The sequence below is a fragment of the Triturus cristatus genome, chromosome 3_2 (assembly GCF_964204655.1).
Source record: "Triturus cristatus chromosome 3_2, aTriCri1.1, whole genome shotgun sequence".
NCBI lineage: Eukaryota > Metazoa > Chordata > Amphibia > Caudata > Salamandridae > Triturus > Triturus cristatus.
The window spans coordinates 1,063,729,757-1,063,973,549 of NC_140584.1; the positions used below are offsets into that span (position 1 = coordinate 1,063,729,757).

At 47.3% G+C, this 243,793-nt stretch overlaps 1 protein-coding gene across 1 annotated transcript; it reads left to right on the forward strand.

The window, feature by feature from the left end:
* The first annotated feature begins 107,404 nt into the window (after positions 1-107,404).
* On the forward strand, positions 107,405-241,700 carry NCF1 (neutrophil cytosolic factor 1). Its single transcript, XM_085649798.1, has 11 exons — positions 107,405-107,676; positions 115,317-115,397; positions 117,200-117,275; positions 141,183-141,348; positions 190,952-191,010; positions 204,661-204,783; positions 218,328-218,435; positions 223,511-223,628; positions 230,571-230,678; positions 237,033-237,184; positions 237,897-241,700. The coding sequence occupies exons 1-11, from the start codon at positions 107,605-107,607 to the stop codon at positions 238,019-238,021; spliced, it is 1,188 nt and encodes a 395-aa protein (XP_085505924.1). The 5' UTR covers positions 107,405-107,604; the 3' UTR covers positions 238,022-241,700.
* The last annotated feature ends 2,093 nt before the right edge of the window (positions 241,701-243,793 follow it).

The window sequence follows — 243,793 nt, forward strand, 5'->3', positions numbered from 1 at the left end:
ATTGGATATTTAACATCTGCTCTCAGCCATCACACACCAACATGTGGAAGCCCATCTACTCCACTCAGTTCCATGCCCTAGGCTCTAATTGACAAAAAATAGTAAAACCCAGCAGGCATTTGGGTACATCAATGCGATGTGAAGTCGGGCCGGTGGAGCCCGCACGGGGGCCTGGCACTTCCGCTGGTGTGCAGTCTGGGAGGGGATGCGTGCCTCCCCGCGGAGGGCGGCAGTAGCGCTGCTATTCGGGGTCCGCTGCGGTCTGTGTACACGTGAAGTAGACGTGAAGCTATGCACGGGTAATAACACCACGTGAGGGTTACTGCATCCCTAGGAATGCCGCTCCACGACTGCCTGCTGTTACGACTCAGCCGCGCTTATGGTATGTATCGTGATAGTGAGAGAGGTCTTATGTTGCGGAAGAGCTGCTCTGCCCAGAGAGCAGGGGTTGCATCGGATGTCTAAAATGGCTAATCCATTGAATGGATCTTCCTGAATATTTGTCATTTCCGTGGGCTTTCCCGCATTTTACAGTTCGGAACAGTTTTTGGTTTAGTTAGCTTCCTGCGCCCCAGGCAGCGCAATGCATTATTAGTGCAGAAATCGAATAAAGCACAGATCCGTTTCCAGCGACAAGATGTCTAGAGTATGATCGCGCTTTATACATTATTTTCATTGGTCAGCTGAAAAGTACTAATTTCAGCGATTTTATTTATTTATTTTTTTAAGTACTTGTATTTGATGCACTGTTGCTTTTTTAAAAAAAAAAGCAAATCTGTGATAGAATGTCAAAATATCAGCGCAAGCAGATTTCTAGATTTATTTCTTTGTGTGTTTCTAAAGTGCAGAATCCTGTAAGGAGTAATTTGTACATCCGGATAGAAAAGCCTTTTGTTCCTTCTCTTATGCGCGGAGGGAGGCCTGATGCATTAAGTTAGTGCGGCGTGGTATTATGTAGCACTGTTGGGAGGAAGGAGCAATGGCGTCAGATATGTAGTAAATTCTGCAGTATGGCCAATCAGGGAGAAAAACAATCACGAGGCTGTGTATAGAAACAATAGGAGGAGCTACTTAGTTCAATGGACGTGCCTCTCAGCCTTTGAATCTTCTAGGTGAGTGAGTGTAAATGGCTTTGGAGGGATATGTGTTCTTGTAAAATTAATGGCGATGCAAACATGTTTTTGGGCGGGTGAAGAGTGTTTCCTGGGCTGGTGATCCCATTGAAGTCTGTGCTAAGTTAGTTCTCTGCTTAGAAGATGGGTCCAGAGGGGGACCCATCTGGACCCATGAAAGTGAGCTTAGAGGTAAAAAAAATATTGCCAGGACAGCTATGCCTCCTTCACTTTTGTCACCATAAAAAGGAACGGACATTTCCGAAACTTCAGGTGCTGGTCAGTTCCCGCCGGAAGGGATTACGAACAAATTCTAGACTTTGCCCTTATTGCAGCATCTCAAACAAGCATTGAAAATGCAATAGGTCTCGCCTTTCATTAAGTTAAAGCCATTTGCTTTGCTATACAATACCATTAGCAATGCAAATGTCTTTAACTTAATGAAAGGCGAGACCTATTGCATTTTTATTGTTTGTTCTCCCAGCCATGGAGTTTCTGTCATCAGCACTTCTCCTCCCTTTTTCCACAAGAGCATTTAAAAAATGAATGGCAAAATATCCTAGTTTGCAAATGTTTTCCACATAATTATGGCTCTGCCATATTTGCCACATAATACATCACCTCCAGCATAATTTGACGATTTAACTAATACATTGTTATTGCTTAAAAGGATCAGAAGTTACTAAAACATTTGACTTGTGCTGCTGTGAAGTGGAGGGTTACCTTTCTCATTGCTGCAGTTGTATGTTCCACTGATACTAATAAGGAAAAATCTTTGCAGAAACTGTTAGCATGTGTAAAAATGTCAAAATAATAAAGAATCATAAAATTTACAGCACCACTAATACCAGTGTAGGGTGTCAGAGCACTTTACAGCACACATATTACACAATCAATCATACGTGTGTAAATCACTGCATAGGAAATGTTACAGAAGACAAAAGACTATAAGGTGTAGGAGTCACATGAAAACCATACTAGTAGGCAGCATAGTTTAATAGTGATTGGTCTGGAGAAACACAAACTCAGAATTTAAAACGTAATATCATGGTTGGGGGTTCTCTTTAATAATCTGAATTGATTTCTACCCAAATGAACCTTTTTGCAACATTAGGATAATCAAAGACCGGGGGAAAAACCATAACGCTCTAATTTATACCTTGCAGTTTGCATGCAGCTCTTACATGACAGTTAATAGCTTACTGTTCTATGTCAGGATTTTTACTCATTAACTGCAAGTAACAATAGGGTCTCTCTGACAAAAGCAGTAACCCACTGACCTATTTATATTATGTGCACTTTGTGATCTGCATGGTACATGTTCTTAGCAGCAGGCACATTAACCCTCTGCGCTTCCTTTCCATGAGTCAAAACTTCCACTAGACAAAACACAGTCTCTCTCTACTAAGAACATTAATCACTAGAGTTATATTGACATTTTTATTGTTGCCTAACATTGTTGGAGGCAGCAAGTGCTTTTAAAACCATATTATACTTGCAAACACGACGCCCCCAACTGAAGTCAGCGACCGGTGCGATTGCACTGCCCTAGAGCCACCCTTCTCAAGGGTCCGGTGACCTCAGTGACTGAGTTACTGTCACGCTATGGTGTGCTGCTTCATAGGCCTGCCTGCAAGACTGGAGGTGAACTTCAGAATGAATTGTGGCGGACAGGCCTTCAAGGTTAACCCACACTTGCCACTGCTAGGTCCACCTGCTGGTGCTAAGATACCAGGGCTTTTAAGATCCTCCGGGGCCTTCTAAAGTCTAGCAAGGGAATGTGCTCCCTCAGGGGGAGTGGTCTGGTGGACTGGTCATGAAGGCTGAACCTGGTTCCCCTGTTCCAAATTCAGCAGTTCAGACCATAGTGTAGTGTATGGTTTAAAAAGACCACATTTGTGAACACACAGCCGCTGTACACATTTTGTTTTCCAATTCACCCATGAAGCAGGTATTTCAGTACCTCCAGGCATGGTTCACTTTCCCACCCAGTGAAAACAATGTTGTTCAAAGAGAGACTAGAAAACAAAAGTAGCGCTTCACTGGCAAACACTGTAAAGAGGCGGTAATGTGTTTAGGTGTGAATAAATCAATCTGGCCACCTTGCAACCACTCTGTCTTGTTTTAGTTAGTTAGCTATTTTTCATATTTTAAATGTTTTATTTCTCTCCACCCTGAGGCTGCACTCAGAAATTGAAAATATCCATTTCACAGGGGAGCAAATAAATGAAAGAGAGGGTAATACCCGTTTCTTGAAGTCTCAGTTTCCACTAAATGTGGAGGAGGGAGACAGAGAAGATAGAGGGGGAACAAAGAGGGTGGGGCAGTTGCCAGCGGCAAAAGAACTGGACACTGTCCTTGTCTTCTTTGGGTACGAAGGAAAACACATAGTATCACCATTGGCTTCCTTTCCCACCCCTCCAACATAACATACATTCCAATAAATAAACACACAACACAATTTTTTCTTGGGGGGCGTGGCCAAGCCGGCTACCATGGCGGCTGCATCTGGCTAGGGCTCCGCGATCGGGCCGAATAAGCAACCACTTCCAGACGTTGCACCCCCCGGAAAACGCATCTCTGGGTGTCGGAGTGGCCCGGGTGTCTGCTGCTCCGAGGAGGTGAAGCGATAAAGGGGAGGAACGGAGTGGCGGCGACATACGGCTCCAGACCGGGACCGGGGATCACAAGATGGCGGCGGGCTGTCCCTGAGATCCGCGATCGAGTGCCCGGAGGACAGCTGGAACGGGAGTGCGGGCGACGACACTGCCGAGTGAACCCCCACTGGGCCTAGACCGGTACCTGAACACTGCTGAGGTCTGGTGGAGCTCCGGAGGCAGGTCGAGAGAGTGGGCAGAGAGAGGGCGGCCATGATGCCTGCAGTACACGTTCCACGCAGCAATCAGCCCCGCGACTGAGAGGACGAGGCACTTCAGTCAAGAGCCGACGCATTCCCTGGGGGCGCCTGGAGGCTACAACTGCCGCGGTGAGTGCGGAGCTACGTTGGGCGCCCCGGTGGGTCTGGAGGCAGGGCCGGGACGCCTGACCCTAAGATGGCGCCCGACGGGACATCGCCACATTAAGGCCTGGAGCCCGTAACTGAGAGCAGGGGCACCGATATTGGGGGAGAGCGCCCCCCGTTCCTCCCAGATCAATCCCGAGACGCCCCATTCTGCAGGGAGGCATGCCCCTGGAAGACACCCAGAATAATGAGAAAGGCCATCCTGGGGATCTATCGAAGAGTACCGAGCGGTGGAGTAGCCTGTGGGGGCCCACTTCGTGAGAAGGCACAAGGCGCGACGACGCCTCCCACATACTTTGAATAACGGTCCCCGGGATCGACAGACGGCGACCTCCTAGTGGCGCACAGACGGGGGCAGGATAACGGAGGATATCGTGGAGCGGAGGAGACCTGTGGCGGAACACGAGGGACCCCGGCGGGGACGCAAATCATTGGTGGGAGCGAGATCGACGACGGGGCGAACCCCCCTGCCTCCTCAGGAAGAGAGGGGGCCCACGTCCCCCAACAGACGGGCGCGGAGGATCACGTGGAGCTGAGGAGGCCCGTGGCGGAGTACGAGGAACCCAGGTGGGGACACACGGCATTGCTGAGAACGAGACCGGCGACGAGACGGACCCCCCTGCCTCCTCGGGAAGAGAGGGAGCCCGTGCCCCCCAGCAGACGTACCCCGACCGCAACCATGGGGAAGCCCCGGGGGACCCAACAGACGTCGGTTCCCGAGACGGCCCCAGAGAAGATGCCCAGGGCCCAGTCGTGGGTGGGCGCGGTGGAGCCGCCGCCTGACTCCTCGGTGTCAGTCAAGCTGGACCAGGTTCTGGCCGCCATAGAACACTCCAGAGTCTCAATGGAGGAGCGGCTCGGAACGCTAGCGACGGACATCAGCCTTATCCGTGACGACCATCGGAAGCTGGTGGATAGAGTGAAGGACGGAGAGAAGAAGATGGACGACATACAGCCAACGCTCGATAAGCACCAGCAGACGCTCCAGGAGGTGCTACATCGCCTAACCATCATGGAGGAGCGGGCGGACGATTTAGAAGGGCGCTCAAGACGCTGCAACATTCGCGTAATAGGGCTACCTGAAGGAATCGAAGGCGCGGACCCCCTGCAATACTTAGAGACTTGGGTAAAATCCTTCACTCCGGATAAGGATCGCTCCGCATTCTTCTCTATGGAACGAGCCCACAGGGTCCCGGCCCGCAGACCACCCCCAGGGGCGCCCCCGAGGCCGCTGCTCGCAAAGTTCCTCCACTTCCGAGACAGAGATGTGGTGCTACGCGCGGCACGAGTGGCGGGCACCCTGCGGGTCGACAACCAGCGTGCTATGGTGTTCCCCGACTATGCACGGGCAGTTCAACAACAACGGGCCTCCTTCCTGAATGTAAAAAGACGGCTGCGCGAGAACAATATTCAATACTCCTTGCTTTTCCCGGCCCGCCTCAGGGTGGTCTACGCCGACTCTACTGTGTTTTTCACGAATGCCACGGAGGCTCAGGATTGGGCGGATCAGCACTGCACACGACAATCTAGGGCGGAGATCACAAGAGACCCGCATCCTAAGCCTCCACGATCCGGAAAACGATCGCAACGGTGCCCACGTGGGGGCGTGAGTGGCAGAGCTCGTACACGCACCCAAGACTCTCCTGACCTCGAGCAAATTGTGAAAGAACGGAGGGAGGCATTGCAAGCGGTGATCGACCTGCAGGCATCCCCTCTACCGGATGACATTGACCGGCCACCGCATATCTTTACCTCGGAGGAGGAGAATGACAGTGATGGGACAAGGACGGGGGAGGACTCCATGACGCCCCCCGTGGTCACTCCGCAGACGGCGGACCTCATTCTAGATGAACAATCTGGCTCCAGAGCGAAATAAGAAGGGTCTCTTGGAACTACCATTGAGCCAAAATGTACTTTCTTCCACACCTATTGAACGCCGGCCCCAACCTCGTAGCCTACTATAGCAGGTGCAACGTCCATTTTTCCTACTGAAGGCCCGATTCGTTCCTGGCCCGATACGCATGCACCGCCGCCCCCTTCTTATATTGTTGCATCCCCATTAATTGGGTAAACAGGTTTGGACGCATCGTCCTTGATGATGGGTCCCAGGCATTGGGGAAGTTCCCCGACCCCATTTGTTCCGTTGTATACCCCAGTTGAACACTTTTCCCACCCCCCACTTGGAATGACACAGATCCAGCCATCTCCCACTTATGCTTATGCGGCGTCGGGGGACACAGACACCCATAGCCAACTGGAGCGACCGAGATGTGCGCACCTCCATAGGCGTAATCTCTGCGCTTTGCGAGCAGACACAGAACATGACACATCATACGCCACACACGGATGTTACCATCCTCACCCTGAATGTTAGGGGGCTTCACACTCCACGCAAACGATATGCGGTGTATTCCTACGCGAAGCGTCACAGCACCCCGATAGTCTTTTTACAAGAGACACATCTCATTGCAAAGGAGGTCGGGAAACTACAATCGAAATGGAGGGGTCTCATGTGTGCCACAACCTATTCTGCGTATGCACGCGGGGCGCTGGTCTGGGTGCGACCGGGAACTCCCTTCCAGGAGCTGCGGAGAGTAGTCGACAAAGAGGGTAGATATGCGCTACTGGAGGGTCTGCTAGACGGGCAGGTAGTACGTCTCAGTAGCATGTACGCCCCTAATGTTGACCAAGACAAGTTTTTGGACCACCTTACAGGGGTCCTTGCCCCATTTGCCTCTATACCCTGGGTCCTGGGAGGAGACTATAATTGTTCACTTGACTTGAACCTTGACCGGTCGCACCCGCCTCCACTGCATTCCCCGGCGCATAAGCAAACGGATAGATTCCGGGCTTGGATTTCGCACTGGTCGCTCACCGATGCCTGGCGGATGCGCCACCCCCTGGACCGCTTGTATTCCTTTCATTCCATCCCACATAACTTGCGCGTCCGACTTGACCGCTTCTTATGTACGGCGACCATATTACCCAAGATCACTCACACAGACTACTTGGGCAGGATCATATCTGATCATGATGCTCACATTCTCCAGTTACACTGGCGGCCCCCACACCCACCGGTCCCCACGTGGCGTTTACCGCGGGACTGTCTATCAGACCAGATCTTTTGTCACGATCAGGGAGGTAGCATCCAAGACTATTTCACGCGCAATTCGGGGACAGCATCATCTAGGTTAGTGGAATGGGATGCGTTTAAGGTGGTGGCCCGGGGAGAGTGCTTGAAACAAATAACGGGTGTTAAGCGCGTACTAGAACAGGCCCTCACTACAGCGGAACACCGCCTGGCGACCCTCACCAAACGGGACGCTGCGTCCGAAGAGGAGACGCGGCGTATAGCCGAAGCAAAAACGGCCTACCAAACAGCCTCCGCGGATCTGCGCAGGTACAGCTTCCGCTCATATGCTACACGGATGCATAGAGAGAGGGACAAGACAGGCACTCTACTGGCGTGGTTGGCCAGGCAAGACACGGAAGTCAAACCCATCACCGAGATACTGGACCCTGGGGGGGTGTTAGTGCGCTCCCAAGCGGAGATTCTGGGGGCCTTCCGCGACTACTATGCTGAGACATATAGCGACCCCACCTCTACTCCGCAAGAGGTGGTGGATCGCTTTCTCGCTCCTTTATCTCTCCCAACAATCACGAGGACAGAGAAGGAGACCTTAGACGCCGTAATAACCTCAGCGGAGGTGACACGGGCCCTGCGTGCCCTGGCCCGAAATAAAGCACCGGGGCTGGATGGGTTCCCCCTAGAATATTACACGACTTTTTCGGTGCACCTAATCCCTCGGTTAGTGGAGGTGTTTGCGGCGGCGCTGAAGAACGGAGAACTGCCGAAATCTATGCGAGAATCCGTGATCGTGACATTCCTGAAACCACATAGGGACCCACAGCGAATGGCCTCCTACCGTCCAATATCGCTATTATCAGCAGATTGCAAACTCTTCGGGAAGACATTGGCGGATAGATATGTCCAAATTATACGCTCTCTGGTTCACCCGGATCAGTGCGGATTTATACCCGGCAGATGTACGTCCCAGAATATACTCCGAGTCTTCCACATTCAGGATCAGGTACGGGGGGTATACCCTCGAGCGGCCTGTCTCATCTTAGATCTCGAGAAGGCCTTCGATTCCCTCACATGGCAGTTTCTGTTCTCGGTGCTGCAGCGAGTAGGCATTGGGCCCACCCTCCTAGCCTATACGCGCTTACTGTACACTGAATTGACCTCGCGGGTGCGCCTAGGCCGATACATATCGACGGAGTTTGCGGTTCGGAGGGGCACGCGACAGGGCTGCCCGTTGTCCCCTCTGCTTTTTGCCCTGGCAGTGGAGCCTCTGGCCATACGACTCCGGCGGGAAGGGGAGAGCTGGGGCATCCCGATCGCAGGCACGGTGCATAGCGTTTCCTTATACGCGGATGACCTGCTGATCTATGTGCGGGACATTACAGACGATCTGACGCCCCTCTGGGAAACTTTGAAGGAATTTACTGCGGCCTCGGGATTACGGGTGAATTGGGATAAATCCACAATTTATGCACTTCATCCGGAACTCCCTCCGCAGGGGGTTCACATAGGTGCTCAGCGAGTGCCCTGGAGCGCGGAGGCCCCCCGATACCTTGGTATTCGTCTCTACCACTCCTCCGCAGATATGTTCGGGGGTAACCATTGCAGGGCACTGGCGAGTATTAGAGCTACGATCGGATTTTGGAAGAGCCTTCCATTGGCCCCAATTGGGAGAGTGGCGTTGGCCAAAATGATCATGGTCCCGAGATTGCTGTATTTCTTCACCAATCTACCCGTGGTCCCGCCCAGAACTTTCTTCCGGGACCTAGACTCCCTTCTTAGCACGCTCATTTGGGGGTCCGCCAGGCACAGAATAGCCCTGACAAAACTACAACTGCCCACCACGCAGGGTGGCTTGGGAGCCCCATCATTCGAGGCCTACTTCTTGGCAGCACAACTGCAATGGCTGTCTCATTGGACAGCAGACAGGTATAATGTGGAAACGCATGCCGTCGCAGGACAGGTATCGGTTCCGGAGATCCGTCGCTTGCTCCTCCCTGGCACACGCCCAAAGCCCACATACCCTTTGCAGGTGTTGGTCGCACGTAAGTGCATGTTGCGGATACACCGCATGTCCCCGGGGACCCCGTTGTACTCCCCTCTACTCACCCTGGTAGGATGGCCCAACCGGGAGCACTACTACACAAATAGCGCGCTTTGCACATGGACGAGGTGTGGCTTAACGGAGGCGGCGTCCTTTTTCGAGGACGGGCAACTAAGACCGTTCCTTAGCTTAGTGGAGGAGTACGAGCTTCCCCCAGGACAATTCCTGCTTCACCGTCAGCTCCTGTGCAGCTTCAGACCGCATCAGGACCTCAGTAAAGGGGAACCACACACACACCCAGTGCTCCACACGATCCTACACATGGGAGCAGGTCGCCATCTAACTACATGGCTTTATAAAGCCATACGGGAATTGACTAATAAACCATTGGAGACCCTCCGGGCCACCTGGGAGGCGGAGATCGGGCGGGTGCTCCATGAGGGGGAGTGGGAGAGAGCCTTGAGATACCCTAAGAAGGTCTCCAGAAACGCACGTTTTAAAAACATCCAATATTACATCCTACACAGGGCCTATCTAACACCTGCACGCCTCCAACGATTCTACCCCGACACTCAGTTCCTATGCCCCAGATGTCATGAGCAAGATGCAGACTTTCGACATATGTTTTGGAGCTGCTCCGTCATTCAAATCTTCTGGCACCACATTCACACTGCTTTGGGTACCCTCACTGGGCTAACTTGCATGAACACTTGGGAGGCCAGCGCCATAGGCATCTTTCGCGTAAGTAAGCAACACAAGGTGCGGACGCGCTTCCTCTCCTTAGCGGTGCTCTTGGCCAAACGCAGCATAGCCATGCATTGGCGTTCCCCCACCGGCCCCCCGTTGGCGGCGTGGGTGGGAGCTACGCGCAAATGGGCGGCGGCGGAGGAGGAGACACTACGGGAGGAGGAGGTGAAAGGGACCCGCAAGCATCCTATCTCAATGGAATGGGCCATGTTATTGTACCAGTTTGGGCAACTCTCCCCAGGGGCGGACCCACCAGACGACGCATCTACACAACTAATCCAGGGCACACAGTTACAGGCCCTACCCCCCTGATTCCGTAGACACCCAACCACGCGAGCTCTTGACAAGCCTTAGCTTCAGGCACACTATTGCACTTCTCGGTCGCACCGACTAGGATAGGCAAACATAAGTATCAGCGATGCCTCACCATCACGACGCTACATTCCCTCGCCAGTGTAATTGGACATATTCCTCCATATCCATTCCCTAGTTTATGCCTATGTTAAACCCCAGTTCCTTTGCCATATATGGAACCCGAGATCGCAGGATCTAAACGTCAGGATAACTGTATGCATTATTTATGCTTCCTGGTGACGAATCATCAATCAGTACAGTTGTTAAACACCATTACAGGATGTATGATCGGATACGCTCACCTGAAGAATATGAATGATGTACAATGTATGAAATATGAAAATGGCAATAAAAATAAGTTTAAAAAAAAAAAAAAAAACACAATTTTTTCTTGTTTGGGTAATGTTGCTGGAGGTTTATTACATACACCATTCTGTAATAGGTGGGTTATCTTACGGGCGATCCAAGGGCAGGCAACCAACTGGGCCGCCTGCCCGCCTGATGAGCCAGGCAGCACTGGGCCGAACCCCACCTGTATTGCCCTTACTAGTGATCCTCTTCCCGGATCACGTGACCCTTGGTACCTTCTTACTCACGCCCCTTTCAGGGTGGAGCGTAGCATAGCAAACCCCCGGTTGTTCAGGCCCACAACCGCCCAAAGGACTAGCGGGGCGCCGGCACGGTTTCCAGGACCCTCCCATGAGGCTTGTAGGATTTGGCTCTGGCACTCCCTATGGTGCCGCGCAGAGGTACCCTTCGGTACCGGCCTGCTTCCAGATCGCCCTGTAACTCTGCCTGCAACAGTAAAGGAAAACATTACAACATTCTCTGCCTCCTGCCTGCCACCACCACGCCGGGTAAGCGGTAGGGAAGGAGACGGCGTGTGCGGAGAGCAAAAGAGGGTGCCAAAATGGTGGGAGAGGGATATATACCCTCCCCAAGTCCTGGCGCCCAGGAAGTGACGCCCCTCGTGCGCCGCTACCAGGCTGGAGGGACTCCACCCAGAGTCCCTGCCCCTGATGTGGGCGGGGGGGTGTGGGGTGCCCAGGCGACACTAGAGTGCTGACCTCTCTAGTGGCCCCCTGTGGGTGCCTTGGCCAGCAGCATAGTATCACCATTGGCATCCTTTCCCACCCCTCCAACATAACATACATTCCAATAAATAAACACACAACACAATTTTTTCTTGTTTGGGTAAAGTTGCTGCAGGTTTATTACATACACCGTTATGTAATAGGTGGGTTATCTTACGGGCAGTCCAAGGGCAGGCAACCAACTGGACCGCATGCCCGCCTGATGAGCCAGGCAGCACTGGGGCGAACCCCACCTGTGCTGCCCTTACTAGAGATCCTCTTCCCGGGTCACGGTACCCTTGGTAGCTTCTTACTCACGCCCCTTTCAGGGTGGAGCGTAGCATAGCCAACCCCCCGGTTGTTCAGGCCCACAACCGCCCAAAGGACTAGCGGGGCACCAACATGGTTTCCAGGACCCTCCAATGAGGCTCGTAGGATTTGACTCTGGCACCCCCTATGGTGCCGCGCAGAGGTACCCTTCGGTACCGGCCTGCTTCCAGATCGCCCTGTAACTCCGCCACAGCTCTGGAGGTGGTCACTGTCACCGCCAGAGCCCCCCACCACAGCTATGGTCTTACCTGCAACCTCTCATCTCTAACATCTCACTTAAGTCTAAGAGAAAAAGTTCCATGGCTACTGGCGATAAGTGAACGCCATCGGCCTCTAAGTACCCTTTCACCTTCTCTTGAATCATCTCGTGTCTGATGAATCCCAGACCCCTCTGGTTAGTAAACTTGCGCATTGCCCCGTTAACTCGCTTCCATGAATGCTCGACCGCCTCCCCCGATTTTGCCCCTAGCCACATTCTACGTGGAATCATCTCTGACCAGTAAACCTCGCATTGCCCCATGCGCTTGCTGACTTCCCCTAAATCGCTTTTCATGGCCTGCAAGAGTAACCTTCTACCCATGGCAATGAGGTCGTTTCCCCCCCCCCAAGTGTATCACTAACATTTTAGGGGGATCCCCCTGTGCTGCCAGTCTCTGCTCCAATTTGTTCCTGAGGCTGCTCCATCTCATGCCATGGAAACCCATCCACTAAAATTGTGTCTGTGGGAATCCCCGCATCTAGTTCCGGTGTGCCGCCCACTGAGCCACCCTGGAGATGCATGAATGCCCAATCACCCATACCGGGAGCCCTAGTAAAGCAAGAGACACGATTTACACACTCTACTCATTTAATGATTGTCCATAACATGCATAATATGACATAAAGTACACTGCAATTCACTGCACACTACTAACACACAAAGTACATCAAGGGCGGTCGTAGCGTGTGTAGCATTCGTACTCCCACCGCCCCACCTTCTTTATGCCCCCTGGCTCCATGCCTGCCTTGAAAGCAGCCGTGGCCACCCCTATCCTGAAGGAGTAGCTAGAGTATTTCTTATCTGGCTGAGACAGACCTGCCTGAGATAGGCTCGCCCTCATTATTCGTTCCATCTGGTACCTAGTCAAGGGGGCCTGGTCAGCATGTATCAATAGGTAGTCGGGAGTGTTGGGACGGCATGCAAGGTACTACCCGACCTTGGTGACCGGACAATATCTGAGATCCCCCAGCGGCCTTAGCACCACATCAACACCCCGTCCTGCCTGATCTGTTTTGGACTTCCTAAGGCGTATGGACAGTGTGTCCGCGAGGGCAACATCTTGAATGCTTAAGGCATCCCCCGAACTGTCGGTCTTGGATCTTTCCACCAGTTCACTAATCCAAAAGGCGCCGAAGAACGCCAAGCAAAAGGCTTCCGCAAAGAGTGTCGCCTCAAACTTCAAATAGGTGACCCCATCTAAGACGCCCAGCTTGCCCTTAAGAATGTCGAAACCGATGGGGGCCCTACTGTTGGGGGCCCTGTGCTCGTCCCTGGCCCAACCCTTGAGAGCCACCCAAATTATAAATGGTTTAGTTGGGTCGAGCCCCCCCATCAGCATGGCGTCATGGCTCACGGCCGCCAGATGGCCACAAACCCAGGAGTGGCTCCTCCCCTGTTCCTTAGCCCATACCATGAATGCCTGCACTCTGCCCTCAATTGGTAGAGAAGAAAGTCCCAGGGATTGTGACACTGTCATGAAGGTGGCCAGGTGTGCCCTATAACGCTTCCTAGTACCTGGAGCCAGCGCGCATTCCCCCATTGCTCTCAATCGTTGGTCCACTGCAAGATCCTCCAGAGGTGTGCCGGGAAGGGGGTCATCTCTGCTCTTGCCCCGGCCAGGCCTCCCTGAAGCGGGGCCACTGAAAACGAGAGAGCATCAGCCGCCACATTCTTGACCCCCTCAATATGCCTTGCCCTGCATTCAACATTACAGCGCAGGCAAGCCCTGACCAACTCTCTGAGCAGGCAGAGGACCAATGGGCATTTGGCTGTCTGCCCATTGATGGCCTGTACTACTGCCATGTTATCAGACTAGAATAGGACCTTTCTGTCTGATAGTGTCTCGGGCCATAGATGTAGCGCAATGACAATTGGGAACAATTCAAGGACAATGATGTTCGCCGTGATGTTTCACCTGCGCCAGGCATTAGGCCACTCCTGGGCACACCAATCGGTGCCCAAAATTGCCCCAAAGCCCTCTCTACCCGATGCATCCGTGAAGAGGCAGAGCTCCAGACTGTCCGCCCAGGGTGCCCTCCAGATCACCGTCCCATTGAACTGCATGAGGAAATCGCACCACATAGTGAGGTCTTTCTTCAAGTCTGTCCCCCAATGGACCCAATGGTGCTTCTTCTTAACCTTTGTGGTTGCCCTCGCTAATCTCCTGGCAAACACCCTCCCCACGGGGATCACCTTGGCCGCAAGGTTAAGGTTGCCCAAGAGACATTGGATGTCGTCACCCAGTGTGGCTTTGCCTTTCCCCAGCAATGCCTGAATGTCCTGACGCAGTGCCTGAACCTTGTCTGCAGGGAGTCTGGATTCGTCCTTGACCGTGTCCAGCTCGATGCCTAAAAAAGTCAGGACTTGCGCCGGACCATCAGTCTTGCCAGGTGCCAACGGAACCCCCAGGTGCCTAGCCATGTCCTGAAAGCACTGCAAGCCTCTACTGCACTCCCGCGTATCTGCCCCACCGATGAACAGGAAGTCATCCAAGTAGTGGGTTACGCCCTCCACCATGAACATCCTCAACAGCACCCACTGCAGGAAAGAGCTGAATGCCTCAAAGTAGGCACAAGACACAGAGCATCCCATGGGCATACACTTATCAAAGAAGACTTTGCCCTGCCACTTGAAACCCAGGAGGTGTTGGCTGTCAGGGTGGACACGCAGCAGGCGGAAAGCCGACTCAATGTCTGACTTAGCCAACCATGCTCCCTTCCCAGCCCTCCTGACCATGTCCACTGCAAGGTCCAGGGAGCAGTAAGACACAGAGCACGTCCTCTCATCTAACCAGGAGTTCACAGAATCCCCTTCCCGATAAGACAGGTGCTGGATCAACCTAAAGGCCCCTGTCTCTTTCTTGGGTACCACCCCCCGCGGGAAGATAACAAAGTGCTTAAGTGGTGGCTGGTGGAAGGGGCCAGCCACCCTCCCCAAAGCAGCTTCCTTTTTGATCTTTGCCAGCACGACCTCTGGTTGATCCCTAGCTGATTTGAGGTTTTCAGCGTCCCTGCTCACTAGTGGGCCCTGGTACGGTATTCTGAATCCTTCCACAAACCCCTCTGCTAGGAGCAGTCTGTCCTTGGGGTTAGGATACTCATGGATCAGGGGGAGGAGGTTGGCGATGATAATGGGGGACGGACCCTTAGCCAAGGGTAAAGTAGAAGACCCGGCCCCAGAGAGCAAGGAGGGAACATCGCTGCTGGGTGTGAATGGGAGTGAGGGAGGGAGTTTTGGGGGAGTGAAAGGTGAGACTGGTCTATTTATCCTTCCTTCCTTGGTGCAGGAGGTGGCTGGATGTGTGGCCTCACACTTGCTACAGGTGTGGGAGAACCTGCAAGCCTTCCCCCAAGAGCAAGAGCCTGCGTTGTATAACCTGCAGGTCCCGTTGTACACTGTTCTTGCTCCCTGCTTCCTGCCCCCTCCGCGACCCCCCCGAAAGGACTTCTTGGAATGACCCTTCGCTTCCTGCTTCTGCTCCTTGGGCTTGTCACCCCCACTGTTGGTAGTGCTTGGCTTGTCTGTCCCTTCAACTGTGCGCTTTCCCATGTGCTTGACCCAGAGCCTCACCTCCATTTGGTCCCACTCCATTTCTGGACACATGGCCATCTTTTTTCTGAATTCGCAATCATAGCAGTACCATCCCATCCCCCGCTTGTCTCTGCCTCATTGGTGATAATGCTGGGGTACTGAAATAGACCTGGCCCCTGGTCCGGGTATTTTTCCATTATCACTGCCGCCAGGATGGCGGAAGCTTGCCCCCATGTGGCAATATTCTTCTCTGGCCAAGCTTGGAAATGCACCTTCTTGTCCTCATCCTTACCCCCCATCTTTCTAGTATCGCCCCCCTCTGCCCCGTGCATGAGCAGAGTAAATATGTCGATGAACTCTCTCCTCCAAATCCCCTCTTTGGCTGCCAAAGGAACTTCCCACCCCAAACAGCATCGTCCAGAAACCATTGGCGCTAATGTGACCAGTGGCTTGGGCACCACTGCTGCAGTGGGCAACTCTGCGGGACGCATAATCGTATTGACAACCTGCGGTGTGATGGGCGGGATCACCGGGGGCGGTACCGTGAGGGCACTAGCTGGCGACGGAGTGGCCACCACCACCAGTTGCTGCCCACCCGCCTCTGGGGGGTTGCCCATGGAAGATCCCCCACCCAGAGGAAGAGATGCGCTAGCCGTGCTGACCCCCCTCCCCACACTTGAGTAATAGACGGGACCCCAAGCACCCCCCCAGAAGGGGCTAATGTGGCACCTCCCACTCCACTGAGCGAGCTGGCCCCTGCTAAGCCTGCTCTGACCTCCGCCATGAAGCTCCTCAAAGTGTCTGTGAGCTTACCCAAGTCCTCAGTTGTTGCGTAGCCCACTGGGAGCGAGCCGCTGGTCGTGGTGGTTAGTGGTCCAGGTGCCGGGGACGGGGGTACAGGCAAAGGTGTGGTGGTAATACGAGGGGGGGCCATGGCCCGACTCTTGGGTGGCAGCGGTTCTGCCGGAAAGTCTTTGACCGTGGGTCTGCGTGTCCTCTTGGACCGAGTGGGGCCTGCCTCTTCACTGTGCTCGTGTTCTGTGGACGAGACCTCACTAGCGAATCCAGAGTCCTCCAGATTATTGGCCTTCAACAGTTCTGTGGCCCAAGTCAATCCCTTGGTCTTGGCCAAGTCGAGGAAGGCTGCGATCCGCACATCTTGGGAGGTGCCTGGCTGGGTCTCATCGACTTGGGACCTCTGCGAGAATAGAGGGGGGGATCCCTGACAATCCATCCTGTCTCCTGCGAATGGCTCTCAATCTGGAAGAAAAGTAACATTTGTTGCCATTTTGCCTTGGCCAAGATGCCAGGTTTGCCCTGCTTCAGTCCAGGTGCACCCCGCTTCGCCCCCCCTTGGCTCCTTACTTACGCCCTGAGGGATAACAAACGTATCGCTGGTGACGGTCGGATAGGCGCTTCGGGGTACTCTGTGTGTGGAGATGAAGGTAGAGGTTAAGGAACTTCCCCCATACCTCCCTATGCACTCAGCCCTCCAGACCCATCCCCCCCAAATAACGCGGACACTACCTGTGACCCTGTTCTGCTACCCCTCGGAACGGAACAGGGCTTACCCTTCTCCCTGCTCGTTAAGTCTTTCTCACGCTGCTGCCTGTTCAACCAGGTCCCCCCCCCCTGCACCCATACCTGCTGCGGGCGTGTGTCCCCAGGGAATCCGGTGCTATCTGCACTGAGCGTCTAATCCTGACCTGCTTGTGGAGACAAAACCAAGAATAAGGCACTTTCTGGCACATTACTGTCCTCCAATACTGACCGCTGGACAGTGTCCACTCCCTTACACAAGGGTCTGCAGGTTGACAACCCATGCACCCTTATCAGTTGTGGCTTCCCACCCAGGAGGCCACCTAAACCTCGGTGCCCCCAAGCCTTTTACCTTAAACCACGTCTCCAACTGTGCAGGCCTGCACTTATCCCCTAGTACCTAGCGAAGTGCCTCCGGGGGGGCGATTGGAGCAGCTGAAAAACAAAGAAAGTGCAGGGGGAGGCATGGCAAACGGGCATAGAGGGAGAGGGGGGGCAGCAACCCCCCCCCAACACCTCGGGATTGTGTCTAGCATGTTGAGCCAGCCAACTTGATAAATGCTGTTTCTGCCGTTGCATCAAGAATAAGATACCCCTCACATCGAAACCATTCGAAGCATGTGCTTTTATAAACCTGCCCGATTGCTCCAACTGCTACCCTCTGGTAGCTTGGCACAGAGCAGGCATGCTTAAAGGAGGCAATGTGTAGAGTATTCGTGAAACACTTTAAATACAATAACTCAACAAAACCATCACAAAAGGGGACTCCACAGAGGTTTAGAAAAATAGTAGCTACTTTTAAGTTGAAACTGTGACCAAAATGATGATGTAACAAGTGGGAAAAATGTCATACAATTTCGCGTATCCAAGCACTGCACAAAGAAGGGGCTCATTTCAGAGCCAACACGGTAATACAATGTGAGCCCCTAAGAGGCACAGTTCACTGCACAACAAAGATAGACAAGGGCTCACAGCTACAAAACACTTGACCGCCACCCCCCCCAAATTACCGGCTACCGGCTCCGCAGCCGCAACGTGCGGCTTGAAAAGAATCCCATCAGTACACAACAGGGGGTGGTAGGATCCAGCAATGAAGCCACTCAGCAAGATGCGTCGGTCTTGCCCAGGAGCTCTAATCAGCAGGCAAGCAAGTAGAGCGCGCCTCGCGGACTAACAGGATGGTGCTCGAGAAGCCCTTGACTCGAACACAATCGTTGTGTCGAGTGCCTTTCCCTCTCATAAGCAGCCAACCCCCTACCCCCCAGAGCAGGCGAAACCATCCACGCGCAGGACACTGCATGGGTGCGCCGGGATCTTGCCACAGCACGAGCCCGGCCAAGAAGAACCCAGAAGGGCTGGTAGGGAACGCGAGGAGAAACCTCCAGGGCTGTCAGGTCTGGATGTGGGGAGGTGTCACGGCCTATTTACGGTACCCTGGGGAAGCTAAAGCAACGCGCTGCAATGGCGGCCGACCCCGGCCTAATCCCCGTGTGACTCGCTATGTGCTACTGCCTCGGGGTGGCTTGCGTGAATGGAATCCCTATAACATGCTTCCCTAACCTGCGTGTGTGGAACGGGAAACATTCCAACAAGGCATCCCGTCACTCGCGTTCAACGGTCTCTTCCATCGCAGGAATGTACTCGGGCAAAGTACCCTCTAGACCAATGGCGCTACCTGCCCGGGGCCTATTCCTCACCCGCTGATGCCGGCGTGGGTGCCGAGCAAAAGAGGGCGCCAAAATGGTAGGGGAGGGATATATACCCTCCCCAAGTCCTGGCACCCAGGAAGTGACGCCCCTCGTGCGCCACTATCAGGCTGGGGGGACTCCACCCAGAGTTCCTGCCCCTGATGGGGGCAGAGGGGTGTCGGGTGCCCAGGCGACACTAGAGTGCTGACCTCTCTAGTGGCCCCCTGTGGGTGCCTCGGCCAACAGCAGAGCCCTTTTCCTTCTCTGCCCGTTCCACCCGTCCCCAAAAGCTGAGTCTTAACTATCGGCCTTGGCGATTTCTGCCGTCCGGGACGCATGTTTAAAATAAGTACAGGAAGGGAATCTATGAAATTAAAGGAGTAGGGGCACGGCGTGCCCTGCCAATCCCGCCCACTTTGACCACTGGATATAATTTGCCTTGTCACCTGGACTCTGCTCCCTCTCCTACCGCGATAACTCGACCTTTCTTTTATTGGCGCGTGAGTAGACGTAACAGCACTGTGCTGGGCCTGAAAATCAATGCACTCTCAGTCAAGCCCGCAAACGACCTCCTGAACTTGCAGACGGTAAACCAGGTGCCACGCCTGCATGCCCCCATCAAAGGGGTCCGGCACTTTAATGATGCATTTGACGAATGTAGAGGGTTACTGCCCACCCACCCAACTGGGCTTTTTCTGTGACAAGTTCAGTGGTGGCTCGCCGAGAGAGTGTTGCGGGGCAGGGAAGGGGCAGGGTGGGCGGTGTGGGGGATAGTGGAGTCCGACATACGACAGACAGGAGTAATGTAAGTAATTATATAAAACAATTTGCGATCTAGCGCGCGCACAGTAAATTGTCTTATTTATCTAATTACTTACCTTACTCCTGTCCGTCCTATGTCGGTCTCTACTACCCCTCGCCCAACCTTACCCCTCCCCCACCCCGCAGCACTCCCTCAGTGAGCCGCCACTGGGACAACCCTAAGAACAATAAACAAGGCCCACCCCTCTCTCGGCAAGGTGCGTGGAAAAGTGTCCTACTAACCTGTTCCTGGGTTGTGTAAACCATGAGGCTTTGTAATTGCAATTGCAATTATATGGCGCTTAGTACCCCTGACGAGGCGTCAAAGCGCTTTTCTTGCAAGTAGCACGCTACTTCAAAAACCAAAGAGGATTGGTGGTGAATTAGTATAGGGACATATGAAATTAATTTGAGCGGTGGACATGTGAGTTTGTTACTTGGATTGAAAAAGAATAGTGGAGGGATAGAAGAGGGAAGGGTTTGTATTTATGTAGTGCAGGCTTCCCCTAATGAGGTGTCGAAGCGCTTTTCGGCGGGTAGCACGGTACTCCGGAACCCTTTCTGTTATATTCACTGGCAGCCTTTAGTGACCTGAACTATTCCAACCCCTCCCCCCCCCCCGTGTCGTGGACTCAGAAGCGAGTCACGCGCCATGCCCCACACTCCATGTACCTCTTGGAGAAACTTAGAGCTGTGGTTCTCATTTAAACTATCGAACACCAAGCCAAATGGACAGGCGGCTGACAAGCTTTGTGTGGAAAACATGACCTAACACACGCTATCCTTTATGAGTCCGGCATCCATATATCTTCAGGCAGACCTGTCGGTCCCGATTCTAAAAACCGTGCATAGCGTTGCCTCTGCAGATTTGTACTTGTGCACCCTCAATTTCACCAGAAACAAGCGTCACACAAAACCCCCACTGCCCTCCGTGCACAGCTCCTTCTGCACAAAAAAGCAGCCGTTGAACAGGAAGAACCGCCACCTGCAATCAATCCGCACTTTTAATAAGACTCTCATTTTCAGGAATGTCCGCGGTGTTTGCCGTGGGTGTTTCTGCTCAACAGTTATTGCAATCTCCAGTGGAGCAAGACTTGTCTTTAGCAATTTCCTCTTTTCTTTCTAACTGCAGGCGTCCCACGTCCACCACGTACCAGCCCTGGCCAGGCCTCTCCTTCTGTACCCTTGTCTGCCCCCCTTCTCGTGCGCGCGCTCTGTCTTCCCACGGTGCATGTTGGCAGGGGCACTCGCCAGACTCACGGTGACAAGAGGGTTTCTTATACCGTACTTTACAGTGTTTTGACTCAATCGGGGAAGCTGTGTTTTGCGGAATATATAACACTAAACGTTGATATTGGCACATTGGAGCTTCCGTGCTTGTTCTATGTCGTTCTTTTTTTATGTAATGTTATATTATTATCTTATGAGCCGTTTCCAGCATGTATTTAAGGTATTTGTAGGATTTCTCTTTCACAGTGATGGTGGTCTGGCACCACTGTGTTTTTGCAGTGATGATGCATTGTGTCACTGACTGACGTAATTGCGTGGCTCTAATACGTGATTTCCTCCAGCTGCCCCCCAAAACGAGCTCTCCAAATTAAATCTAAATCCGGTATTTGTAAAGCGCAAACTACTTCCCCCTAGGGTCTCAAGGCGCTGGGGGCCATCTGGGAGATTAACAGAGCTATTGCCCAGAGTCTCATGGTGCTGAAGGGAGCTGCCGCCAGGGGCTGTGCTCCGCAGTCAGCTGCTCTGGCTGCTGCCCACACCTCTCCTCTGTATTTTTGAGTCAATTTAAAAAATACGTTAATAATGTTTAACACTCATTTTAGAAGTTTGGTTATTTCGCACGCCATGCCACCTCAGTCGATGCTCATCAGCCTTGACCCTGCTCCAATGGGCACAGTCCAGCCTGAACTGCCAGGCCAGGTCCTACCTGAACCGGAACACAAGCATCCTAGGACCGGTTTCGCCAGAATTAGGGCTCATCAGCCAGGCGTGCAAAATAATGATAGACTGGGATGCAGCCCGAGTAATCACCAGTGGCTGAGATCAATACAAGCATTCTATCCATCATTTTTTGTATACTTTAGCGTGTGGTCCTAAGTGGACGGGTATGCCCAGATGTGCGTGCCGTGCACACTGTGTCACTGGAACCAAGCTGTACCCGGCTGATGAGCAGGCCCGGATTCGGATCCTGGGAATTCGGGCAATTGGCCATGGGCCAGTAGCTGAGGCCCAGCTGTGGGACGGTATTTTTTCCCCTCAGTGCCTCATCTGTAAACCCAACTGCCAGGGACACCTCATACAAACCAAGGGCGGCATAGCCTTGAAACGTGTGTATTTCACATAGCCTGGTCCACCCACTCTCATGCAAAGAATGATAATGGGCTGGCCTGACTGAGTATCCCATGTGAGCCCTTTGCCACCTCGAAACTCATCATGGACGTTGGCCTATGCGTCCTCTAGAGATGCCTGGAGAGGTACTATGATGAGTTCAGAGGGGAGAGGGGTCGGAGATCAGGAGGAATAAAGCAGTTGTGTTACACTAGTGCCCTAGGTGGTCTGCTGACATCAATTGGACATTTTACAGCCCATCTGGGCATTAAAGTGCTGACCACTATGGTCTCTAGCAGCCCACAATGGTGAAATGGCTGAGGCCAGGGGTTCATTTGGGCTGGGTCGAGTTACAAACAGTGATGTGTCCCCTACCAACTCCTATAAAAACATTTTATATCGACAGTATGTGCAAGAACTCTAAAAGTTGTACAAATCAGCGATGCAGTCCCGGTTACATTTAAAAAAAATATATATATAAATTTTTTAACTGCACAATCAGCAGAATGCAGTTATCACATATTACAGTTGCAGTAATCAATAGCCAACCATTACAAACATTGTCTTTACCATCAAGGCCATATCTCCCACCTCCTCTCAATTCACACAGATTAAGAATAGCCACTAGAGTCTTATCGTTCTGACCATGTACTGCCAGTATGAGCTCAGGAATAGAAATGAGTGGATCGCAATAAAGGTCGCCAGGATGGTGTGGTGTGTGCGGGCGTCATGTCAAGGTCTCTTGTGTGCCCTGTGTATTGGATTGTTGCGTGTCATCAGCTCCGTCGAGTCCGAAATATCTTCTCCACGGGCCCCAGATCTAGTGAAGTTTTTTCAGGCACCCTCTACTGCGGTATGTGGTTTTCTCAGCCGTCATGTAGATATCCATCCCCCTCGTCCATTCCTGAATAGTCGGCTTGTTGGCAACCCCCCACTTTCTGGCTATATCCCGTTTGGCAACCACCATCCCCAGAGAGACAAAAGTTAGCTGCATTCTGGTGATGTCTACCTCACTTGGTATCCCAAATATCACAAATCTCGGGTCCATCTGCATTACCCTCCCCCCCAGGACTGCCCCCAACAAGTCAACTACCTGCTTCCAGTATAACTGTATCTCGGGACATAACCATATTGTGTGGAGAAAACCAACTCTGATCGTTGTACAGGTCAGGCAGAATGGGGATTTCGCCCTACCCATTTTATGTAGCCTGTAGCCGAATACATTTGATGTAATATCTTGAGTTGGATGTGGCAAATTCTCGCTTTTATGGTGACTTCTCTGGGGTGCATTAGCGCCACCTCCCAATCTATGTCTTCTATAGGCCCTACTTCCCTCTCCCACCGCGTCCGGAGTCCCATCAGACCGTCAGGGATGTTATTGTTAATGGTCTGTATGTGAAGGAAATCGCTTTGTGTGTCAGCTCTTCCTGCAAAAGTCTGCCTTCCAGGGGTGCATATTCTGGGGGTCGTTCGCAATGGAGATCCTCTGCCTGCCAAGTATGGTGCAGTGTCCCGGTTACATTTTAATCGTTTGACTTCATGTTGCATGGTACATCCAATCCTTTTTCCTATGAGTTTTTCATTTCACCTAATGGGTTTTATTAATTTTTTAGGTCTCGCCTGAGCCAGCGTATGTCTGCGCTGGCGAGACATTTAGTAAGTGGGCTTCAGAAAATGCTTTTATCACAAAAAAATACTCCAGTTGAGCGGTCAGGGATGTTACTATGTTGTTCGTGTCAAAGGACATGGAACAAGAGAAGAGAAAAAGAGTGGGGCCTCTCTAGTGGAAGGTTGTGCTAAGCACAAACTTGTGTCAGGGAGAGAACGCTTCTTGTTTTAGTTACCCTCACACACCCTAGTGGTGTCATGCTTCATCATCGGGTCACCCCGACCCCTACAAGTCGGGGTGGGCTCGACCACAGTGTTGGGAGCTCTTTTGATAGATGAAGATAGGGGAGTTAAAGATAAAATACCTCAGGCAGGCCCCCGGTTTCCCTTTATTCTTGGGTCTGTCTGGGTCAGTAAAAAATCTAAAAACGGGTCTTGTTGGGATATTATGGCCCTAAGACCCTAGTGCCGACATGTTTCAGTCCTGTGCGGCCAAAAAGGTCCCGTACTTTCTTCAGGGCAGAAGGTAAACCCCTATGTGAGGGCTATTACAGGATGGGAATTCCCTATACTTTCTGTAAGGCAAGGGCAGAGTAGCTACTCCTCGCGGTGTGTTCAGTGTTAGTGTATCTGTATACTGCCAGTCTCCATCTGAAAGATTAAATTGGGGACAGATATGCCATAAAAAACACGTTAAAAAACGTTCAGTCCGTGTGTCATACCCAATCGGTGTATGGTGATAACATGCTAACATTTGTGTGCATGCCTCCGTTGGAGGAGAAATCCCCTGATTGTGCCACTCATCCTATATATGAAGAAAGTCCGGGACCTTTTGGCCGCACAGGACTGAAACATGTCGGCACTAGGGTCTTAGGACCATAATATCCTAACAAGACCCGTTCCTAGATTTTTTACTGACCCAGACAGACCCAAAAATAAAGGGAAACCGGGGATCTGCCTGAGGTATTTTATCTTTAACCCCCCTATCTTCATTGATCAAAAGAGCTCCCAACACTGTGGTCGAGCCCACCCCGACTTGTAGGGGTCGGGGTGACCCGATGATGAAGCATGACACCACTAGGGTGTGTGAGGGTAACTAAAACAAGAAGCGTTCTCTCCCTGACACAAGATTGTGCTTAGCACAACCCTCCACTAGAGAGGCCCCACTCTTCTTCTCTTCTCTTGTTCCATGTCCTTTGACACGAACAACATAGTAACATCCCTGACCACTGACCGGTCAACTGGAGTATTTTTTTGTGATAAATGTTTTGAAGGGAGGATATACTCCAAGTAAGATTTCCCCATTAACCCCCAGATACTGAGATTGTTTCTCGGTATCTTTGTGTGTTAATATCCTTCAGAAAATGCTACCACATGCTTTTGCTGACCTCAAGCTTGCGGTTACGCGCGCGGACGCGCACTTACGAGCAGAGGCGCCATCTGGCTTTCCTTGTCATGCTCATTAAGCGCATCGCTCGCAGCGCGCGATAGCGATCACTTTCATGGCCGCGCGCCCAATGCTTATTTAAGGAGCCTTGTAATTCAATCAAATTAATTACTCCTATAATCTCAAAAGGGTGCTTGTTCATGACTTTAGCTCTTACGTGGCTTTAAGCAACATGTATGAGCCTTCTGATGTGGGCCTATATCAAACATTCAGGATAATCAGAGACTAAGTAAAACAGTCCCAATTCGGGTAATTATATATAAAATTATTGTATTAGGTAATCTCTTAGTCGCAGGTTGGGTGTGCAATTCCAATGCTTGCTAGTGAAGCAATCAACCATCCAACCTGTTATAGTTTCAGAGTCTTATAATTCTACTGCACACAATCCCTGCAGACATCTTGTAGGAATAGCTACTTGATGCTTGAAAGGCTACAGGCCGATTATTTTACAATGGGAGATCTACAAATTTTCGAATCTATATCAAGATAATGCTACTCCCACAGTGTGGGTATCAAAATCTCTCTCCCACTTAGGCAATCCTTCAGTCCGTGAGATCTTGGTTCCGAGAAATATTGTCAAGAAGAGGCACTTCTTAAATAATTATGAAAGTGACGTATTATTGTTTTGCTCTTTTTCAGTCCTGACTCATAGGCTTTCACTTTCGTTTCAAGTAATACGAAAGTGCAATACCTCCAAGAAGGACTTGAATGCCGGTCTGTCTTATATATATATACACGCGTAAGGACTTATCGAGTGTTTCCTTGACCTGCGATGTAGACGAATATAAGTCAGCTGCTCTGGAAGTCGGTGTTGGGCTCATTTCTTTTTGTGGCAAAAACGCAATCTCCGGGATCTCCATTCCCGATACTGAGCCCGCCCTGCAGGATTGGGGGCCCCCAGCAAAATGGAGTTCTTTGGTGAATATGAAATCTAGGGGGCATGATCCGCTCTCTTATGCATGCCAGCACGAATGGATTTCCTAAGCAATGTGGCGGCATGAGATGGAGAAAGGGAGATGAGAGAGGCAATCCTCTCTCTGGCAACACCGCAGGAAAAGCACTACTATGAGCATTGCGGGACATTTATTATGCACTTTGCAGTTTTAATTACGGAGGGCACTCTGAATGATTGTGACATTTGATGACAGTTACGCTATTGAAGCTAAATATGTACTTTTTTAGATGGAACAACCAGTGCATTCTGGAACCTGTAGTGTCGAACTGAAGGCACGTGACCACATGGACATTAAAAGCACTCACCTGTGATCAAGGCGAAGAGAACGCCGAAACCCGTAAGGACTTATCGAGTGTTTCCTTGACCTGAGATGTAGACGAATAAAAGTCAGCTGCTCTGGAAGTCGGTGTTGGGCTCATTTCTTTTCGTGGCAAAAACGCAATCTCCGGGATCTCCATTCCCGATACTGAGCCCGCCCTGCAGGATTGGGGCCCCCCAGCAAAATGGAGTTCTTTGGTGAATATATATATATATATATATATATATATATATATGTTCGCTCACTCCTTTGTCTCCATCCGGATTAAGGAAAGCACTCGCAGGGGTTATCTTTCGTATTCTTTATTTAGACCGCTTTAAAACATGACGCGTTTCGGCTTGCGCCTTAATCTGATGTTTTTAGATTTCGCGCCGTGAAACGGCCGACATTTTAACATAGTGTCAGAGGTCACATGATACATCAATGTGTGGAGAGCAAAGATACACGGCATGATTGTGTTAATTAGCAACAAGTTACAGTTGATGTTATTTTATACATAATATGGTTCACACATGTGTGGTAAACATATACACTGTATGCTGTTAATTATTCAGCGGGATTGTTGCTTTATGATGTTCCAATGGGAGTCTATCTACTCCAATATGGCGCTTGTTTATGAACTTATGGTGGTCCTTCTTTGCTCTCCACACATTGATGTATCATGTGACCTCTGACACTATGTTAAAATGTCGGCCGTTTCACGGCGCGAAATCTAAAAACATCAGATCATCAGATTAAGGCGCAAGCCGAAACGCGTCATGTTTTAAAGCGGTCTAAATAAAGAATACGAAAGATAACCCCTGCGAGTGCTTTCCTTAATCCGGATGGAGACAAAGGAGTGAGCGAACATTTTAGCGCGGTTGCACCTCGGCGCGATAAAGCACCCGTCCGTGAGTGCGCTGGTCTTAGGTGCAGTGGGAGCCATTATATATATATATATATATATATTTCTGCGTCACCCACTAAAGTATACAAATGACACGCAGCTTCACAGATTAGTCAACAACGCCACTAATAAGACAGGCCGATGCCTCGACTCTATCCAGTTCCAACTCAAACCCCCATCGCTAAGAAAGTTAAACTAGTTCCCAGTGTAGACAAGGACCACATTCTAAATCTTCATCTTCTACTGTCTCTCTGTGTAAGCCTCAAAAAGATGCCGAAGGCCATGGAATCTCATATTTTACTATTGAACACATTTCATCATAGTCAGAGTCGCGGTTTGACCAGAGGGATACGGGGAAACTTTCTGTCCGGATGCTGATACTTCGTCATAAACAAACCAAGAAATTTTACATGAACAAAATTCCTTTCTTCCTCCTTTTCTCTCTATCCTCATTTTGATTTAATTTTGTTGTTGTTTGGAATATCGGTACATCGGCGCACCTCATCATCAAAAACAAAAGCAATTTAATGAATTTTAAAGCCGAAAGCAATTGCAAGCCACAATTTTATTGGAATGCCAAACTGAAGGAAAACCACTGGCAAAGCCAATCGGGTTAACATTTAAACATTTAAGCATGTGCAACCCATTGTACTAAGGCGCCGGCAAAAGCATCAGAATAGATGCTAAACAAACAAGCATTGGCATAGCCAATAGGTCTCGCCTTTGGGACCTTGTAAGTATTTAGTTATGCAGCACAATATCCTTACTGCAACAACATTAACTGTTGCATGGCTAAACACTTTTAAGGTCCCAAAGTCGAGACCTATTGGTTATGCCAATGCTTGTTTTTTTTGCCATGCAGGTTGAGTTCTATGCTGCCCATCGCCCAAGCTGAGTTATTTCTAAGTGTTTGAGGGAGTTCAGGGTGTAGGAGGGGTTCGAGATGGGGCAGAATTGAACGCTCCAAATCTTGAGTGTGAAAGCAGAGGGAGTTTCTCCCAGTGCCGCTCACTCTTTCATAGAGGTGTTCAGACAACATCCACATCCAGTCTTTGGCCTCTCTGCAGGGCACAGAATAAAGGTCACATTTGTGGCATTTTGAATTATGATTATCAGTGTGGATGACTGAAGTGCTCAGCCAGAAGAATATGTTCCTCCCATTATTTTAGCTTCAGGGGTGCCCCAGGTCAGAGACTAGGTACCTTATCAGACATGTGTGGAGTGCCTGGCAGAGCTGAGTCTGGCTGCTTGCACTGGAACAGCAGGAGGTGCTGGTGTTGGGTCAGTACTGAATTACAGGCAGAGCTTTGGTGAGATGCACTGGTAAAGGGATGTGAAGGTTACAGCACTGGAACGAGAGTCAGAGGAACCAGACCATGAAAGCGCCTGGAGTCTGAAGAGGGAGTTCAGGAACAAGACAGACACTATCCGCTTATTTACCAGTCTGACATGGCACATCTGCACTGGCTGATATTTAAGGTGGTTTATAGAATCTCATACTTTGTCACAAGGGAAGGTTAGACAAGCGAACCAGTGCAAAACCCGAAGATGCAGCAATGAAAAACACTCGGCTTCAAAAGCATCACTTTTAGCACACATCCATTTTACACAAAAATACTCTTTGGCGTGAGTTACGTCTTCTGCCTTGGGCTGCAAAATACAGTTCCATCAAGGCCAGGGTGCAGTTGGAATGGTACGGTATACCCTTTCCCCACAATCTGCAGGATCCACAGCCTAAAGTTAGAGGGGTAGATGCAGTAAGTGCAGGGCTGTAGTAGGGGAGAAGTGCATTAGGCCAAGGCCTGCCATTAGAGGGAGTCAGGAAATACACATCAGCTCTGGGGAATGTGCAGGAGAATGGCTCTCCCACTCCGGAGGATGCAGGAAGCACACCCTGGTCAAGGAGGACAATGCAAGGAGCTGCAGAAAAAAACCTGTTCTGCTTGGTGCCAGTGGGTTTACATGGAGCACTGGCCTCTTCATTGGTGCATTGGTGGGGGGCTCGTAGGTATGAAGGGGTAGGTTGTTCTTCTGTACAAACAAGCAGTGCTTTCTGCTCGAATGCTTCCCTTTTCATTTATTGTCCTGGAAAACATTGCCCAGATGTGACCACCCTACCAGATTTAAAACACTTAGTTTGCCATAAATGTCTCCAAAACTTGGTCCCCTGACACAAATCAAGCAAGGTTTCACGATGGGCCATGATCCACAAACATGGGGTTTTAGGGTGCCCAGGCATATGTTTAGTCACAATCCAACCCTGCTGATGAGCCCTAATCGGGGTGAAACTGGTCCTAGATTGCTTATGTTCCCGTTCAGGGAAAACCTGGCGCGGCAGTTCGGGCTGGACTCTTCCCATTAGAGCAGGGTCAGGATTGATTTGCATATGTCTGGGTCCAAACTGAGGTGGCATGGTGGGCGTAAAACGAAGGACTGGGCTGCGGCCCTGAGCCATTTCCAGTGGGTGAGATTAGCATTCCAGCCACCACTTGTTGTACACGTCAATATTATTGAACACAAGAAGTGGCTGTGCCGGACTCCACATTTGGAGCAGAGAGCACGCCTTAAGTAAGTTATGAGTCCACCAGTGAATCAGACATGTCGCTGAAAGACTTTGCTAAAAGTATCAGGTTATGACTTCCCTCGATGACCGCTCATAACCATTTTCTAGGAAGAATGGCCTCTCTGCACAATGGATCCCCATAATACACCTACATCATTTGTGAACTTGTACCCCCCCTCCTGTAGCCCTTTCAGAATCTGAGCCTCCTTTGCGATTCTGGCTCTTATTGACATTCAAGGTTGTCTGTTTACATTGTATTTCATTGAGTTTCATATTGTTCAGTAGTCAGTCATATTTGTTAGTGGTCTAGGAGGCTGAATAGTCTTGTGTATTGTTTAAGGATGGATAATATTGGGCCCTGGTATGGATTTGTGTGGTGCATTCTATGCATGGACGAGTGTATCGAAGGATGTAGATATTGTTTCATTCTTCTGCCCTGTTTGGTTCTACATTTCTTGGTATTGGACACTCTCTGTCCTGATGATAGTATCTGAATCTATGCATGCACAAATTTGAATGGGATAACACTATGGACTTATAACCAGGTTAAATTTCCTGTTGTGGTCGGAGATGTAGTAGTTCATCTGATTCAAATGCTACTTTCTGATGGATACTTATATCAGTAGATTCCTCACCTTTGAATGTCCCAGGCGCCAGACTGGATCCGGAAACTTGAGATGTAGCTCTCCGGCAGGGCCGGACTAGGTACTGAAACTGGCCCTTGCAAACTGCTTAGGGAGGGGGAGAGGGTTGCGGCCGAGCTGTTTGCTAGGACCGGTTTCGGCCGATTTTGTTACAGGGGCCCGATATGCCCGGCCCCTGGGAACAAAAAAAACCCTCAAGGGCCCAGCCCAAAACCAGCCCCCACCATGGCGGCCCACCGGGGAAATGCCTGGTGCCCGCTACAGCCAGTCAGGCCCTGCTCTCCGGCACCAATAGGGGGTTCTGGCTCGGTCTCAGTGCCAGAAGTGAGGTTCTTTAGCGCCCACCCAAGCATCCCAACCTCAGTTTCTTTTTTTCCATGTTTTTCGACGCAGGTCTGGCGTTTCTCTCCTCAACTCTGAGGTGAAGAGAGTTTTGCTTTCAAAGGTTTTTGATGCAATGTTATGGACATGTTCCCAACAAAAAAGTTAGGGGTTAAAACCCTGTCACAGGTGTGATAGACAGATGTCCATTTCAGATCCACATGATGATTGTTTGGAGATTGACCTCTGTTGTAAAGGAAGATACAGAGTCCATCTGTACATGTAGGTTACTTCTTTATTAGTAGCTTGGTTCCAGCATAGGTGGTCAGGATGGTAGGAGAAGATAGATGATACAGAGATAGCCCCACCAGGAGCAAGCTCCCAACAGCTCAGCCTGAGTTGACCAACTGACAATCTCACCCAGAGAGGCACTCAGGCATTCTATGATGTCATGAAACATTCTAACAGAGCAGTACAGTGGAGAATAGTAGACAAGTAATTTACTACAACCTCTTCCTCCAAAAGCATCCGAAGTCCATCAATGAGTGGGAGCAAAAGCTCTTTATTGATCAAAGCCCAGCCCAGCCCAGCCCATCGGAAATGGCTTCCTTACATGCTGTACTCAAAAAGGCTTCTGAAATTCTTGAACTCGCTCTCCCTCAGTTGAGTACAGCCTTAATATTGTGAGTGATGTGCAGCGCCAGATACCTGTACTGTAGATCTTCTCCCCTTTAATGAGGCTCTTGTGTAAGCTGTCAGAGGCGTGGTCTAAGCCCACTTCATGACTAGCTATGAAGCGAACCAGCAGGTGTTTTCAATTTAGATAATGCTGATCCAACGCGGCTGGGCAGCGACAGGAAGTTTATCTTGTTTGGCAATACATGGGAATACAGGCAAGGGACATGGCTGCCGATTCAACCTTGCTCCTCCTCGCTCGCATCAACAGGGAAGTCGTAGTACTTCACCTGTAAAGGAGTACGTTATGCTATTGAGAGGTTGTGTTTGTATCCTCTTTTCTGCAAGCCTTGAAGACCATAACTTCAGGCTGTGGATCCTGCAGATTATGGGGAAAGGGTATACCGTACCATTCCAACTGCACACCCCCCACACACACACAGCAAATTGCTCCTTAGCAGCCCTTCTATCAAGGAATCCTGTTGCAGGAGTTGGCGGTCTTGCCATAGAAGGGAGCAGTGGGGAGCAGTGCCCCTGATATTGGGCAGGGGGCAACTCTCGATACTTCCTGGTTCCGAAGAAGCACAGTGGCCTTTGTCAGATCCCAGATCTCGGGCTCCTGAACTTTTACCGGGCAAGGAGAAGTTCAATATTCCATCCCTAGCACACGTTCGTTTGGCCCTGGATGCAGAAGACTCAATGGTGTCCCTCGACCTGCAGAATGTGTACTTTCATACAACGAATCCTACAGTTACACAGGAAGTATTTGCGGCTTAAGGTGGGTCTGCTCACTACTAATTTGTGATTCTTCCTTTTGAATTTACTTTGGTACCTCAGGTCTTCCTCCAGAGAGGGTTTTTTAGTAAAGACAAACTAGATGTTTTCTTCCAAACCTCCCAAAAATGCCCGACTCAAGTGCTGTGTTGAGTAGTGGCGTGAGGTGAGTAGTAATGACTTCTGAGATTGGGTATAAAACCTGCGGATGGTAGGGGATTCCACGGGGCTCAAGACTTAGTGGAGGTCATCAAATTAGAAATGTTTTCCTCAGAAAAAGAGGAGAATGATTGCAATACAAAAGGGGGAGAATCATCATTTGCCGCCGAATGGTCCTCCACCAGGTTAGCCATTGTCTAAATACAAAATATTTGAAGTTGTCTTGAAGTCCTCGTACACATTGTTTATATTGGAAAAAAAGAATTCAGCCAGTTCATTACAAAATGTTTGACTGGGAGCTGCTGTCTTAGTGTTACCCCAGATAGAAAGTGATTTAACTGTTTTAAACAGTTCTTTGGATGGATTTTCAGCTGAAGCGACGGATTTCTTTCTGGGGCAAAGGCAACCCCTTCTGACAAAGCTCGCAGCCAAAAAACCAATGGGTCTGGTGGCCCTCAGGAGGGCACTGATCCAGAGGCAGAGGGGAATAATCTAGCGACTGCAGCTATTCAAAATGGGGAAATATTTACACTAGGTAATCAGAACTGTCCGTTGCTGACAGTAACAGTGCAGTGTGTATACTCAAAAAATCTGGGGGAATCTTACACTAATATTTATATTGCTAATGCCAAGAACGGTCATATAACTAAAATGAATAACAGCAAGGGAGCGAAAGGATGAAGCTGCCAGGAAGAACTTGCTGAATGCCGAAAAGGCATTTGACAGGGTATCCTGGCCATTCCTCTGGCAGATTGTGAGCCATTTTGGCACTGTAGAAGTGTCTAGCAACAAAAGTTATTAGTATTGGTATAATGTTGAGTAGCTTTCTAGCACAAAGAGGTACCATTTAAGAATGCCCTATGACACCACAACATTTTGCATATCATCTCCAACCCTGCCCAAAACATCTAAATCATTCACCAAATAGCCCTCCACTGGTCCTAAATGTTTTGAGCAGAGAGCCCACACCTTACGCAGATATAGTGATATCTACTCCTCATCCCCCCCATGCCCAGCTCTTTCAGCTATTGAAAAGGAGGTCACACGGTTTGGTGCTCTTTATGGGTATTCTAAATGTCCCTAACAAACACAAGTGTTATATAATCAAAATCAAGCCACCACAGATGCCTGTTATTTGCTTTCTGTCACCCATCTAAGAGTTAAAATCTCTTTACGTTTGGATGAGATGTTTGAATTCAACTATGAAGCGCCATGGAGATCTACGACCTCAAGCACCATAGAGATCTACGACCTCAAGCACCGTAGAGATCTACGACCTCAAGCACCATAGAGATCTACGACCTCAAGCACCATAGAGATCTACGACCTCAAGCACCATAGAGATCTACGACCTCAAGCACCATAGAGATCTACGACCTCAAGCACCATAGAGATCTACGACCTCAAGCACCATAGAGATCTACTACCTTAAGTTTGTCGAAATGGAGCAGCCTTTCATTAGGAACTCAAGGCAGACGCAACATCATTAAAATGACAATACCACCAACGTTTTTGTTCTTACTCCGTGCCACACCTCTCCTAGTGCCAACCTCCTTCGTACAAAATGTGGAACCTTGGTGGTCCAGTTTTATTTGGTAACAGAAGAAGTCCCAAAGGGCAATCGCACCACTTCAACAAACTTCCTATCTTAAAGGGTGGTTGGGAACCTCCTTCTCTTAAACTCTGCCACGGCTCATCTTTTGCTTCAAGGCTATCACACGTAATTGAGATTTCAAAAGTTCCATGGCTTTTCTGAGACTTTTATTCAGATTTATCATCAGCTAGCAGCTTTTTTGATCCAACCTACTTCTAAAAGAAACTCTATTTAAAACACTTTCATTACATGCACATATCTAGTTACTCATTGCCCGTGAAATCAGAATAGCCAGATACACTCACTATACTGGTCTTACTACAATCTATCCTTACCCGGCTTTTCTCATGACTCATTTTCACTCACACAATCATAAAACTCACAATGCTTTGGGCAGCTTTAGGATTAGTGTCTCTTAATCTTTTACCACTCTATCCTCCTGCGGTTACGGGACTATTGTCTATCTATCCCTAAAGATGATTTCCATTTGACACAATTTAAGGCTTTGAAGATGCTGGCTACTCAAAATCATATGGGATTAACCAGTAGAATCGATTGACTTTTTACAGGAGGGACCAGCTGATAAATGTCAGTTTTCAGCTGATATTTGGGCTACAAATCTCAGCGAGCAGGTAACTAAAGATGAGGTACCACGTGCATTGCTAATAGCCGTAAAAATTTAAACCTCTCACAGCAACAAATTCCCCATTACAAACTAATTCAGGATATATATTATACTCGAAAAAAGCGTCACAAATGGGCTGTCAGAGAGACTTCGAATGTTTTCGCTGCTCTAATCTCGTAGCTGTCACCGCTTATAGCTTTTTCCGCTGTTTTAAAATTCATATTGAATTTCAAATGTATTGGGCACAGTTATTTCAAGAAATTATCAAGTTGATTGATACCTGCCTCTTCCCCAAAGAAAAAACCGTAACCTGTGTGCTCTTCTTCGTCTCTCACTCAGAGTGGACCTCATCTCCCAATCGGGGGTCAGGTCCTGCACCCCAGGCTCCAGGGATTATATATTCATGCATGGAGATTGAGTGGGTTGGCTGAGGTCTTCTCAGCTTCTACCAAAGGCGGTCAATGTGATCCTGTCAGCTCGTTGTCCCTCGACTAATTCAGTCTATTCAGGGAGATGGAATAAGCTTCTTACATTTGGTTCGGTCAGACCAATGGACACTTTCAAAGAATCTTTGGCCGAAATTCTTCAATTTGCATTGTCCTTCTACCTGCAAGTCTCTGCCTTTCATACAGACAAAGGGTAATTTGCAGCTCTGTCAACCTTTTTGTGTTTTTCAGACCAACCTTCCTTGTTTAAGTTACTATTGGCTGTCAGATTTTTAAAGGGTTTGACAAACATGTTTCTGCCAGTTTCATCAGTTATGCCACAATAGAACTTGAGTTAAGTGTTGACGTTCTTGGTGGGTGCCCTGTTTGAGCCCTGGCACGGTTGTCAGTCACAGTTACTCAAATTTAAATCTGTGTTTTTAGTTGCATTGACCATAGCTCATCATGTTAGCATGCTACAGGCCCTGAGTGTTAGGCCACCCTTCACTTCCTCCTTCCAAGATAAGCTGATACTGCCTCCTAAGAAAGCTTAAAGTGGGTCCAGTCCACCTAGGCCAGTCTTTCACCTTACCCAACCTGCACTCCGTTGCCCCTCCCTACCAAGGAGGAGGAGCAGTTGCATAGGCTGGACTCCAGGTGTGCAGTGAGTTATTACATTATCTGAATGACAGAGATCAGGTCTGATGGCCCGTTCTTTTACGGGTACACAGGCAACAAAATGGCAAAGAGGTCCAAAAGGGAAAACTCTCTCGTTAGGTTTTGCTGTGCATCAAGATCTCCTACACACTGGAAAAAAGGAGCCACCCAAGAGGCTAAAAGTCCCGTTCCACCAGGGCAAAGCCTTCCAGTGCAGCTTTAACTCTAGGACGGCCTGTGGAATACATCTGTATGACAGCCACGGGCCCTTCCCTCCACACCTTTGCCAAACACTAGTATTTGGATTGTGAGATTAATTGGGATGGCTACTTTGCCTGCTCAGTCCTACTTAATTTTCTTTTTGAAAATTTATTTCAGACCCACCTGTCAGGTTATTGCTTAAAGGTGAGGAATCTGCAGGCAGAAGTATCCATCAGAATAAAAAAAGTTACTTACCTTGTTATGAGCCCCAATGTACCCCAATATAGGCCTAGGTAGCTGCACGACCTTTTACCTACATTTGTCCTACCTTGCTCTGCATAACGGCTCTGGCGCTGACCTTTTACCTAGTTATGTGCCGTATAAATGTTGTGTGGTTTTCTTCGAAACCTAACCTCATATAATATGCATGAGGCATCTTAGTTTCATATCTTAATCCCCTGCCCAGGACATAAACCGCAGGATTACCATCTTCTGTATAATAACTCTGTACAAAAGTCACTGTTATTGTCATCCTTGGACAACAGGCCCAAAGTACCATTACACATCTAGGTAGACCCCTGAGGGCACCTTTTTTGGGTAGAAAAGAACCACATCTTCGCTGGATAACCAGAGGAGAAGCTTCCATGCTGACACAAGACGCTGAGATTCCTGCATGCAGTGGTCTGACATGTCCAACTCAAGACCAAGACGGGGTCCTTCGTTCTCTTGCATCAGGTAATAGGGTTGGCTCTTTCCTAGGGGATTCTTGACTTTACACCCACATACATGCTAGGTACATGTAGGTACACTTAGATAGGGTTTGCATCGTAGGTGTCAGGCTCCGCGGGACGTGCTGAATTCAGCGGCGCCCGTTCCCACTTACGACCGCGGAGACGCAAGCCCCGCCCGACATTCCCCGTCAGCTAGCGATGGCGGCACTTGAGTGGTATTTAAAGACGGGATCCCGCCAGGCCTCCCACCGCTTGTTCCCCCGACATACCTGCATCCAATTCGGCTGCAGTTTCCTCCTCAGTTTCTCGCTCGCATTGTTGGGCTTCTGGTGTGCCTTTCGTCTTCCTGGGTCCGCTGGTGTTCTTCCGGGACTTGTAGTCACGCTGCTCCTTCCTGGCTGGTGACATTGTAGCAAGGGAGCTTTTGTTTCTTTAACCCTTTGCTTCCTGGTACTTATCCCTGAAAAACAAGAAAATAGACAAGGGTTTTAAAGAACCATCGTATCTTTGTTTTCTGTAGTATTCAGAACAGTTTTTTTGTGAAAATAGAAAAAAAGGCACTTTTCTGATGGTTCTGCGCTCTTGACGGGTATTCTTGAGGTTCTCATGACTTCTTTCTGGCTGCAAAAAATAAGAAAGAAAAAACTCTATTTCAATAATCCATTACTCCACTATAGTGTTTTGCTTATTTTTGGACACCTGCTCTTTTTGCCTTTTTTTGTCCCGTGCTTCCTCCTGACTAGGGGAATTCGTTTTTTGGTTTTTCCCTAATTGCAGGAGTAATGGGTGCATTATTGTTTTCTTGACTAAGGGTCCTATCCACTCCTAAGGTGTCCTTAACCTAGGTTTGTATTTTATTGTCCCTTTCGAATTTTGAATGCAAACTTCTGCAGTCCTATTCCATATTGAATCTTGTCTTTCCTTGTATACAGTGGGAGTATTTTATCGTCCTTGGGAGTCGCTTCCTTCGCACACACTTGGCATATTCTCTCCAAGGTATCTCATTAGAATTAGGGGAGGGGCAAGTTATAGCTAGTTCTTTTACCCAAGTGTAGTACTCACCTTGTGTTTTCTCCTTCAGGGTTTAGAAGACTACCCCCAACGAAGATCCAATGGACGTCTACCCCTTCTTCCTTCCCTTGTTTTGTTTCCCTCCTTCCCCACCTTCCCTCTTTTGCTTTTACTAAGTTGGGCAGAGCAGGTAGATGAGGGAAGTTGGGATTTAGCTTCACTTCCATCCATGTCGTCCCTGCAGTAAATCCAGGTGAGCGATTAAAGTACGAGTACACATGATTACTACCATGTGTCTATATGCCTGCATATATTCACTGTTTTAGCACCATGGTAGAATCCTACCTTTTATTTATTCTGTTGGTGCACATAATCTTATACATCTGTTTCTGTCTATTGATTGTCGCAGCAAACATGTTTTATACTAGAATGACGCTGGTTTAATAAACGCCTTTTGAAAACGTCCCCATCGTTTATTCTGTGTATCTCTCTGAGACCAAGTGAGCATGAGTGACTTAGTGAAAAGTACTGTACTGTTTCCACGATCCCTAAAGGATCAAGGGTTGTCATGTTAGATAGTTGCCAGAAGCTAGTCACTCCTTGGTAAGGTTAGAGGGCTTATAGTGGCACTGTGAGCTAGCTGGTCTAAAGGCTAACATATCCTTTGGGGGTGTCTGGAATCAGTCGGGACACCAATCCCTTAGTTTATGTAGTCTAATTGCGCAGATCTTATGTAGGAAGTACATTACAACCTTTGGTAATGATCTTTTTGTGGGTACTCTACATACCAGCAGATACTCCAATGATTTCCCCCCGCCCTCTCACACCCTTTTCTGAAGACATTTGTAAGTTTTATAAGAGGATGTTTCCTTGTAGACATTATTTCTGTCTCCATTTTGGGAGACATGGTTAAAAACTGATGTTGCGGGGCAAGGGTGGGCTACAGTTATGTCTCCATCCACTTCTAGTCTACCAAAATTGGTAATGACCCGCTCTGACATTTTCTATACGCAGGGATGCGCCGTATTTACAATAATACGGCGCACCCCTTTGTTTCCCCTAGTGCTGGCGCTAACAAAGCTACGTAGCACCGGGGCAGGCACCCTTGTACCATGTTGCAAGGGTGCCTGCGCTGCAGGGGCTATTGTTTATTTGCAGGAAGGAACACCTTCCTGCAAATAAACAATCTGTAAAAGTGATTTGCTCTATGTGTGCTGCAGAATGCAACACACATGGAAAGAGCAAAATCAAAAAGAAATTAAAAGATTTTTCCTCGTATCGCCTGCTTAAAGACCAGGTATTCTCTGGCGGTATGTTTGGCACTGCCCCATACCATGTTAAATCTGGGGCAGCGTCAAAAAGCAATGAGTATAGCGGCGGAACGCCCACTGCAACTCCCAATCCATGCCCCTTTCATGCTAAGTGCTGCGTGAATAGGGGCATTATTTACAAGGCGGCGTTAACCCCTTGCATGCTTATGACGAGCCCAGCTCGTCATGAGGCATAGTGGAGCTGTGCTCATGACGAGCTGGGCTCATCATAACGGCTGCACTCCGCCCACGTGCGATTGATTCCCTGCCTGTGCGGTAGAATCAATCAGTGGGCGGAGTCGTGACGAGCCCAGCTCGTCATGAGCACAGCTCCACTGTGCCTCATGACAAGCTGGGCTCGTCACGAGCACCACGGCGCCGCGCGCCACCACCGTGGCGTGGGGGAATTACCCCCGCAGTGAAGGGGTTAAAGGCAAAAGAGTTAGTGCCACCAGAACGTCAGAAAAAGTGACGTTCTGGTGGTATTACCTCCTTGTAACTATGCCCCTGAGTGTCTCCTACTGGTGCTGGAGAGCTATGCCAGATGTTTCCGGATTCAGCCTGCTGCTTGGGAGATTCAAAGGTGAGCGATCTGCAGATAAACAGGGTATCCACCAGAAAAATTATTGTCGACGGTAAATAACTTGCTTTCATTCTGTGACAGCTATTTGCATGAAGCCAGATCCTCACTGGTGTATCTGTGGTCAAGGAAAACGACTGGCTCCATATTCCTGACGTAGCCCATGGATTAGTCCTTTCTAGAGGCTAAATTACATTAAAACAGACAGTCCTGGGCAATGTCATATTGCAGATGTATTCACTGCGCATTTAGATTAATTCATGAGTGACGCAGCCCATAGAGTCGCAAACTCCAAAGAGACAGTTAATTTTTGGGGAGACGCTGAACGTGGAAACAACATCAATTAATAAAAATGCTGCCAAAAGTATAAAGAACGTAAATTCTGAAATAAGTTAATAAAAAGTAAATATGAGTTAGCCAAATCGAGCCATGAAAATTGGAATGACGGCATCATGACGAGGTGAACTCAGAATCCAATGTATGTAAATGTCTACCTTCAATTAATATATTAGAGTGTCCATAAAAACCGAGTTCCCTGTTTAAATAATCCAGCACCCCCTTTTGCTGCAGACCTGTTTCTAATAAACGCCTCAGGGCACTCCTAGGGGAGTCGGGGATTGCACCACCTCCGAAACAGCAGGTCGCCTGTGCACGAGGACATGAACCCAACTTCTTGTTTTTGTTGTTGTCACACTAGTCACGAAGTGAAAATGACCCACTGAAAGTTCCTAGTCCTCAGCGCGGCGCTGCCTATCACGAGCCAGAGGTTGTGCGTGACGTCATCTGTGCTCATCACTGGGCTCCAGAAATGGCTGCCCTCCAGACTATGTACAGTACACCATGGGATCCTCTGTGGGACTGACCGAGGGCTTCAGTAGGATTTGAAGAGACTCTTGCTGGGGCTCAATTGATTCCCATAACACCCAGTTGCTGCTCGGTTGTCTTTCAGCTTTTCATTGCTAATTTACTGGAGAGATTCAGTGGCTTATTATGGAGCTGAAACCTAACAAACAAGCTCTAAAATAGTAAAAAAAAAATAAAGGGAATATGTGCAAGCAGGGTCTCCATACACGGTGGTCCTCATTGCTTCTTTTGCAGACCGCTGAAACACCAACAGATTTTTGGGTGCTAGAGGCCATAAAGGCATAATATTATGCCTATAATGGGGCGGACCTTGCAGCATTTGACTCAGCGGATTTGCAAAAAAAAACTCAGCGGAATTCCACCAGTGGGCAAAAATAGGCACGTCAGACTGCTCGTGCCGGTATTTGCACAAGGTGCAGCTATTCGAGTTGAGTTTGCTGCCGCGCGAGTAGATTTTCTACTTGAGTGACCGCGTTCTGAACGCAAATGGTCACAACTGCCAGCGTTGGACAAACCTCTCTGGATGGCCTCCTAGCGACTGAAAATCGTGCCTGGGGACGCTAAATCTCGCTCGTCAACTTACCATTTTGGCACACCTGAGAAAAATTCCACCACGCGGAGACTGGCGGGAGGGGCTGGAACTCCGTGTTACAAGAGTAACGCAAAATCGCAGAAATTCCGCCAATTCTGGCAATTGAACAGAATATTTTGTCCACCCCTACATTATATGCCACTTACACAAATAAACCATAACAAAGAGTGCCCGAAGAAAATTTGTATGATGGCGTAATCATCAAAGATAAAGAAAGAGAGTACCACAAAGAGGGGACCAAGACAGAAAAGCAACGCCATTCTAGTCGCTCTTAATTTGATTTGGGGACCGGAAGTAATTGGACTCAGATCTAAGTATGTGAGGTGGAAAATTCAGAAGCAGACACTTCCCTATGTAAACACAGGTGTCCCTTTGCTAAGCAAAACTCATCCTCCAGCTCCAGTGGAGACTCTTAGGACCCGATACAGAGGTAAGTGCTAAAGAAAAATCCAGCAAGGAATTGGTAATAGAGTGTTTGTGCCAAGAGCACAATACATGCTGATTCAGAGGTCTGAAAATTGGTGGATTCTCCAATGTGCAAGTACCATCCTGTCCACCAGTGAGAGGTGGAAAAGCAGATAAAATATGGTGTAAATTCTACCACACACCTGGTACTCAAAAACTTAATTACAAGTGCAAAAGTACTTGTTAAACTATTTGTTATAATTTCTCACTAAAAATGTCTACCACGTGTGATCTGGCACAAATGGTCTTATGTCCACCTCCAACATGATGGTCTTTCCAAGAATACCACAGCACATCATATCACTAGTTGCAGCACATCATTCCTCAGATCCACAGGCCACTGGACTACATGACAAGTGTGAAGTGTGTTGTGCTAGAGATCCCACTGCTTGTAGCACGGCCAGGAGAACAAATGTGTACAGCGTGGTCAGGGAGATGGAGTGGGAAGCAGTGACTGTACTACATCTGTGGAGGTTTCCTGCGGTTACATTTGGATGCTGATGTGTCAGGAGTGTCAGCTGATGGGAATGTTGAATTATGAGGTGTGGTGCCTGTTCCACAGTGTAACCACATGTAATGGTAACACAATCGACAGCTCCACCTCACTACACAAAACACCAGGCCTATGAAGGCACCCACATTCCTAGTGTGCACGAGTTGGAGTGCAGAGTTTGTAGTGGGCTTTCCAGCACTGGGAGGCGCATGTTCAGTAACATTTCCAGGAAAATAAATGAGTGTCAAATTGTTATACAGAGGAGTATCACAGGCCCCAAGCATAAAGACCGTCCATGCTTCATTCTACAGGAGGCCCTACAAGATGGTAGAAAGGACAATGATTGGCCAAGTATATACATTTGCATTGCTGACATCATGTAGAAAATACACCCACTGCGATCAAAGGATACTCTGCTAATCACACCGCAGAAAACATATTGGCCTTCTTAGCACATGAAAGGGAAATCCTTGTAGTGTAATGTAACAGCTCCCACCATGTACAGTATTGTAAGGAAACAGGCTTTTTCTAGGTTCACTCCCACATTTTGCCCCCATTTTGACTACTAGGTCCTGGTGTAACTTACTTGTAAGTCCCTAGTAGATGGTACTAGGGGTACCCAGGGCCTGAAAATTAGAGTGTCCCCTCGGGGACTGCAGCACTTGTTGTGCCACCCAGAATAGAAAAAGGTAAAAAAATGGCTCCCAGGTCAGACTGGTAAGCGAGTTTAGAGCTGCTAGCTCAACATTGCTATTTAAGGTAATGGCAAAGCCGATTCATCCCTTTGTAATATATTTAAGTAGCCCCTAAGGCAGGGTGTTATCCATTAAAAGGTGGAAAAGTAACTTTTACATGTTCCAGCAGCCAAAACGTCAATCCATCAGTAAGGACCCTTGTCGTTTTTACTGGAAAGGGTGGTAACCCCATTGGCAAGTACACAGTTACGGGCTGAAATCTCAGTCCTGCTAACTTCTGAATGGGACTAAAGTTGCTACTCTAAGGTAACAAAAGAATCAGTGCATTAAATCCGATGTAATTGTTGAATTGAATTTAATGTCACTAGTGGGCAAAGTGCAACTTTAGAAGTTTTCACTTGGGTTGATGATGATTTCCAGTTCCTGTATATGGTTGAACAGAAGGACTTTCCTCACAGTTGGCCTTCTGCCCTCCTAGAGAGACGTGCGAATGACTCCCTGGAAAGGACACAATAGAGGCCTGTATGGAGGAGAGGTGTTACCTTTCCCCAGCAGTAACCAAACGGGTGCTGGCTCAAAAGGTGAGCTTTAAAGGGCAAGCTGTCTTTGAAGTGCAAGTAGCAAGTACACATGGGAGAGACTGCTCTACTGCGCAGTTGGACAGGCTGGCAGCAGTGACATAGAGGGGAAGCCAGTTGTCAAACGATTTTTCCATGAACATGTGGCTCACAGGTAGCCCCACCCCAGGGGTGGGTTACTAAGCTCTTGAGACTGAAAGAGGGGTACTGCCATCTCACATAAGGCTTTCTGGGATTGCTTGATGCCACACTTGACGGAAAGTTGTCAAATGGAAGGCATCCTGGTAGCTCATTGGCTAGTGACCGTGACCTCCCCTAAGAGCAGTTTCTGGGCATATAAGGGGCACCGAGAACTCAGATCTCATTTGACTTGGGAAGAGGATCGAAAAAGCACTGTCCTGCTGCATGAGAGATATGGCATAAAGAGGCTGTACCAAAGTAGACTGCACCTGTTGAACCTGGTAGCTATCAAAGCAGAACGGACTGTGCCTGCTTTATCCTGCTCATGGAGAAGACGACTCCTGAGCCTAGTTGAAGTAAAGAGACTCAAAGGGTCCCTTGGCTGACCTCCTGTCCGTAGCACAGGGCCACATCAGCTTAAGAAACCTGCTGGGGCGAGTTGGTGGCCCTGATCTTTGAATCACCACTCCTCGTTGAGGGACCAGGACCCGATATTAAAAAGTTGCCCCCAAATCTGCTGGGCCCAGGGGAGTCATCGGAGTGCATCTTAGTCGTCCAGAAAACATGTTGTCGCCCAAGGAGTGATTCCACTGTGACAGTGGCATAACGCAAAATGGGGGCCCCCTGAATGGTTGCCCCCCTACATTGGAGGTGCCTGCTCGGGAAAGCAGAGTAGCTTCCCTGAGAATTTAACTATTTCTTATTCCATGCCATCACATATCTTGTACACATTATGCTAGGCAAGCAAGGCATGGCGTAACTTTGAGTGTGCGGGGGGGCCCCCTGCAAAACAAGAAACCATAGGGGCCCCCAACCGTGGGGGCCTTTGTTAAGCCCCTGCACTGTGACCGTGGTACTGGACGAGTGGACTCCTGCTAAGTCTGAGAGGACGTTGAGGGACGTTGACCCCTGCGGCCAGGGCCACTTCACCAAGACTGTGGACCGAAGAGTAGCAGCAGGAAGGCCCCCCATTGATGCACTGTATACACAGTATCCTTGAGCACTTTCAGCATCCGGTATCCCTTGCATCAGGTACACTTCCATAGGAGGTACAATGACTGAAAATGACTGAAAACTGATTTTGCCTTCAGGTAGCTGTTTCTTCTGTTCCCCTTGACCGGCTCCATACTCCATACAGGAGTCGATCACCAAAAGTGACTCAAAGTAACTGCATTGATACTTACCACAGTTTTCTTCTCAAAAGATTCTAAGTGACAAATTCGTAAAATTTGCCAATGGTTAAGTTAAAAGTGCATAGGTACTGTACCCTGTCAAATCTGTATCTTCGGAACCCTCATATGCATATTTTTCGTTTTGGTGTGAAAAATTACATACAAATACAATCTACTTTTATAAATTGGAGTAGGATTTCTTGAGTGTCAGTTATTTCTTCTTCAGCTAGTTAAGGGTTTAACAAACAAACCTTACTGGTCCAAAGGGGTTGGTAAGTGTAATACACAGTGAGGACACACATCCATACCATATAATACACTCCATTTCCTCACAGTTGCCATCAATGAAGTAATTTCAGATGTTGTAGTGATTTTATTAATGATGGCTTAGAACATTTCATGAGCGATGTAATATGAGAAGTAATTAGTAGTGCATGGCAGGGTCAGGGCTTGCGTCCAACCCTCCAGTGGTGCCCACCTCCTCTGCACACAGACTTAATGATCCAATGACTGGTACTTTTTATATTGTTACTGAGGTGCTGCTGCACTCCCTGCAGCACCCCACAACATTAAATAAAATGCTTGCTGCTGCTCCTGCCCCTAGGGGCACCACCAGGCTAAAAAAAACAATAGAAAGCCCTCCCTGGGCGTTATAGGTGCGCTCCTTGCTTGGAGCAGAGCATAATAAATGAGGGCCTCCTGTGCTTATTTAGAATTCTTTCTTTCTCTTTTTAAAACATTTTTTGGGTGCCTACCTGGGATACCGTAATGTTTCTTTTTGTTGTGGTCCACGAGTGGAGCACCAGAACTACAGTGGGCTCCCTTGTAACGCCCTGAACGTCTCAGGATCGTTTAACAGACACGATAATGAGAACGCAACCACTTGTGAAGGTTTAGTTATTTTAATGAAGGCAAAAATAATACAAGGAATAAACAAAGGTTATAGTCACTGGAATCCTCCAGGCTAAGTACGTTACCAGCCCACAGCACGGATGGTCCTAACCGTCCTCTGCATATACGCCGATCCCGGCGTATGCCAACAGAGGGCAGCAATGAAATGGCCGACAATGCCAATCGGTAGGCTGTGAGGGGCACGAAGAGTGTTGGGGAGAATCGAGGAGTCAGGGAAACACCCAGCCGGGGTCTCTACCTGAAGGGAGCAGCCGCTCAACCTCTTCCTCAGACTGCACCGGGACGCGGAGTCACCTCCTGGTGATGCGTCACCGATACCCCAATCACAAGCAAAGAAGACTGAACCGAGAGCAGCCGCTCGATCGATCCTGTGGACTTCCGAGTCTGTAACGCGGCAAACACCTCCTGGTGTGCGTTACAGCTGGCAGTCCCTGTATCTCTGGTCGGGCTGGGAGTTACGACTCCAACCAGCAAAAGCGCCACTGCGCTTTGACTCAGCCGAGTCAAAAAGCGAAGCTCAATGGTTATCCGGTAGAGCTTCCGGGTCCTTCACAGGTGACGATGGGGCAAGACACGGCCCAGGGAGTAACGACTCGACCTACCTCCGTTCTTGCCTTACTGGAGCACCACTCCGGAACACTGCTCTTCACTAAGCAGGTACGTCGGTTGTAAACACAATATCCGACAGCGTTGTACCTCCCGGTTCCTCCCTTTATAGGGCGTTGTTTTCCTTGAGTTATGTAACAGCTCTCCTGTTTACATAAGGGCGTGTTTTCCTTGAGTTATGTAACAGCTCTCCTGTTTACATAAGGGCGTGTTTTCCTTGAGTTATGTAACAGCTCTCCTGTTTTACATAAGGGCGTGTTTTCCTTGAGTTATGTAACAGCTCTCCTGTTTACATAACCTCTCAACCGCTAAGCATCCTGGGAGATGTAGTCCGTTTTCGCTGGTTACCGTTTTCCTCCCCTCGCATGACAGGAATTCTTGACAGTACATCCTCCCTCTCAGCGGCTCCCCACGGGTCCAGCGCTGGCAGGAAAACGCCGATGGAACAAGGAGACCAAGCGCGGAGCATGAACCCCTTCAGCCGGTTCCCATAACTGCTCCTCCGGGCCATAGCCTTTCCACGCAACCAGGTACCACAGCTTCCCCCTGCGCCATTGGGACGCCCGTATGCCCGACACTTCATACTCCACCTCCGACTCCACGCATACCGGCCTAGGTGTCCCAGACGGCTTGGAGGGTGCTGGTTTGAGCAATGATACATGAAAGACAGGGTGTATCCGCAATGACTGGGGCAAGCACACCTTCACGTTCACGGGACCCATACACTTGGTAATTCGATAGGGGCCCATGTACTTGGGATGGAACACACTGTTCTTTCGAAACCTCATGTTTCTTGTGGATATCCAGACGTAGTCTCCAGTGCGGTACAGTGGCCCGGGCCTTCTCTTCCTGTCTGCCGCAGCCTTGTATCTTCTCTTGGCCTCTATTAGGACAGCCCTTGAGCGCATCAACGTGTCTTTTATGTGTGCCACCCTGTCCGCTGTGGCGGGAATCCTGTCCTCTCTGAACGGATGTAGAAATGGCAAGAACCTGGGATGTTGGCCATAGTTGCTATAGAACGGAGATGACTGTGTGGAGCTGTGAGTGGCGTTGTTATAGGCGATCTCTGCAACCCATAGCAAGTCGACCCATTCTTCCCTGCCCTGGTCCACAAAACATCGCAGATACTGTTTGAGCGTTTGGTTCAGGCGCTCGGTTTGGCCGTCCGTTTGAGGGTGGTAGCTGGTGGACAGGGCGGTCTTAACATGCAGCGCAGTGCACCAAGTCTTCCAGAATTGCGCAGTAAACTGCGACCCCCGGTCCGACACGATCACCCCAGGTAATCCATGCAGTCGTACCACATTCTTTAGGAGTAGTGACGCCAATTCCCCGGCCGTAGGGACTCTCTTGCAGGGGATGAAGTGCCCCATTTTCGTCAAGTAATCCACCACCACCAGTATTGCCGTCATCCCCTGGTCTACCGGTAGGCCCACCACGAAGTCCAGTGATATGCTATCCCATGGTCTATCCGGGGTCGGAAGTGGATGTAAGAGCCCTTGGGTTCGGCCATGGTCGGCCTTCATGGTAGCACACGTAGGACACTCCTGTCCCCACCTCCTGACATCCACTCTCATGGTTGGCCACCAGAAATGCCGTCCCATGCTAGCCACCGTCTTTTCAAAGCCCAAATGACCTGCGCATGGAGAGTCATGGCACCAGATGAATGCTTGTTTCCTTAGCCTCGGCGTGGGTATCAATAGGCACCTGCCCTTCAGGGGTATCCCGTCCTTCAGCTGCCATTCTCTGTGACTGAGGAGCCACCTCCGCCATGCGAATGACCTGATCCCTCTCTTTATTCCCCTCAGGAAAGTATCCGGTTGGATAACCCCCAATACCATCCTCGGGGAAATGATGGAATGCTCGGTCGCAGGCAATGGTTCCTTAACTGCAGATTGTCGGGACAGGGCGTCCGCCTTCCGGTTTTCCGACCCCGGCCGATATGTGATGCGGAAGTTGAACCCCGCAAAGAAGATCATCCACCGCAGCTGTCTGGGAGAAAGGTGTCTTGTGGCCGTCATGAACTGTAGGTTCCGATGGTCCGTGTACACCGATACCACATGTCTTGCCCCCATCAACCAATGCCTCCATTCGGTGAAGGCGTCCTTGATTGCGAGAAGCTCCTTCTCCGCAATATGGTAGTTGCGTTCGGCGTCGTTGAGTTTGCGGGACATGTACGCAACGGGATGAAGCACCCCTGTGTCGTGGTTGCGTTGGGACAAGATAGCCCCCAGCGCCACATCCGATGCGTCCGCTTCCACCACGTAGGGGAGATCCGGATCGGGGTGAGCCAACACCGGTGCCTTACCAAAGGCGCTTTTCAGGGCCTCAAAGGCTTTGTTCGCTTCAGGAGACCAGACAAACTCCTTGGACTTCCTCAGTAGCTGTGTGATTGGGGCCACCAATCCTGAAAATCCATCTATAAACCGCCTGTAAAAGTTGGCGAAGCCAATGAAACTTTGGACGTCCTTCACGCTTTGGGGCACCGGCCATTCTTTCACCGCCTTGATCTTTCGTTCTGCCATCTCCTGTCCCTCTGGACTCAGCATCACTCCGAGGAATTCCACGGATGTGACGTGGAAGTCATACTTGCTGAGTTTACAAAACAGCATGTTTTCCCTCAGCTTTTGGAGCACAGCTTTGACGTGGTGTACGTGCTCCTCCACACTGGACGAATAGATGAGGATGTCGTCGATATATACGACCACGTAGATATCCAACTCCTCTCTGAATACCTCATTCAAAAAGTACTGAAAGGCTGCCGGGGCGTTGCACAGACCGAACGGCATGACGAGGTACTCAAAAAGGCCGAACCTGGTCTTAAAGGCGGTCTTCCACTCATCTCCGTCCCTCATGCGCACCAGATGGTATGCCCCTTTCAAATCCAACTTGGTGTAGATACGAGCTTTCTTGACCTGTTCCAGGAGTACACTGATGAGAGGCAAGGGGTACCGATTCTTTACGGTTATCGCATTCAATGCCCTAAAGTCCACACAGGCTCTCAGCTCCCCATTAGCCTTCGGGATGAAGAAGAGTGGCGAGGCGGCCGGAGACTTGGACGGGCGGATGAATCCTAGCTTGAGGAGTTTATCCAGGTACCCCCGGAGATGCACGTTTTCAGGCTCCGTCAGGGCATACAGCCTGCCGCTGGGAACGCTGGCCCCTGGCACCAGGTCGATCTGGCAGTCAAACTGTCTATGTGGTGGTAGCACTTCCGCCTTCACCTCATCAAATACATCCTCAAAACTGTGATAAGCCTGGGGGAGAGCCACATCTTTTTCTGCCGCTGTAGCCACCGTCTGACTCCCGCTCTCATCTGCGTCAAGGGATTCCGTTCCTATTCCACAATGCAGGATGCAATACGGTGACGTCAGTTCGATGCGATGTGTTGGCCAATCCACAGAGGGGTTGTGTTTCTGTAGCCACGGCAATCCCAATATGACGCCATATTGGGGCGCTCGGATGATGTTAAAATCGATTTGTTCCAAATGGTTCCTCCCACATCTCATCGGAAGGACCCCCGTGTGCTGCCCGATGGGCCCCGTCACCAATCGCCTTCCGTCTACAGCATAGACGTCTTCGGGTACAGATTTGGGAAGAAGCACTAGCCCTAGCCTGCATGCCTCGTTGTGGTCCATAAACATGCCAGTGGCCCCTGAATCCACCATGGCCACAACGGGTATCCACTGGTCATGCACTCCCACGTGCACCGTGAGAAACAGGTGTCGTTGTCCCTTAGTGACCGAGTTGGAAAGTAAAGGGATGGATGAGTGACTCCGAGATGCCCCTTCTTTGGTCTGGGAGTCCTCTAGTTTTCCGCCGGTACGTCCACCAAGGCTGTTACCGACCGGTTAGCCCGATAACGTGACGTCTTCGGTTTGGCAGGGCATTCACGTACGTAGTGGCCTTTTTTGCCACAAGATAGGCACAATCCTTGTTTACGGCGTGACTCTTTCTCCGTGGCTGTGAGGCTCGCTCGTATTGCGCCGATGTCCATGGGTTCTCCCTTGGATGCGGTGGAAGTTTCAGGACTTCCCACTGTCACATAGGATGGAAGGGATTTTCCTTTTCTCCCATGATCCCCCTTTCTTTCACTTAGCCTATGTTCCAGCCGTAATACCAGGTTGATAAGGCCCTCACATGTCTTGGGTTGTGGGTCAATATGAGCCACGGCGTCCTTGAGCTCATCGCACAGCCCGTGATGGAAGAGCGCCGTCTGTTTAGCAACAGGCCACTTGGTTTCCGCAACCAGCCTTCGGAACGCGTTGAGATACTGCACCAGGTCGTTGGATCCCTGTCTCAACTCAAGCATTTCACGGTCCGCCGTGTACGAGTCAGCCCTTCTGTCGAAGACCTTCAGGAATTCCTCGCGAAAAGCACCCCAATCACATAAGATGGGGTCGTCCCTGCTCACCAGAGGTACGGCCCATTGTGCCGCGTTTCCAGCCAAATAGGATATAAGGAAAGCCACACGAGCCTGACTCGTGGGGAACGCCCTTGGTTTGCACGATAGATGTAGCGCCACTTGTGTGAGGAATACCTGCACTGTGTTAGGATCCCCACTGTACCTCTCTGGTGTTGCCAAGGGGACGGCTACCGGCATTTCCACTACTACCGCAGGGGTCTGGTTCGTGAGGGAGGTGCTGGGCATGAGCGGGTCCAATTGGATAGCATCCAGTCTGGCTTTTACATCGGCTGTTTCTTGCCTGGAGGCAGCCAATTCAATTTGCACGGTCGCTAAAGCAGCCAGCACATCATCAAGTGTTGCCATGTCTGTTATCGACCGGGAGACAGTTAGTGTTATTAAGGTCGGATATTTTGTAACGCCCTGAACGTCTCAGGATCGTTTAACAGACACGATAATGAGAACGCAACCACTTGTGAAGGTTTAGTTATTTTAATGAAGGCAAAAATAATACAAGGAATAAACAAAGGTTATAGTCACTGGAATCCTCCAGGCTAAGTACGTTACCAGCCCACAGCACGGATGGTCCTAACCGTCCTCTGCATATACGCCGATCCCGGCGTATGCCAACAGAGGGCAGCAATGAAATGGCCGACAATGCCAATCGGTAGGCTGTGAGGGGCACGAAGAGTGTTGGGGAGAAACGAGGAGTCAGGGAAACACCCAGCCGGGGTCTCTACCTGAAGGGAGCAGCCGCTCAACCTCTTCCTCAGACTGCACCGGGACGCGGAGTCACCTCCTGGTGATGCGTCACCGATACCCCAATCACAAGCAAAGAAGACTGAACCGAGAGCAGACGCTCGATCGATCCTGTGGACTTCCGAGTCTGTAACGCGGCAAACACCTCCTGGTGTGCGTTACAGCTGGCAGTCCCTGTATCTCTGGTCGGGCTGGGAGTTACGACTCCAACCAGCAAAAGCGCCACTGCGCTTTGACTCAGCCGAGTCAAAAAGCGAAGCTCAATGGTTATCCGGTAGAGCTTCCGGGTCCTTCACAGGTTACGATGGGGCAAGACACGGCCCAGGGAGTAACGACTCGACCTACCTCCGTTCTTGCCTTACTGGATCACCACTCCGGAACACTGCTCTTCACTAAGCAGGTACGTCGGTTGTAAACACAATATCCGACAGCGTTGTACCTCCCGGTTCCTCCCTTTATAGGGCGTTGTTTTCCTTGAGTTATGTAACAGCTCTCCTGTTTACATAAGGGCGTGTTTTCCTTGAGTTATGTAACAGCTCTCCTGTTTACATAAGGGCGTGTTTTCCTTGAGTTATGTAACAGCTCTCCTGTTTTACATAAGGGCGTGTTTTCCTTGAGTTATGTAACAGCTCTCCTGTTTACATAACCTCTCAACCGCTAAGCATCCTGGGAGATGTAGTCCGTTTTCGCTGGTTACCGTTTTCCTCCCCTCGCATGACAGGAATTCTTGACATCCCTACAAGTGTTTATTTCAGATTCTTATCAAACTGGAGTGCCCACAGCATAAATTTTGTTGGGCACAATGGGGGAGCTCCAGGCCTCTGCTGGCTCCCTCCAAGATATATATATATCCTATAAGATCTACATATATTACCCAGTGGCAGTCACCACTGGGTAGTTATAGTTAGGTCAGAGATTTCCTAGGAAGATTTTTTTAAACTAATAACATTGGCACTATTTGAATCTGCAGGAAACTTTCCCAAAAATAAGTTTATACACCTTGGCTCCATCATGGAAAACTTTGTGCGATCCATCAGGCACGGGTCAAGAAAAGGGGTCATCCCATAACACTGATTTTCGACTTTAATTCACATTGAAAACTTTGCTCTCCAAGTAAAAACAAATTTGACAGAAGGTTAGAACTTTACTCAGAAAGTGTGCATTAAGTCCTATACTATTGAAAATGTTTAAACTATGGCCATCTGATTGACTGAGGGAGCTATTTCTCCCATCTGCCATTTTGGTTCCACGGAGTCAAGTGATCTGATTGACTGGATGTAACTCAGAAGAAAATGTTGCAGCTGCCATTACAGGATTTGGGGACTGTGTCATGAAGTAGTTAAAAAAAAAGTACAAGGGTTCAGAATAAGAACCACCTGACCTGCTGGCACTTGTGAGGTGACCCAAGAGGGACCGTCCCAAAGGCCAAAATGTAAAAACAATTGTGTTGTGGGTACCGTAGTACTCCAGCGGGATCCAATGATGCCCACCCGCAAGATAGTGTGGTACTCCGCAGGAGCCACCGCTCAAGCTTAACCCCACAGTACTACGATATAATGCAAGCTCTCTTGTGGAAAGGCCAAGGCTTCTGTTAACAATGAATTATTCACCAGTGGATATCTGGCCATTTAATTTTGTTTTGATAAAGCACACATTCACCAAAAGGTTTCTTGGGGCTGTATAGCTGAAAGAAGTTCAGGTAACCAGGGAAGTAACATCAGTTCTTCCATAGTTCATCATTGATACCATGAATATCATCTTCAACTTAATGTAAAATGAACAATTCAAGAGCAAACGTAGAATTTTTACAAATCAATTCATGTCGATGTATACTATTTGCATATTAGTCCTTAATAAGTGGCTTCTCTCTCTTTTTATCGTACACGCAGAAGACCAAATTCTATTGGTATATTGTAATCCTCATGTTGCCAACATAGTGCCCTACTTTGAAGTGCATCTTTAACACCAATGTGAATAAAAAAACGTGTTTAGGTAAATAAAAACAACTAGCCCAGTGTAATTATGTAGTCAAGAGCTTGTGTATATTGACTTACTGCATAGAAGATATAATGGTTGGACGAAGGCCTGTGGGAGACCAAAACACGTTACCATTGCCAATTCAATTGCTGTGCATGGATCACTTTCTATTTACAAAATAAAATTGTTTAATACTATGAGCAGAAAGGTGCTGACTCGTTGTTTGGAGGGGACCATATCTGAGGCCCCATTTGAAGCAAGTAATCACTGCTAGCCTGGCGGGTTAGTCGGCACCGGTTGTCAAGAGGTTCACTGGCAAAAAGGGGGACCTTGAAGTGGACAAAATATATATTACCTAGTGGCGTTTACCTAGTGGCATTTCCCACTAGGTAGTTATAGTTAGGTCAGCTGTTCCATAGGAAAAGCTTTTTTGTGTTGCTAATAACTTTGGCACCATTTGACAAATCACCACTAAACGTTCCAAAAAGGTGCTACTTTTTGAATAGTTTGTGCATGGAAAGTTTTGGGTGGTCTGTCAGTCAAGTGGGGGCCTAGAAAAAAGAAAGGCCCCAAAATACTAAATCTCCATGGATTTCTCTTAGACTTCTTTAGACAAGGCTACAGCAAAAACTGCTTAAAGTAATTACACTAGAAATGGCAGGAAGCTAGATCTTGGTCCGCAGATTGATCTTTTTGTGATATGGTGTAAATTTGTTCAGTAATTTTTGAGAAATTAAGGTTAAAACATAATTGTATATCTGGACGGTTGGGTCCGCGAGAGTCTAGCGCCAATCCAATTTAAAAATGGAGCGTTCTGTTTGGCCCATGGAGCTTCTTTTCCCTTAGCCATCTTGCTTTCACTGGACTCCCAAGACTCCCGTGGGAACGAGCGCTCTGATTGACTGCCACCAACATGAGAAAAATGTGTCTGCCATCCATTACAGTACTTGGGGATTTAGTCGCTGCCCTGAGATAAAAAAAAAAAAATTGTGTTAGGAGGCATGGTAGGGATACCCTGCTCCACAGGCCGTATGGTGGGCTCAGAGGGACCACACAGGGCCAAACAAGAACAAATCATCAAAAAATGCTGCAATTCCGCAGGACTCCCACAGGATCCACACAAAAAAATGGCGACTGGGCTACATTCACTGTGTTTATGTCCCGGGGAGCCCTCCCCCGGGGCTCTATTCATAAAGGGGAGAGGGGCTGCATGGCCTCCCTCCCTGAGCCTCCAGAGGCCCTGGGAAGCCCACTCCCAGGGCCAAAATTAGTTTATATGGGGAGGGCGCTGCACGGCCGACCCTCTCCCGAGCATCAAAAGGACCCGGGAAACCCACTCATGGGGCCAAAATTCAACAAAATGGGGAGGGGGCATGCGGCCCCCCTCCCCGTGCCATTAATGGCACCAGGGAGCCCACCCCCGGGCACGGCTCACAAGCTATGTCCTGGGGAGCCAACCCCCAGGACATAGTGGTTTCCCTGCCCGCAAGGGCGTGGGCAGGCAGGGAAACGTGTGCTCGCTCTCACTTGGCGGGAGCATTTCCAAAACTCGCGCCAAGCAGGACCAAATACAGAGCCTGCTCCCAGCTGGTGGGAGCTTTGAAAATGCTCCCTCCTGTTGGGAGCAGACTTTGAATGTTTCCCTGCCCGGACTGAAGTGGGCAGGGAAACAGATCAAAATGTTGCTCCCACCCGGAGGGAGCAGCATTAGTAGCTGCTTCCCCTAAGTGGGGGTAATGCCAGGTACGACTGCATGTTGGGAGCTGTCTGGGGGGGCCTTGAGGTACCCCTGTAATCCCTAACAAGTATATGGTGGGTGCCCTGGGTGGGCACCAAGGCACTCACGTTAAAAAAAATTGGACCTCGGGGGATGGGGTCCCCTGGGACGATAGCGGCTCTGGGAGGAGGTTGTGCAGCCCCGTTAACTTTAAAAAAATACACAGCCCTGGGGAGTGGGGCCCCCAAGTCCTTTTTAAGGCTCAGGGAGGGAAGGTCACACATCCCCTTCCCCTCCATTTTTAGAAATGGCCCTGAAGGATGGGTTCCCCAGGGCCTAACAAGGCTCGATGAGAGGGGCCACATGCCCTCTTCCCCTTTATTCAATTTAGTGGCCCTGGGGGAAGGGATATCCCATGTCCAACAAGGCTCAGGGAGAAGGGGGCGCTACCCCCTCCCCTTTAATTTTAGTAGTGGTCATCTGGGGTGGGGTCCCCAGGACCTAAGATGGGCTAGGATGGGGAGGGGGGGAGGAAATGGCCCTCCTCCGCTTTCATCAAAAGGAAGGCCTTGGGGATGGGGGTTCCAGGGCCTAATAAGGTTAGAGGAGGGGTCTATGCGCCCCCCTCCCCTTTTATTAAAACAACCGGCCTGAAGGATGGAGTCCCAAGGGACGAATAAGGCTAAGGGAGGGGAGTCACGCAGCCCCCTCCTTTTAAAACCAAAAAAAGGCGCTGGGGGATGGAGTCCCCAGGGTCTAATAAGTCTTGGGGAAATATATATTTGGAAGCATGCATGTTTTCCTACAACAAGTTTGCTCAATGGGTATTCAATTCTGAGCACTGCGTTGGCCAGGCTGCATTCCTCAAAGTAAATAGCATCTGCAAGTGCAATAATATAATGTACCAAAATTGCCATGCCACTACAATTCATCTTTTAAACGATCAGTATCTAGAAAGGCAGGAGGTGCTTTAAGCAGGCAAAGGGTAGGCAGACCCATGATGCGGGTGTAAGGGCACTGAAATGGACCTCTCCAGTCAAGGACTTTACGAAGATGCAAATTCTCATTAATCAAGCCCTTCTGTCAACCTCAAGTGCACTCTAATAGGGTCTTCACAAAATCCTGTAGTGATTTGTTGAGGATGACTTTATGTAATTACTCTATAGTCACAGTAGGTCTGTCTCATGAACTTGGGTTCTAAAGTGTTTTATGCCATATGAGAAACTTTTAAGATTCTTCCCCCGCCCCTGCTCTTACTCTTTTTCGATACCTCATCGAAACATTATCTTCTCTCTGCTTTTTTTTTTTTTTTAGAGGTGAACATTCTAGTGTTTCAGCGTTTTATATCACACCATGGAGCAACTGTGACCACTTCGGCATTGCCTTTTCCAAAGATTAAGCGGTGCAAACTGTCTTTGTTTTACCTGTTTCAGGCTAAGATCAGATTATAAGAAATGAATTCTTTTAAAAAACATTCTACCCTAAGCAATGATTGAAATCTGGGTTAGGCCTATTATCAATAATTGAGGGTATATTTACGAGCCCCTTCACTGCCGTTGCGTCACTTTTTGTGGCGCAGTGGCAGTGCAAACCACCAAATCATATTTATGAGGCCATGCAAAGCCACTTTGAGTGGCTTTGAATGGCCTCATAGATATTGAGTGAGGCAAGACAGCACAAAGTGCTGCGTTGCCTTACTCTGAGCTAGGAAGGCGTTCCTTGAGCGTTCCAGTGAGTGTTACCATGCAAAACGCATGGATTTTGATGAATCTCCAGATTAACAAGACCTTGTAAACCTGGGGATACCCCAAAACTTTACACCTCCCCAGGGAAGGCACAATGAGGAGAAATAACTTAGTCTTTTCTCTTTTCATGTGTGCTTCCTTCTTCAGCACACATAGAAAGAGGAAAAAACCTCCCAGGATTGTTTTTGTGCATCAAGGTACCCCTTCCTGCGCAAAAACCATCCTGCATGCAGCGCAGGTACCCTTGCACAATGGTGCAAGGGTGTCTGCGTTGGTTCTAGGCTGCGGAAACAGCGCCAGCGCAGGGGAAAAGGACAGGAATGCACTGTTATGCCATTGATACGGCACATTCCTGTCCTTTCACTTTGATGCAGGACATGGCAGCAAGGTACCTTGCTGCTCTGCCCTGTGCCAAATCACCATAAATATGCCCCTTTGTGTTTGTGCACCAGGTTTTTGTCTGCACTTATAAAAGGCTGTTCAACACTAGAATCTAGGGGCCTCATTTATGAGGGCTCTTACACCATCGGAAGTCACTTTTTGTGATGTTCAGTGGCGCAGGAGCCTGCTCCATATTTACGAGGCAGCACTAGGCCACTTTTTGTGGCTTAATGCTGCCTCGTAAATATTGTCCCCTTTAACGCAGTTTTCTGCGTCAAAGGGGCGTGCAAAGGGTGTTGCTGGGGGCGTTCCCAGCAACATCAATAGCATTTTGACACTGCCCCAGATTTACGAGAAATCGTAAATCTGAGGCAGTGCCAAAAACGTACGCCTCCCCAGGGGAGGTGTAAGGGAGGCACACCTAGGAGCAATATCTTTATTTCTCTTTGTTTTTCCTTTTTCTATGTGTGCTGAGTTCTGCAGCACACATAGAAAAAGGAACAAGCATTTACAATGCAATGGTTATTTACAATGTCAATAGCTTAATCACTCTCAAATGCGAGACCTATTGCATTTGCACCCACACACAGAGCCACCTACACACACACTGATTAAGCTATTGGCATTGTAAATAACAATGCCGTTTCTCTACATGTTTTAAAAACAAAAACATAAACAAAAATAATGTCATGAGCAATGCCAATAGCTCGAACTTTAACAATGCCGAGACCGTTGCATTGTAAATGCTTTTTTTCCTTCTCTGGGTAAGAAGGAAAAGACAGAGTCCTGTTACTTCTCTGCCGCCCGTCCTCGAACGCCAGGAACGCCGAGCTTTATTTATAGGCGATAGTAATTTCTTGCGTCCCGGGACGCATTTTCAAAATAAAAAAGTAGAGGAACGGAATCCCTGGAATTGAAAAAGTAGGGGTACGCCGTGCCCAGCCGTTCCCCCCCACTTCGACCACTGGGTGTAAATAACATATTCACTCTTATTAAAGTGTAAGGTGTAGGGAAATCAGATTCATGTTGTGGTTTTGAGATATGTGACTGACCAGCCTCAATAAGAACAGACATACACTAATGAGGATTTCAAAGGCGAGCATTCATCTCGCGGACACGGATCGGGATTTAAAGGTTTTTAAAAAACATAGGCCTCCGAGCACAAACATTTGTGATAAAATGTCTGTTACTCCCTTCCCAGTTGCGCAGCCAATTTTTAATGGACGATAATTAGAGATATTTTGAGGAAAACGACGTGCATCTGACGAAGAACGTTTACAAGCCACTGAGGTGAGTGGGAGGAAATAGCATGAAACGAATGGGGGCCAGGTTTCCAAAATGTTGGGGCCATGACAGGTGGCAAACCCAAAACTCAATCCCTCAATTCCCGCCTGCTCGTTTTTTTTTTGCTCACTGTCGCCGCCCCCAAGAACGGGGCTTTGGTGTGTGGAACATACGTGCGGTGTCACCAGGGGATGCGGTGTCACCAGGGGATACAAGAGGCGCGGAGAGCGGGCGCGACCCGACCCTACCCTACTGCACGAGCAGGAAAGTGGCAGCCTCCTGAGGCAGGGCAGGGGGAGGGAGGGGCGTGACTGGGGACTCGGAGGACAGCTGATCTCTTGCATGTCAACAGTGCCGAGTATACATTAGGCGCGGTCCGTGTGTTTTCCTTTCACAGTTCCAAATGTGCGTGTAATCAGTACACGCGTACCCCATCCAGATGTGTCAACTGGAGCCATGTCACAAGGGTGGTTTCCAGTCCTGATGTTTCAGCCAACTGCGCTAAGTATCCTGGGAAAGGTAGGCCCCCAGACCAATAATTGGGAAACAGGGCAGGGCTGGAAATCAGAAGCAGCCCTGTCAAAAATGTTCAAGCAAGCCCGGCTGCCTTTATTTTTATTTTTCTCCCTCTCTACCCCAACAAACCGCCCCTCCCCAATGTCTCTACGGTGCCTGTTGCAATAAACCCCGAGGAGGTGGAGAGTGATTTTTAACGCACTGCAGCAGATTTGAGCCTTCCTAAAACTGTTTCGAAGGACTCCAGCCACCGGGGAAATGCCCGATGGGTTAAATAGGCAATCAAGCAGCTGTTGGGACATAAAACTTCAAGTCCCAGCATGCTTAACGTCGTAGGATTAATAAAAATCACCCGACTGGCTAAACTTCACTTGTGTCATGGGGGAAGTTGACTGCATTGCAAAAATCGTAACCCCTCCCGCTCCCACCATCCAACCTGGCTGATACATTTCAAGGCAAATGTTAAACTGGGCGACAGTTACTTGCTCACAGCTTCACGCAGTTGACCACTTTAAATTAGCGCAAATAACGGAACACCATCCCCGTTGCAGTGTCATAGCATTCTCCCATGCTCCATGGCCGCTCAGCTCACACAGGCGGCTGGCGGCGCCGCCTCAGCACCGCGCTGGCATGCTGCTGCCGTCCGCCTCTCGTAGGGAATGAGGGATAGCCGAGAGACATGGACTGTTTTTATATAATTATGTATTTGCAAGATGTGCAAAGTATCCGCATTCTGCTTTTGTAGACAGTCTGTAATTTGAAAGAAACTCTTGGACAGATGTACATATTATCCTGGACGTAGATTGTCACTCCTGTGCGTTCAGAGCTGTAGACCAAAGCAAGCTACCTTTATGTTGACTCTGTTACTCCTACTCCAAGACTCTCTGGTACAACATGTTGCCTGCCATGCTGCTGCCATCCGCCTCCGATTGCCGACCACTTAAAGAAATCAGTCCCAGCGCCGCCGCCTTTCTCCGAGGTCAAGCAGAAATGCCTCGGAGAAACACAGCGGCGGTTTCGGATTCGGGGGCGTGTTTTTCTTTTTCTCTCCTCTTGCCATTGGCTGGAGGAGAGAAAAACACGCCCATCGAAAAGTAGCGAAAAAACACGCCCCCAAATCCGAAAAGGACGGGGCCTGTTCGGAGAGACAATCCTCTTCTCCAATGACTGGCCAGCATTCAAGAGAAAAGCCAATGGAGAAGATGAGAGAAGAGGGGCGGGTTCAAGCCCCTCTTCTCCAAATCATTAAATTTCGGACCGAGACTGCGCAAGCGCAGCCTTCGAGCCGACACCTAAAAAACCTCTTGTGATTGTTTTTGTGCAGGAATGTTATCCTTCCTGCACAAAACAATCATCCCCTCAACGCAGGCACCCTTGCACCATAGTGCAAATGTGCATGCGTTGGTGCACAGCAGCCAATTGTGCACCAGCGCTGGGGAGAAGGACAGGAATGCGCCGTATCTCATAGATACATTAAGTATAATGGGGTTACACAGTGACCCTCAGAACCTGGGTGTCTGAAATCAAAGGTAAGGTACGTTCTGTCGGGAGTTAGATAATTACTTGAACAGCATTTATAAAGAAAAAGAAAAAAGGTAAAAAGGTGTGTTTACATTTTATATCTCATAGATGCGGCGTATTCCTGCCCTTTTCTTTTGCCATAGGGCAGCGCAGCAGGAAGGCCTGCTGCACTGCCCTACGACAAAAACTCATAAATGAGGCCCTCGATTTCTAATTCACACCCAACCCAGATTAAAAGCTGGCCCAGAACCCTAAGTTACTCAAATATCTGACCTATGTAATTTTAGTAATGCACTATCGACCCAAGTCTTTAATATCTTAGTTGCCAGTGACATAACCCCTTCTCTCCTTCCCCCTACCCACGTTGCCCGCTTACCTATCTTTTCCTACATTTATTTGCCAATCATTCTCAGCAGCAAGTGCAATGAATCAACCGTAAGTTGCATGGGCGCTCAATAAATGCATAACATATCTAAATAAAGGGAAGGGGTGCAGATGCTAGGCATGAAATCCTGAACTTGGAGTATTGCTTGCTCTCTTTGTCTGTCCTCGTGCCCCATCCTCAATACTAAGTGGGGAAACCCCGTCACGACGGCGGAGCCTCTGCCATGACTGCGGAAGAGCTTTGTGAATCAGGCCCAAAGAGTGCATGTGCTCACACAGTCCTTGGAATTGCTGCAAAACATTAACAGGCTAGTAAGGCGTTTTTTTTATGGTCTGAAGGGTGAGTTGTAAAATGAGCACGACACAAGTGAATGCATATATAGTCATCATCAAGGTATGCCACACCTCTTTCCCCAATCCACTAAATGGGACATTGCGCAAATATCTTTCCTGCCTCAAGAACACATGAACCTGGGAGAGATGGCAACCAGCTCTGATTGGTTATTGATGTTTGATGACGCCCCTGACAACATTTGAAATCTTCAGAACCCTACACCCAAGGGCCGAGAGAATGGGCTGTCACAGTAGTCGACTTCCAGCCCCTTACCACGTAACCTGTTCACAGGCAGAATCTTCCACCTTCCATCGCAACCCAGTCTGATGTCATCAAGGTGATGCAAGGTTGCTGGGATCAGAAAGATGACAGAGGATAATGCTGCCCCATCCCAAACGGCCCATTTCCATTCTGAATCCACCTCATTCATACAACACATGTGAATACTAATGGGAGAAAGAAACAAAAATATGTTTTTTAATGAAATCTCCCATTCTACATTTTAATAAAAGTGTATCAATGGATCTGAGTGTAAATAAAGTGCTTGGATTGAGGTGAATCTATCAATCAATCAGGATTTTTAAGTGCTGCTTATCACCCGTGAGGGTATCCAGGGGGTGGGGAGATAGGAAACTCGCTGCTAAGATGCACTAGTCGAAAAACCAGGTCTTCAGGACCTGGCTGCCAGGTGCGAGAGGACACGGCCGCCACTCCTGCTTCTCTGGATGCGGGTGTGTGGTTCAAGGAGAGGGCAGAGGAGAGAAATTTGCAGGTAGGTTGGTGAAAGTTCACCCAGTAGTTGAAGTAGGCTGGTCCCTTGTTGTGAAGGACTTTCTAGGCATAGGTGAGCAGTTTGAACTGGCACAGTTTGCTGACGGGATGCCAGTGTAGTGTTTGAGGTGGGGGGGGAGATATGGGTCCGCCTCATGAGGTCGAATATGAGTCTGGCTGCTGCGTTCTGGATGGTCTGAAGTATGTTTAGTAGTTGTTTGGTGATTCCCAAGTAGATCTAAATCTAAAGACCTGATGTGGAAGGGAAACCCTGCATTTCACCTTTTTAACCCCTTCGCTGCTGCGGACATTCCGCTGCAGCGCTGGGGGGGGCAGGGGGGCAGCGCGGTGGGCCTGTGCTCATGACGGAGCCGCTCCGTCATGAGCCACAGTTGAGCTGTGCTCATGACGGAACGGTTCCGTCATGACTCCGCCCATTTGCGTTGTCGCCCCGCACAGGCGGGGAAACAGCGCCGCGCAGGCGGAGCGGCCGCCGACAGGATTGTCATGACGGAACCGTTCCGTCATGAGCACACGCCAACCGTGGCTCATGACGGAACGGTTCCGTCATGAGCAGGGAAGGGGTTAAATAATGGGTGAGCCATGGCTTGCTCTTTTAGAAACTCTGTGCTTTTGACCTGGCCTGTGAGTGTAGATCCTCCAATGGTGGCATGGAATTAGTCTTCGACACGAGGTAAGTTTATTGCCAAAGTAAAAACAAGAAGCAAAGTAGTCTGGTTGCTAAGACAGCAGAAAAGGTCAATAAATATTTGGTGTCAAGGCAAACATGGAGTCAATGCGGGTCTGTTGCCAAGGACAATACAAGAGTGAAGTCAAATGTGTTTCTGAGGCTCATCTGATTCATGTCCCCCACACTGCCACTGCCAAAGTCGAGTCTGATGACGAGTCAAGGGAAGTAAGTTGCAAAGGCCTGTCCATCTCTCCCCGGAGTTATGACAAACTGACTTTGGCATTTGCTGCTAGCTGTGGAAAAAAAGTGAAAAACAATTTTCACATGAATATTCTGTCCCTTCTCTTGGTGACAGAACACTCTCTAAAGTACCCTACAACGTCTACTATAGCCTTATAGCCCGCTGTTAAGGGGTATGCCAGTTGTTAAAGCCCCTGAACCTGAATTATAGGTCTGTATCGCAGGAGAGTGCCTTTAACAACTGATATAGCCCGAGGCAGAAGGGCTATAAGTCTTTTAGAGCATTCCACTCACAAAGGGCAGAATGTTCGAAATTAAAAAGGGAAAAACATGAACACAATCATTGGAATATTGGCCCTCCGGGCATATACCAGCCACTATAAGCCCGGAGCAACTCTGTTGTCTTCAATGGAGCTTCAACATTTCAATGTTCTACTAAAGCATAATCCATGGACTGGCATGCAGTCACATGCACAGAAACGTCAGCACATGCGAGGCCCACCTAGTGGATTCTGTCATCCAATAGGAGCAGCCGATATAAGGGTGCGTGTGGACCTGGCTAAAGCATGAAGGGATTGCATAGTAAGCAGTGTGTGATGTCACAGACCATAGGCACTAGAAGTAGACGTGAGGGGAGGGAGTGCTGCAGCACCCTCAAAATAAACATGCTGGAGTTCAGAAGGTGAATGAACATTAAAGATGCTTTTAAATGCTGTTCTTATCTGGTCACATCTCCTGTGCGATCTGAGACCCAGGTCAAATGTCAGGCTGTGCCTTCTGACACATTGCTGCTTATTCTTTTAACATGGAGATTGGTGTTTCTTTTTAGGTCTCGCGTGCATTGCAGGGCAGAGCCCTGCTCTGCCTCTGTGAGAGATTTTGTAAGAGAGGACTTTGAGAAGAGGGCTTTAAGCCCCGCCCCTCATTTCCATTGGCCGGCGTCACCATTTATGCTAAACGGTGGCCTGCCATTGGAAATGAGGGTTTTCTGTTCACGTCCTTTGTCTCCGAGCCGGACTGGCTCGCCTGCTTCACGGATGACGTGAAGCACTTTCTTATCTTTATGGGGCTATGTGTTTGAAACACATGGCCCCATAAAGACAAGAAATCCCCATGCTCCGGCTGCAGCGCGGTCCTCCTTTCACTTTCAGAACCGCGCTTGTTGGTTTCACCCTCCTGTCTCCCTACCCTGCTCTGCCACCCCACTCTCTCTCTGCTCTCTCTCCCCCCTCCCTTCCAATCAGTCATGGGGCACTGGTTTGCGCATGTAGAAAGTTTGAGCACGTTGCCAGTGCAAACAAGCATTTGCAATGCAATAGGTCTCGCATTATAAAAGTGTGAGCAGTTGGCATTGCTAATAATAATGCAACACTAATGGTATTGTAAATGATGCCATTTATTTATGTGTTTGTTTTATAAAATAGATAAAAAAGGCATTGTCATGAACAATGACAATAGCTGAAACTTTTGAAAATGCGAGACCTATTGCATTGCAAATGCTTGTTTCAATACTGCAGGCTTTTTTAAAGTTTTAGTCACTACTCAAAATGAAATTCATTTTATCAGCGTTGCCAGTGCTCCTTTATGTTTAATGCCCTAAATGAAACACAATGTTCTAAGCAGATTGCTAAACAGCATCTCCAGCCCGATCACAATGTCTCACTTCATGCTGGACAGTGGGCACCCTGTTTTTATGCAGCGTCAAGCTGCAGTGAACTAATGCACAGACTGAGGTCTGTCAGCCTCCGAGGCTCAAAGCATTCTTTGCAACAGTCCGCTGTGTCAAGATATTGCCATGTGTACAGAACACACTCTGCAACAGCAAGTGGTTTCAAAGTTGGGGATGACTTCCCAAACTTTCCCGAGGTGTTCATCGTGTTTGGTGACAGTGTATTTATGCTGACAGCCCAAAAAACTGTTTGTGGTTGTGTGTGTGTGGTTGTGTGTGTGTGGTTGTGTGTCGTTGTGTGTGTGGTTGTGTGTTTGTGTTATTGTGTGTGTGGTTGTGTGTGTGTGTGTGTGTGGTTGTGTGTGTGTGTGGTTGTGGTTGTGTGTGTGGGTGTGTGTGTGGGGGTGGTTGTGTGTGTGTGTGGTTGTGTGTGTGTGGTTGTGTGTGTGTGGTTGTGGTTGTATGTGTGTGGTTGTGTGTATGGTTGTGCGGTTGTTTGTGTGTGGTTGTGGTTGTGTGTGGTTGTGTGAGTGGTTGTGGTTGTTTGTGGTTTTGTATGTGTGTGAGTGGTTGTGGTTGTGGTTGTTTGTGGTTTTGTGTGTGTGTTTGTGGTTGTGTGTGTGGTTCTGTGTGTGTGTGTGGTTGTGTGTTGTGGTTGTGTGTGTAGTTGTGGTTGTGTGTTGTGGTTGTGTGTGTAGTTGTGGTTGTGTGTGGTTGTGTGTTTGTGTTATTGTGTGTGTGGTTGTGGTTGGGGGGATTGGGGAGGGCCGAGGTAGGGAAGGAGAATGGAAGGAGGAAAGAAGAGGAAAGGGGATGTCAAATTAATGAGAAATGTGCCAGGAAGGCAAAGAGAGAGATAAAGAGAACAGGAGGTTCAGTGGGGATAGAATGTGAGAGAAGAGAAAGTGAAGGGGAAGTGAAGTGAGGACAGCAGTAGGAAGGTGTCGGATTTAGGAGGGGACTAGATAGGGGGAAGGAGAGTGGGGGCATACTAGAGGAGATGACATGGGATCTAAAGATGATAGAAGGGCGGGGAAGACGAGTGAACATTGATGGAAAAAGAAGAAGATGGAGGTTGGAGACCTAAAAGGTGATAAGATGAGGCAGGATCAGGAGGGGCGAGTACAGAAAGAGCAGAAGCTGTGGAAGAAGAGAAAAGAAAATAGAAATGGAGAAGCATGGGGAGGGGGCAGGAAAGAGATGGGGAGGTGAGAGAATAAAGAGTGGGAGAGGAGGACCAGGAGAAAAGGATGGAAGGTGGAGAGAAGAGGGGGGAGTGGCTGAGATAAAGGTGAGGGTGTAGGTGGAAGAAAGAAACTAAAAAGAGATGGGAGTGGAATGAGACTAGAGGAGAGGGAGGCTGGAGAAGAGAGGGGCAAGAAATAGATAAGGAGGGTGGGGGAAGTGAGGTCAGAGGAGAGGGAGGCTGGAGAGGGGGCAAGAAAGAGATGAGGAGGGTGGGGGGTAGCAAGGCCAGAGGAGAGGGAGACTAGAGAGGAGGGAGGCAAGAAAGAGATGTGGAGGGAAGCGAGGCCAGAGGAGAGGGAGGCTGTAGAGGGGGCAAGAAAGAGATGGGGGGGAGGCCAGAGTGGAGGGGGGCTGGAGAGGAGAGGGGCAAGAAAGAGAGATGGGGGAAGCGAGGCCAGAGGAGAGGGAGGCTGGAGAAGGAGGCAAGAAAGAGATGGGGAGGGGGGAGGCCAGAGAGGAGGGAGGCTGGGGAGGAGAGGGGCAAGAAAGAGAGATGGGGGAAGCGAGGCCAGAGGAGAGGGAGGCTGGAGAGGGGGCAAGAAAGAGATGAGGAGGGTGGGGGGCAGCGAGGCCAGAGGGGAGGGAGACTGGAGAGGAAAGGGGCAAGAAAGAGATGGTGAGGGAGGGCGAGGCCAGAGGGGAGGGAGGCTGGAGAGGAGGGAGGCAAGAAAGAGATGTGGAGGGCAGGGAGGGAAGTGAGGCCAGAGGTGAGGGAGGCTGGAGAGGGGGCAAGAAAGAGATGAGGAGGTTGGGGGGTGGGGTTGGCGAGGCCAGATGAGCTGTGAAGCATCCAGACTATCCTGAAGGAAATAAGGTGCGAGGTCGGGGTGAGGCCAGAAAGAGTTGAGAAGGGAGGATGGAGAGGGGGGAGAGTAGATGAATATGTGGCGGTGGGGACGGAAAACGTGCTAGAAGCGAGCAGGGAGAGAATAAAAGAGGTGTGGAGAAGAGAAGGGTTTTACACAGGTAGAGGGGTAGAAGGACGCTGCAAGGCGAGAAAAGAACATCGGAAGATGAGAAAGAGGGGTGAGGGAGAATAGAAGGAGATGAGGACGGAAAGGCAGAGGGAGAGAAAGTAAGGACAAATAGGCGAGAGTGGAGAAGATAACGAGATACAGATGAGACGATGGCGGTGGAGACGAAAACAATGAGATACGGATGAGAGGATGAGACGGAGGCTGGAGAAGTGAAGAGCATGGAGGGCTGGAGAAGCGTGGGGGAGCGAGCATAGGAAAAGGGAGAGAATAGGCTTCCAAGGGAATAGTGAAGAGGAGAAGAGGAAGGCCGTGAGGCACAGAGGGAAGAGGTGAAAGAATGAAATGTGGAAGCATAATAAGGGAAGAAACGAAAGTGAGGGAGGGGGCTCAAGGATGGGATTTTGTAAGAAATGGGTGGCAAAGAGAAGTGATGGGAAGGAAGAAAGAGGAGGAGAGAACATTAAAAGAGAGTGCTGCTCTAGAGGGGACACGAGGAAAGGGAGTACAGGGCATGAAAAGGGTGTGTGCACACTTAAGAGTGTGCACCTGAAGATGCGTAAAGGTGGTGAGATGGAGCAAAGGGAGGGCTGTGGAAGTAATGATGCGAAAGAAGTGAGACATAGGCTGAGATGGGGGTAGAGGAGTAGGTGCAATGGCATGGTATAATGAGGGGGAGTGACGTAGGAGAGAAGGAGCGTGAGAGAGCGGTTAAGGGAGGAATGTGTGGTGGTGTGCATCAGAAGGTACTGGGACAAAGGCAGTCAGAGAACGAGGGAAATGAGACAGACCACGTGTAGAAAGAGACAGCAAAGTGGGGAGGATGGTTATAGGATTAGAGGCGGCGCAGGTAGAAATGTGGGTAAAGAGGTGAGACGCGGAAGGACTGCATGGTGCACGCAGGAAGGAGGGGAGGAACAATGGAGGGGAAGGAAGCACACTAGGTGGAAAGGGGGCAGGAGATATAACGAAAAAGGAAGAACAAAAACGGAGGTTGGATGGGCAAAGGAAGAAAGAGGCGACACGCGAACTGGAATAAATAAAACTAAAAAGGAGGAAACTGGAGGAAACAAGCATTGGACACGAAAGTGATCGCGATCACGATTGCTGTGAAAGCGAAAGTGATCGCGATGACGCGCTAAAACACACAAGGGATGCGCGTGCAAGCGCTCGTGCTTGTTGTGCGTTCTAGCAAGCTGGCTAATAAGCTGGGGGGAAAAATGCTACCACCGGCCACAGGTTGCGCGCGCCTGCGCACATGCACTGCAAGCTGTAGCTGGCGGTAGCATTTTTTGAAGCCCTCATTTAAGGTCTCGCCAGACCAGCGCCCAAGCGCTGGGTCAGGCGAGACCTACAAAACACTATAATTCTTCACACCACTAATGCGGGGCTCGCCCAGGCCTGCCATCCGGTAATCTTAGCGCACATTCCCAGGACAAACTTCTGCTGACATGTCTCACAGCCCTGAAGCTGATGCACGCAGGCCATCATCCCCGGGGACGGAGCTATAAGGAGACTTTGTGCCGAGATGGGGAAGGTGTTTGAAGAAAGTGCGTTTGTTTACTTTGCTTGCTTGTGAAAAAGTTTAACACCAGCACTGTAAAAAACCCAGATCTGTTGACTGGGTGTGAGTGTTTGATTGGTTCTGATGCTCCGTCCATCACCACCCCCTTTTGTACCGCTTTGTTCGCCATAAGTTGGCAGGGTATGCTCAGACGTGAGTCCCTTGCTCACTTTGCCACTGGATTCAAGCAAGCCTGGCTGAAGACGGCTGAAATGCCAGAAACCGGTCCTAGGAAGCTTGTTTACGGTCCAGGGAAGGCATGGCTTGGCAGTTCGGGCTGGATTGTTCCCATGAGGCACAGGGTCAGACTGATTTGCATATGGCCATGTCTTTACTGGGGTGGCAGAGTGGGCTAAAAAACGGTGATGGATCAAACCCAGATCTGTTGACTGGGTGTGAGTGTTTGATTGGTTCTGATGCTCCGTCCATCACCACCCCCTTTTGTACCGCTTTGTTCGCCATAAGTTGGCAGGGTATGCTCAGACGTGAGTCCCTTGCTCACTTTGCCACTGGATTCAAGCAAGCCTGGCTGAAGACGGCTGAAATGCCAGAAACCGGTCCTAGGAAGCTTGTTTCCGGTCCAGGGAAGGCATGGCTTGGCAGTTCGGGCTGGATTGTTCCCATGAGGCACAGGGTCAGACTGATTTGCATATGGCCATGTCTTTACTGGGGTGGCAGAGTGGGCTAAAAAACGGTGATGGATCAAACCCAGATCTGTTGACTGGGTGTGAGTGTTTGATTGGTTCTGATGCTCCGTCCATCACCACCCCCTTTTGTACCGCTTTGTTCGCCATAAGTTGGCAGGGTATGCTCAGACGTAAGTCCTTTGCTCACTTTGCCACTGGATTCAAGCAAGCCTGGCTGAAGGAGGCTGAAATGCCAGAAACCGGTCCTAGGAAGCTTGTTTCCGGTCCAGGGAAGGCATGGCTTGGCAGTTCGGGCTGGATTGTTCCCATGAGGCACAGGGTCAGACTGATTTGCATATGGCCATGTCTTTACTGGGGTGGCAGAGTGGGCTAAAAAACGGTGATGGATCAAACCCAGATCTGTTGACTGGGTGTGAGTGTTTGATTGGTTCTGATGCTCCGTCCATCACCACCCCCTTTTGTACCGCTTTGTTCGCCATAAGTTGGCAGGGTATGCTCAGACGTGAGTCCCTTGCTCACTTTGCCACTGGATTCAAGCAAGCCTGGCTGAAGACGGCTGAAATGCCAGAAACCGGTCCTAGGAAGCTTGTTTCCGGTCCAGGGAAGGCATGGCTTGGCAGTTCGGGCTGGATTGTTCCCATGAGGCACAGGGTCAGACTGATTTGCATATGGCCATGTCTTTACTGGGGTGGCAGAGTGGGCTAAAAAACGGTGATGGATCAAACCCAGATCTGTTGACTGGGTGTGAGTGTTTGATTGGTTCTGATGCTCCGTCCATCACCACCCCCTTTTGTACCGCTCTGTAAAAAGTTTGAGCACGTTGCCAATGCAGTGTTGATGCATATGGTGATGCAGCGTTTACATATATATATGTATATATATATATACGTACATATGTAACCTCCCAGTTGCTGCTCTCTCCTCCCCACCCAGCCCCCCGCCCCCTCCTCCTCGCTCGCTCCCCTCCCTTCTTCTCTCCTTTCTGTTTTTGGTTTCACTCTCCTGTCTCCCTATCCTGCTCTGCCACCCCACTCTCTCTGCTCTCCCTCCCCCTCCCTTCCAATCAGTCATGGGGCTCTAATTTGCGCCTGCAACCCCTCTGATCACAGCTCTGAGCTGTAGTATTGAATATGGTGGACTTCAAAACAAGGCGTCATCCGGTATCTTTAATGTGAAAAGCCCCATGGCATTCTGTGGAAGCCCCTTTCCCTAAGGTTGTGTTGTCGCTCATCTGTCTTTCCCATCCACCCTTCCCCAACCTTTAAGGTGCCTCCGGCATTCTCTTTCTGTTGCCCCTGTGTTTTGTGATGATAACCTGCATTTTGTGAAGTGTCCCTCCACCGAACAGCATTTAAAGAGAACCTATTCTGTGAGAAGGACCCCCCCAATATGCATATAGTCAGTAATGTCCAGCACTTTGAGGAGTATTTGTTTTCTGGTCCATGGCAACATGGGAAGGTTCGGGCTGGAAGGCAAAGTGTTATCACTTATTTTTGTTAAACGTTGGATTAAGAGAGATTTTAAGCACACAACACCTTTCCTATTTTTTGTAATTTGGTAATAGTTTTATAAGCTGAACATATTTAAGGAATATGTATAATTTATTACAGTCCTCAAGACTTTAAGTGGTTCTGGTCGCTCCCAGTCTAAGATCCAGTAGTAAGTAAAACTGGACATTACAACGGTGCCTGTCGGGCCCTAGATTCAAGTCCTTAATAGTACAAGGAAAATTACTGATCGATTATTGAATAATTGTTAAAAACCTTAAGGCAATCCTCAGCAATGTAATTTCCATTTGTATTTCACATGTTTTACTCTATCTTGTTTCCGCTTGGCACTGGTTACAGGGAGGACACAGGGAGTGTTAATCTCTCCCGCGCCTCCAGAGCCTCTGTGTAGTATCTAATAAGGCTGCAGACAGCTTCGTTGAATGAATGTGACATTTATTCCATCTTACAAGATAGGTCTTATCATTTCAAGCCCCAGGTTGAATCTGCCGTTCAGATTCCACCCGGTTACATAGAATTCAGAACATAGAATATACAATGCAAGTTCTAACATTAACATAACTACACGCTACAATTAAAGGTATACTTACTACATTACTACACATCTTTCCCCTTCAAAAATTAAAAAAAACAGAAAAAACAAAGAAATTAATCACAAACAAAATCACTCAAATGCGAAGGTTTCTTAACAACTCTACCACGCGCAGTTCTTACACTATCAGATGTAACACACCCCTCTGTTGTTAAAGGGGTTCTAATGCACTCATGTTGAGTCAAATTATTAGAATCAACATGACCATTAGAAGAAACCTCCCCAAACGAAGAAGGTTGAAATACATTCGGAGTGAAATTATCAACAATTGAATCATTAAAATTTTGCAAAGAATCATCCTCCATGACAGTTTGAGGACAAGAGGTTGAACAAGAATCACAATCCAACATCCACCAAAATAACCTCTGATCCGGTATGACCTCAATCTCATTAGTTGAATTTTTACTCACAGCTAAACGATTCATATGCCAAATTTCATTGTTGTCAAGAACAACTATATTATTGTTAATTTTAACAATTTGATGTGGTCGGCTAAACTTACTACATCCTTTAGGAGTTTTTTTAGCAAGTTTAACACGTACCCACTGGCCAACGCAAAGATTACACGGTTTACACCCATGCTTTGAATCAAAATACGACTTATTTTTACATTGAGACACTTCAATATGTTGTTTGATATCATCCCAATCTAAATGAATACATGAATTTCTATTCATCCAACTTGGATTCTCCTTAGAAAATGGAATCCTACTCCTCATAATGGAAAAAGGACTACACCCTATTGAAGGATGACTAGTAACTCTATAGGACCATAACATTTTCTTTAATTCACTTTCCCAAGATAGGTTAGATTTGTTAGACAACTGAATAATACCTTTAATTACTCTGTTAATCCTCTCCACCACACTATTTCCGGTAGGATTATATAGTGCAGCAAATTTTTGTTCAATTCCAGAAGCACGCAAATACTGCTTCATTTCATCAGATTTAAATTGTACACCATTATCCGTTAAAATACAGGCAGGAAAACCTTCTCTAATGAATACAGAATCCAAAAATGTAATTACAGACTTTGAGTTTATGCGATCTTCCAAAGTTAACTCAAACCACTTTGAAAATATATCCACTAGTACAATTACATATTTAGTGGAACCATCATGCCAAGAAATAGGCCCCATAAAATCCAAACTAAGTTCTTGCCAAGGAGCCTTTGGACAATGTACAGGAAAAGAAGGTGGATTGAATGTTTTATGAGTTTTATCTGCAACTTCACAATGTACGCAATCTCTAACCAAACGTTCAACAGCAACGTCCACACCAGGCCACCAATACAAAGCTTTAACTCTCTGTTTAGTTCTAGTGATACCAGAGTGACCTTCATGGCACAACTTGATAATCTTTTCTCTTAACGATGAAGGAGGCACAACTTTATCTCCTCTCAACAAAAATGCATCATTAATACTCAACTCATTCCTGACTTCCCAGAATCCTCTGATTTCATTAGTAATATTCTTTTTGTCAACAGTGTGCCAACCCGCAACAACTTTGGCTTTGATTTCTTGAATAATAGTATCATCATTCTCAGCAGCTGACCAATCCGATTGTTCAATACATCCCTGAAAAATATCAACAAACGAAACACTGGCTACTGAAAATTCATTCCAAGGATTGCTATCCAGCTCAGTTAAAGGTAGAGACATTCTACTTAGAAAATCAGCAGTTCTATTTTGAACACCAGGAAGATACTTAATAGTATACGAGAAATCTTGTAACCTCATAGAGAGTCTGGCAATCCTAGCAGTAGCTCTAGATAACCCTTCCGTAGTAAGAAGTTTGGTCAAGGGTTTATGGTCAGATCTTAATGTAAAACTCCTACCCCACAAGAATTTTCTAAAGTGTTCTAAAGCCCAAACACATGCAAGTGTTTCCCTCTCAATAACGGAATATTTTTCTTCCTATGGGGACTAAGACCTAGAGGCGAAAGCAATGACTACCTCTTTGTTGTTTTCAGAAATCTGGGTAAGTTCAGCACCTAACCCCTTGGCGCTTGCATCGGTGGTAACTATTGTATCCGCTGAAGGATCAAAACCTTGCAAACACGGAGCTTTGCCAATTGCTTCCTTAATGGACAAAAATGCCTTCTGACACTCAGGTGACCACTCAAAACTAACTTTGTTTTTCAACAAAAGTCTCATAGGATGTGTTTTTTCTGAAAAATTTTGGACAAACTTGGAATAAAACTCAGCTAACCCCAAAAATGACCTTAAGTCATCCTTAGAATTAGGAGCAGGGGCATCAATAATAGCACTGATAAGTTTGGCTTTAGGTTTAATTCCCTGATCACTTACTTCATGACCTAAGTAAGTTACACTTCATTCAGCGAATTTACATTTAGAAATTTCACCCGTCAAACCTTTTGACAATAAAATTTTCAAAACACATCTTAATCTCTCATCATGTTCCGTTTTGTTTCTGCCCATAATAAGAATATCATCTTGAAAAAACGTAATGCCAGACATATCACCAAATAACTGATTCATTAATCTCTGAAAAACAGCGGCTGCAGAAGCCAAACCAAATGGCATTCTGCAAAATTGGAAACACCCAAAGGGAGTGGCAAACGAAGTAAGATTTCTGCACGAAGAATGAAGCTCAATTTGGTGATACGCTGCAGAAAGATCGATCGTGGAAAACCACTTGGAACCCCTAGTTAATGAAAGCATTTCATCAATTCTTGGCAATGGAAACTGATCTACGATAATATTCTCATTTAAGTTTCTAAGGTCAACACACAAACAAATTTTTCCATTGGCACGCCTGGCAACTACCAATGAAGAAACCCATTCAGAAGCTTCTATAGGTTCAATAATTCCAGCGCTAAGTAACTTGTTCAATTCAAGCTTAACTTCTTCCCTAACAAGTAAGGGTATGTTACGTGCCTTAAAAATTTTAGGAACTGCAGAGGGTTTTAATCTGATAACGTGTGTAAACCCCTCAAGTTTGCCAATTTTCCCATTAAAGACCTCATCGAATTCATTAATCACCCAAGATTTAGTGTCTGAACTATCGCCAGCTACCAACACTTGTTCTGGACTATTGGGATTAAGGATTATACTAAGTGCTTTTTGATCCTTCCAACCTAACACTGAAGGACCATCAAATGCAATGTACAGTTTGCAAACTGCGTGTCTTCCTTTGAATTGAAATTTAAGTTTTCTAAAACCTATTATATTTATTTTCTCCCCTGTAAAACTTTCAGGAGAAATGTCAGGAGGTTCTAAATGTGGACCCAGAACATTAACAAACTTCTCCTCCCAAATAGGTTTAGCTATAATTGTGAACGGGGAACCTGAGTCAGCAGCCACCTGTAAAGGTATACCCCCAAAGTTAATAACACACAAAGGTTTACTCTTATCGGAGCTCGTAATGTTAATAACAATAGTTTTCTTTTGACTAATAGAATTATGAGACAATTGATCCTCATCAACATCACTATCTGAGGAATCTGAATTTTCTGTAAGGCAAGCAATTTGATTAGATTTCTTATTAACTTTTTTTCTATTACAAACTTTGGCTAAATGACCAATAATTCCACAATTTAAGCATTTTGAAGATCTAGCATAGCACTTCTCAGAACTAGCATTATGTTTAGAGCTACCACATCTATAACAAGCAAAGTTCCCTTGGTATTTAGAAGTACTCTTTTTGGAAGGCTTGTGGTTTACAGAATGTTTTTCATAAGAATTGCTCTTCTCTTTTTGCTTTGAAGAAATCAAATTAACAGCGGGTTTTTCCGTACTTTCAGTAATTGCCTTTGCACTTCTTTCTGACAACTCTGCTTTTTTTTATTAAAGTAGTTATATCCTTCAAACTGGAGTCTCCTTCAATCCATAGTTTATCTTGAATATTTTTATTTTTTTGACAGACAACCAATTGATCTCTAATCATGTCATCATGAAGAATGCCGAATTTGCATGGAATCGCCAAAATTTTAAGTGAAGAAATATAATCCTCAATGGTTTCGTTTTGTTGTTGTTTCTTTTTATAGAATGTACGTCTGGAGATTGCAACACAAACAATAGGTGCAAAGTAATTATCTAAATCCAGAATTGCACACTTAAAAGTATCAACGTCTCCAGCCCTTTCTGCTTTTTGCATCTGATTATAAATTCTTAAACCTTCAGGTCCAAGACAATGCATAAGGATTCTTTTTTTCCTTTCAGGCGAGAGAATACCACTATTATCTTCCAATGTTGCAATGTAATTAAGTAAATACTCTTTCCAATCAATCCATTTGACAGGTGGTTCCCCAGGACTTGTGAGAAACTCTTTCGGAGTATTTAAGTTAACTCCAACAACTACATTGTTTACTACATTGGAGACAGCAGACGAGGTTTCTGCATTCCTTTCCATTTCTCTTTATTTTTAAAATGAAACAAAAAAGGAAGAAAAAAAACAAAACTAACCAGAAATCCTGGAGCTTGATGGAAGTGAAGCGCATACTGTTCAACCGTGAAGAAATCCAACTCAGCGAGGAGAAAAACTCTTTAACCTCGCAGATTCCCGATGTTGCTAGGAAACTGAAGACAACAAAGCTTTGTTCGACTGAAAACAATATGGCGGCACGTAGAGGTCACGCAGCGTGACCCGGATAACGCCCCACAATGCCTTGCGTCACTTCGTTGCATGCGACGACTGCCACTGAACGCCGCGTTTGAAGAATGCCAGCGAGAGAGCGCTCGAGACCAGCAACGGTAACTAGATTTAACTGCAATCAAATATTTTTTGAAATACAGAATCTAGTTAAAATGTAGAAGAAAGCACTCACGATATTAGCCAGCAAGGTTGAACAGTTCGTTAAATTTCTTTCCGTCGAAGAAAATAGAGAAAGAAAAAAAACTGAATTTCCATAAAAAAAAAAATTCTTGTCTCGAAGGAAACGCCAACGTGAGATACGAATAATCCCTCAGCTCGTCGCCAATTTCTGTAGTATCTAATAAGGCTGCAGACAGCTTCGTTGAATGAATGTGACGTTTATTCCATCTTACAAGATAGGTCTTATCATTTCAAGCCCCAGGTTGAATCTGCCGTTCTGATTGCACCCGGTTACATAGAATTCAGAACATAGAATATACAATGCAAGTTCTAACATTAACATAACTACATGCTACAATTAAAGGTATACTTACTACATTACTACACTCTGCCTAGTCCGTTCGCTACTCAAGTCATTCTGCACACACCCTGAGCTGCTGCCCCCACACTCAGGTCATACAGCACACACCCTGAGCTGCTGCCCTCACGCTCAGGTCATATAGCACACACCCTGAGCTGCTGCCCCCACACTCAGGTCATACAGCACACACCCTGAGATGCTGCCCCCACACTCAGGTCATTCAGCACACACCCTGGGCTGCTGCCCCCACACTCAGGTCATACAGCACACACCCTGCGCTGCTGCCCTCACACTCAGGTCATACAGCACACACGATGAGCTGCTGCCCCCACACTCAGGTCATACAGCACACACCCTGAGCTGCTGCCCCCACACTCAGGTCATACAGCACACACCCTGCGCTGCTGCCCCCACACTCAGGTCATACAGCACACACCCTGAGCTGCTGCCCCCACACTCAGGTCATTCAGCACACACCCTGAGCTGCTGCAGCTGCCCCCGCAACGCTTCTGGAGCTGAGGAACCCTGCGAGAAAGCAGGTTAACAGCAGCTTTTCAGCAGTTTATATGCACTTCTTTTCTGCCGCATCGTTTTCCTGCCCCAAGAAAAAAAAATGTATTTGCTTTATTTACCTACAGCACAGGAGAGGCTTTATTTTGCATACGTATTACCACTTGAGGGGTAAACACATACTGCTCTGGCACTTTCATTACCCACGCAAGAGTCGTTGCATTGGGAGACTGAATCCATGGGGCTATGTGGTCAGTCTTCCCGCTTCATAAAAATGAACAGTTAAGCAGCAGCTAATAACTACAATTTTTTTATTGTTTATTACCAGCGCACTAATAAGCACTTATTATTTGCCTAGAATCTGGTTGTGTGCTAGAGGGCTGAACTAGTAGAATATGCTGTTTTTTTTTACATCGGCCATGGTTAATATTTTAAGCATCTATGGGTATTTTATTGATGTTTTTTGTTATTACAAATTGTTTATTTTTGCCCCTAGCCTGTGCAGAGGTTTTGATCACTAGCCCACACGCAGGCAGTTTTCCTAGAGTGAAAACAAAATGAGCTCTGGAAGCTATATCGGTTACATAAATTATATAAGCATTTGCAATGCAATAAGTCTTGCATTTACGAGAGTTTCAGCTATTGGCATTATAAATGACAATGCCTTTTATGTATATTTTAAAAACAAAAACTTAAATAAAAGGCATGGTCATTTACAATGCCAATAGCTCAAACTCGCATAAATGTGAGACCTATTGCATTGCAAATGCTTGTTTTTCTCTGGGGCAAAGTTAGAGGATTTTTTAAAGTGAGCTATCTGACAGTCCTGCTCGGGTTCCAGGAGTGTGAGGGGAAAGTCTGTTGGATGTCAATGGTTTCTAACCAATAGCATTTGAAATCCTGTAAAACAACTGTACAAATATTTCATAATATATCAGCAATAATTGAAAGCACAAATGAAGCACATTTTATCTGTAATCCAAAAGTGTGATGGAAACAACGATTTTAATAGGATCAAAACAAATCAAGAGACTTTAATTGGTGATGTCCAAATTGTGTATATTTGCTGAAAACTGATTTCCGCAATCTGGCTAGTGCGCTAGATAGTTTTATCGGTAAAAGTGGATGCCATAGCGAATTTTGTGGAATATTTTCAGTCTGCAATTGATAGCGCGCTCCCACACCATGCTTTAGCATGTGCTTTGTGCCCCAAACTGCACACAGCGCTACATACCACACCCTTACCGCTCTCCTGCTGAATGACCGTGACTCATCTTCTATATTTATTCTTTGGGTGAAGCTTGCATTTATCATAATCCCTATGACTTCAGTGATGTACCATTGATGGCAGCACCCCCACGCTGAAAAGTGTTCCAGCATGACTGTCAGAGACACCACAATCACGTGTGCAACTGCAGGACAGCTGAAGAGAGAGACAGGTGGGCCAAGGGTGGGCTAGGAGGACATTCAAACTCCTGATAATTTTTTGAAACGGACATGACCCAGCAGGGCGGCTACCCGTGTGAGGGATAGAAAGTGTCTTGGTCCTCCACAAATAAGTGCCGGTGGGGCCCGTTTCCACAGATCCGCAGAAATTAACCACTGCCCCCCAGCATAGAGCTATCCACCCAACATCAAATATGACTACACATCCGCCATTTTATGTCCCTACAATCATCAGAAGGTGCTCACACACTTCCTACGAAAGATTAGCATTGTATTCAAATGCCTACACCCATGAACATGCATCCATAAACCCCCCCTCCTATCCAATGCCTAAACAGGGCTCATCATACACCCACACATGCACCTTCATACTCCAAAACACCTACCTTCCAATAAACAAACTCCAACCACAATACACTTACTCCCCGTCCCTTCCATCGCGCATTCACACAACCACCATGGATAATGCTCTATTGTGTCACAGTCACAACATCATGCAACCTTTTACACTCTTAGGGCCAGATATACAACCCTTTTTTGCAGCCGCAAACTGGAGATCGGTCCATTTGCGACTGCAAAAAAGGTTCCAGGCATGTACAAATGCTATTTTGCAAGTCACTGACTCGCAAAATAGCATTTGCGACTCTAGCTATTAGGAAGGGGCATACTGTTGTTTTGCGAGCGCAAAACACTCGCAGTTTACCACCCTTTTGAATGGGTGCGGAAATTATTATTATTTTTTTTTTTTTTGAAACCGTTTATTACAGAATCCAAAAAATATACAAAGATGGGCCTACAACCTTCAGGCCGGCCGCTAGCAAACAGAAGGAGCATGTAATACAGACAATAGAACGCACGCTGCGGCAAAAGGGACTTCACAGGAGTTGAAAGAGGCGTTGGCAGCCACACCATCCGGACCCCACACGACGGTTTCATTTTTATATAAATAACAACAAAAAAGCAAGTCCACAAGGCAACCCACAGTCGGAAACAACCGCATGTGCTCCCCTAGGGGGGGACCCCACTGGTTCATAGGAATATCGAGGGGGGAATAGGTCAGGACGGGGACTAAGTAAACTCATTGCCCAGAACCGGGAAGACAAACAGGCTAAGGAGACGGGCCGGTGACGGATCAGGCAGTAGCGGCGGGGTACAGATTCCCCCACGGTAAGCGTTCCAGGGGCCCCATACTTTCACCCATGTCCCAGGCTTACCTCTCGCAACATACACCACCTTTTCCCGAAACATACACCAATCCATGTTGTCCTTCCACGCCGAGACAGTAGGCGACCTCTGGGAACCCCACAGTTGCGCAATGTCACGTTTGGCCACCATATATCCCAGAGTCGCCCACCACGTCTGCGGCACTGAGTAGTCGGTTGGCTCCCATACATTCAAAAGACATCTCCTCGCCTCAGGCAACAGCGGCACATGCGTAACTACCTGCAAAACCTCATGCACACCACGCCAGAATCGCACCACCTCCGGGCATTCCCACAGAATATGGAGAAAGGTCCCCAAAGAACCACACCCACGCTTACACAACCCGTCCACAGCATAGCCCATACGCATCAGCCTCGGCCCCGTAACATAGACCCTATGGAGTATCTTGAGCTGGACGAAGCGAAGGCGGGCCGGTATGGCCACCTCTTTCGGGGAGGCCACCGCAGACACCCAGTCCTCGTCATCCAGCTCCAATCCATCAGCCCCCCACGCCTCACGAAGGCCAGTCAGTAGTCCCGAACGGTCATTGATGAGCTTTTTGTAAATTAATGAAATCGTGCCGTCCGGGACATGCCCATCTAGCACTCTATCCTCCAGAGGGGAGTACTCCGGGATGGAGGCAACGTCCGGAAATACGGAGCACAACGCATGACGGATCTGCATATAACGAAAGTACTCCCTGTCCTGCAGCTGGAATTCTGTCTGCAGCACATTGAACGTTTTGAATCCCCCCCTCGTCCAGAGATCGCCCACCCTGCTAATGCCTATCATGTCCCACTTCTCAAAGCCCTTCGAGGTCCACAGGGAGCCCAGCCGCTCAGATGCGTATAGTGGCGTCGCCCGGGTCAAGCGATCCTTCCACCCCATCGCCACGTTAGCCGTATGCCACACCCGTACCATGACCCTCGTGGGGCCCGTCAGCCGCGCGTCATGCGAGCTATAATAAAGCGCACGATTATAGTCACCGCCCGGCAGTAACATTTTATCCATCTCAAAGGCCGGGTTTAGGGCGGGCCCGTAAAGGCCGTGATTGATCGCAGCCAGCTGGGAGGCCCAGTAATATCGCTTGATATCTGGAAGGGCAACCCCCCCGTCGTACCACGGGAGCGTCAGCTTCGCCAGGGCGATACGCGGCCTACCCTCCCAGAGCAGTCGGCGCTGCAAACTCTCCACCTCGCGAAAGTAGCGCGCCGGGACAACGTCCATTGTATTCTGCAAAGCATACAGGAAACGCGGCAGCGACATCATCTTAAACAATGCCGCCCGGCCGAGCGGCGAGAGCGGCAAGCGCTTCCAACGCGCGACGTCCTCCTTCAGGCGCTGGAGGGGGGGAAGCAAGTTCTGGCTATATCGGGCCTCCGCGTCCAGGGTAATGAAGACACCCAGGTACCTAAATCCCCGCGGGGCGATCTGGATAGGACAACCCCGCGGAAGGATAGGATCCTCCCCAGAGAGGACATACAGACACGATTTAGCCCAGTTGATGACCAGGCCGGAGTTGAGACCAAATGAGGGCAATACATCAACCAGTACTATCAGTGATTTACGTGGGGAAGCCAGGTACAGAAGAATATCATCAGCGTAAAGAGATACGCGGTCCTCATACTCGGGGGTCCATCCAACTTCATACTACAAAGAGAAAACCACTGGATTTATTATTTAAACTCAATGAAACCGGACGGTCTAAATGATCGCATTGAATTTTCATGTTACCTGTGATTTCACGTTTTATATCTTGTACTTAAGAAATTTCATTCATTAATGTATGTCTAGTCTTGTATACCTTCACAGATTGATTTTTGATTCATTAATAACCATATATAAGACATACCAACTACCATACTTCCTTCTTCGCTTTATACTCATTTCCAAAACTCTTTATCACTGACGTTTCTGTTCTTATAGGTTCCATATTTCGACACACCACCATTTTTTTCTTGATATTCCCATCCATACCATTCACGTTCACACCCACACAGGTATTTTTTTCTTTTATCACATTAACAGAATAACTACATTCCGCCATTTTTTCTCCTCTGAATCTAACAACACCACCAGCACAGTCCGTTTACAGTTTCTGCACCATCATAGTCCTATGTCTACTCTTATGGCCATCCCCCTCAGTGCACGTCACCCACGTTAGCGTCCCAACACTTAAATCTATTCGCGCACAAACCCAAATGCGGAACACCACATACGGAAGACGCGTTGAGGCTATTCAGCACCCGGTAAGAATATTTTACACGTTATGACCTGCATGTTTTACGGTATGCCATTTAACACCCCAGTAGCTGTTCACTAAGACTCGCTAGCTTCCTACACCTTGGATAGTATCCCGACGGGTCTTCCTTGCACGTTTTGTACGTTTTTTCACGTTAAAACTTCTTAACACGGAATGGCACAGCCGCGAGCATTTTTCTTTCATCACGAGTCCGTTTACACTTATATCCTCTTGATGCACTTCTTGTTTCACATTTAAATTCACGTTCATTCCCCATCATTCACCCACCAGATTTATTTCACCGAGTGTAAATAATCACCACAAGATTTACTGTTCCCATACATAGCATTTATTTTACCTCTTTGCTAATTGTAGATTTCCCCTGACGAAGGCTTACGCCGAAATGCATTGGGATCTCACCATCTACGCCTCTGCTATCGTAATGTGATTGAAATGAACGCCAAAAAAAATGATGACAAATAAAGTTTTTCAAACTGAAATTCGATGAACTTTCAAGTTTAATCTTTTGATAAGTATTTGAAACCTCCATGAGAGGACAATAACTGTGCCCGAGGGACACACCCCAAGACTTGGGAAGTGCAGTTCTTACGTTTTCACTTACTCACTCAGATTTCGGAGAGTGAGACCTTGGAGCACGTAATAAAAGACAACCAACCAACTAATCAGCAGGCAGTGCGTGTACTACTCACCCCATTTGTATCTGAATACTTATATTCCGAAAAACAGTACGCAGCACGCAAACCAATAACAAAGAAAGAATCATGCAATTCGACGAAATATCACATTTAACGGACACAAGAGCGGATACATTCGCCTATAGTCAAGAGGAAGTTTCAAGAATCTACGCGCTCATACAAGAGGACACCACCACCTCTTCAATCAGGAACACAAAAGAACAGAATATTCGTCAGCTTCTATACCTCTCCAAAAAAGAAATCAACCAACGCTTACATGCAAGTACATTGATCAGATACCACAAAGCTCAAAGAATCCCAAGGGGACTCAGAATACCACTCAAACCTTCCTTATGCAAAAACCAACAGAAGTTCAAAGACAAATGGTTTGCTATCCTGAACAAATGTTCTTTAGACTTGATCCTTCTTATTATAGAAGAACTATCAACCATCTTGGAAGAGCTAACTAAAGACATCCATGATATCAAAACGGAATTAGAAAAATCATTGACCACTGAAGACCTCAACGAAATATTGGAGGATATTAATAAACAATTGACAAAACATACAGAGGAAGTTAACCAACGTAAAATCCGAAAATTTCGGAGAGATACGACCGATTATAAAATGGGGGAAGTATACTCCTGGGCCGAAATTTACGCCAAACGGAGACAAAATAAACCTCATACCGCCAATACTGAGACTTCATCCTCTGACAGTGATCGAATTCAACCACAGAGAAGGCCCCCCATGAAGGATATGACACCTGCAACAACATCAATGGATACACCATCTACGTCGACCACCACACTAAACAGCGAGGAGACTCCTTTTTTAGGGGTAGGTCCGTCAGGACAGGAAGACCCAGGAGGAGTCGCAGAAAAAATCAGAGAAAAGGACAAAGACCCACCACAAACTCGCACCACCTTACCCAAGAGGGACCGCACAAAGAAAACCAACCAATAGACAACTTAGTCATCAACATTTCTGACTACCATTTCAGCGACATTGAAATAAATGTTTTACAGAAGGGCACATCATTTGTACCTACAGCGGAAAGCAACCTACTTGAACTACACATCAGCCTCTACAAACTTATGAGGAAACTTAGACTTCGTCACTTTTTTGACAACGTCCTGACAACTACGAAAGAACAAGAAGAGGATCCCCTATTGGGTTTACGGCCTAAAAGCACCTTCATGGCACCAGTTAGCCACAAAAGCTTAGATCTATTTGAATCAGTTGTGAAAAACGACCTATCCAAACTCAACTACAACAGAAACAGATCCAAACATAGCAACCTAACCAACAAAGAGATAGGCATCTTAAAAACGATCGCACATAACCCCAACAACATTTGCACCAAAGCGGATAAAGGTGGAGCTCTCGTTGTACTTAATTCCGAGTACTACAACTCTCAAATATCAACTCACGTCCAGGACCCTGAAACATACATGAAACTGGAAATTAATCCCACTACACAATACAGAGACGTTTTATCGGCAATCATACAAGGTGCAGTTGACAATGGCACCATAAATGAGAAGGTCCAAAAATTCCTCATTCAACCAAATCCAAAAAGTCCTATTATCTTTATGGTACCCAAAATTCACAAACACCCTACCAAACCTCCCTGCCGACCCATCGTATCTACACGAGGAAGCCTTCATGAACCAGTGGGCAAGTATCTAGATCGTCATCTTCAACCCAGTGTTATCTCCATGAAATCATTTCTCAAAGACACTACCGACTTTCTCATTAAACTCAACCAAGTGACCATATCACATGACGAAAATATCATCTTCTGTACAGTGGACGTCAACTCCTTATACACCTCCATCCCTCATCAGATGGGCCTGGAGGCTATTGAACAGGCATTACTGCACTCGAAACATCCACACAACCTGCAGGTCTTCCTTATGGAATTAATGCAATTTACCCTTTTCACAGCTATTTCGAATACAACAATGAATGGTACCAACAACTAACGGGCACGTCGATGGGAAATTGCGCAGCTCCAGCGTATGCCAATATTTTCATGAAGCAATTTGAAGAAGATCATATCCTGACTATACCCACATGGACCAACCACCTAAAGATATATCTCAGGTTCATTGATGATATTTTCATTATATGGAAAGGTTCGGACCAAGCTCTCAAAAATCTTTTAGATGGCCTCAATCATATCGATCAACGATTACAATTCACCTTCAACATTCATCCAGATTCCATCACTTTCCTGGACGTCACCATCACCAAAACACCTACAGGATTTGAGACCAACCTATATAGGAAAAGCACTGATAGGAATAATACACTCCATTACCAAAGTTTCCATCCGCCATCACTCAAACAACATCTACCATACTCTCAAATGCTACGTGTAAAAAGGATTGTATCTAACCCTACCAAATCCTTGGATCAACTCAACATCCTCACACAAAGATTCAAATCTCGTGGCTACCCTGATCAGGTACTACTAAAAGCGAAAGAAAGATCAACCATCAAGAATCGCGATCAACTCCTCACTACACAATCCAAACCAATCAGTAACCAAATCACGGTAGTTTCCAAGTATTCCACCATGAGCACAAGCTACAAACGAATAATCAAAAAACATTGGCAACTGCTTAAACTAGAGCAGGACTTCAACCACATTTTTGACGAGGAACCAATTTTTGCCTATACTAGAAACAAAAATATTGGTGCAATTCTCAAACAACAAGACCAATCGTTCACACACTCTTCAATTAAAGGAACTATCCCTTGCTTGAACTGCAACAATTGTAATAACATTATAAAAGGAGACTACATCACACATCCCATGAGGGGACATAAAATCAAACTGAGGCTAACGGCAACCTGTGACACATCTAATGTCATCTACATGCTCAAGTGCCCTTGTGGCAAAGTTTATGTTGGACAAACCGAAAGAAAGATGAAAGTAAGACTCAATGAGCACAAATCTAACATTAGGACTAAACAACTTAAATCATCAGTCGCCCAACACTTTATGGAAGCTGGACATAATGTTAGCCAATTAAAATTCTGCATTCTTGAAACGGTCACAAAAAAAGAAGGAAGAGACAATCGCAACTTCATACTACAAAGAGAAAACCACTGGATTTATTATTTAAACTCAATGAAACCGGACGGTCTAAATGATCGCATTGAATTTTCATGTTACCTGTGATTTCACGTTTTATATCTTGTACTTAAGAAATTTCATTCATTAATGTATGTCTAGTCTTGTATACCTTCACAGATTGATTTTTGATTCATTAATAACCATATATAAGACATACCAACTACCATACTTCCTTCTTCGCTTTATACTCATTTCCAAAACTCTTTATCACTGACGTTTCTGTTCTTATAGGTTCCATATTTCGACACACCACCATTTTTTTCTTGATATTCCCATCCATACCATTCACATTCACACCCACACAGGTATTTTTTTCTTTTATCACATTAACAGAATAACTACATTCCGCCATTTTTTCTCCTCTGAATCTAACAACACCACCAGCACAGTCCGTTTACAGTTTCTGCACCATCATAGTCCTATGTCTACTCTTATGGCCATCCCCCTCAGTGCACGTCACCCACGTTAGCGTCCCAACACTTAAATCTATTTGCGCACAAACCCAAATGCGGAACACCACATACGGAAGACGCGTTGAGGCTATTCAGCACCCGGTAAGAATATTTTACACGTTATGACCTGCATGTTTTACGGTATGCCATTTAACACCCCAGTAGCTGTTCACTAAGACTCGCTAGCTTCCTACACCTTGGATAGTATCCCGACGGGTCTTCCTTGCACGTTTTGTACGTTTTTTCACGTTAAAACTTCTTAACACGGAACGGCACAGCCGCGAGCATTTTTCTTTCATCACGAGTCCGTTTACACTTATATCCTCTTGATGCACTTCTTGTTTCACATTTAAATTCACGTTCATTCCCCATCATTCACCCACCAGATTTATTTCACCGAGTGTAAATAATCACCACAAGATTTACTGTTCCCATACATAGCATTTATTTTACCTCTTTGCTAATTGTAGATTTCCCCTGAAGAAGGCTTACGCCGAAATGCATTGGGATCTCACCATCTACGCCTCTGCTATCGTAATGTGATTGAAATGAACGCCAAAAAAAAAATGATGACAAATAAAGTTTTTCAAATTGAAATTCGATGAACTTTCAAGTTTAATCTTTTGATAAGTATTTGAAACCTCCATGAGAGGACAATAACTGTGCCCGAGGGACACATCCCAAGACTTGGGAAGTGCAGTTCTTACGTTTTCACTTACTCACTCAGATTTCGGAGAGTGAGACCTTGGAGCACGTAATAAAAGACAACCAACCAACTAATCAGCAGGCAGTGCGTGTACTACTCACCCCATTTGTATCTAAACCCAAACTTCGCCAGTGTCGCCCAAATATATGGCCACTCAAGTGTGTCAAACGCCATAGTGGCGTCCAGGGATGCCAAAATGGCCGGTTCCCGTATAAACGGGACACGCGCGAGCACCCCATGCAAGCGCCGCAGGTTAAGCGCAGTGTTGCGATGGGGGATAAAGCCGGACTGATCCTGGTGAATCAAATCGCACACCACGCCAACCAGCCGATTGGCCAACACCTTGGCAAGAATTTTGGGCTCCGCATTCAGCAGCGAAATAGGCCGGTAGGACGTGACCCGGTCCCGCGGCCTCCCCTCCTTGTGAATGACCACGATAGTAGCCAGACGCTGGTCTAGCGGGAGGGAACCCGCCGAACGGGCCGCGAGGAACATCGCACGGAGATGCGGCGCCAGCGTATCCGGTCGCAGCTTGTACAATTCGATGGGAAGACCATTAGGACCCATGGCCTTGCCGGAAGCGACCGAGCGTATGGCGAGAGCAATTTCTTCAGAGGTTGGGGCGGCGTCCAACGACACTCTGTCCTCCTCCGAAAGGGAAGGCAGCGCGATATCCCTAAGCAGGGCATGGGAATCCTCTTCCGAGCGGGAGGACACCGGGGAATATACCCCACGGAAATATTCTGCAAAGCAATCGACTATTTCTTCCGGTTCCGTGACACACACACCATCCAGTTTCTCAATCGACGGGACAACTCGACTCGCCCTCTCCTTTTTATCCAGCCACGCAATCAATTTCCCAGCCTTATCACCCACATCATACAGTCTCCCCTGTTGCTCTCTACTGAGGCCCCTGGCCGCCTCCGTGACGAGGGCCTTATAGGCCGCCTGCTTGAGTCGGAGGACATGTAATTTGTCATCCGTCACCCCACATTCGAGGTCGCCCTCCAACTCAGTTATTTCAGTTTCAACACGGGTCACCTCCTCCCGCTCGCGCCTCCGGGAATGGGAAATAAGGGACAGGGCATCCCCCCGAATCACCGTCTTAAATGCCTCCCATAGCGAGACCGCAGATGACACCGACCCCACATTATCATCAAAATATCGCTTAAGGGACTTAACCAACTCTGCGCGAATGGTGGGGTCACGCAGGTACCAGGGATTAATCGGGGCCACCCTACCCTCTCCCCTCGGGAGAATATCGAAGTGCAATAAGAGCGGGGAGTGGTCTGAAATACCCCGCGCCAAATGGCGCACCTCCCCGATCCTCCCCGCATGCGCCGCCGGCACCAGGACATAGTCTAGTCTTGATAGACTGCCATGGGCCCCGGAATGAAAAGTGTACTGTTTCTGCGTAGGATGTTTCAAACGCCAACAATCCACCAGCCCCAAGGCATCCAATAGGCCAGACAACCACGCTTGGGCAGGGGGGAGATCCCTAGGGGGGTGACGGTCCTCAATTCCAGAAACCACAGCGTTAAAATCCCCCCCAACCACCAGAATCCCCTCCGGAAGGCCAAGGAGGAGGCGCCCCAGATCCGCAAAGGTGGTCGTCTGCAACCCTGGCGGGACATAGACAGAAACAAAAATAATCACTCTGCCCTCCATTCTACCCACCAGAACCGTGTAACGTCCCCTGTCATCATGGAGTACCTCATCAACTTCCAACGGGAGCGAGGTCTTGGCCATGATGCCCACACCCCTTGAACCCGACGTGAAGCCCGAATCGGCCAGAAGGCGGTAGCCCCGCCGGTTCATAGCACGAAAGGAGTTGCCAATGAGGTGCGTCTCCTGCAGAAAAACTATGTCAGGTGAAATTCGTTTCAGGAACTGCAGGACCACACCTCGTTTTATCCTGTCCCCCAGTCCATTAACGTTCCAGGACAAAAGACTCAGTCCCCTACCCCCCATCATAAACTAAAGCAATCACTCGTCCCCCCGAGAGCACTTTGGGAATAGCACGACAATACTTTTGCCTTGTGGTACAAATGAACAACACCCCACCCCAACCCAACCGCCCCAACAAAACTCCCCCCTCCCTGCACCCCTGCATGAGCCCAAACAGCCCCCCCAACTTGCAGTGTGCCTGTCGCTCCTATATAGTTGAAACTAAGTAAACCCCCTAGAGGAGGAAAGAGTACCCCTTCGAGACCCCGCACCACCTACAAAGGAGGGAGAACGAGTACAAAAAACGAGAGACCCTAAGCTTGGCCGAAAGCGGCAGCATCTTCGTCCAGAGTGAGTCCCAGTATCAGCACCTCAGTCCCGGTCCAGTGGGCCTTCTCCTCCCGCAGCCCCCCCCCCGCCATCCCGATCCCGACCCCCAGACAAAGTGTCCAGCCAGTCCCCGGCCGCTTCAGGACGGTCAAAAAAGTGAGTGCGACCATCCACCTCCACCCGCAGCCTGGCCGGGAAGAGCATGGCGTATTTTAAGTTCATGTCCCGAAGCCGCCGCTTGACGCCCAAGAAGCTCAGTCTCTGCTTCTGGACCGCTTGGGTGAAGTCAGGATAAAAGTTCACCTCCATGTTCTCCAACTTAATCGGCCCTTGCAGTCTGGAGGCTTGCAGAATTGCATCCCTGTCCCGAAAATTAAAGATACGGGCAATAAGAGGCCGCGGAGGGGCTCCGACCTTCGGCCTTCCCCCGGGAACTCTATGAGCCCTCTCCACCGCAAAAAATTTACTCAGTCCCCGAGGCTGGAGATGGGTAGTGATCAGGTCCTCCACAAAAAGATCCGCCGCCGACTCCTCCCGTCCCTCAGGTACTCCGATGATGCGGATATTATTCCTCCGGGCCCGGCTCTCGGAATCCTCCAGGCGCCGATCCATGAGCGCACTCGCCTGACGAAGCCGGTGTACCTCCGTCTGAAGGGCCGCCACCTCAGTCGTGAGGCCCGACGCGGTGTGGGCCAAAGAATCGACCCGGTCGTTGGTCTTCGAGAGATCAGCTCTCACCAGGTTGACATCAACGAGGACCGCGTCGATTTTATACGCTAACGTGTCAAACCGCTGGCCCACCGAGGCCTTCATCTCAGCAATGGCGCCCATGACGTCTTGCAGAGTCAGATCTGTGGGCAAATCCGGGGCATCCGGGGGGCACTCAGAGGACTTGTGCGGTCCACAGGGAGATCCCTTCGGGAGGGTGTAGCGGTCCATGATGTTGGCCTGATGTGCGGCGCCACGCCGGGTCGACTTGGCCTTCAACCGATCTCCATTTTGTTTAGTGGCCATCGTCGCGGGTCTCACACCCTCACCAGCCACGCAGTAAAAAGCGAGCAATCAAGGCCACGAGCTCCGGGGGGCCACCCCAGGACGGCGGAGCGGGCCACAGCAGGCAGGCAGACAGGGTCTCCCAGCGAGGCCACCCCAACACCAAGAGCGCCGCGATCCCACTTGCAAAGACAGCAAGGGGGCGCGAAAGTGAAAGTGAAAGTGCGGGGTACGCGACTCGGCAGGCCCAGCCCGCCGTTGTTGTTCACTTTGCCACCGGGTCGCCCCCAAACGCGAATCCGGGGTCAGGAGAGAAGTAGGCCGCAAACTTCAATCGGTGCTCACTCCGGCACCCGAGGTCCGATTCAAAAACGGGAAACGGGTACCACCTCGGCTCAGGCTCACCGACACAGTTCCCTCAACCGATGCAGGATGAAGTCAGGATAAACGTAGGAGGTTGCGGAGGTCCTCGGGAGCCTCGCACCTACGCGGCCATCTTGGTTGCGCGCTAGGCTCCTCCGCGGAAATATTTTTTAAGAGTCGGCAGAGGTCCCAGGGACCCCTGCCTGCCCTTAAAAAATGAAACTGAAAAGTTTCATTTTTTTTTTTTTTTTAAATGCAACCTGTTTTCCTTTAAGGAAAACGGGCTGCATTAAAAAAAAACTGCTTTATTTAAAAACAGTCCCAGACATGGTGGTCTGCAGACCCCAGCAGGCCACCATCCCTGGGAGTGCTAGCCATTCCTAATAGCGTCGCAAATTGTGACAGCCTCATTAATATTCATGAGGCATGCAATTTGCGACCCATTAGGAATCGCAAACAGTGTCTGAGACACTGTTGTGCATGAAGTTTAGCGAGTCGCACATTGCGAGTCGCAATTTTGCGCAATTTGTGACTCACTAAACTTAATGGTCGTACATCAGGGCCTTCGAAACATGAGCAACGATTCTCTCAGACTCAGTTGCGCCATTATATAACTCTTAAAACATTCATAAACACAATCATTGAGCTTCTGGAATACATCTATTTTCAAGCTTCCTTAAGCAGTAGTACCGTGGGGTTGGGACATGAGGACAAATGTCGCCTTCATTCATAAATTTCATGGGTTATTGTGGCAAAGCCACTGTGAGTGTATTACTCAACCTAGGATTGGAGCACGTAAACAAATCTCTCCTCCACACTGTGAATCCGGTCGCTGGGCAAATAGTGCAAAATCTCCGCTGTTTAGCCCAAGTCAGGGGAGATAGTGGTGTTTTTCTGCTGTTTATCCGGCAGCCGGCTCAATAGACAATGGAAACCTCTAGAGGGGAGATACGGAAATGTAATTTCCTCACTGGAGTGGAGGACGTTTTAAGCAAGAGAACATAAAATGGGATCTTTTAGCTTAGAAAACGTCTCCCGCCTAAAGTGGGACTGTTGGCCTGTATGTAAAGAGTCACCCGCCAATGACCTCACTGTTGGGTCCACGTTCTTGCCATATGATGCGGCTCTTCTTGTTTGAAACTGAAACTCTGCTTTCCTTGCTGCTACCTCTTTTTTATGGTGCTTGACTCAACAAGTCAACAACAGAGCCTCCGTTGCACTTCTTCAAAACACACTTCCTTTACATTGGTAACCACTTCCTGTATTGGACTGTTGCAGAGGAAAGTTTTCTGAAACCGGAACTTTCTCGGTATTGCTAGATATGATCATTTAAGACAAATGTGTACTTCATTTTATCTATATTTCCTTTATCTTTAATTATTTTATCTTTATTTACCCACTTTTTTTAAACAACGGTGTGGCTTTGAGGATTGCAGGGCGAACATATTTCATTGTTAGATTTCAACAGCAGCTAGGTGAAGGAAAAATTGTAAAAAATGGTACAGATAGGGAGAGTTCTTTCCAAATTTTCAACTTGCATTCTTATTGCGGATTTTGGTGCATGATTTAATTTCCCTTTACGTGCATAGACGAAATATTCATGTTTTTATAGAACAGAAATGCTCACGAGCAATTTATTGTAGTTGTTGTGAATGTTTCTCAATGTTTTCCGTTCTAAAATACTTTTCTACATTGTATCTTAAAGAAAAACATTTTCTCTTATTCAGGTGGCCAATAACGACCATTCCTTTGTGGCCTTCTTCAAGGTTGTCATTTGGACATGACCATCACCCTGCACTATCATAATATTCTAACGATTGCAGGCAACAGATATTTAGACTATATAGATGTGGCGCTTTGGGACTCTTGTGTCTGACAGTGTGAGTACAGAGCACCAGCACGTGCACATTTTCAGAAAGGATATTATTTAAGCCTCCATACAGAGACATACTGTTCTGAGGCAGCATTACCATAAACATACCTGATTTGATCCAGAGAGAGAGTGGTGGGGAGAATGTATTTATAGGTTTTGCATTGCAATGCTTGTGTGGCACAAAAGAGTGTGCATTTACTTACTTATGCCCACTAACCCTCCTGGGGTTCTTTCAGTCTGACTCCAGGTGTAGCCAATCTCTCGCTGTTGGCCTCGAGGCCTTGGTGCTAGATGTTTCTTGGCCTTCCTCTCTTCTTTTTCTCTTGAGGGTTTCAGGTCAGGGCATTCGTGTGGGCATGTGGAGGGTGTGACCTATCCAGCGGTAGCATCTTTTCATTCTTTTTTCATGAGCAGGGAGTTGGAAAGTCTGCTGCCATACGTCGCTGTTTCTCATGGTGTTTGGCCAGCGGATTTGGAGGATTTTCCTCAGACAGGTGTTGATGAAGGTCTGGTTTTCGGGGTGGTGGTCACGGTTGTCCTCCTAGTGTCTGCTCCACACAGACGGACTGATTTACATTGGTGTTGAATAGCCTGAACTTAGTTTGCAGCATTACGTCCTTGAAGTTCTCGATTTTCTTTAGCTAAATGAAGGCAACCCTTGCTTTGTCATCACTTGCTTGACATCGGCGTCTGTGCCTCCCTATTTGTCCATGTTACCGTCCAGGTGGGTAAAAGCCTCACCCTCTTCCAGAACATCGCCTGTGAGAGTGACTGCAGGTGTGCTGGCCAGCTTAACCTTAAGGATCTTGGTTTTTCCCCTGTGGATTTTGAGGCCACGTTGTGCTGACAAGGCTGCCACATTTTTAGTCTTCTCTTGCATCTGCATATGGGTATGGGAGTGTTTTGACTCTTTCAAACTCCTCCTTGAGAAGGAACAGCGCTCGGTGTACAAACTCCAAACACATATAAGGGGATTGTATGGTGATATCCCTTGGCATTCTTTGAATATGGGAACAGGATAAGGCGGCTTAGCAAGGGTCCACGATGTGTGGGTTAGAAATGAGAATTGGTGCCCCTATGAGTTTTTTCGGATTGCCTATAAATGTGAATAGGGTACCCCTTTCTGGACACTGAATATATAACAATTTCATGGTATTTCTATCATGTACCTTGATTGGGGATTCCAGGTGACACTGTCTAATAGTGCAGTGAAGTCACGCCTATTTGTCTCTCTGTGATTTAATGAAAGAGTACGATGGTTGTTTTTAATCTAGACTCATACACCATACTGCTTAGGGAACCTCCCATGGTGATATCTACCTTCTCCTTTGTAGGTGGGTAAATTATTTTCCATCCCTCTCCTTCTCCACCCCTGGCCCATTTTAAGGGTTTTGTGTGAAGGACTCCTTTTTGGATAATAAAGAATTCTCTGATGACAGGCAATCGCTTTTCTCTTGTCTTGCATTCTATCCTGGATTATCCTAGTGTGCCTGGCACTTGTTTTGTGCCGATTCTGTTTCGTTGTTTAATTCTGTTTTATTCATACAAATAGCCCAGTTAAAAGCACCATATTGGAATGGCCAGTACGAGTTTGAAGTACTTCCTCTGTTTCTGTTTCACTTGGTAGGATGACGCTACAGCCTTTCATTTACGCATTAGACGCCTCATGTAAGCCTCGCCCCAGGAATAGCGCGGTTGAAGTGGTAATTCAAATAAAACCAGACATGCCTGAAGTAAGCGGGTACTCACAAAAGACAACACAGCTTCTGTATACTATTGTTATTATTCTTTTTACAGTGTTTGACAACAGGGGCACACCCCCACCTCTTCTAGAGAAGGTCAGTGGTTACCCAAAATAGGTAAGCGTGATTATTCTATGTGTGTCCCACAAAAGCCATCTATGTATGTTGATGTGTATGTTTGTGGTTACTTTCATATTGCTTGCTACAACACCCCCACGTAGGCCCTGGAATACCCCAAGAAGGTGTCTAGAAATGCACGCTTTAAAAATATACAATTTTACATACTCCATAGAGCGTATCTGACACCAGCACGCCTCCAACGATTCTACCCAGACACACAGTTTCTTTGCCCTAGATGCCAATCACAGGACGCAGATTTCCACCACATGTACTGGAGTTGCCCCACAATCCGATCATTTTGGCAGCACATTCATGCCACTCTAGGGGACCTCACTGGGCTCACATACATGAATACATGGGAAGCCAGCGCACTAGGTATATTCCGAAAACAGAAACAATACAAGGTGCAGACCCGATTTATTTCCCTAGCCGTGTTGCTGGCCAAACGGAGTGTTGCCATGCACTGGCGTTATCCCCCAGATCCCCCGCTTGCGGCTTGGGTAGGGGCTACACACAAATGGGCGGTAGCGGAGGAGGAAACGCTACGGGAGGAGGAAGGGAGAGGGTTACGCAAGCATCCCATTTCAATGGAATGGGCCCTATTACTGCATTTGACTCCCGGTGAAGACCCGAGCGATGCCTTACATACAATAACGGTCCCGCAATCCCAGACTTAGATCCTAACCGACCAGGCTAGTCCCTCCCTGTTGGCGAGATTACACCACCGGCAGCTCTATCGTACACAGCGTTACTTTCACCGATCATCCTTAAGAGTCAGACCGACCGCAATCCACCAACACGTCACACCCACATACCTATTCCGGCGTCCGACAGGGAGACCCGGGCGCAACATTCCATGACCATCCCCCAGTTCTTCTAGTGTTATACCCCAGTTCACATGGCATAACCGCAACAAGAGACCACAGGGGTTACACATCATCTGTTGATTACCCTTCTTTCTCCGACCAGTGATGTATGGTAACATGAGCTGTAATATGCAATTTAATGGATTATAATCTTTCTCTGTTATTCATCAAGATAACCTAAAAATGTCAATAAAAAGATGTTACAATAAAATAATAATAACACCACCACGTATTCACCTATGGTGTTGGGTAAATGTAACGTCAATACCACGCAGCTGGTACTTGAGACCACATACCCACATTACTTTGCATGTATCTAAGGTGACAAAGAAAGAGGTGCATGCACTTTTGATTAATTGGTTTAGAAACATCCACGAGTCCCAAATATAGGACCCATAATCACATGTCTCCCGTTCTACCGAGTACCACCAGATTATGTAATGTAGCACAATGCAATACACACAGTGATTCTACTGCATTTTGTTTCCTTTTTAGGAGACACACTTGATAAAGGCGAGTGAATTTAATACAAGCGTTCCATTAGTACTACATGCTTAGTCACTAGTGGGTTCACGTTGACACCGGGGTAAGATGCTGTACATCCTGATGAAAGCCTGGGACCTTGTAGGACAGTTCTAGAGGCTGAAACAATTTGACAACTTAAGTAAGGGTCTTAGGACCATAATATCCTAGTGCACCCCCATATATTTCTTTTTAATCCATACCCACTTTCACCTCTAATAAAGGGATAACTTGGTGAGAGTGAGGGATTTTTAATCTTTAATTGCCTCAGTAGGATCTTCCAAGTGCTCCCGGAATGTCGGTTGAGCCCACCCTGGCGTTTAGGGGCTGAGGCTGACCCGATGATGAAGCATGCCACTATTAGAGTGGGTGAAGGTCATATAAAAGTAAATAATTATTTTTTCTGGATTTACAACTTTGGCCTGGACCTTGAGGTTTAGACCAGGAGTTGTTTTTTTCTCAGGGCATTGGAGTACTTTGAGTCTATGGGAGAGTAGGGCCAGGTCATCTGCAAAGTCCAGGTCACCGCGCTGCGTCCAAGGTGTCCGCTGGATTCCATTTTTTCTCTTTGCTGTGGTTGTCTTCATGATCCAGACTATGGCCAGCAGGAACCGAAAATAAGAGAGCACACAACCCTGATGGACAACGGTCCTCACTTGGAAGGCTTTCATGAGTTGTCCTCCATGGACTGTCTCGCAGGTCATTCCCTCGTAAGAGTCCCTGATGATTCTTACAAGTTTATCTGGCACACCGTAGTGGTGGTGGAGTTTCCAAAGTATCTTTCTGTCTACACTGTCAAATGCCTTCTCATAGTCGATAAAGTTGACATAGAGGGAGGAGTTCCATTCCATTGATTGCTCAATGCTGATGCACAGTGTTGCAATTTGGTCTGTGCAGGATCTATCTTTTTGAAGCCAGCTTGCTGGTCTTGCAACTGAATTTCAACTTGTTCCTTCATTCTGTTCAGGATGGCACTGTTGCACTCTTTGCCTGGGGTTGACAGAAGAGTTATCCCAATGTAGGTTGTCCAGTTACTCAGGTCACCTTTCTTGGGGATAGTGATGAGATATTCCCTCCTTCCAGTCTAATGGCATCTTTTTCTCTTCCCAGATCCTTTCAAACATGCGGTAGAGGAGGTCTAATTATGTTTTGATCTCTTTATTCAGTGTCTCTGCAGGAATGTTGTCAGGTTCTGCTGCTTTCCCATTTCTCAGATGACTTCTTTGTACCCAAGTGTGCATTTGCTTATCATTAAATAGCCTGCATGAACAGTGGAAAATTTTGCACAGCACCATACCAGGGCATCAACAACTTTTGGTTAATTTAAGACTGGGTTCTTAGAAGTTAAAATATAAAATACAGAACTCCGGAAGGAATTATTTTGTGTGACTGAATCTGTAATTCACTGGATTGGTCACACATGTATGATATATCTATGAAAAGGCATATTCTCTGTCGGGCGTATAAAATAAGTAGGGCAATTTATTTTGCACATAAATACGTTTTTTCAGTATGAAATTACATTATATTGGATGATTTGTTGATCCATGGTAAATACAGTTTAGGTTTTTCAACACTAAATTGAAAAAACATCAAATAATTTTCACAGAAGTATGAAGAGTCAGAACAGATAGCACAGAATAAAAAATGCCCTATCAGTTGTTCTAGTGCAATAACCCATGGACGAGGCCTTAGATGGTGTGTCAACCACTTAGCCCAAGTGTCTGTGATGCCAAATATGAAGCATCAAATGCACATTTCATGGGCTGATGAGGGAAGGTTGTCGACGTTTCAAACTCAGATGGAAGCAATACATGAGACTATCCTCAAGTTGTGTCCATGTACATCTTACGTGTATATTGAGATATTTGCGTACATTGCCATTTGGGTATCACTACAAGATGGAATTCATCCTGCAGGGATTCAGAGTACCAAATTATGGAGTCTGTGGTCAGTTGCTTATTGAACAATATTCTCCCCATAAACCATTCTGGACACTGAAAACGCTCCTATTTATCAGGAGATGTGAGTTGCATAAAATAAGAGTACGTTTCGCTGCAGCACTTTGTGAGTTGACCTCCAAACTTGTTTTGCGTCTTCTAGTATCGTGTTCTTAGAGCTTGTTGCAACCTTTTATTGGTCAGACCTTATGATGTAGCATATTCTAATAACACTCATTCTGGGATTTCCAGTTTATTGCTATAATGGTCGACTGATTGCTACAGATGTTGAGCTCTGAGCAGGTCTCTAAATATAGGTATACAAAAGTTGTGGGAGTAGATCACCACCAATAAAAAAGTGATCAGTTCTGGAATGGGTGCTGTAGACACGCAACAAAAATGTGTATTACCTTCTCTACAGTGAGTAAGGTGTTAGGTGTAATGAAGTTAGTGATCTTACATTAAGGCCCTAATTACAGTGGACCCAAAAATTCCAATGTGTGTTGTAACTTCTTTCATCATACATACCAGAATTATACGTTTTCTGGTAAATATGAGCAGGTCAAACATATTTATCTGTGTAAATGCCTAGGATTTAACTGCATAAGTGGATGTTGGTGCGGTAAGCATCAGAATCCACATGTTAGTCTCCCAAAACGCGAATAGGGGATAAATACTGCCCAAGATAAATACGAAACACCTCAATGGTGGTTTTTACTGGATGCAATAGTTATCATGCACAACAGCAGCCAACCCGTAATTACCTCCTCGTCCATCTTCCTGTCCAATTTCTTACCAAGGAGCAGCTAGTCTGCTCGACAGAAACATATTACCTAGCAAAGTCGAATACTTACCTCAATATGGCTCCGCCTACCTGGCCCGGCATGCATAAAGGGGGAAGTGTGTCACCCACATATCCTGAGAATACCAAACAAACCCAAGAAGAAGAAAAAACACAAATCAATCACCATTAACAGAAACAGGGAGAGAGGGACGGGCTCAGGAATGGAACGGGAAGACCGTGACTCGGAGTAATGAAGATTACCGGTGAGTAACCGGGCATGAGGGTGCTTGCCCCAACCGTTCCTGAACTTATGTCAGTATGATGGATCCAGAATGCCATCCTCCACAGTATTCCAGCCTCTGCCACTCATCATTTGGGTTATGCCAAATTCTAAGAACAGTCTGGGTACTTGTGAGAAAAATATCAGTTTAGAGTAATTCTGTGCATGTAGAGAGCCCACAATTAGTCCAGAATATTGTATTTGTATCTTTTCAAATGCATATAGACCTATCGATGATAATGATTTGTGGACAAGATGTGGACGGTGTATGAATCAGTTCAAAGCAATGTGAGCTATCTCAACTTTAAAACGGAGAGCTAAATAGTGAAGAGCCTTACTACTGCTCCTTGGAAATTATCTTGCGTTGCCGCTTCCCATATAGAAAGCATGGAATAAACAATCTGGATATTAACTTTTACGTTGTAGCAGTAGATAGGGCTATCAAGCATTGGTGTTTTGGGATTAAGTCATCTTTCAGTTTTCGTGGTGATCTAGATTTAGCTCTGTCACAAAGAGTCATTAAGGGATGGCCTGCTGTAGGCATTATTTTGAAGAGGCACCATCTTCTCTGAATGATGGTGTGATTCTGATATCTTATGGCCTTCTTGATGACCTGTTGCTGTGGCTTCTGGCAGACTTTTTATATGTTCATTGATCTAATTTTGTGAGACCTGTATTGTTATGGATTACAGTGATTCCAGAAATTACCTAAGGTATCCTAGGTTGTAATATTCTTGTGTGTGCCCATCTAAGTTGATAAATATGGTCACCAGTCCCTACAGGATATATTTTATATCACATTTTTGTGTGCTGGCTTCAGCTATAGGAATTTTTTCAGGATAATGTTAGTTTCATACGAACAGCAAATGGCTGTACATATTGTGTGATCTTTAGTATGATAAGTGTTCATTGTCTAAGCTGTAGACAGGATGCATCTAGCTCGGTTGAGTTTCAGAAGGTAGGCTATGATTTCTCAGATTTTGTTGGGATCTTTCTGATGTCGCAGGCATTTACTATATGCCCTTTGGAATTTTAACGACTTGCCAAAATTATATTTAACAATGTTGGAATGAAGTATCCTACCAGAGCAACTGATTAGTTGGTTTTCCATCCTCTCAAGTCTCTTGTCAGCATTATCAATCCTCACTTTGAAAGATGCCAGCACTGTGCACACAGGTTTGACGTCTCCATTTGACTTGGTCATGGGTTGTTCTAATATGTTTATGGACAATGCAATATCTTTCAGTTACGCCATCAACGACTCTAATGTAACTGCCAGCCGGGGTTTTTTGTAGTTCCTGACAGTGCTTTGCGAAAAGAAGTTGGAAGGACGCCTTTGATGCAGATGTAGGTGGTCTTCTAAAGTCAATACCTAGCTTAAGCTTGAGTCATTGCCCTAGTGGAAGAGCTTTCTAGTTGTTCTGAGTTATGTTACCGAGAAGTTATAGGAATACAAGCATCCTGTCCCAGTCTCAGGTAACCCTTCTGCTCCTGGTGCAGGGCCTTCCTTATGTTGTGGACATCATCGTATCTTCAGCTTTTGAGTCAGGTCTCAGTGATTTGTATCCTAGTCTTTTGTAGAGTGTCCAGAGACAGAGGGATCCTCCTAGACCAAGAGGGACTCTCCTCTGTGCTACTAAATTGTTGGGTCTGTTGAATCCAGTTTTACTGCAGGTTGTGTTGAATTCCCTGAACGCCTCTTTACAGGAGGGTCTTGTTCCACAGAGTTGGAAGCATGCTATTGTTCTTCCACTTTTGAAAAGACCTAATCTTGACCCGCCCAATTGGTCGAATTTTCTACCAATTTCTCTACTGCCTGGTTTCTCCAACATTGTGGAGAAACACGTGACTCCATTGCTCACAACCCATACAGAGGCTCAAACTTTTTTTCATCCCGAACGGTGGGGTTTCTGTTCTGGGCACAGTACTGAATCCACCCTTCTAGGACTTACCGAATATCTCAGACAACCGCTGGATGGGGGAGAATAGCTGCGCTCATTTTATTAGATCTTTGCGTGGCCTTTGATACTGTGTTCCACACCATCTTGCTAGAAAGATTGACATCTCTGGGTCTCGAGGGAACGGCCTTATCTTGGATAACATCTTTCTTAAAGGATTGTATGTTTCAAGTCTTTTTAGCCAATGTTAAATCTGAAATGTGTGCTTTAACCTCTGGAATCCCTCAGGGTTCAGTGCTAAGTCCTCTGCTTTTTAACATCTATGTTCCCCCATTGGCAGACAAAGGTGGAAAACTGTGGCTTGACCTTTTTTTCCTACGCTGATGACACCCAAATTATCTTCTCTTTGTCATCTGCACGGGATAATGGACCATCTGATCTTAACCTGGGCTTGAGTCGAGTGGCGACTTGGAGGAGTGCTAACTCTCTCAGGCTCAACGGTGATAACATGGTCCTAGGTATCGTTGAGTAGCCCCCAACATTGGTCAGACTCCCTAGGATATCTTCCTAATCTGGCCCCCAAGGTTAAGAACTTGGGCTTTCTTTTGGACGAGAATCTCTCCATGAAGCCTCAGGTGTATAAGGTCACCTCTATATGTTTTGTGGGCTTAAATGGGTGAAGAAGATTATTTGGACAATCCACCCAAAGGACTGTAATCCAAGCTCTAATCTTATCCAGATTACTCTATGGCAACAGCTTTTATTTGGGAATAGATCAGGCATCTATTCGAAGCCTACAAATTGTCCAAAATTCAGCAGCTAGACTGCTGTTCCGGCTTCCGAAACACACTTCAGTTTCACAACTATTTTTTAAGCTTCATTTGCTTACTGTCACAAAACGTACTCAATTAAAGGCTCTGTGCAATATGTTAAACGTTAAAGCCAGGATAGGCTTCCGGTATATTCAGGACCTAGTGAAACTCTATTCCCCTGCACGTACTCTGAGATCTGTGAACCTGGCTTTATGCACTGTGCCTCGGTTCCAAATGGCCCGGATGGGAGAGCGTTCTTTTGCAATATTAGGTCCAAACCTGTGAACTCCCATCCCAAGTCACTAAGAAACTGTACTTCCCTTTTGTCTTTCCACAAATGTTTGAACACTTGGTTGTACTAAGTGGGTATTCTGGCCTCTTTCGGTATAGCGCCAGCAATCCCTCTAGATCTGTCTGTATTAAGTTAGTGTACGGATCTCTCTTTCTATGCTTAGCACCGGGAAACCCTTTTTGGGTAGCTGTTTGCTTTATACGACTATAAATAATAATATTAGGCAAGGATTTTAATGCTGGTCACCACCTCTGACAATCCCTGGAGCATGAGGATTTTCACTGTGACAATACTTCATAAGCCCTCTTGAGAGGGTTTGTATATTGTCTTGCAAACTGTTATGTTGTACATATTGGTAATTGTACAACTGTATGTGCAAGGTAAAGAATATTTGTGTATGGTCACCCCCAAATTGTTTAACTGATGATGCTGTGCACTAACTAACTTAAATCTGAGAGTGCACTAAGACCTGCTGAGTAGACCTCAGTGTCCTCGTCCTTAAATGTGTATGTTTAATTCACCTATATCCAATTGGCATAAGCTAAGTTGCTTCCAAGACCCTAGTATATCGTACGAGGGGTATCCTGGTACCATGTAAGTGCCTGTAAGTTAGAGTGTCCTCCTCAAGGACTGCAGCCCTTGTTGTGCCACCCTGAATGAAACTAGGTAAAACATGACTCCCAGCCTGCCACTGCAGGCTGGTAAAGCAGTTTAAAACTGCTAACTTGACTTTGCCATTTTAAGCAATGGCATTGCCAAAACTCCCTTCTTAATGTGTGTAATTCACCCCTACAGCAGGCCTATCAAGCCCTAAGGCATGGTGCAATATATTAAACATGTACTTACCCAGAGCACACCTACGCTGCCTCCGTTGCCACTCAGCTACTGCTGACTGGTACAATATGCTATAGTCCTGCCCGCCTCTTAAGGTGTATTGGCAAGTGGTCCATGACATTCTGTGAGAGGTCACGGCACTCACTGACATTTGATCTTGGGAGGTCTGCGCCTTAGGCATCTTTAAACTTATGAAGCACTAAGGGTGAGGACGCACTTTGCAGGAATGGCTCTTTTACTGGCTAAGGGAACTCTTACCCTGCAGTGGACAGCGTCATCTGCACTGCTGGTGACAGTGTGGCACGGGGCAATGCGAAAATGGGGAAAGCCGAGGAGTAAGCCCTACACTATGGAAAGGTCCGATACATCTACCCTCTTGGGAATGGGACACTCTCCTTACCCAATTCCTACAGCTTACGAGGACTTCAATGCCCCCCCCCCCCCCCCTAAAATTCCCATCGCCGCCCATGTATGCCTGCACCGGACACTTCTCAACTTTTCCCCCTTTCCCTCCTCACAGCCCACACTTTCCTGCATGATCACACAATCTGCCCCCTCACAGCTTCAACGAATAGGCTCAATGCATAGATACTGCATCATCATTGCCATGGCTGAAGCTCACCACCGGAGATGTGCCGGAGTCTCCGTTAGCTGCATGCCAACCTACCTCTAAACCCAAATCACTTTTTCCACTTCCCATGTTTAGGTGTTATGCTGCCGCTGGGTGGATAGCTTTACTGTTCAACACCTATTTCACGTTCACACCCATAGCCTCTTCTGGGGAGATACAACAACTTGCCACTCTTTATATGCAGGCTTGTATGCTAGTAACCATTTTTTATTACAACGTATTCTGATATCATGAAACTCTGTGCTCCCCCTCATCCTTTCTTCTGGTAATGCACTGCAGTATAAATCTGTGACTACATTAATGTTTCATGATAAAAAAGTTATTTTTAAATGATTGGGTGTAGCTGACAGTTGAGCTTTGTGTATTCCTCCTAGACAGCCACATATAATAGAGAGCTTAGTATGTCTGGATGGGCAATTAATGGCAGGATGGGAGAGGAGCTGGGCACAGCCCTTCTTACACTTGAACAGGTTGTGTCCTGCCTCCACACAAAGAGCTGCATACCCCCTGTAGTTAGTCTGGAGCCAGGACAGAGAGGACAAGATGCCTGGAGACTTCAAAGGGAAACCTTTAGAAGCTTCTCCCCCACTTCCAAGGTACAATTGGGTATAAATACTGGACTTCAGACACCACTACTTCAGTACACTTTTCGACCTGTGAATACTCTGCCAGGAAGAAGGGCTTCTGTGCTGCTGAAGGACTGTCACTCTGCTGGCTCCAAGAATGCCTTGCTGTGTTGCTAACCTGCTGCCTGCTACCCTCCTGCCTGGGTGAGAAGGACTGGACTGGCATCTCTTGAACCAAGAAAACCATAGTGACTCCAAGGGCTAATTGGCTGGCCTCATGACTTAAGCCTCAGGGACAGAAGACTCCAACAACCTTGCATCTGTTCCTGGACTCTGCCATCTGTGAGTCTACCATGCTAAGTGGTGCCACCCCAGTCCTAGGCCCTTGGAAGTGGGCCCAAGGTGCTCTATCAGCCTCTGTGGATCCAGCAGAACCGACGCATCTCTTATGCTATGCAACCCCGTGCAGGACCGGTGCATTGCCGCTGTTACGTGGATCGATATTGTTACAAAGACCCGCACTGGATCACACCCCGTTTCTGCCTCGGAATCACCGCTGCATGACACATCCTCGGCGCAGGCCCTTGCATCCCTCAACGGCAGCCTCGAAGACAATGACAAACTCTGCATCGCAGCTTCCCAGCTCCTTGGAAATGATGCATCGCCCCGACTGCGCGATGCATCCCCAACTGCGGACTTCACATCGACCTCCTTGTAACTTGGAACCAACGCATTGCTATAGCTACTCTGCGCATCTACGTTGCGAATCTTCGCAACGCTCCTCAAACCAGGATTGAAAGTACTTTGTTCAGCGGGTCTAACTGGGTCCCTGTATCTGGCCCGCGCTCCAATTCAGTAGGCCTAAACATGTCACTTTGTCCCAGTTCAGTGCGACCAGATACCCACAGTTGGAGCCTTATGCCTTAAGGCCTTAAAGCGCTATTTTTTTTTTAACTAAAATCTTTAAAATGTTATACCTACCATTCTACTAATTTGATTTTTGTCATTTTAGTCTTATTTTTGTTATAAAAAATGTATCTATTTTCGAAATCTATTGTGGGCTTCTTTTATGATGTGTTTTCACTGTGCTACTGCTTAAAGAAGTGTTGCATAAATACTTTGCGCATTGTCTCTGAGTTAAGCCTGACTGCTCTGTGCCAAGTTACCCAAGGGTTGAGCACAGGTTAATTTAGGATTTGCTTGTGACTTCACCCTGAGAAGAATTGTGGTTGCTACTTGAGAAGAGTTTATTTCACCCCACTCAACCATTACCCCAATTTCTCACAGGGCAGAATAGAACACTCTGAGATAGCTAGATGCCACACTACACAGGAAGTTGTCTTCAAGCATGAGTGACCACATTTTTCTGGACATAAAAGAGGCATCCCTGGCACCCAAAACAAAGATCTCACTTGACTGGAGAAGAGGACGGAAGAAGGCCTGCCCTGTTGAGCATGAAATGGGTAAAGAAGAGGCTGGACCGAAATTGGACTTTACCTGCTGCTCCTTGAGCTAGCGAAGGAAAAGACTGTGCCTGCCATGTCCTGCTCATGGAGAAGTTGTACCCTGAGTCCAGCCAGAAGCAGAGACTCCAAGAGCCAGTTGACTGACTTACCTGTTAGCAGCACAGGGAAACCAAAGTTGAAGAAGCCAGCTTGGACAAGTTGGTAGCCCAGATCACCGGATTGTCACTCCTTACCCAAGTGCAGTACCGGAGACCAAAACCTAGCACTCAAAAGTTACGCCTGAGTCTGCTGGCCCCAATAGAGTCATTGGAGTGCAGTCTAGTTGCCCAGAAGGAGAGTTATCGCCAAAAAAAGGAAACCGATGAATCTGTTGTGCCTGAAGACCATAGCCCAGTGGCGACTGGACTTTGCTGGACCCAAGAGGACTTCAAGGGACATTGACCCCTGTGGCCAAAGTCACCCCTCCAAGAGCATTTACCAAGGAGTGGCCGCAGGAAGTCCCCCTTCGACCGTACAGCAACTTCAGCATCTCTGAGCATCTTCAGCATCCTGTATCCCTTGCATCAGGACCACTCCATAGAAGTCAATGACAAAGGACCATTGTCACTGAAACTTGAATGAATACTGCATTTCTTGTTGAAGTAACTGTTTCTTTGGACCTTGCTGCTCTCCTTGACTGGCTCCATGATTGAGCTGGTCACACAAAGTAACTCCAAGTAACTGCATTCCACTTTGACCAAAGTTCTCTTGAAAAAGTTTCTAAGTGTCATATTTGTTGAATTTGCCAATGATTGTTTGTGGTTAAATTAAAAGTCTTGATTTATTGTTCCTTGTAAAATCTATATCTCCAGAACCCTCTGTTGGATCTTTTTCATTTTGGTGTCTATAAATTCATAAACATACAATATATTTTTATAAATTGGTGTTGTATTTCTTGATAGTTGTGTTTCTTCCTTCTTCAATTGTTTTAGTGCTGTTTAAATGCTTTACAGTTGCTCCTTTGTTGAAGCCTGACTGATCGAAGCCACAGCTACCCAGGGTTGAGTTAAGGATTGACAAACAAACCCTGCCTGACTGGTCCTTAAGGAGTGGGTAAATGTATTACACTGTGAAATCTCACAACCACACCATATAATAACCCACATTTCCTCACAGTGTGCATGCATGATGGTTGTCAGTTAACGAGCACTTCAGTATGCCTGTGGTGTCAAACCAATAGTAAAGGTTAGACGCCTTAATGGTTTATTGGGATTGTTCATTGGGAGAAGTTCATTTGTACCAATTAAAATAAAACACCTGAAAACAACGATTTGTTAAGCAAAAGTCTAAGATTGCAGCACTGCATGCTTGGTGGCATGGAGCCATCTAGTAACCTTGAACATATAGGCATTAAAACATGTCCCTGGTCAGCTTTCCCTTCCAAGTTCAGCCTTGTGAGTAAGTTCCTGTTTAGGGAACCTGCATGTCTGTATCAAGCCCTGCTCTTTGAAGTTCGTCTTTGCCCTTTCATTCTGAACACCCTTGTCAGTTTTTGAGTCAGGCACTAAAAAACACACAGGCTTTTCATGCCAACCAACCATACGTTGCATGTGGGAGGGAAAATGTATGGTGTAATTTTGTATTATCATTTGTAATCACGTGGGTTCTTACGTTATTGCTTTCTAACTCACAGACCGACCCAAGTATGTTGTATTTTGGGGTTTCCACATCATTTCACAATGCATTATCTTGTAGACTGCCCATGTGAGAGGTTCAGACATGGTCGGGTTATTTTCGGCTTTTAGTCCCAATAATAATTCAAGTGTTTTTAATGCGAAAAAATAACTAAATGGGAGGCTTCCTTTTAGCTTAAAACACAGTTTGAACGCATCTCATCCCCTGACCCCCAGGAGCATTTAAATGTTTTTTTCTTCACCAGTCCATAGTGTCGCTCTAGGATATGGGCCCATTGATTGTGAAACGCTGCCATAGATAGTGCTTATCTCACTCTGTTTAGTTAGTGAGATAGCCTGCCCAGTTAATGCGCTTGCTGCAGAGCACTCTCTGAAACTGGAAGGTCACCAGTAGTAACCATGCTAAGAGGACCTACTTAACCTTTCATTCTGCTGAGGTCAATACAATGAGCGCGGGCGCCACTCTGTTAGGTAGCAGTAACCTCCTTAAAAACATTGGTCATATATTTTTGGTTTATATTTCATAACTATATGTTTAGGTATATATTTTTCTGAATTCGGAGTGTTCTAGACCAACTTTGAACACTCACAAGTTCACCAGATGAGGAAACCAAGGCACGTGCGGATACAGTAAACTTGTACAAGACCCCACCACGTGTTCAACCGGGGTAGCCAAGATTACAAATCAAACTTTAACCTCCAAGAGCGACGAGGAACTACTCGGTGGAACGTTCGATAGCTTGTCTGCTAAGATCTATTTTAGTAAGATTTATATGGTTTTGACCTGCTGTTATGAGAAACCGGAAAGATAATTTTGGTCAAGAAAACTTTGGTCAAAGTGGAAGGTATTTTCGACTTGTCAAATCAGGAAAAAGGGAAAAAAATGATTTCACCGCAGCTTTCATTTGAATGTGAACGAATGAGCTATCAGCTGCGTGCTCAGAGTGTGGACGATGGGGTATAACGTTCGCTGGCACCTGTCTGAGGTAGCGCCGAGACAGCATCATAGGCCCGCCCGGAGCGCACACAGGGAGGCGCCGGCGTCACTTCCTCTTTCGAAGGGCTACATAGCCAGGGATTGTTGGCGAAGGATAAACACACCACTGCTGTGGTAAGAGCAGACACTGCCGTCCACGCACCGAGGAGGAACTGAGCGGCACAGCCTCCGACTACAGGGAGCCGGACCCAAAACACTGCGGCACCTACAGCAGCGAGCAGCGTCGGTGGGAAAGGGAAGCCGGAGCCATGTCGGACCCCTACATCAGGCACATCGAACTGCTGGGCTTCGAGAAGCGGTATTTTCCCAGCCAGCATTATGTAAGTTGCAGGGATTTCTCCCAGACTACATATATATATAATCATCATGCGTTTCCTAAGTTTTAGCTCAGTTAAATTTGTTTCCCAAACTGCTTAGCACGAGTTCGTCAGCGGTATAGATTGCCCTCATAGTACATTCATAAAATAGCAAAACCTGCATAAAATATCACAGTATTGAGAACACACTCAGGGTAGTAAGTGTACATCATAAAGCATGGTCTCAAAAAGTTAATGTGAACAATCTTTCTTGAAAGTGCACTGTTGCGAGACATATTGTGGCTTACTTAGAACATAGAGGGGCAGGGGGTCCGCCCTTCTGGGTTCCTTGTCACTGTCATTTGCCCGTTTCTTTTTCCAGGTTATCAATCTCGTGTTCGAACCTTCCATGGAGTTTGCCCTTTCTTTCTTTGCCTTTCAAGCATGATGTTTTTGTTTTGTGTTATGCACTAAATGAGAGTGTGTGTGTTTTCGAACCATCTCCCCTCGTGTATATCTCTCTCCTGCTCTGTTTCTCTTCTCCCTGCCCCATCTCTCTTGCACTCACCAGTGTGCTTCTCCCCAGTGCTTCCACCACCCGAAAGAGCATGTCCTTATATATTTTTATATTCCTACTCTACCATACTCTTGAGAACAGTGGAAGGTTCCCTACTCTACCATGCTCTGGAGAGCAGTGGAAGGTTCCCCACCCTACCATGCTCTGGAGAGCAGTGGAAGGTTCCCTACTCTACCATGCTCTGGAGAGCAGTGGAAGGTAACCCACTCTACCATGCTCTGGAGAGCAGTGGAAGGTTCCCCACTCTACCATGCTCTGGAGAGCAGTGGAAGGTTCCCCACCCTACCATGCTCTGGAGAGCAGTGGAAGGTTCCCTACTCTACCATGCTCTGGAGAGCAGTGGAAGGTAACCCACTTTACCATGCTCTGGAGAGCAGTGGAAGGTTCCCCACTCTACCATGCTCTGGAGAGCAGTGGAAGTTAACCCACTCTACCATGCTCTGGAGAGCAGTGGAAGGTTCCCTACTCTACCATGCTCTGGAGAGCAGTGGAATGTTCCCCACCCTACCATGCTCTGGAGAGCAGTGGAAGGTTCCCTACTCTACCATGCTCTGGAGAACAGTGGAAGGTTCCCCACTTTACCATGCTCTGGAGAGCAGTGGAAGGTTCCCCACTCTACCATGCTCTGGAGAGCAGTGGAAGGTAACCCACTCTACCATGCTCTGGAGAGCAGTGGAATGTTCCCCACTCTACCATGCTCTGGAGAACAGTGGAAGGTTCCCTACTCTACCATGCTCTGGAGAGCAGAGGAAGGTTCCCTACTCTACCATGCTCTGGAGAACAGTGGAAGGTTCCCCACTCTACCATGCTCTGGAGAGCAGTGGAAGGTTCCCCACTCTACCATGCTCTGGAGAGCAGTGGAAGGTTCCTCACTCTACCATGCTCTGGAGAACAGTGGAAGGTTCCCCACTCTACCCTGCTCTGGAGAGCAGTGGAAGGTTCCCCACTCTACCCTGCTCTGGAGAGCAGTGGAAGGTTCCCCACTCTACCCTGCTCTGGAGAGCAGCGGAAGGTTCCCCACTCTACCATGCTCTGGAGAGCAGCGGAAGGTTCCCTACTCTACCATGCCCTGGAGAGCAGTGGAAGGTTCCCCACTCTACCATGCTCTGGAGAGCAGTGGAAGGTTCCCTACTCTACCATGCTCTGGAGAACAGTGGAAGGTTCCCCACTCTACCACGCTCTGGAGGGCAGTGGAAGGTTCCCAACTCTACCATGCTCTAGAGAGCAGTGGAAGGTTTCCCACTCTACCATGCTCTGGAGAACAGCGGAAGGTTCCCCACTCTACCATGCTCTGGAGGACAGTGGAAGGTTCCCAACTCTACCATGCTCTACAGAGCAGTGGAAGGTTTCCCACTCTACCATGCTCTAGAGAGCAGTAAAATGTGTCTTATTCTACCATGCTCTGGAGAGCAGTGAAGGGTATTTTACTCCAATGTATTTACGAGAACAGTCTACTGCACCTTACTCTACTATGCTGTAGGGCAGGCTTCTCCAATGAGTAGCTCGTGAGCTACTGGTAAACGTAGCTCTCTTGTGTGCCGCCAACCCTACTAAATTAGAAGCTTTGCTTGGTTGAATTAATCTATGACCAAAACTGTGCTAGCGCTGGGACAAAGGCAGGCATTATTCTTTTGAATTCGGCGCTTTCCCTGTCACGCAGCACAGTATGGTGACTTGCTGCGCTGCTTTACATGCTCATAAATATGGCCCAAATGCTTAGTTGTCAGTCTGCACAACGACAGCTTGCTTCAGAGTTTTACTGTGCTGGCAACTGAATTATAGCTCTCAATCAAGCAGGGTTCGCAACCCTGTGTATTTTGCTTTGTACAGGTATATAACATACCTTATGTGGCACATATGTATAAATATGAAAAATGCAACAGACAGAGAGGTGATTTAAAATGTAACGAAAAAGTATTGTCTACTACCCTGCCAACGAAGTGTTCTAACACCCCATCAGCCTCACATCTTGTTTTCTGTATTCTCTTCACAAGCTGACCCCACACACCCTACTGTTCTGTGTACATCATGAGAGGATGTTTATATTACATTGCATGCTTCCACGGTGGACGCTCACGCTATATCAATTTCGGATCATAAGGGTAAAAGACGAAGAAGTTGATAACAATTAATATTAAGAAAAGTGCCCCTGAGTAGAAATAGTATGGCATACCAAAGATTGAGAGAAACCTAAGTGCCATGTGACCCATTGTCACATATTAAAATAGCAGGATATGCTGGAGAACATGCACCCTGCCGTTTTATAGACATTCACTGAGTGTCTGAGAGAAGTGCAGGCCAGCATGGACTTAATTTAGGGGTATCCAGGGGTCGCAGCTGCGACCCCTGGCTCATTCCTTGTGACACTTGGCAATGCTCTTGCTTCCCCTGGCCTCTAAGGTGGCAACAACTGTGGCAGGAACATGAGGGTGGTTCGTCCTTATGTGCCTTAGTCTCCACCCTCCTTGCTTATTGCCCATTTTTTATTACACGAATTGTGAATAGTAGTTATTATTAGTGTAATAAAAAGTAACATATAGGTTGGGTCTTCACAGGCAGCTGAGGTAAATAAAACAGAATGCTTTGAAATGTATTCATGCATGCAAGCGAGAGTATGTTAGTGTGACAGATGTGTGAGCGTCAGTGTCTATATGTGTCATCAGGTGTGAGATCGAGTGACAAGTAGTGAGTTAAAATTAGTGAGAATGAGTGTCGGTGAGTATGAGTGAGTCAGACTTAGTGAGTGAAGGAGTGACTGTGAGAGAGTCAATGAGAATGAATGAATATGAATGAGTGTGTCAAATTTTGAGATAGCTACTGAGAATGCGACAGTAACTGAGTGCCATTGTGAGTTAGAATGAGTGTCAGACTGATTGAGAATACGTGGAATGGTGAGTAAGTATTACTGCAAGTCAGTGTGAGTTAGAGCGAATGTAAGTGACTGTGAATGAGAATCAATGAGTGAGAACAAGTGAGTCAGTGAATAAGAATCAGTGAGATTGGAGGAGTGAGAGTAGGAGTGAGTGCAAATGAAGTTGAGTAAGTGCGAGTGAGTAAGAGTGAGTGTAAGAGAGTGAATGAGATTGATTGAGTGCAAGTGAGAGAGAATGAATGAGCGAGTATTAGTGAATGTAAGTGAGCATGAGTGAGAATGTGGTGTTATGTTTGCTAGTCTGCCATTGGCCCTGGTATACTGAACATAATTCTTGGCTTGCAGAAACATCCATGCCGAAATGCTGGTGTAAGGAGATTATAGACAATACTTGGCATATGGAACATCCATGGGAAAATGCTGGTGCTGGCACACTGGTGGTAATTCTTGGCATAGGCGCACAATTAGAAAAGTGCTGGATCTGACATATTGAAGGGAATTATTGGCCTAGGTGGCCCCCATTGCAAAAGACCGCTGCAGGTACATATGAGAACATTCTTGGTGTATGGGCGAACAACTATGGCATATGGGAGGAGCACCCATGACAAAATGCTGCCACAAACATAGCAGGTGTAATTTGTGACATAAGGGTCACCTATGGTCTACGGGTGGTACCAATAGCAAAATTCTGGCAGAGGCATATTTTATGTAATTTTCGGCCCATGGCTTATGAAGGCACCCTAGACAAAATGCTGCCCGTGGCACAGGTAAGGTTTGACATGTTAGGCGTCCACAGCACATTTTGAAAAAATGGGTCTACTTATGGGGAGCATCAGGTTTCATTGGTTTGGCACACCATGATAGAACTTGGTTTAAAATGCCCTATTTTATCCCATATTTTTCAGACTTTTCTCAGGGAAAACCCCCCGAATCCTCCCTAGAATAGGTCTTGTTCACTCTCTTTATGCAATTCTGGGAAAGTATTAGGCCCCACCACTTTCAAAGATCATCTGTTACCACTGCTCTACCCTACTCTAGAGGGCAGTGGAAGGAAGCCTTCTCTCCACGACTAGGCAGCAGAACTGGGATTAGCCCCACTTTTGAGAGACTGAGTGTCCTTCCCTTAAGACAGCTCAGCAAGGTAAGATAAGTGTTTGCGTCTGACACCCGTGTGAGATCTGCAGATCCGAATCCTGGCAAGGTTGAATCAGCCTTTCAGAGTGGGAGTGTACCCTATCTGCACATGTTACCTTCACTCAGTACTGGATCAATAGAGGCGGTACAGTGTTTTTACATGCTGCAAACTCTGTTAACTGGACAAAGTTACAAGGTGGTTCTCAGGGTTTTAAGTGGGATGTAAAATCGGGGGGAGGGGTCTCTCAAAGGGGCGTGGCATAGTGTGCCGCTGGCTGGTGTTTTGCTGCTTCTGTCATTGCATCAAGATCAGTGCTTGAAATGGAAAAATAGAAATGCAGGTACCAGTCGGCGGCAGACTATGCTAAGCACAGATTTTTCGCTTACTGTTTTTTTTACAACAAAAAAATGTTTTATTTAAATAGCAATCCCTGACATGGTGGTCTGCTGTCCCCAGCAGGCCACCATCCCTGTGAGTGCAGGCCATTCCCAATGGGTCGCAAAGCAAGACCTACTTCATGAATATTAATGTGGTAGGTCTATTTGCGACCCACTGGGAATCGAAAAATGTGTCCAAGACACATTTGTACATGGGTGTTTGCGATTTCCTAATTGCGCATTGCAAAAATTCACAGTTAGGAAAGCTAAGACAGACTTTTTGGTGGATCTGTCCCTTTGACTAGTCTCTCACTGCACTCTTTCAGCTATTGGTCTAGTTAGCTTGAGAGATTTACCAAAGTATTGTTTGTGCTTCAAGGGTCTGATCTTGCACCTTTAATCTGTTGAAATTCAGCATCTGATTCTGAGTTTGTGAAATTGTTCGGAGAGTGTGTAACCATGACATGTTGAACAACAAATGCAGATCCACATTAACTCTACAACATATTCTGGATTGGCTAAAGATATGTTAATAGCTCTATGCTAGTTTAGAGCAGAATGTAAAATTAAAAAGAGTTTTAGGCAATTAATTATTTGGAGTATGAGCTATCCTGTGTAAAGCTGTAAAACGTGGTGAAAGTCTCTAATTGAAAACAGTCCAAACCACCTCAGAGAGGCATTAAGTCACCCAACAGAACTCCCCTAACACAGCCACAAGTAGAGGCACGGGGGTGAAGTTGGCAAAGTAGCTCTACTAGATAATGGCATCAGAGAAGATAGATTTACCGGTAGAGCAGGAGACCCATAACCTAATTGCACACAAATAGGAACCAAGTACACATGCAAGGAATAAAAGTAACACACATGTCGCCCACACCACCAACCATTGGAGTTCATAAGGAGAGATGAAAGAGAAGTCGAGCCATTTGTTTTTACCACAACAGTGATGTCACTCTTTTCTTTTAATATCACATTTAGAGCCTCTTATTATGTCGTCTGGTTGCATCTGTTATCAAAATGCACTTGATGAGGCTATAATCATCAATTTCCCATCAATAGTTCAAAAAATGAGCAATGGAAAAACTCTGGGAACCTCACTCTTTGATTAAGCACTTGACCCTTGGTCAGAACTTGGAGTTGCTGTGAAAATGCTGTTGTTCCTCATGACCATCACTTCATTGTGATTCCACACGTTGAAAGAGAGAGTTGTGATCTAGTGATGCTGTGGTATATCTTTCGGTTTTGTGCATTCCACCAAGGGGCAGCTGCGGTGCTATTCAGGCTTCAGAGACATTAATGGCCTCTGGGCAGATCTAACAGGGTACTTGCTAACATGCCTGCAGTGGCTTCAGAAAGCAGCTGTCTCCCCCACTCTTCAGTTGTAAGCACTAAACCCATATTTTCTCGCCACCATATTTCTTGCATTACCTTTCAACAGGAAGAGGCTCTTTTTCAAGCCTTTCATCAGCAATTTTCAGAGTGTCTTAACAGGAAAACTGCCAAAGCCAGGCTTCATACATTAGTGAGATCCTTTATGGCCCTCCTGTTACGGATGTCTAAATTCCATAAGTCTTGTCTACGTGACCTCCTGCAGCAGGCCCTGGTGCCTCTTCTCTTGAATGCTCTTCATCCCACTTTGTGCTGCATTGAAAACTCATCAGTCCAAGAAATATCTCGTCTTTCAACCAGTCCTCAACCTAATCTTCACTCTTACTTACTGCACTGTCACAGTAGTCCTTCTTGTACCAAGAAGCCATGCTGTACCAATAGTTGCGCTTAAAAATACCCAATCCAATAACCAGAGGTGCATTCCAACTTCTAACTGCATTACATTTTTGTGTCTCAGTGCCTCTGCAGCGGTCAGCGGCTGCCATCTTTGTGGAAAGTACACACTGTGGTGTGGCACATCATAGTATAAAGGGCAGAACAGTATACTACATTATTCGCAAGAGAAGGAAAGGCCAGAAGGCGAGACAAGGGAAGGAAAGGCCGGAAGGCGACTGATGTATTCTATAGACCAGTTGGATTTCCAGATGTAGGAGATTGCATAGCTCTTATACTTCACACCTCTCTCTCTGTGCCACTTGACGGTCTTGCCATGTCCAAACCTATGCCGACCACTTAACAATCCTCTTTCATGCAACCCTCGGCCAATTGTAGGTTCTATGTCTTTGAAAAGTCATGTAAGAATTCCATGTCTTCACAAATTGAATCAATGGTTGTAATTGCCGCCTATGAATTACCAGAGTTGAATACTATTCTGTGATGTGACCTGGTGACATAATTGCTCTTTTTGTAAACCCACATTTGCAGCTTCTAATTGTAATAAAAATAATTCTGGTAGAAACCAAGTCGTCTGGGCAACTGTTCTACAGCTTGCAGAAGGGGAACAAAGAAGCCTTCACTGTGGCTTAGTGTGGAAACCCTAACGCTGAATGTGTGGTTTCATTTCTTTCTTCTTATGCAAAACCCTGAGTTTACCCAACTGTATTTCCGCTGCGCATCGAAAAAGTGTATTTCCCAAGCAGCAGACTGGAAATTGGTCAGCAGGCGGCCACTGGAAAGAGAAAGAGAAAAATACCTTCTGTCTGTAGATTGCACATATTCACAACCCTCATCTACCTAAAACATGGCACACAAATGCCGGCATGACCAATTCATTTCTTTTCCATTTGCTTAATGTGTTTGTGCTGTTTTATTTAGGTTTACATGTTCCTGGTGAAATGGCAAGATTTAACAGAAAAAGTGGTTTACAGAAAATTTACAGAGATCTATGAATTTCATGTGAGTAAGCCTGCATGTCATAGATTTATTTCCTTTTGTGCATCGTGATATATACATTAGGAAGAGTTCTTAATATGGTAATAGAACATAATATCCTTTATTTAATCTAGTGGTTAATGAGTGGTATGGTCCTGGGATGGGGAAACCTATTGATCCATTTACACCTCACTTAAATCACCATGTTTTATTTGCTTGAGTTTCTACATTTCACCAGAATGTATGTATAGGATGTACCAATCTAAATGATGAGAGGAAAGGCCTACATTATATTGGCTACAATATTCAAAACAAATGGGGGGAGTGGCAGTCTTTAAACAGGACATAGAAACAGAAGGTCAGAGAGTGGTTAAGAACATGAATAATATAGCAAAGAAGGGAAAGAAAATACACATTACAAAAGAATGAATGAAAAGAAATGCTTCTGGTGGAGAAGGAAGTCAGTATTAATTTTATATAATGCCAAAATAATGGGGGTCATCCTGCTTCTAGGAACTCCATATTTGCCAACAAAGGGAACAGTGGCACAGGGAGATAAATTGCTATGGATGAGATCTGGTCAGGTAGAAAAACGGGGGACTAGAAATGTGGTCTTGTGGCTACATAGATAACATTCTAGTCCATGACCCACATCTCTGCCATGTTGTATCAAAGAGAGCATCATTACAACATGGAATGACAAATTGGGCCCTCTTTATTTTTAGTCATGCCAAATCTTGGTTTGAGTTGGTGTGAGAAACAACCTAGAAGAAATATCTACGGGGCCTCCGTCTTGGGCAGATATAAGGCACTTATGAACTTTCGATTCATGTGTCCAAGGTTTTCATAGATCAGCTCTAAGAATATTGTACTAATTTAGATTCCAGTTACTCAAAGGTGCTGGGACTGAGGATAAGTCTTCCCTCTACTCCAAAATAAGCGAGCCAGCTAAAGATCCAGGTCCGTATGCGTTCCTAGAGGCAAGCACTATACATCCATCTTTGCAACCCCCATTACACTATTAGTTTGTGACACACTCTGTACCATAGTAGTAGAGAAAAGAACAAGGGGACCCGTTCTGGTAGCCTAGGGACCTCGGGTAATAACTTATTTTAAAGTATCCAGACGCCCTCGTGAGGCTTTCGCGTATTGCCGACGAACTCCAGGCACCCATTGAGCTGCTCCTGGCACCCACCGAGCTCTCCAAGGTCCACTGCGAGCTGTTTCCCAGGCTCCTTGACACTATCTATCAGGCAACAGTTCAATTTCTAGTCCTGATGATGATCCCATAGTATTGAGAGCTAGGGATCGAAACGTCGACCTTTGTAGCAAACACCACTATTTAACCATTGTGACAAAATGAGTGCGTTGTTTGTTGGTTTGAGCTTACACAGTATTATTATGTAAATGTAAGCCGCCTTTTGCTCTCTCGCGCCTTTTTTGCCTGTTGTTTCCTTCTTGTGTCTATACTCCCTATACCTTCTTTTCAAACGCTCGGTACAGGATTGTGCCGTTCGCCATCTCTGTTGTGCCTTGTATTTTGCCCATCCTGTTATCTTACCTGAATAAATATTCCTCTGTCCGGCCGGACATTGGAAGAACCTCCATAGTGCTCATTGTAGTCTATGTTGAAACATTCAAACTATCTCCTCTTATGCCAAGGACCTTTGTTCTTTAAAATACACTCTGTACCATAGGCTTCATGCGTTACTGAAAACCTATGCACTCCCTTCTACTGTATAAAAAGTAATGTATAATCTAAAAATCAGAACCCGATGTAGAAGTTGATTTGGTTTATGGTGCACTTTATGTTTTTGTTGCTTCAGAAAACTCTGAAAGAAATGTTCCCGATTGAATCCGGAGAGATCAGCGTTGAAAACAGGATCATCCCTCATCTTCCCGGTGAGTGACTACGCGAGCAAATTTCTTTCTAATGAAGAGCTAGCAAACTGGCATTGCAATGGATTTATACCGCCAACTTGAACATTGACAGTCGGAATTATTATTGTACTTCAGTACAGGGTTCTCCAAAGTCGGTTTTGGAGGGCCGGATCCATGACCAACATTTAGCATATCCCCATTTAAATAAATGTAGTTATCTTAAAAATCTGGCATTGATCCGGCCCTCCAGGACCGACTTTGGAGAACCGTGCTTTAGTACACGGCCGTACTCTAAATTATTCTGCTAAATGCTTTTCGATGTGGATCACCTCGTTACCATATGTTGCATGCAAAAGCAGATTTTGAAACCATCTGAAGCACGGCCCTAAAACGTTCCGCTGCAAGTGCAGAAGAGGGGTGACATCTTGGAATGTGACCAATACTTCATGTCTCAGTCCTGTTAAACACTCTTCGTCAAATTCACTAAATCATACATCTATCGCAGCCAGTTTTCATTGAAAGATGGAATGCTTTATCTTACTCTTAGTAAGAGTGCTCATAGTTCTCTGATGGGGCTCCTTAAGCAACACTGTCTTAAACAACCAAAGAGTAGAACCAATGTTTACCTTCAGAATTTTTACAGTAAACATTTTAAAGAGAATAATCTGTGCACATAATAAATCTGCCAGTAAGGATTCAGCAATTGTATCTTGCCTGTTCACTAACACCGCGCATGACTGTATTGTATCCACTGACAAGAAATACACAAAATAAAATAGGATTTAATATCAGTAGGGATGTCACTGTTAGTGTTATCTCTGATGTCAGCTGTGATGCCACGTGAATTGTGGTAGAGAAATGCTTACATAGATTACCCTAATACAGGATTCCTGCACAGATACAAAATGTGAGCTGTGGTGTCTGTGCAAAAACAAATAAAATGTCTGTTCCTTCAGCAGTGTGTATTTGGGGCAGTGGCGTAAGTAGCATACTCTGAATCTTACACATTTAGGGTCCGATTCTCACAATCTTTCAGCACAAAGTGATGGTGTTCGAATGTCAATCTATAGGTGTAAAAGGCAGATCCTGATTAGTAAACCAGTATCTATAAAAATGTGTAGCCACTCTTGAAACCTCTGACCTTGAGAAATTCACTAGTCTAGTCAAGTAAATGTAAATGTCCAGTATTTTTAAAGCGCAAACAATTACTCAAGGGCGTCAAGGCACTGGGGGCCGTCGGGAAGATTAAGCGAGCTATTGCCCAGAATCACATGGTGCTGGGCTGATCTGGCGCCGGGGATCGAACCATGAGCACCGGGTTCCGGAGACAGCCGCGCTGACCGTTGCGCCACACCTCCACCCGTGAGTGAGACTAGTATGGCGGGCCTTTTTGCAGATTAAGACTTTGGTAAGGAGCCTATGCATTTATAGTGGACGGTTCCTGGTGTGGACATTGAAAATCTGGTGAATGCCAAGAAACTCGGACCTTTATGGGTAATCATAAACAATATGAAAGGTACAATCTGTGCATCTTCATTGAACATGTGAGGTCAAGAATGTAACTAGAGGGGGGTGGCGTGGCAAACTGCCGATGGGAATGGCCGCTCGGTAGCCTAGCTCCAGAGCGCCACTCCCGAAATATCCGAAATAATTGAGGTCCCCCTGGCCAAAGTGTCGCCCCAAGGGGTCCGCTGACTGCTAAATATCTACGGCAGCTGCGGGCGAAATATGAAGTGAATCGGCGTTGAGACCGGAGGAGGGCTCCGAGCGCCAGCTCCTCCAGCGATGTCCCGGCGACCGGAAGTGACTCCTGGTGGCACAGAAGCTCAACTGGAGACCGGTGCTGAGGCATGGAGGGCGCAAGTACCTGTGATGGCATCGAGACTGCGGAGATCGTCCGGACGGCCCCCCCTGCTGCCCCGCTCCTCCGTCAGTATCGTCGGAATTGACTCCCGGGAGGTGTCGGGTGAGTTGAGGCAGTTCAGTGCGGCCTCTTACTACACCCACGAGGCTCGCACATCAGGAGTGCGCGAGATCGTGTGGGGCCCCTGCATTTGTTCCTCGAGCCCAACAACCTCTTATAGGTGACAAGAGCGCCCCAAAGTCAGTGAGTGGTGACCACCAGACAAGTGCAAAATGGCATCTGGGTGCAACAGTCGCACAGGTGTGCAGACCAAGTTGGAAAAATTTGCTTGACAAAAGCAACAAGGCGAGGAGCGTGTAGAATCGACGGCCTAGGGTGACAGTACGGAGCCCACAAACAAAGATATCCTGGAGGCTATTAAGACGGTACGTACCTCCCTTGAGATTCGTATTGATACAGTCGCGACGAGGTGGCTCTAATACGCGAAGATATGAAAAAAATGGCGGAGGGGGTGGGTGCAGTAGAAACCACCTTTAAGGAACTGGTTACTGATACTGTGCTCCTTAAAAGACAGGTGACTGAGCTGCGCACTTCGCAGGAGACAATGGCGCTGCAGCTGGACGACTACAAAGGGAGAATGAGGTGCAACAATGTCTGCATTCTTGGCGTGCTGGAGCGGGCGGATTGTCAGGCGGCAGACCTGTTCATAGAAGACCGCGTTCTCAAACACCTGCAGCCCTACAGACTCTCCAAATGTTTCTCTATTGAACGTGCCCATCGTGTCCCGGGGGGCCGTCCAAAGCCCGGTACGCCACCTCGACCGCTCCTGGCCCGGGTGTTTAATTTTCGGGACCGTGATGTAATCCTGCAGACTGCGAGGGCGGCCCCCCGCTGAGCTATGAGAACAGCAAAATCACGTTCTTCCCGGACTTCACCCTGAGAGTGCAGAAGCAACAACACAATTTTCTGGAGGTGAAACGTGCCCTCAGGGACCAGAAGATCAAATATGCCATGATGTTCCCGGCCAAACTCAGGGTCGAAGCGAACGGCAAACTGTGGTTTTTCACGAAGCCAGAGGAGGCATGGGACTGGCTTGAGGGCTGGCGCACTGTTGGACAAAAGACACGCAAGGCCTCATCTGCAGCAGATGGAGCGGAAGATTGGCAACACCAAAGACGCTTCCCACCACATTCTGACTCTGACTCTCATAGCCACACTGGAGGGCGCTGACTCAGGGGTCTAACTTTGATTTGTTCAACAATGCCAGAATGATGAGCACACTTAGAGACACCATGACAGCAGGGAGCTCGTTGTGCTCTGCACGTGAGCCTGGTTTGTAGCTGGTATTTCAGCTGGGTGGGCTGGGAGCTTCGGGTGAATGTTGAGGAGGGGGCTGATGGTCTCATGCGTAAGGCATAGAATGTATCTCAATGCTGTTTAAACACGGGGGAGGCGGGGCCAGGGGAGGTGGGGCCGGGGGGGACTTTCTGTTGTCTTTACACTTGTTTTCGGGGGTGGAGTTGCTCACGTTTCCTGAAGTTGTTTAAGGGTGGGCGTGAGGCACTCTGCATGTTGGGTGTGGCGGACGGTTCTAGTCCCGTTATGCAGGGAGGCAGGGTGGGGAGTTCCAATGGGGGGGTGGGTGGAACTGTTGGAGGTAAGGCATTATGAGTGTTGACAATGATACTGTGTTTCGCCACACTGTTTTGCACTCTGATTGTTATGGTGCTGCGTTCACCTCCGGCCCGGGAGAGACTGGCAGTGACGACCGCTCAATCATAAGAATAACACACTTACTGTATTTTAATGGCAGCGGGACTTAAGGTGTCCACCTGGAATGTAAATGGTCTGGGGGACAAAATCAAGAGGAGTATTGTCCTGCAATATATTCAAAGACATGCACTTGACATAGTATTGTTACAGGAGACTCACTTGATAGGGAACACGTGTATGGCTTTGAATAAGAAGGGTTACCGCATGATTGTACACTCTGGATTTACCTCTGGTTCTAGGGGGGGTTGGGGTGCTCCTGCGCAGGGGCTGCCCTTACGTGGTGCAAAACACTTGGACGGATGTGCAGGGCAGGTACGCAGCACTAACGCGCATGTGGGAAGGCAGTGTAATTAACGTGGTTTCAGTGTATGCTCCACCAGGACTGCAGCGCCTAACCTTGCAAGACGTGGGGGCACTAATGTTGGAGCTCCTAGTAGGATCCTTAATCCTTGGGGGCGACTTTAATTTGACTTTAGATGGCCTGCGTGATCGACTCCCGCCTAGACCTGACCCTGTACAAGGCTCCCAACTTCAGGCGTTTACAGATGCTTTGGGGGTGGTGGACGTATGGAGGTGGACTCACCCCCACCACACACACTACACAGATCAGTCGGGGGTCCATGGCAGCCAATCTCGGATTGACTATTTGTTTACACACGTCCAAGATATAAATGACTTCACAGATGCCACAAATCTGGCAAGGGGCATATCAGCTAACTCTCCCGTTTCGGCGGTCTTTGGCGTCCCACCTGTTAGGCGTCCTGGCCCACTTATGGTACAGTCATGGGCACTGAAGGTACCCCATATTAAGGAAAGTCTCCGGCAAGATACGGTTTACTTTTTCGATGAGAACGTGGGGTTGGTTGCGTAGGCGGTAACACTATGGGGCACATATGGGGCAGTAATCAAGGGCAGGGCACTGTCTTTGATGGTAGGCCACAGAACGGAGCGTAGGCGGAGGGTGGTCGAATTGGAAAAAGATATTCTGCAACTGGAGGGGGCCCTCTCTCAGGATACTAGCCCCGAGACCCAGCACCGGATCAACGTAAAACAGCAGGACTATAGACAGCTCCTGCTGGGGGAGGCGATCCTGCGCTCAATGGCCACGCGTCATAGGATTTACGAGCCGGGTGAGCGTACGGGTAAACTCCTGGCATGGCTGGAACATAATGAGCAGGCAGTGAGGTGGGTACGAGCGGTCACGGACCCGGATGGCGTATTGATAACAGACCCTCAGGGGATCGCGCACGCCTTTGCGTCCCACTTTAAAGGGGTGTTTCAGGTCCCGCAGACCTCGCAGGTCTCAATGTCTGCAGACCTTCTTGCTACCATTGATGTAGTGTGCCTTTCGCAGCAGGATAGGGAGGTGCTTGAGGCAGATATTTCAGTGGGAGAGGTCCAAAGCAATACGAGATGTGCGATCAGGCAAAACGATGGGTCCCAACGGCCTACCTACCGAGCTACTCAAACCAATGGCTACGAAGCTAGCGCCCCACTTGTTAAACCTATATAATGAATGCTATCGGGGCTGCTTCCGGCTGATATTCGAACTGCGGCTATCGTAGTTATCCATAAGGCCGATAAGCCATCGGAGGACTGCAAATCGTACCGCCCTATCTCGCTGCTTACGGTGGAGGTGAAAATTCTGGCCAAAATTTTGGCCAATCATCTACTCCTGTATCTCTCCAACTTAATCCATCGAGACGAATCGGACTTTATGCCCGGAAGAAACATTCCGACGTGTACACGGGGCTCTGAGGAGATTAGACACTATAGAGGAGGAAGCGATTTTGCTGTTCCTGGATGCCACAATGGCATTCGATACTATTGAATGGGACTACCTATTTGCGGTCCTGGCACGTATGGGGTTTGGACTCAAATTGATTGGGTGGATAAGGTTGCTATACACACACCACATGGCGCATGGCGCAGTCAGCAATCATCGCCCAGCCTCTTTTCCCCTCCATAGGGGCACGCGGCAATGTTGCCCGCTATCACCGCTCCTCATTGCTATGGTTTTGGAGCTCTTGGCAGTCTGGATCAAGGGAGACCCGAAAATAAGGGGCCTTAAATGGACTAGTGAGCATGAGGACTGAATATCGCTCTACGCGGATGACATTTTGCTCTATTTGGCTTCTCCATCACGCTCCATACAACGGGTACTACACATTTTTCACATCTTTGGAGCGCACTCCGGGTACCAGATAAACTGGTTCAAATCCCAGATGCACGTGCTCTGGTGGGAACCCCCACACAGTCCTAGAGGTTATGACATATTGGTGGCGACGCAAAGGTTTAGGTACCTGGGGATTTTTATTACCTCAGATGTTAATTTGTTTTATGAGCGGAATTTGAAGGTGCCCCTACAGCGCTTGAAGTCGGATGTGGCCCATTGGAGATCGTTGCCCCTTACCCTTTTGTGACGCGCCTCCCTGTTCAAAATGGTCGCCCTCCCGCGATTTCTCTACACCTTGGAAAATGCGCCTAATTAGATACCTGCTTCCTACTTTTCGCAAGTAGAGGAGGTGGTGCGGGCGTTGTTGTGGGAGGGTCGACCGCCGCGGATAGCCATTAACAAACTCACCATGGGATGGTATGACGGGGGTATAGGGCTGTCAGATTTGCGCCTCTTCTATCAGGCGACGCAGTTGACGGTCATCAACCGATGGGTGTTTAGATCGCATGACGATCCTAATTTCAAAACGGACCATTGGCTCCTGGGGAAAGGGGGTTACAACAGGGCATTGTATACGAAGCATAAGAAACTACGGTTGACTGGTCCCACGGCTCGAAAATTGGAAGTGTGGCACGGAATTCAGCGAAAGTTGGGGTGGCATAACCGTCTCACCAAAGCCACTCCGCTGTGGGAACCGGATATCTTGGGTCGTCTCAGTACATGTCCAGGATTTGATAAGTGGGACATGATTGGGATCTATAGGGTAGGAGATATGTGGGTGAAGGGGAGGAAGGGCACATTTACTGAGCTTCAAACTAAATACCAACTTGCGCCGTCGGAGACTTTCTGGTACCTTCAAATTAGCCATGCTATTGATTCGGCCATGCCGCAGGATGCCCCCCTACCGGACTCCTCCCTTCTGGAGGATCGGCTACTGTTAGATCTTATGGACCGTAAAGCCATCTCCCTCACAAAAGTGGGACCACAAGTGGGGAAAGTGGAAAAAATATAGGGGTGATATCTGTATTTCTCCCATGGTGGAATTGCGGAGAGAAAGGTGTGAGTTTCTGACCAGGCTGGGAGGGACTGTGGGGGCCTCCGCGTCACGATAGGAAATCCCTGCAGCTGGACCACATATTTATTTTCACTATCTCCTTGTCCCTGCGAGGGCGTCGCAACTATAACAGAAAGTTCATTGGTGAGGATTAATGAAGTTCTTGTCCCGGAGCCGGAATATGTTGTGAATCGCAGTCATGATGTTGTTTTGCCTAATCACAGATATGTGTATGCTGTCTTAACCTAATGCTTTGTGTTATCAATAAAAAGTTTTAAAAAAAAGAATGCAACTAGAAGGTGCTACTAAAATGAACCCCCTTTGGCCTAATTCTGCAAAGTCATTCCAATACCAATGCCATTTTACGGATTTTCTTTCTCTGTTCCATTTAATTTCCTAGTGGTCATTATATGTCTTTGTTTTCATCCTTTGTAAAACGTGTCCACTGGTATATCATTGAAAATAGCTTTCATTGTGCTGTTCGGAAGGCGGTCACTGGTTTTGTGACATGGCAAAGGTGCCACGTGCCCTATTGCACAAAAGGCAAATGGGACTCCACTACTTATTGGTTAGTAAAACATGGCTATAATTAGAGTGCAGTGGCTTCCTTCAAAAGCGTATGCCTTGTGTCACTTCTCCTGCTTTGCCAATGATTGCTACACCCCTTCTTATTGGCATATTGACTGTCCTACCACAACTCTCAGCCTTTGTCCTCATGACAGTCCTTCCTTTTTTTCTGCCTCCTACTAGTTTGGCCATTGTTGTTGTCACTCTTGCTCATACCTGGCCCACTGCCCCACTTAATGGTCTTGCCATGTCCACACCTGTGCCAACCACTTAACAATCCTCTCTCATACCACACACTGCCAATTGTAAGTTCTGTCTTCTTTGACATTGAAAAGCCGTCTATGAATTGCCAGGGCTGAATACTACTCTGTGATGTGAGCGATTGACGTCATAACTCTTTTCTGAAATCCGACATTTGAGCATCTAAACGTAATAAAGATAACTCTAGAGAAACCAAGGGCCAGGTGTACATAGACTTCCGTTTGAGAGTTCCTATTAGCGATTTTTTGTGATTCGCTATTAGGAAACCGCAAACAGCTATGTACAGCAGTGTGTTTTACACTGTTTGCGATACCCAGTGGGTCTCAAGGGACCTGCCTCATTAATATTCATGAGGCAGGTCGCAATTTGGGGCCCATTGGGAATGGTTATCACTCACAGGGATGATGGCCTGCTGGGGTCAGCAGACCCCCAGGTCTGTGAGTGCTTTTCAAATAAAGCGTTTTTTTTTTATTTCGAAATGCAATCCGTTTTCCTTAAAGGGAAGAGGTCTATAACCTACACAAGGGGAACTAGGAAATCTTTCGCTGTGGCTTAGTGTGAAAACTGTCAAACGTGAAATGCGTGGTTTCATTTCTTTCTCCTTACACAAGACCCCGATTTTGCTCATCTGTACTTCCACAGCTCATCAAAAATATGTGGGTATTCCCCGAGCAGCAGACTGTGGAAGTAGAACTGCAGGCGACCACTGGAAAGAGAAAATGAGAAGGACCTTCACTCTTGCAGGTCCTAAGAGCTCAGAACAATCAAACACCTTATCGTAGCATCAGCTGTACACAGTTATTGAATTCAGTGACAACTTTAGCATAATTTAAAACTGAAAGGTGATTTGTAAGCTTTTGAAATATTCACAATAGACCCCACAAAATGTTACCAAACAAAGAAATGCACTAGAAAATATACATATTGAGCTGTTTATTGACTGAAAAAGACTCATTTTCTTTATGAAAAGAAGAGCACGGGCTCTGGCATTATGTTGGCCTCCACGGTAAGGCTTGTGCACACAAGTTCCGGCACTGAAGATACTGTCACGTGGACGGTGAGCCACTAAAATGCCAGGAGTGGTGGAAGTGGCATCACACACCCTTTGACCTCCAGGTGACCCCTTTGTCCCACCCTCAACTACTCAACAGCTTCCTGTTTGTTGCTTAGGGGATGAGCAATGAGTGATAGGCACGGGAAGTAAGCAGATCACTTACAGTGGAGGCCTTCATGGCCCATGGCAGCAGGGGTAGTTAGGGCAGTGCCAGGGGTACCAATAGCAAGCCCGAGGGTTGCCGCTGGTGCATCTGGGACTCCCTAATCATGTCCATGGGCTGCCACCTATTGTTATCAATTGTTTGTCCTTCTGGCTGAGGCAAGGGCTCTGCATTGGCTCTAGTCCACAATGTCAGGCAGTCACTAGTTTGCTCTCTAGCCTGAAAAACATACATTGGATGGAGGCAGGAGAGCAACGTTTCTGGTAACAACTGACATCACTGCCATGCGATGAGCTTCCAAAATATTCATTCCTACATGGTGTTCTCTCCTGGAATTCCACTTCTCTGTTTGCATCCATGATTATGCTCCGAGATTCTTCACAAGGAACCCTGCAAAATCTTAAAACATTGAAGAGAAAACAGTGATTATGAAGAACATTTAAAGTGAAAACAGAAATTGGCGTGTACAGAACGACTAGACTGGCCACTCTGGCATTTCCCTGGTAGGGCACATGGTATTTCACCAGAATGTCAACTGGAAAAATATTGTAGAGCAAAAATGTTGAAGCCTTATTATTGTTAAAGTCAAGAATGTATAGGTAAGTATAGGTGTACTTTACTTTACCGCACTTACATGTACTTCAAAGTACATAGATGAGAAGTCAAGTTCTCGATTTTAGGGCCTCAGGATCCAGCAACATTTGTTGACCTTGACATTTTGTTATACAACTGGCTGCATGCCAGGAGGAGGCTCCTCTTAGGGCAGGGTGGGCTGCCATGTACCAATAAAGAGCCCTCCGCCCCATTCCAGTGGTGGCCTCCTGCAGTGTGGGCTGGGTTGAATATATTTTACAGAGCAAGCTGGTTCATTTACTGTCTGGCCCTGGTGTCAGGCAGTTTTCTTAATGAAAATAAACTTTTATCACACAAAACTGTGCTGGGATATAAGTGGAAAAAAACACACAAAAACAAGGAAATGGGGCATAGCGACTTAGGGCCAGAAGCAATTACGGCAAAAACGTTTTCCGTTGGGTGAAGCGGGTAGGGATCTAGCCTTTCAAAAACAGCAGTTTAAAAAAGTGATGTAAACACTGACATTAAGCAACGCTGTTGTTTTGCACATCTGATATTTCAGCATAGAATGTAGGAAAGTCCATCTGCGGAAGTCATTTGACTTGTGCAGGTGCAGAGGAGGCGCCGTCCAGCTGGGAATTTCCCAAACCCCAGACCTTTCTACTCACACTTCTGCAGTTATATATGAGTAATGTTTGAAGCTTGAAAAGTAAAAATAACTTTTCATCACAAAGAGACCAGGCTTATGGTTCCCGGTGAGAGTTTAGAAGAGGCTGGTCCAGTGCTTAATTTTTAAAGTGCCAGGCCCTCATCAGGAGGCCACTGCAGCTTTGACCCATTGCCTCTGCCAGTGTGACTAATGACACCACAAACACAATTACTAACCATCACACTCCTACAAGTGTGAGAATTCAGACTATTCCAGGCCCTCAAAGCTATAGCTTGGGAAGCAGGTATTAGTCTTTTTTAATGTATATTGAATGAATAAACAACTATTGTTGTCCTCGTTTCTAAATCAGATAGACAGTGCCACCATGTGGCAGACTGTCATAAGTGCCGGTGTTGAGAATTAAGTGCTGGTACGAGCACCGGAAACCACAGGCTCAAATTAAGCACTGGTCTGGTCGCAGTGCAGTGCTCTGCAGCTCAAGTCTTGCACATCGAAGGATTCACTTAAATTTGCCTTGGAAAGGGATGCACATTTCCCACCTCGTTAATATCACTATGGTGGGGATTGGCTTTGCTCCTCATAAGCACACACCAGCCAACGGTGGGCCTGCCTGGCACAGTTTACCTCTGTCTGAGCATTTCAATCTGAAATGTGTCTGCTTTGTGAGCCCCGCCCATTAATGGGACACGACACACACACTAACACAAACCGTGAAGACTGTGAATGAGGCAGCTCCTGAGACTGCGTCATCCCATGGGACCCCTGCCTGCTACTCCTGACGCCGTCAGACTGCACACGCAGGGTGTAAGGTGCTAGAGAGTGGCAGCTTACACTCAGCAGATGGTTACTTACTATTCCATATTTTTATATTTCCATATTTAGCAGGAGCGGTCCGTTGTGAGACGCAGAGACGGGGGAGCGCTACTCTGCCACCCTCGCCTGTCAGAATGCGAAGTGCGGTGTAATTTGGTGCATGTGGGGAGTCATACTTTGCAATCGCAAATTCGAATCTGCGCCCACCTCCTGCTAAATGCAGGGTGCATGAAGCAAATGAACTACTAGGAATGACTGAAAACTACAAAAGAAAGCGCTAAACTAGTTTTAAGTTAGGGTTCCAATTGCCCGACATATTGGGTATGTATGAACTATGCAGTGCTTCGTTTGAGCCGGTGATTTGTGATGGGGCCCACAGGCACTCATTTTGCAGAACCACCACTTATTTTTCCTCAACAAATGTTGAGGTAGATAGAGAAAAAATCAAAAAGGGGGAAAGAAGTAGAAGAGAAAAGACAGAAAACACTGACTAAGGTGGAAAATATGAAGGGAAGAAAACCTGTAACATCTATAGAGGTGGGGAGTATCTGGGGCTGCGTTAAAGAGGCATGAGGTGGAATCAAGACTAACAGGCTTGGTAGTCGTCACCCCGACCTTTGATAGAGCCGGCTGCGGGTTTCGAAACAAAACTTTGGGCCTCAGCATTTATTATTTTACAAATTAGGCACCGGCAGGTATTTGTATAGCACAAACCTAGCCAAAGGCAGCAGAGAGCACTGCCCCGTGCACCTTGAGTGGACTGCCCCGTGCACCTTGAATGCACTGCCCCTGCGCACCTTGAGTGCACTGTCCCTGCGCACCTTGAGTGCACTGTCCCTGCGCACCTTGGGTGCACTGCCCCTGCGCACCTTGAGTGCACTGCCCCAGCGCACCTTGGGCGCACTGCCCCTGCGCACCTTGGGTGCACTGCCCCTGCGCACCTTGAGTGCACTGCCCCTGTGCACCTTGAGTGCACCTTGAAAGCACTGTCCGTGTGCACCTTAGGTGTTAAACACGATTTAGGGTTGCACACCTGCTCGTTTACAGGTAAAAGGATGGGCAAGCGCAGAACGACGGATCAATAGGTGCTTCAGTTTTAATGAACTAATCAGTTTCTCAGGGTGGGCTGCTTTTATTCTGAGAACCTTCTAGTTAAAGAGCGAAGGAAGAAAAACTGAAAGTGTAAATGTGCAAAACCAGCACGTAAAACAAGGGAAATCCGCTATTGAACCCACAAAATGGAAACGTCGTGTTGGGATTCTGGAGTATAGTCTTGAAAGTGCAATTTGCCAAAAAGGTCAAACAATGAGTATTGGAAGAGACAAGCAATAATTAAAATAAACGTGCTGTTTCGTTGCTCATAAATTCTTTAAAGCTCTGTGATATTTACCAATCAGAAAAGTCTTTCCACGAGAAAGGGTGAAGGGTTACGAATGTTAGTGCCAATAGCGGCAACACTCCCCATCCCTCCCACAGCAATAACTTAGAGAAATAATCAGACAAGACACATTTTTAGTGGAGAACATTGCTGCAGGTTTATTTTCATAATAGATATGCCAACATGGTGGGTTATCTTACGGGCGATCCCAGGGCAAGCAGCCCCTTGCCGCCTGTCCACCTGATGAGCCAAAATACACCGTGGCCCTAGCCAACCAGTGTTTGTTAGATTTGGGGGAGGGGATAGACCCTCCCACCGGTGGACAACCAGTCCACCCCCTTACTCACGCCCCCCCAGCTAAACGGGGCGGAGCGTTGCATGCAACCCCCGGTTGCTCAGGTCCACAACCGCCCGTAGGACTAACGGGGCGCCGTCGTTCCTCCGGGTCCAACGCGAGAACCTCCCTGGGGATATTTGGCTTTAGCACCCTTACTGTGCTCGTGCAGAGGGTACGCTTCTGTACCTTACAGCCTCTGGATCGCCCTGTAACTCTGCCACAGCACTGGGTGTGGCCACCGTCACCCCAGGGTGCCCCACCAAGGTAGGCATCTTAACCTATATCCTCCTGATTCACCTGTCTCTTCCTAGTACAGGTCCCTGTTCACTCTGGACAGGTGAACCCCTCAAATCAAAATGCCCCGTGTACTTGGCCTGCTAAAAGCCCTGCACTGATGAAGCTAAACCACTTTTGTTCAGTGAATTTTACTCATGGCACTGTTAACTTCCCTGCACAAGGATTCGTGGCCTTCCCTGGCCGGGCTCCTCGCCATACTAATCAAGGGGTTATCCCTGACCCCTATAACTCATACGCTCCCCAATTAGCTGCTCATCTTACGCATGGAGGGCTTCAAATCTTACCGCAGTGCCTTCCTTCCCAGGAAAGTCAAGTCATGCCTCCCCTAGTGTATGACCCAAAAGATGGGAGGGGAGAACATCTCCCCACCCCAGCAAATCCGAGGTGGAAAACTCATGCCTCCATTTATTGGATTCCGCACGTCACGCCACACACAGGATGTATGGACGGCCCTATCCCAGACCTTGGATCCTGGCAAACTAAAGATCTGCTCAGTTGCTAGCCCCTTTAATAAGCGCTGCACACAATATTATACAACTACTCGAGCTTGCACCTAGATGCACAAAACACTGCGCCCCGTCACCTCGGGTGCCTCACAGGGTGCCTTCGAACAACTTAAATTTTGCCTGTACATACTACACTTAACCTCTCAATCCGGCCACTCCCCAGGGTGGCCACTGAACCTATAAAACCTAGGGATTCCCATCATCCCACCTGCATGGTGCGCTCTGCTGTCAAGCCCGCACAGAACGCTGTATCTGCTATCCTTGCTAAAGGAATGACTGCAAAAGCTCCTGTCAGGACCTGCCTTGCCTGCCCTAATAAACATGCCTTTGTCTACCGCAAGCAGGACTATGGACTCAAGGAGTCACATCAGGAGTCAAAAAGCCACTACGCCGGAAGCGGACGTGCCCACCCAACCTACTGATGCTCAAACTGCTTGCTTAAAGCTCACCTTGATCAAATAAATGCGAAGTGCCATTGGAGTCCCTTGCGGTTCGAGCTAGCACATACCCCAGCTGAAGGTATCGAGGCGCCTTACCTGAGCACCTGTCACGTTATCCTAAGACTTACGCCTGGCTCTGAGCTACTGGCTCCTGACTGATTTGACACATGCAGTGCCAGGTGTGACCGCCTCTCAATTAACATTGACAGACACACAACAACAGGCCCTTCCTGTGAACAATTGCAACGCTGGGTTGCTGACTAGATGCATGGCGTTACCCTAGATTGTCTCTAAAGTATTTCCTACGGTTTTGGCAGTTGTGTAAATTCTTAACAAACAGCAAAGAATGAATCGATCATCAAAGTCAGAGGACATATCAAACCTCTTTGGTCTACCTCGCTGAGAAGGATGGAGCCATGCCCTTTGTCGGTATTAGTAAATGAAGACATTCATTCCTGCTCCCCAAGAGAGAAACACTGCCCCCCAAGTGGCCTTCCCACTTTATGGCACCCTGGCAGTACAAACTTATTTAACACCCAATCGTCCACCCCAAACTGATATACTGTTTTGCCCCACCCAGGGCACCCTGTCCGGTTACCGCCCAGGCAAACGCACTGCAAGGCCAACTGAAGGAAGAGTAAAACAGCTCAGACCTAAAACTGTTCGCGGCGACACATACATAGAGACGGCCAATGTTGCGCGAGACTGGGTTCAGCCTACACCCACGCCGAAAACAGCAAGGGGTGGATCACCCTGGCCTACTTGCCTGCATACCCATCCGCCCCCAACTATTGCCTCAGAGAAGTAAGGGCATGCCACCAGCCCCGCAGCATTTTGCAAAGTTCCTTTAACTTTCCATCCGGACTGAATGTAAATATGTTTCCCCTCTGGATAACTTTGTGCAGAGTAACGTAGCCACCCAAATGAATGGCACATGAATTGTCGACTTCTGAAGGATGAGTTGTCTGAGTGTACCTACCAGGTTCTGAACCTGCTACCACGATCAGTATGCTCGGCTTATCTGTGCATATACCCTTCACTCGTGGGATGTGGCCTAAGTTGTACATAAACTGGGGAATGCTACGCAAACCAATAGAGAAGACGGGTAGCAAGCATACTTCCCTATTTGCAACATACCGCGTTAGAAAGCACACAGCAGAAAAGCAGGTCCCTTGCAATCAAGATGGCACCCCGGTCCCACCATGCTGTATGCCTTGTGCACAGTACTGACTGTTAGAGTTGGGCCCCAAGTAATACTGATTTCTTAGAATTGACTGTGAAATCCACCGCTTCAGATAAATATGCCCCGTCGCACAGCCATGTAGGGGGTATGAGAAACCATTCCCGACCTGCTTACGAAGTTAAGTGGTGCACTACCCCTGATCGGTCTTAGTGACTGAAAACAATAATCATTCTTGTTCAGCCAACGCGAGAAACACTGCCCCCAGGTGGCCTTCACACTTATGGCACCCTAGCAGTACAAAATAGTTTCGCACCCTTACTCCCACAAACTGATGGGCACCCCGTCCTGTTCCAGCCAGGGCGGACGCACCGCCACGCAAACTGAAGGCAGTGCAAGACAAGTTCACAGCGACCCCAGCCCAAAACATCCAATGTTGCGCTAAAACAGAATCAACATTTGCCAGCGCTACACCACACATGAGACACGCGCCAGCCGGATCGGCAATCCCAACACAAAGACGTCTCACATGTCACTGTTCGTTCTCGTCCCTTGATCTGTGGAACACAACCAAGGCGAGGCAATGCTGGAACCCCCCCCCCCCCCCCCTGCTGTCAAAGGCGATCCAAGAAAAACACCTGTGCCTGGCCACCGGATGGCACGGAATCAAGCCGCTCGCAAACCTGAGGGCAGCACACAGTGGTCAAATTGTAAAACTACAAGAGCCAGGGCTCTCGTCAAACGGAGAAGGCAGCGTGCACCATCCAAAACCCCCCGCGAGCGCCGCCAATGACAGCAACAACATAACTACTAACCATCGCACTCCTACAATGGTAACAATTCCTACCATACCAGACACCAAAGCCTAGAAATTGGCTTGGGTGGCATGCACTAATGGTCATCAAAGTATATTACACCAATAAACAGCTGTTGTTGGGCTCATGTTCAAACCTGGCAGACAGGGCCACAACGCGGCAGACCGTCACAGGCCCCGGGGCCAAGAATTAAGTACTGGTGCCACGCACCGTAAACCACCGTCCCAAACCATGCACTGGATGCACACCCCCTCTGTTCCCGTCACCAAGCGCCTCACAATCATTTCTCTTAAAAGTGTATGTACCCAAAACAGGCCTGGCGTATCCCCACTGTGAATAGAGCACACTGTGTAACAAAGCACCTCCGACAGGAGTTCGGGGTACCGGCCTAAATTCAGAAAGGAAACGTGCTAAGAGACGGTCTCCGCAAGGCAGTATGACTATCCAAGCTAGAGATGCCCTCGAGACGTCTGACTTTTCGCCTCAGTGTACAACAGTCCATTAGCTAGGAAGAGGTTGGGCACAACACACTACTCTGTGATCTTTTCCTTTTTAGAATCCTCCCCATGGCCGCCTAAGGCCACAGTGGTCGCCATTAGACAGACATAGCAAGGCAGTTCTGAGATTCGAACTAGAATTAGTATGTACTGGAGCCTCCCGACTGTGTACTGAAAGAAAACTGTGGCTGAAAGTTCAATAGAATGTTGATAATTCACTAGAAACGGATCCCAACTCGTGTGCATGGACTTATTGTATGCGCGCTTTTCCTATAAGTATCCCAAAAACCTCAACACCAATTATCTGCTATCTATTTCCATTCACCGCAATGGCAACCTGCGATGCCAATGGCTTGTGTCCGAAGAAACTCTGTGTGTTTTGTGTCCTCGTATGACATCAACAGTATCTGCACACCAGGGTTCTCACTTTTCAAAATTACAAATACCTCCCCGTGGTCAGAAGGCTTGTGTGACGGCAAGAGCGACTAGCCGATCCACCACAACAGGCACATTCACCCTAAAGGGCATCGAGGCGCCAAAGCCAAACGGCTTGTTGCAAATTACAATCCGGCTCCTGACAACATTCCCAACGAAGGAGAGTAGAATCATGGACAAAACGAATTCCAACCTCTTCAAAACTACCCACAAAAGGACCTCACGTGGGAGGCTGCCGCCGGCAAGGCCCCGTGCCACAGACTAGATGCTTGTGTTGTTGCAGACACCCGGGGTCATTGTTTATCCCACCGTAAAAGAACAGCAGGGGGAGTGATGCTGCCCCGCATTCCCCCCCCACCCGCCCTCTGGCGGGCTCACATGATGGAGTGATTATACAAACGGTGCAAACTTGTCACCGCATAATTATCTTAGAAATATCTTGTAGGATAATGCTGGCAAGACTCGAACCCCTGACTTCCAGCATGGGAGACTGTGCCCATGCCATCAGCCCACGCCTGACTGTTCCAAACTACCTGAGAGAATCAGAGACCTAGCCGCTGTCAAGGGTGGGGCCTGCGCTGCCTGCATGATCCCAGCCCCGCGCTGTCCCGAAGACCACCCCCATCGGAGACAATCCATGCCCCGCGCCTACCCGATACACGGGAAACACGGCTGGCGCAGCAAGGTCCCGGAGCGTGCCCACGCCAGCAGAACTCCGGGCTCCAGTAAATAAGCAGGGAGCGCCCGGAATGCACAACCCTGAACCGCAAACCGCTGGGGGAACAGAGCGCTGAATTCCCCGCATGCCTGAGGAAGCAGAGGACTGTGTGGCCGGGCACAAACTCGGCAAGCGAGTGCGTGGTGGGGGGGGGCATCGGGAACCGACAGCAATATGGTTCCATGTAGTAAACAAATTTTGTGCGTCAGAAAAGTCTTTCTGGCATGCACAATGGGTTTTGCAATCCCTTAGTGAATCACGATTAGGAGGGGACGTGAAAGAGCCTACCATCCAAATTGCCAGTTGCAATGGTATGAATCTATGGCTAGAAGTGGCAATAGAGGTCACAGACCATAGGTCATTCACAAATATACAGAGGCCCAGCGCCCCTCCCCCGATGTAGTCCAGGGAGAAAAGCGTGCCAAGGGGACCTGGGGATGCTAGCTGGTCCCAACCGGTACCTGGTGCAAGCAAGGGAGGTAGCTGCACGGCGATGGCTGCCCCCCACACCACCCTAGACCCACCCCATCCTACACCAGCCTATGGATTCCGACCTACATGTTTCAACATGTGCTACAACCCAACATGGCTGCCAGGTGCATCCCTACACCTAAGCGTTGTATAAAACCTGCATAACATAATATAACAGCCCACAGTATAACATCATATCAATAATAGCTCACATCCTTTCATAACATAACATTATAACATGACATAACGTACCATAACATTACATAGCACACTGTCACATAACATTGACACCCCAACATAACATCACAAAACCTCCTATTCAATATCACATATCAAATGACGTAACATCGTATCATGACAGAACTTCACATTCCTAAGCCTCACATACTATCCTTTTTCAACCCAAATAACAAACTCACATGTCCACCGCTCAAATCCATTTCATATCTCCGTATACTAAATCGCCACCAATCCTTCGGGTTCCGGGGTAGCGTGCTACTCGGCCAAAAGCGCCCGACGCTTCATCAGAAGTAGTAAGCCAAGCGCTATATAAATATAACTACAATTCAATATCCACACCATAGCGTAACATCACACAACATCTCACCCCCTAACATAACCCTGCACACCCCAACATCACACAAGCTAGCCTAACACAATCACTCCTACCTACTATACATTGAATGAGATGCCGCGCAGGGAGCAGATAGGCCGGGAAGGCCCGTGAGAAGGTGCGAGTCCACGAGCAGGCAGGGGAGCGGATGGTATACCACACGCAGAGGAGGGGTATAGCGGGCAGAAAAGGGGCGAAGGGGTCCGAGGGCGGTGGAGAGTGTTCAAAAGGGTGACGGGCGGAGATCGGCCGCGCGCTCGTAACACAGGAAATGTGAAAGGTTCAAAAGATTTTACCCAATGACTGCTATGGACGCCAGCAGGTATGAAAGCGGGCAGGAAAATGGTTGAAGGGGTCCGAGGGTGGGGAGAGTCTTCAAAACGAGCCTCGGGCGCGTGCAAAAGCGCCAAGAGCGGGTGACGGGCGGAGAGCGGCCGCGCGCTCGTTACACAGGAGAAGTGAAAGGGAGGATGATTTTACCCAACGACTGCATGGACGCCAGCAGGTATGAAAGCGGGCAGGAAAAGGGTTGAAGGGGTCCGAGGGCGGGGAGAGTTCAAAAGGAGCCTCGGGCGCTTGCAAAAGCGCCAAGAGCGGGTGGCGGGCGGAGAGCGGCCGTGCACTCCTTACACAGGAATAGTGCACAGGGAGAATGTATTTATACCTATTGACTGCTATGGACGCCAACAGGGGCCAACCTGCCCCGCATGACGCCTCCATCGAGCACCACACTCAAGCTGGGTGAGTAGAACTCCGGCCCGTACATCTTCTGGTCCCAACGCATTTTCGCGGCGGTGTGTCCAACGTCCCGATGCACATTGCCCTGCAAACAAAAGAAAACAAAAAAAGGGGTGGGGGGGGGAAGAAACCGCAACGGCGTCCAGGCAGAAGAAGAAAGAGGGCGAACAGTGGGCGGGAGAGGTATAAGTACCTCTCCACCCCACCCCCTCCTGCCCGGAAGTGACGTGGGCACGGGGGACCCTTGAGGGTACCTAACGCTGGGAGGCTGACCCTTTGTGTGCCATCCTGTGGCACTAAGGGGGGCCGCCCTCTTAGAAGGGCCCCCTGCATGGGCCCGGGGCAGCCCTGCAGGAGTCTGGCTTCTTGTGTGTGACCCGGCTGTATTGTTGCTGGAACTACCTAGTTAGTAATGCGCAGATTAATTAAGAAGTGGGTTGGTTATTTAAGGAAAAACTGGCCCTGTCATGTTCCATTCATGCGTGAGCTGGAGCCAGGGCCCGGCACCCATACTTGCCTACGTAAGAGGGCGGGAGAACGCTGAAGGCAGCAAACTAGACTGTAAAAGGGCCATGAAGACAAAAACTTCAACTAAGATTACTTTGTAAATACCGGAAAGAGAAAGTGGCTTAAATATTAATTCCAAGAGTGAGATACAGAGCAGAATATTTTTAGGGCTACCAATTAGCATACGTGATGACATTCCAGGAAATGTGATTCACGTGAATGAGAACGTGGAAAAAATTACATCAGTAAAATTGGGAAAACAATAAAATTAAGGTAAAACGAATAAAATAACACAAACAACTGTGCTAACAGATCCTGGCTTACACTTGCTTTGAATATATAATATATACAGTTGTCCTTTGAATATATACTATATGCAGCTGTCCAGATTAAATGTCGGACATATATTATCCACTGCTAGTCTAGAAGATCTGTTGTGTGCCCAACGCATCCCCTCCTATCAACGGAAGGGTCGGTGGAGGGCTTAGCCTGTGGTGGGATGGCTTCCTGCAGCAACTACAGTTCCTAAACACAGTTGTTACACAACAGAGCTCCGAGCACAGCAGCATTTTAGAAGTCAGGCTGTAGCCGTTCTCACCATGTGTGACATTTTACAAAATTTGATTCAGAGGTCAATCCGACTTCCAAATGTGTGAATCTCACTCACAATGAGTGAGACTTGATGCACTGACAGGAGTATTTATCCTGCAGGTAGACCACAGTTGGTAATATTGTAAAAAGAAATATATCGCAATTTGGCAACTGCAAACTATAATCTATCTGTTTGGGAGGTTAACTTTCATATGAGTAGTAGTGCTGCTATTTTAGGAGACATCTTGGTTGTCCATGGGGAGTGTATGTCTCGACTAATCATTATTCCTCATTCACGTGTACAGTCCGCTGAAAAAGTTCAAAAAGTATGATGAGGTTTACACCAGTGATCCCTTAGTGCAAGAAACATATTATTAGTAAGTGAAACAGTTTGAGGAACTGAAAGTGCAACCACTGAAAAAAACAAGCTTTCAATCATTTATTCTACTTTCGGGAAAATGCAGGTGTTTGAAATGTTCTGAAAAACAAGAAAATGGAACTGGTCTGTTTGGGAGTTTAGGGTTTTTGTTCAAGGGTGTAACTGAGAAAAGTCCCACAGGCTACAGTAGTGAACTGGGTGTGAGATAACAAGTAGTACTTCAAGTTGAATAGCCACAGGCAACATGTATCGGCTAAGTCTAGCTGTCTCCCTCATCAGGTCCTTACTAATGTAGGATGAATCTATGCTCGGGAGACAGGCAACAGCGCTGCACCGGTGAAACTAAAATACATCCACTCTGGCCGAATTATACTTTGTAGTCTTTCCAAAGAGGACAATTAATTGTTGAAGAGTCAGATAAGAGCCGTACAATCACACTAGCCACAAAATCCTCAGAATGCGCCCGCCACCAATTCATATTGGTGCACACAGGTATTGAAATGTCACTCTAATAGAAGCATTACGGTTGTCACTTGGTGGCACATCCTGCAGTTCAGTGCTGGAGACCTGCTTCCCTGGCGCGGAGCTTGCTTTGGTGGATTAGGGATCTATCACCACGGTAACTAAGCATTGGCGTGTCACCTTTCTAGGCTGTACCGAATATAACCAACAAGAATCATTGACACATGCATGCCATGCGTACTCTAGTAGATTGGTAAAGCAGAGCACACTTGGATGTAGGCAGGAGTATGGTTTAGAGAGAAGGAGGAAGAACAATATTCTGGTCAATAAGATTTGGGCCTGGATAAATTGCGCCACCGTATTCAGAAAAAACTTTGGATAGGGTTTAGGATGAAGAAAAGGCCCCAAATCCTAGATTCTCCAGGCTGACATAACCATCACCAGAAATACATCTTACCGAAAGGAAGTTAAAGGGAACCTCCTCTCGATGCTGAAACAAACCATTTGTAAACAATGATGTACCAGCTCAAGGTTTGTCTCAGAAGGGAGGGACATCCAGTAGGTAAAAAACATTCAACAGTGGAGAAGAAAAACAACCGTACTTGAAATTAGACTCCCCATTTGCCCGAATGTGCACACTGCTACTGACTTACTTGTACTGTAGACACAGTGGTGCTAGAAAAAAACTTCCTGTGTGTATTACACACAATTCGTGGATCGATAGTACAGCTGAAGATCCTATGCGCCCCCTCTCCGCCCCGCCCCCATCCCTCAGGTGAAACTGTTGGTCCAGACAAATGCAGACTGGATCCCATTGTACTTCATGTGTTAGGAAGGAGACAATGACTGTGTGTTCATCAGTCATATACAGGTACAGGTCAGCACCTTTGTAACCATGAGGGGCTGGAGGGCATGATGAAAGTTCAAACAGCCAGAAAGAAAACCGAAATTACTTTCTCTACAAGCAAATCTCAAAGACATCTGATGCCAGTAATGATTATGGAACTCCTACATCAAGTCAAGGAAGGCCTCGAAATCAGTGCCCGAGCCAGCACACAAATGTACATGTTATTTAGTCCAATGGATCTTTTTAAACACAGATTACTAGATTTTTACAATAATTTTGACGCTTACAGAATCCTTTTCAGAGGGTGCTTAACCATTAGAAAGCTCCAACAAATTTCACCAATTGTATCCAAGATCTGTAGATGTTACAGTATGACAGAAGCACACTTAAAAGTATATATTGATAATGACCCCACAGAAGAGTTCCGTACAGAGGGATATTGGTGCAAATAACAGTCTCTTTGACTTCAGCAAACACAACAAGATGATGGTCGGAGTGAAACTCTTCCAACCACTCACCACCAGTCAAGAGATCTGGGTTTAATCTATTGTTGTTTTGCTCACTCTGCCACCCCAGTTTGGACCCAGCCATATGCAAATCAGTCTTGACCCACCTCCTCATGGGAACAGTCCAGCTCGAACTGCCAGGCCAGGTCCTCCCTGAACCGGAAGCAAGCATCCTGGGACTGGTTTTGAGGTATCACCCCTCATCAGCCAGGCTAGCTTGACTCCAGTAGCACAACGATCAAGGGACCCATGTCTGGGCATACCCTTGGCCACTTAGGGCAAATATAGCGAACACAACAAGATGATGGCCGGAGTGATTAAACTTTTCAACCACTCACCCCCTGTCAAGAGATCTGGGTTTAATCCATTGTTCTTTTGCTCACTATGTCACCCCAGTTTGGACACAGCCCTATGCAAATAAGTCTTGAACCTGCTCCTTATGGGAACAGTCCAGCCTGAACTGCGAGGCCATGCCTTTCCTGGTCCGGATGGTTGTTCTCGCAGAAGAAAAGCATTTCAAAGAAACGAGTCCACTGTATACAGCAGAGTCGCTACCCACCGACCATAAGGATCTGTGGGTGACGCTGTTTTCAAAGTGGTGTAGGGAGGGAACCTTTTCTTCATAGTTGAAATCCCGCCTCAGCACTAGAACCCCTAATGGATCGACCTGTTAAGGGCCTTGCTTGCTCAGCCCTCGTACTACAATGAGCCTTGTAATAATCCTAAGATTCATTTGCAGGAAAAGATTCAGAATTTAGTCATTTATTTCCTTACCATGCTAATCATAGACCTATGCCTCCTCGTCCCTTCTTTCAACTTAGTCAATACTCCTCGAAGGGAAACCTGAACCAAAAAGGCAATCTAACTCCACTTGATATCTCCTTCCTGCTAAAAAACACAGTCGGCCCTTGTGAAGGCCTTGCAGTAAACTGGAAGTGGCCTATAAAAGGGAAACCTCCTTCTCTTCAAACATGCTTCTTTCTTTCACATTTGCTGGGTCCATCACTGGGTTGATGTCCTCCAGAAAAGCAGAGGCGTGTCAACCTAATCGTGCTGGGGAAACGCACTAATTGACTTTTATTTTTATGAACTTTAGCCTTAACATTATTTGTAGGGGGTTTGCACATTTTACAATTTCCACTCTAGCAGCTTCAAACCACCACCCATGATTAAAGATTAGATCATAACGAGCAACAGCTATTGTACAACATCTAACATTACTTTGTTGATTTCCTTCTTTCAGCACCAAAGTGGTTTGATGGCCTCAGATCAACAGAGAACAGGCAAAGCACGTTGGCCGATTACTGCTTTACCTTGTTGAATCTCCCCAACAAGATATCCCGTTGCTCTCACGTTCTGAACTTCTTCAAAGTTAGATCTGATGACCTCAACATGGCCCTCGACAGCCAGTGAGTATTGAACACCTGCTTCTAAACCATTGCTTTTGTGTTTATGAATGTATTGCCACCTAAAAAGGGAAAAACACCACCTTAGTGGTCTTCGTCTTCCTTGCGTGTCTTAAGGACCTGAAGATGAATGGTTGGAGCTGCTCTTCTGTTGCCTTTGTTGGTGGGACCAATTCATCCACATTAAACCGAATGACAAATCACAAACCTTAAGTAGCTTCACAACTTTTCAATTTTTCATAGTTCTGAATTATTATAAATTAGTTTTCCATTTTTAACCTCACTGAAAACTGGTTCTGCACCTTGTTGAGTCTTTAGAAGTTCTGATACATTTGTGATGCCAACGACAGTACTAAGGGTTCCTTTGCCTTTATGGGTTCAGGCAGCACCTCCGAAGCTCGGGCTCCACCCTAAGAGCTGGGTCAGTATCTAAACCTTAATGTTTCAGATTCTAAGAAGCAGCAGTGCTAACATTTCTTAACCTGTGCTCCTGTGCTTACCTGTTCCTGCCGCCTTGCCTTTTGGGGTCAGAGGCAACTTCTGTTGGGTTTGTGAATGGAACCAATAGCCGTCCATCATTCTTGGTTTTGGTGGCAGTATGGTTAACTGCTGCACAGACATAAAATGGTGTTGGCTACTTGCAGAGTGTGATGGTATCAACAAAGTCAGCATCCTCTCCACCTCTGTACACAGTTCTTAGAAGCCCGGTGAGCAAGGGCTCTAAACACACCACACCCTATTGCCAGTCAACCCACCAGATGTCACAGCAGGTAAGAACTGATGGGATGGTAATTGTTATTGAAGGCTTATGAAGTCTAACAATGCCTCCTGATGGGAGCTTGTGGGCAATGGCAGAACCTGCTTGTAGGAGAGTAGGGTCTGCTATCCTATGGTCACCCCAAATTTTTGCTTTTTGCTTCACTGGTTTTCGACGTATTGAGGCTGTGGGTCTGCTAATCAGACCCCCTGCCTGCTGTTCTCTCTGCTAAATTGACACTATGCACTTTAGGTGCATGACCCATTGGAACTGGATCACCCTGTGAGCCCCTGTACTAGTGTACCCTAGGTACCCAGGGCATTGGTGTATCTGAGGCCTACCAGGGGCTGAAGCATGTATTGTGCCACCCCTGGCCTGGCCTAGCAATTTGACACAACTGGCTGATCGCTCAGCTGGGGTAAGTTGGTGTATCCACCTCTTACTTAGGTGTAGTATGCCTATACCTAACCGTAAATGGGACACATGTTAACCTATAAGTCACTCCTATGGCAGGCCTTAACAATCCTGAAGGCAGAGTGCTTGGTTTTATGTGAGATGGTGCTCTGGCATGAGCGGAGCCTATCTGCAGTAGTCGGAACAACTTCCTTCTACCGTTTCCAGATATCGCCATACCATATACTCTTAAGCGCATTATGAACCTCGCGGTTAAATGCTATCTTTTGTTTGGCTTTATCTAAACATGTCGAGTAAGGTGTCAGACAAATTGGAATACTAACCCCTCGCCAATTCTGGCGACGGGGTTAGCATTCCACCCTCCTAGAGGGACACGACATGTACAGAACCTGAAACCCGGGTAACATCAGACATAGCCTCAGCTCCACAAAATGGACGCTGCCACCACAGACACAAGTCTGCCCTCCTGCTGCTGGGAGTCCTTCCAGCTTGGGAGACGTGGACAAAGGGTTTCCTGCCAGGGGAGGTGCGAGCACCACCCCAGACAGGATTTTGTGTATTGGTCAGGTAGGGCTTGAAAGGAAACAGACATGCCTGAGGCTCACAAGGAGCCTCGGCGCATATGCCAGTTCAATCCGGTCCTGGGGCACACCAGCCCCAGACCTGGGGCGAGCTGGACAACGGATTGGGGGTGTAACCACCCCCCTTCCTGGTCCCACCCTTAGGGAGGGACCTAGCAGGTAGTCCGGCCCCTAGAATCCGCTTAACCCCTTCAGAGCTGCGCGGATTTCCGCGCAGTGCTGAAGGTTCCGAGCGCGGGCGGGGCCATGACGGAACGGTTCCGTCATAAGCACAGCCCAACCGACGTGCATGACGGAACCGTTCCGTCATAAGCGTCGAAGGGGTTAAAGGTAGGAGCTGTGTCCAAAGACTTTAGACATCCTGAAATCAACTTACAACTAAGAAGAAGACGGAAACTTCGACGTTCTGCTGCACAGAAGACGGAAGAAAATCTCCCCTATGGTCAGGGAGTGACCATCTTGCTAACGCAAGCACCACCCAGCGAATCGACGTCTGTTTTGCCGCCGCCTCCCGCCGGAGCCCGAGCACAGAGACCGACAAGAACTGGACCTCTAGACCTCTCACCGCCCGATCCACAGTTCCTGCAAAGAAGGAACCCGTGGAGGCACCGAGACCCGTAGAGCCAGCCACCTTGGAAGACACTCGACTAGCTGAAAGCGCTACAACAGAGGCTCCCTCCGAGTTGTGCTTTGGGTCCTGAGAAGCCCAACATCCGAGCAGCATCTGCATCAAAGGTGAGCCCTCCAGCATCTCCACGATCTGCGTGGGGCCCCTCTGCACTTCGCGACTCGAGCGCCTAACCGATCACTGGTCCGTTAGCCAGTGGCCATCTTGGCAACCATCTTGAAAAACTACGACGCTGGTCTGGTTGCTCCAGACTGGCCCCTGCTACCCTCCAAAGGAGCAGCCCCTCTGACCTTGCTGGTCCGAGCTAAAAGCTTTCTTCACTTCCTGCGACTCCTGCTTTTGCCAAGGCTTGGTTGCTTCTTCTGAGTCGCCGACACCACCGACAGCGAGAGCCTGCGTGGGACAGCTCGTGAACCGACTCCTGGACGTCGTCGACCTTCAGGGACCACGTGGCTGCAGAGACAAGCTTCACCTCTCCACCTGTTTGCACCCAACATAGCCTGGTACCTACCTGGTGCCACGCCGGTCACTGGCTAGTGACTGTGAACATTGTCCCCTCTGCTTTCAGGTCTTCTACACTTCCGATCCATCCTTGGATCCACCGCATCTCTTCTGGACCGACCGCCTGCAGCATCTTTGTCATCAGGCTCCATTGTGTGGTAAATAAAATATATCTATCCATTACCGATCTGAATTTCATGCGAGAACTTTAAACAAATAGCTCAGAATAATGAGAGGCAGAATCCGTGGTATAAGAGGTTTCTGAATGGGCTTTATTCCAATATGGCCGACTCGAGTGGCGGACCTCAGGTTCCGTCACCAAGAAGGTTCAGGAAGTGAAGTACGATTCTTTATTGATATACATACATTTTTATAGTTATTACATTATAATGGAAACGAATGTAGGAGGCGTAACATTTGATAAGAAAAGTGACATATTAATGACGTAAACGAAACTAGGCGTAATAAGGAGTAAAAAGAAACATAATTGGTTAAAGTTATCAAATATAAGTGTTTCTATAAGATAATGCTTGACATAGATGCGCGCGCAGCAGCATGACGTGCATTTGACGTGTAGCTAGGGGGGGTGAAGGGACCTCGTCACTAACTCTACGTGTGGAGACGAAAAGTCTAAGAGGTCAAGTCAACCTAATCCTAAATCATATCTAACATCCTATGTTTAAAGAACTATGTTATCCACAAGGAAGGACTGAAGGACTTTCGAACAGAATCTATTCTATACTGACTGTGTGCGTGCACGAACGCCTAAGTGTCTATGTGAAATACAAGAGGCAGAAAACTTTCCATGGCAACTGGGCTATGAATTACTTGCAGGAGGACAGCCCTTTGCACGAGAGCTAAAGGAAATGTTTACCTAAATCACTAGACAGGAATGCATCGGCTGAAGAGCAAAGTAGATAATTCGAAGGTGAAATACAGCTTCTTGGCAGACCGGCTAAACTGGCCGAGGCAGGCACCGTTAGCTGCACAGGAAATAGGACAAAGTTCATGGATACAGATGCAAGCTCAAGCTGACGCTGGTCAGAGACAGAGAGCAGGGAAAGGCTTTGAGGACAGAATCGGGCCTACTTCATCTGAACTGTAAAAATGGAGTAACTGAGCCATATAAAGTCGGTGGCCTTTCCTACTTAGGAATTGACTATCCAGCCCATTGATGGCGGATCTGACAGAGAACATATTGACGGTGGACGCACATGTATTTGCGTCTTCAAAACTGGAACTGGAGAGAACATACATGTACTTGTAACATGCATATAGAACCGTTGGGGTCCAAGATAGGGGACATAACTGATCAGGGAAATCCACTTTTCCACATTCCCTCCTTGTTCCCCTACTTGCCCGTCAAGAAACATCAATCTTCATTAATCCATCGATTTGCTCATGGAGCATCATTTCTTCTTCTTTCTTCTTCCGAGATTTTGAACGAAAACCTTGATGTGGAATACACGATGTGGCACACAGACCACAGATCGCTGGTCCACATTGCAGGCATAAGCAACAACTGAATAGTATAAGAAGGCCAATACCTAGGAAGGATAGAACTCTCCATCCCCAGGCTGATATCAGACTCCAAAACCACCCGGACCAAGTCCAAGTGCCTGGGTCTTCGTGTATCTGGCTCACAATCTTATGAAGGCGGGTTATAGCTTTATATACAGATGGCGAATTTTCTGGTATGAATATGCAGCAGCTGGATCCGATGACCCTACAAGCTCCGCCCCTATCGGCCAGGATGACGTCAAGGACAAGTCGATTTTGAAGGACAACGATCCTCATCACTGATTGTTCCTCTGTCAGATTGCCTAGGGCAGCTATAGTCTCATTCACTACGGCTTCAAGAGTCTTGGTTAGTCTACGTATTAGCTTACTATTTGTAATTGTACCTATATATGGGAAGATACCTTTATTGAAATCTACATACTTATCCCACGCCGTCTCAGTATAATCGACAACTGGGAGATCTCTTCGCTCTCTATTGTGTGCTAAACGAGTATTTCGATAATAATCAGGGGGAGCTAAGAAAACAGGTGGCAAAAGGAATGCAATGTAACAGGTACCATCCCAATCTAGAGGTAGACGCATGTATGCCGTCTGACCACATATAAAGTAGGAATGGCGAGAAGCTCTAAATGTAGATTTTCCTTCATCACTATATTCTACTGTAGTAACACATTTGCTATGGCCCATAGGTATGGAACCAACTTTTCTTACACATAATTCACCTTTAACTGGGAATACTGACATGGTGGGCAAAATTAACTCAACTTCGGAATTGACAATCAGAATCATGAGATTAGGTGTAAAATTACCCAATCTATATACTTCATTTTCTAAATCAGTTCCCGTTCTACTAGGGTGACCCTCCTTGTCAGGATGACAGACTTTGTATAACACTATATTCAGATTTCCCCATATCCAATGGTGTTGATAAACTGCTGTGTTTGAATCTATAGAATTCAATAAACTAAACCATGCTCCACAGGTGCCATTATATGTGAACGGATGTGGAAAGAAAGGCAGAACTCCTTTGTTATTCTGATAGGGAGGGAGTCGACCACACACCCAACAATTAGTGGCATTACTAGTCTGGTGAGAATGATGTAACATACTAATGAAAGTGTTATTACGCAGCGCAAGTCTGTAGGATAACTCATGAGGGGGTAGGTCACTAAAAGAATGTTCATCAGTTATATTAATAGCACGCCTAGAAACAGGATAATACATATGCAATAATATACTTGCAGTAACTATTATAAAACTTAAGACAAACAAAATTAATAAAGTCACAATACAGTGGCTACGCAGTAATTTACAGTATGTATGTCTTTTCATTATGATTCGGGACTCTTCATGATTCAGGCCTAAAGAAGACATGTCGGGACAGATTCAACCGCTTCACCTTGGAGAGGACTTAAACAATCAAATCGTCCGACAGTGTAGGCCTGGGCCTAAGTTTTTGTTTATAAAGTTCGGAGCTACTGGCCTCAGCCAAAGGTAGCTTTGAGTCAATGGAGTCAATGGGAGAAGATGCACGGGAAGTATTGTTCATATCAGGAGGAAGTCCATGAAATTTCTTAATATGGCTGGAATGGAGCCAGCCCTTCCTCCCTTCGATCTTCACGGCTGTTCTTGTTGTCAACAGGACCTGTCTAGGCAACTTCCACCTGGGCTCCAGTTGGCTTTTCCTATCGAAATTCCGAACGAGTACGAAATCCCCGGGAACCACGTCATGGGGTTTCACCTCAGTGTTGTCAGGAAAAGCTGCGACCACCTGTGAACGAGAAGATTGTAGTGCAGACATCAAGGAAGCCAGGTAATCCGTCAGCATATTACAATCAACATCAGTTATTTTACGCGGTATAGGCGTCCCCCACATATTCGGTGGTCTGCCAAAGATCACCTCATACGGGGATAGCCCTGTTCGAGAGTGTGGTACCATTCTCATGTAAAACAGTGCAACTGGTAAGGCTACTATCCAGTCAACACCTTTTTCCTGACATATTTTTGACAATCTGATTTTCAAAAGTTGATTATGTCGTTCCACGAGACCTGCTGCCTCGGGGTGTCGGACACAGTGGAATTTCCACTGATATCCCAGCAGAAGCGAAACATGTTTCATTAATTCGGATGAGAAGGGTTGGCCGTTATCTGAATATACCACACGTGGTAAACCGTACCGTGGGAAGAATTCTCGAACTAGCTGTTTGGCAGTAGTTGGGGCAGTGTAATCTGATACAGGATACGCCTCTGTCCAACGGGAGAGAGCGCAAACAACTACGAGAACATATTTGAATCCTCGACAACGTTCCATCTGAATATAATCCATCTGGAGGACTTCAAAAGGATGATCAGGAGGCTGAAATCCACCCTGTTCTACGGGGACACTCTTCCCTGGATTAAACTGACAACATATCATACAGGTACGGACTTTTTGTTTAGCAGCAGCTCGTAAATGTTTGTTAAACCAAATGTGCTGAATGCTGTCTAACATGGCCTTTTCTCCTAAATGTGCGGGACTGTGAACTGTAGCTATAATGACTTGAACCATGGAATCAGGGAGAAACCATACAGATTTTCCCTTCGTCATCCATCCTTGATCTGTCTGAATCCCTCCTAGTTCAGTCCACTTCTGTATTTCTTTCTCTGTGGCATGTGTCTGTATGTCAATTACGTCAAGTGCGGGATCCTTAATTGTCATACACTGTGTTGGTGTCTGAACTATAGGCTTTGTCATGTCGGATGTACGAGTCTGAGCAGTCTGTTTGGCTGTTCTGTCAGCTAAATCATTGCCTTGGGAAATGATATCAGTAACCTTCGTGTGTGCTTTACATTTCATAATTGATATTGCAGTCGGTAAATGAATTGAGTCTAACAAAGCATGAATGAGGGACCCGTGCTGAATATGGGTTCCATGAGAAGTCAAATAATCTCTCTCTCTCCAAAGCACCCCGAAGTCATGTACGACTCCAAATGCATAACGTGAATCAGTATATATGTTGACTTTCTTGTCTGTGGCTTGAATACAGGCTTGTGTTAGAGCAACAAGTTCTGCTGCTTGGGCTGACAAAGTATCTATACAGTTTGTTTCAATAACTTCGGTGTCTGTAGTGACTGCGTATGCGGCAACTAAATTTCCTGTATTTGTCCTCATACACGAACCATCTACATACAACGTCAGGTCTGGATCTAACAATGGAACGTCTGTTAAGTCTTGTCTGGGTTTTGTCTTTATTTCAATAACTTCGACACAATCATGGGCTAGTGGGTCGGTTCCAATTACTGGCAAAAGTGTAGCAGGATTCAGTGTATTACAACGTCTGATTTCTATATGTGGCTGAAACAGTGTCAATTCGTAACCAGTAAGTCTTGCTATGGTCAAGTGTTGTGTTTGCGTTCGGTTCACAAGAACCTCCACTGCATGTGGTACTTGTACTGTCAATGGATGTCCTAACACTATGGCATCGCTTTGTCTGATTGCTAAAGCTGTTGCTGCTACTGATTTCAGACACGCAGGCAAAGCCTGAGCTACGGGGTCTAATGTACTGGAAAAATAAGCACATGGCTTACATGCTCCTGCTTGTTCCTGAGTGAGTACTGACAAGGCAGTACCTGCACGTTCTGTAACAAAGAGTGTAAAATGTTTACTGTAACATGGTGTCGCTAGAACTGGTGCTTGACATAGAGCTTTCTTTAAGCTCTCAAAAGCTAGTGTGTGTTCCTGAGTCCAAGGGAGGACAGTCGATGTGGCTGCCTCCTGTGTTGTCAACTGAATGAGTGGCTTTGCTAGAAATGCATATTGGGGAATCCACTGTCTACAGTATGAAGTGAGGCCTATGAAAGCCCGCACTTCCTTTTGCGTCTGCGGTATTGGCATGTTTGCAATTAACTGAATGCGGTCAGGTGTAAGCTGCCTTCCCTCCTTGGACAGCGAGTGACCAAGATAAATAACTCGCTGAACACAGAATTGCAGCTTAGAAGGGGACACCTTGTGCCCCTTGTCCGCTAGAAAATGTAAAACCGTCAGTGATGCTTTTTCACATTCGGGTTCGCTTCGTGCGGTGATCAGCAGATCATCAACGTATTGAAGCAATGCGGTGTTAACGGGCATGTGTATACTGTCAAGTTCTCGTTTCAATGCTTGGCTATAGATGCTGGGGCTTTCTGTAAATCCTTGGGGAGCGCGTGTGAATTTAAAGCTTCGTCCATTTAAGCTAAATCCGAATAGGTATTGGCTTTCCGGATCTATTGGGACGCTGAAAAAGGCATTCTTGAGATCAATCACGGTAAAGAATGTAGCTTGAGAATCAATGGCTGTCAGTAATGATGAAATATCGGGGACCACGGGGAATTGTGGCACAATGCATTTGTTTAATTCACGCAAATCAATAACTAATCGATATACTGGTGGGGCCATAGGATCAGTTCGTTTAAGAATCGGAATTATCGGTGAATTACACACATTGGAGTTGGTTTCTACAACCACTCCTTGCGCAACTAGCTCATCAATGATTTTCAGTAAAGCCGCTACAGCATCCGGAGGTAACTTGTATTGTCGCATTCGTGGCAATACTACTCCTGCCTTCAGTGTGACTCGATATGGTGTAATGTTCATGCAACCAACATCAGTAGGGCCTTGTGCCCATAGATGCGTTGGTAAGTTCTGTAGTCGGGAATCCATGTCTCTGGATACATAATGACCTTTAAAATCACGTAAAAACAATCTTACTCCTTCCGGAGAACAACAGATAATAGCCCCTAGAGCTTTCAATGTCTTTATACCTAACAAGTTTTCTGGACATGATTTGGTAAGCAATAAGTCAGTAGTTTGTGTCAAGGGACCAATCGTAAGCGGAAGTGGCTGTGTTACTTCATTAACAATAGGCTTTCCTGAAAAACCAAGGGAAACATTTTTAGAGCCTGAGAGGGGTGCCCCTGGAACTTCACTACTTTTTATTGTCGTTCGACTTGCCCCTGTATCGAGTAAAAATTTTCTGTCATGACCTAGTAATTCACTATGGACGTAAGGTCCTTCTTGATCTACTGGAATCTCGATAAGGGGTAAGTCAACTTCCCTCTCTAGGCTGCTTCATGCGTAACGTTGATACTCAGGGTATTCGTACTGTGCGGTCTGATACATTTGTCGTGAAGTTACTTGTGTGGCAGCAGCAGGCAACGGTGGTGCGGCTGGCACGAACTGTATGGACTGTTGTGCGGCTGGCATAGACTGTCCATGCTGCATAGTTCCTTGTTCACTCGGATCTTGTCTAACTAATCGTGGTCTCTCTTTTGCAATACCTGAGGCTATATTACGTTTCAGGACTTGACAATCGTGTACATGATGGCCTGGTTGTTTACAGTAATTGCAGGTTCCTTTTACAGGAACTGCAGAGTCTCCCGAATGTGTCGCACCCTTTTTGTGACCATCCGCTGGTACTGTCTGAGAAACTAGCATTTTCATTTTAGTATCCTTCATGCGTCTATGCTCGTGTTCTTGTTCATCCCTAATTCTATTGTGGTGATACTGTAACATTTGTAGCATTTGTGACGGAGTATTACTTTGCCAGGTACTCTCGAATTTCAATATTCTATTCTTCACTGGAGGTAACGCATTTTCCACCAATTTAGTCACAAATAAATGTGGATATGAATCACTGCTTGCTTTTATACCACTGTTTATACCAAAACATTTTTCAAATCGGGCATAATAATCACTTGTGTCTTCATCTTGCTTTTGTTTACAGGCTGAGATTGCACCCCAATCTTCCTTTTTCGTCGCTAGTAAACGTGGCAGTACCTGTACTAGTAAACCTGGTAACAGTTTAACTTTATCCCCGAGCCCTGACCCTGCAGTTCGGTCCCTTTCCTCCGCTGCTAATGCTGTCCAATCTATCTTTTGGTCTCCCACTTCCCACTCTTTTTCTTTCAATTTTTCATAAATGCCAGCAGGTAAAAGCACCTTTAATATTGTCATAATATCAGGAAAGGTATACTCTCCCATCAGTAACATGTCTTTAATTTCTCGGTGGAAACCCGCTGGGTCTTTATCATGACTGGGCACTACTTTCTTCATTTCTAATAATTCCATTTTTGATATGGGTGTATAAACAAATACACGATGAAACTGATTGTCATCACCCTTTATTGGGTGGACTTCTCGTAAAGGATTCTGTCTATCCATATAGTACGGTGTTCCTTCTTTGTTGGGAATCGAGAAAGGATCCGCATTTCCTAAAAGGATGTACTGTTTACGTGACATTAGTATTTCTTTGATTAACTTGTTACTGGATCCTCTCCATCTATTCGTGAGAAGTTCGGTTAACATATCAGGTAAGGGACCAGGATCAGCATGTTGGCTCTTATATTGTATAAGAAGTTGCTGGATCATATAAATCCCAGCTAAACATTGTTCGTCTGGACTGAGGTTCAAAAACGCGTGTGCGACTGTCACGTCACCATATTTACCGGGACTGTCCATCCAATGAACAGCTGCCCTTGCTAATTCTTGTTCGTCCATAGAATCGAGGAGGTGGTAACCCCTTCGTTCCCGGAGTATTTTATCTGCGGCTTGAAACAAACGCTCGGGAGATTTCATATTTATTATTGTTGGACGCGTAGAGTGTATCGGATCAGAAAAACCTCCGGTATTATTACAGGACCTTCCTCTGCCTACATAGGCTATGGTGTCTGCCTGTCTTTCTGACTCTCCTGATTCGAACTCTTCATCCTGCTCGAACTCGTCTGTTTCCAATCTCTCTGCATGTATGTGTTCTACTTCTTTCCTAATTTTTCGGCACATGGCTACTATACCTCCCTGTTTATCATGTTTTCCCTCGGATATATTCTGACTCCATCTAGTAAGAGTTTGCATTACTTCCGGGTCTACCCCCGGTCGGTCTTGATTTCTGATCACACAATTTATAAGAAAACGTAACAATTCTCCCTGTATCTCGACTTTCTGGTATTCCATAGCTCTGTTAATACATTCAGGATCTTTCCCTGTTTGCACAAAATGATATATATTATCTAGATGTGCGGCCATTCCTGGCAGCCTTCCTAAAAATGTCGCAGCTCGTCTAATACGTAATGATGTTATAATCATTTCATCCTCTTTACCAGGCACCGGATCATATCTACAATCTACCATAAGCTCCTTAAGCGTACGGTTATTTATAAGTTTGGGCGTACGTGCATGTGCTGATTCCAGGAAAGAAAATTTACTCCCTTTGGGTGGCGTAAAATGGAGGCTAGCAGCACCTCCAGTAGCCCCCTCTGAGGTGTCAGACGTGAAAGGGTTCGTTGAACGTGCTACAGCCACTACAGGTGTAGACACGGCTGTGGAAACAGTTGCGGGGACAGACGCGGCAGCAGATGTGCTTGCCGAAGCTTGTGTCGTGACTTGTGTCGGAGCTTGCTGTGGTACAGGGACAAGAACTTGATCTTGATGTTGAACCCCCCCAGCAGCCGGTCTGTGCGGTGCGGGGTTAGCATATTCGGGAACTGTATCATCTAAATATGAGGAAAGAAAAATATCTTCTGCGGTTCTAGGATGTCCTTTAGGATGTACCTTTATTGGAAACAATGGGGGTGGCAAGTCTTTTGGTATGGCCGTAATGGCTTGAGGCAATCCTTCGGCCATAAGGGGATACATCCCTTTCATAAGGGCATTTCTTTGTCTCTCTGTTTGTTCTGTTTGTACTCTTGTACCTTCTTCAATCAACTGCTTATCTCGAACCTTATTTGCACTTTCTTTACTTCTCTCTTCTTGTCTCAGCGCCTTTTCAGTGCGCCTATGCGACTCTTTACGCCATAATTCAATAGCGTCTTTCTGTGACTGTCTAGCTTTCCTCTTCCACAACTCTTCTTCTACTTTCATGATACAGTCTGCATCCCAGGTCCCAGCTACGGGCCATCTCTGATTCTCTGGTAACTCTTTGGTGTAGTCCACCCATAGATCTAGAAATAATATGGCATCTAAGCCATGTTTATGGTACATGAAATGGCCTGGAGTGTCCCTAGGAGGGATAGGGACTGCCTCTTCAAGCACCCCTTTTCGAGTAGTAATTTGTCTTAACTTTGAAAAGAGTGGCATATTGACAACAGCTAATCTGGTACTTACTCTTGAACGGAACTGATCTGATACTTAAACTTAAACACACTTAGGACAAAAACACAATAATGAGCAAAGCACAGTAAAACAATCATTCATACCACAATATGCAGGACATTTTAGCACGTTAAAAAATAAAATACTAAACATTTGTTAAAAATAACCAACAATGATGACAGTCTGCATAACTAATCACCAAGCAGAATTCTTGATAATCACTAGATACTTCGGAATACTTGATATACGGCTAAACCGTACATATACACTGCTAAACAGTGCAGACCGGATTTGTGTACCCAAATCCGTCTTGACCGGCACAACCTATGTGCACGTCAACACGCCTCCCCGGCGATGGTACTCACCGAGTAGCTCACAACGAAAGGCCTCGGACACTGGACTTGATTTCGGACATCGGAACTTCTGGACATCGGGACTTCGGAAACCTGGTGGGCCTCTGTATACCTCGGATCTTGCTCTCTCAGCTAGGCTCTGGTCGGGATACTTTGCGCTTCTCACCGCCTCGTCTGGGTTGATCGCAGCCTCAGTCGCCCCCGCTTGACCGGAGGGAGCTACAGGAAATCCTGCTGGTACGCGTTATGGTCCGTCCAGCTGTGGCAGGAGACCGGGCCTGCAACGCACCGCCGGCGCGTGAGATGAGAAAGTGTCCCTGTTCGGGCGCCATTATGTGGTAAATAAAATATATCTATCCATTACCGATCTGAATTTCATGCGAGAACTTTAAACAAATAGCTCAGAATAATGAGAGGCAGAATCCGTGGTATAAGAGGTTTCTGAATGGGCTTTATTCCAATATGGCCGACTCGAGTGGCGGACCTCAGGTTCCGTCACCAAGAAGGTTCAGGAAGTGAAGTACGATTCTTTATTGATATACATACATTTTTATAGTTATTACATTATAATGGAAACGAATGTAGGAGGCGTAACATTTGATAAGAAAAGTGACATATTAATGACGTAAACGAAACTAGGCGTAATAAGGAGTAAAAAGAAACATAATTGGTTAAAGTTATCAAATATAAGTGTTTCTATAAGATAATGCTTGACATAGATGCGCGCGCAGCAGCATGACGTGCATTTGACGTGTAGCTAGGGGGGGTGAAGGGACCTCGTCACTAACTCTACGTGTGGAGACGAAAAGTCTAAGAGGTCAAGTCAACCTAATCCTAAATCATATCTAACATCCTATGTTTAAAGAACTATGTTATCCACAAGGAAGGACTGAAGGACTTTCGAACAGAATCTATTCTATACTGACTGTGTGCGTGCACGAACGCCTAAGTGTCTATGTGAAATACAAGAGGCAGAAAACTTTCCATGGCAACTGGGCTATGAATTACTTGCAGGAGGACAGCCCTTTGCACGAGAGCTAAAGGAAATGTTTACCTAAATCACTAGACAGGAATGCATCGGCTGAAGAGCAAAGTAGATAATTCGAAGGTGAAATACAGCTTCTTGGCAGACCGGCTAAACTGGCCGAGGCAGGCACCGTTAGCTGCACAGGAAATAGGACAAAGTTCATGGATACAGATGCAAGCTCAAGCTGACGCTGGTCAGAGACAGAGAGCAGGGAAAGGCTTTGAGGACAGAATCGGGCCTACTTCATCTGAACTGTAAAAATGGAGTAACTGAGCCATATAAAGTCGGTGGCCTTTCCTACTTAGGAATTGACTATCCAGCCCATTGATGGCGGATCTGACAGAGAACATATTGACGGTGGACGCACATGTATTTGCGTCTTCAAAACTGGAACTGGAGAGAACATACATGTACTTGTAACATGCATATAGAACCGTTGGGGTCCAAGATAGGGGACATAACTGATCAGGGAAATCCACTTTTCCACAATTGAGCAGATAGGCGAAACCCGACGCACTTCGAGCCCTATGCACCCGCTTCCTGTGGGTGAGGTACAGCTGGCACTCCGGTGCACAAGTACTTTTGAACAATTACGCACCCATTGAAAACCCATGGGCGCCCGCGTGTAACTTTCTTTACTGCACACGCGACCCGTGGACCTCCTGGTCACTAACTAAAGTTAGCTCCTTGTAGGCCCAGCGATTCTAGAGGCCCTAGGCCTTCTCCCTTTCCTGTTCGTGGTACTTATACCACTATTTTAGTATATGGTTTGAGCGGCCACCAGGGCCTATCCATATAAAGTGAAACTTTCGTATATTGTGATACTTTCTTGTTTAACGATTTGTGCTCCTGTGCTCATAAAGAGTCTAGGGGATACTTTGAGTAATAAATACATATATATTTTGAATATATATCTGTGTGGTGTCCTTTCATTGGTATAAAGGGGGGTTGCATATGGTGAAACAGCTTGCTTAACATGCCTAAACGAGTTTAGCCTAAAAGACTGCTTAGCCTACGCTACCACTAGGGCAGCTGGTCTGAAAAGGTTGACTTACAACCACACCATAAGGGTTGCTTGGCAGGGTACAGGGTGGTCACTTTAATTAGTGAACATCATATACCAGGCCAACTTCTCACATTGGTGGCAGTGGTGGGATTTGAGCTTGCTGTTGTTTTACCTCTGTAATCTCTTTGTTACCAATTGAAAGATCATACAGGTACCTTTAGGTACATATAAAACAAGTTAGTTATATACGTAAGTTCTACTGAACTTAGTTGTTGTAGAGCAAAGGGAGTAGCACACCCTGACTACAACTACTAGATAGGTTTAGTAGGAAAACCCAAGTGTAGGTAGTTGCAACACTTCCACCCACACTTAAGAGAAATGGCTGGGGCAGAGGGGTCCAAGGTACCCATATCTGTCGAGAGTGACCCCCAGAGGGCACCATCCATCTTTGCTATCCTAAACCAGAAAGAGCTCAGGCAGTTGGCTAATTCCAGGGGCCGTAAACAGCCCAAGAACCCTACCTCTTCTGAACTCAGAGAACTCTTGCAAACTGATGAAGATCAGAGAGCTCTCAAGAAAGCCCCCCAGTTAGGCCCCTCCGAGACTGGAACAGGAGGCCCTCCTTCTGAAGATGCTACTGAAGCACCCCTTCCTAACAGTCACCCCTTAGGTGAGAATCAGACTACAGATGATGAGGATCAGCGTAGGGACGAGAGTGACAAGGGTGATGATTCTGATAATAGTAGTGATTCTGATGGGAGAACTAACCCAGTGCCAAGTGTTATACTTGGCCCAGCTAACTTAAGACTATTTGGGAATGACAATGGGTTCCCCCCATCGAGTTTCCCCAGTGGACTTAACCAGGGGTTTGGGAGACAGAGGAATCACTCAGGTGACTCTAATGCCTCTCACGCCTCTAGAGGCTCTCAGGGTCAGTCCAGGAAAAGGATGACCAGCCCTCAGAGGAGGGAACATGAGGCCAGAATGCAGGAAGCTCAGCTGAGGATCAGGAAACAAGAGCTAGAAGTAGCCCTGATGGAAGAGAAACTGAACAAGGCTAGGCAACCTAGAGAGAGTGGGTCTATACCCACTGGTGGCAGCATTGTCCCGAGGGACAAAGATAGGGTCTTTGATAATAGGAACCTGTCCAAGGTTGTGCCCCCCTACAAAAGTGGGGATGATATCCACAAATGGATGACTGCTCTTGAGAGAGCCTGCAAAGTACAGCAGGTTTCTGAGGACCAGTGGGCAGCAATCTTATGGCTCTCCTTTGAAGGTAGAGGCCGAGATAGACTCCTCACTGTTAGAGAGGAGGATGTCAGAAACTACAGAGTCCTGAAGAGTGTCCTGGTTGATGGGTTAGGCTTAACCACTGAGCAGTACAGGTTAATGTTCAGAGATACCCAGAAGGCGCTGACTCAGGACTGGTCTGAATATGTTGAATGTGCCACTAAGGCTTTGGAGGGTTGGTTGCTGGGCAGTAAGGTTGCAGATTATACAGGATTGTAAAATTTGATGATGAGAGAACAGATTTTAAATAACTGTCAAAACCAGCAACTGCATCAACACTTGGTTGACTCGGATCTGACCTCTCCCCAAGAATTGGGAAAGAAGGCAGACAAATGGGTCAGAACCAGGGGTAAGCAAAAGAACCAGAACCAGGGCCAAGGGGGTGATCAGAAGAAAACAGACCAAAAGGGTAATGACCAGAAATCCCAAGACCAGAAGTCTTTAACAGGGCCCCAAACTAGTACTAATGAGGGTGGGTCCCAACAATCTAAAGGAAAGAAGAAAGAAGGTCCAAAGAAACCCTGGTGCAAGTCTTGCAAGAATACAACTCACTGGACTAGTGATTGTAAGAAGGGTGGAGCCCCTAACACTGTTGCCCCTAAGGCACCTGCTCCCAGTAGTACTGTTAGCAGTGTTGGTCCCCAGACAAAGGGTGTAGTGGGAATCACTATGGGAACTGAAGGAGATTCTGACCTAGACATAACCCTTACACAGGCAGTCTTGATCTGTGATGGGGACATGGATTTGTCCCTGACTGTGAGCCCCAGTAATCTGGGCAAGTACAGACAGACTCCATTGATCAATACAAAAGTGGCTCAAGCCTACAGGGACACATGTGCCAGTGTCACTATGGTGCCACCAGGTTTTGTGGATCCTGGACAGTACATACCAGGTGAGAATTACCTGGTGACCAATGCCAGCAATACCACTACTTCCCATAGTGTGGCGATTGTTAACTTCTCGTGGGGAGGGGTAACTTGCCTCAAAAGGGTTGTGGTTAGTGCAGACCTCCCAGTAGAATATTTGTTGGGCAATGACCTAGAGAGTTCTCTATGGTCAGAAGTGGAGTACAGGACACATGCAGAGATGTTAGGTATATCACCACATGTCCTTGCTGTGACCAGGTCACAGGCCAAAAAGTGCCTTACTGAACCTCAGGTCTTGGATCCTGGAACAATGGACCAAGCACCTTCCAAGAAGAAGAACAGGAGGGTTAAGGCTGTGCCTTCCCCCCTGCCTCCAAGTGATGATCAGTCTTCCCAGGAAGATGATCTCGAGAACCTTGAAGGAACTGTCCCTGAAGAGCTTGAACCTGACCAGGTTGAGTTTCTGGGGACAGGGGGACCTTCTAGGGCTGACTTGGGGCAGGCTCAGTTATCCTGTCCATCTCTTGAACTCCTCAGACAGCTGGCTGCTGCTGAGGCTGCTGGGAATGCTCAAGGTACCCATAAGGTATATTGGGATGATGGGCTCCTTTACTCAGAGGCTAGAGACTCCAAGCCTGGTGCATCCAGGAGGTTGGTTATACCTCTGCAGTTTAGGGGCTTCCTTCTCACCTTGGCCCACAAAATTCCCTTAGCAGGACACTTAGGCCAGAATAAGACTTGGGACAGACTTGTTCCACACTTTCACTGGCCTCACATGTCAGAAGATGCCAAGGAGTTTTGTCGCTCCTGTGAGACCTGCCAAGCCAGTGGCAAAGCAGGTAGCACTACAAAGGCCCCCCTGATACCACTACCGGTGGTGGGAGTGCTCTTTGAAAGAGTGGGGATAGACATTGTTGGACCAATGGACTCTCAAACCGCATCTGGGAACAGATTCATACTGGTGGTAGTGGATCATGCCACCAGGTACCCGGAGGCAATTCCCCTAAGGAAAACCACAGCTCCTGCTGTAGCAAGGGCCCTACTTGGAGTCTTCTCCAGAGTGGGCTTTCCTAAGGAGGTGATCTCTGACAGAGGTGCAAACTTCATGTCAGGATATTTGACAGCCATGTGGAAGGAGTGTGGTGTCAACTATAAGTTCACCACCCCTTACCATCCACAATGTAATGGGCTTGTTGAGAGATTCAACAAGACTCTAAAGGGCATGATCAAAGGATTACCTGAGAAACTCAGGCGAAAATGGGATATCCTTCTGCCCTGCCTTCTGTTTGCTTACAGAGAGGTCCCACAAAAAGGAGTTGGATTCAGCCCCTTTGAATTGTTGTTTGGGCACCCTGTAAGAGGCCCACTGTGTTTAGTGAAGGAAGGATGGGAGTTACCTCTCAAAAAGCCTAAGCTAGACATAGTGGATTATGTACTTGGTCTCCGCTCCAGTATGGCTGAATACATGAAGAAGGCTTCTGAAAACCTTGAGGCAAGCCAGGCCCTACAGAAAGCTTGGCATGACCAAAAGGCTGTCTTGGTTGAGTTTCAGCCAGGACAGAAGGTATGGGTGTTGGAGCCAGTGGCCCCAGCAGCACTCCAAGACAAATGGTCTGGACCCCATACAATCCTGGAAAAGAAGGGAGAGGTTACCTACTTGGTGGACCTAGGCACTCCCAGGAGTCCCCACAGGATACTCCATGTTAACAGGTTAAAAGCATATGTTGACAGGGCAGACATGGGCTTGCTCATGGCTACAGACGAGGGTCAGGAGGAAGAGAGTGACCCTCTCCCAGACCTGTTGTCTCAGAACCCTGAAGATGGTTCAGTTGAAGGAGTGACCCTTGGAGGCAACCTCACTGAGCATCAGCAAATTGAATGTAGACAAGTTCTACAATCATTTCAGAATATGTTCTCACTGATACCTAGTCAAACTGACTGGTGTACCCATGTGGTAGACACCTGTGACAGTCTTCCTGTGAAGAACAAACTTTACAGGCAACCTGACCATGTCAGGGACTGTATAAAGACTGAGGTACAAAAGATGCTGGAATTGGGTGTCATTGAGCCCTCAGAGAGCCCCTGGGCTAGCCCAGTGGCTCTGGTCCCCAAACCTCACACCAAAGATGGCAAGAGAGAGATGAGGTTCTGTGTGGATTACAGAGGACTCCATGCTGTCACTAGGACAGACGCACATCCTATTCCAAGGGCAGATGAGCTCATAGATAAACTGGCTTCTGCTAAGTTTTTGAGCACATTTGATTTGACAGCTGGCTATTGGCAAATCAGGCTAGCTGAGGAGTCTAAGGCCAAAACAGCATTTTCAACCCCAGGAGAGCACTACCAATTTGTGGTGATGCCCTTTGGTCTGAAAAATGCACCTGCCACCTTCCAAAGGTTGGTGAATCAAGTCTTTACTGGGTTGGATGACTTTTGTGCAGCATATCTTGATGACATTGCTGTCTTTAGCTCCGCCTGGGAGGATCACCTGATCCACCTGAAGAAGGTACTTGAGGCTCTGCAAAAGGCAGGCCTCACTATCAAGGCTACTAAGTGCCAGATAGGGCAGAGTAGGGTTGTGTACTTGGGCCACCTTGTAGGTGGAGGCCAAGTTCAACCACTGGAGAGTAAGATACAATCCATCAAGGACTGGTCTCCTCCCACCACCCAGACTCAAGTCCGAGCTTTCTTGGGCTTGACTGGGTACTACAGGAAGTTTGTTAAGAACTATGGGTCCATTGTGACTCCTCTTAATGATCTGACATCCAAAAAGATGCCCAAAAAGGTTCAGTGGACAGTAAGCTGTCAAAAGGCATTTGATGACCTGAAGAAGGCCATGTGCTCTGCACCTATCCTGAAAAGTCCTGACTACTCCAAAGAGTTTATTGTCCAAACAGATGCTTCTGAGTTGGGTGTGGGAGCTGTGCTGTCACAACTTAATGTAGATGGTCAAGACCAACCCATTGCTTTTATTAGCAGAAGGTTGACCCCCAGAGAGAAGAATTGGTCAGCTATTGAGAGGGAGGCCTTTGCTGTGGTGTGGGCCCTGAAGAAACTGAGGCCATACTTATTTGGCACTCACTTCAAGATTCAGACCGACCATAAGCCACTCTTGTGGCTAAATCAGATGAAGGGTGAAAACCCCAAACTGCTTAGGTGGTCCATTTCCCTACAGGGGATGGACTTTACAGTGGAGCATCGGCCAAGTACAGACCATGGGAATGCAGATGGTCTCTCCAGGTACTTCCACTAAGGACATGAAGACACGACTGGTCAAGGCTAGTTTAATGTCCCTGCGTTTGGGGGGGGGGGGGGGTTGTGTAGGAGAGTAGGGTCTGCTATCCTATGGTCACCCCAAATTTTTGCTTTTTGCTTCACTGGTTTTCGACGTATTGAGGCTGTGGGTCTGCTAATCAGACCCCCAGCCTGCTGTTCTCTCTGCTAAATTGACACTATGCACTTTAGGTGCATGACCCATTGGAACTGGATCACCCTCTGAGCCCCTGTACTAGTGTACCCTAGGTACCCAGGGCATTGGTGTATCTGAGGCCTACCAGGGGCTGAAGCATGTATTGTGCCACCCCTGGCCTGGCCTAGCAATTTGACACAACTGGCTGATCGCTCAGCTGGGGTAAGTTGGTGTATCCACTTCTTACTTAGGTGTAGTATGCCTATACCTAACCGTAAATGGGACACATGTTAACCTATAGGTCACTCCTATGGCAGGCCTTAACAATCCTGAAGGCAGAGTGCTTGGTTTTATGTGAGATGGTGCTCTGGCATGAGCTGAGCCTATCTGCAGTAGTCGGAACAACTTCCTTCTACCGTTTCCAGATATCGCCATACCATATACTCAAAAGTGCATTATGAACCTCGCGGTTAAATGCTATCTTTTGTTTGGCTTTATCTAAACATGTCGAGTAAGGTGTCATACGAATTGGAATACTAACCCCTCGCCAATTCTGGCGACGGGGTTATCATTCCACCCTCCTAGAGGGACACGACTTGTACAGAACCTGAAACCCGGGTAACATCAGACATAGCCTCAGCCCCACAAAATGGACGCTGCCACCACAGACACAAGTCTGCCCTCCTGCTGCTGGGAGTCCTTCCAGCTTGGGAGACGTGGATAAAGGGTTTCCTGCCAGGGGAGGTGCGAGCACCACCCCAGACAGGATTTTGTGTATTGGTCAGGTAGGGCTTGAAAGGAAACAGACACGCCTGAGGCTCACAAGGAGCCTCGGCGCATATGCCAGTTCAATCCGGTCCTGGGGCACACCAGCCCCAGACCTGGGGCGAGCTGGACAAAGGATTGGGGGTGTAACCACCCCCCTTCCTGGTCCCACCCTTAGGGAGGGACCTAGCAGGTAGTCCGGCCCCTAGAATCTGCTTAAAGGTAGCAGCTGTGTCCAAAGACTTTGGATATCCTGAAATCAACTTACAACTAAGAAGAAGACGGGAACTTCGACGTTCTGCTGCACAGAAGACGGAAGAAAATCTCCCCTATGGTCAGGGAGTGACCATCTTGCTAACGCAAGCACCATCCAGTGAATCGACGTCTGCTTTGCCGCCGCCTCCCGCCGGAGCCCGAGCCCAGAGACCGACAAGAACTGGACCTCTAGACCTCTCACCGCCCGATCCACAGTTCCTGCAAAGAAGGAACCCGTGGAGGCACCGAGACCCGTAGAGCCAGCCACCTTGGAAGATACTCGACTAGCTGAAAGCGCGACAACAGAGGCTCCCTCCAAGTTGTGCTTTGGGTCCTGAGAAGCCCAACATCCGAGCAGCATCTGCATCAAAGGTGAGCCCTCCAGCATCTCCACGATCTGCGTGGGGCCCCTCTGCACTTCGCGACTCGAGCCGCCTAACCGATCACTGGTCCGTTAGCCAGTGGCCATCTTGGCGACCATCTTGAAAAATTACGACGCTGGTCTGGTTGCTCCAGACTGGCCCCTGCTGCCCTCCAAAGGAGCAGCCCCTCTGACCTTGCTGGTCCGAGCTAAAAGCTTTCTTCACTTCCTGCGACTCCTGCTTTTGCCAAGGCTTGGTTGCTTCTTCTGAGTCGCCGACACCGCCGACAGCGAGAGCCTGCGTGGGACAGCTCGTGAACCGACTCCTGGATGTCGTCGACCTTCAGGGACCACGTGGCTGCGGAGACAAGCTTCACCTCTCCACCTGTTTGCACCCGACATCGCCTGGTACCTACCTGGTGCCACGCCGGTCACTGGCTAGTGACTGTGAACATTGTCCCCTCTGCTTTCAGGTCTTCTACACTTCCGATCCATCCTTGGATCCACCGCATCTCTTCTGGACCGACCGCCTGCAGCATCTTTGTCGTCAGGCTCCATTGAACAGATAGGCGAAACCCGACGCACTTCGAGCCCTATGCACCCGCTTCCTGTGGGTGAGGTAAAGCTGGCACTCCGGTGCACAAGTGTAGTGTAACATCTCTAATGTCTAGGTTTGAAGTCTTGAATTCGTAGTCCAACCAGAAGACCCTTCTAGCAGTAACTTTTGAACAATTACGCAACCATTGAAAACCCATGGGCGCCCGCGTGTAACTTTCTTTACTGCACACGCGACCCGTGGACCTCCTGGTCACTAACTAAAGTTAGATGCTTGTAGGCCCAGTGATTCTAGAGGCCCTAGGCCTTCTCCCTTTCCTGTTCGTGGTACTTATACCACTATTTTAGTATATGGTTTGAGCGGCCCCAGGGCCTATCCATATAAAGTGCAACTTTCGTATATTGTGATTGTGAGAAGTTGGCCTGATGTATGATGTCACTAGTTATAGTGTACACCTTATATCAGTCCAAATACCCTTATGGTGATTGGTTGTAAAGTCAACCTTATAGACCAGCTATCCTAGTGGTAGCATGGACAAGAGCAGTCTTAGGCTAAACTCTGAATGGCATGTGAAGCCAGCTGTGATACCATATATAATCCCTTGAATACCAAATGAGAGGACACCACAACAGATATATATATATAAAATAAAGTGTATTTATTCTAAGCAAACCCTCAGCACTCTTTATGAGTTTAGAGGTAAGTACAACACAGTCTTATTAATGCATACAGTAAGTCACACAGGTAAGTAATACAGTTAGGCCCTAGGGGCCACGCAAACCATATACTAAATAAGTGGTATAAGAACCACTGTCACGGAAATAGAATAGGCCTAGGCCTAGGGAATCGCTGGGGCTACACTACACTAGCGTTAGTTAGGGAGTGGGAGGCCCACGGGATTCGTGTGCAGAGTGGAAACACTCACGCGTAATGCGTAAAAGTCAATAGCGATGTTACAGTTTAGAAATAGATAGATTTAGGACACTTCCGGAGTAGCTAGGAAGTTGAGACTTGAAAACTAGACACTAGGATAGTCACTATCCTGATGAGCACCGGAGTACCCAAGTTACCTAGCCCACAGGCTGCGGGTGCATAGGGGTGAAGATGCGTCGTTTTCGTCGTCGACTCCTATGGATGCCTGAAGAAAGATGCTGACAGGCAGTCAGGGGAGAGTGTCCGGTGGATCCCAAGCCTGGGATCAAGAAGAGAAGAAACCTGCAAGCAGAGGGGACAGAGTCAAGGTCACTAGCCAGTGACCACGTGGAACCAGGAAGGAACCAGGCGATGTCGTGAAGAGTTGCAGGGGAAGGTGAAGCTTGTCGCTGGAGCCAGGAGGACCAGGAAGCGTCGAGGACGACCAGGACCAGGAGGCGAGCTGTCCCACGAAGGCTCTTGCTGTCGGCGGCGTCGAAGTTGGACTAGGACTCACCAAGCCTTGGCAAGCGGAACCCACGAAGAACAAGGGACTTGCTTCTGGTGCAGACCAGGAAGGTCTGGGGTGCTTCTTCTTTGCAGAGAAGCGGGAGCCAGTCTGGAGGAGCCAAACCAGCGCAGAAGATTTTAGGGAGCGTCGTCACAAAGGCCACTAGCCAGCGGGCAAGCAACCGGACAGACGCGGCAAGCAGGAAAATGCTGAAGGGCCCCACGCAGGACTCGTGGAGTGTGGGGGGCTGGTCTTCGGTGCAGATGGTGCTTGGGGTTGGGGCTTCTCAATCCCCGGTGCACAACTTCGAGGGTACCTCAGAAGCTGCGCTGTAAGTTACTAGCCACTTTTCCCAGGTAGCCGGTCCCACGTCGCTCGTCGCCTCCACGGATCTCAGCTCTGCTGCAGATGTGGATGAGGGTCGGAGAAGTCTGGAAATCAAGGCTCTGGTCGGGCTCTGCAGTCGGTTCCTCGTCGAACGTTTCACAAAGCAAAGGGTAGTCACTTGATGGTGCCTGTTTGCACAGGGTAGCCACTCCTTGGCTACAAGGGAGATTCTTCAGTCTTCTTCTTTCGTCGAATGTCGAAGGTCCAGAGTTTCTGTTCAGTTTTGCAGGTTCAGGATAATCTCTCGTCTTGAGGCCCAACTCCCACTCTTATACTAATCTGGGGGGCTGGGACTACCTGCTAGGTCACGCCTTATGGGTGGGACCTGGGAGGGGGTGGTTACACCCACTTCCCTTTGTCCAGTTTCGCGCCAGAGCTGGGGCTGGAGTGCCCCAGCACCGGTTTGAACTGGACTATGCAAGGAACACCTTGTGTGCCCCAGGCATGTCTCATTCCTTTCAGCCCACCCTGCCCCAATACACTAAAGGCTGTCTGGGGAGGTGCTAGCACCTCCCCAAGCAGGAAACCTATTGTCCAGGCCTCCCTGGCTGGGATCACTCCCAGCTGCAGGAGGTCAGACTTGTGTCGTGGCAGCAGCATCCATTTTGTGATGCTGAGGCTTTGGTCAGAGGTTACACAGCAAAGTATGATTTTAACATGTCTCTCCCTCTAGAAGGGAGGAATAATATCCTCATCACCAGAAATGGTATGGGGGTATTATTCCAAAGTGTTAGACACCTTACACGACATGTTTTGATACAGCCCAACCATAGTTACCATAACCGTTTAAGATTATAAGGCACTTTAAGAGTATATGGTAGGCTATATCATAGAACAGCTATAAGGACATGGTTCCGAAAGCTGCAGACAGGCTCAGCTCATGCTAGAGCACCATCTCACATGTTACCAAGCACTCTGCCTCCAGGATTGTTAAGGCCTGCCATAGGAGTGACTGATAGGTACACATGTGTCTATATATAAGGTAGGTATAGGAATACTACACCTAAGCAAGGGGTGATTACACGACCTTGCCCCAGCTGAGTGATCAGCCAGTTGTGTCTGATTGGAAGGCCAGACCAGGGGTGGCATAATACATGCTGCAGCCCCTGGGAGGCCTAGGGTACACCTATGCCCTGGGTACCTAGGGTACACTGTACAGGGTCCAATAAGGTGATCCTTACCAATTGGGAATGTACCTAGGGTACATGGAATCCATTTTAAAGAGAGAGCAGACAGCCTGAGACCCTGAATGGCAGGATCTCAGGCCAACTAAGTCGAAAAACCAGCTAGACACTAGGCAAAAAGTTGGGGGTAACCATAGTCAGATATCCACCTTCCTACACAACCCCCCCCCAAACGAAAGGAGATAAGGCTGGCCTTTACAAGGTAAGCCTCTATTGCCTGAGTGGCCATATAAGGAAGAACCAGCACTGGCATGGTTACCCCCTGTCTCATGGTCCACTAAGCAATCCCTCATCCTAAAGATATCATAGGGTCTCCACCATAGGGAATCTCTACCTTTGGTGTGTCTTTGCAAAGAAAAAGGCTGGTGTTGAGATGGAGTACTGAAGTGAGTGTCCTCAAAGTGAGGCCTCAGCTTCCTCCAATCATCCTCCACCATGGATGCCTTTCTTTCTCTAACTGAGTTGCACTGTGCTCTCAGGGTCAGCCTCTGGCTACCTAAAGCTGGAGGCTGGGTCCCTTTTGTGGGCTTACTGGAGGGACAGGTCAGGTTTGGGGCCCTAAGGTCCCAGGTTTGCCTGTGCCCAACAGAATCCCTCTGGGGGAGGTCCCTAACTACCTGTGAAGGGGATCCCTCAGGAATGTTTTTACCCATCACCTGGCTAGGGCAACTAACCAGGCAATCCTCATTCTTTTGAAGGGGGGGTTCTTGTGGACAGGGGCCCTCTTGGGGTCCACTGGCCTCCCTGACCTCTGCAGCCCTGGGCTGACTGAGGCAGGGTAGAGAGAGGCAGGCTACCTGCACCAGACTGGGTCCCACCTTGGAAGGGGCCACTGACATCAGAGGCTCTGCCAGGCCAGGCCTGGCTACCTCTGGGGCAGTTCCTTCACAAGGGGTGAGGTCAGATCCCTGAGGAGGCTGACCTTTTCCTAATGTCTGGGGAGAGGGAGACTTTTCTTCCTCCCCACTACTCTCTGTTTGTGTGGAGTGATCCATAGTTTCAGGCTTCACTACACCTATATCAGTCTGAGTATGGGCTGAGACCATTACAGCCTTGCCAACCTTTTCAGGAAGGCACTCAGTTTGTGTTTGAGCTGTGACTGTCACAGCTCTGCCAATTGCTACAGGGGAGTCTGTCTGTGCCTGGGCTGTGGCTACCACTGCCCTTCCAACCTTTTCAGGGAGGAAAGCTACTTGGACAGGGGTTGTGACTGGCACAACCCCACTACCCTTTTTGGAAAGGCCTACCATTTTAGAATGGGTGTCTTGTTCAACTCCAGCCCAAGCTGAGAGTTCTAAGTCATTCCCCAGTAAGCAGTCCACAGGCAAGGTTGGAGACACTGCCACCCTTTTAGGGCCAGTGACACCTCCCCAGCTGAGACATACCTCTGCCATGGGATGACTGTTCTGCTTGCCATCAATGTTAGTTACCTGGTATGAGAAACCAGGCAAAAGCTGCTCAGAGGGAACTAGCCTATGGGCCACCATAGTGATGCTAGCTCCAGTGTCTCTGTAGGCCTCAGCTTTTCTACCATTGATGTAGGGTTCCTGTCTGTACCTACCCAAAGTGTTGGGACAGGCAGTGAAGTTGGCAAACCCCATGCCACCATCACAGACAAGAGTAGCTGCTGTAGGGGAATTGGCTAAGCCAGGATCCCCCTGTGTTCCCCAAGAAAACCCAACCAAATTTTTGGGGGCACTCCCACCACCTGGGGGATTACTGCTGACAGTAATAGGTGGTGTGACAGGAGTAGTTGGAGGAACAGTTTTGTTTTTAGCCTGTGGACAACTGCTGTCAGTTTTCCAATGCCCAGGTGTTTTACACACATGGCAGTAAGGCTTTTTAACTGTGGTAGAGGAGGGAGCTTGGGACCCACCACCCTGTGTGGAGTTTTGGGGCCCTGAGGAAGATTTCTCTTTTGCTTTATCCCCACCCTTCTCTTGAGGTTTGGTGGTATCTTTCTTTTGGTCACCACCCTGATTTTTAGGCCTAATCCTGGTCCTGACCCATTTATCTGCCCTCTTTCCCAATTCTTGGGGAGAGGTCAAATCTGAGTCTACCAGGTGTTGATGGAGAAGCTGGTTCTGACAATTACTAAGGATCTGCTCCCTCATAATCAAGTTGTACAATCCTGTGTAGTCCTGCACCTTGCTGCCAGTTAACCAACCTTCCAAAGCCTTAGTGGCACAATCCACAAAATCAGACCAGTCCTGTGTCTGTGTCTTCTGGGTGTCTCTGAACAACAACCTATATTGCTCAGTGGTTAAGCCAAACCCATCTATCAGAGCACTCTTCAGGACTTTGTAATTGTTTGCATCCTCATCACTGACTGTGAGGAGCTTGTCTCTACCTTTGTCAGAAAAGGAGAGCCACAAGATAGCTGCCCACTGACTTTGGGGTACCTGCTGTACTTTGCAGGCCCTCTCCAAAGCAGTCATCCATTTGTGGATGTCATCCCCATTCTGGTATGGGGGGACTATCTTGCTTAGGTTTCTATGGTCATAAGACCTATCCCTATCTCTAGGGATGTTGCTGCCACCAGTGGGTTCTGACCCACACAATTTTTGCTCTCTGGCCAGAGCAAGCTTCTCTTTGGCAAGGGCAATTTCTTCCCTCTGAATCCTCAGATTAGCTTCCCTCATTCTGGCTTTATGCTCCTTTCTCTCAGGTGAAGTCATTCCCCTGTGAGAGGAAGCATTAGAGATGCTAGAGACATGGGAGTGGATGGATTCCCCTGAAGGGGATCTGTCCTTCCTGTTTCTCTGTGAATGTCTACTTGTGGGTCTGTATGGGGGGACCCCATGCAAACTCCCATGTAAACTTAAGTTAGCCTGGCTAAGTCTCCTTACTTGGCTCTGGCTGTCTACCTCCCCATCTGAAGCCCCATCTGACTCCTCTGTGGTGGGTAGACCCTCCTCTGTGCCTAGGGCACCTTCCTGTGATGCCCTCTGAGCATCATACTCCTCTAGGAGTTGTCTTAACTGAAGGAGGGTAGGGTTTGCACCCTGTTTTATTCCTCTGGAGGTACACAATTGTCTCATCTCCTGGAATGTTAAGGTATCATACCTAGAGGGGGTCTTCTGCAGACCTGCCCCTCCTGAGAGAGCATCTACTTGATCTCCTCCCAGAGGCATGATCTAGTGAGGGTGTGGTGTGTGCACCTACCTACACTAGTTGTATCTACTAAACCTTTCTAGTAGTTGTAGTCAGGGTGTGTTATTCCCTTCAACCTACAACTACAAAGTCCAGTAGGACTTAAGTATAATAATCTATGTTATATGTACCTAGACAATATCTGTGTGATCTTTCAATTTAGTATCTCAAGATTACAATGGTATTACAACAGCAAGCTCAGATCCCAACCGCTGCTCACCAATGTGAGAAGTTGGCCTGATGTATGATGTCACTAGTTATAGTGTACACCTTATATCAGTCCAAATACCCTTATGGTGATTGGTTGTAAAGTCAACCTTATAGACCAGCTATCCTAGTGGTAGCATGGACAAGAGCAGTCTTAGGCTAAACTCTGAATGGCATGTGAAGCCAGCTGTGATACCATATATAATCCCTTGAATACCAAATGAGAGGACACCACAACAGATATATATATATAAAATAAAGTGTATTTATTCTAAGCAAACCCTCAGCACTCTTTATGAGTTTAGAGGTAAGTACAACACAGTCTTATTAATGCATACAGTAAGTCACACAGGTAAGTAATACAGTTAGGCCCTAGGGGCCACGCAAACCATATACTAAATAAGTGGTATAAGAACCACTGTCACGGAAATAGAATAGGCCTAGGCCTAGGGAATCGCTGGGGCTACACTACACTAGCGTTAGTTAGGGAGTGGGAGGCCCACGGGATTCGTGTGCAGAGTGGAAACACTCACGCGTAATGCGTAAAAGTCAATAGCGATGTTACAGTTTAGAAATAGATAGATTTAGGACACTTCCGGAGTAGCTAGGAAGTTGAGACTTGAAAACTAGACACTAGGATAGTCACTATCCTGATGAGCACCGGAGTACCCAAGTTACCTAGCCCACAGGCTGCGGGTGCATAGGGGTGAAGATGCGTCGTTTTCGTCGTCGACTCCTATGGATGCCTGAAGAAAGATGCTGACAGGCAGTCAGGGGAGAGTGTCCGGTGGATCCCAAGCCTGGGATCAAGAAGAGAAGAAACCTGCAAGCAGAGGGGACAGAGTCAAGGTCACTAGCCAGTGACCACGTGGAACCAGGAAGGAACCAGGCGATGTCGTGAAGAGTTGCAGGGGAAGGTGAAGCTTGTCGCTGGAGCCAGGAGGACCAGGAAGCGTCGAGGACGACCAGGACCAGGAGGCGAGCTGTCCCACGAAGGCTCTTGCTGTCGGCGGCGTCGAAGTTGGACTAGGACTCACCAAGCCTTGGCAAGCGGAACCCACGAAGAACAAGGGACTTGCTTCTGGTGCAGACCAGGAAGGTCTGGGGTGCTTCTTCTTTGCAGAGAAGCGGGAGCCAGTCTGGAGGAGCCAAACCAGCGCAGAAGATTTTAGGGAGCGTCGTCACAAAGGCCACTAGCCAGCGGGCAAGCAACCGGACAGACGCGGCAAGCAGGAAAATGCTGAAGGGCCCCACGCAGGACTCGTGGAGTGTGGGGGGCTGGTCTTCGGTGCAGATGGTGCTTGGGGTTGGGGCTTCTCAATCCCCGGTGCACAACTTCGAGGGTACCTCAGAAGCTGCGCTGTAAGTTACTAGCCACTTTTCCCAGGTAGCCGGTCCCACGTCGCTCGTCGCCTCCACGGATCTCAGCTCTGCTGCAGATGTGGATGAGGGTCGGAGAAGTCTGGAAATCAAGGCTCTGGTCGGGCTCTGCAGTCGGTTCCTCGTCGAACGTTTCACAAAGCAAAGGGTAGTCACTTGATGGTGCCTGTTTGCACAGGGTAGCCACTCCTTGGCTACAAGGGAGATTCTTCAGTCTTCTTCTTTCGTCGAATGTCGAAGGTCCAGAGTTTCTGTTCAGTTTTGCAGGTTCAGGATAATCTCTCGTCTTGAGGCCCAACTCCCACTCTTATACTAATCTGGGGGGCTGGGACTACCTGCTAGGTCACGCCTTATGGGTGGGACCTGGGAGGGGGTGGTTACACCCACTTCCCTTTGTCCAGTTTCGCGCCAGAGCTGGGGCTGGAGTGCCCCAGCACCGGTTTGAACTGGACTATGCAAGGAACACCTTGTGTGCCCCAGGCATGTCTCATTCCTTTCAGCCCACCCTGCCCCAATACACTAAAGGCTGTCTGGGGAGGTGCTAGCACCTCCCCAAGCAGGAAACCTATTGTCCAGGCCTCCCTGGCTGGGATCACTCCCAGCTGCAGGAGGTCAGACTTGTGTCGTGGCAGCAGCATCCATTTTGTGATGCTGAGGCTTTGGTCAGAGGTTACACAGCAAAGTATGATTTTAACATGTCTCTCCCTCTAGAAGGGAGGAATAATATCCTCATCACCAGAAATGGTATGGGGGTATTATTCCAAAGTGTTAGACACCTTACACGACATGTTTTGATACAGCCCAACCATAGTTACCATAACCGTTTAAGATTATAAGGCACTTTAAGAGTATATGGTAGGCTATATCATAGAACAGCTATAAGGACATGGTTCCGAAAGCTGCAGACAGGCTCAGCTCATGCTAGAGCACCATCTCACATGTTACCAAGCACTCTGCCTCCAGGATTGTTAAGGCCTGCCATAGGAGTGACTGATAGGTACACATGTGTCTATATATAAGGTAGGTATAGGAATACTACACCTAAGCAAGGGGTGATTACACGACCTTGCCCCAGCTGAGTGATCAGCCAGTTGTGTCTGATTGGAAGGCCAGACCAGGGGTGGCATAATACATGCTGCAGCCCCTGGGAGGCCTAGGGTACACCTATGCCCTGGGTACCTAGGGTACACTGTACAGGGTCCAATAAGGTGATCCTTACCAATTGGGAATGTACCTAGGGTACATGGAATCCATTTTAAAGAGAGAGCAGACAGCCTGAGACCCTGAATGGCAGGATCTCAGGCCAACTAAGTCGAAAAACCAGCTAGACACTAGGCAAAAAGTTGGGGGTAACCATAGTCAGATATCCACCTTCCTACAGTGATACTTTCTTGTTTAACGATTTGTGCTCCTGTGCTCATAAAGAGTCTATGGGTTACTTTGAGTAATAAATACATATATGTTTTGAATATATATCTGTGTGGTGTCCTTTCATTGGTATAAAGGGGGGTTGCATATGGTGAAACAGCTTGCTTAACATGCCTAAACGAGTTTAGCCTAAAAGACTGCTGGATGGCATCTTTTCCAATGCAGAGGGCTTACATATATTACATATCTCGCCCATGCCTTGGACGGATCATTATGCCATCTTCAGCAGTCTAAAACTGAAGGAAGTAGTGAAGAATAAGGCTATAGCTCCAACAACCCTTCCCTTTAAAGTCTGGACGAATTTAGACCAGGATAAATTTGCCACACTACTGGAAGAAAGTCGCCCTACTTTATCGGATGATCCTACCACCGCTACTAACCAACTTCATGTCTGGTTCAGTATGGCATCAAATCAACTGGTACCTACTAGGCGTTATTCCAGGAACAGGAGCACCCCGACAGCAGCTTGGTTCACGGATGAACTACGAACCCAAAAACAAATATGTAGGAATAAAGAAAGGCAATGGCGCAGAAGTTATGATGCCAAATCCAAGACAATATACCAAGAATCACTGGCCATCTATAAATCCACGATTGCTGCTACCAAAAAAATATATTTCTCGCAGCAAATTGAATCCTCAAAAAATTCTAGTAGACAACTATTCACTATAACAAAAACCCTGTCTGGTAATGCTCCAGATCTACTTCCACCTCCGTCCCAACCACTTTGTGACGCATTGTCAGAATCTTTTTACTTCAAGGTTAACAATATTTATCAAGCCTTTTCCTCCACAAATACCGGCAGTAAAGCTTCTGATGTTGACATCAGTCCCAGTAGCTCGTTGTCCAGCTTTAGGACTCTTTCGACTGATCAGATAACCACCATTATGAAATCCATCAAATCAGGCTCGGCCTTGGACCCTTGCCCTCCCGCAATGTTCTCCTTGGCGATGGACACTACCATCCCTGTCATCACACAGGTCTGTAACACCATACTGACCTCCGGGATATACCCCGATTGTCTTAAAAACACGCTGATCAAACCTTTATTGAAAAAACCCGGTCTTGATACAGCAGAACTCAAGAACTATAGGCCCATTGCTAGTCTTCCGTTCCTAGCTAAGGTGGTAGAAAAGGCAATGAACCAGCAGCTCTCCGAATATCTTCTCCTGGATGACACTCAGTACGGCTTCCGCAAATATCACGGCACGGAAACTGCCCTTCTCAAGGCAGCCGATGATATTAGAACCATCCGCCATCAGGGCATGACAGCACTGCTTGTGCTGTTGGATCTCTCGGCAGCCTTTGACACGGTCGATCATAAGATCTTGATCGACCGTGTCGGAAAGAAGGGTATTGATCAGTTGGCAAAAGAGCTGCTCTCGTCCTTCCTAGCCGACAGAACACAGGTGGTGACCCTGGGTCCATATCAGTCTACCAAGCTGTCACTTCCTTGCGGAGTTCCCCAAGGCTCTTCCCTTAGTCCGACACTATTCAATATCTATGTGTCGGACCTTGCAAGTATAATCAAATCAGCTGGGATGAGCCTAACCTCCTACGCCGATGATACCCAACTGGTATTGGCCATTAAAGGTAAGGGGACAGAAGTGGCAGAACACTTTCAAAATACCATGAGCCTGATAGGAGAGTGGATGGCAGGCAATTGCCTAAAACTTAATTCCGATAAAACGGAGGTGGTCATCTTCGGATCCCTCTCACCGACCTGGTCCACTCTCTGGTGGCCCCCTGAGTTCGGCACTCTACCTAACCCAACTACCAAGGTCAGGAATCTGGGAATCATCTTCGATGATCACCGCAACTTTATGGCACATGCTAATAAAGTTGCAGCTACTGCCCACTACAAACTGAAAATGATAAAAAAAATCATGCCATTTCTTCCAGATGATGCTGCCAAAACTCTGGTTACCTCTCTGGTCCTCCCTTCTTTGGACTATTGTAACTCACTTTTTCTCAACAGTCAATCCAGAGTTACAAAAAAACTCCAAACCATACAGAACGCGGCAGCACGTCTCCTGACAAGAACACCCAAGTTCGCGCACATCTCGGATACCATCAGGACACTCCACTGGCTAACTATTAAGAACAGGATCACATTCAAATCCCTTTGTATAATTTATAAAATCCTACACGATCAAGGTCCACACTATTTGAAAGACCAACTTAAACTGTACATACCCACTAGACAACTCAGATCCATGACCCTCAATAGGCTGGTGGTCCCTCGTTCTAAAACTGTCTCAAGGGGTGACCGCCGCTTTATAGTAGCAGCACCCAAGATCTGGAACACACTGCCTCAGCAATTCAGATCCAGCACATCTTTAACTCAGTTCCGTAAGAGCCTGAAAACATGGCTCTTTAATCAGTGAACCCCTTTGATCCTTCTTGCTTAGGAGAGTCAGATGCTTAGTCTAGCGCCGAGACGCCCACGGGTATTTGTTAGCGCTCTACAAATGTCAAAAAATAAATAAATAAATAAATAGCCTACGCTACCACTAGGGCAGGTGGTCCGAAAAGGTTGACTTACAACCACACCATAAGGGTTGCTTGGCATGGTACAGGGTGGTCACTTTAATTAGTGAACATCATATACCAGGCCAACTTCTCACACTGCTCATGCGGGCATTTAGAATTTTGCTGTACCTTGTTACTGGGCACAAGGAAACTGGCAATATATACTTTACCGATATGAGAACTAGCAATCAGTTCTGTAAAGTGCTCTCTAAATCCTGTCATATTTTAACTAATGTTGCTCCCCCTATGTGCTTCACAGAGCACTCTTTTGCAATCATTTTATAAAAATCAACTTTTGGAGTACCCTCATTCTTCCAGGTCACTACTAATCCTTCCAAAACACCTTCAGGAAGAGAACCACCGCTTTAGGAAAGTGATCTTTAAATCTTATCAGCCTTTGTCAATATGGCCTTGCAAATGGCAGCTGCTAAACCTTACTGCAAATGCATCAATGACATTTGAAAACAAATTATTTATTGGACAAGCCAAAGTTGTTAATGTAAAGTGTTTTATGTTTTTGTCATATTGAGCCATAGGGAACGCCACAGGTGTCTGGGATCTCGTAGTATCACACAGTACTTTGCAGAAAATCACTACAGATTTGAGACATGCCTCAGCACTAATGACTTGGTGTGAGGTGTGAAGGGTCCTCTCCTGTGCTTCTGAAATTTATGAGATTAAATGTGTATATACCGACCAATGTGGCTGGACTGAGAATTCTATTGCCCATGCCTGACATAGTCTTGATCATGAGTATATCGGGGACTATCTCACAGAACGATGTTCACAGAAAAACAAAATGCAGAAATAAAAAAAATAAAAAAATCTATTCTGAACAAGTGCCTCTTACTAACCTTTACATGACATTGTCTGCACCGGAGCACTACAGGTGTACATGTAATACACTCCAGAGTTGAAAAAATGTACTCCAAATCCAAGAGTAAATATATATTTTCAACTACGGATTGAATGCCAACAACGGTTCACTGACACAACATCGATATAAAAAATATCGATGTAAAAAATATCGAGTAATCAATATAGGCAACAAAAATATCGACTCCTATACTTAAACAGGTACAAAAATATCGACTAAAAAAATCGATGTAAAAAATATCGACTTTTATATGAATATAAAATGATATGTATTATATATATTAAATATTATTTTATGTTTAAAACGTTTTTATTGAGACAAAACAAACCATGGGGGAGGGGGACAGGAGGCAGGATACATGGAATACAGTCAAAGAAGAAGGGATGCATCTCCAGAGGGTTGGCAATAGGTGAAGCGTTGGCTCAGAGGGAAGAACACAGTAGATGAACGCTAGAATTACAAGCTGTGGAATCCCACGCGCGTATCCGACACCCAAAAGCGGAGCAATAAAACCCCCCCCCAGTCAACTCCTCAGCAGAACACAATCCCCCACCTCCCATCCCCCATCCTCCCAGTAACAAAAACAGCAACACTCCCCCCTCCCCCCCGTCCTATGGTCCCGCAGCAAAGTAGCCCTAACCAGGAAGCCCCGCACCCCCCCCCCCCCCCCCCCCCCCCCGGGGGACCCCATCTCACATATAAGCTAGTCCGCCGGGGTCACCGGCGGCCGCAGCCTGAGAAGCCTAAGATACCTCGGGCAGGTGAGCTCCCGGAATTCAGTGGACAGCAGCGCTAGAAAGGGTTGCCATAGCTCTTCAAATTGGTCTATCTCCCCCGCAACCGTAAGCGACAGCTTCTCCATCCCCAGCACATGCCAGAGTCTGTGCAACCAACCGGTGATGGAGGGGACGGTGGATGTGCGCCAGTGGATCAGAATGTTCTGAACCGCAGACCCCAGCGCTATCGCAATCTGCCTACCCCTGCGGGACTTCAGTGGGTACATTAGGTCATTGGGGAGGCCCAGCAGGACATAAGCCGGGAGGCGCGGCAGCTCTATCCCAAAGTGCTCATCCACCTCGTCCAGGACTTCCTTCCAGTAGGCGGTCAGCACTGGGCAATCCCACAGGATGTGTGTAAGGGTACCTTCCTGCCCGCAGCTCCGCCAGCACCCCTTGTCAGTGTGTCTATGCATTTCATACAGTCTCTCCGGGGTGTAGTACCAGTATGTGGACACTTTAGTGAAGGTCTCCGTAAGGCCCGTGTGGTATGCAGAGTGCCGCGCCCGATACGCAATTTTGTCCCATTCCTTGTGGCTGAGTGTCCTACCCAATTCCCTGTGCCAACGCTCCCTCCCCGGATTGTAGTAGTGAAACGGCGGGGGTTGTAGGTGTTTGTACAGATCAGTGATCAGTTTGGCGTCGGAGGTCCGAGTAGCCAACCACCGCTCATACGGTGTAATTGGACGGGCAGCGGCGGCACGCACCTGAGGCTGGAGGGCCCAATGCCGAACTTGCATGTAGCGCAATCTGTCCAGCTCCGTCAGGCCGAACTCCTGGCGGAGTTGCTGAAAAGGAACCACTCCTTCCGGGCCATAGATCTGGAAGAGTGCCCTGCAGCCCGCCTGCACCCAGTGGGAGAAAACCCCCGGCTCCATCCCAGGGGAGAAGTCCGGGTTGCCCGCAATGGGCGTGAGCGGCGAAGGGAAGGTGGTAAGGCCCCGGGCCTCACAGACCGCGTCCCACACACGCAGGGGGACCCGCGTAACAAAGGAAGCGTAAAGATTAGCGGGGCGGTGCGCGCGGCGCAGGAATGGAACCTCTTGTAAGGTGCGGCCCGCCACTGCCTGGTCTTGGAAGAGCCAATGTTTGTCGGACTCCCACCTGCTCCACTCCACCAGATAACGTAGCTGTGCCGCCTGAAAGTACTTACGGAGGTCTGGAATGCCGAGACCCCCCGCCTCCGGAGCAAGCGTGGAGAGGACCCTCTTCATGCGTGGCCTGCGGCCCTGCCAGACAAAGCGGGAGATGTCAGCCTGCATTTGTCGTAGCCAGCCCGCCGGGGGTTGGAGCGGAAGGGCTCGGAAAAGATATAGTATCTGGGGCAGCACCGTCATTTTGACCGCCGCGATTCGCCCCAGCCAGGACAGCAGGCCTTTATTCCAGCGGCCAAGCTCGTCCTTGATCTTCCTGCTGAGGGAGGCATAATTGGCCGTAACCATCTCCGACAATGTAGGCGCCAGCAGAATCCCCAGATACGGCACCGTGGACGAGGACCACTGCAAGGGGAAGAGCCGTTGTAGATCCCTCCTGGTTTCCGCAGCCAGGGACACGTCCAGTGCCATCGACTTGCTCATATTCATTTTGAAGCCGGCCACCCCCGCGAAGGCGTCCAACTCTCGGAGGCAAGCGGGCAGCGACCTCCTAGGGTCGTCCAAAGTCAGCAGGACATCGTCCGCGTAGAGACTGACGGTGTGGACGTACTGGCCCATCCGGACCCCAACAGCATCCGGATTGTCACGAATCCTCTGAGCAAACGGCTCCATGTAGAGGGCAAACAGGAGCGGCGAGAGAGGGCAGCCCTGCCGCGTGCCGCGCTCGATGGCAAAGCCACCAGAGCTACACCCGTTTACCCGCACCGACGCTGAAGGATGCTTATAGCAATTAAATACCATGGTGCGGAACTTATCGCCGATTCCCAGTTTCTTGAGGACCCGCTCAAGATACGGCCAGTGAACTCTGTCAAAGGCCTTCTCTGCATCAACGGACAACAACATCCGCTCCCCCGAGATCCTTGAGGCCTTCTCCAGAACATGTGTCACCCTTTTGGTGTTGTCAACCGTCTGTCTGCCGGGCACAAAACCAGCCTGGTCCGCCTCCACCAGGTCGGGGAGGTGTGGACCCAGCCTGGCTGCAAGAATCCCCGTATACAACTTGAGGTCGACATTTAGGAGCGAGATGGGCCGGTATGAGCCGCAAAGGGCCCGGTCCTTCCCAGGCTTCGGGATTACCGCGACCGTCGCCCTCAGGAGATCCGGAGGGATGGCTCCCGGTTCGGAGAAAGAGTTAAACAGGCGCGTAAGGACAGGGGCCACGGCCGTGCAAAAGGTCTTGTAGAATAGCGACGTGTACCCGTCCGGGCCCGGGGCCTTGCCATGTTTCAGCCGCGCAATAGCTGAAATCACTTCCTCCACATGGATGTCCCGCTCCAGGTGGTCAGCCTGAGCCGGGTCCAGTACCGGGAGGGTCACCGACCCCAAATAGCTATCGGCCTCCCGTGGCGGGGAGGGCTCCTCAGCATACAGCGCCTCGTAGAAGCCGCGGAAAGACTCCGCTACCTCCGCGTCCCCGGAGACAACCCCCCCGTCCGCGCCCACCAATTCTTTCACGACGCTGCGCTGTTGCGCGACCCGGAGCCGGTGTGCCAGGAGCTTGCCACATCTGTCCCCCCCAGTGTAGTAGGCATGTTTCAAACGTAAGGCGGCGTACTCCGCCCTATCAAGATCCAGAGCCGAGAGGAGCTTCCTCGCTGCCTTCAACTGCCTCCAAACCCGCGGCGCCCCCGTACGGCGGTGGACCTGCTCAAGCTCCCGAACTTGAGCCGTCAACTCATCCCTCTTCAGTTGTCGTTCCTTATTCTCGGCTACAGAGATAGAGATGAATTCCCCCCGTAGGACGGCCTTCAATGCCGCCCACTGTGTCGCCTGCGAGGTGTCAGTGTTGCTATTGTGAGTGAGATAGTCCTGTATGACCTCCCCGATGCGTTGCACCACCGATTTTTTGTGTAGAAGTGTGTCCCGGAGGCGCCACACCCCCCGAGAGGGGGAGGCCGCCGGCCACTGGAAAACGCCGATAACTGGAGAGTGGTCAGACAGGGTCAGGACCCCGATGTCCGCCGCCGTGGCAGCGGCACGCATCGGTCCACTCACCAGGAGGTAGTCCAGCCGTGAGTAGGTGCGGTGTGCGTGCGAGAAGAAAGAGTAGTCCCTATCCGTGGGGTGCAGGGAGCGCCAGAGATCGTGCAAGTCCATGTCCGCAATCCGGGCCTTCCCAGCCTGGGACAGTTCCCCCGTCTGCGGGAAGCGCTGCGCCGATCTGTCCATCCCAGAGTCAAAGACAATGTTGAGGTCTCCGCCCAAGATAACGTGTCGGTCCGGGGAAGCAGTGACATCCACCAGCGCGGAGTCTAGGAAGCGCTCCTGGTGCTCGTTTGGGCTATAAACGGAGCCAACCGTAAATGCTATGCCTCCCAGGCTCATGCGATACGCAAGGAGCCTCCCCTTCTGTTCAGCACACTTATGCAACACCTCCCCCCGAAAGGAGCTCGCTAGGAGAATGGCAACCCCTGCCGTCTTGTTCGCTGCCGAGGAAAAGAACTGGGTGGGGAACTTAGCAGAGCGCATCCTATGGCAGTCTCGGGGCAATAAGTGTGTCTCCTGCAAAAGGCAAATGTCCGCCTGCGTCCCCTCCAGCAACGACAGGATCGCTCTGCGCTTCACCGGGTTATTCAGACCCTGAACATTAAGGGTCACTACCTTTAGGCCCGGCATTCCTCGCAGGGATCGGGAGCGCCATGCAATGGGTAGGGAATCAGCGGGTGGGGCGCGCGGGGCCGCAGCGCGGGACAAGCCAAGACAAAGCGGGCAAAGACAACATCGGACGGGACCTTCCCAACCCCAAAACAACCCCCTCCCCCACCCAAAACACAACCCTGGCAACTAGCCATCCCCAAACTCAAACACCCCATAGTCTCAGTCAAGCCCCAAAAACGGGCAAGTCCGTAGAAAATAGCAAAGTGGACGTCCAGCCACTCACCTCCACCCGCTCCCCCCCAACCCCCCCGCCCCGTGCCAAGCATGTTAAGAAGCTAAAGACATCTCCCCCCGGAGTGTGTGTTAGGCCGTCAAGGCCACGCTAGAGGAGCCGATCGAGTCCCCGGCCGCCGCCCTCAGGGCGTCGGCCCTGTCCGCCCTAATGGTAGGGGAGTCCGGGCGCCCTGCACTGGTCGCTGAACGCCGCCTCGATGACCTCCGCCGATTCCGTCCCTCCGAGGACCTCCACGACGGCGTAGCTCCCTCTTCCTCCGCTGCCGTGAGCCCCAGGACACCACAAATGTCTTGCAAGGAGCGTAGCTGATGCAATACTCCGTTCCACCGAAAAATCAAGCGGAAGGGGTGACCCCAAGAGTACGGCGTCTCATGCTCGCGCAAAAAGTCAGTGGCAATCCTAAAGGACCTGCGTTTCTGTAGAGTGATGGCAGAGAGGTCCTGGTACAGCGCCACCGGCCGATCCCGAAAGGTCAGGGGCTGTTTCCTGCGGGCTTCAGCCATGATACGCTCCTTCAGTGGAAAGTCGGGCAGGAAGGCCAGAATGTCCGGTGGGGGTGCCGATGGCTGGCGCTGACGGCCAACCCTATGCGCCCGGTCGATGCTGATGGGAAAGTCCGCAGCCTCCCCCAGGATTTCTCGGAACAGGGCCCGCAGATAGCCCCCCAGATCGGACCCCTCTTCCGCAGTCGGCACGCCCCGCACTCGGATGTTGTTCCTCCGAGACCTGTTCTCGAGGTCCTCGGAGTGGGCCTGGAGCTCCACACACTGTTCCCGGAGGCGAAGAACGTCCTGCTGGAGGTGGACTATCTCCTCCGCCCGCTGTTGGCCCTCCGTCTCCACCGCCTCCACACGCTCACCTAGGCCCTCCACCTCTCTGCGCACTTCTCGGACCTCGCTGGCCACCTCCCGCTTCAGTGTCTGGAAGTCCTCCCGGAGGGAGCTAAACAGTTCCTCCATGAAGGCCCTCGTGACGGGTGGCTCCCCTCCAGTCACGTCCGCCGGAGCCCGGGATGGCCCCGGCGAGGGCTGTGTCCTGTCCCGCAGGTGCTGGGCCCTGCCAAGCATGTCCGGCAGGGTACGGTCCCCTTTCTTCGGGCCTCCTTTCCCAGCCATCGTCAGCTCCGCAGTCGGGCCCCGATCCAGGCGCCCCAGGGACGCTCAGCCGCCAACAAGCACTCGGGCCGGGGAATCCCCCACAAGTGAGGTCGCTGCGTCACAGGTGACAAAATGGCGGCCTAGCCCGGTCACCGTCCGCCGCAAGAGCTAGCGTGAGACAACCAAGGGGGCCACAGCGAGGGGGTCCCAACAGCTCATCCCTCCGGTAGTCAAGACAGCAATATCGGGAGGTCGTGTGCAGCCAGCATCCAGGGCGCAGCGGAGGTCGCCACCTCTGCTCCTTCGGGGACAAAATGGCGGCCGGGCGGAGCAAGCCACCACGACTAGGCCCGGCGACACCCCCGGGGCCTCCGAGGCGCCCCGCAGTAGACTAAGTTCCACCACCGGCCCCCGTTAGTCACGTACAGGGGGCCAGATGGTCCGACCCCGACAAAGAGTCTGCCGTACCTCGGCTAGGGGTCAGGGCCTCCGCATTGCAAGGTGTCGCCGTCACCAGTCCGAGTGCCGGGGCATCCGTCCCAAGCCCTCCACACCGTCGGGCCCCTTCCCGCCAGGCTCCTTCAGTCACCGCCGAGCGGCGGGCCAGGTCCCCTCCCGACCTCAGCTTTCAGCACCGGGCCCAGCCGAGGCGCCCGGACAGCTCTCCAGTACGCTCCGCCCCTCGGGCTCACCGCCGTCGTCCCTTGGTCTCGGACGAACTTTTGGGGGGGTTCCCCCGGGGCGATCCGGATCAAAACAGCACCGATGCGTGCCCCTGATGTTCCGCCGCGCTCCTCTCCCGCGCTGAGCCTCAGCGGGGGGAGAAAAGCTTAAGAAAAGGGCTTTAGCTTGGCCGGGCCGGAGGAGCTACGGGAGGAAGCGTCCGCTCACCCCGCCATCTTGGCCACGCCCCCTAAATATTATTTTAACAAAATAAAATACATTTAATATACATTTTAATAAAATATAACAAATACACTTAATAAAAGAGTAAACACACAAACATAATTTGTACATATATATTTACTTTAAAACAATTAAACTATGATTTGTGATAAGTTTAAAATAATATAAAAAATAAGATATATTAATGATTTAAAATATAAAAAAACAAAAATCTATAATAAATTAAAATATGAAACTATTAAAAAATATTTACATTTTAATTTTACAATACAATCAGTGCAACAGTAGGGAAAGTGTTGGATAGCAAAGGGGTAAAAATAACTATTCCCACTCCAGTGAGTGCAGAAGTAGGGTAAGTGTTGGATAGATGAGGAATTAAATTTACTATTCCAACTCCAGTGAGTGCAACAGTAGGGAAAGTGTTGGATAGCGTAGGGGTAAAAATTACTATTCCCACTCAATTAAGAGCAACAGTAGGGAAAGTGCTGGATAGCGGAGAGGTAAAAAATTATATTCCCACTCCAGTGAGTTCAACATTAGGGAAAGTGTTTGATAGAGGAGAGACAAAAATTACTATTCACTTCAAACAGTTAAAACAAAAATAAAAAAGAATAATCAAAAAAAATCATAAACATAAATTAACAATGAAAAATCAAATATATTAAATATATCAAAAGAAAACATATTATAATATTAATTACATATAACAAAAACCTACAAATAATATATAAAATAAAATAACTACATTTATAAAAAATAATTCTTTTAAACTAGAAAATATTTATAAACAAAAAAGTAATTAATACATAACTGTATTAATTTAATTTCCTACCCTATTACACCACACCAATAACAAATTTACTTTCATAATTAACAAATTTAATAATAAATTAAACAATAGTATTAATTTAAAAACTAATAAACATTAATTGACTACACACACTTTAACACTATAATATCCACAACACACACCAACATTAAACTATAAAATAATAAAACACAATTAAAACTTATTTTCAAATTAAAACCTTACTATTAACAACTAATAATAAAGTATTTCAAATGTATTTAATACCCACCCTTTACCCCTTTAAAGGTAAAAACACACAAAAAAATAAATAATTACCCCAAATCAGTATCAAATAATGAACATTAATTAACTATATATTAATTAACTAAATACAAATTACTTCCCACCCTTTACTCCTATAAACACCACAACACACACCTACAATTATTTACACAATCACCATAATTAATTACCAATTAATTAAAATTAGGTAACATCCAATTAATTCATCAATTAAAAGTAAATTACTTCCCACTTTTTACACCTATAAACACCACAACACACACCTAAAATTAATTACACAGTTACCATAATTAATTACCAATTTATTAATTAAAATTACCAACAAATTATTCATTAAATCATAATAAATTACACATGTAACACTATAACATCTCAAATAAACATTAATAAATGAAAAATAATCAATACATTTAATATAATGAAATTACTTCCTACCCTATTCCCCTATAAACCCACAACCCGCTATGGAACAAAAACCGCAAAATTCAAATAATTCTTTTTTTTAATAACTACTAAAAATGTAACCCATATATTAAAAATACAAACAATTCTTATACGAAAGAAAATACATCACATACATATAAAATATATACTAAACTACATATCTGAAAGAATCAGTTATAGATTCCTTACCTTAGAATATTCCCCAGGCGTTCGACTGGATCCGAAAAGTTTTTCGTCAGCAGTACCCCTGCACGTTGGTAGGTGGCGTTGGTCGACTCCACGGTCGGCGTCGTGGTCGCTGGGATGACGTTGCGGAAGTTACTTAGACGTCACCCTCGCCAGCCGACGTCAGTTCTTTCTTTTTCCGTGTTAGCAAGCGCAGATCCGGAGAGAGCGGTACCCCCAGTCATTTTTTGACTGACTTTTTGCTGCTTCTTGTCAACTTCTTTTCGAGTCTTACATCGACTCCTCGTGCACGAGGGATGCCCGGTTTCAAGGCCTGCAGTTCCTGTTCTCAACTGATGTCGGTGACGGATCCGCACCACGTGTGCCTCTACTGCCTGGAGCGCGACCACGACCCCAAGTCGTGCTCCAATTGCCGGACCATGGCCCGAAGTCTTTGCGGGCGCAGTCCCGAAAGCTCCTCGAAGCCCGGCAGTTGGCTCCGCGTCGTTCGCAGTCCTGGTCACGTGGGAGGTCACGGGACCGTTCGCGGAGCCATCATCACTCCTCGTCGAAGTCTTCGCACTCGGTGTCAGGTAAGTTGAACAAGAAGAAGTCGAAGAAGCATCGTCGCTCTTCGACTTCCCCTCATCCATCGGCCGACGCAACGAAGGGTGCGGGTGGTGCCACTCCAGCAGCTCTCTGTGCGGAGACTTCAGGCTGGACTCCGGCCTTCCCTCTCTTCCCGGGACTGGGAGTGACCCCTGCCCAGCTTCCTCAATTTTACGAAGCGATGCATGCCATCTTTGGACATTCCGACTCTGCCGGTGCGCGTTTGGGCCCGCGGACTCAGCTGGGGGCCAAGGCCTTCGACGCTGGCGGCTCTGGCCTCGGCTCCGCAGGGTCCCCTTGGATCCAGGCCAGGATCCAGATCTGTGCCCGTCGACCTCGTAAGACCTCCACTGGCGCCGATTCCACCGGCACCACGTCCGCAGCCGGCTGGACCTCCAGCCAGCGTCGGCCCCGGCTTCCAACCCAATGTGGATACGGAGCCGGACAGGCGTCGACCGACGCAGGATCCAGTGCCGATGGGTACTTTGTGCCTGCATTCCACCCTGGCCATTTTCAGTCAGTTTGGCTGCCAGAGGAGGGTGAGAAAGACTGAGAGGGGCCTGAGGACCCCCTCACTGCCCAGCTAGAATACGATCTGGACTGGAGAGAGGAACTCGGGGATGCCAGTGGTCTCACCAGACCTTGGCATGTTGTCTCCTCCTACTGTGGCTACTGAGGAGGGAGCATCTTACACAGGGGTTGTTGCGTAGGGTGGCCAAGGCCCTAAACCTCAAGCTACCTACTGTGGCAGTCAGGACTAACATCCTGACAGAGGTGCTTAACCCTGCAACAAGCTTTTCTGAGCCCCTGCTGCCGTTTAATGAAGCCCTCATGGACATCCTTTTGGGCACATGGTCCAGGCCCACACCAGGGGCTCCTGTGGATAGGATGGTTGCCCGACGCCACCGCCTGGCCCCAGGTGACCCCACTTTCCTCTCCCAACACCCCTCCCCTGAGAACTTGGAAGTCCAAGCCTCAGCCTCCAAAAGTTGTTTTCTTCCTCCAGCTTAGGGCTGCGGTCGGTAAACACCGCATGCCTCTTGAGCCATTATTCCCATTCTGTGTGGGATACGGTGGCGCAAGTGCTGACTCTGTGTCCGGAGGAGGCCCGGGCCGTGCTCTCCGAGCTATTGCTGAGGGGAGAGACGCAGCAAAGTTCGCCATCCGCTGTGGATTGGACACAGCCGAATTATTTGGTAGGACCATTTTAACGTCAGTTTCGCTTCGCCATCATGCCGGGTTGAAAATGACTGGCTTTTCTGGGGATGTCCAGAACACCTTGATGGACATGCCTTTTGATGCCCGTCGCCTGTTTGGCGACAAAGCAGACAATGTGCCAGTGCGCTTGTAGGACTCTCAGGCTACGGCCAAGTCCTCGAGCCTCTCCACCACGTTGCCTGCACGGTCTGCTTTTCGCCCCTTTCGTGGCCACAGAAGGGGTGCCCCAACATGTTCCTTTCAGAGCCACAGGCCAGCGCAAGCTGTTCAACCTCAGCACGGCCAAGGACATGGGAATCACCGACGTGGTTCTGGGGGCCAGCAGGTGGGCCAGTCCACCACCCCTCTCTGTAGCAGCCTACAAACCCTCCTAGTCTGACCTTTCAGGCCCATCAAACGCCAGTGGGTGGCAGGATTCGCCATCTCCTCCCTCACTGACGCACCATCACGTCGGACAGGTGGGTTTTGCAGATAGTCCGAAGGGGCTTCTCCCTCCAGCCATGCCACCCCAGTACCATCTCATGTCGGGGGATCATCCGGTCCTTCTCCAACTGGAAGTTACGGCTCTCTTGGCCAAGGGAGCCATCAAGCGTGTTCCTGCCCCAGAAGTAGGTCGTGGTTGCTATTCCCACTACTTTCTGGTGTCCAAGAAGGACAAGGGCCTGCGTCCTATATTGAATCTCAAGGACGTCAAACGCTTCCTCTGGAAGAAGAAGTTCAAAATGTTGACCCTGGCTCAGGTCTTGTCTGCCCTCGATCCTGGAGAATGGATGGTAGCGTTGGACTTGCAGGACGCTTATTTTCATATCCCGGTCCTGCCGGCCCACCGGCGTTACCTGCGGTTCACAGTAGGCCACAAGCAGTTTCAGTTTACCGTGCTCCCCTTTGGCCTTACAAGCGCCCCTCTGGTGTTCACGAAAGTGATGGCCGTGGTCGCAGCTCATCTGCGCAGATCTGGAGTAACAGTCTTCCCCTATCTTGACGACATGCAGTCGTCTCCCACCTCCAGACTACGGCCGTCCTCCTACATTTGCTGGGGTTCTCCATCAATGTGCCCCATCAATGTGCCAAAGTCGCACCTGACCCCCTCTCAGAAGCTCCTCTTCACCGGAGCGGTTCTGCACACGACGCAGTTTTGGGTTTATCCTCCGGAACAGCGAGGCCAGAATATTCGGGCTATGATTCCGATCTTTCGGTCTCTATCCCGGGTTTTGGTCAGGATGATTCTGAGGCTGCTGGGCCTCATGGCCTCCTCCATCCTACTGGTCAATCATGCCAGGTGGCATATGCGGGCTCTGCAGTGGGACCTGAAGTTCCAGTGGGCGCAGCATCAGCAGAATCTGTACGATTGTGTCCAGATCTTTGAGGGCACTGCACCACAATTGCAGTGGCGGCTCACGGACCAGGATTGGGTCAACGGCAGATCCCTCTCCCTTCCCCAACCAGAACACACAGTGGTGACGGACACATCCCTTCTGGGATGAGGCGGCCACATGGGAGGGGCGGAGATCGGAGGCCTCTGGTCTCCAGCGGAGTCCAAGCTTAACATCAACCTTCTGGAGCTCCGGGCGATCCGTCTTGCACTAAAGGCATTCCTTCCCCCTGTCCGGGGAAGAGTAGTGCAGGTATTCGGGGATAACACCACCGCTATGTGGTACTGCAACAAACAAAGCAGGGTTGGGGTCGTGGACCCTATGTCAAGAGGCCCTCCGTCTCTGGACATGGCTGGAACATCAGGGCATATCCCTAGTGGTTCAACACCTGGCAGGTTCCCTGAACGCCAGGGCGGACGAACTCAGCCGCAGGTGCATGATGGATCACGAATGGCGTCTTCACTCAGAGGTGGTGCAAGGTCTCTTTCAGCAGTGGGGAGAGCCTTGGTTAGATCTATTCACCAGCGAAGAGAACGTGCAATCTCAGCAATTCTGCGCATTGGAATTTCCAAGGCGGCACTCGCTAGGCGACGCTTTTTGTCGCGAGTGGAGTTGCGTTCTTCTATACGCCTATACCACTTCTACCCAGAGTGCTGAAAAAGCTCAAGCGCGACTGGGCCCAAGTAATTCTTGTGGCTCCGGACTGGGCACGAAGAGTGGTATCCCGAACTGCTCAACATGGCCATTGATCCCCCGATCCGACTGCCTCTCGGGAGGATCTTCTGTCGCAGCAGCAGGGGACGGTCCTCCACACGAACCTGTCCAGCCTCCACCTACTTGCGTGGAGATTGAGTGGCGGCAGTTGACGTCATTTGACTTGCCTCCTGAAATCTGTGATGTAATCTTGGCAGCCAGGCGTCCCTCCACTAAGACGGTATTCGCCTGCAGATTAAATAAGTTTGTGGCATGGTGCACGGCAAAGGCTGTGGATACCCTTTCTGCCCCTCTTTCTGAGGTTCTCTTGTCCCTCTTTCTTTGGCCCAGCAGGGCTCTGCACTGGGCACTCTTAAGGGCTACCTCTTGGCCATTTCAGCCTTTCTTAGGCTTCCTGACCAGCCTTCTCTTTTCAAGTCCCCTGTTGTAAATAGATTTCTTAAGGGCATTACTCATCTATTTCCTCCTGTTCCCTTTGTAATGCCTCAGTAGGACTTGAGCTTGGTGCTAACCTATCTTATGTGCGCTCCCTTTGAGCTGCTACATAACTGTCCTCTCAGACTCTGAACTCTCAAAACTGCTTTTCTGATGGCCATCACCTCTGCGGGCAGGGTGAGTGAGCTACAAGCTCTGTCTCATCACCTTGCCCACCTTCTTTCTACCTCCGCATCCTTCAAAAGAGGAAGAGAGGCTCCACCGTCTGGATCCAAAACGTGCGCTCTCCTATTTGGATCGCACCAAACAACTCTGGGTGGACGACCAACTCTTTGTTGGTTACGTGGGCGCTAAGAAAGGTTGGGCTGTGCACAAACGGACCATCTCCAGGTGGGTCGTTCTGTGCATCAAAGCCTGTTCCTCTTTTGCTAAGAAGGAGCCTCCAGTGGGGCTTTGTGCCCATTCTACTAGGGCGACTGCACCTACTACTGCTTTGGGACGAGAGTCCCCTTAAATGACATCTGTCAGGCACGTCCATGGGCATCACTGCACACGTTTACGAGACACTACTGCCTGGACAGGCAAGGCAGAAGAGACGGCTTCTTCAGCTGTTCTGTTCTCCAGGACTTTCTGGTGTGATCTTGGTTCGCATGCTGACGCCAGTTCTGTACACGACTTTACGCACCAGGAACGCAGAGCCATGCAAGACACTGACCAATGGTGCACAAAACTAGGTCCCTGAAAGGATGTCCCTAACCCTAGAAATCAGTTCGCAGAACAGCGAGGATGGGTGGGGCGATAAGGAATCTATAACTCATCTATGTTTCTTACAGATATATCGTTACCGAAGGTAAGTAACTTGTTTATCTGAAAGAAACAGTTAGTTATTCTATGGTAAGGAATCTATAACTAACTGTTTCTTTCAGATAAACAAGTTACTTACCTTCGGTAACGATATATCTGTAAGAAACATAGATGAGTTATAGATTCCTTACCGCCCCACCCATCCTCGCTCTTCTGCGAACTGATTTCTAGGGTTAGGGACATCCTTTCAGGGACCTAGTTTTGTGCACCATTGGTCAGTGTCTTGCATGGCTCTGCGTTCCTGGTGCGTAAAGTCGTGTACAGAACTGGCGTCAGCATGCGAGGGCGGCGTCTAAGTAACTTCTGCGACGTCATCCCAGCGACGACGAACGTGGAGTCGACCGACGCCACCTACAGACGCCCAGGGGTACTGCTGACGAAAAACTTTCCGGATCCAGTCTGTTGCCTGGGGAATATTCTAAGGTAAAGGAATCTATAACTAGCCTATGTTTCTTACAGATATATCGTTACCAAAGGTAAGTAACTTGTTCAACATTAATAAAAAACGATATTTTTAACAACGATATTTTTGCAAACGATAATAAATACTTCGATATTTTTAAAATCGATATTACTTACCTTAAGTCGATATTCATGACCATGATATTCTTGCTGTCGATATTTCTGAACTACGAATTTAATGACTCAATATTTGTGCAACTTGATATTCTGTCTCTGCACCCCAACAATCCTCCATTTCACACAGTTGGTATCCTATGAGTAATCCGAGCTATTCCCAATGATTTGCATTCTTTATTGCGTGACTAAAGCAAGTTGATAAGTAAAACCTGAGACGATCACCGCTGCTTCTCCCATATGGTATTGATCTATCACTCATATATGCAAGGGTAGAAACAAATTGAATATTTACTAACGAGTATTGTTCTTTCTTCATTATAGAATTAGAAAACCTGAAACATTTTTGTTGCCAAAGGACAGCTCCAAGAAAACTGCAGCAGGTAAGTTCTGCACCTTGCCCCCAAGACTGAAGTATGTGCTTTAAAATACTCTAAATAAAAGAAAAAATAAGATAAGAACAAAAAAACATTGGCTAGTGGCAGCCGCAGCAGTATTTTATATAGTTGACGTCCTAAGGTGCATTCAAGATGTGGCTAGAAATGAGCTTGTGAAATAGAGATGAGAGCCAGCTGTGTGCTATTTCTGAGGGTCTGTCTGTATCTCATATTGTTGAGGGGATCTGCCCTGCCTTCATGGGCTGTTGGGAATATAGTGCTCATGAAAGGTGCTGGATTGAACACACAAAACTAATTTCCCACGCAGCCTCAACTTTGCTCTGAAGGGAGAGTGGGTCACTTCTAGGCCAGCGTGCCGACTCTGCTAAGTACTATGCCGTTAGGTGCAGCCGATGGAGTTTGAGTGAAGTGGGCATTGGACACCTTGCAGTTACAGTCAAATAAGCACCTAGTTCACATGGACAGTTGACGAGCTTCCAGATCCTAAAAATGTATCATTCGGGCATTCCTGGGGTGGATTTGATCAAGTGTGTAACCTGAAAGTGATACGATCTCTATAGCTGACCTAGTCTGAAGCAGGCTGAAGTATAGGGGATCAGTTTGATTTATAATTGAATGCTTCCCAGAGAGGGGGCGGTTAGGATCAAATTGTGTCCCTAGGGCATTTGGTGAGCAGGCCTCCAGTGTTTTAACTTATCAAATGTTCTGTACATTTTTAGGCAATCTGAAAAGAAGCTTTCCAAATCTTGTGATTTATGGATATGCTCTGTTGCCCTCCAAAGTTTTTATTGGTGCAGAATGCAGCACACATAAAAATGAAGAAAACACAAGGAGAAATAAAGATATTTCTCCTTGATACGCCTCTCCTGGGAAGGCGATTCTTTTTGGTGGAGTCCCAGGTTTACAAGTCATTGTAAGTCTGGGAACATGTAAAAAACCATGGGAGTTAGGTGGGAACACCCACCGCTACACTCATGGAATGCCTCCCTTGCTCAGAGTGAGGCAACACAGTGATTTGCACAGAGTTCCCTTCAAAGCCATGGAAAGTGGCTTCATAAATCTGACTTAGAGGCATGCGTCACACGTGTATAACTTTGCATGGTGCAAATGTGACGCTAGCCTGTCATAAATTTGCCCAGTGATGTATAAGAAAAAAGTGGAAATGAGACCCTGGCGAGCCGAGAAATATGTTCATAAGGGAGTAAACAATACAAACTCATTTACCTTAATGTTGAACGCCCCAGCTGAAAAGCTGTTCGGTGGCAGATCAGTTGAAACTGTATTTGCTGAAGGTAAGCGAGCCCCCTCTCAAGTGCCATACTTAATGGGCCAAAATTGGGGCTCCGAAAGGCACGATAGAGGCAGCGCCAAAGCAAGGAAAAAGATGCAGCCAGGTGAGCAATGTCAACGCGAGGATTGTGTCCGGGTCACCCGGCTATAGAATGCGCACTGATAACCAGATGCTTACTTGGATGCAAAAATAGGGCAAAGGAAGAATATATTTGTTACCCACACCCACCGTACCGATGTTGGTGAGTTTTTAAATATTTTTCTGATTGTTATAAATAAATAACCATTTAGATGAAAATATTGCTTATTGTATACGTCAGCGGCATGAATCGACTGATCACTAGTCTAATGGGCAGGATATAACATGGCTTAGTCGATCCCTTTCTTGACACCCCAGGCTTCAGTGGCTTTCCCTCAAAGAAGACTGGCCCTTATGTATCACCACATTTCCACTCAGATACTGAGTAGGAAAAACGGTTGACACACAAGACCCAAAATCACTTACAGCTTCACTTGTAGAAGCATATCATAGTGCCCACATGTTGTCCATGTGGCAGGAAGGACAGAAACCAATGGAAGGGGGAAGTAAGGCTCTTGTCACAAACCTCAATGCTCCTGCTGCTGGCATTTACTCTCATATTCCTCGTGGGCCAATGTGTGGTGCAATATGGTTGGGCAACATGTCCTGTGCTGATGGGAAACGATTGGGATAAGCCTTCAACAGCTGTGAAATGCTGCCTTACCTAATGACCATGTGAAATGCTCCTCGGAGTGACTTCCATCTTCCTTCGTAGGAGCTGAGGCACACACGTGTTTCTGAGCAGGTACCTCATAAGAAAGACATGCATGAACACACACACACATGGCTGAAGCAAACTGTGGGCTCTGTTACCCTGATGCTTTACTAAGATATGCAACACAATTGTGCTTTTTATTTTTTAAATTATGGGATATATGAACGAAAAAGCAACAGAATCGAGCATGTATTTTTCCAGAAACATTTTAAAGGTTGACAAGAACTATGCATTATAGGAGCAAGATAAGAACTATGCATTATAGACGAGAACTATGCATTATAGGAGCAAGACGAGAACTATGCATTATAGACGAGAACTATGTATTATAGGAGCAAGACGAGAACTATGCATTATAGGAGCAAGACGAGAACTATGCATTATAGACTAGAACTATGCATTATAGGAGCAAGACGAGAACTATGCATTATAGACTAGAACTATGCATTATAGGAGCAAGACGAGAACTGTGCATTATAGGAGCAAGACGAGAACTATGCATTATAGGAGCAATAGTGCTTCACTGAATAACAGTGTCAATGGATTACTATTAGTGCTTCAAGAAAGCTTTTGATTGTGCAGTAAACTTGTGCATATACTTACAAATCGCACACGGAAATACACTGACATAAACAGTGAATGCACCCATAATTAAACTCAATTTTGCCATTATGGCATCATTGATTTCCACAGTAATCCAGATGAAAGTATCTGTGAATCAAGAAATGTCCTCACACAAGGGAGTAACCAGAAAAATAAAATACACCCCACTTTGACCCATGTATTGAAATGAATGCACGAGTAAAGTGAGCAATCCCAGTCCTTACTATGGAGTGTCAACTGGGGGGGAGGTGCGGGAGACGGGGGGTTGCAGAAAATGATTCAAAGTGATGAATATTATAGTATGATTTTAAATGAATTTTCCCCCAAACTACACATTTACTTGCATTGATCTATTTCTCTGATTCATCGTTTCCCTCTTTCTTTTTATGCTTAATTCCACCATCTTATTTTGTTTTATGTGTATTTCATTCTGTCTTTCAATCTTTCTTTCCTTTTGTCTATTCTCTCATTCCATCAGTCTTTTTTTCTAGCTTTCTATCCAACTTTATAGCTGTTTATTTCTATTTTCCTCTTGGCATTCCTTCACACATTCGTTGCATCTTTTCGTTTTGTATGCTTTCCATTATTTAATTTTTTTTTCTCTTATTTTCTTCAATCGCCCATCCTTCCATCTCACATTTCAGCTTTGTTATTTCAGTATATTTTCTGCTTTACCTCTGTCTCTCCTTTCATTTTTTTCTTTATTATTTCTTTGATCTTTCCTTTTCTTCTTTCCACTCCTCATTCTTTCTTTTCTTCCTTCCCTTTCTTCGTTTACACATGGTTTACTTATTTTCTGTGTTAATTTGTACCCTCTTTCCTCCATGCTTCCTTTTCCCTTCCATTCTGCTTGCTTTCCTTTGTGCTGTCTCACTTCATTGGCCCCTAACTATTTTTCCTTGTTATTTTAATAGTTTGTCTTTCTCGTTGGCACCGTTTTAGGCTGCTTTAAGGTTTTATTTTGGCCCCCAACCCAGACCTGTGTTATATAATAGTTTATTCTTGCTGAGTTTATTAGCTTTAACTTGTGACTTGGGATGACCTGCGAGACAAATATAGCTGCTAAGAAGAGCCATAAAACAAATGAATCTGCCTCAGGTGCACCCCCGCTTAAGCTGGTATAGCGGGTGGTTGACTACGCCCTTGTCCTCACAGGTGAGCATGAACTGCATAAATGCTCAGCACGGGGTACCGCAGTCTGCATGGAATTGCGCCATAAAAATGACAATCAATCTGCAGATACAGCATCAACCCAGTCCCCACCACTTCCCATCTCTTGGGTGCAAGGGTGGGTCAGGGCCATATTAACAGCATTATAGGCCCCCAGACAAAGCAGTGCACTGGGCCCTGCCTACACAACCACTCACAGGAATACAAATGTTTAATGGAAAATAGTGTTAAATTCTGGTCTGCATGGGGCCCCTATCCGTGTGTGTCCCCCGGGCATCTGCCCAGCTTGCCCATGCGTTAAGACGGCACTAGTCCTTGCTTCCAGGGATTAGACCACATGACGTGTTCACATCCGATGGCCAAAGGTGCTTGTTGTCGTCTGTCTGTAGAGCGTATGTTCAGCCCCAGGGTTTGGAGGTGCTGCTTTTCTGATTTCCCACCGTTGCATGCCAACCACCGAACACTTGGTTTAGTAGAGCAGAGATTCTGTCGTTGAGTTTCCATCTCACTGTGTGGACGGTTAAGCATGTGGCTGCATTGGTCTTAGTTAAGTGTTTATAGGTAAAATTGTGAAGTTTCCAGTTCCTCAAGGTCTGCAGGTCACCATATTTCCAGTCCTAGGTTTTCATTTGACAATTCAGCCGATCAGAAGAACACGCTTGAAAGTAGTGATTTGTAAAAGTAAAACTCAGGGCTGAAAATCTGCAGTAATATCTGGAACTCTTTTGTGCCAGGCAAAGCAGCAGGAGCGTCAATCAACCTTTGCATGCACAAAAGTTTTTGCTCTGAAGATATCACGCAACCCTTGTTAAAGTGTGCAAAGTGGACATTCTGTATGGGTGGGATCATCACATACCCTCTATGGATTTCTCGCAAAGCCAGACCTATTAAGTTGCAGGACTTCACTTTGCATGAAGTCCTAGCACCAAATGAAAGTAGGAGCAAAGGCAGGCAAAACCAAAATTGTGTAATTTAAGTGCAATTGTAATTTCCAAAATACTACACTTATTATGTGATTAGATATTTTCCCCATAGACACATAGATATTTGTTCTGAAGAGTGTCCTTTGAGTACACAGAGACGTTGCTTTCCTGCCTTTGTGATATTGTGCAACACATAGCATCGCACAAAATCAAATTTTTTGTGCAAGTACTACTGATGACATTATCAACATGAGACTCAACACAGCCGTGCAGTTTTTTAAATGTCCTTTCAAAACAATACAACACAATAGCCTCATGTTGGAATAGGTGGCTATAAATTCAAGTATGAGGCTCTTGGTTGGCAGAATCATGTCATCTTTCTTGGACTAAGTAACTCCATTGTAATTTCAAAAATTGATGGGCCTCTAGGAAAGTGCCCTTTTTGACATGGTCCCCTCCCCCCCCCCCCCCCCACACACACACACACACTCTCTTCCTGGTATATAGGTTTCGACTGAAAGTGCTCTTGGTTCCTGCTAACCAGGTCCCCAGTGCTAGATCTCTTTCTCAAACCTGTGCTATTGCCTTCCCTAATTGGCAATACTTTTAATGCCCTCTGTAAGTCCCTAGTAAATGGTACTCCTGGTACCTAGGGCCTGAGGTACTAAATAGGGTCCCCAAGGGCTGCAGCACAAATTGTGCCCCCCAAAGGACCCCTCACCATGGGCATGCAAACAGCCACTGCAGGATGCATGTCTTGGTGCAGACAAAAGTGAAAACACGGCATGACACACAGCTTGTGTACTCTGCCTGCCGACACTATATGAAGTATAAGTAAGTCACCCCTACAACAGGCCTTACTGCACTAAGGCAGGGTGCACTATACTACATGTGAGGGCATACCTGCATAAGCAGATATGCACCCGTACAGGTCAGTTCCATTACTGCCAGTACAAGTGATCAGTGAATCCATTTTCAAAGCATGTGCTGGACACTGGTGAAAGCAAGATCCCCAGCTGCATGAGGGCTTCATTGAAAATAGGGATGTTTGGTATCAGACATCTCGTATTAATTAACCCACACAGATGCCAGTGACGGATGTAGTAATACCTGAACCCAGAGGGCACTATTAGAGGTGCCCCCTGAAAACCTACCAGCTTCTGGTCTGCTGACTAGATTTTCCCAGTCTGCCACCAGAGAAAGGTTTATGACCCTGAGGGCCTTTGCTCTCCGGGGGTCATAAACCAAGCCTGCCCGGGCAGAGAGTGCTTGGCATCCCCGTCCACAGGATGACCTGCAGAATAGCATTCCAAGGCCGGGAAGCTTCAAAGAGGCCCACTGCCTTTGGCATGCGAAGCTGGCTTATCTCATAGGAAAGGAAACCATCCCCCTTTTATACAGAGCCCTTTGGCACCTGGACAGGCGGGAAAACGAGCTAGGCTAGACAGGAGTGTCCACCCTTAGATGAGCACAACCCCTGAACTGGGCTATCTGAAATGGATGTGACTTTTCAGAAGTGAGCATCTTGGTGATGGCAAAATCTGAAAGAGACACGTTAGTGATAGATTCCTTACCTTAGAATATCCCCAGGCGTCAGACTGGATCCAGAACGTTTTTGTAGCAGTACCCCTGTGCGTCAGTAGGTGGTGTCGTGCGGCTCCGCGTCCGTCGCTGGCGTCGTAAGCGCCGAGATGACGTCACAGAGACTACTTAGGTGCCACCCATGCGCGCTGACGTCAGTTCTTTCTTTTTCCGCATCAGCAAGCGCAGATCCAGATAGAGCACGTAACTTAGTCACTTTTTGACTGCTCTTTTGAGACTTTTGTCTCCCCTTTTTTCTCCTGGTGCACGTAGGGATGCCTGGATTTAAGTCTTGTGGGACCTGCCGTCGCAATATGTCGGTGGCGGACCCCCACGATGTTTGCCTCTACTGCCTGGAGACCGACCACGACTCCCGGTCCTGCTGGGACTGTCGGGCCTTGAGGGAGGCCTTGAGGGACCGGCGCCGGAAACTGCTTGATGTCCGGCACTCCTCCCAACGCCGCTCCAGGTCCAGGCACCGTTCCCGGGACCGCTCACGGGGCCGCAGTCGTCGCTCCTCGGGCTCCAAGTCTTTGCCCTCGGATTCCAGTAAGTGACGACATAAAAAGAAGTCAAAGAAGCGTGTTTGCTCTCCGACGTCCCCCCGTCTGTCCTCGGATGCGGACGAGGGAGACAGGGGTTCTGCCCCTGCGGCTCCTTTGGAGCCTGGGAGTCCCGCGGCCTACCCGCCTTACCCGGGTCCGTCGGCGACCCCCGAACAGGTGCAAGAATTTCTTACCACCATCGACCGCCTTTTTAGGCCTCAGGCTCCTACCAGAGCGCCTTTGGGCCCCACGGTCCCGTGTCCAGATCCTGTTGGGCTGTCGGAGCCGCCGGCGGATCCAGCTTCGGCGCCACAGGATCCTACGCCGTTGGCTCCGGCGCCATGAGGTCCGGCACTGGCGGCTCCGCAGTGGGTGCCGTTCGTTCCGCCCTTGCCCCGGTTCCAGGACCATTTTGTTCCTGCCTGGGATCCGCATTGGGAGACAGCGCTGGCCCGACCCCGGCCGGCGCCATTCACGGCGCTGTTTCCGACGCAGTTTGTCACTTCTCCGGCTCTACCGCCGCGGTCGGTTCCTCCTGCCACGGAGATGGAGGATGACTGGGAGGGGTCCGAGGATACTCTTGCCCATCAGTGTGACTCCAAGCAGGACTGGGTGGCTGATCTGCAGGACGCCAGCGACCTCGATGTCTCTTATGACCCGGGGTTTGCCTCTCCCCCGCCTACAATGGAGGAGGGCGCTTCCTACACGATGGTGCTCCGTTGGGCTGCTGAGGTCCTCAACCTCGATCTTCCTACGGTGTCCCTCGAAACTAACCTCCTCACTGAGGTGCTCCAGACGGCGTCTACTTCCTCGAAGCCACTGCTTCCCTTCAACGACGCCCTCACCGACGTCCTGTTGGGCACTTGGTCGTGGCCGGCCACAGGGGCCCCTGTGGATAAGAATGTCGCAAGGCGTCACCGCCCGGCGCCTGGTGACCCTGCGTTTCTGACCACTCATCCCACGCCTGAGAGTCTGTTCATCCAAGCCTCCATGTCGAAGAGTGCCTTTCCCACGGCTCCACCGGATAAGGACTCTAAGAAGCTTTAACAGTTCGGTAAGCGGTTGTTCTCTTCGGCCAGCTTGGGGCTGCGGTCGGTGAACACCGCCTGCTATTGGGCCGCTATTCCCACGCGGTGTGGTATACGCTTGCCCAGGTGTTCCCTCAGTGTCCTGAGGCGGTCCATGCTGTGCTTTCCTAGGCGGTTGCTGAGGGTAAGAATGCAGCTAAGTTCGCCATGCGGTGTGGTTTGGACACCGCTGACTCGTTGGGCAGGGCGATTTCTACGACTGTGGCGCTGCGTCGCCACGCCTGGTTGCGATCTACTGGGTTCTCACCCGATGTCCAGAGCTCGCTCATGGACATACCCTTTGATGGCACTCGCCTGTTTGGTGATAAGGCCGACAGTGCACTGGAGCGTTTTAAGGACTCGTGGGCCACGGCCAAGTCCTTGGGTCTTTCCACGAAGAGCCCAGCCCCTCCTCGTTTTCGTTCCTTTCGTGGCCAAGGCAGGGGAGCCCAGGCACGTTCCTTCAGCAATCCTGTGCAGAACCAGCCTCAGCGCGGATGCGGCTTCCGCAGGGGCGGCTCTGGGAATCAGCATGGGGGGTAGTCCACCTCCGCCCCGCTGCTTCTACCTCCAAACCGTCCTAATCTGAGCTTTGTGGAGCACCCCACGCCAGTGGGTGGTAGGATTCGCCATCACCTCCCCCACTGGCGCGCTATCACTTCGGACAAGTGGGTGTTGCAGATCATCCACAAGGGTTACTCCTTTCCCTTTCAGTCCACCACTCCAGCCATGCCACCTCGGTACCACCGCATGTCGGGGGATCACTTGGCGACTCTCCAGAAGGAGGGGGCCATCAAGTGCGTTCCTGGGCCATAAGTAGGGAGTGGTTGTTATTCCCACTACTTTCTGGTCCCCAGGAAGGATAAAGGGGGTCTGCGTCCCATCTTGGACCTCCGGAGCGTCAACCGCTTCCTCCGGAAGGAGAAGTTCAAAATGCTGACTCTGGCTCAGGTCTTGGCTGCCCTCGACCCTGGAGACTGGATGGTAGCGTTGGACTTGCAGGATGCATATTTTCACATCCCCATCCTGCCGGCCCACCGGCGTTACCTGCGGTTCACGGTATGCCAGGAGCATTTTCAGTTTGCCGTGCTCCCCTTCGGCCTTACCAGTGCCCCTCGGGTGTTCATGAAAGTGATGGCGGTGGTTGTAGCTTATCTGCGCAGGTCGGGGTGTCAGTCTTCCCCTACCTCGACGACTGCTTGTTGAAGGCGGGCTCGCCCCAGGCAGTCGTTCATCACCTTCAGACTACGGCCGACCTCCTGCATTTGCTGGGGTTCTCCATCAACGTGCCGAAGTCGCACCTGAGTCCCTCCCAGAAGCTCCCCTTCATCGGAGCGGTTTTGGATTCAACGCTGTTTCGGGTTTATCCTCCCGAGCAGCGAGTCCGGGATATTCAGGCTATCATTCCGATCTTTCGGCCTCTGTTCCGGGTTTCAGTCAGGATGACCCTCCGGCTCCTGGTCCTGATGGCCTCCTGCATCCTGCTGGTGACACATGACAGATGGCATATGTGGGCTCTGCAGTGGGACCCGAAGTTCCAGTGGGCGCAACATCAGGGCAACCTGTCCGATCATGTCAAGATCTCGGAGGGCACTGCCAGACAATTGCAGTGGTGGCTCACAAATCGCGATTGGGTCAATGGCAGATGCCTCTCCCTTCCCCAACTGGAGCACACAGTGGTGACAGATGCGTCCCGCCTGGGATGGGGAGGCCACTTGGGCGAGGCGGAGATCAGAGGCCTCTGGTCTCCGGCGGAGTCCCGGCTCCATATCAACCTTTTGGAGCTGCGGGCGATCCGAATTGCACTGAAGGCATTCTTTCCCTCAGTACGGGGAAGTGTGGTGCAGGTGTTTACGGACAACACCGCCGCCATGTGGTATTGCAACAAACAGGGCGGGGTGGGGTCCTGGACCCTATGTCAGGAGGCTCTGCGCCTCTGGACATGGCTGGAACATCAAGGCATTACCTTGGTGGTTCAACACCTGGCAGGTTCTCTGAACGCCAGGGCGGACGAACTCAGCCACCGGTGCTTGATGGATCACGAATGGTGTCTAAACTCAGACGTGGTGCGAGGTCTCTTTCGGCAGTGGGGAGAGCCTTGGTTAGATCTATTTGTCACCGACGAGAACGCGCAATGTCATCAGTTCTGCGCGTTGGAATTTCCAAGGTGGCACTCGCTAGGCGACGCTTTTCGTCGCGAGTGGAGTTGCGGTCTATTGTACGCCTTTCTGCCTATACCACTTCTGCCGAGAGTGCTGAAGAAGATTCCGCGCGACCGGTCCTAAGTCATCCTTGTGGCTCCGGCTTGGGCACTCAGATACTGGTATCCCGAGCTACTCAGCATGGCGATCGATCCCCCGATCCGACTGCCTCTTCGGGAGGATCTTCTGTCGCAGCAGCAGGGGACGTTCCTCCACCCGAACCTGTCCATGCATGGAGATTGAGCGGCAACAGTTGACAGCTTTCGATCTTCCTCCCGAAGTCTGTGATGTCATTCTGCCAGCCAGGCTTCCCTCCACTAAAACAGTATAGGCCTGCAGGTGGAACAAGTTTGTGGCATGGTGCACAGCGAAGGCTGTGGATCCCCTTTCTGCCCCTCTTTCTGAAGTTCTTCTGTTCCTTCTTTTTTTGGCCCAGCAGGGAAGTGCTCTGGCCACTATCAAAGGTTATCTTTCGGCCATCTACGCCTTTTTGAGGCTTCCAGATCAGCCTTCTCTTTTTAAGTCCCCGGTTGTTAACCGTTTTCTGAAAGGCATTACGCACACGTTTCCTCCCGTGCCATTCATTATGCCTCAATGGAACTTAAATCTCGTTTTGACCTATCTGATGTGCGCTCCTTTCGAGCCCCTTCATACCTGTCCTCTGCGTCTTCTTACTCTTAAGATGGCTTTCCTGGTCGCTATCACCTCTGCCAGGAGAGTGAGCGAGCTCCAGGCTCTTTCTTCAAAACCTCCTTTCCTTTCTGTTCATCCGAACAAGGTGGTGTTAAGGACCCGTCCTTCTTTTTTGCCAAAGGTGGTCACGCCCTTCCACATCGGGCAGACCATCACTTTGCCTACCTTCTTTCCACCTCCGCATCCTTTGAGGGAGGAAGAGAGGCTCCACCGTCTGGACCGAAAACGTGCGCTCGCATTTTATCTGAAGTGTACACAGCAGTTCCGGGTGGAATAAACAGCTCTTTGTTGGCTATGTGGGCGATAGAAAAGGTCAGGCTGTGCACAAAAGGACCATCTCTCGGTGGGTTGTTCTGTGCATCAAAGCATGTTACTCCTTGGGTAAGAAGGAGCCTTCTGTGGGGCTGCATGCCCATTCTACCAGGGCAACTGCAGCCACTACTGCCTTGGGACGCGGCGTCCCCTTGCACGACATTTGTCAGGCAGCTACGTGGGCCTCGCTGCACACGTTTACCAAGCATTACTGCCTTGACAGTCAGGTCTCGAGAGACGGCTTCTTTGGCCGTTCTGTTCTCCGTGACTTTCTGGTGTAATATATTCGCAGACCCCCCACCGGGGTTGGTATTGCTGGGGTATCTATTCTAAGGTAAGGAATCTAGCACTAACGTGTTTCTTTCAGATGCACAAGTTACTACTTGTGTAACGATATATCTGTAAGAGACATTAGTTAGTGATAGATTCCTTACCGCCCCGCCCATTCTCCTCGTTCTGCAAACTGATTTCTAGGGTTAAGGTCATCCCCCTTTTTAGGGCCCTAGTTTCATGGCACCAGTAGTTAGTTTCTTGCATGGCTCTGCGTTCCTGGCGCGGAAAATCGTGTACAGAACTGACGTCAGCGCGCATGGGTGGCGTCTAAGTAGTCTCCGTGACGTCATCTTGGCGCTTACGACGCCAGAGATGGACGCGGAGCTGCACGACGCCACCTACTGATGCGTAGGGTTACTGCTACAAAAACATTCCGGATCCAGTCTGATGCCTGGGCATATTCTAAGGTAAGGAATCTATCACTAACTAATGTCTCTTACAGACATATCGTTACAAAAGTAGTAACTTGTGCTTTAGGATCTCTGGGACAGAGTTATGACCACTTCCTCCATGAAGTGGTCATATAGGGGGAGTAGTGACCCCAGGGGTAACTAGCCCATTGGCTACTATCCTATACTCCCCTAACAACCCTAAAGTCTGTATTTAGGTGGGCCCTGGAACCAGGAAATTAGAATCCTGCTTACCTACAAAGAAGGACACTGACAAGCCACAAACGCCCAGACTGTGGAAGAAGCAATTGACCCAGCACCAGCCCCTTCGGCCTGTCTGCTGTTTCCGACAAAGTGCACCAAAAGTCTCCACTCCTGCAGCTTCTGTGCCTCCAAAACCTGGGAGGCCAGCCTGCCTGCCTGCAACAACGAACCAGGTACTCCAGTGAAGCAGTGCAGCTGCTTCCCTGCATCCTGCAGGCACCTAAAAGAAGACTGTCAGACTCTGGAACCTTAAAAACCCGATGCCGCAAAGCACCACTGCACCGGCGCTTCCTAGCCTGAGCTGTAGTGGGCCAACGGTGCCAGTGTGGTCCCCTGGCCCTCCAGAGACAAAGCCCACCTTGGACTTGGCCACTGTGGACTTACCAACACTACCTACAGCCTCTGTTTGCAGACCTCCTCTACCACAAGTGCATCCGGGTGATGAAAATCCAACACCTAAAGACACCTCTGCACCCATCGCCCCTGGAGAAGAAGACCAAAGATGTTTGTGAGTCTCGCAAGAGTTGAGCCCCCTGTTGGTTGTGCCCGACTGATCACCCAGTCCGAGCCTGCCACCTCTTTTCCCGCCGACTGATCTCCATAGACTTGAATTGGGCACACGACACAGTAAGGCACCTCTGCACCTGGCCACCCCAGTGCTGCCTGAAGTGAACTGTTGGTGCTGCCTCGAATCTTGCCCCCTACTCACCTTATGTCCAGAAGATTGGTCCCGAATTTAATACATATTTTCCTCCATAGTTTAACATTACCGTAAAGTGCTTCAATTAAAATGTAAAATATCAAATTCACCCGACGCTGAAAAACGCACCCCTTTACCCGGTTGCCCCAGTGCTCCCCGAGGTGATCTGTTGGTGTCGTCTTGGACCTTGCCGCATACTCACCTTACGTCCCGGGGAAGGGTCCCGTAAGTTGTTGTTAAGTGACTGTATGCTGCATATATTTTCTTCCTATGTTAACACTACCGCAAAGTGCTTTAATTAAGATTTAAAATAGCAAAAAACAGTTTTCCTCAAACCCTGTTATTCTAAAAGGTGCTTACCTGATTTTGATGATCTTGGTGGCTAGAGTTATATAGAGATACGTGTTATTTTTATAAATAGGTGTGGATCTCCTTATTGAGTCGTGTTTATCATTCATTGACTATTGTGTGTATTTGCAGATTTCTAACACTCCTCTCTGATAAGCCTAGGGCTGCTCGACCACACTACCTCCTAAACGGCACCTTGGGAAGGCTATAGCAAGCCCCTATTTACTACTAAGGGAATACCTGGACTCTTTTCACGGTATACCTCTTTTTGGAATACCACACAAAGAGTCCGCTTCCTACAGCCTCCATTACAAAATACAAAGTAATATATCCTAATGAGAAAAAGACTGCCACTGTTTACAGCCACAAAGATAAAGCAGTAAATAATTTCATGGCAACATCATTTTCTTTGTTTACACCAGATATCACCGGACCCATCATCTTACAGACCTACCGGGCTATCGCAGACTACGAGAATAACTCCAAAACCGAACTGTCCCTCAGCACAAGTGACATAGTAGATGTGGTGGAGAAAAGCGAAAATGGTAAAGACTGGTTTGTTCTTAACTTTGAAACATTTTTACTGTTAAGCAGGATGCAGTAAAACGCAGTCCCTCTAGATGGGCACTATGTTTTCCAGTAGGGTTCCTATCAAGATGTCACATTAATTTTGACACTACTGTAGGGTTCAATGTGAAGTGCTTGCGGTTTATTTGGTTATTCTGGGTGCCAGACAATAGTTGCAGTGAACTAGGAACTGCGTTGCTGACCTGCCTAGAAGACCTATGCGGGGCACTATGCACACCTCTTTGCACAAGGAACCAGGAACACTTAGCTGCTTTTTAAGGAAAAAATAGTCTATCTATGATCAACAAGTTGACAAAGTACATCGGGGAGGAGCCAAGATGGCGACCGGAGCAGACGCTTGAGCGCCCGGCTCCGTCGGTCCGTGGCCTCGGACTACTATCCTGCTGCCCATCCTCGCCGATTTTCGAGGTGCAACGTGTGCGAAGACGCGCTGACCGCGCTGCCGCTTTCCCGGAGTCTCAGCCCGCCCGGATGCCCGAGTTCTGGGTGCTTTTGTCTTCTGCACTGAAACCCTGTGCCATTACGGCCTTTGCTGGCCCCCTGGAAGCTCCGCAGTCACCGGACCAGCTAGCGCTAACCTGAGCCCCGCGGTCCCGATCTCACCTCGCACCACGGATCGTTGCCGGATGAGCCCGGAGAGGGACGGCCGGACACCTTCTGCAACCTGTGCCGGACGGGCTGGAGCTGTGGGGTGGGCCCCGGTGCGGCGGGTCCCCTGCCCCGCTCTGAGGACCGCGCTGTGGGAGGCTGCTGCCCCCTTCGCCTAATGCCTAGCCAGCGGCGGAGGGAACCTGCGAGAAGAGAAGCGACTGTCGGCCTTTCCCGTTGCGGCGTAGACCTGAGGGGTATTGACTCCTTGCCACGACCCCCCCCCCCTGGCCATTGCAACGTATAGCGGCAAAACATGGCGTTGAGTGCCTGCTTGCGGCTGGGGGGCGATACTCCGGTCTCGCCCGCTGCCCACTTCGCCCTCCCTCTTCCGGACACCAGCTCCACGGTGCCGTCCCGGATTGCTGCCGATGTGGGGGCCCAGCCTCCGCTGACATGCGGCTCCATTCTGGCTGCCCTGCGGGACTTCCAACTACAGATGTGCGCTGGCCTGCAGGCGCTGAGTGAGCGGTTTGACCCCATACTGTCGGCCGCGGGTCATGAGCGCACGGTGTGTCATCTACAGGGCGTGGGTCTCCCGGTGCTTTTGTCCGCTTGCGGGGACGCAACGGCGGTGTGTGACTGTGCTACACTGGTGCCTTCACCTGGCGCTCCCGGCGCCCAGGGTACACCGCTCTACACCTCAACTGCGGATACTTTGTCCCCCTGGTCATGGCTGCCTGCTTCATTGTTGCCTGCTTCACCGCGTCCGCTAGACTATCCTGTTGAGCGATACCTAACGGCTTCGAGGAACCGTCCGCGGTGGCCCACTGCTTACTTGTTGTGGAACTCCTGTACCTTACTTGCCAGGTTTGGATTTTCTGTGGTGCAAAGAGGGACCTTACTTGATGGGCGGCGGCCATTTCGTGATCCTACTTCACTATCCTTTCGCGGGCGGCCATCTTGTCTTTGTCTGCTCGGGACATGGGGCCTTCATGCAGGGGCTGGTTTAATCCCAAGCCCGCGATCGGGCCAGGGCTAGACTGACTTCTATTGCCATGGTTTATGGACGGGCTGGCCTGGGACTGGAACTGTATGTATGTTTTGCGCGCACTCGTCGCGACTTGTATCCCTTCGCTTACACTGTGGTGCCATGGTATCTTCGCGTGCCGTTTTTTGGTGTAGTGGGCTCTCAGTGTGAATGGCCGATGGTTTGGGGCGCTCTGGTGTCCCGTGGGCTCCTCCCCACCTTCTTTTCTGTTTTCTTACTTTCTTTACTCTATTCCTACTTTCTCTCTTCTCTATATTTCGGGTTCATTGGGCGACAGGCACTATGCTGGGGGGGGGTAGGCCGTAGCCTCCGCATTGGTGTAGGGTGGGGGGGTAATACTCTGTTCTTAATTAGTTCTATGGGCCTTTTTTCTTTTATGTCTCTGCGCTCTACTTTCTTCGATTCGGGGTCCGGGTGTGGGGTGGATCGAGTGGGGGCGGCTCCGGAGGGGTGCGTACTTGCTCTTGTGACTATCCTGTTATATTTCTGCACCGCCTCACTGTTTGAGTTTTTACTTCAATTGTTGTTCTTACTGATGTTGCTGCTCTCCCGTGTGGTGAGGCTATCTTGCGGACTCGAATCTCCTTTGTTCCTATCCTTCATTGACTTTTTTCTTTGATAAAATTATCAAAAAAACTTAAAATTAACCTTCACTTCTCCTTCCCCGGGTGTCAAAGATAGCTCCAGTATGTGACCCATAACTCGTTGTTAATCCTGACTGTTGATGCACGGGGGATGTAATGTGGGTATCAGTGCTTCATTGTATCGTGGCCGGCCTGACGGTTGTAGGCCCGTATTTGTTCTTTTAAGATGCACGAATAAAGGTTTTAAAAAAAAAAAAAAAAAAAAAAAAAGACAAAGTACATCAAAGGACTGGATTAAGTCTTGTCTTCCTAGTTTCCATCCAATGGGGATCGTGGCTGGCTTTTTAATATAACACCCTTATAAATGGTACAGTACCCTTTAAAGCAAATATGTGTTTCTAAAGGCAACCAGTGAAGGAAACAGGAGCATGGAAATACAGTGACATAGTGATTATCTATAAGAATTATTGATGCTTCATGGAGGGCGTACCTTACTCATAAATAAAAACAATAAATTAAAAAAAGAGAATATTCAAGTAAATACTCCAACAGAACATTTCTTCTATAGTAATGAGATGAAACTAGAATCTGTATAGTAGCAAAATTATTTTTGCTAATATATTCCTTGATGTTCCTTTTGCAGTAAATCTTTTTTGTTTTTAAAGACAGGCAGTTGTACAGAATGGTTTGACAAGAAGAACCTTCAGTGTGGTACAGTCCAAACCAATAACCCTCTTTAGATGAGTATAACTGTATCATAACAACAAGGAAACAGCAAGGCACCAGAGCACTGTAAGGGGTTAACGCAGAACGCATGTCTTCACACCCCAACCTGGAAAACATATACTCAAACACAGGGGTGAGGAACCCCAATAACAATTCAGATATTTGCCCAAAAGCACATCTTTAGGTGTGTTAACCCACGGCTCCACTCAGCCATCCCAAAAGAATTCCGTCTCAGAAACCCCATACACCTGAGCAAGGTCACTTATTGTTGTATCCATCCAACTGGGGAGCCACCCTATGTGGGGACCAGCTGTAGGTGCCAAAGGGCCCATCACATAATTATATATAGGACACTTTTATTTATTTATTTAATTTGTAAGGCGCAACAGCTACCCAAAAAGGGTTTCCCGGCGCCGGGCGGACTAGTTGTAAGTAAAGGCAACAGTAGATGGAGTTACTGGTTAAATAACCAGGTCTTGAGGGATCTGCGGAAATGTGTGTAGAAGGTCTCTTTGCGAAGGGTGAGAGGAAGGGTGTTCCACAGTGACGGGCCTAGGTATGCGAAAGATCTCCCCCCCCACCCATCCTGGAGAGTTTGAACCTGGGTACTGTGAAGTTTTCGTGAGTAGCAGACCGTAGATGGCGAGTGGGGGCATAGGGACGGACGAGGGATTTCAGATACTATTTCAGATACTATGGTGCCATTCCCATTTTGATCTTGAACATATAGCTCAGGGTTTTAAACTTACTACGGCTCTCTACCCTGAGCCAATGTAAGACACGGAGGTAGCCAGAGATGGGGGTGGCTTTGGGAACCCTGCAAAGTAATCTTGCTGCAGAGTTCTGTACCAACTGTAGTCTTCGGGTCACTGCCTTGTTGGAGCCCAGATAAAGGACATTTCCATAGTCCAGCCAAGAGGTGATGAGGGCATGGACCACTGTTTTCTGGGTGTCCCCTGGCAACAATTAAGTGACACTGTGTGCCACTCGGATCTGCCATGAGTTAAGGTGGGATGTATGGTGGTCTAATACCGGGGTCCCGCATCTGTGCCACTCGGATCTGCCATGAGTCAAGGTGGGATGTAGGGTGGTCTAATACTGGGGTTCCGCATCTGCCCGCATCTGTGCCACTCGGATCTGCCATGAGTCAAGGTGGGATGTATGGTGGTTTAATACTGGGGTGCCGCATCTGTGCCACTCGGATCTGCCATGAGTCGGTGGGATGTATGGTGGTCTAATACCGGGGTCCCGCATCTGGCCGCATCTGTGCCACTCGGATCTGCCATGAGTCAAGGTGGGATGTAGGGTGGTCTAATATTGGGGTGCCGCATCTGTGCCACTCGGACCTGCCATGAGTCAAGGTGGGACGTATGGTGGTCTAATACTGGGGTTGCGCATCTGGCTGAAAATAGCCAGCTGATCATTGGTTCTGTATATAACAGGTTGATAGTCAATTATTCGCCACATTAGTCAGCTATTTTTCATAGAGGTTTTACTCCAGTGCCTCAGGATGCAGATTTTAGATGGTAGTGAAACCATGTAGTCTGGCCTTTCCTACTCTGGTTTTATATAGCAAACAACAGAGACCATATGGCGTGGCCTTTTCTTTACATGTTTGAAGACCCTAAAGAGAATCTGTATAGAAATGCAGTGACTTAAAAAATAATACCAACTTAGATGGAAGGCCGAAAAGATTCCTTCATTGGTTACCAAATTTAGATGGTTCAATTTGACTTACCGACCGCGAGCCACCGCTGACTGTGTGCGCGAGGAGGACACCGAGTCTGGCGTTTCCTGTTACCCGTTACCACGCGGAGCACAGGATACCAGCGGACGCTCCCTGCTTCTCTTCTTCTCTTCTACGGTAAAGAGGCTACCTGGGAGCAGCCCGGTGGTACGGCGGTGGCAAGAAGCTGCCGGTAGCTGCGGGAGCAACCCGGCAGCTGCAGGAGCCGTGACAGACCCACCGCAGATTTCCCGGGCACGCCCACGAAAAGCCTCACCGCAAGCGGCAGGAGCCGCCACTTCCACCTTGCAGCGGTGAGAGGCGACAGCAGTGGTGAGGGTCGTTTCCTTCTCCGCAGCAGCCGCGAGCCTCAGCGTGGGGGTGATAGAGACTGAGACTGTGTGAGGCTGTGAGAGGCTATCTGAGGGCCTCTGCGTAGCTTGTAAGGTCCATCCAACGGGAGTCAAAACAGCTACCCCGGTAGCAGCTAGAGCTGCGGGAGCAGCCCAATAGCGGCAGGAGCCATGATTACCAACCCCCTTGAAAGAGCGATACTGACAGCAATTATTCCTGATAGCCCCTAGACTCAGATCCAGTACGCCAGGTCTGCTTGGGGGTCCCGGGACCTGTTCAAATTTAGAAACGCAGGGGCTGATCCATTGGGCGTGAACAACCACCTCTGCATCATCGCATTCATTGCAATCATTTGCAACCCTTTCCGACAGGGGGAGCACTGGAGCACAGGCGAGCCTTGTAAAGGCAGACGGCAAGTGGCATATTGCAAGCAGCAAAAGTAGTGACTGTGGTAAAAGTGATTTTGCGTATGCGTATGCTGAGTGCCTTATGAGCTCCGCCCACCTTTTTTTACCTGCTCCCTATTTTCATGTTACTTAGCTGGAAACAACCCTATTACCGGTGCACACTTTTAACTAACTAAACTGACGTTCGTGCTTGAGGAACATTGCCAGCGGATCCAGTGTTTGTTTTTGGGTGTGAGGGACTGCGAGGCTCACAGTGCTAAAACCAGCAACAGCTGCGGCCTCTTCCCGGACACTCCCACAATTAGTAACTATTACCTATAAACTTTGAGCTGCATAACGCGGCGCGGGACGCGCGCCTGGCGAAGCGGGCCCGTTTTAGACCGAGTAAGACCGGACCGGGCCCCCCTTCTAACATTTTAGTCTGTTAGCTTTTAGTGGGAGAATATAATACCTTGCTGTTTAATCTAACGACTGGAGATATTTGTATTGACTCCTGTTATAAATGGCGACTACGCGAGGGAACAGGAGTAGGTTAAATACTGATGTATCTTCTATTACTGGCCCACTTGATAATTTTACTGTTAGAGCCAATCCAGTCATAGACCAAGGGATTGCAATTATGGAACGGAGAGTGTCACAAGATTTACTTTTAGCAAGGCGCTCCTCTATGGGCCACTTCGCAACTGCTAAAACCCCCGTTCCACAAGCTAATAAGATAGTTTCGAGTTTAACACACGTGGACATCCACAGCATTCCAAATGTAGTGGATTTGTCACTGTCAATGACGGATTCTATATCCATCACACAATTAGAGAGGTCCCCGCTCCTTGCTCCTGAATTATCGGGCACCGAATTACCGTTACAAGTTTCAATAAATGGTCAAAAGAGAGGAGCGAGGGAGGGAGCTAGAATAAAAACATTAAAAACATCTAAAAATCCCAGGAAAAAGAAAATTGAAAATAATGTCAAAAAGACTAGGTACCCATGAAAAACCACTGCACTTGTGGAGAAAGGGGAAAATAAACGCTCCCTCAGGTCAGCTGCTCTAGTAGATCAGCAGTCAAAGGATGCTTTCACACGAAGTTGTTCAGCTGAAACTGCTTCTATACTGGACCTGACCGATGCTGAGGTTTCTCCATTTACTGATACAAATTGTAAAACAATTGAGTCCGATAATAATTCATTTAACTATCTAAAGGAGCTTTTTAAAATCTACATTTCTCCCTTAGAAAATAGGTTAAAGCGGATTGAGATACAGTTAACGGATCTGGCTGTCCTTTTTAAGACCTCGACTACCTCTGAGGTATTAAAGGCCGGAGATGGGATATTAAGCTGTACAAAAATACCATTAGTGAGCTCCTCGACTGCTAAATCACAAGCTCCCGTAATAAAGATAAATAAATCGATATCCACTATGACCGAGAAAGTAGCAAGGGAAGAAATTAAAAATTCTACAAACACTGCACAGGAGGTTAATACTCGTAAAGAGCGTACCTGGGGATCCAAACCAGAGAATCCAATTATTAATTTGCCCCCAGAAGTAACGCCTTACATGGTAATCCTGACTGGGGTCCCTAAATTGCAGGAGGATAAAGAAGAATCAACTGGTTCACTCAAAAACAAGGTCCAACATTGGTTAAATACAAACCGACCACTCCCTTTAAATAGGAGTAGTAAGATCTTAATGGTCCGTAGGGTACCCTGGGTGGGGCAAGAAAGAAAATTAACACAAGGCGACTGTGTTTTAGTCAATTTTGATGACCCAGCCACGGTCGATTATATCTGCTCTTGGGACACTCTTTCAAATGATGCGGGTATTGAAACTAAACGACTTTCTTTCTTTTATCCACCTAGACCTTACCCTCATCCATCCTTTCATGATGAAAATTGGGTGACTGTGGGCAATCATGCTAGTGGAGCGGTTAAAAGGTTCTGGGAAAGGCAACCCATTAGGGATCAAATACCCAGGGACTCCTGGAGAGGAATACCAACCTCCAATAGATTCAATGGTTTGGAGATGGTGGATTGACTCCATTGGAAAAATCGGAGTCCCAAGGAACACTGTCCTAGTCCAAATACATTGTACAATAGCTCTAACCATTGGGCGAATAGCTCTTTAAGGGTTGTTGATGAGGGCTGGTCCAAACAGCCATTAGTAATTCCTTTAGTAACTTCAATACCTAATCCATTTTTCAATCAAAATCCAGATAATTCAGACCAGGTAATACAGCCTGTTTTGGAACTGGAATCTGTAATAAACTTACGACATTCTCAAAATATCTTGCAGAGAGAAATTGAAAGCATTTCTCCATCGATTGAAACAGAGCATAGTGTTGACTATTCCTATGATTCGAAAGGTCAAGGAGTAGCCGAAAGAGGGGAGCTGACTCTTTTATCATGGAATATTGCGGGCCTATCAAACAAGGTGAATGACCCCATTTTCTGTGATTTAATTGAGAAAAATGATATTATTTGTCTCCAGGAGTGTTGGGAACAGACCGAGATTCATCTTGCAGGATATCGGACATATTTTACTCCTGCTACCCAGTCAAGGAGAGGCAGAAGCTCTGGGGGCCTTTGTACTTATATTTCTAATACAGTCAACTTGTCTATAAAGCAGCAGACTACACGGGGGCATAATAGTTTCCAGGTTCTTAGTCTAAAAGCAGGAGGAAACCGACTCATTATTTTAGTTAATTTGTATAACAATATCCCTAAGGAAGAATATTACAAAGTCTTTGAAGATTTAAACACCTGCATTTGTTCTTCTAGTATTAATTCAAGACAAAATGACACCTGCATTATTTTGACGGGCGATTTTAATTGCCACCTATGCCCTCACAACAATTCGGGCCTATGTGGTATGGTTAACCAAATTGGTGAACCATGTACACATTTTGAGCATACTCCCTTGGGAAATTTGTTTAATAACCTCAGTTCTGACTGGAACTTGGGTTTTGCCAATGAACTTTGCAGCCCCCCAGTTTTATTTCAAGCTACTTTTAATGGGCGTGGCCTCCAGTCTGTTATAGACTATACCCTGGTTTCTACTTTTTATCACTATAATGTCCTGTCGTTTAAGACATTGGACATTGTGATGAGTGACCATTTTCCGATCTGTACAACCTTTGATATTGAGTTGAGTATTAGATCAGGCACCAACGTAGTTGAAAATTTGTACCGCCATGCTTGTTTCTTGGCGAGACAAAATGGTTATACCATAAAATGGAACAAAGTTGACACTACAAATTTTCTCCAGGGGCTAATTGTGAATCAATACCATAACATTAAGATCTGTCGAGAGGAAAATCCTGATCCGGGTATGACTGTCAATGCTTTTAACCAGATTGCATTATATATTGGGGAAAAGCTGACCGGAACACGTCGACCAGGGGCGGGAGAAAAAGCTGAGGGATGGTTTAATTCAGACTGTACCAAAGCATACTCCCATCTAAAACAGATCCTAAAGAAAATCCAAAAGATCTGTTAGCAGTCAGAGCAGTGAGAGCAGCCTATGAAACTTCCCTGAACAAACGCAAACTGGAGTTGAAGGAGAATGCGTGGGATACTCTAATTAAAATTCTGTGTGGATACCTGATATATTCAGAAGAGTGAAAACCATCTGGGGTATACCCAAAAAGGTTGAGTTCCCATCACCCACAAAGGTGGCTATTCATCATTTGGGAGCTCTGAACTGAACCACAACAACCAACCACTTGGGTAATTATGGCGGTTGTATGGTAGTCCCAATCGTGGGTGACCAAAGGTAGGGTGATGGTTTGCAGTGCCCAGAATATAAAAGGAAAAAGTGCTATTAAAAATGGCTATCAAGACACAAACAATTTTATTCTGGTGCTGTCTTGATGCCACTTTAAAAACAGTGCGTGGACAGTGTAACAAATAACTGTCAGGGTGGTGGTCTACATGTTTCGGCTATCGGACTGTGGAGTCCAAGCTCTCATCAGGACCTTTAGCGCTACTGCAAAAAACGGTTTCCCCTCCCAAAAATTCCAGGGAAACGGACTAGCATATAAGGTCGTATTGGGAATTCATCCCAACCACTAGTTTACATAAGTTTCCTTTGTTCACGTTTTTTGCAGTAGCGCTAAAGGTCCTGATGAGAGCTTGGACTCCACAGTCCGATAGCCGAAACATGTAGACCACCACCCTGACAGTTATTTGTTACACTGTCCACGCACTGTTTTTAAAGTGGCATCAAGACAGCACCAGAATAAAATTGTTTGTGTCTTGATAGCCATTTTTAATAGCACTTTTTCCTTTTATATTCTGGGCACTGCAAACCATCACCCTACCTTTGGTCACCCACGATTGGGACTACCATACAACCGCCATAATTACCCAAGTGGTTGGTTGTTGTGGTTCAGTTCAGAGCTCCCAAATGATGAATAGCCACCTTTGTGGGTGATGGGAACTCAACCTTTTTGGGTATACCCCAGATGGTTTTCACTCTTCTGAATATATCAGGTATCCACACAGAATTTTCTAGACCCACAGTATTTTTGGTATAATGCTTGTTGATTGGGGATTTATACTGTAGTCGGTCTCTAAACACATCCCTTGGACCCCCTTTACCCACACTCTCCCCCTTTGTGTAGGGTTTTCTTGTATTGAATACTCTAATTAAAGCCAGCTTGTTGAGAGATAATACTGCTTTCTGGAAAGCAGTAAATGCTCCCTTTTTTGTAGATAGAAAGTCTGATAGGGTAGAGTTTGCAATTGAAGGACCAACTTGGGTGGAACATTTTACTGAGCTTTATAAAGAAGATGTTCTACCTATTATAGATTCAAAACTTCAAAATTACCAGCATCTTATTGAGCCTTCTCCTCCCGCTCTATTTCCTTTGAGCGTTTTTTTCTCCGCCTCAGAAGTGGAATTAGCATTACTCGAAAGTTCAAGGAACAAAGCTCCTGGTCCTGATGGCGTCCCCATAGATATATATAAAGATACAATTTCATTATGGACCCCTCTGCTGACCAATGTGTTAAACAGTTTTAATACTGTGGGATTTCCATCGACTTGGCAGGAAGCCATAGTCGTGCCTATTTTTAAGAAGGGAGATCGAAATGATCCCAAATGTTATAGGCCTATTTCCCTACTTGACTCCCTGATGAAAGTGGCATGTAGAGTTATTTTAAATAGATTGCACTCCTGGGCTGAAGAAAACAATGTTCTCTCTAAGTTTCAATATGGTTTTAAGTCAGGTTTAGGCACAATTGAACAAGGACAAAATTTAGCTTTAATTATCGGCAAATATATGACCGCAAAAAAGGGCAACCTCTTCATGACGTTCATTGATTTAAGTTCAGCCTTTGATTGTCTGAATCACGAGGTATTATGGAACACTTTGATAGGCTTGGGTATTGACTCAAACAGTCTTAGTTTTATTAAGGAATTATACAGGGGGGCAGGGGCAAAAGTACATTTTGGAAAGAAAGGAGAGTGCTCTAATAAGTTCCCCATAATGAAAGGGGTACGACAGGGTTGCATCCTGGCACCTTTTCTTTTTAATTTATATATAAATGGTGTGGCGAAATTTTTAATTACACAAAAATTAGATTACCCTCAAATTGATGGCACGGTGGTCCCGATTTTACTTTACGCGGATGACGCAGTCATCATGGCTAGAACCCAAATGGGCCTCCAAAAAGCTTTAACTTGTTCTTCATCTTTTATGAGTTCTAAAGGCCTAAAAACAAATATAGGGAAAACTTTTTCCATGTGCTGCTCTTCGAGGAAAAAACTCCCTTGTAATATTTTTATCGAAAAGTCTAAGATAGAAGTTACAAGTACTTTTTCATACTTGGGGATTGTTTTTAATGAAAAAGGTACCTGGAAAGCAGCGATTAGGAGTAGGAACCTTGTTTTTGCTCGTGCATTTGGTGCAATAAAACAGTTCGCTAAGTTGGGGGGCAGGCCTGTCCGTATCTTAATGGATATTTATAATTCAAAATGTGTCTCAACTGCATTATACGGTTCTGGCATATGGGGCATCGCTGACTGTCAGGAGATTCAAGTAAAAGAAAATTTTTTCCTGCGTTATTTGTTAGCGGTTCCCAATTCGACTCCCACATTTATCTGCCATAAGGAATTAGACTTGGTTTATATTTCTGATCTAATCAAAGTTAGTCCTTTATTGCTATGGCACAAGATATGGACTACAGAGGAAACTGCTTTTAATAGAACTGTTTTGACTGATTGTTTTAAACTAGAGAAATGCATGGACATTCCCTGGATTGGTTATGTAAAAAAGTTTATGATTAACATGGGGCTTTCCACTTTTTTTGATAACCCTTGTTCTCTAACCTCGATTTCCAGGAAGGCTTTTAAAAAATGTTGTCTTGACTTCCTGGAAAGTAGACGATGGGGTGAAGAGAATAGTAAGACATCTGTATCTCAACATAATTTAATTTTACAGGCGCCTGGCCTACAGCTATATCTGTCACCTGATTACTCCAGTTACGACAGAATGTTGTTAGCTCGCTTGAGAGTCGGCACCTATTATCGGATGATAACCTTTCCAGATAAAAATGATTGGTCCAAAAATCTAATTAATTGCCCATGTGCTGATACCGCAATGCAATCGCAAATACATTGTGTCCTCTTCTGTAAATTTTACATATGGGGAAGAAGGAAATACTTGATTCCTCTTCTAAAGACTTGGGGTTTAAGGCAGTGCAGACCTGCTTTTTTAAAACTGCTTTTATTACAAGATGAAATAACTATTAATGCCTTATCCAAGTTTTTAAAATTTGCCATTCGCTGCAGATTGTCGATGAATTAAGTACAGAGTTTGTTTTTATGTTGGTTACCCCTACCATGATGTGCTTGAGCCGTTTTTTTATCTCGATTTCTATTCTAGTTTTTTAATATGTATATATTTGTGTGTTGCTTTTATGATTTTAAAACTGAAATCGAATAAAGCTATCTTGACTGACTGACTTACTATTGGACTAACATAAAATACAACAAAGCAGCACTTTTGTGTTCCCCTCAGCTTAACAGTGGGTATGCTGAGGTGAAACATTAGGATCCTCCATGTATAAGGATAATGGATTGCAAATCCGTGTAGCTCAATTCCTGTTTTTTTTCCTTATCGCCACCACTACGTTTTAGCCTGCATTGTTCCAGGGTTTCCTGTGTGCACAGGGGTATTCTACCAACAAACCACTTGTACTTCCTCTGCCATGCAATGAATTTCCTGTCAAACCTTCTACCCAAACGTTTGGTCTCGTTTTCTCTCACGTTTCCTCTCCCAGCTCCCCAGATGTTTGCTACACAATTCTCGCTAGTGTTCAATATTGCATCCCCCTTTAGTAGCAAGCTCCCTGCTTATTTTCATTTTCCAATGTTTTCTCTCATTGTTCTTTTCAAACTTCCCAAATGATTATCTTTTTCAATATTATTTGTTGGATTTGTTTTAAATCTGTATACGCCGAATTTGCGATTTTGGTGTGTAACATGTTTGCAAAATGAATAACACAACAAATCATTTGAAAACCTAGAAGAAACAATAAATCTATGTTCCCACTAGCCCCACTCTACTATTTCCTCATGCCTCCAATCCAGCGTCCCTTTCCTCGCTCCAATCTTCAAGTTTCTTTTCTTGTCCACTTCACAGATACTTTCTTCATTCAACCAATGTATCCTATTTCCCACCCTATTTTTGTCCTTTTCTACCCAGTATTGTCCTCACTCGTATCTCTCCTTTTCCGCCAAATCCTGCTACTTACCTCCAGTATTTCTCCCTCCTTCACCTGAAGTCCACCGCCAATGCCACCTGATTGAGTCCTATCACCTCAGCACTTTTCGGGTTGGTTTATACCCTCCCCAAGTGGCAATGATTTTGATAGAAGTATATTGTTGTACACCTGATCGGTCTAAAGGCACTGTAGTCAGGTCACACTGAGATTTTTTCAGTATGTTCTACTGGGCAAAATGACAACTGAAATTTTACCACAGTATCTCTTCGCCTGTTATAAAGGTTGGTAACATTCAAATTGTTCGTACTTTTCAATCTGAGTAACATTTCTGCCTTTGGAACAGGATGGTGGTTCTGTCAAAAGAAGAACCGGCGTGGGTGGGTGCCAGCTGCCTACTTAGAACCTCTGGACAGTGCCGATGAATCGGAAGAAGGCGAGCCTAACTATGAAGGTAAAGAGCAATTAATGAGGATTCTTTTAGGATTGATACTTTTTATTAGAAAATTGACCTAAGGAGTTGCCTGAGCATCAGCAAGTGCCAATTCCTCTAAACACACAGCATTAACTCTCACAGAGTGATGTTGCAGCTGGTTATTGTAATGTTTAATCTCAAATACAAAACAAAGTTTCTTATGTTTTACTCACCGACCCCATAGGGTTTAGTGGGACATCAAAAATAGACAGACAGGCGGAAAACACAACCAATGAGGATCATCATCATTCGGACTTTGCCTAAACTTCAGTAGGTACCCACCTCTGTGCTTCATGTATTGTACACTTTATCAACTTGTAGGTGACCCTCCCACCCTGCACCCTGCTCACCAAGTCTTAATGCACCTTACTAATCCAATCTCCAGCACCGAGTGGTTCAATTACAATTTTCTTATCCTCTTGTATTTTGCCCACTGCCTCCAAACTCACCATGTCATGTTTAAAACTGCATGGTAAATAAAAAGCTTGCAGCTTGCAGGGGAGGGATAATACTGTATTTCAATAAGATTGGTTTTAACAAACGTCTACTTTGATCCCCTATAAACAATTCAGCAATATATGTGTATTGGTACATTTCTCATTTAACCCTCATTTACAAACCAAGTTGGGCACCTCTTTACTCACTGTGCTAGAAGGCCATGATATGCCAGAGCCTCAAGTAGAGGTTTGGGCCCCTGGTATGATCTCTTCAACCTGTTAGATCATGGCGCCAAAGTCCTAGGCTGTTGTCCACTAGGGACAGTTCAAGTGGTTCTTACCATCAAAATGAAGTACAGTGGGAACCGCAAGAACTGCACCGTTCATGGGCAGTCTGGCAATACTTTTATCAGGGAGAATCAAAGAACTGCCAGATTCACAAAGTCCCTCCATTTCTCAGGTTCGCCTGAATAGTGAATTTGAACAATTCGTGTAGCTTAATTTCACTGAATTGATTTTGCCAACCCTGCTATCGACCAAGGACTAAAGCCATCCTTCCTACGAACTTTAGAGAAGTTAGCCACCTCATTGCGTCATGGATTATATATTTCAGAAATATCTATAATGCATTATAGGATCTGTTATTACTAGTGCTGTAAATTGAAGTATTTTATCTGTGAAAGCCCCCTCTGGGGACAGTTCGCAGCAGAGATGGTGGCAATGTAGATGGCGTAAGTCCAAGACCAAAGAAATTGATGGGCAGCTAGTGGCTTGCCAACACATACACTAGGTTGAAGGAACATATTAGTTCTCACATTCAAAAATTGACAAAACAGCAAATCGTGGGGTCTTTAAGGAGAGTTAGCTCAGTCTAAAGCTAATCCCTGATCATGCCAGGGTATGAAGCCACCTACATCTCTTGCCCTAGTACAAGATGGCTGGGCAGCACCATGATGCAATGGTAGATCCCAGAAGGCTGTGCAAGAGACTGTGGTGCATGTATTGAAGCATGCGGTGAGTTGACATAAGTAATCTATATGACCCAACAGTTAATTGCTCCTTATTAGATTGATTTACACCGGCAGTATCCTTTTTCATACCCGTTATCAGCTGAGATTGACACTCCCAGACACACTCTCACTTACATATAAACAGTTAAAGGTAAGTGATTTCCAATCTTCACTGCTGGATCTTATTTGCAATGTGTTAACTTAGCACAGATGTGATGGTGAACAGCACCCTACCATGTGCAGACTCATAAGAAGGATTGGTTCCTGTTGGGTGCATGTATGCAAAAATAACGCAAAATGAAGATCAAAGCCTGGACAGTAGCAAAAGAGTGAAGCCCGTGGCAGAAAGTGTAATCAGACTATAGTTTGCCTTTCAGCAGGAGTGCAGAGCTGCAATCAGTAGAGTAATGATCGTGTGAAAACAAAGACAAAGGGGTCTATAATGATGTAGGGCGGATCGCCACCGCCCGCATGGCGGTGGCGATCCGCCCTACATCATACCCCGCCCGCCTCCCATTTCCCCACCGCCACATTATGATGGCGGGGGGGGGGGGGGGGCGGGGGCGTGGCGGACGGAAAGACCGTCCACTGCTTTTCAGCCCGGTCGTCGGGTCGACCGGGCCGAAAAGGGTTGCATATGGGGGTGGTGTCTGCTAGACACCGCCAGCCATATTAGGATGCCAGAGGGAAGCAGCCTTTCCGCCACGGAAAGGCATGTGGAGACTTGAGTTGGGGGCCTGTTGGGGGCCCCCTGGGTGTTGGGGGGGGGGTTAGGAGGGCACATGGTGGGTACCTATGGCACCCCCTGCATTTGCATGGACGACATGGCAGGCACAATGCTGGCAATAGAGAATGCCACCGCCGCGGTGGCATCCTAATTGCAGGTGCAGGACCTGCCATGCCAGATTTTCAGATTTCCATTTAGAGTTGTTTAATGTGCATTTATTTTATGTAGCTATCCAGATAACCCGTCACAGATCCAGCCTCCCTAGTCCTACCTTGGGAAGTCCACTTGGGTCTAGCGGTCATCATAACTCCTTGGTGTTTAATAGAACCACTACTGAAACAATTGCCATCTTAGTGTCTTGTTTTCAGGAAACGCCAGAACATTTCCATTTGTAGACAGTATTTTAAATACTCTAAGTAACAGTAAAAGCCAAGTGGGAAGAATGACTTTCTTAGTGATGACAGCTCACCTTTGGAACTTTCTTCCATCACCTTTGAAATTGTAGTAAATTTGTCCTTCTGGAAATTGTTTGAAAGCCTTACTATGACCTTAAAAATCAGGTTAACGCTTGATGGGGTGTTAGCAAATGTTATCCAGTGCCAAGAGGCCAAGCTGTGAAACACAGCAATTTAGAAATGTCTGTAACATAACTCATTTAGAATCAGACTTGAGAATGGTGCGGATATTACAGACTACATGGGATCAATACTAAATTTGTGTAATGGCTGCAGGAGATGTGCACTGGCACTCATTTTTATGGACTGGAACTTACTTTTCATCATCAGTCATTGACCCGAACAAGAGAGATACAGTCAGAAAAGAGAGAAAGAACAGTTGAGTGGAAAGGAAGACTTTAGCGATGTCTGCTTTACTCTCTTGTAACTCTTTAAATCGTTGAGTGGGCCATCTTTCCTTCTGAAGTAATTGGTAAACCATATTGTTCTTTGAATAATTAGGTTAGTGCGTGGTGAATTGTTAGCAAATGTTCATTAGCACCAAGAAGCAAAGCTGTGATGAACACTACAAGTTTGAAATGTTCAAAACATTACAACTCATTTGGAATCAGACTTGAATATGGTTCTTATATCCAGTGCCACTGGAATTCTGCGATTGTGCAACCACACCGATTTTCGCATAGTTATAGATTTATCGCATTTGCCACATAGTCCATCATCTGCCGCATAATCTGCTAATTTTAACAAACAAAAATTGTTGTTTCTAGCTCAAACATTACTAAAATTGCAGTGACCCGATGCGGCACATCAGTCCAGCCCGAACCGCCATGCCAGGTTTTCCCTGAACCGGAAACATGCATCCTGGGACCTGTTTCTGGGTCACACCCTTCATCAACCAGGCTAGCTTGAATCCAGTGGCAAAGTGAGCAAGGGACCCACGTCTGGGCATACCCTGCCAACTTATGGTGAACAAAGCAAACACAAGGAGATGATGGTCAGAGCACTGAAAGTTTTCAGACACTCACCCCCCAGTCACAGGTCTGGATTGATTCATCATCATTCTTTAGCTCACTTCACCACCTCCGTTCAGACCCAGCTATATGCAAATCAGTCTTGACCCTGTGCCTCATGCGAACAGTCCAGCCCGAACTGCCAAGCCAGGTCTTCCCTGAACCGGAAACAAGCATCCTGGGACGGTTTCGGGGTAACAGCCCTCATCAGCCAGGCTACCTTGAATCCATTGGCAAAGTGAGCAAGGGACCCACGTCTGGGCATACCTGACCAACTTAGGGCGATCAAAGCAGCCGGTCCCAGGATGCTTGTTTCCGGTCCAGGGAAGACATGGCTTGGCAGTTCGGTCTGGACTGTTCCCATGGACTGGTCAAGATTGATTTGCATATAGCTGTGTCTGAACTGGGGAGGCAAAGTGAGCTAAAGAACGATTGTGAATTCAACCCGCATCTGTGACTGGGGGTGAGTGTCTGAAAAGTTTTGGCGCTCCGTCCATCATCTCCTTGTGTTTGCCTAGTTTGACACGAACCAAGTTCTGTCTCTGCTTGTGGGTGTATTTCTCAGCATCCCGAGTTGCCTTCCCTTCTTTTGATTGCACAGGTACATTGAAAAACATGTTGAAAACACGTATTTGCATGTTTCATATCCCCTTTTGGAAACTAATCTAAAATTGTTCCAAGATCAAAAACATTATATTGAAACATGGGGCTCACTTTTAAACTTTGCTTAGAAATATGGTTGTTGTAGGAGCCACATTTTGTACACAATTTATACAACCGCTGCCACAAAAGTAAATGAATGTAATTATAACATTTTAGCATCTATTATCTTATTTTAAATACATTTGTATTTATACATGTTTAAAACTCCCTTACAAAAATGAAGAAAAAGAAAGGCCCTTGGCCTAAAGGTGAACAGACAGGATGGAAAGGTCAACCTTCACTGACTCCATCCAGCGCAGTACACAGGGTGTGGCCTTGTTTGTTAGCACCGCCAGATATTTCACCTAAGGTAAAGGGAGATGAAGTGATTTGTCCTGAATCATATTGCTTGTTATGAGGGTGGGGTGGGGAAGGGGGGGGGGAGGGGGGGGTTATTGTACAGTTATCCATGGTGTTGCAGGCCGAAGACCAATCAAATAATATCAGGGCCCCTTCATGGCCCTTCTCAGCTTCTAAATGTATATTATCCAAGATTGACATCATCACTAGCTCTCAGTTGGTAGAAGGACTAAATCCTCAGAACAAGCTGCATTGGCCTAACCCTTCTTTTCAAGGACTCTCCTGCATGTGAGAGATAGCTATAGCTGTTATGTGGGCCTCTTGATCTCAAAGTTAGATTTCCCATAACAAACAGCTCCGGCCTCAGTCCTAACAAGATGCATGTTCAATCCTGCCTGTTGTTGCCTCCATAGGTGAGCCGTACATCACTACCAAAGGCTACACTGCCGACCAGGATGATGAGATTACCCTGAATGAAGGAGATGCCATTGACGTTATTCATAAACTTCTTGACGGCTGGTGGGTTGTCAGGTAAGACACGCCAGGCATACTCCAGGTTCCGGTGCTGAATGCTTCACTGTGACAAGAAATACACTGTGAATCTGACAGGTAAATGGACAGAGTACATAGCAAGGATGACGGTAGGACAGGCACAGAGAGTTAGTTGCATTTACATACATTTTCAGCAAAAACTGAATCTGAAGTCTTAATAGAAATTAAGATGTGTGAAGATATTAAGGCAATGACTGTCAGTTACAAACATTTGGGAGGGAACAATTTGGATATTTATATATAGAGTATCAGCAGCTTATCGTGCCTCACCATTACCCACGTAAACAATGATCAGTTTTGGAAACGTGATTTACTTCTGCCATAGGTGCAATGTAATCCTGAATTTCCAGGAGTAGGAAGAATCTACTCATGGAATAAAAGTGTGTAAATTGGGCAAATAGAATTTGACAGCAGACACTAACTGCTGGTCCCATCCAATTTGCCTACCCTTGACTTATAGACCTTACATGCCCTCTAGCTTTCTCAGTGCTTTCCTATTCTCGACAGTCAAGCTTTTTACAATGTTTACTAGCTTCGCTTACACCACTGTTGCTGTCTTTATAACAGTTTCCATACAGATTGTATTACCCTACTCCTGCACCTCTGCTCCTTTCTGTTTAAAACAATGGTCTCTTTGTCTTGGAATACTTGTCTGCTGTAAAATTATTGCATTCTTTACTACAGATGGGACGAGACGTGTGGTAGCTAGCAGAAATGTTCTTGGGCCAATTCAGAGGTATTGATTCAACAGTGCTTTGAAGTGAAGAAGCCAAAGAATTAGAAGGAATAAGGACTAAAAGCTGAGACCTGCTGATTTCTTTTGTCCTGTGTACTATAAGAAAAACCATTGCGAAGATCATTCTTCTGAACTTTTATATAGTGAAAAGGATTCCTAAAGCTTCAATAAGTATGTGCTGCATTGCGTTTGGTGACACTAATGATAATCTGGGCCTAAGCGTCATCGTGTGTGTGGTGCGACAAACCGGGTACGGGGAACTTGATCATCATCTTCATTGTCCCTTATTGTGTACATGACTCTGATTCCCAAGTAACACGTAGATGGGCCTCACTTTCAACCTGGGATTAAAGGCTTGAGCTCCTGGGACCTCTAGCACAGAGGTGCAGGTGTAACTTAAACCCAGGCCATCTAAAGTTCTTGTGCTCCACGACAACTGTAGGACATCAACCTCCTCAACCTCAACCTGAATCATTTTAACCTAGCGCCTTCATTCCTTTTTTTCGAGCACAAAGAGAAATCTCTGTAATATTTAATGCAACCAATCACTGCGCAATGGTCCTTACAGGAATGGGAGATGCAGTGTGCAATGACACAGTGAGGAAGGGGCATCGGAGAGGTCTTTGGGACCGCTGGGGGCTCCTTATCATCCCTGAGGCCGCCACTTGTACATTAGAACTTTCTCTCATGGATGTGAATATTTAGTATCTGCCCTGGTCAGCCAGTCAGTTTCAAAAGGTTTGCGACCGAAGAAACCGCCACAAACCATTTATGATTTTCCTTGCCAATCACCAGGGGAGGGAATGCCCTGTACTATCCCGTTTGGATTGCAGCCAGCAAGGACATGCAATCCTGACATTGCAAGCCAAAAAAGACATATGAGACTTGCATTGTCACTTTAGCACAATGTTAATCGGCTCTGAGATTGCAAAAAGCACGTTGTACATCTGGCACATAGATTTCTCTTACAGTGTGCACCTCACATCAGCGCAACAATTCCACCGTCCAATTCTCGTTGTTGCTGCAAACTGACGTAAAGATCTGCATTTATGCTCCATGGAGTTGACTAGTAAGGACAAATTAACCAGGAAAATGACTGTATGAAAGGATCAACTTACGAGGAGGTGGTGATATATTGTTCCTACACTGTGAAGTTGGCTTTCAGTAGGCGACGTAGTCACAGTAGGGGATGCATTTATTAACTTTAATGTTAAGTGTGCAAATTGAGTTAAAAAATATCTTTGGTATGTTTTTGAAAACGCATGATGTTACGACTTTCTAGCCATTCAGCACATCCCCAAAACCATGTTCTTGCCCCTCCCTTGGGAACATCCATGTTCTGATCTTGAACACCATACACATGGACGTGAAACTGTTATATGTGAGAGATATCTGTGAATCATGAATAAGATTTCCAATGCTCCAACGCCAAATTATTTGCTCGACGGTATGGCTAGTGATTCAGGAATTGCTGTGGGCATTACTCCATTTTTGTGCATAATCTTTCTACTTTTGCGATAATCTCTTTCATGCTTTTGTGCCCAGCACAATTTAGTATGTATGAACCATACAATTTAGTTCCCTTCTATAGATAGTTTGTGCACTAACAATGCTTATACTTTTATTTCAGCTGCAGTTGGTCCTAAACCTAACAACATTAGTTCATGCCGTCATGTTCATTGTTTTTAATGAACTGACCCAGGGTCATCAAGGAGACTGTCAGCTACCCTTAGTTTTCAGGTGGACGGAACTAAGCATGATGAGGCTTGTAGTTTCATTTATCCCCACGGCCTACCAGTACCTACATGCTTATGCTCTTGACGGTAAAATCAGGACTAGCTGAAGGTCAAGTTTATGATACAGGGCCAGTAAATACTGTAGTTTCCCCGGGAGACCTGTACATTTTTTGCACTGTGTTATTTGTAGGCCAGCATAGTTTGCCAGAGAGATTCAGCTTGTGCCCTTAGGTTCTCGCCGGATGTTGTCCATCACAACAGGCTAGGGTATTGCACCAGTCCTGGATGATTTGGCACTCTTAAGTGTAATATGTGAATCTTAGAGAAGTCTAGTATGTACCTTTGGTGTGAATTGGATTTCCAACTATTCCAAGTCAATGAAAGACCTGCTTATTCTCTTAAGCATACTCTTGTTCATGTTTGCTTATGACTTTATCTTTTATGTCTGTCGCTTTAATTTTATGTTAAACCAGATGCTTTTGTCCCAATAGGCGGGGCTTTATTTTTATCATAAAAATAAAAAATAAATTGAATTAGCATAGCTTTACATTGGCCCTTTATCATTTTTAAAAAGTGCTGTTATGTTAGCTGAGGTCACCTGCCTCTGTTTAAACAAAATAAATTACTACAGCGAAGTCCAGCAACGTAAAAGTCTCATGGAGAAGATCGTGTAAGAAATTAAATGGCCTAGCTGCATGTGATCAAGCCTTTTTAGGTCTCGGCTGGCGTTGGAGTGCGCATGCGCTCCTCGCCTCGAGACTTAAAGTGATCAAGTCAGGTTTAGAAAAGGGCTTCAAGCCCCGCCCCTTATTCCCATTAGCTTGCGTCACCGTTTATGTTAAATGGTGCGCCGCCATTGGAAATAAGGTGCCCAGGGTGCCTTCTATTGGCTTTTTAGTCCGTCCCATCCGGACACAGTCACCTGCTTTATGTGTTCCATGAAGACTGTTCTTATCTGCTTGTTTATTTAATAAGCAGATAAGAAATGTCTTTACAACAGGCACGGAGCTCAGAGGCGCACGGGGAGGACAAGGCAATGCTACAGTTAGGTCCACCCCATCCCAGCTTTTCAGATCTGGTTATTGAAAGTTTTAAGTCCCTGATATCACAGAGTCGTTGTTATTTAATTAAAGTAGTACAAGACAAGAAAAACTGCATTCCAGACACACATCACATCCCTTCACATGCAGGCCTTCAAAATCACTTTTGCAGTTGTCGCTCGAGAGGTAGGTCTCGCACGAGCAGGATCACAACACAGAGCTCCCCCTCCCAATGCCTGGTCTGTGTAACATCAGGAGCATGGAGTCTGGATCCAGTTAATGAGGGAGCCCGGAGTCTGCACCACACGCGCACAGCGCGGAGTCCACCACCCACACCAACGTGCAGACACGGAATCACGAAGGACGGCCACAAGCCTAAACCACAGGGCACGTGGAGGCACTAATGAGCAGGGGGTGCAAATTAAAGCCACACTGTGTGGGTGTGTGGCGAGAGCAAGCCAACCCACGTGTATGCACCGACTGGTACCACAGGAGGCCACAGGACAGATGGTGACCCACAGAGGCGAGAGAGATATCACTGCTTGTGCCTGCACCGACTGGTGCCACAGCAAACCACAGGAGGGATGGTGACCCACTCAGATGCACAAGAGTCACTGCTCTTGCCTGCACCCACTGGTGCAACAGCAAACCACAGGGAGAATGGTAACCCACTCAGATGAACAAGAGTCACTGCTCGGGTCTGCACAAACTGGTGCCACAGCAAACCACAGGACAGATGGCAAACCCACTGAGAGGCGAGAGAGAGAGTCACTGCTCGTGCCTGCACCGACTGGTGCCACAGAACAACACAGGAGAGATGGTGACCAACTGAGAGGCGAGAGCGAGTCACTGTTTGTGCGTGCACCGACTGGTGCCACAGCAAACCACAGTGCAGATGGTGACCCACTGAGAGGCGGGAGAGAGAGTCACTACTCTCTACTACTCACTCCCTACTACTCACACCCTACTACTCTCTACTCTCTACTACTCTCTCTCTACTACTCACTACTACTCACTCTGTACTACTCTCTACTACTCGCTCTCTACTGCTCACTCACTACTACTCACTCTACTACTCACTCTACTACTCACTCTCTCTACTTTTCTCTCTCTACTACTCTGCACTACTCTACTACTCTCTACTACTTACTCTCTACTACTCTCTACTACTCACTATCTACTACTCTCTACTCTAATCACTCTACTACTCTTTACTACACACTCTCTACTACTCTACTCTCTACTACTCTCTACTACTCACTCTACTACTATCTACTACTCACTCTCTACTACTAACTCTCTACTACTCATTCTCTACTACTCTTTACTCTCTAATACTCTACTACTCTGTACTACTCTTTACTCTCAACTCTACTACTCTACTGCTCACTCTCTACTACTCTTTACTACTCTAATCTCTACTACTCACTCTCTACTACTCTTTATTCTCTAATACTCTCTATTACTCTACTCTGTACCACTCTTTACTCTCTACTACTCTCTACTTTCTACTACTCACTCTCTACTACTCAACACTGCTCACTCTCTACTACTCACTCTCCACTACTCTCAACTACTCACTCTACCACTCACTCTCTTCTACTCACTCTCTACTACTCACTCTCTACTCACTCTACTTTCTCTACTACTCACTCTACTACTCTCTATTACTCTACTCGCTCTCTACTACTCTGTACTCTAATCACTCTCTACTACTCTTTACCACTCACTCTCTACTACTCTCTACTACTCACTCTACTACTCTTTACTACTCCCTCTCTACCACTCACTCTACTACTCTCTACTACACTCTACTACTCACTCTCTACTACTCACTCTACTACTCTCTAATCACTCTCTACTCACTCTGTACTACTCACTACTACTTTCTACCACTCACTCTCTACTACTCGCTCTCTAATACTCTCTACTCACTCTCTTCTACTCACTCTACTACTCTCTACTACACACTCTCTACTACTCACTCTCTACTACTCACTCTCTACTCTCTGCCTCTCTCTCTACCACTCTCTACCTCTCTCTACCTCTCTACGCGCACACATATGCATATATATATATATATACACACATATATATATATATATGCATATGCATTTATATATCTGTATATATTTACATACATACATATATAAACATATATATATACATCTGCATATCTATATAAATACAAATATAAATGCATGCATACATATACATATATGCATACATATGCATGTTATGTACATGAAAGTTTGAAAACCACTAATAAAAGCAAAACTAAAAAGCCACCTAATTACAAACAGAATTGCTTTAACTTAAACGAGGCCGAGACCTATTGCATTTTCAATGCTTGTTTTTAACTGACCGTTACATATTCTTGGGTGGAGCCTTGCCTCGGGAATGCAGTTGAAACAGTATTGGGTTTCTTACAGCGATCATAAAATGTAGGTTTCTTAAATAGTTGTGCACCTTTCCTCTGTGTCCGGATAGTCTTGCTTGATAGTGAAGTGAAGTGGCTTGTCGGTTTCTGGTGTGCACATTCCTTCTGCTGGTTGATGTTGTTCCTTTGGTGGTCGCATATGGAGCCGAGGGGCATCAATACATTGTCTGACCCTGGGACAGCTTGTTAGTACTCATCGTTGTACATTGAGGTCTGTCTCATGGGGGATTTTTAAGCAACTCTATTGTACTCTACTGTTTTATACTGAAGATGTTGGCACAATACTACTTTACTGACACTTCAGCGGATATTGGAAGCTGGGAGAATTTACAGGAGATCTTTCAATCACCACACAAATATGTCAGAGCACAACTCCTTCTTACCCCCAAAAATGATCAATCAATTAGTTTCTCAAAATTGTGGAGAACTGGCCACCTCTGGTATAGCTTCACTTGAATGCAATCACGGACATGGTGGTCTGATGACCCCAGCAGGTCACCATCCCTGTGATTTTAGTGATTCCTGATGCGTTGCAAATTGCGACCTACCTCATTAATATTCATGAGTTAGGTCAATTTGCGATCGACCTAGGAATCGCTAAATGAAATTCATGGAGTTTCGTACATTAGGAATAGCGATAACCTAATTGCTATTCACAAAAAAACGCAATTAGACGATCAATATTTCAAATAATGCTACATGTGGCCCCCTGGGCCTAGTTTAGAGTTTGTCGGACCGGATACTTAATCACAAAAGTTATGGATATCCCGTTCGTCGTATCACAAATGTAGTATCACCTCTGGTACTTGTAATTCATTAGACGGGATTCCATTACATTTGTGATGGAGTGTCCCATCCGCAGAACTCTAAATCAGGCTCCAACTCTGAAACTTCTTGTAAACTCTTAAGCCAAAAACATAGCTGCATGATATACCATGGGTGATTACAGAGAATTCAAATGTTTTGCAGGAAAGGTGATGTGACTGGCTATTACCCATCCATGTTTCTACAAAAGTCTGGTGAAGAACCCTCCACAGAGAAATCTCAACTGAGGAACAAGGGTGCCCCACCTCGAAGGTAGGAGAAATTGAAATTCAGGCAAGATGAAACTGTCTCCTCCATACTGGAATGTATTTCTTTTTATCAAATGTGACTGTTAAGTAAAAGGAACATGCCCATGGACAATAAACTGTCACTTACTTATTACCACCTTAAATACTTTAGATAACCTTTTTATACTCATTGGTAATTTATTTTATAAAAAACGAAAATTGTATTGTATGGTTATTTAAATAAACAATAAATTGAAATATTATTGTTTTATGCAAATCATCACTATAGCAAATAATTTTACAATAATGTCATAATTGTACATCAAATCATCCATGATTAGCTCTACAGTCTTCACAAAATAATACCAATTTCATGTTCAAGTTATTTGCATATCCTCATGTTGGAACTGCCACTTTCTGGTTGGCTGAGGCGATGCTCCAGCCAGGCAGAACCTACCACTCCCGTCAGGGCGGGTGATTACCTGCGCTCACCCTTGGGTAGCTTGGCACTGAGCAGTCAGGCTTACCACAGAGGCAATGTGTAAAGCATTGGCACAGCACTCATTAATGATAAATACCTTGAGCGTCACAAAAGAGACTTCACACAAGGATGTATGTAGATAACATTTGTATTCAACACACACAATAGTCAACACAACATGAACATCATTTACTACTGGGCATAAATCACATTTGGAATTATTACTTGGAGTATTAGGCCCAACCGTGTTCAAATGACACCATCAGCATGCACACTTCTGGTGTTTTTTGCAAGATCCTGTTCCACACCCCACCAGCACCTCTGTGTGGTGCAACACGTTGTCCATCCCTGGCCCACCCTAGTAATTCTTATAATTCAATACCACACAGTTAGAGGGTGCACCTCGGTCACAACAATATCAGAAATATGTACATACACGGAATTATACTACTTTTTAGCAGCACAGCGGGCTGAGGCTGTGCAGGTAAAACTAGTGTCAAAGGTAATGCTCTTCTCCTCTGGCAAAAAATCAACGTGTAAGGCGCGCCAGCCAGTATCGTGAATCACAGATGGTCCATAGACAGTCACTCCCACACACACACACTCACTTCGCACCGACACACGGTGTAAAGGATATCAGGTCGGTCTGTACTGAACGTGCTCATACACACATATACACTCAGCATCCTAATGCGGTGCACTGATACCCAGCACGTCAATTGATAGCACACTGCAGACCCGTGGCCCCAAGCCGTCCTCCACAACTCCAACTCACCCCGACTATCCTACACCAACTGATTGGAAATAAAATGTCCATCTCCCCCCTAACCCCCCCCAGCCACTAGACTGCACGCGGCCAAGGTCACTCTTAGGGTTCCATGGAGGCAGGTGGGGAGTATGTAGCAGGACTAACTAGGAGGCAGTCGTCAAAGGCGGGTTGGGCACCCATCGAGCATTTCACCCACAGGATGCGGAGCAGAAAATGGCAATAGTCGGTCTCACTAAAGGGGTCTACAAGGGCCTTCCGGCATCAGCCCAATTTTGCGAAGCACGGGGGTCATGCAGTCTCTTGACCCGCTTCCAAATGTTCTCGGAAACATTCCTCCAGCCCAGTCAATCACTCTCACAACCAAGGCCCAAGCTGGGCAATACTACCTGGCAACAAGCTGTCATTGGGAAAGGCCAGGTGAGGAGAGGGCAGTTGGTCTGCCACGCTGAGGGCCAAAAACTGAACTGTCGATGAATGGAGAATGAAGAAGGGGAGCCTCCCGCAAGGAGGCATCCCATCAGGTACACATTGATCACAGTCGCACCCTGGCAATCTGAGCACAGCGTCTTGTGTGCAATGATACGAGTCGACCCAGACCGCTCCAGTCACACACAACGAAGGTTGCAATTTCCGTACCTCCGTGGAAATGAGGCACAACATCCGGTGCAAGTTGATATTGGGCCCTACCAGACACTTATGGTCACACACACGCAAGTTCAGCAATACCTCACGAGGTAGAATGAGGCACTAATACGGTTACCCACCTACCTCCGAGGGCCACAAACTGTGAATCGGACACTGCACGCAATGAGCATGCAGTCGGGGTGTCGCACAAAAAAAATACGTCACAATCGACTAAGTGGACCGCGCTGGATCCCACAACCAGTGAATTCCCTCCCCACCAACAAAACGCATATGCATGCTAAGGTCCCCATGATGCGGAGCCACATGCCTGACTCCAATGATAGGAAACTTGATGAGGCTGCTCCACTACAATCCAGTTTTACAGCCTGAAGTAAGTTCAACCATTTCCCAATGTTAGCCTATGGAAAGAGCAAACCTCATAGGTAGTGAAAACACACATGGCTGTTCCTCACTACCTGGGCCACAAACACATGTGTACTTGCCTGGCCTTTCACCTTCCACTCGCTTCACCCATTAAGACGTACCTTCATGGTGCTATAGTGGTAGGGAAAGGTCCTCTCAGGATGGGGATTTAAACAGGCCAGCCTGAGTTCACGCGCAATTGAGCACACACAGATCTGGAATGGCAGGTTGGACACATGTTTAGAAACACCATAGGTGCAAAGTGCACACCAGCCTTCAACAGCAGGCGGAACGCATGTGTAGGATCACCCCGGGTGCAAATGTGCACACCGGCCTGCAATGGCAGACTGAACACATGTTTTAAAAACATCACTTAAGCGCCTCTTCCTAGCATGTGTAGGAAGGCACGTGCACTTTCACACTGCATTTACAGTGGTAAAGTGCCCCAGGCCCTAATGCCACAACAAGAGTCAGCCACACCAAGAAGATGTGTCCAAAGGAGAGAGCCAACCCTCTAGGTAGGGAAACCCTACATAGGGATTCATCCCTACCCGGGCAATGCACACACAGGTGCACCTTCGCAGCCACTCACTTACCCTGGTGGTAGTGAAGGCCCCCTCAGGATTGGCTACTGAGTGAGACAGGCCAACTTGAGCAGGAGACATTTTTGACAGGCTATTCCGGTGGGTGGCACAATCAGTGCGGCATCCCCCTGCTAGCCGGTGTAGCACCATCCTTGGGTATGTTCTGTACCATTTTACAGGGCACGCACAAGTACGACACCTAAGCCAATCAAGCAAGCACCCTATCCTGGCATGTTTTAGGAAGGGTGAGCACACTTCACCGCTGCAGTACAGTGGGAAAGTGCCCAGAGTCCTAAGGTCATGAAAAGAGAGTTGGCAAAAACCAGGAGGGCAAAAAGCAAAACGTTTTAGGGAAATCAGCCGAAGAAGGGCCATGTCCAACACCTCAGAGCAGGGAAATATTTTTAATGTGTACTACAATTAGGCAATGCATACTAAGAAAATCTTTTTTTTAACCATAAATACCCAAGAGTGCCTAGAACAGTTGTCTTTTCCAACCTGTTTTTTATTAATAGTAGTTACCTATGTAGCTCATGATCTACTTTTTTGGAAAAGCCTGGCCTAGAACCTTTTTCTCGTATATTGTTGCTATTTAGATAAAACTTTGTTACTTTCCAGTAAGTACGGACTGGCACATACTTAGGTTTGCCAGTACAATCTAACTGGCAACCACACCATGTTTCCAGGCATTGTCATTCCTTTGAGACTTTAATTTGTGAACCTAGTGTATTCTGGGAGTTGTAGTCTTCAATTGTGTTAAATGAATCAATTGAACCAAACTCCATTTACTTTTAACAGAACTGGCATGCATAGGGAAGAGTTAATCAATACTCTATCTCCTCCAGAACTATTAATAAAGTCAATGGAACTAATTAACAGTTACTGTCGCTAATAATGAGGAGCTCCAGGATAAAATAGAGAAACAAGGTCACAAAACACAGACAGATTTAGAAATATCAGTTTTGATAAAGTAGGGGGTTATTTCTTCGGAGGCATAGCCGCTACACCCCCTTCAGAACTATAAGTATGGCTGTCAGCATACACGGTGGAAGTAAGGGGTGCGGGGGTGCTGTATCATAACCATGCTGGATTTCAGAACTTGAGAGAGTAATAACGATGCCATTGAATGTTGTTTTATCTTGTCATATTTGCTGTCTTAAAAGACAGAGGTCAAATGTCAGGCAGTGTAGTCTGACAAATTGCTGATTTTACATTTAACATCGGAATTGTTGTTCTCTTACTGCAAAGTGATAGGATAGGGCTATGTGATGCTCTTCCTGGGGTATACGGAGTGTGAAAGCAAAGGCTGTAGGATGTAATTTTTCTCTATATACAAAAAATGTAAATACATGCAAATAAACTGCACAAATATTTCAAAACGTCTGCAGTTAGGAAAGCACAAATGAAGCAATTTCTTTATATAATGCTGAAGTGTCATGTAATAAAACGATTTTAATAGGATCAAAGCAAATCAAGTCACTTTACCTGTATGATGAGCAAATAATAATTTATAAATATTTGCTGAAACCTGAGTGGAAAATTTAGTGGCCATTTCAATGGAAAGTGTGCTCTCTGCAAATGACAGTGCGCTACCACACCATACTGCAACATGGCCGCTCTCATGCTGAATGGGCATGGCTCATTTGCTACACTTTTTCTTCTGGGTGATGATTGGATTTTTCACAGTCCTTATGACTTCAGTGATGTAAGATTGATGGCAGTGCCCCACTATGAAAATTGTCCGAGCACCACTGGCATTCAGTGTGTATTGAGCTCCTGCTATCTTGAAATCCTTTGAATTCTGACTCTTACAATTTATTTGCAATTTAGGCAAGTATATCTTTGCATACCACCCAATACATGGTAATGACACTTTAGCTCTTCCTTCATATACATCCCACCTACCTGAAAAGCTCCTGTGAGTTGTGGTACTTCTGTTCTTCCTGGTAGTTTAATGTGCCCCTACCGCCTATTCATTCAACCTATGTGCTCAGAACTTCCACTGCTGATGCCTCTCAATAACGTATCGAAACGTCCTCTGTTTACTGCTGGGAGGCCAGTCTTTTCCCCGATGTACATCTTCACTCTGGCATGTGTAAAAACCTCATTAATACAAACAATGAAGGAGGGAATGCTTGCAAATAATATAACCACTAGCAATCGCCCACCTCCTATAAAACAAGGTGCTTTGGGTGGTGCCTAGTATATTTTTGTTGTTTTGAGTGTGCACATATTTATAAACAAAGGAGTGGCCTACAATTCCTACATAAGCAAATGCATGATTGATTTGAACCTGCAGAGAAATAATATTTCAGGTTACTGTGCCAGAGCCTGAAGTATTGGCAGATTAAATAAGTTTCTCTTCTGCACTGCTTTTAAAGCTCCTGGCTTTTTGCCTACATACTCTGAAAATTGTGCTGTAAAAATAAATTATGAGCTTCCATTTGAAAAAGATCTTTCCTCCCACATGGCTCATAAAGTAACAAAATGGAGTTGGTAATAAAACATTTCAGGCATACGCATGGATCCCAGTCCAGCTCCAGTCCTAGTGGTGGAAGTTTATGCAATCTGGCAACCAAATAATAGATGGCAAACACAGAGGCATACAACATCCAAGGCTCTTGAGTGCCCAGAGGCCAATGCTGAGAACAAAACCTAGTCACCTTCTCTTCCAAAAACTCTTGCCAATTAAATTGTTCAGGAAGTTGTCAAAATAGTGAACCAGTCACTATTTAACCATCTTACACTTGTGCCAGTATATATGACTGAGCTTCCCTGCTCATGGATTAACTGTACAACAACTCCAACCTGATCCATATTATAGTCCATTATTCTAAATTGCCTGTGTACACCAAGTTCAAAGAAATGCAGTGTTAGCGGGATACAAGGCCAGCTTTGCACCTCGATAGCTAGATTTTAATTATAATCAAACAGAAGCACACAATATGATATTGCAGGATGCAGGATATCAAGAAATCCAGAATACCCATATCACTGCCAGACCGAACTTCATCTCCCTTTACCTGAAGAATTAGTTGTACCCTCTTTAACATTCCACCTGTCCATCCGCTGTTCTTACACACCGGTTATTATGTTTGGAAGAATTATGATATGGGCTTAGCCCTAACCATGACTTACCAACTGTATAAGCATGAAGAACCAAACCACTGCGCAAGCTTAGATGGAACCCAGAGCACTAAATGGTTTCAATGTGATATGCTGGCACTACCTAAAGTACTTGAACAAAGCTTGTTAGTACTGAATTGAGAGGTGACCTATCAATACTAAAAAATGTTATCATGTTAACATATATGATCAAGGGCTAATCAGTGTTACATCTTTTGCTTCAGTTTTTTCTCCTGCAAATGTCTGAGTGCTTCAAGGTTTAACTAAAGGCTGTTAGCCACAGTAAGAATGAATGAATATTCGTTTTCAACAACTGCACTGTACAATTTCCTATTTATTTGTGGAGGAAATAATATACATTTTTTTCATCAGATCCACCATCCGCAATGCCAAGAGTATCCATATGAAAGGGCGCAAACAGCTAAACCAAGAAACGTACCGGAGGAACAGCATGCGGTATCTCCAGCAGCGCAAGTCCCGAGACAACCTCATAAAAGTGGAGAATGGAAATCCCCAAAATCTTGGTATGTTTCAGGATGTGATTCTGCTATTAATGTTCTACTGAAAGTTAAGTCTGATTTGGGAGAGCCTTTGATAAAGCTCGCCCAAGAAAGAAGTAGATTTTTTTCTTTTAGATATCTTCAAGAGATTATATCAGTGATGACGAGTCATGTGCAATCTGCATTTTTTTTACTTTTACCAAGTGTAGCACCATGCCTTTTAATTCTGTTAATCTTCCAAAATTGAAATTCAATTTTTTTGTGATTTCTTGTTGGAGGTCAAATTCCTGATACCTTCGCAAATGAATTGCTGATTGCTACAGCATTTCCTAATTTCGGCAATAAAGAATAATCTTTAAGTAATTTAAGTAAACATCCACTTTTACACTCTTGGTTGTTAAAATCAATAATCCATTTGTGAGAAAGTCATTGGCTGTATTCTAACAATAAATCCGACCTCCTCTCCTTCTTTTCCACTAGTAGATACTTTGAGTGAGTTTTAACGGAATGATCCCTCTGTGAATCCTAAATAACTTACTTGGAAATTTTGTTGCTACTGCTGAATTTTTTGATGGAATGATCTATTAGTGAGCATTATTGACTAAACTAGAATCTACTGCAGAGAGATTTAATGGAAGATTTTTTAACAGGAAGGTTCATCCTAAGTAACACATTTGAGATATTTTGTTGTGGTTAAACGTTTTTCCTCATTGTTCTTTTCTGGTTGATTTTCTAGAGATGATCAAGGAGGTGGAGAATACATCTAAGAGTCAGCCAACCATACCACCCAGACCGAGCAAGGACCTCCTGCTAAATCGATGTACAGAGCAGACCAGGAACAAAATCAGAGCAGGAAACTGAAGAAAGGAGCATAAAAGTACTTTGATGCACCCATAAAACTAGGCTGCCGGGACCCTTGCTTTCTGTGGAACAACCTTGAAAGACCAGTGTAATACCAATGGTAGTAGATACAGTGTTTAAACTTGGCAAAATGTGTTGGAGTAATAACAATACGTGTTCACCTAATGACCGATCGGACTAAACTTATCACAAGCATATCTACAAGTCACTGAATCTTGAGCAGAGTTGGTTAAAAAGCCATGGTGCATGACAGATGTCATTGATGAAGTAGGGCAACTATGGTGGTGAGAGATTCCGTGCAAATAATGTCCCTTTCCAAAATGTTAGTTGCATGTGGAAAGTTGAAAGGCCAAGAGATCCAGAACATTCCATATATGTTCTCACCAGTAACAGACAGAGCAAGACAAATGTAACATAATGCACAGTCACATGTTAAATGTGTGATAATTGGAGCTGGGACTTCACTTTGTGTTTCCTTTACTAATCAGCAGAAATTTCACAAAACCAAATGGCTCCATGATTCCGCAACTCACCTTTTATAGTATGCCAACTGATCTCATACACAAGCGTTGATATCCTAAGAAATGCCTGCAGCCTGTGGCATTATTGTTATGAGTAGATCGTTTTAGCTATTGATACTATATTGCTTAAGTGACCCACCAAATTATGCTAATGCATCAAAAGTGTTATAAGAAGTCCGATGACTATCACTGCCACTAGTGCATGATGGTTTTCCGTCAATGAGCAAGAAAATGATGGGCAGTTAATCATATACTGATCCACATTTTGTTTAATGCTGATTGTTCCAAAAGATAGCTGTCTCAGAAATTATTTCACACAATAATGTATCTGATAAGTTTGTAAGTAACAGTGTATATATACATAATGAGGTTCGGATAACACGAGGGATGATAAACTGCAAGGCAGATGAATCTGTAAGGGTCACTAAAATCTTCCACGCGACGTAAACGCATGCGATCTGTCGCATGCGTTGCGATGGTCGTTCGCCTGAGATTTTATCATGAGATAAAAATACTCACGTTAGTTTCTATGTATTTTTATAGCAATTATATATTTTTGTAGGAATTTACTTGGCTGAAAATCAGCAATTCACAGCAATTATTTTCCGTAATACATGGGTTTGGTGTCATGACTGAATTAACAGTTTTATAATCACTGCTATTGCAGGAATGATAGTACCCATACATGCAATGTAAAAAGCAACCTTTACTCTTTTTCATTTGTATACCTCCTGATCACTTTTTGTAGAAGGCTTGAAGCAAGTTTGCTAGATGAAAAATCACCAAAGTCAGGATGTTATGCGTCTACATTTACATAAGGGTATAGTTCAGTGATTTATCCTAAGCGATAAACAACATTAAAATTAATTAAAGCCCCCAGAGGTACTTTCCATCTAACTGCTCCAGTTGGCATCAAAAGAGGTGAATAGGCCTTGACGAGTTCCTAAGAAGATCAGAAATTGCGGTCTACTGAAACAATACCACTGCCAATAAATTATCAATTTGTTGAGAATAACTCTCCTTTGATGGTAATATAAGAGGCAGTATAATTACGCATCACGACCAGCAGCGTGGCATTACTACCGGGATAAATACCAACAGTGGTCAAAATATCACTAGGAGAACAGTATTGTTTTGTGCAACTGCCACAAATTCAAGAAGCTAAACAAAGATTGCTGGAGCTCAGCATTTACCACGAGCCTGCTAAACACGATGTGTGAATGTCAGGGACAGCAACAGGCGCCCTGTAACAAAAAGACCCCTGACAACTACCTGAATACTTGGTGACCACACCTTACCTAAACTGATGGTAGCAGCAGCTGCTTTTCATTGTGTCCCTTTTTCAGGACAGTACAGAGCCTCTCTCATTGTTTCTTAACATTGACCACTTATTCAGGGATATATATGTTATGCTAATAAGATTAGCTGCCTCTTACCACAAGTGGTAGTGCATTTACTGCCGGAAGTTTATTTTAACTCCACGGAAGCGCATTTGTCTATATTTACCATGGGACACTGAGCAAAGGACCAGGGGGCTGTTTCTAGGGGAAGGGGTGGACTGATCATCTTCTATGCAGTCTTGCATAGAGTCCGAGGCAAATACACACAGTTTTCTTATAGACATATAATATGTCACCAAAATTCTCCTAGAGATAGACATATTCATTTGCTATACTATCTCACTACGATATAGGCTGGAATGAACACCATCTCCTGGGCTGCTTTTAACTCCAAGTTGAACATTGCATTCAGTAGTACTAGAGCTAAATGAGCATCTAAAGGCTAATCTCGGCTTGCTGATTGGCTGAGATGCATCCAAAGTTAATCAGTGAGGCACAATCTGCATGTACGTATGTATTATTTGTGTAGCACGATCCTAGCCTAAAGGCAGCAGAGCACTGTATAGGATCAAAGGCAAGCATACAATAATAGGACGGTAGGAGAGGTAGTTGGGTTCTGGGAGAAGAAGTGGGCCGTTACTGCATTCTGATGTAATGTTCTTTAAAGAGATGTATCTTCACCTTACACAAACTCTTTCCTAAATTGAAGCAATGTTGTGATGAAAACAAGGATGTTGTTCCATATCCTGGGTGAATAAGTTCAAAAGGCTGCTGCCTTAATTTGTCTCTGTCTGTAGTCTGGTGGTGTACTTGCAACGAGTGTACTGAAAACCACCAGCGATGGTGAGCGTGTCTGCAGAATATGTGGCGGGGTTGGTTGTGATGGCTTTCTAAAGGATGCAGCTGGTCTAGAAGATGGTGCAGGCAAATAAAAGGAGCTAATGGGGTTCGTTGAGGGTGATGTGGTAATATTTGTTCCTGTCTCAGGTCAAACGTGCTGTTTCTTGTAATATGCTTTTAAGGGTGGCCAATTGGAGTCTGAGAGGCCTAGGAGAGCAGGGCTTTACCACCACCACCCCCATTCAAATGCAAGGGTACAGGGTGTGAACAGCAATTCAGAAGTTGATTCCTAAATTAAACAGTCTCACTTTCTTTAGAAGAAAGCGCTGGTACCTGGCTTTCTATGGTTTTGTTTATGCAATGTGTACTTTGAGGGTGAGGTTGGTGTTCAGGATGACTCTAAGTGACATGGGGGGGTGTGTGCTTTGCTTCAGAAACAATCTGCACCAATCCGCTGTTTAGGTATTTGTTGAACCTGGTATTGGGTATTGTCAGCAAACTACTGAATACAAATGATTACCCTTTAATACACCAGCAAATGTGAAGCTGGAGAGAGCACCGTATTGGAGTTTTAACTCCATACATTAACATTTATTTAGGTTTTAGCAGTGCCTATGGGGGTTATTGATAAACAATAACATTAATATAGTGATGTACAATAAGTATGCTGGACTCTGCCCCTTGCGTAGTATAAATGTGGTATAGTATGCAATCAGAACCTGTAAATGTCACAATAGTCTTGTTACTCGTAGGTAACTACCTATGCTAATAGTATTCTATGAACAGTGAGGTAACTGCATTTAATGATGTAAAAATTGTAATGTTTTATGTATAAACTTTTGTAAATACTGCTTTAAATTATTGCATTTTTAAAATTGTTTTCAATGCCAACCTAATGAAATCTATGGTGGGTTGTATTTGTCTGGCTTTGCTTTTTTCACTGTAAGTTTTCTTAAATAAATATTTCCATAAATCTTCTATATGTTTCAAGAGAATTGCTATGTTAATAACACCTTGGAAACTGTGACATGCCACACATGAAGCTTTAAACCACAGGAAATCTTGTTAGAAGTGTTACTGAAGAAAGGCAGTGTCTGAGGGACATCTGACAAGTTAGGTTTTCAAGCTCCCCCTCAACTTTTTGGGGTCTCATTTGTATCGGTCCTGGAGATAACGTGTTGCATTTAACCAATCAAGGCATCACCAGCATGCGGCCAGCCCATCACCAACTTATTTCATACTTGGAGAAAGCAAGCCATTGTAAACGAGTTGGGCATAACGTTGAACGTAACTTTTCCTTGTCGACGCATGATCAAAGGTCCATTTGTTCTTTGTCTCCAAAAGACTATGAATATGGCAGAGTATTTAATATTTTACCAGCAGGTAGGCAGTTCGCTGATATGAGCTAAAGGGGTGGGGGCGAGGTGTGCATACATTAACTGTCTCAGGATTTATGACTTTTCCTCCATCTATTTTGTAACCTGCAGATCTGTTTTGCAGTTAGGCAGGTGTATACGGCATTGGGATAGGCAAATCCTTGCTCCAGGCTAAAGACAGATTTACCAAGGCCAGTTCTTTTTCTCTGGTTGAAAAACTAGTTGCATATCATAGGCAAAGAATTGAAATCCTAACCCATGATAGTGGACAGGCATAGAGACTCGTGCATTGGTTGAAATGCAGAAGCGAGAGAGAGGAATACCCAGGTGCTCCACTTGTAAGCATGCAAACTAGTGAAAATAAATTACCTATCTGTGCCCTTTGGATTCTCCAGGAGGTGACAATGCAGACATTAGGGACACAAACCTATGATACCAAACCAGTCTTCTGGCCTATCATTGTGTATGTCATAGCTCCCGCTTAAGCCAAAGGAATGTAAGTGCAGAACCAAGCAGGGACTCCTTACAATTTGGAATAAACTCATTAAACTTCCGAGACAACAGCAGGAAAATTTTGGGTTCATGAGAGAGTTGAAGACTGCCCTGTTCTGCGAAGTATTGCCTGATCAACCTTCCTCAGATTGACTACTAAATATGTTCGTAAATTAGTGCATCCCTTCTGTACACGGCAATTAGAACTAAGCTTGGGAATAGTCCCACAGACCTCTGCCAGGGACAATTAATCATTCTCTCCTTATAGGACTGATCATAGGGAGAAGGCCCCCACTGCCTTTGGACAAGAGGAACTGGGATATCTGGGAGCTATGAACGTTACCTGTTTTTATATTTCTATCTTTAAATTACCCCTTTCTCTCTTAAATTTTACACCGCTTGCCTTGACGTTTTAGAACGCCTGCCTCGTTTTCAGAAGGTGCTGAAGTAGGTAGCTAAGCCCCTATCACTTTTCAAAGATCTTATGGCACAACTTTTAAACTAATTTCACTGGCTTCCAGGTTGGAGTACAACAGAAAAGCATGTATATATGCAAAAGCCCCACAGGATTATGTACAAGGATATATCTATCTCATAACAAGTGAACCAAAGCAACCATTCATGCAAGCTGAGATTTCAGGAAGGATGCAAATTTCTGATTATTTCCTGCAAACCATATAAGGGGCACTTCTAACACTATATCAGGCAACACATTTTGTTGTGGGTTACATTTCGAATTGTACTACTACACAGAGACCATATTGCAGTCACCCAGTTTGCTGGGTTTCTAACACTGGAACCTCAGCGGGCTCTGCCATGAAACACACTTTGCCAACAGCCCATCTACCTCTATAAACTAGCCATGCCCTGCTACTTCCTATGTGCCTAATATGCCATGGTGTCTCACTTTCCCCTATATCAAGGTTTTTGCCATTGCCCGAATGATGGAGATTACTTTGTTGAAAGTGCTCATGAAGTGCTCAGCTTAGCCATTTACCTGGCATGTTAAATATACTTTTATTTTCCAAGAGACTTAAGATGCTCAGTGAACCCCCAGCCCTGAACCCTGTGCCAGTCTGGAGGCCCTTCCCAAGCCTGTGGGCACTCAGCTTTTCTCTAGTTTATTTACATTATATTTCACTTTATTTTCGTTTTTAGGTCTCGGCTAGCGAAGGCTGCGCTTGCGCAGTCTCGCTCGCGAGA

Excerpts from the sequence above, each read along its gene's own strand:
- NCF1 (XM_085649798.1), top strand. The coding sequence starts at position 107,605 with ATGTCGGACCCCTACATCAGGCACATCGAACTGCTGGGCTTCGAGAAG. Across the intron at positions 141,349-190,951 it reads AACATGGCCCTCGACAGCCA|AATTAGAAAACCTGAAACAT; the intron begins GTGAGTATTGAA and ends TCTTCATTATAG. Across the intron at positions 237,185-237,896 it reads TGGAAATCCCCAAAATCTTG|AGATGATCAAGGAGGTGGAG; the intron begins GTATGTTTCAGG and ends TTGATTTTCTAG.